At 31.8% G+C, this 228339-nt stretch overlaps 5 protein-coding genes across 7 annotated transcripts; 4 read left to right on the top strand and 1 right to left on the bottom strand.

Annotated features, from left to right (window-relative positions):
• Positions 1–19103: 19103 nt before the first annotated feature.
• On the top strand, positions 19104–35428 carry LOC134715019 (uncharacterized). Of its 3 annotated transcripts, none has more exons than XM_063576858.1 (2): positions 19104–19260; positions 34038–35428. In XM_063576858.1, the coding sequence occupies exon 2, from the start codon at positions 34094–34096 to the stop codon at positions 35339–35341; it is 1248 nt and encodes a 415-aa protein (XP_063432928.1). In that variant the 5' UTR covers positions 19104–19260; positions 34038–34093; the 3' UTR covers positions 35342–35428. The 3 variants fall into 3 exon arrangements, with proteins under 3 accessions (XP_063432928.1, XP_063432930.1, XP_063432929.1); XM_063576860.1 differs by lacking the exon at positions 19104–19260 and adding an exon at positions 24208–24321; XM_063576859.1 differs by lacking the exon at positions 19104–19260 and adding an exon at positions 30972–31236.
• Positions 35429–54963: 19535 nt separating this feature from the next.
• On the top strand, positions 54964–57407 carry LOC134715022 (toxin CqTX-A-like). The gene is made up of 2 exons (XM_063576864.1): positions 54964–55119; positions 56406–57407. Exon 2 carries the CDS (start codon positions 56408–56410, stop codon positions 57296–57298), a length of 891 nt encoding a protein of 296 aa, XP_063432934.1. The 5' UTR covers positions 54964–55119; positions 56406–56407; the 3' UTR covers positions 57299–57407.
• Positions 57408–81386: 23979 nt separating this feature from the next.
• LOC134715017 (transient receptor potential cation channel subfamily M member 5-like) lies at positions 81387–102547 on the top strand. The gene is made up of 21 exons (XM_063576855.1): positions 81387–81588; positions 82182–82378; positions 83476–83645; positions 84515–84662; positions 86535–86682; positions 87246–87357; positions 90372–90561; positions 91416–91693; positions 92869–92988; positions 93759–93827; positions 94763–94886; positions 95496–95624; positions 96240–96339; positions 96705–96936; positions 98043–98138; positions 98396–98539; positions 99097–99411; positions 100084–100279; positions 100516–100675; positions 101213–101394; positions 101906–102547. The coding sequence occupies exons 2-21, from the start codon at positions 82195–82197 to the stop codon at positions 101980–101982; spliced, it is 3174 nt and encodes a 1057-aa protein (XP_063432925.1). The 5' UTR covers positions 81387–81588; positions 82182–82194; the 3' UTR covers positions 101983–102547.
• Positions 102548–104155: 1608 nt separating this feature from the next.
• LOC134716540 (uncharacterized) lies at positions 104156–132153 on the top strand. The gene is made up of 21 exons (XM_063579549.1): positions 104156–104298; positions 105771–105961; positions 106456–106646; positions 107703–107829; positions 108419–108566; positions 109713–109824; positions 110481–110670; positions 111387–111658; positions 112097–112216; positions 112974–113033; positions 114334–114481; positions 116721–116870; positions 117293–117392; positions 118138–118369; positions 124294–124398; positions 124637–124780; positions 125709–126020; positions 126708–126903; positions 129240–129408; positions 129899–130080; positions 131804–132153. Exons 2-21 carry the CDS (start codon positions 105775–105777, stop codon positions 131884–131886), a joined length of 3228 nt encoding a protein of 1075 aa, XP_063435619.1. The 5' UTR covers positions 104156–104298; positions 105771–105774; the 3' UTR covers positions 131887–132153.
• A 2898-nt stretch (positions 132154–135051) lies between these two features.
• Positions 135052–218714, bottom strand: LOC134716539 (apolipoprotein(a)-like). Its single transcript, XM_063579548.1, has 35 exons — positions 218511–218714; positions 206454–206557; positions 204215–204283; positions 203905–203979; positions 202849–202956; positions 202317–202422; positions 200783–200921; positions 188784–188859; positions 187127–187321; positions 186283–186388; positions 185211–185327; positions 183896–184002; positions 182470–182594; positions 181502–181647; positions 179869–179979; positions 179144–179235; positions 178096–178225; positions 174831–174991; positions 174017–174098; positions 167925–168170; positions 164194–164376; positions 162577–162816; positions 162047–162166; positions 159808–160041; positions 158584–158825; positions 158335–158392; positions 153046–153165; positions 151263–151493; positions 149834–150067; positions 147930–148164; positions 141349–141368; positions 140403–140555; positions 136748–136843; positions 135924–136154; positions 135052–135287 (listed from the first exon to the last, which is right to left on the bottom strand). The coding sequence occupies exons 1-35, from the start codon at positions 218584–218586 to the stop codon at positions 135052–135054; spliced, it is 5004 nt and encodes a 1667-aa protein (XP_063435618.1). The 5' UTR covers positions 218587–218714.
• Between the last annotated feature and the right edge of the window lie 9625 nt (positions 218715–228339).

Raw genomic sequence — 228339 nt, 5'->3', positions numbered from 1 at the left:
TGGTATTTCATTTTTATAAATTTACTGTTTGCCAACGTATGAATTATTCTAAATATTTAGGATTTTCTTAACCCGGAAATAGATAACCTTAGCCGTATTTGGCACAACTTTTTGAATCCTTTTGTCATCAATGCTCTTTAACTTAATTTTTCTGAATAGTTTTATCTGAGCGACACTGATTATGTAGATACAACGCGCGTCTGGCGTATAAAATTATATAAGCCTGGTACCTTTGATAACTATAAGCATGTCGAAATGTATTATTGATTTGGTTTTTTTGTGTATTTCTCTGTCCTGGATGTTATTGCAATTATTTGTACTGTAGTCCTGTCATGTGATGTTGTCCTTTTAGTCTTATATTTAATATTGCCATAACAGTGCGAGGTTTGGCTAGCCACAAAACAAGGTTCAACCCACCAATTATTCTTAAAATTTCTTGTACCATGTAAAAAAAATGACAAGTGTTCTCATATAGTTCGTGCTAAATTGTCGTTTGATTTGGTTGTTGCACTTTAGTGTGTCTGTTGCTTCGTTTTTTCCCTGTTATAGTTGATATGTTTCCCTCGGTTTTAGTTTGTAACCCGGGTTTGTTTTCTCTCAATCGGTTTATAACTTTCGAACAACGGTATACTGCTGTTTCTTTTATTTATTGCTTTTACCAACAAAAAAATGCATTCCGGTGGCTTATCTTTTATTTACAAAACATTCTCAAATGTTAGAAGTCTTTTGTTTCAAACTTTAAAATTTAATCTGAAAAAATTAGTAAGGGAAATTATAACGCATTTTACCAAACGAGAACTAAAGAAAAACGCGTTGTACTCTTGTCTGTACAGAAACACTTGACCCTTGATGTTGTTATTCTTCAGTTTAAGGGGTGATTGTGTTGCTGTTTATGAAGTCAAAGGAAAGCCAATATTCACGCATGTAACATACAAATTGACATATGAAAACGACAAACAAGTGACAGAAGGTATATGACCACAGAGAAACTCAAGAATAAAAAGTTGGCAACAGAAAAATTAAAATGCTATTTGTCAAATTTGGTAAATTGAATCTATGAAAACATTTCTATAATGCTACATTCAAATTGCGTAGTTAATGTCAACCTTTTATTTTCATTTATGTTTTCCAAAAACATCAAAAATGGTATCTTACTATTTTTGATTTTTTTTTATCCATTTGAAGACTTTGAATTCAAAATTGTAATTGCTCCTCATGTGTTTCCAAAATAGTGGCATTTGTTCAAAGTAAACAAACCCTCCTTTTCTATGTTCTCATAAGAGCAAATTAACCCCGAAAGTGCTTTGAGAACATGGAATTATCCAAATAAAGGCAATCCGGGTAACAAACTAGAACTGAGGAAAACGCATTAAATATAAGAAGAGAACAACAACACAACATTAAAACGTAACCAAAACCAAAACATGTACAAAACTGAACAGCATTGAGTACCAAAAGTTCATACTAATGTTCAAAGACTGATAATAAAAAATAAAATAAAAAAATAAACAGCGTTAATATTCATAAAAGAACGGCGAATGATACCAGAGGTACAGTCACACTCATAGATCGACAATAAACTGACAACGCCATATCTAAAAATGAAAATGAAATTAATAGTACACATAACACAACATAGATAAACAACTAAGCAACACGACATCAACAAAAACTTAGGGTGATCTACGGTGCTCCAGAAGGGTAAGCGAATCCTGCTCCATATGTGGCTCCCGTCGTATAGCGTAGAGATGACTAACATCAAACGGCACAAGAATACTTCAAGAATATGTATAAAACAAATATAGATTCAACAAATAAATATTCATATCGTTTGATTAACGGGCCCTAAAATAGATCAATATGGCTTTATTTATAGATATATTGCATATAATCAATTTCATAATGTTGTAACAATCAAAGTGATGGTTAGAGTAAGAAAGAGGTCAATAAGAACAAAGCCATTAATCAAATTAGAAACAAGATCATTATCACCAACGCATATAAGAAAAAAAACCAATGACAAGAAATATAATTCAATAATTGAAAATGTGCAACATAATCAGGTGTTAGGTAATCAGACAAAGACGTCTAACCACATTGTCACCAATAAAAGACACAATCATGTATATAGACAGCTTTAACCACTTAATTTTGATATCTAACATATACTTTTTGTGTTAAAAAATTGATAGAATTAAGAAATGATAAATTTAGATGACACTTACACTTAAAATAAAATGATCATCATTTGATTGATTTGAGAAATTAATTAATGAAAAAGTTCATTCAAATATTGTGTCTGAGTTTTAATATCTTTATGTCAATACCACAGATATAAATACTTCAAAAAGAATTGTTATAAAACAAGCAAAAAATGCGCTAGAAGTTATTTTGTCAGCAAAGATAGGATTTGTTGCTATGGGACTTCCGTTTTAAATTTTCCCTGAAGTTCTGTATCTTTCTTATTTCATTTTCTCATTTCAGTCCAATTTGATGCAGATTATGAAAAGCGCAGAACTGAGATTAAACAGGAAATGTGATTATATTTCTCTATTTCGTCGTGAATGTCCAAAAGTTTTAACTGGCCACAAGTATGTTTATTCGAACATATGGTAACCCATTAAAACAGTAACGCAATTCGTCAACTATGCAAGATATTTGACATAATTTTGACAAGTCGTTTTGAGGTTAATTAAAGTCAAATATGACTATTCAGGTCGACTTGAAAATTAATAAAAAGATAAATTATATACGAAGAGACATGTAAAAAAATAACCTAATAATTAAAAAAAATCCTATCTAATTTTATAATTGAACACATTTAACCAGTATAAAATTGATTTTTAAGTGCTAAACTGGAAATTAAAAATTATCAATTAAAAGGGCATTGGAGGTAAAACAAGGATGAACTATTTACTTGACTGATTCGATCCACCAAAATATTTTTAAAACAGATCGAAACGATGACAAAGTTACTTTTAAACCTGCAATATGAAATCAATTAGACTTATTCTAAACCAATTGCATGTTTTTTGCTATCTGTTTAAATTAAGGTCTTTCCACTTTACCGTAATTTTCATGTAATTTTTTGCTGAATATTTGTAGAACAGTTTATACGCTTTTGAAATTGACACTGTTCAATTGAATACTTTTGTATCACAAAAATACGGAGTACAATTCAAAACGGAAATTCCCTAATCAAATGACAATGTTTAACGGATCTATCACAACGAACTAGAGATAAAGGATACTACATATACAGTTAAGTCTGCCTCAATCTTGACTTACATCTAATTGAAAATGAGGGTCGGTTGAAAACAAAACTTTACGACAAAAGAGACGATTTCAGCTTCCCAATTGTGAATTTTTCATTTATATGTAGCAACATTCCAGTAGGGCCTGCATATGGAGTATACATTTCCCAATTGATATGATATTCCCGGGCTTGTATTTCCTATCATGATTTCCTTGACAGAGGATTGCTGCTCACAAGGAAGCTATTAAACCAAGAGTTCCAAATGGTGAAGTTTAAATCATCCCTTCATAAATTTTTACGAACGCCATCACGATTTGGTTGACCGTTATGGAATAACCGTTTCACATATGATATCGAATATGTTTCTTAGTCTTTACTACAATATCCTTCTCTTTTCACGAATGTGATCTACCGAATTAGACTATTTTCATGATTTGTAATAACATAAGTAATATGCTACATAAGGAGCAGGATCTGCTTACTCTTCCGGAGCACCTGAGATCACCCCTAGTTTTTGATGTGGTTCGTGTTGCTAAGTCATTAGTTTTCTATGTTGTGGCTTATGTACTATTATTTGTTTGTTTGTCCTTTTGAATTTAGCCATGGCGTTGTCAGTTTATTCTTAATCTATGAGTTTGACTATCCCTCTGGTATCTTTCGTCCCTCTTTTGTATGACAGTCGCATGAAATTCCATTATATTTACAACGATGCGTAAACAAAACCGACATCATAGGTAAAATTAACAAAATATGGGTACAGCAGTTATCATTTTGTCACAATCTCAAAACAAACAAATATTTAACAAAAGAAGCACACATCAAATTTAACAACCACATTCATTGCTTCGCGTATTTGACGTCAGAAAATGTAAACGTCACACAGAAATAAATATAAAATAATTTTTTCGTTTAAAGTTTAAAAAAATTCAAAAAATTCACAGGTTTAAAAAATCAAATTTTAATTAGAGGTAAGAGTATTCCAAAACACTATTTTTTTTCTTGTTATTTCATAATCTTTGCAATAAAAAATCCCGGTCCTTAACTATGATGACTGAGCATAAATTCACAGTTTTCAGTATGCATAGTTTACTCAAAACCCAAAATGCTAAATAAATTCATAATGTATGCATATTTGTAATTTAAATTGTTTAGAAGTGAATATGTAAACTCTTCGAGGTCAATAAACTCATAGATCCTTCCTGAATATTATTGGTGGAGTGTTTTTGTCATGTCGATTACCCAACGTAAACCGCAAAAATTACTACCCCCGGGGTCATGAAGCAGATTATTCAACATGTAAAAGTCTTAAAAATACTGAACTCTGAAGAAAATTCAAAACGGAAAGTCCCTAATCAAATGGCAAAATCAAAGGATAAAACATATCAAACGAATGGACAACAACTGTCATATTCCAGACTTGGGATTTTCAAATGTTTTGATTAAACACTTCTAGTTCATATATTAGCTAAATTATGTTAGCTATATGGTTAGAGATGATACTGTTGTGACAAGATATCTAAACTGACCATACGAGGCAGACACTTTGAACTTTCATTTACACATATGCATATAGTAAGATGTGGACAGAGACAGGATTGGATACTTTATTCAATCTTGAATTTTGAATGCAAATGCTGGTGGACTTTGTATTCCCCGAAGGTTATACCAGCCCAGTAGTCAGCACTTCTGTGGTGCCATCAATTAATGATATGGGCATAATTATAAACTTCCTGTTTTTGTTAGTTTTTTGGAATAATGAACTACTTAACAACACATTTATAGTATTCTAAAATGCTTTTAATTTCTTATCCGAATAGTTTCAAACACGTTGTAGACATTTCATGTCAGAAAACATGCACATAGGATAAGCTGGCAATAATTAAAGTCTAGTTTTCGAATTCTTTAAACAATTGTAACAGGGGTGGGTGTATTTAAAAATTATTGTAAAAGAAACTTGGAGTATATGCAGTGATTTCTTCAATTCTGATAAATATGTATTGTTGTGAGAAAAAGGGTTTTAGAGAGTTTTCTATGTGAATAAATGTTAGTATAAGTTGAACTTTTTTGAGAACACAATTGTTTTCTACGTGAAGTTGCATTGTCTATATGTACAGAAATGCCAGCTATAGGGTCCTATAGGACTTTGTACATTACGTCACAAGCCATATGACCTCGAAAAAATCAACCGGAAGTCACCTCATTTAAACCCGAAGTAGCTATTTTCTGTTTTTATTAAATAGAATAGTATATAGAACCATATATTTTTTATCAGTGTAAAGTTGACTATCAAATGAAACCGAAAGTGACATTTTTTCAAACCAGAAGTAACAAAATATATCCCTTATTTCAAACAAAAGTGTTAATACACTATTATGATGGAAATAGCTTCAATTGTTCGCTGAACAATTGGTTTTTAATTATATATATGTTAATTTCGAGTTAAATGATCGTCGGCGGTTTTCCGTTATTGTTGGTACCAGTTTTTTTCCTTACCAGATACGCGTATAATTTATGAAATCACTAAGTGCTGTTTTTTACAACTATGATGGTTTTTTTTGGTTTGTTTTGTTGATGCTTTATTAATAAATATACAATTTAATACAACGTTAAAAAGGAGGCAATTGACTATTCATAAAAGGTTTTCACTCGTGTGTTGTTTTTTTTAGCTTTTGTGTTTACCATTTAATTAGCGTATTTTCAATTTTGAATCTTCCTTGGAGTTTGCTCATATTTGTTTTGTACAAAAGCTATGTTAAAAATAGCCTTTAGGTCAAATATGTAATTTTTTGTATGTTTTAACTTAAGGTTTTGGAGAAAGTAAACATGAAAATGTTAAAAATTATTGTGTTTTGGGCAGAGCAAAATATTCATGATTGTTACCCTTTCTAAATAAGGCGTTCGTCTTTCAACCTTGAGTTTCAAAATCTTTAATATAATTTTTAATTAATCTTTCACAATATGTAAGAACACAGCTTATCTAAAACGGAAAATCGTAACAAGGAGAATATTTATTATGCTACAGTTTAGATCATAAATGTCTAAAACTATATACATTCATCTTAATAAATTAATTAACACATCATAAATTATAACCTCAAAAAAGGTGAAAAATAATTACTGTCATTTGCGCATTAGATCTATGATTTGATCCTAGTTGTCTCGTTACTTTATTTCATACATCATTCTTTGAACGGTGATATGATATCATAAGGAAAAAGAAAACACGCATTTAAATCAGACATACCATTGGTTTCTACCTTGTCTCAAACTTATATATGTATTATACCGAAGGATTTCTATCTCATTGAATTTGATATCATCCAATATATCCTTTTTCAAAATACGAGCCGACATCGCCACATCATTTATACAAGGAAATTTAATAACCATCTCATGATGGTGGTGTTTTTTCTCTCCTCCGATTCCTTGTTTCTGTCTGGCTCCATGGATCTTTATACAATTAATAAAGGCAACTGCAGTATGCCGCTGTTCAAAACTCATAAATTCATGGACAAAAATCAAAATCGGGGTAACAAACTAAACGATGTTTAAATCTCGTAAACACATTTTGAATTTGCTATCAAATTTAAAAACATGAGTCTTTAAAGAGCCTTTATCGCTCACCTAAAATTTACTGATGCTTTGGAAATCATGTAAAATAAGGTTAAAATCATAATTTATAGTATAAGATATCATTAGATACTATAATAATATCTAAGATAATAGCAAAAAACTGCAAAATTTCCATAAAAAAACCCCACTAACTCAGGGGTAGCAACCCTTCAACTGGTTGTCGGATTTGTCTGAAAATTTCAGGACAGATATATCTGAATCTGATAAACATTTTTCTCATGAGAAGATTTTTGTAAAAGATAACAAAAATTTAAGAAAAATTGCTAAAATTGACTATAGAGGGCAATAACTCCCGAAGGGGTCAAGTGACCATTTTGGTCATCTGAACATTATAGCCGTTCACAGTTTACCTATTTCTATGATAATATTCACGATTATAACTTAAAACGGTAAAAGTTCCTTAAAATTACCAATTTAGGGGCAACAACCCAACAACGGGTTCTCCGAGGCATCTGAAAATTTCACAGCAGATAGAAATTCACCTGATTTTAAAACAATGCCAGATTTTCTCTAAATACTCTGGTTTCAGAGATGTAAGCCAAAATCTACATTTTACCCCTATGTTCTATTTTGAGCTATTACGGCCATCTTGGTTATTTGGCTGGTTCACCGGACATATTTTGTTAACTAGATTCTACAATGATGCTTGTGGCCAAGTTTGGTTTAATTTAGCCCAGTAGTTTTAGGAGGAGAAGATTTTTGTAAAAGTGAAAGACGACGGACGACGACTGACGACGGACGCAAAGAGATGAGAAAGCTCACTTGGCCCTTCTGGTCAGATAAGCTAAAAAAGAAATCGTATGAACTTCGAATGTCCCGGCAGATTGCGCCTACCGAAGCGTCTACTGGTCTCGTCGTATCAATCAACGACATAGTAAATAGACTCAAAATTAAAATTTCATGATAGGTATTATGACATCATTCAATTTGGTTAACTCGCAGATTATGCGACTATTTTGGTACATTAGATCGAAGACCGTTTTTGAGACACCGCACGTCGTATCGATGAACCAATTTGTGTTTGCAATCATTACACTTATATAATTTAGTCGTTCTTCCGCAAGGTTCTGCTGGAGAAATATCTATGTTATGAGCACGACGCTATACACATAATTCTCATTAATATAGTTTTTATGTTAGAAGAAATTTGTAAAATGAGGGATTTTGTAAAATGCCTGAAATTCCAGGATTTTTGTTAAATCACTGAAGAGATAAATAATGCTATAAAATCCCCCAGATAATCATGATTTTTGTTACAGATTCACTGATTTAATTCAAAAAAATTGTAGTTTAATCCATCTTTTTGTTTAAATGATTAATTGAAAACAGATAAAAACAAACAGAGGAAACATTTTGTTTCGGTTTATATGTCCCGTTTAATTATAACATAAAGAGCAATTAAAAAAAAAGAGGAAAAGTTAAATGGGATTATTAAAACAAATGAATATAAGGAAATTGTAAAACTAGCAAAACATTTGACTTTTCTTCACTTTACACACTTATTCATCCACATTCCAAACTAAAATACAAATTGAAAGATTTTGACTTGCTTTGTTTCATGAAAAGAATGGTAAACGTAGATACGAGTATCTTGTATTATATATACCCTGATTATAGGTTGCACTTTGTAAATACAGCTGTTTCTCAAACCACGCCTGTTTTGGGGAGATATAGAATAGTTATGGATAATTCATTTTGTGTACGTACATGTTACCAGTTATGATCTCTATGTTGCATCTCATAGAGATTTAACGTGAGGATATTACCATTAAATATACATATGTATATTGTTTATATTAAAATATGTGGCAACCATATAGTAGAGTTGGGGTTAGTTAATAAGTAATTTATCGTAAGTTCAGACTCTTAGAAGTTTGACCTTTTAAAAACATAGCAATGTTCTAGGATATGATTTTTTTTCAAAACTTTAATGATAAAAGTGGTACATTTTTAGCCGTAATGGGAGTTCCTATGGGATAATGCATTGTCAATATTTACACAAATGCAACCTAAAACAAAGAATTTTCTAAAACTGACTTTTTTTATAATTTAAAAGATGATTGATTTCTTGATTGATAACACGTGTTATATGTTTGGAAGACGTGTTTTTCAACCAAAATACATCTTTTTCATGAGAACAAACTGTGTTTTCTTCTTGACGATTTTTTTTTTATTCATATGAGTTTGACTTTATACATGAACTTGTTGGGAAGAAAGAAAAGAAGTTAGCAGTATAACTTTACTTTTCCCTATATTACTGAGTTCTTCATAGATACAAGGATTGGAATTTAGTAATTACGCCAGACGCGCGTTTCGTCTACAAAAGACTCATCACGAAGTGTGAATGTTCTATTTCTATGTAGCAACAGTCTAGAAGCGTCTTCGGACGGAGTACATATCTCCCAGTTAATACGATTTTTCAGTGCTTGCAAATTCTATCATGATTTCCTTGATTGATGATTGATGCTCACAAGCAAGCTATTTAACTAAGAGTTCCAAGTTGTGAATGAGAAATCACCCTTCATCAGTTTTACGGACGCCATCACCAGTTGGCTGACCATTATAGAATATAACGGTTGATAGCATGATATAAGACTTAAAACCATTAATACCTGAGTTTATTTACAACCACAGGGTCGATGCCACTGCTTGTTGTGTTTTTATTTTATAAGGCCCAGTAGTAAGTATTTCTGTTTTGACATGAGTTATTGTCGATATAATCATAATCATAAATTATTGTTTACAAAACTGTGAATATTTGAAATACTAAGGCATTTCTACCGCAGGAATAAATTACCTTAGTTGTATTTGGCAAAAGATTTAGGAAATTTTGGTTGTTAATGCTCTTCAACTTACTTGTTTACTTATTTGGCCTTTTCAACTTTTTTTTATTCGATCTTCACTGATAAGTCTTTTGTAGATCTTTGAAGACAAAACGCGCGTCTGGCGCAAATGCAATTTGTGTATCCTGGTATATGAGATAAGTTTATTTGACCTTTTTTTATTCTTCACTTGCTTTGGTCATATCTTAGATTATACTGTGATATAAATCCATGCTATCGCATACACATACTTAATTTTCTGTATTTACCCCACTCTTTAGGTCAAAATCAAAATAAAAACTTTCATGTCCTATAATTCATACTGTCACGGTATGACATTCTTCAATGTAGAGATGTTCAAACACAGGTGGATCTGTCGAAAAGCAGAACAATTATGTAACAACAGATGTCACACAACTTTTATGTAAATTGTAGCCTAGTTATGTATGTACATGTGTCTTTTCCTCATAGACACTGTAAAATATTGGAAATAAGTAATGTCTATTACTTGAATATGATAAGAATATTAATGGTCTATTTATTTTAGAAAAAGACATTTCCATTATCAATATAAAAAAGAAGATGTGGTATGATTGCCAATGAGACATCTATCCACACATTCAAGTTTCAAATTGTAATTAGGAATATTACCCAATATCAACAACGATATTTTTATTAAAATTCATAACAATTTATCGAATTTTTACCAAAAAATCACTAAAAACTGTAAAAATTATCAATATGGCTAATTTTTTCAGGAATTTTTCTAATCTCTGATTTAATTATTCACTGTAACATAAAAAAAAATCCTAATAATGTGGGCATGCACATGCGTACCTTTCAAGAATAATGCCATGGAAAAACAGAAACACTTTTAACTACATCAAAAGCAAACACCAAATTACATAGAACGGACTGTAGATAACAAAATTAATGTCATAGGCATAACTTGGTACAGGACATTTTTAGAAAACATGGTGTAAGAACCTGGTTGAATGGTTTGCCAAATCATCCGCCTAAATTGCAATGTTAAACATACTGCTAAAATAACAACACTACGTGACAGGAATACAGACCTTCCCGTTTCAGTAGAAACTCTGTTGCAAGTTCATTTGGGATTGTTGAGACACACGCAATCGCTGATATTAGGGTAATTTAGTGACCCTATATCACCGATACGTGTTGAAATTTAAATGAAGTTTTCCTCACAATCAAATGTTAGACATTTAATCTTCAATAATAAAGAGAAAATCAAAGCATTTCAAGAGGTCAAAACCTATTGTCTTGTAACACTGTCTCAGAGTCTTGTAATAAGTTCAACTTTCAATCTAAAAGTTCATTGTTAAGCAGGATTTTCTTTTCTTTCATTCTACGGTATTTTAATTAAGAGTTTTACAGTAACTAATCGATGTTCGCTATGTTTTCCAAGTATCCTATTGATAATTTGGATTTTCTCAGGCCATTGAGGTATCTTTAACTATGTTATTTCCAAAGATCTGTTTCAAACTTTGCACCTTTTATTCTAGGAAATGCATCACTTTATGTTGAACTATTTGCTATACAGCTGGTTATAGTTAGACATTAGAATGCTTCTTTGTTTATAAGTGCATAATCTTCCACGTTTGAGTGATGTTCGTGGATCATTTTTTGTTTACTATATTTGACCTCTGTCATGACTTTATTCTCTTCTGAAGGCTACGCAATGTCTTTTGACTACTTATCAGTATTGTCGTTAATATAACATTCTTTTTACTTTCTTCATGGTGTAAACCAATTTAGTAACAACTGAGGTCACAATTGCTTCCGAACCATCTTTCTAACAATGTTGTGTAATGCTCTGTTAAGGTCTGTTCGTTATACAACACCCTCCAGGCTTTCATTCATACTGCCTAAATCATAGTAGAAGTTTGACAGCTAAATTGTCATGTATGAACTGCTATCCAGTGAGACATATGTATGAGTTTCCTTAGTGTCTGCTTTTTTTCGTTGTCAGCAATGTGTGTACAGTTGGTATTAGTTTTTGTCACCTTATTATCATTATTTGCTATAACATAAATGGTACATATGTTACTGCAACAGATGCTAATTTGACAGTTACGGTGAAAATGGAGGGGGTGTGGAGGTGGGAGGGTCCTTAATAAAACAATTCATGGATTTATTTTTTAACAAGTTTAAAGTTTTAATCATGCTTTTTTCAAAATATAATAAGAATGGTTCACCGGACTTTTTTGCATGCTACAGGTTGTGCAAAATTGTCCTATTTTGTATAGATTATGCATGGAATATCGAATTTTGTAGGATAAAACGAAAACTACACTATAGAATTTTAAAATAAAATGTGACAAGATAGCTTATAACTTATATTAATTGGACTTATTTTCTTGCTACATATAAAGATACAGTAGAAAAAATTGTAATCTGAGATATCTCCACTTATAAGCCACAGTTGAAAAAATATAATTCCAGCAAACATATTGTGTTGATTATGTTTAAAGAAAATACAGCCGTAAATATATTATGATAAAACACATGATTTCCCATATAAGCATGAAAAGTCTTACACATGCATTACATACTACTTTCAAAATTTGCACATTTCATTAATATCTAGACTTCAAAATCCAAGATGGAGGAAGACATCTTTTCTCCGGTGATCATCGAGGTTTATTATTTTAATATCCAATATATAATACAATATGTTTAAGTTTCTATTAGACATTTTCACAGTAAAAATTTAAAAAATAGAAACCGAAATTATTTTTTTAAGGAAAAAAGAAGACTACAAAATGTGTATAATATTATTGAAATGGTCTAACTACATATTTAAAAATCTTTTTCCAAAATTTCCAAAGTTCAAAAACCATATTTTCTCAATAAACATGAAATGACTGTGTATTAAAAAAATCCTGATATGAATATCATGCATAACTTCCTTACAAAATCATATAACATTTTAAAATCACATGACTACCTGAGCGGCAATCTTAAACTTTTTCTTTTCTTTTTTGCTCCTTCCCTAATTATGTGTTGGTGATATTTTATTTCCAAAGAACGTTATGTACAGTTTGTGAACAATTAAATCAGAAATCTTCAGCTGTTTAATGATTTCGTTGATACGATTGGTCTAATAGCTTTCTTGTAAATAAACAATCTTCTATCTGGAAACGTAGTGTCTAGGATTTCGTGTCAAATGGGAATCATATTTTCAATTTGTAGGTGCTGCTGGAATATTTTTCAAATGGGAAGATGCATTTACATCTTTGGCCGGAACGTTATTTTCAACCGACGCATATTGTCTATTTCTAGATGTAACACAATATATGAAATTCAAGTTTGATAGAATAGATGAGTTCACTTTGAATTATTTAGTGAGAAGATGTCGAATAGCGGAACGTGAATGCTGGCTTATCTTATATTCATCTTAAATGACTAAATACATATTAGAATTATTTTCATAACAGCGTGGACATGACCATTCCTTGGCGCGCTTAGGTTATCAAATGACTGGGTCAGATTATGAGAACGTGCGTCTGTAACGCTTAGTTGTCATATCGTACGTGTAATAGACATGTAAACGGTGGGCTCGCAAAAGGTTCTAAACGCCTTAATCAAATAATGTGAATAACTAAGCGCTTCTACACATATGTAAAAATTAAGAAACAACAGTCATCAGGTGTTTCTGCTCTTACCAACAAAGACGGATTTTTTCATAGTTAAAGCGCTCAAAAGGCTGAAACTTTACACGATCAATTTCAATCGGTCTATACTAAAGAAGACTTAACTAGTATACCAAACAAAAGCCCAAGCCCATATCCCACCATAGGTAAAATCAACATAAACAGAAATTGAGTATACAAGCTTTTAAAGAATCTTAAACAACACAAAGCTACAGGACCAGATAATACTCCATCACCAATACTTAAAGAAGCATCAAATAAGATGGCTCCCATCCTTTCAAACCATCATTGACAACGATGAAATACCAAAACGACTGGAAAGAAGCAACAATAATCCCACTATTAAAAAACAGAGAAAAACATACAGCAGCAAATTATTGACCAGTTTCACTAACTTCTATTGCATGCAAAGTTCTCGAACATATCATTCACAGTTTAGTCATCACATATTTAGAAAAACATGACAGACAGTCGGCATGGATTCAGTGCTCGTAGATCCTGTTGGACACAACTTATTTCAACAATACAAGGAATTGACAAACAATTGAAATCAGGGAATAATCAAGTGGATGTAAGCTTACTCGACTTTTCTAAGGCTTTTTGACAAAGTCCCACACTGCAGTTTACTAAACAAACTAAACCACTTTAGCATTAGAGACGAAACCTGAAAGCGATACAATCTTTCTTAGAAAACAGAAAACAACAGGTGGTAGTTGATAGCTGTAAGTCAACTCTGGGAAGACCAACACTTGAACATGCTAGTGCGGCATGGGACCTCATACCACTAAGGACATAAACCGCTTAGAACAAGTGCAAAGGAGAGACGCCAGGTTGTAACACACAACTACACTGATAACACATCTAGAGGTTGACAAGTATAATCAATACACTAGGATGGGCACCACTAGCTAATAGACGAAGTAACCATCGTGGACTAATAACATTCTTTTAAAGGACCAGTCCTTAGCAAGAAAGAAGAAAAACTAGCAAAGGACCAAACCTTGTGTTTTGATTTAAATTTTGAATACTTAAACTTTTTTCTTTTCGTAGAGTTGCATGTACTTTACTATTTTATTCTATTCAAATCACCACTGGAAGGCCTCTGACAGACTTAGTGTAAAATCACTGACATCGAAAGCCGATGACAAACACATTAAATGTAATTCAGTATTGTTACCAACATAAGTATTATGATTGTCCACGCTGTTATGAAAAAGATTCTATTCAATGGTCTGGAAGCAAAGATTCTGGGTATTGACGTTGTTTATCATCTTATCAGAGTGATTTACTATCATTTTATTTATCTTTATTAATCCTACTTTTAATGTTTAGTCTGTTTTTATTGATTTCCTTTTGACGTGACTCGGTACTTGTACATCCAGTCATTGTGTTATTGTTCTATGACAATTCTCGTTTTCTTGTCGTTTATTTTGGCTTATGTGCTTTGTTGCTTTTGCATATTTATATGTTGGTGTTTCTTTGATAAACATGACGTGGATCTGAACTTAAACATCCCGTTATTGTGCTATTGTAAAACATGTTTTTTTTTATATGCTTTGTCTATATTCTTTGATACATATATGACGTGGCTCTGTACTTATATATCCCGCCATTGTATTATTGTACTATGGTAAATTTGTGTATTTTTGTCGTTAAATTTTGCTAATATGATTGGTCTATATTCCATTATGTGCTACTTTGTTACATTTTTGTTTGTTTTTATAGGGATTAACATTATAACACAATGTTGACTGTTGTACCCCTATTTTTGACATTTTAACTATTATGTCTGTTTATTTATTCACACATCTTTGTTAATATTATCGAATTTGATGCAACTGTCATACAGGTGAGAGGTTTAGCTAGCTTTCAAACCAGGTTTAATCCACAATATTCTTCGTAAGAAAATACTTGAACCAAGCCAGGAGTATGACAATTGTTATCTATTCGTCTGATGTGTTTGTGCTTTTGATTTTGCCATTTGATTAAGGGACTTTTAAAAAAAAAAATTCTTGAAGTTCAGTATTATTGTGAAATTACTTTTTGCTCCATTGTAGTAAGATGTAAGGGCTATTGTATATATTGGTATTAACATTGATTGTGTTTTAAATGGGTACTAGCTATCAAATTCATGTTTACCGATTTTATCGAAATTGTCATATTTTTGTGATGCACTGATTCGTACACCTGAATTACAATAAGTCCAAAGAAAAAGAATAACAATGCATTGGCTTGGAATGAGGTATCAACATTTTGTTCTGCAATTTAGCTTTTCTATGTGTGTTGTCGTTTGTTTTGTTTCACTTCAGTGTTTCTGTTTTTCCATTATTTTAGTTTCTGTGTTACCCTCGAATTCAATTTGTAACCCTGATACAACTTGATCCATCATTAGCGGTTGCTACAACGAAACGTGAGTATGAATAAACTCATCATAGAAACCAGGACTAAATTTAGTATATACACAAGACGCGCGTGAGGATATTAGTAAGCACAATAAGTCTAATTAGATACAGATATATTAATAGAATCCAATCTGAAAAGTTTGTATTGTTAATGGAAAGAACATAAATAGAAGACTGTTATTAAAACTCATTAGATACTAAAGGATCTTATAAATTAATGTAAGATGCAGTCACAAATATAATTATATACTAGAACACACCCGTGATCTCACGGGTCCGTGACTAAATTAAAGTATATAACTATGCGCAAGCCTTATTTTAGTATTAGTATTGTCATCTGATAAAGTCATGTCGATTATAAGATACACGGCAGTTTTCTCTGCTTTCAAATCTTTTTGTTTGAACCCGTCGAACTTGAACTTATCAATTATTGGTAATATTTATTATTTGGAAAACAATAGGTCCTGGAATGGAGTCAACAGCATTGTCTATATTAGTTATAAATAAAGTTAAATTATTTGTTTCGCAGTTTTACGTCATGCCCACTAACAAATAGAAAACTGTACCTATATACGCCCTATTTTTAGTCCAGATTTTTAGTATTCGTATTGTTATCTTAGAAAGTCTTACTGATTAAAATATTACAATAGGTAACAATTTGACAATTTAGTAGTGTCAACCTTGTGATTATGACCCGTATATATAGCATATTACTCCTGAATACACCGTTTGGTGGTGCGCCTGTCAGATGCGGAACGTACAGATAAGGTAATAGGTAACAGGTGAATATACTATTGGTATCGGTATCGGACTCGTCCCGGAACTTCTTAATTATTGGCAATTTTAATTACGTGGAAAACAAAAGGGCCTGGAGTGGTGTAATTTTTAATCTACACCTTTGTACTATATTAGTTATATATAAAGTTGAATTCTGTGATTCGTCGTTTTTACGTGATGACGGCTGACAAATTGGACCTCGTAATTTTAGTATTATAGATATAGATATAAGTACATCTGCACGATAGATAAACCAGATGATCTGTACATAATGTATGTCATGTTCGTGCCTTATACATGTATATAATGTTCTGTGTTACGATGCTAGATAAAAACTGACGAGGAAATGTAACACCAGGCTACTACTGAAAGCTTGATTTCAATCGAGCCTAGGTGATCGAGTGGTCTAACGGGCATAGTGCAAGTCGATTTGGTTCCACGATATCTCAGTCGCATGAGTTTGAATCGAAACCAGGAAAGAAAACAAATACCATTTTAAAGTGTTTAGGAACTTTCGTTTAAAATTTTCTCTGGAGATTTTACTTTTTGCTTCATTGTAGTAAGATGTAAGGGCTAGTGTCCATATTGGTATTAACATTGATTTTGTTTTAAATGGGTACTAGCTGTCAAAGGATTAGGTCCGGTAAGAACCGATTTTGGCCTCAAATTTCAGGTTCATCTGACGAAAGATTGTGATCACTTTTTTAACTTTAAGTGTCTATTTCATTTGATTCAATTAGTTTATGTGACAGATTTTAACTATTTTAGTCATTAAAAACGATCCGATTCAAGCTCAAAATTGTCACTTTTCAGATGGTTTTTGTCAAAAATGAAAGTGGCCTACTCCGTGTTCATCCTCAACCTTTATATATGGTATGTATTATCATAAAATTCAACTTATATTTCAATATTTTGGATGAACACAAATGCGGCTACTTTCGTTTTACACGGAAACCGTCTAAAATTTAACTAAAATGCTAGAATTGTGAAGATTTCAGTAATTTAGCATGAATTAATGGTGCTAGTACCCGTGCATTGTTTTGTCAGAAACAGCCCATATTTATGTAGCAGAAGCATTGAACTATCCAATTAATAACTAAAAGTTTACATTTTAACAATTTTGTAAAACTGCTATATTTTGGGGCGAAAAAGAGGTCTTACTGAACCTACTCCTTTATGTTTACCGATATTACCGAAATTGTCATATTTTCATTATGCACTAAATCGTACATCTGACTTACAAAGAATCCAAAGAAACAATTAACAATGCATGTGCTTGCAATAAGGTATCAACATTTTAGCGTTTCTATGTGTGTGATCGTTTGTTTTTGTTTCACATCAGTGTTTCTGTTTTTCCATTGTTTTAGTTGACGTGTTTCTCTCGAACTCAATATGAAATCCTTATACAATTTGATCCGTCATGAACGGTTACTACAATGAAGGTGAGTATGTAGAATATTAGTAAGCAAAACAAGTCTAATTAGATACAGAAGTATTTATAGAACCCAATCTGAATGTTAATGGGAAGAACATAAATAGAAGAATGTCATTAAAACTCATTAGATACTAAAGGATGTTACAAATTAATGTAGGTTGCAGTCACAGAAACAATTATATTATAAGTACGTTTGAACTATAGATAATCCAGCTGATCTGCAGGTAACGTATTCTATCTTCATACCCTGTGTTACGAAGCTAGAAAAAGGGTAACACTCGGCAACTGAAAGCTTGATTTAAGGCGAGCCTAGGTGGTCGAGTGGTGTAGCGCGGCGGGCACAGTACAAGGCGATTTGGTGCCACGTTATCTCAGTAGCATGAGTTTGAATCCCGGCCAGGGAAAAACAAAAATTTTCAACAAATACCAATTTTAAACTGTTTAATACTATGTCAATTTGGAGATCAAAACCTCAAACCTTCTGCACTAGTTCGAGTTTGGTAACATTATACCACCATTGCGGTCCCACTTCAGTTGAATATCAAGAAAGCATTGGTAAAACAACTGCTCATTCTGTTTCTATAGAGATATCAAATTGAAAATTAGATGTATCTTTCCATCATTTATTTAGAATACTCTATATACTTTAATAAAAAGATCCGACGGTCACTATTTATCATTCGTAGACTGGCTGTAAAACTGAAGATAAAAATCACAAATTGATATAAACGTGAGTGTACTTCAAGCGTATTTAAAATGTACATAAATAAACGAAATTAAATAGATGTATGCGATTTGGAGGAGTTTTGAAATTTGATCTCTATCGATCGAAAAAAAAGGTAGCACTTTAAATTCAACATTTACATTAAAATATAAATTGTTAATTAGAAGACTTTAATTTATTAACAAATACAGGTATGAGATTTCAAACATCCAGGTACCAACAATGTATTTAATAACAACCATAAAATTTTGCGTGAGGTAAAAGTTAAATAACTTGATAGAAAATTAAACAGTACATACTCAGTAATTTGCTATCATTTCTGACGATTTGTGTTGTTGCTATGCGAGGGGAATCCTCTACGGTTTATCGACCAATGAAAGATAATTATCTGATGTAAAAATAACTGTCTCAGGTAATACCTGAGTCAATATTGACACAACTGATCATCTACCATCTACCCGGTTCACTACTGTCAGGTGTCAATGGATAGTTTTATTATCACCATGTAAAATTCTCACCTTCGTTTTCGTTCAGGTAAGCTTTCGTATTATTTTTCAATATCTTGTTGGTAGTGATTTTCTACATTTTCATGAACTTATTGATATTATGAACGAAAGCCGTTATTATTTCGGAACGATGAAATCAACAGCAGATCGACATTTACTTTTTCTAGATATGTTATTACATTTACAATTATAAATTTAATAAAGCAATATGATACATGGTAATACAACGAAAATCTAATGATTTGCGTGTAATTGTCAACATCGATATTAGATGCACGCACAAGAGACTTTTTTTTACACTATCTAACAAAAGATTAAGTCTGTAATTTATTGGTAGTGGTATATAATATGAGACGGTATAATTTTTTAAAAACTTTGGGAAGAATATTTGAATAAAGTAAATGCATTGTATGTTAAATTAAATTTAACTTCTTGAAACGTTTGGTGAAAACTGTAAAGTTGGTGTCTTATTGTGAAACATACTGGACTGTTGTGTTATGTTTGAAATTTTGAAAGCATTGCAATATTTAAGTGCATTTTTATGTCAATAATTTTTTCTATTTTAAAATTTTGGTCAATTTAGGTACATAGTTGAATATTTCCTTTGGTCCGTGTTTTTAGTTTAAATTTAACTTTTGATACATGTTTTATTTGGTCGGTATTTATAGTTTAACGTTTGATACGTGTATCATGCGTGCGGTCCGTACCATAGTTTAAAGTTTAAAATATTGATGTGTAATTCTATCCTGTTTTGGTTTCTACTTGTACACCAATGTCATTTTCTGTATACAAAAAGTATTATAAAGGTCTAATGGGTTAATAAACATTAAAACGATACGTTCCCTTGTGCTTGTAGCTGTGTTGCCAAATTGGTTGTCTTTAGTCCCTTTAAGTTACATTTTGTAGCTGTGTGGTCGAAGTTGGTAGTCTAGGTCATTTTTAGTGCATAGTGAAAGAATTCTTTTAAATTATTTGGAAATTGATCTTATGAAAAAGTTTTGAGATGGGAAGATGTAGTAAATTGCACGTACTGCAGAAGTTCTATTGAACTTGCACAACACCCGGACATAAGCATCAAGTAGAAGCAAATAATATTATATGTGAAGGTTTTTCTTTCCAGTATGCATCTTGATAGATTAAAAAAATATAGTCAGTATAACGGCTTGAAAAATAAATATTTTAGTAGTTATAAGAGTTGAAGTATAGCTGATAACAATACAAGTTTTAAGTTTTGTTGGCTAACACTTCATTTTTAATATTACTTTAAAAAAAAACTTCTGTTACTATCTGCAAAATGAAATATGTCCCTGTACTATGTTCCCAAAGTTCATCATTATTAAGTGCTACTTTTGAATTTTAAGTTGCAATGTTTGGGAGTATCTCTTACCTAAGCCGTATTTGGCACAACTTTTTGGAATTTTGGATACTCAATGCTCTTCAAGGATGTACTTGTTTGGCTTTATAAATATTTTGATATGAGCGTCACTAGTGAGTAAACGAAACGCGCGTCTGGCGTACTAAATTATAATTCTGGTACCTTTGATAACTATTTATCAACACAATAGTCAACGACACTAGCTGTCATTTTAACCGACAACTAACCAAGTTGCTGTGGATTACATTAAAGTAACCTATTGAAAACCAGAGCACTTAACAACGGAAATGAGATATAGGTTCATATTATTTCAAGTATTTAAAATATTTTGATTGACGAAAATAGTTAAAATTGTGTAAATCAATCTATAGTACGCTATCTAGAAGAGTTGGTGTAACCTATTGTATACTTATTAACTGAACTTAGGTTAGATTTGATACTGCTAGGAAACACGAGTTAAGAATGAAACACTCTCAAAATAGATTCGAATAATATAAAACTTTTTCTTTAAATAATTAAACTCGTATGTATTGAAAGAAGCTGCATATATTTTTTATTATTGATGCAAGTGTTGTTTTTTTTTTTTTAATATTTTCGGATAAAAGCTCTGGTGAGGTTTTTTTTTTATATGTTCTACAAAACCGACATGAAATAAAATCAATCGTATTTGTCTTATGATAACTCATCTTGTCCTAAAAGTAAATATTTCAAGATTTTCTTACCCTCGACAAACCTCGCGTTTCAAATAAAAAAAGATACTGCGGTGTCTGTGGTTAATATACTATAGCACACTCGATGCGCTGGTTGACTATATTGCCAAAAAAAATCCCCAACAATAACAGAACAGGATCTACCACTAATATTATATCTTCAATATCAACGATTGTACGTAGTACTTGGTAAAAGGAACACAACAGACATGAAACTGTAGATAACATAACGACACACTGGTGTTGGTTCTTTTTTCTTGGTACCTATGAATAAATGCTTGTGTATACATCTTTTCTTTAAAAAAAACCCAACTTTTTGTCTTGTTTATTTGTTATTTTTAAGTGTTTTGATTTGGTTTACAAAAAACTAAAAGGGCAACGACTTGAAATTTAGCTATAAATATCCAACAGGAACACGAACGAGTACTTCATTTATAATCAGATTCGATTTAATACCAAGAATACATTTAACAAAATGTCAATTTCGACTATAAAAACAGAGATTTAAACTAAATTAAAACCACAAACCATTAGAAAAGTAATTGTATATAATTTTTGAAACTTGTATGTTTGCGTTTTTAATCTTGTTTACAGGTAGTGTGAGTGTTAGATCATTTGAATAACAAAAATGATATATTTAATTTAGATCATATTTCTAAAACATATTTTATTCAAATACTTATTCCAACAAATTATTTATGTGCTTTTATTCAATCGGGGTTAGTTTTACAGGATTATGAAATATAGGCGAAATGGATTGAATGCAAAACTCCGAATTTATTTAAAAGCAGTTCATCATTCATATCATTAAATGTAAGTTCGAAGATTAATTCCTGACGATGAATGCGGGAATTAACTTCTGCACTTTGAGGAGAAGTTTAATGTTGTCATACATAAAGAAATGATAATTATCAAGCCATTAGGTTGGTAGGATTAAATTTGTACGCATTTACATCGTTTCTACGTCCTTTCTATCAGAAATGTGAAATTATGGGATTTTTCTAATTTGAGTAGAAATTGTTAATTAATCTTGGTAGGAGTCACGACAGTAGGACTATCTTGCTTAAAATCGGTTCGAATACCAAAGTTAAGCAGGTATTGTTCTTCTAGAGACGCTGGCTGATTAAATCTGCAATTTTCTATTATGTTAATCAGAACCCGAGGAAATGGATGTATTAAGCTTATACAATTGTAAATGTTCTTGATGTTTTAACGTTTCTAATCGATCTCAGATTGATTTTCCTTAATATGCAGGAATCTATTATACATCGAGACACAATAAATCCCTGTCGTAATTTTTACCTTAATCATCTAAATTATTATGACTACATAAAAATTTCAAATCAGTTCGACGTAGAAAGCCACACTCCGTTTTAAAATCTCTTTTCAATCGAATTAATCTGCCTTAGCAAAGAATCTGACTTTTGAAAATTAAAATGTAAATTTCGTGTTTCTACCTCGGATTTACATTTGAATGGCAGAATTTTCTACTGTCGCCAGGAAGTTTTCATGGAATTTGATGGCTTATTTGCTTTTATGTTTTCCATACAGTTAGGATTTACATGTAAGATAACAGAATTAATAACACTGTACATTGTATTTGAGATGTCTGTTGACCCCAAACATTGGAGCAACTGGGACAACTCAAACATCTTGCAAACATTAGAATGTTTCATACAATGGAATTGAGAGACATATAGTATGGACTGAAAGACCACACAGTATAGACCGTGTAAAAGACGTGTGATCTGACTCTGAAGTCTTTTCTTTCATACAATTTGTCTCGATATCTCTGATGATTTTGTATAGAAGTAGCATAAACTTGCTGTTTTAAAAACAGTTATTTTAGACAATACATCCAATATGCATTCAATATCAACGATTTATAAATGATGCCTCATGCAATGCTAGGTTATGTTTGTCATTTCCATTTTATTCTCTGGTAAATATAGTAATAAAATTCTCTGGTAAATATAGTAATAAAATGATTTTGTATAGAAGTAGCATAAACTTGCTGTTTTAAAAACAGTTATTTTAGACAATACATCCAATATGCATTCAATATCAACGATTTATAAATGATGCCTCATGCAATGCTAGGTTATGTTTGTCATTTCCATTTTATTCTCTGGTAAATATAGTAATAAAATATTGCGTGTTAACCAACAGTCAATAAGCCTTAATTATTGATGTAAGAAAAAAAAACAACGAGTATTCATATTGCAATCTTTCAACGTTGCTTTGGGGCTTCAATCAATTTAGCACCAATGAAAGTAGATATAAGAAGATGTGGTATGAGTGCCAATGAGACAACTCTCTCATCTAAGTCACAATTTGTAAAAGTAAACCAGTATAGGTCAAAGTATGGTCTTCAATACGAGCCTTGACTCACATCGTACAGCAAGATGTAAAGGGCCCTTAAAATTAACTGTTTTTGTATGGTATTTTAGATAAATAGTTTTTTTTATGGACATCAACCCATACTGTTAACATACTGTTGACAGACATTTAAAAGTTGTATTTGCAGGACAATATTATACTATTAAATGAACGTATTTTAGAACATTTTAAAGACTTCAGCAGACAATAGTGATCCAACTGAACAAAGAAATCCCGAAAGAACTCGTATAGAAATTTGGCCGATATACTTTATTTTTCTAAAAGTTTAAAGCTTTTTGTGATTAAAAACAAATAAGTTGTAATATCAACAACTATATGTGACAAAGACAATCTACACGTACGCACAATTATAATGCTTCCATTAATAAACTGATTTCAATTTTGTATAAAAAATTAAGTACGTTAAACCTTATAGTTGATTGAACGTAGAGTAAAATAATGTTTTCATTTCTACTTATTTAAGAAATTTGATACAAACAACAACACCTTACCCCACCTAAATTATTTAAACTGGACCATTTTAATGTATTGGCACATAGGATGAACTTGATCAACAGTTAGTAGATGCACTGGCATATTTGATTATTATACATCGTATATAGAGGTATGAATATCTTTATTACTAAAAATGTATTTAGTATTTTTTACAATGCATCAGCAGAAGTTCCAAGTATTGGAAATTAAATCATTCAAAATCATTCCGTACAATTTCCCATGATGAAATATAAGTTGTCATTAAGGTTAGATTTTGATTCTAAAAATTTGACGAAAACATTCAAAAGAAATTAGAAAAGACTAGATAGCAGGACTTAGATGATTACTAGTAATTTCTAGCTAAATTTTATTTTTTTGGGTCTCTCATCCATCCTCTAGCACCAAGTTGACCTCGGAAAGATATGAGAGTCTATCATAAATAGCACGATATTCGTTATAAAAAGATATGTGAATATATACTTCTTGAATGTCTAAGTCATTCGTACAATGGAAGTACTATGGATTGATTATCAAAAGAAAAGGAGAGAGAAATCTTTCACGTTCTGTCACTATTGTTATAATGATGTCTTTCAATCATTTATACTTTCAAGCGTTTTTACTTTTGATGACTTAATTGCAGAAATTCATAACAGAAAACAATTGATTCATCAATTATAACAATCACACCAGACAATCAGATTTTTTTGGGTAGATTTATAATGAGATCAATAGAATTTAAAACACGTAGTATACTTGGTTCTTCTATATGTCGCGTGACTAATTGTTTGAACCACTACATCTATATGAATGATTGCTGTTGACACGGAGATATACTTTCTATTTTTTCTGCATGTTAATCTGCATAACTTAAGAGTTTGTTATTGTGTCTAAAAATAGCATTCAAACATACAGGAACCTGAGGTTCAGTGGTTGTCGTTTATTTATGTTGTTCTTAAGTGTTTCTCGTTTCTCGTTTTTACATAGATAAGACCGTTGGTTTTCCCGTTCACTAGTCATTTTTGAGGCCCTTTTAGAGCTTGCTGTTCGTTAAGAGACAATTCTCCGTGTTGAAGACCGTGCTGTGACCTACAATGGTTTACTTTTACAAATTATGACTGTCTCTTTGGCACTCGTACCAAACCTTCTTATATCTATGTATAGCTTTGTTGCTGGGTATCTTTAAACAGAACTCTTAAACTGTATGAATGGTCTATTGTTGTACAGTAACTGATAGTTTGCTTTCTTAAGTTTTGTCTCTCTTTACAAATATATATTTATTTGATTTATTGTGTAATTGTGAATTGAATAAGCTGCAGATTTATGGGGAAATGTTTATTACCTGTTAAACCTATTCTAAAATAAACATATTTGATATATAAAAAACTGATTTGCAATAAAAATTCCTTAACAACACGTACATATCTTCAATAACTCCTCTTACCCTTTAACTTTATACAATTAATTTGGGTAGATATTTACATCGGGTATACTTTAATTTGAGAACTGTCAACTTGAACTTAAAATACAGTCATCCGAAATTTACCAACTTCCACTCGAAAAATTTTATAGGTTCACAACCATCTCAGAATTACTATTATCAATATAAAGGCTGTGTTTATTACTCTTATACTCGGCAGAAGGCAGATAAATGAGATTTCGTTTCGTTTTAGCTTGTCGTAGATTTAAACGGGGCGTTAAAACATAATAATTGAAGTTTCGACTTTTTTTTTTAAATGTGTCTGAATTATATATACACCCTGTACACGTTTATCTGGTTTTTACATGAAAATTCGACGTTTTTCGTTCCTCATTAAAACGGTAACAAATAAATTTATGAAACATAGTAGGCCTATACAAATTCCTACTGACGAAGTAAAAGGTCGTCATCAAGACTTTTAAATATTAAAAACAGAAAACGGTTGAGTTGACTAATTATTTTATTGAGTTGGTATGACATTAAGATGTTAATTGAAGAGACTAGAAATATTCTTGTTTTAACCTGTCTATCATACATTTAAATTCCTTTGAATTGTCGATTTCATTTGATTACATTTGGGACAGATTTAAATGCAATTTATGTCAAATTTTCAACAAGTGAAATGGAAATACAATAAACTACTTGTATGTTTTCAGTGTGATCGGTCAAATTACAATGTTCACAGATGTAAATCACGAAAATCGATGTTAAACTATTACGTACGAATATTTGTTATCATAATGTAAAATAAAAATAGAATATAATTGCAGCCCAGATTTGTCAACCTCGGTTTTATTGACTTGATTTAAATGGACACATCGTCATTATTATAAAATCAAAATATATTTTTTCCCATGGAAAAACATTAATTTTTATAGAATTATTTTGTATTTCGGCTTAAGGTTTATTGGACTTTATTTTATAATAATTAATAAAATAACCACTAGAACCAATTAATTTTACAAAGAGAGATCAATAGATCAGTTCAAAATGTAATGTAAAATCAAAAGTCCACAAGCATAGCAAAAGGGGTGGACTTATTTCAGAATTATAAACAAAAGAAATGTTTATTATTTTTTAAATCAAGTCGTTAATTTTGCAAGTTTGAACAGTTTCACATATTTCATGTCCGGGAATTTTTTTGCTGTTTAAGGTATACGTTTAGCTCATTGTTGGATACCACAAGACTGCTCATGGTAACTTGCATCCACGTCATCTACCCCCTTTTTCCCCAGTTGGATATTTTTCTCATTGACATACCACACATCTTCTTATTTCTATATATATGTTAATCCGGGCAAAAATTCATTTGGTGGTATACGTCCACCAATTCACCCATTCCAGTGTAATTCGGAACATGAACCTTTTTAATTATAATATTTTAGCAGATAATTAAACCACAGGCGAAACACATCGAATAAATTTCAAACCTTTATAAATTTCACTGAGTTTGAACCATCAAAAAGCAAACAGAACATTAGAATAACACTTGTATTTGATACTCGAGTTATTCATACCATGGTTAATTAAAATTCATATTTATCTTTATTTGCCAAGGTAAATATTATCTTCAAAACAAGTTACGAGTATATCAAAGATGAAATATATTAAAAATAGAAAAAAATGTCAAACGTCATATTAGGAGTGGTAACACTTGGTTTACGCATTGCATCTTTGCATCGAACGAAGGATTTTTTTACAGATTTTTTTTATTTCAAGTTTGCAAATACAATTAACAGATCACACGCTTACTCAGTTTATTACTAAAAGTTTAATTCAGCATTTGAAAGTCAAATAAACACAGTTTGATGTTTGTACGTGAAAGAATAAACATTGATTCTTATAATGTAATGTTGTATCAGAGGATAAGTCAATATATGTGATTTGGTCAGACAAATCTAATATAAAACCACTGATCTATAACTAGTATTGAATAATCAACATTAATTAAGAACAAGCAAAATTTATTAAGTCGTCGGTAACAGTAAACAGCCATTAAAATGAAAACCGTTTTGCCATCACAAATACATGAAAAGGAACTGACAACACACACACACACAAAATATGTCAATGTAAAACAATTCAAACGGGAAAACTAACGGCCTTATTTATGAATAAAATGAACGGAAAACAAATATGTTACACATAAACAAACGACAACCACCGAATTTACAGGCTCCTGACTTGGGACAGGCACATAAATAAATAATATGGCGGGGTTAAACATGTTAGCGGGACCCCAACCCTCCCCTAACCTGGGACAATGGTATATCATGCAGATACAAGGCAAACTTTAAAGCACTAATTACTGTGCAAGATTTACAAAAGAGATTTAAGAATGAAGAAACAAACATAATATTTTAATTAGTTCATATTGATTAAGAACCTGAAAAAATTAAAGATATTAATATAAGGAAGAGTATTGTACATTTCCAAAATAAATTCTTCTGAGCTACTTGAAGCCCACGAGAAAGCAAACTCCGGGTGCGGGAATTTCTCGCTACACTGAAAACCTGTTGGTGACCTTCTGCTTTTGTTTTTTCTATGGTCGGGTTGTTGTCCCTTTGACACATTCCCATTTCCATTCTCAATTTTATACTATTAATACATATATAGTTATAGGCTATGAAATCCCAAAAGTTAAAGAATAAGATTACTCAAGTGTCTTTTACGTGCAAGAGATATAGCTCTCTCTTATAAACACGAGTCAGACATTTAGTGTTCCCTTCCGACGGACTATCATCGTTTCTTCATAAGACCATGCTCGCGCAAACCGTGTCAAGGGAAAGTCGAATATTCAGTCCCTGAAATTTTCCCCCAAGAACGGGGATCGAACCAGGAACCTTTGTGTTAGTAGTCCTAAGTCTTTGGAATTCATTGCATGACGTAATTCTCGTGCTTAAGGAGGCTCCTGGGTACAAAAAATTTAGCAAAAAAATAAACCTTTACTTTTTTATTACAAATTTTATTTATTACACAATTAGTTGTTACTTTATGATATGGTACAAAAAACAACCCACAAAAATGATTTGGTTTGGCCCCAGATGACTTTAAAACTTGAAAAAGCTCCAAATTATCTCCCTTTGGTGCGAAAATGCTATTTTTTGGCCTTAAATTTGAAATATCTTTTTTAACTCATCGGTGACCTATATTTTTTATTATTGTTTTCAAATAAGCTGTACATAAACTAAATTATTGTAAAGTTTAGGCGATTTCTTATATTAGGTTATTTTTTTATTCCGATATTTCCTCTTTTTCTCCTATTAGTTCAACAGAAAAAAAGGACATTAACAAAAATGTATGCTTTTTCCAGAGGCAGATTTTAGCTTAAATGAACGGTGACCCCATATTTTTATTTCATTTTTCTTTTAAGTATATGATACAGTTCATTTATGAAAAAATATAGCTAAATCCTATATTAGAAAAAAAAAATCATTTATACCCAGGAGCCCCCTTAAGTGGTAAATATGAGCAACTAAAAATATTTCAAATGAAAAATTGTTTAGAAATATTAAAATGTAGTATCATGCCCAATATTTGATGCTTGCTTTGAATCTTGTATTGTATTGTATCGCAATATTTATTGATGAACATGTTTGCTCAGCTTAATTAAGTTCTAATTTTAGTCTATCAAATAAGAATAAAGTAAATTAAGCCAACTTCACACAACGGCCGTTGATGGTTCAGTTGAAGCAGATACCTTTATTGACTTCTCTTTGTTCAGTAATATATTACGTCAATACATATTTGTAGCATTGTCCTCGCAAGTGAAACCTATAGTTTTTATACAGAGCTCTGGTTTTTATAGGTAAAAGCGGAAATTGATTAATTTTCCATCTCGAATGTAAGGAGGTTAGCCAGAAATTTATTGTAACAAACTCAATAAAATGTTGCCGTATTTCAATCCTTTTGTAAAAAGATTTGGTAATTCGTATTCCGTTTTGTAATAATCTTGTTTACAAGCGCATTAATGCAGATTTTCCAATACAATTATTTCTTCATGATGTTATTTGCAAGTTAATATATTCAGTCATCGTAGAAAACAGATTTGTCACTTCAAAGCTTAAATCCTGTATTAAAGTTTACAAACGATTTACTTTCAGATATACATAAATACATTATTGAAAAGTTTCTTGTGGCTCGATTAAATTGAATTTTCGAAAAAGCTATTTATTTTTGTTAATGACACCTAAATATAAATAATTTACTACATGCATTCAAATTGTGTCTCCTCTTTACGATTAAACTGCGACTGGAGCGGATTATACAGCATAGGCTGTCACGTATTAGAACTTTCTGAAACATTCTACGAGAATTCACAAAATTTGAACACACCTTTTATGAAGTCTATGATATTTTGATTTTTATATTTCTAAAATAATACATTAACCAGGTCTGACTGTTAGCTTGGTTGTATGATAGGCGCACGTTGTAATACTCATTTTGTATGTGTTTTATCATTACTGCAGTTGGCAAAATTGAATTCTTGTACGATTTAAGTTATTCTATGATAGTCTTTTGAAGCTAGAAAATAAATAAAGATTGCATGCCTCAAACTAACTCGTAAAAGATATTGAATGATTTATTATTTTACATCTTTCATTTCGGGACCTTTTATGGATGACTAATTGCATTGGATTTTGCTCATTGTTAAAGGCCTTACGTTGACCTTGAGTTGATAAGTTCTAAATCATTTGGTCACTTGTGAAAAGTTTGTTTCATTGGAAATATGACCACGTCTTCTTATTTTTATATGAACTCATTTGGTGCGAAATAGGTTAAGCACTACAGTGTACAAATCCAGAATATATGTAGCGTTTTATTACACAAAAACTATATAATTTTAAATAATACTTTAGTGGAAAATGTTTTCGTCGAAGAAACTTCTAGTCTTGAAAGCCGACTTTGTATACAATGTTTCATCCATATTTTTTGTGTGACAAAGCTAGCAAAGATTTGCATATAAGTCAACAAAGATTTGTTTGCAACGCTTTTATACTAGTGTCAGTCATAGACATTTCAGTTTTGCTTACTATCAAATTTAGCTGTTGAAAAAGACCGTGTCTCGTAGACGTTTACCCCATGTACAACTTATTATATGATTTTTGTTAAATACTTTTATACCTTTCAAATAAAAGAGAACTATTCCCATCAGTATAGTTATACATAATATTATAACATTGATAGTGTGGTAATAAGGATTATAAGGATCCCTGCTGCTCTAAGAACTCATTAGTATTAGTTTATATTCAAGTAAACAAGTCAATCACTTTTCATACCTCCATCATAGCCAATAACTTTCAACAAATATTTCATTATCGTCCCATAGGAAGCTATACATTATCAAAAATCAATATCAATGTCCTCTGGATGAGAAATCCGTTACCAATAGTTCATTTTAAGTGTAGTAGATGGTTGAGGGTTATCTAATGTGTACTCAAGTCTTTGTTTTAACTTGTAACGACGACAGACTTATCATATTTACCTGGGTAGCTTCTTATCTAAGGATTGGTCAAAATGGATATGTAAGACACTGATATTTCACGATATATATAGATGTTTTGACGGGTAAGATTATAAAATATACTATTTATAAATTAAATGAGAATTTATTACATTTTTCAAAATTAAGATTTCACTGTTTTCTTTACAAATCGGCATTTGCTAATACATATAGAAAAAAACTAAAATCAAACAAAATCTCGTCGGAAGTTAATTTTAAAAACATTGAAATTTGTAATAAAGGGTCAACCTGTCGATGCAACATGTATTTTTAGAGTTCCAGAACTTGAACTCTCAAAATGAATGTTGATACAAGGAAGGATCATTAATATCTACACTGCTACTAATACTCATTCCGACTACCCGCTTGTAAATGTTTCAATGCAGGGTCCCGAAGTATATATATTCGTCTAATAATCTGGAAGCTTAAGGGGGGGGGGGGGGGGTGTTCATGAATGGACATTGACCAATGCGTTACAAAGTTTTTTAAGTGTACTATATATAATTTAAATCAGAATTTATTACCTTTTTTAAAAATAAGGTTTCATATTTTTCTTAACTTATACCTGTAGAAAATCTAAAATCATACTGTATTCAATTTCGTGAAGTTAAACTCGAACATTAGAAAGAAAGGTCATATCAACTATCAATTATACGTATAATGCATACGGTTTCAAATACCAGAGAGCTACCCTGCCACTAATCCAGTGCTGGTATTAATTACCCTTCGTTTTAAAAATCCAGATATTGAAATAATTATATAATAATATGTAACAGATTTGTTAAATTGTTCGATGTACCTTTAGAATCAAAATATTTATTAAGAAAGGAAAAATAATAATAACATTTTCATGATCAGTATTTGGATTATCATTAATTGTCTCTTGCAATTCTTGTTTTCCCAATAGTGTTGTGAAAAAAACCCAGCGTACACGTCTGCAACATGCATTCTAAACTTTAGAATATTTTTTAAAACATCTGAAGTATTGAAGTTGTAAGAGACAACTGATAATCACTCAGTGTTGAAGGCCGTACGGTGACCTATAATTGTTTACATCTGAGTCAAATGGTCCCCTAGACAGATAGATTTCTCAATAGCTACTCATTTTTTATCATGATTAGAAATTTACTACAGGTAGTCAGTTTCTCAGCGATCGCAATTGTTTAAAAATCTCGTATAGCCTATCAAAACGAGGAAACTAGATGAACGAAAATCTTAGCTGTAAAACACATAGTACTACGTACTATCCATTGGAACTACGACTAAATCAGCATTCAGTAAGATAACAAGTATCAAATTCTGATATGGTGATTATAGTCACATATTATAATGTAGCGAAAGTTGCTCTAGATTGGAACATTTATGTTATAAAGTGTTAAATAATTTAAAAAGTCTTAAATCGGACACATTTCTGTTGCAATATGTTTTATTGTTTACATTGTTCTTTTATTTGTGAAAGTGCAGTTGTTAAAGTGCTAATATTTGACAGTTATCTCGAAAGAGTTGTTGGCTTTTAAAAAACACGAAAAACTGACACTAATTACTATTTTTACAAAGGATATATATTTCAACTTACTCTTTGTAAAGTAAAAAGGTGACCACTTTAAAACTGAAATAAGTTATTTTCAAAATATAAATATGAAAATAGTTAAAAAAAATAAGTAAAATTGCCCTTCACCAACTTTGAAAGAGAAATATAATGATATTTGACACTTCAAGTTTAATATAAGTATTTGAAATTCATTGAGTGCAATTCTCTTTCGGCTGTTTTAAGTGGAGGTTAATATAAGATAAAGTCTTTGATGGTATATATTCAAATCTACATAGAAACCAATCTATATATTACAACACGTACTTATCTAAACAAATCTTGTCTTTTGAAAGTGTTAGTAAAACGCCTATTCACAAATAATATTTCAATTATCTACCTTTAACTCAATCTAACCAACCATCTAACCAGACATTTTTTTTTTAATTTGTCAAAATTTTATATTTTTTTAAAGAAGTAAAAGGGATTTTAACGCAAGGACACGAACAAAAGTGAGTCATATACATATCTGTGTTAATTTGAATTTTTAAATTAAATTTCTTTCGTGTCAGTGTGTCATATATGATCTTCTAATTCTTATTTCTTAACCTGAACCATATTTATAAGATTTTCTTTACTTTTTGTGTGGTATTTGTACGATAAATATTTGTATATATGGAATCTTTGGTTAAGTAAATACATTTACTATTCTTCATTTCTATTATCAATTGTAAACTTCAGTGAATGAAGGGGAAAGTGTATGATTGTAAATACGTAATATTTTCTGTAAAAAGGATTAAATTCGTCAAGTAGGTTTTTGCACTTCATGAACTGAATAAAATCATAACTAATAGTATACATGAAATAGTTTTATTTGTCTTTAAAAGAGTTTCCGAAGCAAAGATTGCTTCATATTAAAAATATGTACCCGATTAATGTATTTTTAAATCTATAAAACTAGTAAAATGAGGCATTACATTTTTAATGGTGTTTTTGATTTGTCGTACGACCCTGAATGTAATTTCGGGGACGACTTGTCTTCAGAACGAAGTCAATAAGGAACGACTAGTTAAAGGAACATAGACACAAGGTTCTTGAGGAGGAAGAAGAAAAAAACAAAAAAACAAAAAAACTTTGTGGTAACGTTCTCATGGGAAAAAGTGTAGATATCTGAGATGTTGCTTGTTATTATTTTTTTACGCACATAACAGCATTGAAAAACCTCGTGATTTTCATCAGCGACAAATCTAAATCCAAAGACTAATTACAGCCCTTATATATTGATTGAATATTTTGGAACACCTAAGCATCTTTATCATATACTATTTTCTATTGCAGATTAATGGTAAGACCATAATTATAAAGGAATTTAGGAGACATTGAAAACTTTCAAGATGCCGGGTCGTAGAAAAATGGACAAAGAAATGACGGCAATGGCACACAACGTCAAAGAAAAAAGGTGCCTTGTAAAAAGTATGCAGACTTTGGATCTAGAAAAAACTTATTCTATGAAATTAATTAATCTTGATCATAGAGGAATAAAATTATCATACAAGAGACTGAAGGATAAAGTGTCAAAAATAAAATCTCATCTGACTACGGACGAAATTGTTAATTTGAAACAGTTAGAAGCAGACGGCAAACTTAGGAATACAAGTAACACAGTTAATCTTGGTAGTGCCCTAAAAATTGCTGCCGCTGCAAAGAGACTGAAACTTCAAAGTGCACCTCGCCCGGTAACGAGCGTTTTACCTACGCTTCCAGCTCGCGAGTATACGGATGTTTCATTTACCCGTCATCAAACTGTGCCGTTTAACCTTAAAAGGAGTAATTCTGTTACTGGTGTATTCATTGATGCCCCGGATGAAAACAATAATAACGAGAGGAGAAATTCTATCAGTGGACCATCACTAAGACCATTTAGTGTGGCAAATATACAAGCTACAAGTAACAATTCAATTGACAATAATAAACTAGAACGTGCAATTACAGCGAATCCCATAATTAGAGAAAAAACTTTATCAAGAAGTGACACCAAAACGTCGCAGCGTGCAAAAAGTTCAATGCCAGCTCACTCACCATACTCTTCTCACTCCGCAAATGCAAATGAAAAGGAACAGCGGAATAATCCGACAAATGGCGATGTGAAAACACCTTTCTTGTCGGATGATATTGAAAGTAATCTAGGAGACGACTTGTTTGAGGAACGGAGACAAGAACTTCTAGAAGATGAAAAAACTACATATGAAGACATTGAACTGAAAACAAAAGATTTTCTTTATAGACTTGATAATTATTTAAAAGAAAATCCCTTAGCTAGGCTTGACGAAGAAGAAATACCGATTTTTAATGTTTCTGATGCCTTGAACGGTCTTCCGGATACCGAAGAACGTGTCCAAAGCGCTGGTTTGAAAAAGCGCAAACGTTTACTTCCTCATAGATCGCCTTTAGAAATGAGGGCATTTCCAAACGATGAAGCGTATCAAAAGAAATTGGGAGAATTATGGAAAGACATGTATAAATGTCGCTATCTTCGTATTCCGGATGAACGAATTGACCTGTCTGGAATTACAACTCTTGCTAAAGACCAAATGAGATTGTATACGTATCTCAGGGAGACAGAGGCTGACAAATTAAACTAAACAAGGTGGTTAGGGAATATTGGTTTTGGGTATTGTTATTCAAATATACTGTTGAAATTTATTAATAAAATCATTTTGTTATCATAACATAGAACTAAGCATGATGCACAAGATAATTATGGATTTTTAAAAAACAAAATTAATAAAACAAAAATTTAAAAACTATTCAACGTAACAAAAGCAAAATAGTATTAACAAAAATACCAAGCTCGAAGGTACAGACATTTCAAAAGAAACTGAATTTATAATTTGCATAACCTTCCACTTGTATTACAGTTATTTATATTGATAATTTTCCGTAAATGGACAAAATTGGATGAGCTACCCAAACTGACACTAAATATAATTAAAGTTATATATATATATATATATATTGGTTAGAATAGTATTGAGAATGGAAACGGGGAATGTGTCAAAGAGAAAGAGACAACAATCCGACGAAAGAGCTGGACACAGCCCAAGTTTACCAATGGATTAATTAAAACAGCGAGAAATACCTGTACCTGGAGTCGGGCTCCAGTTGTGAGTTGGTTCCTGAACTAAAATAATATTTTTTTATATACCGGTCTGAGAAAAGCTAGAGGCATGACATGACAGCTCAATACCTCATACAAACTGATTGAATGATTGTGTCATCATCATATGAAGCCATACGCTTTTGTGAGCATGCATCATTGTACCTGCACTCAAATATAATAATATAGTAGCATAATGACATGACAACATATCAGAAAACGAAGAAATATGTTTTAATCAGAGATCTAAACGTAATGTACATTTATACATTTTGATCATCCTTTCAACAGGAAGGAACACAACATAGAATATAGTAAAACGTACAAATGAAAAGAATTGGAGCTACAGCTTCATTGTTTAGCTACTGTATGAGTGCCAATCTCTTCCATCGAAGTCACTGTTTATAAAAAATAAACCATTATATGTCAAAGTACGGACTTCAACACGGAGTATAGGCTCACACCAAACAACAATCTAAAAAGCGTCCCATAAAAAGGACTAGTGTAAATCCATTCAATCGAGAAAAACAACGGTATAATCTATATGTAAAACAATAAACCAGAAACAAGTATGAACTACACCAACAAACGACAACCACTGAACCACAGGTTTTGTACATAATTTTAATAAGACCTTTTAATGACGATATGTTCTTATTATTGTAATCTGACTATTTTATTAATTGTGACTTTATTTAACGCATCATGTACATGTAGCGGAATTTGATGAGACTGTTATTGAAGTGAGAGGTTTAGCGCTATAGAACCAGGTTTAATCCACTATTTTCTACATTTGAAAATGCCTGTACCAAGTCAGGAATATGACAGTTCTTGTCCATTCGTTTTTGATGCGTTTTTTTTTTTTTTGATTTTGCCGTGTGATTATGGACTTTCCAAGTTGATTTTCCTCTGAGTTCAGTATTTTTGTGATTTTACTTTTTATTGAACAGATACATAATGTGCTGGATGAGTCATAGCAAAATTTAGTTTCCTTGTCGGTTCAGAATTTTTTCAACTAGTATGTTTTATTCAGTAATCCACACAACTTATATATTATGGAAAGCCAACGGGGTAAAAATTCTTAATTCGTAACTTGTCAATTCGTAACTTGAAACTGTGAAATTTCTAAATTGTTAATTCGTAAATTGTTAATTTGTAATTTGTTACTGTGAAATTCATAATGCTTAATTGGTAAATTGTCAATTTGTTACTTGTACCGTTTTAGTTTCAACAGTCTTAATCGGTAAATTGTCAATTTGTTACAAATGTACTTGTAACTGTGCAATTTCATAATGCTTCATTCGTAAATTGTCAATTTCTGTATCTGTATAGTTACGTCGAAGGTACCAATACTGGCTTGTACTCGACGGGAGAGAGAGCGCCTATTGACGGCGTTGGAGACTATTGCTTCTTCCAGTTGGTTCCAATGAATCACAGTCTTGACAAAGAATGAGTTTTAAATTGTTCAGTTTTACAGTTTGTAGTTTCAATTGCCTTTGAGTTGTATTTTACTGAGTTGTTAACTATGTTTGTGCTCTCAAAGTCTTTACAAAGCATGTCAGTTTTTCATTGTCCTTTTGGTTTTGCTTTTTACCAAAAATTCGTCAGGTTTGATAGCTGGGACCAAACCCTCAACCACTTTGTACAAAAATACCAGTCTTTGGCTTGTTCTTCTGGACTGTAGGTTGGTTTTCAAGTTCCAGCACTGTTAGCTTTTTTTTGACCGATCCTTCTTCTCTTGATTTATAGTCCCCTGTGATGAATCGAGCTGCTCTACTTTGGATTCTTTCTAATTAGTTGATGTTGTTTGATGTATAAGGGTCCCATACAATTGCCCCATATTCCGTCGTAGATCTCACCAATCAAATGTATGCTGTTTTCTTGCAGTCTTATGGGCAGAAACTTAGATTGCGTCTAAGAAAGCCTAGTGTAGAATTCGCTTTCTTAGTTACATTTGAAATGTGGATGGTCCATTTCAGATCGTCCGATATCTGTAGTCCCAGGTATGGATTGTGTTTGACCTGTTGGAGTATGTGTCCAGTAAGGGTATAGAACTTTTGGCTTTTGTTCTTAATGCTCAGGATGTAACATTTCTTTTGCATTGAAGCGCATCCAGTCTTTGGCCCATTTTTCTAGGCTAACCAGATCTTGTTGTAACAGTGTGTTTTTATATTTCTGTATAGCAGACAATCATCAGCAAAAAGTCTAATAGTTGATTTTACTGAGTCCGGGAGATCATTGATATGACAGAGGAAGAGGAGGGTCCGAGTACGGTTCCTTGTGGCACTCCTGAGTACACTGTAGCTTCTTCAGATTCCTCTCCATCAATGACAACCTTCATCCTTCTCTGAGTTAGAAACATTTCTAGCCATTTATTCAGTGGTCCTCTCACACCATATTCGTCTAGTTTGTGCAGAAGTTTGTTGTGTGGCACGGTGTCAAATCCTTTTGAAAATGTGGTTACCATCATCATGTGATTTCAGTGTGACTAGTAGATGTGTTTCACACGAGTATCCGGATCTGAATCCATGGTTGAGTGAAGCTAGTACCCTGTGCTTGTCTAGATGGTTTAGTATGTGCCTACAGATGATATGTTCAAGTTTTTTACACGGCACAGATGGTAGATATACCGGTCTATAATTTTTCTGGTGCATGTTTATCTCCTTTTTTTTTAAAGACGCTCGAGATGTTAGGATTTAACCAGTCTCTTGGCAGTTCTCCAGTATTTTGACTTTTGGTATATTATTGAGAGTCCTGGTGCAATTTGTTTTGAGCACTCCTTGAGGATTCTATTAGGTATACCATCTGGTTCTGAAGCTTTGGATGGATTCAGTTCCCTGAGTAGTTTTTCGACTCCTTCATGTTTTATTTCTAGGAATGGGATTGAGTGCTTTATGTGCTTTGTTGTTTTCGTCAATGTTTGGTCGTTGTTCCTTGTGAACACTAATTTGAATGGTTGTATCAGTAGTTCTGCCTTTCCTTTACTATCATTCACTAATTGGCCATTGCTTTTCAAAGGTGATACTCCAATGTTGTCTTGTTTCCTAGATTTTATGTATTTCCAAAAAGGGTTTGAATTGTTGTTTTCTAGTCCCTCCATTATGGTGTTGTTGATGTATTCCCATTCAGCCTTTCGGGCTTGTCTTTTGCATTCTTTTAGAAAGTGCCTGTAGTTTGACCAGTTCTTTCTTCCCTTTGCTTGTTGGAATAGCCTGGTTTTCGTTTTGAAGATTTTCCTAATTTTGTGATTTATCCAGGTTAAGCTTGCTTAAGAGCGGATGAGTTTTGACGGTATGTTCTTGTCCAAATTTACAGAGTTCGTATTATAATGTGTCCCATAATTCTTGTACTGTTGCGTTGTATTGGTTCATATCCCTGATTTTGTTGGATAATGTATGCAGTTCTTCATGGAGATCTTCCCATTTTGCTTTCGAGTAAATGTAGCATTTTCGTGGCCGTTTACTCTGGTAGTGTGGTTTTGTATCACAGTCTGTTATGATCATGTCATGGTCAGATATTCCTGGAGCATTTGTTTATGTTTTGATGAGTGATGGGTTGATGGTTAACACTATGTCCAGTAGATGTTCACCTCTTGTTGGTGTTTCATGCATCTGAGTGATCGAGTGTGCCATTAGGTCTTCAATAAGGGCTTTTTGAATTTCTTTATCTTGTGCGTTTGGGATTATTGACATTGTGTTCCAATAAATATCTAGACATTCGAAGTTTCCAGTAGGTATGAAGTTAGTGTTTGTATTGGAGATCTAGTCTAGTGATTTATCAAGTTCTTTTATATCATCCATGTTTGTATGTGGCATATAGAATGAGCATATTGTTAATTCTTTTTGGTCTTACAGTTGTATTTTCATCCACTCAATCTCGCACTTTGTTACTAATTCTGGTAACAAATTTGTAACTTGTATCTTTGTATCTTTGTAAATTCAACATTCTTCATTTGTTAATTGTCAATTTGTAACTTGTAGATAAAAAAATAAGTCAAAAATTAGAGATTGATCTACACTGAGACTACTTTAACACAGATTTACATTTCCACAATGTTTACGAAATAAGAATAAAACTAATTAGATAAAGGAATTGTATTTGTAATGTCTTTTTAAAACCTAATTGATGTTTATACTTTTTGAACTGGTTTCTATCTTTATTTGACCAGCAGCTTTTAATGCACATATAATTCGAAATCAATGCACTCAGCAAAACATGTCAGTCACGGAGTCTAAGCAGATAAAACAATGGTATTGACACATTTAGAATAGTTTGTGATAAAAAATGCTTTGTGAGTATTATACAAAGAAACAAATCGTCAAGACCTATTTAGGCTGACTGTGAAATTTTATCAAACAGTTTTTTTCTTAAATTTTAACACTATAAACTTGAAAAACATAATGAGTTCTATCACATGATATGAATGTATGATGATATTGATCTAATAATGTTTGTGTATTTAAAAAAATCACAAAATACCGAACTCTGAGGAAAATTCAAAACGGAAAGTCCCTAATATTTTTTTATTCTATCCTTTTTTTACTTTTTATTTATTTGCGACTCTGCGATCCATAACGTTAACTTTTTGAATTTCAAACGGTATGAATTTTGATGTATTTACTAAATTATATGACACTTTAGTCAAACCCATTTTTACATATGCTTCCGGTGTATGGGGCATTAATATACATTATTGTATAAATAATTTGCAAAACAATGCTTGTAAATTTTTCTTAGGCTTAAGCAAAAGAAGCAACAACTTAGCTGCTAGAGGTGATATGGGTTTTTTATCAGGCGATGCACTACTAAAAGTTGAAGTTTTTAAACTTTGGAATCGTCTAAAATGTGACAATACTAGTAATATATGTAAAAAGGTTCATACCTGGGCGATTAGAAGAAAATCGTCATGGGATTATAGAGTTTTACAGTTAGCTCGAAAATATAGTTTGATTATAAATGTAGAAGATGAAATTAATATGAGTAATGTATGGGACTCTATACAAACTTTTGAAAAAGAATATTGGCACCATGAAGTATGGAATGATAAAAATAATGCCAATGGTAATAAATTAAGATTTTATAGATTGTTTAAAACTTGTATTGGTACGGAGCCTTATGTAAAGGTAGTTAATAATAGATGCCACCGACGTATTTTGTCACTATTCAGAGCTGGTTCGTTACAACTTAAAGTTGAAACAGGTCGATATGCTAGACCACCAGAACCTCTACAAGACCGTTTATGTATTTTTTGTGATAGTAGCCAAATTGAAGATGAAAAACACTTTCTTTTTAATTGTTGTTTTTACTCTGATATCAGACATGAATTATATGCCAAAGCCTGTCTTTTAAATGTTGATTTTGAGAATTTATGTGATGTTGAAAAACTTCGTTATCTTATTTGTAATGAGAATATGGTTCCTCTTTTAGCTAGTTCCCTTTATCATATGTTTTATCGACGAAACCATGTCATCTAGAAATTATATATGTTTTGTTATTATTATTTTTTTAATTTACGAAATACATTTTAAATGTATCAAAGCTGTCCTTTTATGTATGTATTAGATGTTTGTTTTAATGATAGTGTCTCATAAGTCGTTTTCGGCTGGCATCCTTTTACATAAATGTTGGGTTCTTATGACTTTATGTGTATATATATATATATTGATATTGTAATGGATGGTGACACTTTCATAAAATAAATCTTTAATAAAATAAATCTTACTCTTACATCTGAATCTTATAATAATAACGTGGTAAAATTATATACAAGAATTGTTCCAATACTCGGTTATTTTTGGCAAGACATTATCTACTGTATGATCAATCACCGTTAAATCAAAAACATAGTAATGGTTGCCAAGAAAAATTAGATAATATCATTTCAGAGCTATTTTTTCAGGTAGACATTGCGGTCATTTCCACGGCTAGTCGGCCAAAAAGCCACTGCCCTTTTCCTATGTAGTGATAGTTCAGGGCTTTATACGAGTCGCTATTTTACAGAAGCTATACTTATATTGGATGAACTGTTATTTTTCTCTTGTACTTTTATTTGCTCGAGATATTGCCTTTGGCATGAAGCAAACGGCAATGAATAAATCAATTAGAACTACAAAAATAGATTTTACAAAAAACATCATAAGATGGAGGTAAACCGGACGAAGGAAGTGTATTTATAATGTTTTTGTTAATTCATTTGCGTCACTATGAAACTTATTTGATACTACTTGTTTTCTTTTTGAACCGTTTTCTTATCTCTATTTGAACAGCAGCTTTTTATTGCACAATTTATTCGAAATCAATGTAACCAGTGGACAAATTAAACACATCAGTCACGGAGTCTTAGCTGATAATACAATTATATTGACAAAAACTAATATTAATAGTTTGTGATCAAGAGATGCAAAGGGTGGCAGAAAGTATTAATCTTTTTTTTCATGATGAAAAGATACCAGGCAACGTCTATTCTATTTTTTTTTGTGGGGAGGTTTGTTTTAACAACAGATATTCAAAACTGGTCAGTTGGAACTGAACTCTTCAATCCAACTATCAATAGAAAACAAAAGTATAGGATACAGTCCATTATTCGCAAATTTCTTAATATTTTGAGATATTGTAATTTGCTATGAAATTTTCCGAGATCCGTAAAATTAAAACACAAAATAGGATTTGCGTAATAACATTATATGTAAAAACAGTATTCACTTAAATTCTAACTTGTATTTATTTATTCTTAAGGTGAAATTATGAATAAAACCTCGTGAATATAACAAAATCAACAGTTTTATATACTCACCAATGCAGTTAAAATTGTTCTTCCTTCCGACGATCTGATGATTTAAAATACTAACTGGCCTTTCGCAAACACTGAAAATTTCGATCAAATTGTATAATGAAACTTCATGAAACCAAATACAAAACTCATCCATGGCACAAGGCTTCAGGAGAGATGTTTCTCGCTTAGTTTTTGTTTACTTGGTCGGCAGTATACAATAAACTCATCATAGATGCCAGCATTGAAATTTTATATTTGCGCCAGACGCGCGTTTTGTCTACAAAAGGCTCACCAATGACACCCAAAAAAAAAATGTTTAAAAAGGCCAAATAAAGTACGATGTTGAAGAGAATTGAGGACCAACAATACTTAAAAGTATTTCCAAATACAGCTAAGATAATCTATTCATTAGGTAGAGAAGTATTTATAAACTCAAAATTTTGTAAACAGTTATATCAAAATTATGAACATATCAATGATAACTCAAGTCAACACAGTATGCGAAGTGCTGACTACCAACTATCGCTTGCTTCCCGTAGTTGTAAGCTTTTTTTAGTGCTGCTTTCCAAATTAAGTACCGTTTTGTATTTCTTCTTTTATGTGCACTTAAAACTTGTATACCTCCGCCCCAACCCACAGCCCAAATTTTGTACTTGTACCATGCCAAGCTACCAAAACCGTGCCCTGTTCATTGTTTCTTCTATATATATATGTTCCGGACCATATGAGTATTTGGACCATACGCGTATGGTCATGACCATATGCGTATACTCATATGGTCCGACCATACGCGTATGGTCCGACCGTACGCGTATGGTCGGACCATATGAGTATTATACTCGTTTGGTTATTAACGGGCCGGACCATATGAGTATTTGGACCATATAGGTATTTTTTCAAATTTACAATAGAAATAATACAATAAAATTTAGCTTAAAAACAAATGTGTTTACAAAAAAATGTATTAATTTTACATGTCAAAAGCTACATAAACATTAAATATTGATGCCACAGTCAGTTGATCTTAGTTTTCATCGCTAATTGTATATGTGTATGCTTTTGTATACTTAAAATGAAAATCACACGGTACCATACATGTAGTTTTTCTGAGATTGCTTGTTTTGGCTGCGTGCAGTGATATCGACTCGGACAATTCCGATGTGTCTACGGTGTTTTTGAGAAACTCTAGATCTCCAATATCGTAAAATGAATTTCACAGATCAATTTAGATAAAGACAGTGGCTATTTCGTGGCTTTTAAATGCTATTTTACCGTCTTATAATTTTAAGAATAAATAGAAGTATAGAAAAAAGGAATAGAAAAAATAAAGAAACATACACTTTTAATATTTTACTTTTAAAATGTCTTAAAAAATATCATGATCCTTGCCGGTGATGTCACCTACTTTAAACAATAAAATTCCTTGTACAATATGTTCATTTAATTTTTGCATCTTTTTATAATTGTACTTACAAATAGTAAGAAATATTAACTGTGCGAAACTGTTTTTTTTAAATATTTCTTTTTAATATACATAAAATGACATTTTAGTGACGTAACAATCAGAAGGGTCACACCTAATGAAGACGGTTTAAAAGTATACGTGTTGATTACCCCGACCATACGCGTACGGTCCGACCATACGCGTATGGTCGGACCATATGAGTATATACCCATATGGTCATGACCATACGCGTATGGTCCAGATACTCATATGGTCCGGAACATATACACTAAAAGGTACATGTGTAAGGAACATTGCACAATGTCTCCCTGTAAATGAAATGTTCTTAAATAAGATAATCAAAGGTTCTTTCAATTCAAAATTTCAAAATACTATAAAAAGAATATCTTGTATTAGAACCAATGAGACAGCTATCCACCAGAGTTCAAATAAACTGGTTTGATTGGATAGCAAAATTAATCTGTATTATACCTTTTATTAACGTTTTGACGACTGACAGGCCATTTGTTTTCGATGCATCAACCATAATGTAAATCCAAATTTAAATATGGTCGTTGAAAAATGACAAGTTGATGAAAGAAAGACAATACTATGAACAATAGAAAACTCAAATTCGAACTTTAATTTATAATATGTCATGTTATCGCTATTTTGTGCATTTTTCCTTTGATCTTTTTTGTGATAATTTTCATATCATGCTTTTCGCTTGAGATGGAAACATTATCGCTAGAAACTAAGGAGACCACGTGGCGTTGCTAACGAAATTGACATTGAAATTGACAACGTCGTCATAGGTGAAATAGCGATAAACAGATTATCATTGGCATCTCAACTCGATTGCTTTTCTCACTTTCGCTGTTCCAGCTCAAGCGAGAAAATCAATCTCGTTGAGATGATCAACGATAATCTATAATTATCTTATTTTTATTCAGTTGCGTAAATGTCATTAGCTAAAATATTAAATATATTATGAACTAAGAACTACTAATCTTACCGTTGATATGCTATTTACTAACATAAATGATGCCTTGATAAGGTACCGTTCTATAGGTATCTCTAACAAATATAAAATTGAAATAAAATAATACATACTTAAAAAAAAAAGAAGAACAAGAAAACACAAGCAAAAATAAAAACACAGCGGGCTATACAAAGAAAGCTTACATTGACCTATCAAGAATTAGCTTTGAGAATAGGTCACGCAACATTAACACACATTTAGACCATGTTGTTCTACTTTGAAAAATCAAACGCATAAGAATTTGCAATACACTATAATTCTAAAAAAAACCAACAGTTACACACCACACAGTAGTGAATTTCGTACAGCAGTCGTTAAACATTTATTCATGAAATAATGCAATTCTATATTAGATACACTGAACTTCTGAAATATAAATCACTAAAAAAACGTGCAAAGCAAACTTGAAAGAATGACACGCATACTCAAAAACAAATTGTGACCTTACGTTATGAGATTTTTTTGTCGTTTAAAATGCATCATACATGTAGGTGTCCTTGTAATATAATTAGTGTACATATCTTTTCAGGATTCACTCACGCCAACCTTTGTTAAATAATCATACTTTTAAGGCCATTAGGTAGTGAATGAAATCATTTTGATTGTATTGTCGCTTCTTTACACTGAAAAGTCCAGACTTGAATGTACTGCGTTATTCCTATACCTGATGATGAGCTGAAATCAAAATAATATTTATTAGTTTTGCATATTTCATAATTGTGGTATCGTTCTGAATACGTATGAAATACTTGTTGCTTGATGTTAAGCATCCATCGATTAAAAATTAAAGTATAATAAATAAGAACAGTCCAGATATTGAAATTAAAGTTGACGCTTTTAGATATTGCCGAAAATTAGGTACCTTCAAATTTTGAGATACAAGTTGAACAAAAAAACATAATATAAATTATTGACAGGGGATACAGAGTTGTCATACACCTCCGGTGCGGTGTTTTTAAGTATTTTAAGAAATCTACTTGTCAAACAGGACGCTGTGAAAAAATCATGTAGGGAAATTACAAATATCCTCCATTATTAATAATAATAAGAAGAAAAAAAACCAACAAAAACTCCCAGAAAACCGGAAAGCCAGGAAATGTAACATGTTCTTACATACATTGCATTGTTACTCGATCCACTGAAATGAATTTATCTACTATTTTCCCTTTTTTGTATACTTTTAGAGGTGACTTTCCTCCTATAACAATGTTGACAAATGAATGTCATAAATTCACGACTCTAAAATAAACAGTTTTGTCTTTTGACTGATGTCCATATTCATATTGTTCAGGTTAATATACGTTTTATATGCATCAGAATAGCAACATGATTTCTTATCCGATTGTACACCAGCGTACTAAGTTTTGTCAGTATTTGTCAGCAACTTTTATCATTTATTTGACCTAGAACAGCAGATTTTGAAAAAATCCGAAAGCTTAGTGCATAACGTTTAGTTAAGCCCAAGTCCCACTGGACCACGATCGCACCACGCTCACCGATCGAGATCTAAAATAAACTCAGATCGTGGTGAATCGTAGTTTGAGCGGCAAGCAAATGTAAATGTTCGTTACTTTCACAATGCGACTACGTCCTCATTAAGCTTTTACAACGATACCGCTACGATTATACCACGTTCTCACCGCGCTTATTCTGCGACCTCACTACGCTATCAAGATATTTCTACGTTCATCACGTCCTCAATACGACCATATTACGATTTATACGATTGTAACACGATCCTCCCACGCGTCTACTGCGATCATAGCACTATCACACCACGTTCATTACGCGCTAATAACGTCAACATCGTGTTCAAAATATATACTGTTCCATTCCGCGATCTTACTACACAGCAATAACGTCAATATATAAACTCATTCTTAGAGGCATGATTTTTTTATTAGTTGTTAATGGCTTTGAACTAGCTGTCAGATAACTGCGAGTACTCTCAGATCTGTTTATTGTGTCTTCTTGTGTCGGGATGTATGAGTACCCGGCCACGTCCACTTTTATTTTTTGTCTATCTGACGAGTTAAGCCTTTTTCAACTAATTTTTATAGTTCGTTCTTATGTTGTACTGTTATACTACTATCCCAGGTTAGGGGGAGGGTTGGGATCCCGCTAACATGTTTAAACCCGCCACATTATTTATGTATGTGCCTGTCCCAAGTCAGGAGCCTGTAATTCAGTGGTTGACGTTTGTTTATGTGTTACATATTTGTTTTTCGTTCATTTTTTACATAAATAAGGCCTTTTTTCTCGCTTGAATTGTTTTACATTGTCTTATCGGGGCCTTTTATAGCTGACCACACGCGGTATGGGCTTTGCTCATTGTTGAAGGCCGTACGGTGACCTATAATTGTTAATGTTTGTGTCATTTTGGTCTTTTGTGGATAGTTGTCTCATTGGCAATCATACCACATCTTCTTTTTTATATCATCATAGATATCAGGACTAAATTATGTATATACGCCAGACGCGCGTTTTGTCTACAAAAGACTCATCAGTGACGCTCGAATGCAAAAAAGTAATAAAGGCCAAATAAAGTACGAAGTTGAAGAGCATTAAGGACCAAAATTCCTTAAAATTTTGCCAAATACAGCTAAGTAATCTATTCCTGAGGTAGAAAAGCCTTAGTATTTCAAGAAATCTATTAAATTTTTTAAACAGTTAATTTATGAATATAACCATATCAATGATTATTCATGTCAGCACAAAAAAGTGTTGACTACTGGGCTTGTGATACCCTCGGGGAAATAAATCTCCACCAGCAGTGGCATCGACCCAGTGGTTATAAATAAACTCATCATAAATATCAGGACTAAGTTTTGTATATACGCCAGACTCGCGTTTCGTCTACAAAAGACTCATCAGTGACGCTCGAATCCAAAATAGTGAAGAAAGGCCAAATAAAGTACGAAGTTGAAGAGCATTAAGGATCGACCAAAATTTCTAAAAGTTTTGCCAACATCGTGTTCAATATAGATACTGCTCCATTCCTTCTATTTCTCATTGAAACATAGAGTATCTCCGAAACAACACAGTCATGCAACAAACATCTACAAGAACTCGTGGACGTAGTGGTAGGGATAGAGTTAAACAGCTACTTTTGCATAGGTACTATTTCTGTACTAACAACTTGTAGTTCTGGAAATCTTCTTTTAAAATTCAGTACTATTTTGTTACTCTAAAATTATTGTAATATTTAGGTACCTGTATTTTACAGTACTTAATTTGTACTTGAAATTTAGGTACTACAGGTTTTGGGTTACTACCGTTAAATTTTCAGCATTTTGAAAGTTTTTCTATTTCAAATCTCTTAAAGTGATTTTCAAACATGAAATATTGTATTATTTCTGTACCAAAATATTTAGTACAAATCAAGTACTGTAAATTATAAGTACCTTAATATTACAATAGTTTTAATTTAAAGAAATAGTTCTAAATATTAAAAGTAAATTTCCAGTACTGCATTTTTTTAGTACAGAAATAGTACCTATGCAAAAGTAACTGTGTAGAGGCAGAGGGAGATCTGATAGTAACGAATAATGATCCAGAAGTGATATGTCAAACCAATACAACCTTTACCGTATCAAAACCTATTCATTGCTGGTCCATAAAGATCAAATGACGATGTTTTAGTTAAGGATAATAGGGATGACACAGATGTGTCAAGCATGTTGGCGCTGTTAGAGAAAAAGGACAAGAATTCAAGATTACATACAGACAAACAAAACCACGAGAGCTTTTATATATTTCATATAACTATGATGATGAGCATGATGGTCGTAGTATGAACGTAGTCAGATCGTAATAAGAGCGTGATAAGAACGGCATGGGCATGCTAAAATGCACTATGGTCCTGAATAGCGTGGTATAAACGTGGTATAGTCGTAGTGGAAGCGTGTTGGGGTCGCGATAAGAACGTGATGGTCGTAGTGAGGTCGTAGAAACGTCGTTGAGAGATCGTATCGCAGTATCTCCTACTATAACCGCGCTGTCGCTACGATGGTACACATACCTTTGTGATCTTATCACGACCTATCTGAGCTCTTACTACGCTTCTAATACGATCTGATTTCGCCACGACCGCACCACGATTGTTTTGAACATTTTCAAAGTTGGTCATTACGATCCTGTCCACGACCGTACTACGATCGACATGTCAAAATTTGCATATTATTCACAGATCGAAGTGCGATCGTGGCCTAGTGGGACTGCGGTATTACAGTTTTTTATTGACTAATTCACACACCTCCCTTGAGTTATTTAAACCGTGCTCATTAAACAAGGTTTACAGGCAGCTATTTACGAGAAAGGATTTGTTAACTTCTAACATATTTAATAGCAAGAGGGAAAGGAGGGTGGGGTTGTAGCAGATTTAGCTTTGGTTTTTCAGAGGGTTGACTTCAGCATATCTTTAATTATCCTTTATGGTCACTAGGGAGGCTTGTTTGTTAGCTGACTCGGCTCATATAAATTATTTATACAGTGTGCCTTCTCAGTTCTATTTTGACATTTCTTCTTTATTTTGGCTGACCTCAGGTTTGGTTGGTTAATTTTATGCAATAAACAGTAGTATAGGTTTGGTTGGTTAATTTTATGCAATAAACAGTAGTATACCACTGTTCTAAATTGATCAATAACATTTTTAGAATTTCTACCTCGATAATTCTTGAACTTGTTTATGTGTCTTTGTAATAATTATACACCGAGGCATATTAAGATATTATCAAAATATGTAACAGTGTACACATTCTTGCACAAGTGTTGGGTACGTATTTGTGAATAGAAAAGTGTATATATTTAGACAGCAACGATTTAAATATACATTTTGAAGCTCGACTTTTTCATTGATTACGTTGGATTATACATCTTTTTCTTAATCCTTTTGTGAATCCCTGTTTCTACAAACCGGATGTATAATTGCACAAACCAATTGCAATATAAATTTAAGCACTCAGTTTGCTTTATTTATCTCACATTTCTTTATATCATGTTTCCTGCATGGGTGCTTTCATATTCTTAACTCGTTATTGAAGTTGTCTATACTCATGGTAGATGTTGCATATACAGTCATGGGACAAAAGTGAGTTCTCACTCAAAAAATGTCCTATCATTTCAACCAAAATCGATTTTTTTCAAAAAAATATTACCAACTAACTGTATGAGCGATTTTTATAAACAAGATACCAAAAGATGTAAAAATGTCTGAAGTTTTATTGTTTATCTAGTCATGATTTTCTTGAGTTTTGTTTTCATCATCTGATAAGTGAAACACAAATGCAAATTTTTATGATTTTAATTTGGTTAGAATGATTTTCAAGATTTGTTTTTCATTGTGTTTATCTCGTCAGAAAATTCAAACGAGCATGCATAATATTATAACCAAATAAATAATAAAACTTCAGATATTTCTACATCTTTTGGTATCTATATTTAGAAAATCGCTCATACAGTTGATTCGTAATAATTTGAAAATTATCGATTTTAGTTGAAATGAGAGGACTTTTTTGGACTTGGAACTCACTTTTGTCCAATGACATGTATAACTTTAAAGACAATTTTCCATCAGAAGTGGAACTCTATGGCATGCAAGGTTTCACATAGTTTTCTTGAGAGCTACACACCAGCTTCCGTTTGGACCTCTTAAATAGATACATACTAGTATTAAGGTCTCATAAAATATATAAAATTTTAAGGATTTCCAAATTTTACTTAAATCAATCCACATACTAGTATTCTACAGGGAAACTTGGTGTTGAAGAATACATTATTTTCAGAAGTTGTATGAATACCTGAACATACTCTCAAAAACACCCAATGTATATAAAAAGACATGTACATACAAGTTTTTACCAGGATTAACATGGTGTACGCCAACCGCAAGTAAAGTCTATAAAGAACCATCATCGAATAAAATAGTGAAAAAGGCACACTAAAATAGTCTATTCCTTGGGTAGAAAATTCTTGGCATTTCGAAAATGTCAAATTTTATAACAGGACAGTGACTAACAAACAAAACCAAAAAACAAAAGAGAAATAGCTAGACGTCAGAAAACTGTATGTCCAGCTCTTACTGCCGTGTCCTGAATTTATATAAGAAACGCGGAAATTCGCTTTCGCGAGTGAAATTAATACATTTGTATTTATGCATGAACGAGGTATTTTTTGCGCAAGAAATAGTGAATGGAAAGCATACACACTGATACCCTGGATAAGAATACGCATTTGCCTTATCACACAAAGTAATCTAATAGTTGAATTCGGATGTCAAACTACCTACCTCAAGCGTTTTGACCCCGGATTCCTAAAGGTGATTTCTAGCCACAAGAAGAATAATTCTGATCTATGTATTCTACCCGTCGTAGTTTCGATTTAAATATTTGATATATTTTCGGTTGGGTCTTAATTAATATACCATGCTCGGTCAGGTCATGATTTATGTACTATGCTTGGTCATGGCTTTAAATATATACTATGCTCGGTTGTGTTCTTGTTTTATATACTATGCTCGGTAGTGCTCTTGATTTATATACTATGGTCGGTTGTGTCCTAGATTTATATACTATGCTCGTTCCTGGTCTTGTTTATATACGATGCTCGGTTGTTTATTTGATGTATGTACTGTGTTCAGTTGTGTTCTTGATGTATGTACTATGTTTGGTAATATTCTTTCTGTATGTACTATGCTCGTTCCTGGTCTTGATGCATATACTATGTTTAGTCTTGATCTTGATTTATGTACTATACTCAGTAGTGTTCACGATTTACATACTATGCTCAGTAGTGTTCATGATTTCAGTATATACTATGCTCAGTAGTGTTCATGATTTATAAACTATGTTCAGTAGTGTTCATAATTTATATACTATGCTCAGTAGTGTTCATGATTTAAATACTATGGTCGGTTGTGATCATGATTTATATACTATGCTCAGTTAGCACATACTTACAACTTCTCGTCCAATCAAATTGCTTGAATTTGCCGTCTAATTTTCATAGTACATACTTTTTCCGTGAACTAAGTAACTACGCGTGAATGACCACAAGGGTAAGATTTCATTGTATTGTAATCAAGATATTAGAACAAAAATTGCTACTGGCTATTTTGAAATAAATTCTGTGTTTCAAATTTAACTAAAAAGTTTGTAGTTAGTTTTCAAACAGATTTTTAACAAAAAAGTTTCTTTCATTTAAATAAATAGTAATATTTAGGTAGCTTTATACCTTGATTAAAGTACAACTCAATGAAAAATTTTAATCCTTAAGTTTATCTTCCATGCAATTACTTTGTACACAAAATGAGTCAACCATGAATTTTTTAAAGGGAAATTATTAATAAAGCATTTTGATATATTTAGTCATAAATTGGTCGATAATTGATTGCCTAATGTCCAGTGACAAATATTTCATGCATATAAACTATCCACTAGACTAGCTACCTATGGGTACATACCAGGGGCAGATCCAGCCATTTTTAAAAGGTGTTTTAACCAAAGATGTGGGAGGGGGATCCAACTGTTTGTACTCATTCAAAAGCATTTTCAATATAGTTTTATTTGAAATTAAAAAAATGTTTTCAAGAATGTCAAGCTTTAACTGCAATTTAAGAATTGTCTGCTCTTGGTCAATTCATTTTGTCATCTTACCATGTAAATAAGTATTTATTTTCATAGTATATACTTTTCTGTACAATAACCGAGACTAGTGTTCGTGATTTATATACTATGGTCGGTTGTGTTCTTGTTTTATATACTATGCTCAGTAGTGTTCATGATTTATATACTATGCTCAGTAGTGTTCATGATTTATATACTATGCTCAGTATTGTTCATGATTTACATACTATGGTCGGTTGTGTTCTATTTTATGTACTATGCTCAGTAGTGTTCATGACTTATATACTATGCTCAGTAATGTTCATGATTTATATACTATGGTCGGTTGTGTTCTTGTTTTATATACTATGCTCAGTAGTGTGTATGATTTATATACTGATTTATATACTATGGTCGGTTGTGTTCTTGTTTTATATACTATGCTTAGTAGTGTTTATGATTTTTATACTATGGTCGGCTGTGTTCTTGTTTTATATACTATGCTCGTTCCTGGTCTTGTTTATATACGATGCTCGGTTGTTTATTTGATGTATGTACTGTGTTCAGTTGTGTTCTTGATGTATGTACTATGTTTGGTAATATTCTTTCTGTATGTACTATGCTCGTTCCTGGTCTTGATGCATATACTATGTTTAGTCTTGATCTTGATTTATGTACTATACTCAGTAGTGTTCACGATTTACATACTATGCTCAGTAGTGTTCATGATTTCAGTATATACTATGCTCAGTAGTGTTCATGATTTGTATACTATGCTCAGTAGTGTTCATGATTTATATACTATGCTCAGTAATGTTCATGATTTATATACTATGGTCGGTTGTGTTCTTGTTTTATATACTATGCTCAGTAGTGTGTATGATTTATATACTGATTTATATACTATGGTCGGTTGTGTTCTTGTTTTATATACTATGCTTAGTAGTGTTTATGATTTTTATACTATGGTCGGCTGTGTTCTTGTTTTATATACTATGCTCGTTCCTGGTCTTGTTTATATACTATGCTCGGTTGATTACTTGATGTATGTACTGTGCTCAGTTGTGTTCTTTCTGTATGTACTATTCTCGTTCCTGGTCTTGATTCATATACTATGTTCAGTCGTGATCTTGATTCATATACTATTCTCGGTTGTGATCTTCATTTGTGTACAATGCTCGTTCCTTGTCTTAACTGATATACTATGCTCGGTAGTATTCTTGATTTATGTACTATTCTCGATTGTGTTCTTGATTTATGTACTATTCTCGTTTCTGGTCTTGATTTATATACCATAGTCGGTTGTGGTCTTGCATTATAAACGCTGCTTGGTGTTCATGATATTGTTTTCAGATGCTTTCATATTGTTTGTGTCTAAATGCTTGTTTGTTTCGATTGTCATATTTCAGTTTGGTACTATCCATTGATTTTTTTTTTATTTCTATCAGATTTCTTAAATTTATCCCTTTGTATAATGTTGTTGTGGTCGTTTTTGGTATTCATAATCTTTTTTGAACGAAACTCAGATTTTATAAAAGTTACAGCTCATTTGAAATAATGATATTAATCTTATTGATGCTTTGATTATTGCATGATTTATGCTTTAAGGAATGACTGTTATAGGTATTTTCAATGTAAAAATAACATTCAAATTGTTTAGTGGTCTATTTAAAGTGTGCCCCACATGTTTGAGTTTATTTCCAAAAGATATAAAAAGAATTACAGCCATTCCTTACAATTTAGTTTTGAATTCCATTTTTAGGAGTAAATCGTGAAAAAAACCTGTTGTTGACATTACGGTCACATGACAAAGTTAATATGTTTATAATCTGAAAGACGAACAACTTTTACTATCAAAAGACGTGATTCATTTAAAATTAGTTAATATAAATACTTCTCATAATTTGTAAATTTTACAGAGACAGTACTTTAACTTATACTAAAGTAATTTGTATTTCAGTTTATAGTAGATTTTTTAAATTTTCAAACACTTTAGAGCTTTTTATTCTTATCCGGAAAAATTCTAAAATTAAACATCTCTTTCAAGGAGTTATGTTTTAACAACTGTAACGCTTTAAACAAAGAATTTTTCTCAATCTAGTTTGCATTTAAAAAAATGATCATAAACTATATAATTTTTCAAATGTGCACTCAGAGAATTACTGATGCACTTTGTGGACCAACATAGGAAGTTGTATCAGCAACTGTTTTTTCCGGATTGGACTTAAATAGAAATATATAGCGACAATGTTTTTTGGAAAGAGGACAACATACTTATGATTAACAATTTCAGAGTAGGCGATTTTTTTTCCCGCCCAAGAAGGGTCGGTATAAATAAAGACAATCATCGGATCCCTCTTGTGTAACTCCAGGGCTTACATGAACAGACCAATCAACTAATTCGGTAAGTTTTTTTCATGTTAATTTATTAATTACAGTTATCTATCCAGTGTTCTGAATTATATCAAATAAACATTCTTTTTGTTTTAAATCAAAGATAACTGAAGTATCAATTTCCTTATGTTTGTAAAATTGAAATGCAGTTCTTATGTTGTTCAAAGTTCTAACTATAACTACCATATACTGACACGATCACAATTCTTATATCTATATCTCTAATTAAATATTTATGGTAAATGGCTTATAATTTGATACACCAGACGCGCGTTTCGTATACATAGCACTTATCAGTGACACACAGATAAAAAAAGTTAGAAAGCCAAACCAGTATAAAGTTGAAGAGCATTGAGGACTAAAAATTACAGAAATTTGTGCTAAATACGGCTTAAGTAATTTATGCCTGGGATGAGGAATCATTAGTTTTTCGAATAAGGCATACTTTTGCAAACAGCTAATACAAAAACATACCATATATTTGATATGCTGACTACTGTGCTGGTGATACCCTCGGGGACTAAACTTACATTGTCTTATCGGGGCCTTTTATAATAGCTGACTATGCGGTATGTGCTTTGCTCATTGTTGATGGCCGTACGGTTACCTATAGTTGTTAATGTTTGTGTCATTTTGGTCGTTTGTGGATAGTTTTCTCATTGGCAATAATACCACATCTTCTTTTTTATAATTCCACCTGCAGTGGCATCGACCCAGTGGAGTAAATAGGTTTCAAGCTAATAATTTAATACGCCATACACGCGATTCGTCTACATAAGACTCATTAGTGACGCTCAGATAAAAAAAGTTCTAACTATAACTTACAAAATTTGTAAATAGGTGTTACAAGATGTGTTTCCAGTATGCAAACATGATGTTCCATTCCAGAATATATGAGTGAACTCCGCTTTTAGGGAACAGAACATAGTCACAATGACTAACATATTGCACATATTTAATACATCCAAGGTACTAGGGCGATAAACTAAAAAAACAACATATTTTGATCTTTAACACTTTTTATAAATATCTTAGAAAAATAAAGGCTTCCGCGCGAATGCAATGCATTTCCAAGATACTCGATATTTACAAGGGCATAGCTCGTTCAACATATTCGATCAGCACTAAATTTCAAGAGAGTCACATAAATGGTAAATAAAAACCTATACGGTATACAACTCGCAGAGTTTTAGATTGTCCCGAGTCTAAAAAAAAGTTATCAAATCTTTACCTTGATAAACGTAAATGACTTAATTCTCAGCTCAATAAAAATAAGTTATTGTTTTTTAATTGCAGACATGAAAGCACAAAAACAGACTTTGTGTCTGCTATGGATTCTGTTGATGTTGATTTTCATTGCGACAGAAGCTAGATGGACGACATCTATCTCGCGATCGCTCGGTAAAATCAGAACAAGTTTAAAGTCCAGTCAACAATTAGCAAAACAACAACTAGGAAAAATAGAAAATTATCTTAAAAATGAAGATGTATCAAACAAGATTTCGTCAACAATAGAAGCCGTGGGAAGTGCAGCTCCATCTTTGACAGGTGGTGATGTCACACAAATTGTCTCTGGTGCATTAGACATCTTGTCAGCAGTTACAGTCCTGATCCCAGTAGTCGGTCCGATAATAAGTAGCATTTTGACGGTGATTTCTGGATTGGTTAGCTCAATAGGTGGCAGTGGAATGGACATCGGTTCGGTTGTCAAGAAGGCTATCGATGAAGCACTTAGAAAATTCGACGACTCCAACCTTAGAGCAGAAGCAATCGGTACTACCAAAGTATTTGGCGTTTCATTAGCCTACCTTGACGGAATAACCGATCTACAGCAACACGAAGTTTCTGCTCTGTCTGCACATATTCCTATCTATTCTGGAGTTCGCTTCATCGGAATACTACAATCAAAAATATTAGACAGTACAAAAAGTCAAGACAAACAGCAGGTCAAACGGGCAATTGAATACACGCGACTTTTTGTAAAGCTCTCTGTTCTTAGATCCGCTGTTATGTGGAAAATGTACCTCACCGTCAAACAGGCAGGACATAGTGTATCAACAGCGAAGAGCATTCATAACGTCATAAAGAATATGGAATTGAAAGACAAAGAATTCTTAACGTTTTTGACGAATCCTAAATACAATCAAGCTGTTTTTTTTTGCACACTTGAAACCATCGGAATTGCCTGAAGTTTCGAAGTATCTTCACAAACGTCAACTTGCCTTTCAGAATCTGACATTTTTAGGGGCAGGATCACATACCTTTCGGACCCAAAAATGGCCAAACTGGTATGCATATATGGAGAAAGATACGTATGGGTCAATAACTGGATCAACACATTTAGACGGACAAGGGTACTTCATCTTTGACGTAATTTCGTCAGCAGATAATACTTTCTACTTGCGCTCTGCGAAATGGTCCGAATATTATGTCTACATGAGAAATGGAGCACAGGCTAGATTGAATGGTTGGAGAGGATACCCCGGCGAAAGTGGAATGTGGAAAGTAATCAGGTTTTCAGACGGGTATTACATGTTGTCACCAGAAAAGTGGCTTGACTGGTTTGTCTATATGGCTAAAGACAGTTTTGGAACAGTTCGAGGTTGGAAAGGCGATCCAGGGGAACAAGGACATTGGATCATTACATAAAACTATTATAACCACAACTGGATTGATTTCGGAATGCGTTTTCTACTTGCTTGTATATTTTATGAAATTCTCAAATAAAACATATTAATATGTTTTTCATACATTATTTGACCATTTAAAAGCTCTTATAGATTTCATTTACTTTGTAACATGCCTTATCAGACACATGAATATTCCAACTTTCTGCTTTATTTGACACATTTTTCTGGTCCCCAAATATGCACATCCTTGCAAAACAATTCCTAGATATTCCGAAATCCTGCTTAATCCGACTGTTTTTTACGGCCCCCAGTGTGTCGGATATCACAGGTTACACTGCATTAATATCTTATTGTGGTTTGTATATGTTCTTTTAAAGCAAAACAAGGACTAGATTAGCACCACGCTCATTTCAAGGATAAATGTCCAGAGGCGTTTTTCACTTCTAAAAGTCTTTTTTACATATTTTTACTTAAACAAAGTCTCAGAAATTCATGCGTGTGCTTTTCGGATTCTAACAAAATTATGTCGTACTCTTGTATGAATAATACGAATATTTAGTGAATTCGGTCCCTTTTTAATTTCCGAGCATTTACATATTTATATTAGACCCCTCTACCAAGAAATTTGTTTTACAGGCATATGCATAAATTTTTTTCAAACGAAATCATAGGATTAAACGTTGTTTTCAATTTAGACTTATATATGTAGAACTGTTAAGTGTGATGGGGACGCTTAAACGCGATGGTCACGACAAAGTGCGATGGGTGTATACGATAAGGGGCGATGATATGTGCTTTGTCATTAAACTTACTAAAGTTCAATGCGCGATACGCTAAAGTGCGTTTGTTCGCTTTATAACGCTACAAGTCGTTTGTACAAACAAATATTGGCATGCCGGTAAACGAGAATGTTTGTGCAAATGAATCTTTTTATTTGACAAGAAAAGAAAAACAAAAGATCCCAATCCGGAACATTTTGGTCTGTGCTACATTAATTTGTATGTGAAAAAGTTATGTCCCAAAAAATCATCAACAGTAACAGAGATGCAATCCTTTTATCCCGCTTTGTCGGTTGGGAAAATTGAGTTTCTTTCAGGATACTGGGAAAAATATTCTCGTAAACATATAAACTGACGATGGTACTCCAAGGATAATGTTTGTACCGTATAAGATCTCAAGCAAAATCTTCAAAATACACTAATTATCAACGTATTTGTCAAAATTTTATTAACTTGCATGCAGTAAAAACTACTTTTTATCTCTATAATTGAATTTATTTATAATCAATTGTTTTACCAAATGGTTCGTCATTTCTGTGAAAGAGATACATGTCGTTTGTTGATGTGTTACATTTTTGTTTTTTGTCCATTGTTTTGTACATTAATTAGGCAGTTAGTTTATTTGTTTGAATTGTTATAGTACACTTGTCATTTCGGGGCCTTTTATAGCTTAATATACGGTATCGGCTTTGCTCAATGTTGAATAATAAAGGCAACATTAGTATACCGCTGTTTAAAATTCATTAATTCATAGAGAAAAAAACAAATCTGGGTTACAAACTAAAACTGAGGGTAACGTATCAAAAAAAAGAGACGTACGACACAACAGAGACACACTCCGAAATGTAAAATACACACAAACGAACTATAATGTAACAATGGCTATTTTCCTGACTTGATACAGGGCAATTTATGAACAAATGGTGGGTTGAACCTGGTTTTGAGGCATGCCAAACCTCCCGCTTCAATGACAGTGTTAATTATAACATTAAAATGACAACATTACACGACAGGGCTACAATAAATAAATGGGAGAAAATAAAGGACAGTGAAACAAACGAATAATAGCCATCAAAAGGTAACAGGTTAAAAAATATTGTATACGCCAGACGCTCGCTACGTCCACACAAAACTATGCTCAGATGAAAAAGTTTGAAAGCCATAACAACTACAAAGTTACAGATCGCCGAGGACCAAAAGTTCCAAAAATTTGTGAGGCCAGGGTTATCCACATTGGACAAACACATCATTATTATCAAGAATAATACATAGTTTTGCAAACAGTAAATTTTATAAAATGACTATAATATAGATATTCATGATTAAACTGAAGTGGTGACTAGCTAAATAATAAAAACGAATACATGACAATCACAGCCGTGTTAGCCTTAGCCATTACAACGCCCAAAGTGACGTGACGTCACATTTGAATTTCTAAAACGTGTTCCCGAAAATCAAGAAAGAATTTGGATGAAATTCAAGATTAGATTTGTTTGACTTAATATCTAACTTATATTAACAGTGAAAATTATAATACTACTTAATATTTCATTACAGTAAGTAGTAATTAGATAATTAATTATATTATATAGCTTTGTCGGTGTTTCTTTTGATCAAACTGCAAACCAAATATATCGTGTAAATTTCGTTGATCCAAAATCAAATCTACCAAATGAACTGGATGAGTAGTTATCTATCCCCAACACAACACGAATACAACAGAAAAAAATACGACTTACAACTAAAAACGTTAGACATTTGACAAAATCCGATGAAAACAACACAAACAACATCAAAACTCAAAAAAATAATTTTGGATGGAAAAGTACCGGGCCACGTGTTAAAGCAATACGGATTCACACTCAGCAAAACAGTCACATTCGGGAATAAGTCACGTTTGGTAATACAAAGATCAGACGACGTAATGACAAAAACACAACCTAACACGTGGTAAAAATGTCCATAGTTAGTTTGGACAAAGATACATCGTATGGATCAACAATTCGTGATGGTGTCCGTAAAATTTACGGAGTGTCATTTTTAATCTTTCCTCCTCGTTAGAAGCACACTCCTGTATATGAAGTCCGTTTAGTGTGAACATGCACGAGAATAACGTATCAATTGAGATAAGTAAACATCATACGAAGGGGCAGAGGGTATGTTACTGCTGAGAAATGGGAAATTGATAATTGGGAAGTTGAAATCGTCCCGTTTATCATAGATTTTCGTGTAAAGTTGTTCATTTGTGGCAATATTGAGGAAAAGATCAAGGTATGAAGCAGTCCTTCAAGTATCAGTAGTATACTTAATTTAAAGTTCACTTGGATATATGAGATGCAAGTATTGCAATACTAGCCGAAATATGGGTTATTCGAAGATAGGACATCGTCAATATTCGGAAAGTGAAATTAAAGAACTTAGCAAGGTTCTCTTTCAGAAGGGTTTGATTGAATTCTGCTTCATACGAGAACAAAAGCAAATCGGCAGTAGGGGTGCACAATTAGTACCCATTGAAATACCGATTGTTTGTTGAAGTATGAATCCTCCAAACTAGAGTAATAAATTGTCGATAAAAAAGTTCAGCATTTTGATAATATCATCTTCAGTATATTTTTTTGTAGATTCAGTGTGGTTCTTCACAAAATGTGAATTATAGTAACCCAAAACAAGAAATTTGTATCTACGATTCCAATTTTTATAGAGATAGCTTTGTTTAATAGGATGGTGGATTCGATCTTTTAACTATGCCTGGGAAAAAGAAGTATAAAGCTTAAAAAAATCAATAGTCTTTATGTTGCTGCAAAGTTGCAAAGATTGTGATCGAAGATTAAGCAGGAGATCATTCCAATTTTTGAAAATCCACATCTGGTTAACACCACTGGTAGAATATATCTCATCACAATATTTTTGAAGCCCATCTTAAACTGTAGAACGAATAGTAGTCAGTATTTTAGAAAGATGTTTAGTCGAACATGTTGACGATCCAGCTATTATCGTTCTTTATATGGAGTTTTGTGTAGTTTTGGTATCCAGTATGATGATGGTAAATTTTCTCGTTTTCTTTGATGTTGATTATAAAAGAAAGAAGGACAGATTGATGATTTTGTAAAATCTCGTCCTTAGTAAATGATATTAAAGAATATGTAGGATTACCAGTAGTTCTATTTATTCCAAGCTCTGTTGTGAGACATTGTAAAATTGTGTTTTTACATATAAAGACAATATTATTAGAGGCTTCATCTGCTGGAACAACGACATATTTGTCATGCAAAGAGGATAAGCATTCACAACATTCGGATTCTTGAAAGGGTTAGTAGCTCTTGTGCTCATAGTTCATCGTAACTTTTAAATGCGCTTCTGAATGCACGATCGAATAGCTTTGATCCATTCAGACAAAGTGTCCAGTTCTGGTTCGCGCTTTACCAATTTTCTTGCATAGGCAACTGCATCCATCAGTAACTTGAAGTTCTTTTACCAGTTAATGGGCTGGGGAATTCTATATTTTGGTCCCTTGGCTAACAACTCTCTTAGTTGATCATTGGTAACGATGCCAAGGGCACCAGTAATAACATGACCAGCTGGACTATAATTGTATTGTGACAATGCACATGAGCAATCCAGAGGCTTTGAGGTTAAAGGCCTCTAAAACCCTCTTGTGGTTGAAAATCTTGGATCCAATAGACTTGGCGTAAGTATAACAGGTGTAACTTTATTTTTGAAGTAATAAGGTATAGTTTTTTGTACAGATTTCTGATGGAAAATATTGCTAATGTTTACAGCATCTAAACCTTTATTGGCAAATTCTACCGTAAAAAAATATGTTTTTCCTCATTTTTGGATGTAGTCGATACTGGTTTGAATAGTCGATGGTTGGCAATGTCTATGATTATTGCAACAAATCTATACAAAACAGAACGAGAATCAGTAACAGATGTATTTTGGGCCTCTTGAAATAGTAAAAAAGTTTTTACAATGGAATGGAGTATAATTTAGTTCTGATATGATTGACTCCTAAAGGTTTTAACTGTCATACGGTGATCTGTAGTTGTTAATTAATGCGTCATCTGGTCTCTTGTGTTGTCTCATCACCAATCATACCAAATCTTTTTTTTATATATTTATCCAAGGTTTAATGTCATTAATGTAAATAACTATATGTTAACATGTGGCTTATGGTACAGATAGTATTATATGACGACCAAAGGGTATCAAAACTAACAATGTAAAACAATTTAAACGAGAAAAATAACATACGGATTTATATACAAAACAATAAGAAAAGAAGAAAAAAAAAAAGATAATGCGTTATTGTCAACTAAAAAATATCCGTCAAAGACCAAATGTCGTTGATATAAAACATTATATTTTTATGACCTTCAACATGAAGCTTTGGTCAATTTCCCATTACAAGCTTTTTAGGACCACGACATGATTAGTGTAAAGCAATTCAAATGAGAGAGACAACGACATGATTTATAAACAATACAATAGACGAAAAACTAATATGGATAGATCAAAATTAGAAATAAAAAACATTGCCTTAACACCATTCCCACTGCACTTAAGCGTGTAAAACCAACGCACTTTATCGGTCATTAGCGTGTCATATAAACATCGCACTTTGGCGTGTCATCTGATCATACTTAAAAAATCAAACAATAATTGCACTTTAGCTCTACGCTATCGTACTTTAGTGTGACTATCGCACGTTAGAGTCCTACATAAAAATGTATAGGGAGATAATTGAGCTGATCTGTAAAAATTCAATCTTCATGCCTTTTATATCATATGCATGTACTGTGTTATGACTCTTGACTAAAACTGACGAAAAAAGGTGTATTCTTATAGAGGCATTTCAGTTCGTAAAATTGCACGGAGATGGCGGTGTCCTGAATCAACAATTACAAAACTCAAAGATTCAACCAAACTGGGTCTTCGAATGATATGCAACGTTCCAGAAGACAGAGAGTAACTACTGCCCAACAGGACCAGTACATTCGTCTTCAGCACCTGCAAGATCGTTTCCGTACGGCTATCCGATCAGCGCGAAAGCCTGTCGGCGTCCATGAGAGACAAAGTAGAGCAAACACGGTAGGACGCCGTTCGCGGCAGCCTTTTCGTGGTTCTAATAACATACCAAAATCGCCGTAGATGGCAACAACAGCGTTAGAGATGGTCAAACAGGCAATGGGCAACTGTGTTATGGACAGACGAATCAAGATTTCATCTTTGCCGAAGTGATGGGCGAACTCGTGTGTTGAGACTAAGAGGAAAACGCTATAGATTCATGTCACTTTGTACCCAAGAGACAGATCGATGGGTGAAGGTATGGGGAGGAATATTGTTCAACCATAAAACTCCACTCATCATTATTAATTGCAATTTTAACGCCTAACGCTATATTGATGAAGTTTTACGGCAGACCGTTACACCGTTTATGGCTAGGCATCAACATTTTAATCTTTTTCAACAAGATAACGCACATGGCACTTCGAACGACTCACAATTGCGTTCATCAATTACTGATGGCAATTGGATGGTCGTATCGTAAAGTTACGGTTTCCTGAAAATGAAGACAACTCTGGAGGTTAGTTTTCTTTTCCGATTTTCGTGCAATAAAAGGTTTATTTGAGCTATACCGCTTGTCTACATACTGATCGTTAGTGCGTTGATATTGATATAAGATTTGATACATAAAATTCAAATTTTCTGAAAGTAGTCATTCAAAATTTCAATCAGGACGGTCGCTACTTTTAAAATCAACAAAAATGTTGAGGATTGGCGTAACGTACATCTGTGATGGTCGTTATCTTTATCAAAAAGGTCCGAACAACGCATGTAAAGAGTTTTAACGTGTCTTCTATTATATGAGTAAACTATATGATATATTTGTGAAGGTTTTTTTTTAACATACAAAGTAGTATAATAAAGCAATATCGGTCCGAGTAACACTTATCAATTAAAATTTTTAAAAAGTTTTCAAGTTTTATTTTTTGGGGAATTTTGAAATTTAATTAATTTCATCAAATAATAAAAACTAAAACGGATTAAAAAGGGGTACCTGTATAGTGCGAAACGGAAGAAAAGTGGAATGAATCGCACGAAACAACTTGAAACAAAATGATATAAACAGCCATTGTTACTTGAAAGATTATGTGTAAAATAAATCAAGCGGCAAAAAGTGGTTAAATCCAATAACAAAATAAACATTTCTTAAATGTGGATAATTTAATTTTTAAACAAAAAACACAGCTCTGGTTATGATAATTCTTAGTTAGGAAAAATATCAAAAAATGTATCAAATCATGTGTAACTACAATTTCTTTTTATTACAATGGGTTTTTAACAAATTCGACATCACATGAAGCACCCTGCGTTTTTTTTTTATTTTTATAGATTTTGTATATTTTGAAAAAAACAACCGATTGGTACCATGCTAAATTGTCTCCGTTATCGAGACAAGACCATACCAGCGGGTCCGTACCTGAGTTAAATAACATACACCTTATGTTAAGTCTGGAATTTTAGAATATGTATTTGTCATTTAATAAAGGCAGGCTGATTATATGGTGTACAGTTATTCCCTGTACAATGACGAAGTTTGGGAATAAGTATTACCCGTGGTTGTAGCAAATCCCGAATACACCTCTTAATACCATGCCAAATTGCCTCTGTTGAAATTATGCAAACATCTTTTAGAGCAAATAACACAAATGACTAATATCCTAGCCGTGTTCTAAGCAACAGGTCATTAATTTATTTGTGGAACGAAATAAAATCGTTAACTATTGATGATTGCCGTAGGAGTTCAACCGGGGTTTTGATCAAAGATTTCTTGGCATGGGTTTGAAGTCGTCGAATACTCTTCCCCTGTCAGGGATCCGTACAAAAAACAACACATCACTCAGGTTGAGCAGGTACAGCGTAAGGCAGCCAGGTTTGTCTTCAATGATTATAAAGACAGATCACCTGGAGCAGTTTCAAATTTAATTAAATCATTGGAATGGGCAAATTTAGAAATAAGAAGGAAAAAAGCTAGATTAACTATGCGTTATAAAATAAATTGGGGATTAGTTGAAGTTCCTAAGGAAAATTTAACAATATCTGATAGACGTGCATAAATTTAGGCAAATATCAACAAATAAAGATTTATATAAATTTTCTATCCTCGCACTATGGAACTCACTACCTGAAGCAATAGGTATGTCTGACACCCTGGAATCCTTCAAAAGTGGCAAATCCACTCTAACATTTGAAGGATCCACAACAACTTATTAAACTACGAAGTCACTGTGCATAATGTATATATGTGATTGTTAAAGATTTTTCTTAGTCATATCATTTTTAAATTAATATAAAAAAGAAGATGTGGTATGATTGCCAATGAGACAACTATCCACAAAAGACCAAAATGACACAAACATTAACAATTATAGGTCACCGTACGGCCTTCAACAATGAGCAAAGCCTATACCGCATATAGTCAGCTATAAAAGGCCCCGATAAGACAATGTAAAACAATTCAAGCGAGAAAACCAACGGCCCTATCTATGTAAAAAAATGAACGAAAAACAAATATGTAACACATAAACAAACGACAACCACTGAATTACAGGCTCCCGACCTGGGACAGGCACATACATAAATAATGTGGCGTAGTTAAACATGTTAGCGGGATCCCAAGCCTCCCCCTAACCTGGACAGTGGTATAACAGTACAACATAAGAACGAACTATAAAAATCAGTTGAAAAAGGCTAAACTCATCAGATAGACAAAAATAAAAGTGGACGTGGCCGGGTACTTATACATCCCGACACAAAAAGACACAATGAACAGATCTGAGAGTACTCGCAGTTATCGGATAGCTAGTTCAAAGCCATTTACAACTAATAAAAAGATCATGCCTCTAAGACTAAGCAGTCAATCCGTACACATCCAACATACAATTGATTTAGTGTAAAGACGTCATAAACAGCCAGAGAAAAACATGACCTAGTTAGTCTATATGTACATAGCACACAAGTACCGGGAAGTTTTAGGTGTCATACCACCAATTAAAAGTCCCTATTTGTTCAACCAAATTTTACAATTTTCACAGCTTTCTAAATATTTTACCTTAAGTTTAACTATTTTTTTTGTCCGAGTAGACCTACTTTCACATACGTTCTAAATTTGAGAGAGTAATTGGTGGTATGACACATAAAGAGACAAAAAAGATGATAAGAAATCTTTTATTTTGCTTTATTCTTAATCCTTAGTCAATTTGTAGTTAAAAACAGCCTATCTGAGCATAGTTCCACTTATATTGAAAATTTCACAGCTCAATTTAAACCGACTGTAAATGTATGACTTTGATAGAAAATACTTGGAAACTTTTGATTTTGGGCTACATGAACATAAACTTCAATTTCCTTGATTTGTTCTACTTCTTTAAAGACTTTCTACAATTTTTGCAATGAATTAAGTAAAAAAAATGAAGGTATTGAAGTGTCAAGGAATATTGACCCCCCTTTTTTTCATCTGGTGTCAGTAAAGTACTGCAAATTGATCAAAACTGCAGTCATGGTCATTTAACTGAGTTTATTTACATAAGTTAATAAAATTTCATTTTGAATAATTAATGGTACTTTTGTGAGTTTCTGCAGTGTTTACATTAGGCTATGCTATCTGCCAAGTACATAGTATGACGCAATAATATAAGGGGTAAAAATCAAATAATTTCATTAAATCTGCATGACAAAATTTGTTTTGGGGTAGTAAACAACCTATGTTTCAATGTTTAACACCACAGAATAACTTTCTGTGCATTTATAACATTATTTAGGACATTTTTTTTTTTTATGTAAAAGCATATTGTCAGGATGGGAAAAGCTAAAAATAGCACAAACTCAAGTTTTAGGCTCTTTTGCAATATGTGACATTTTGCCCCCAAAAAGATTGAAATGTGGCTACTATTACATCAAATGATCAGTTAAGACAAACAAAAACCATTTGTTTTCTGATTTTGATATTTCACCGCATTTCGCCAAAAGGTGTCAAACCACCAATTAAAAGTCCCTATCTGTTCAACCAAATTTTACAATTTTCACAGCTTTCTAAATATTGTAGACTGAAACCAGTTATATCCTGAATCGCACATGTATCAGCTTTCTGCATGCCAAATTTCAACAGATGCTTAACATTAAATAAAAAAGAAAAGGTCTTCCGAATAGAGGTACCACTAAAAATAACCCGTGGTTTTCTGGAAATCTTAAATTAGTATACTATGATGTGCATTAATCCTCAATTTTGAATGCAAACTCATAAAGAAGTAAATTTTAGCTCTATTTCTCTTTCATCAAAAGTTTCCTTTCTGCCAATTTGTTGGTTTAAGTAAACAATGACATCTAATGCACTATTTTTTTGTCCGAGTAGGCCTACTTTCAATTTGAGTGAGTAATTGGTGGTGCGACACCTGAAAACACGCATACCAAGTCGAGGTAAATATCAAAACATGAAGATTATAAGAAGAACATTATAGGACAGTTGTTTAAATTCGATCCTTTTGTTTTATATACCATTTAAAGCAAGACAATCTCAAGAATCTGAGATGTTCCTTGATATTTAGAACAAAACGGCTGACGTGAGGGCATGTCCCTGAGTCAGTGGTATAAGTCTACAGATTGCTTGAAAGCAATCGTATCCCAATTAAAAAGCAGACATCCTAACTGAAAAGCAAATCATTAAAAAAAACCAAGGAAAAATAAAACCACCTTATATTTTATCTGGTCTCTTATTGATTGGTAACTAATACCAATTTTTCACTACGATGATCTTCCGTATTACATTTTGGATTTTAACCCTCTTTCAATGGAAAAAATAAATTTGAGGGAGTAATTGGTGGTATGACACCTTTACAATCCTACTTAGGAGTCCACTCCCGTATTCGGAAGAAAAAGAAGGAATACTGGGTCCAGAATTTTAAAGGAAAGTAGTGACTTGGTCCAGCTGAAAAAGGTTTAAAAGAGGGACGAAAGATACCAAAGGGACAGTCAAACTCATAAATCTAAAACAACTTAAAATTAGCACTTCGGAAGCTGTCAAAAGATTTTAAGACGCCCTAAACATAAAATTGTTCATATTTTGAGTTAAAGACGATGAAGTTTTCTATAATTTTGATACAATTTGTCCCAAAAGTAGTACAACACACTATTAAATTTTCGCAGTGGGATTTTTTTATTTTCATTCATGTTCTAAAATAAATGCACTACGAAATAATTGTGGTCTCGGACCTACTTATAAATCTTGACACTGACATTTAAACATTTTCAGACTAGCATCAACCAAATAAATTGTTAGTATTTGAAATATAAGGGATTGTTTGCATTGAATTGAATGCTTGTTTCATTAAGAATAAAATTCCTTTCTTTTTAATATGCAGTGCATTCTTTTAAATCAAAAATTTAACTTGCATTTTTATACCCTTCCAACAAAATTCTTTTATCTTTATCGATTTTTTTTATAGCTTCCTATCTCATTAGTTAACGCACTGTGATATTTATAATGTAGAATTATGAACTATTATCTACCAATAATTACATTAGATGTATGTTTCATTATAATACGTTATTGTGATTGGCTAACTGCACATTACATGTTATTCCGTAAGCAATTGCATTAGACAATAACATTTATCATTCATGATGACACGAGGTCCCACAATAAAGTGCACAGGTGAATTAAATAAATCTGAATTAAAATCGTGTTTACGGATCCTAGCTAAAAATGTAATTATAAGTTTTGAATGCTTCTTTTTGTAACTTTATAGGGTTGTAAAAGCGTTGACCGTGCGTACATTTTTAGAATAAAGCGCTTCCGCGCTTCATACAAAATGTACTTCGGTCAACGCTTTTACACCCCAATAAATTTACAAAAAGAAGCATTCAATTCTTAAAGTATTGATGTGTTGTAAAAGTATTTGTTTAATACACCTATACAAATTTTCAACTAAATGTTCAATTTAATAGAATATATGGAAATGTCTGGAATTTTTTATTCAGAAGTGCCACAAGTCACAGAGATATCACAAATCTGCAATGATTGACAAATATTACAAAATTTAAAAAAGTTGTTTCTTGAATACAAACTTAATACTGATTATTTGTAAAGGTAAGTACGACTTTCCAACAAAAGTGATAGGTAATACTATCACTTTTGTTTCCTGTGTACAAAACTTAATGAAATTAAAAAAAAAAAAAAATAAGGATTCTCTTCTCCCAGGCATAGATTACCTCAGCCGTATTTGGCACAACGTTTTAGAATTTCGTACCCTCAATGCTCTTCAATTTTGTACTTGTTTGGCTTTATAAATATTTTGATATGAGCGTCATCGATGAGTCTTATGTAGACGAAACGCGCATCAGGCGTACTGAATTAGGATCCTGGTACCTTTGTTAACTATTTTGTTGCAAGATGTTTTTTCTATTTGTTTGCAATGATGATTTTATTTACTGTTCAATCAAAATAAAACTAGAACAAGGAAAACCCAAGAAATTCAATATGGTCACTATCGGTATTTTTCAGATCTGTTGGCTGTAAACTTCTTGCCAACGTTTCGCAAAGTTTCTTAATTTTGTTTATATTATCGATGAAAACTAAAGCAAATTATACAAAAATAAAATAACAAAATAACAAAAACTCCGACGAAAATTCAAAGCGAAAATGCCCTAATCAAATGGCAAAACAAAAGCTCAAACAAATCAAATTTAATTGATAACAAATGTCATATTCCGGGTTATAAAAGACATTGCCTTGTGTAGAAAATGGTTGATTGAACATACGTTCAGTTAAACTCAGCGACTCTATTGCTGAGTAAGCAGTAATAGACAGTACACACTAGAGGTTTGGTAGAAGTCTCTTTTCAAATCGTCAGACGTCACAACATTTATAAACAATCGTGTTCATTCCCCAACTCAATTGTTATACGATGATGACTGATGTTCCCATATTTTGACTATTTTATTGATTGTGACTGTTTATTTAACGCATCATGTAAATGTAACGGAATTTGATGAGACTGTTATTAAAGTGAGAGGGTTAGCGCTATAGAACCAGGTTTAATCCACCATTTTCTACATTTGAAAATGCCTGTACCAAGTCAGGAATATGACAGTTCTTGTCCATTCGTTTTTGATGCGTTTTGTTTTTTGATTTTGCCATGTGATTATGGACTTTCCAAATTGATTTTCCTCTGAGTTCAGTATTTTTGTGATTTTACTTTTTTCATATCGGAATATGCAGGTTTGAAATGAAAATATGTATTCCAAACAATTGATAGACAAGACCTTAACATATCTACGTACATACTATTACAAATTAATTCACAGAAAAGTAAACTAATATCCCCTTTCTACATAGATGTCAATGTAATTCTATTCAATAAAATAATGATGTTTGGTGTTTTGAGTGATCTTCTTGAATATACAAGGTATGAATAATACCCACCAGACTGAAATTGGGTTACAGTAGACATTAAAAAAAAATGATTTTAAAGGTACATGTACACACAACATTAGTGAACTTGGTATCTATTACAAACAAACATCAGTTATATGATTCACACGTCCAAAATGTAGAGTTCCAGAAATATACGTTTACTTTACGAAATATATTTCAACGATAACAAAGTAGGCGAGTGACTTTAACCATAAAATATTTTTTTAATGCACCCACCTAACACACGGCTAAATTATACACATCTGTACTAAAAAAATCGTACGGTGCAATTTTATAGCAACACCTGCATATCTATTCTACTAACTCCTCTGAAACAATCACAAGTCGGAAAAATTAATGGTATGACGTATAAATGCCCGCGAAATTAAATAAAAATCTTTATTTTAACACTTGCCTAATGGTAACTTGATTTCGAGACATCTTATTGTAAGGTATATATCTCCAAGATGATACAATATTTCAGAGCTTGCATTTACTTTCACAATTTTCTTGATAGTGCGTAACTGCTCACAATGAAGATATTAAATAAAGGCAACTATAGTATACCGCTATATATCGATTTTTTTTTAACTCTAAAATTAGTGTGACAAAACTAAAACAAAGAAGGGAAATGTCATTTATTTGAACTGTTACTGATAATTATAAGATACGGAAACCGAAAAGTCTTTACAGAAACGTTTATGTATCATTATGTATTTCTCAACAAGGATAAATTTGTTTTTGTCTTTAAAAAATACATAGCCACCAACAATTATCATTTAATTGAATTTAGTGTAGTCATGATTTTAGAATAGGAGTAGATGATGTGTTGAACCGTTTGTACATGAGGTTTATTTGAATTGATGGGTCTTGATGAACTGATATACTTAATTATAATTTTTTTAACTTCAAGTCTATAATGACCATGATAAGAAATGAGTATAAGTTACTACATCATTCCGTACCTTTATATTATTGATAGTAGATATAGGAAGATGTGGTGTGAGTGCCAATGAGACAACTCTCCATTCAAATAACAATTTATAAAAGTAAACCATTATAGGTCAATGTAAGGCCTTCAACACGGAGCGTTGACTCACACATAACAACAAGCTATAAAGGGCCCCAAACTTACTAGTGTAAAACCATTCAAACGGGGAAACCAATGGTCTTATCTATATGAAAAAACGAGAAACGAGAAACACGTATAAATTACATAAACAAACGACAACTACTGTACATCAGAATCCTGACTTATGACAGGTGCAAACATTTGCAGCGGGATTAAACGTTTTAATGGTACCAAACCTTTTCCCTTTTTCTGAAACAATTGCACAACATCACTACATAGAAAAACACACGATAAAATATCGATTGGCAGGCTTAACTCAATCAAAAAACGTAAATTGACATACTATGAACAAATAAATTTGATCTGCGAAATCTGGATGCAAATGCACAGTTAATAAAATATTAGGGACAAACATTTATGGTCAAAAAGCAAATAAACAAGTCCAAACAAAGTCATGGCTTGATTAAGAATATGTTAGTAAGCTATTTGTATTTTTTTCAAAGACAACGTTAATTTTACTCTCTTTTTTCCTAGATGACCATGGTCACTCTCTTTTTGAAGCCAGCAAATTTAGAGCAAACAAAAAAATAGAACAAATTACATCCTTCATCCCACCTTCATACTCAAAATTTGATTACTTAGCATTTTGTTTAAGAACATGAATTTTAAAAATATGTGTTGAACATTTGAAAGATTTGAAACTCAGACAAAAATTTTTTTTTCACTCATTTAAGCCCTTTTATGACAATTTTACACAATATGTTCTAATGTTTGCTAACTACTGGGCCTATATAAACTGTCCCAGGTTAGGGGGAGGGTTGGGATCCCGCTAACATGTTTAACCCAGCCACATTATCTATGTATGTGCCTGTCCCAAGTCAGTAGCCTGTAATTCAGTGGTTGTCGTTTGTTTATGTGTTACATATTTGTTTTTCGTTCAGTTTTTTGCATAAATGAGGCCGTTAGTTTTCTCGTTTGAATTGTTTTACATTGTCTTATCGGGGCCTTTTATAGCTGACCATGCGGTATGGGCTTTGCTCATTGTAGAAGGCCGTACGGTGACCTATAGTTGTTAATGTTTGTGTCATTTTGGTCTTTTGTGGATAGTTGTCTCATTGGCAATCATACCACATTTTCTTTTTTATATCATCATAGATAAGAGGGTTGGAATTTTGTGTTTACGCTACTCGCGCGTTTCATCTACTAAAGACTCATCAGTGACGCTCTAATAAAAAAAGGTTAAAAAGACCATATAAAAAAGGTATAAACTTAAACTGAATGTTCTTAGAGTATCTGGTTTGTAGATTGTATTCAAAGTTTTGAACATGACCTGCATGGGTAAAAGAAGAACATTGGGGTAGTGCAGTTTTTGGCTTTTATTTCAAAAAGAAAAGCAGTTAGAGCAAAAGTGACAGAAACAAGGGATGAAAAAGTCAAATGGTATCTGCTAACATTTACTTTTCTACATTGGCTAGAGGTATAGGTGGAGGTTTGAGATCTCATAAACATGTTTAACCCCGCCGCATTTTTGCGCCTGCCCAAAGTCAGGAGCCTCTGACCTTTGTTAGTCTTGTATTTTTTAATTTTAGTTTCTTGTATACAATTTGGAAATTAGTATGGCGATCATTATCACTGAACTAGTATATATTTGTTTAGGGACCAGCTGAAGGACGCCTCCGGTTGTGGGAATTTCTCGCTACATTGAAGACCTGTTGGTGACCTTCTGCTGTTGTTTTTTATATGGTCGGGTTGTGGTCTCTTTGACACATTTCCCATTTCCATTCTCAATTTTATGACATGTGCAGACCAAATAGACTATCCATTGTAGGGTAAATGTCTGAAATAGTATATTTTTTCTGAAATTTTAATGTTTTTATTTATTATCCTTGATATTATCCTTAACATTATAATATATAGAGAGAAAGTGTGAAATCCAAATATGTTCAGCTAAGTAAGATCTAAAAATAAGTCAAATGATCAAAATAGTCAATAGCTATTGCACTTGAAGAAACTTTTATATTTTTCTTTTTCACGTAGAAGTGTATTACTTTTTCAAAAAAAAATCATCTAAAACTATTGGACCGAATACCTCCAAACTTGAACTGAATTTCCGTAGGATATCTAGTTTTTAAATTCTATCAACAAACATGGCCGCATGGATAAAAGAAGAACGTAGGAGACAAAAGCAGTTTTTGGCTTATATCTTAAAAAGAGTACAACAGTTTGGTCAAAAGTGAAAGAAAGTGATGATTGGTCATGATTCATCTGTTTGAAATTTGCAGACAGTTTGACAACTCATTGTTTGGTCACAGTTGGAAAGGATTAGGTCCAGTAAGATCCCTTTTTGGCCCCAAAATATAGCAGTTTTACAAAATTGTTAAAATGTAAACTTTTAGTTATTTATTGGACTGTAAAATGCTTCTGCTACATAAATATGGGCTGTTTTTGACTATACAATGCACATATATCGGGGACTAGCACCTTTAAGTCGTACTAAATTACTGAAATCTTCACAATTCTAGCATTTCAGTTTAATTTTAGACTGTTTTCGTGTAAAACGAAAGTGGTCGCATTCGTGTTCATCCATAATATTGAAATGTAAGTTGTATTTTATGATAGTACATAACATATATAAAGATTGGGAATGAACACGGGTGAGGCCACTTTCATTTTTGACAAAAAACATCTGAAAATTGACATTTTTCGGCATATTTGGTAGATTTTTCATATTTCAGCTTGAATCGGTGCGTTTTTTTATGAGTAAATAATTTAAAATCTTTCACTTAAACTAATTGATTCAAATAAAATAGACACTTAAATGTTTAAAAAGTGGTCAAAATCTTTCGTCAGATGAACCTTAAATTTGAGGCCAAAATCGGCCCTTACCGGACCTACCCCTTTGTTTATTGTTGTCATATCATACTGTTTTTTTCTTTTTTTTTTAATATTATGATAGATGGACAGTATTAGTGGCAATTAATGTTTTACTTAATTAATAAGAACTGTAAAGAATACAACAGAAAAATATAGTCAATTGACCCATTAAAGAGTTATTGCCCTGAAAATATATTTTTGTGAAAGTCTCTAATTAATCTCTTTATTTTCTCTAAAACTTCTAAGCAAAATAATTTTTTTTAAAGAATGCTCCTTAGGGCATCCTGTTTATACATTTTTTTGGGGGATTTGATCCATTCAAAAACATGGTGGCATTTTCTTAAAATAGAACAGAGGGGTTAAAATAAAGTTTTTGGGGTTTCAGAAGTTGTGCCAAAAAAAGGGCTAAGGTAATATATTCCTGTGATATAGATTACCTTAGCCGTATTTGGCACAACCTTTTGGAATTTTGTGTCCTCAATGCTCTTCAACTTCGTACTCGTTTGGCATTAAAACAATTTTGATCTGAGCGTCACAGTTGAAACTTATGTAGACGAAACACGCGTCTGGCGTGCTTAATTAATCCTGGTACCTTTGATAACTATTTACAGCACTGAGTCGATACCACTGGTGGTGAACGTTTTGTCCCCAAGGGTATCATCAGCCAGGTTGCCAGCACTTTGGTGTTGACATGAATATAAACTATATGGTCATTGTTATAAATTTCCAGTAACAAAACTTTGAATTTTCGAAAAACTAAGGGTTTTCTTATCCCAGGAATAGCTAGATTACCTTAGCCTTATTTGGCACAACTTTTTGGAATTTTGTGTCCATAATGCTCTTCAAATTTGTACATGTTTAGCTTTAAAACTATTTTGATCTGAGCTTCACTGATGACTCTTATGTAGACGAAACGCGTGTCTGGCGTACTTAATTATAATCCTGGTACATTTGATAACTATTTACACCACTGGGTCCTTGCCACTGCTGGTGGACGTTTCGTCCCAAAGGGCATCATCAGCCTAGTAGTCAGCACTTCGGTGTTGACAGGAATATCAAATAAATATTAATTTTGATGAATTTCCTGTTGACAAAACTTTGAATTTTTCGAAAAAATTAAAGATTGTTTTATCCCAGGAATAGATTACATAAGCCGTATTTGGCACAACCTTTTGGAATTTTGTGTCCTCAATGCTCTTCAACTTCGTACTCGTTTGGCATTAAAACTATTTTGATCTGAGCGTCACGGTTGAAACTTATGTAGACGAAACACGCGTCTGGCGTGCTTAATTAATCCTGGTACCTTTGATAACTATTTACAGCACTGGGTCGATACCACTGGTGGTGAACGTTTTGTCCCCAAGGGTATCATCAGCCAGGTTGCCAGCACTTCGGTGTTGACATGAATATAAACTATATGGTCATTGTTATAAATTTCCAGTAACAAAACTTTGAATTTTCGAAAAACTAAGGGTTTTCTTATCCCAGGAATAGCTAGATTACCTTAGCCTTATTTGGCACAACTTTTTGGAATTTTGTGTCCATAATGCTCTTCAAATTTGTACATGTTTAGCTTTAAAACTATTTTGATCTGAGCTTCACTGATGACTCTTATGTAGACGAAACGCGTGTCTGGCGTACTTAATTATAATCCTGGTACATTTGATAACTATTTACACCACTGGGTCCTTGCCACTGCTGGTGGACATTTCGTCCCAAAGGGCATCATCAGCCTAGTAGTCAGCACTTCGGTGTTGACAGGAATATCAAATAAATGTTAATTTTGATGAATTTCCTGTTGACAAAACTTTGAATTTTTCGAAAAAAATAAAGATTGTTTTATCCCAGGAATAGATTACATAAGCCGTATTTGGCACAACCTTTTGGAATTTTGTGTCCTCAAAGCTCTTCAACTTCGTACTCGTTTGGCATTAAAACTATTTTGATCTGAGCGTCACGGTTGAAACTTATGTAGACGAAACACGCGTCTGGCGTGCTTAATTAATCCTGGTACCTTTGATAACTATTTACAGCACTGGGTTGATACCACTGGTGGTGAAGGTTTTGTCCCCAAGGGTATCATCAGCAAGGTTGCCAGCACTTCGGTGTTGACAAGAATATAAATCATATGGTCATTGTTATAAATTTCCAGTAACAAAACTTTGAATTTTCGAAAAAACTAAGGGTTTTCTTATCCCAGGAATAGCTAGATTACCTTAGCCTTATTTGGCACAACTTTTTGGAATTTTGTGTCCATAATGCTCTTTAAATTTGTACTCGTTTGGCATTAAAACTATTTTGATCTGAGCGTCACGGTTGAAACTTATGTAGACGAAACACGCGTCTGGCGTGCTTAATTAATCCTGGTACCTTTGATAACTATTTACAGCACTGGATCGATACCACTGGTGGTGAAGGTTTTGTCCCCAAGGGTATCATCAGCCAGGTTGCCAGCACTTCGGTGTTGACATGAATATAAATTATATGGTCATTGTTATAAATTTCCAGTAACAAAACTTTGAATTTTCGAAAAACTAAGAGTTTTCTTATGCCAGGAATAGATTACCTTAGTCTTATTTGGCACAACTTTTTGGAATTTTGTGTCCATAATGCTCTTTAAATTTGTACTCGTTTGGCATTAAAACTATTTTGATCTGAGCGTCACGGTTGAAACTTATGTAGACGAAACACGCGTCTGACGTGCTTAATTAATCCTGGTACCTTTGATAACTATTTACAGCACTGGGTCGATACCACTGGTGGTGAAGGTTTTGTCCCCAAGGGTATCATCAGCCAGGTTGCCAGCACTTCGGTGTTGACATGAATATAAATTATATGGTCATTGTTATAAATTTCCAGTAACAAAACTTTGAATTTTCGAAAAACTAAGAGTTTTCTTATCCCAGGAATAGATTACCTTAGTCTTATTTGGCACAACTTTTTGGAATTTTGTGTCCATAATGCTCTTCAAATTTGTACATGTTTAGCTTTAAAACTATTTTGATCTGAGCTTCACTGATGACTCTTATGTAGACGAAATGCGTGTCTGGCGTACTTAACTATAATCCTGGTACATTTGAAAACTATTTACACCACTGGGTCCTTGCCACTGCTGGTGGACGTTTCGTCCCAAAGGGTATCATCAGCCAAGTAGTCAGCACTTCGGTGTTGACAGGAATATCAAATAAATGTTAATTTTGATGAATTTCCTGTTGACAAAACTTTGAATTTTTCGAAAAAAATAAAGATTGTTTTATCCCAGGAATAGATTACATAAGCCGTATTTGGCACAACATTTTGGAATTTTGTGTCCTCAATGTTTTTCGACTTTATACATGTTTAGCTTTAAAACTATTTTGATCTGAGCTTCACTGATGACTCTTATGTAGACGAAACGCGTGTCTGGCGTACTTATCTATAATCCTGGTACATTTGAAAACTATTTACACCACTGGGTCCTTGCCAGTGCTGGTGGACGTTTCGTCCCAAAGAGTATCATCAGCCAAGTAGTCAGCACTTCGGTGTTGACAGGAATATCAAATAAATGTTAATTTTGATGAATTTCCTGTTGACAAAACTTTGAATTTTTCGAAAAAAATAAAGATTGTTTTATCCCAGGAATAGATTACATAAGCCGTATTTGGCACAACATTTTGGAATTTTGTGTCCTCAATGTTCTTCGACTTTATACTTGTTTGGCTTTAAAACTGTTTTGATCTGAGCGTCACTGATGGGTCTTATGTAGACGAAACGCGCATCTGGCATACTTTTGATTTATAATTATTGTACCTTTGATAACTATTACTCATGGCATTTTAAGATTGTTTTCGATCTTTGAGTTTGAATGTCCCTTTGGTATCTTTTGCCCCTCTTTTACAAATGTTTTACAAAATTTTCAAAATCTATGGAACATAAATTTAGAGAGTGATAGTAACTGGATCGTGATAAATTAGGATATAGATATTAATACTTTTATGTCTGTATTTAAAGAAATAAATTTCAGATGAGACAGGAAAAAGACACAAGTTAAGGTATACAAATGAAGTTATCCCTCTTTGGACAGGTTATTCTTCTCATATATATATATTTTTTAACTTGTTTCAATAAAATTAACGGTACCAATTGTCTTGCACCAGGTGCGCATTTCGACAATACTTGTCTCTTCAGTGATGCTCTTGGCCAAAATTTTGAAATCCAAAGCTTATATAAAAGATGAAGAGCTATAATCCAAAAGGTCAAAAAAGTATAGCCAAATCCGTGAAAGGAATAAGAGCTTTGCCTGAGGGAGATACATTCCTTAATTTCTAATAATTTCTAACATTTTGTAACAGCAAATTTTAATAACACAAAAAAATCCGTATTTTCATGCCAGTACCGAAGTACTGACTACTGGGCTGGTGATACCCTCGGGGACTAATAGTCCACCAGCAGAGGCATCGACCCAGTGGTAGCGTGGTAGTAATAAAATTAACGGTACCAATTTTCTTGCACCAGATGCGCATTTCGACAATACTTGTCTCTTCAGTGATTCTCGTGGCCAAAATTTTGAAATCCAAAGCTTATATAAAAGATGAAGAGCTATAATCCAAAAGGTCCAAAAAGTATAGCCAAATCCGTGAAAGGAATCAGAGCTTTGCATGAGGGAGATACATTCCTTAATTTATAATAATTTCTAATATTTTGTAACAGCAAATTTTAATAACACAAAAAAATCCGTATTTTCATGCCAGTACCGAAGTACTGGCTACTGGGCTGGTGATACCCTCTGGGACTAATAGTCCACCAGCAGAGGCATCGACCCAGTGGTAGTGTGGTATTAATAAAATTAACGGTACCAATGTTCTTGCACCAGATGCGCATATCGGCAATACATGTCTCTTCAGTGATGCTCGTGGCCAAAATTTTGAAATCCAAAGCTTATATAAAAGATTGATTGATTGATTGATTGTTGGTTGCTTAACGTCCAGTGGCAAATATTTCATGCATATTCAGGACGAGAACAAGTTCACAATAAATACAATAGGTAGGTTGATACAATAGAGGTCATCTGGGATGATGGTCGGGGAAATTAGGACTGCCACTGAAAAATTAGGGTATATTGGATAGGGACAGAAATTTTGCCTTGCAACAGGCCACCCACGGACCCCTCAAAGAGTTGTTGCAAGGGTTCTTAACGTGCAAAGAGCGTGGCACTCTCTGTACACGAGGCATCGGATTTAACGTCCCCCTTCTGACCGGACGTGACTGCGAACTTGATACATCCCGCACAGCCAAACGGACGCCCCACTTCGGCAAGCGTTTTACTGCCGGTCGGGAGAAGACCAAGTGACCATACTTCTATACCCCAGTCACCCTTGGGGAGTTATATAAAAGATGAAGAGCTATAATCCAAAAGGTCCAAAAAGTATAGCCAAATCCGTGAAAGGAATCAGAGCTTTGCATGAGGGAGATACATTCCTTAATTTATAATAATTTCTAATATTTTGTTACAGCAAATTTTAATAACACAAAAAATCCGTATTTTCATGCCAGTACCGAAGTACTGGCTACTGGGCTGGTGATACCCTCGGGGACTAATAGTCCACCAGCAGAGGCATCGACCCAGTGGTAGTGTGGTAGTAATAAAATTAACGGTACCAATTTTCTTGCACCAGATGCGCATTTCGACAATACTTGTCTCTTCAGTGATGCTCGTGGCCAAAATTTTGAAATCCAAAGCTTATATAAAAGATGAAGAGCAAGTACAAGTTAAAACCATTTTTAAGTAATTTTTTGTACAGGTAAGGAGAGATCCAGGATCCATGTTTAACTTAATACTCTCCTCATTCATACGTAAATCACAATGGAGTTAAGTTTAATGATAATGATTGTATCTTTTATATTCACCACTGTACAGTTTAATATGAACATATACAGGTGAGGACTCTAGCCAAATCAATACAATGAACATGCATCTCAAAAACTGATAACTAGACTTATAACATGTCCCCGTGGCACCTACGAGTCCTGCATATATTTCAAAGTTTTTTTCAAACCTGTTGGATTTTTCGACAGAAGCAATTATTAATTACTTGTAATAAGTGATAGTTAATATGACTGATAACCGCAACACAAATATGTTGTCGTGATCTGACAAAAAAAAGCTATCACTAGTTGAAAAGAAAACTAAATTATAGCAACTGTAAGATTTCAGTGCATATTAAAAAGCCAAACTATATAATTTTTTGCATTGAATGTACCCGTCAAATTGTCAATGATTAACAGTTCTGTTCACTTATTCGATCGAAATCAGTTGTTTGGTTTGAATAGACAGACATTTAAAGAAATTTGACCCGATTTATCCTAACGTTTGATAAAATATTTCTCAAGGTTTAAATACTTTAAAATATGATTTTCGGAAAATCCTTCTGTCAGAGACTTTATTGATTTTAATGACACGTTACACTATCAGGGCAATGAACTTCAGTTTGAAAACATGCACATGCAAGCTCATATAATGATTTTTATTAACAGATCATACAAAATTTTACGAAATTTCTGTGTTTTTTCTAAAATAAGCGAAAAACGTTTGTTTTGTATTCATAGAAAATAATGTGAATAGATAAACCATTTCAATCTAATGCAGGAAGTTTATTGGAAGAGCAACCAGGTAAGATTTCTTTTCATTATCTGATTACAGTACCGGCCATTTTAGCTATCTACGAAAAGCGGCAATACTTTTAAATATTCTGATTCTGATTGACTTTGTTACATTACAACCATATAATTAAATGATAAGCTGTCACTAATTGGAATGTACATTACACATGTTACATTAAAGACGTAATTATACTATAAACCCAGTAAACGGTGGAGTTTGAGTATACATCTACGACTCAGTATTTAAATTTGTTTTATAAGGACTAAAATTTTAAATGTAAATGTGCAGTTAACATGATCAGCAAGTCTACATACAACTTTATAGGCATGTTTGTTATAGCGTACATAAATGTTCCTACATCAAATATAACTTTGAATTCAATGTTGATCTATAATATCTGGTTATGATGAATAAGAAAAAAATAAGCTGATATTAACAGATCGTGATACGACTCTTTATGTTTTATTTTATTTAGTATTTACATATGCATATGTGTTGTCACTAGACGTTAAACAACCAACAATAAATAAATATAAATATGTGTGATAAGAACGTATAAAAATATTTTTGTTTACTTCTAGTACAATATCTGAAATATTTAGTTATAGTGGAGGTATGAAAGACGAACCTATACCAGAGAGTGTGGATGAGTTGACGAAAAGCTTACTTAAACCAAGGCACAACAGATACCCTAGGCTTGTACTCTCTATTATTGGTGATTCAAGCAGCTTTGTACCTAAACCATGGCTAACACCTGTTTTTCAGTTAGGTTTAATTGAGACAGCTAAAGGCGCTAAAGGTACACAAAATAAAACAAGAGCTTATTAATCCATGTGACAGACATGTATTAGGGATGACAATAAGAAAACTCATTCATAAACCGAATATACTTATTAACCCGTAAATCTTCAATAATGCAACTTATCTTTGCGAAATATAAATACAATACAATAAAAGCCTTTTGTATTTGGTCAACATCTATTTATAAAGACCACAAGAAGTATATTGATGATACCACATAAAAAGACTTATTAAGTATTAGATTATATTATCATTTATTTCATGACTTACCTTGAAATAATCATAAACCAACAATGCTTTTATTTTCTTTTAATTTCTGTTCCATTTATTAGTATGCGAGTATCGAGATTTCTATACATTGATAGAGTACAATATCAATCACGAGCCACAATTCGATACTTTTGATGATATATATACGCAGAAAACTCAAAAATGTGTTTATCGTGTTAACGCACATTTCGTAATATCTCAGCTGCCCATTACAATATGAATATTTTTGTAGAGGTCAAAAATACTTTATAATGTGTTGTGCAACTGATCTTTTGATATATCAACGCGCAGACAAAAAAATCAATGATGACTTGATAATTCGGGTGACTTATTAACATCGCCCAATTGGATCATTCATTATGATTTCGGTGATATCACAATAACTGCCTTCGTTTATCCTCCTAGCTCAGATGTGTATTGGTTGAATTACGCCTTTCTCGTATCACTGTATTTTTATTATTCTACTACATGATAAGCAATCATTTTCTTTTTTCTAAATTTCTGATTTAACGTAGGTTATATCAGAAGAAAGATATACCTATTTAATAATGACAACTATTTAATAATAGGTATTTATAATATCAAAGATATAACAATATGGTATTCAACAGAATGCGGCTAGTCGTCAACAAAACACAAAGAGTATATTGTATTTCCTTTAAGCCTGCTTCCAGGGTCATGCACGTTAATGTCAGTACACTTTGGTAAGGGGTTATGCTGAATATTTTTCACATATAACGTTTTCTCTTTTAGTAAGTGAACAGTACACATTGGTCTTAAATTCGTATCAAGGCATGCAAATACGGACAAATTTGTTCTTTTCAGATTGTTTGATCTTATACAAGGGATCTGCAGAAAAAGTTAGCACTTTGGTTTGGGAGGCAGTAGATGATTTTAGTGTTGTAAACAATAAAAAACACAACTCCCAATCTACAGAAAATGAGGATAATTTCATTAATCTGGTTGGTTTAAGGCCAGGTGAAAACGCCATCCCTGTAAGTAACTTTATTTTAAACATTTTCTGAAATGTAGTAAGAAAATAAAAGATATTGAAGCTACGGTATTATATGCGCGTTTGAAATGATTATTCCTCGTCAGAACTGTTGTGCTTCAATCGGACAATTAGTACCGTTATTCAAGAACATATCAATATAAAAACACATTAAGCCACAATCATTCACCTGTTTGCAACATTGTGTGTTCAATTTTATATTGACCATTAATAAAAACGTAATAGCTGGTTTTGCAAAAACAGTTCACCTGCAGCGGAACCGAACAAGTGGTAGTTAGGTACCGACGATGTGGCAGTAAAGTAAAACTTATGCTCGAAAACAAAAGTAGAAAAATCTGAATTAAGAACATAAACAGGCAAGCCAAAAGTTACGATTGATTGACTAAGTAAGAGTTGTAAATGCTCTTTTAATCTTTTGGTAGGATTTATGACTTTTTCAATAGCCATGGGAAAGAATGACTAACTTGTTGCAATTAGAAAGCACGCGCTTATGTATGCCTGAAGGCGTGTCATCTATTACAGAAAAAATACAAATGAAATGCCTCTTTGCAAATTCCAGACTGGTCCATTATTACGATAGATCAAAAGCTTTCTATAAAATGGTCTGATGATTTCAAAATTTAAACTGATCGCCTAGGTTTTTATGTCGTCAATAATATTGCTTTTAGTTTATTTCTTTTTTTTCACATAAAAGTTTAATATTTTCTTGTATTTTCCTGGTATTTGACATTTAAAAGTACCATTAATGTATGTATTAAATTATGTCACTGACGCGTTTTTCTAGTTTCCGCATCGGTGTCTTTACATGCACTCTGATGTTTCCTTATACAAATCACTTTACTTGTTTTCAAGAATGAAAAAATAAATGGTGAATCCGTAGCAGAGAAGTATTATGCAATGGAAAATATGGATCAAAAGAAATACATGCAATATCATGCAGACACCTTACAAAGCATTGCAAAGCAGTATGTCCCGTTCGTTGAACTTGGGGAGGAATTAAGTAAGTTAAATTGTTTACATTATATCATATTTGATACCAATGGTGTGTATATTTTAAGAAGCATTCTGCTGACTGAGTGTATTCGTTAAGTCTATTAGTTTTATTTTGAAAAAGGCAAAAGATGTTTACAACTCCGGCCTTCAACAATAAACAAAATACCGTATACTAAGCTAAAAAAGATGGCCAGATGTGAAGCAATTGAAAAGATATTACTAACTGCTTGATAACTATTAAAACTATAACATAAGAACAATAATGCATAACTGTAATTTTGTTCTCAACAGCTAGCTATAAAACCAGGTTCAATTCACCATTTTCTACATAAGAAAATGCCTGTACCAAGTTAGGAATATGACGTTTGATGTTTTTTGAGCTTTTGATTTTCCTATTTGATTAGATACTTTCCGTATTGAATTTTCCTCCGGAGTTCAGTATGTTTGTGATTTTACTTTTTAAAGGCTCCGTCTGTTTAAGCGAGTTCATGTGTCATACACTTAGTGTAATATTATCGATACTCTCATCATAGAAACAATATTAAATTTAGTATTTACGCCAGACGTGCGTTTTGTCTACAAAAGACTCATCAGTGACGCTCGAATCCAAAAAAGTTAAACAGGCCAAATAAAGTACGAAGTTGAAGAGCATTGAGGACGAAAATTCCTAATAGTTTTGTCAAATACAGCTAAGGTAATATATTCCTGCGGTAGAAAACTTTTAATAGTTATCAAAGGTACCAGGATTATAATTTAGTACGCCAGACGCGCGTTTCGTCTACATAAGACTCACCAGTGACGCTCATATCAAAATATTTATAAATCCAAAGAAGTACAAAGTTGAAGAGCATTAATGAGAATCGAAAATTCCAAAAAATTGTGCCAAGGATCTTTCTTTTACGTTTTAGTAAATGTCAAGTGTTCATCCTGCCAATCACAGAGGTATGGTATGAGTCACAATGATCAAAATTGTTCTCCATGCATTAAAATTTGATTTTAGAGCCATCGGACATCTAGATCTGGTGTCGTAAACGAACGACACATCATAACAACTTCTATTTCCACTTGAACATTTCCATATGTTCAAATTTTAAAAGTTATTATCATAAGAAGAATATGTTAATTCCACACATGTATGTTTCACAAATATGTTGATGAGCCAATCACTTGTATTGAATAGTTTATAGTTGTATCTTTTGTCCCTCTGGTAGAGTATTGAGGATCCAAAATTCCAAAAACGTGTGCCAAATACGGCTAAGATAATCTATACCTGGGATAAGAAAATCCTTAGTTTTTCGAAAATTCAAAGTTTTGTAAACAGGAACTTTATAAAAATTACCACATTATTGATATTCATGTCACACTTCTACACAGAAGTGTTGACTACTGGGCTGGTGATACCCTCGGGGACGAAACGTCCACCAGCAGTGGCATCGACCCAGTGGTGAAAATAATTATCAAAGGTACCAGGATTATAATTAAGTAGGCCAGACGCGCGTTTTGTCTACATAAGACTCATCAGTGACGCTCATATCAAAATATTTATAAATCCAAACAAGTACAAAGTTGAAGAGCATTGAGGATCCAAAATTCTTTAAGCCTTAGTATTTCAAAATTTCAAAAGTTTTGTAAACGGTTAATTGATAAATTATTTGATCCTTTTTGTTCGAACAACTAACAGCCTAGTTTTCTTTTTTCTTTTTTTGCAATTCTGAAAAAAATAGATTAGACAACATTTTGTTGAATAATTTAGGTAGCTAAGGCCAAACAAAATATTAGTTGTGATACCTACAATTAAGTTCTTCGAACATGTTTATTTGTACTTTATGTTATAAAACAACTTTAATTCTATAATTCACAAACAAAACTGTATTTTCAGCAATGAAAGTACCCGTTCTGGTTATTGTTGCGGAAGGTGACTTAAATACCTTAGAACATGTGGTCGAAGTACTTAAACGAGATATTCCCGTCTTGATCTTAAAGGGTTCTGGAAAAGCAGCAGATCTCATCGCTGAATGCATGGAGGAGTAAGAATGTCAATAAATATAACTAAATAAGAGTACTCAATTGTATCGAAAAATATATAACGCAAAGCCATGAAGTATCTTAAAATTCACATCAACATATGGTATTGGAAAATATTACTTGTAATTTTCACCTCTTCTAAAAATGATCAATGACAAATAAGTACAAATAGTAAATTGCTGGTCATACCCTTTGATGCGAGTTCTTCTTTAAATTGTGCTCGATCCCTCGTGTTCTTTTCTTATTGCATAAACCATAAATATGCATTCAGTCGTATTTTTCATTTAAATTTTGAAGATTCAGTCTTGATATTGATAGAATATTTGTTAAAACAGTAATAAGCATTAAATAATTTGTATATGGTTTAACCAATATTGACTGTGAAACTTACTTTAAAATGAGAAACGAATTTCACACAATATGAAAATCTGGTAATACCAAGCGGTATATGATCACAGATATATAACGAAATTGCAGACCTACTGTTAATATATATTAATATATCGAGCTTCTTTTTGATTTCAGATAGAAAAAAGTAATAATGTATTTGTAATTTATTATTCAGTGTAAAGTCTATTGAAGCCAAGGCACCCTTATTGTTTGGGATATACTTCCAAAAAGAAGATTTTGAGGAACTTGTGAAATGCATGACAGATATTGAACAACATAAGCACTTCGTAAGTAATTTTAGATATAACAATTGTAGGAACCAACAGGAAATCTGTATTCATAAATACCACTGACATATAATAGAATTTTTAACGTATCATTGGTGCAAATAGTAGAACAGGATCTGTTTACTTTCGGAAAACACCAGATTCGTGTGGCTAAGTCTATATATTTCCATGTAGTGTTCCGAAGACTGTTGTGTATCTTTTCGTCGTTATCTATGGTCATCGTGTTATTTGTTATAATTTTCTTTACCTCTGATTTTAACAACCCTTTTGATGTCTCCGATTCTTTTCAAACATAATGCCTGGCTAAAAATAACTACATATACATGTTCCGGACCATATGAATATTTGGACAATATGCGTATACTCCTATGGTCCGACCATACGCGTATGGTCCGACTGTACGCGTATGGTCGGACCATATGACTAAAATACTCGTTTGGTTATTAACGGACCTGACCATATAAGTAGTTGGACCATATAGGTATTTTTTTTAAATTACATTATAAAAGTTCCAATAATATAAAAACTTTATCTAAAAAAACAATGATGGTTACATGACAATGTATTATTTTATAATTTAAATACTACGTAAAAATTAAATATTGATTCCATAGTTAGTTTTCATCGCTAATTACATTCTTGCATGTAGGTTTGGGGTGACATTTACTTCCACACGGTATCATAGCTTTTTTGCGTTTGCAAGTCTTGGTTGTGCATGATCCTTTTCATTTACACCTTTTGTTTGCGAGTGAAAAGCTAACCTTTTTATAGCTGTGTACAGTGATACCGAGGTCTTGGGCCATTCCGATATGTCTACGGTGTTTTTAAGGGATGACATCAAAAGTTCAATGAAGGATGAAAAACTTAATTCATATAGTTTTTTCACTGACCCCCTATCCTCCTCTTAACTTAATTTGGGAAAAATTGATTGACCAATAAGGATATATGTAAAATCGATGTCAATTTATACAAAACTTGCAGCAATTTGACACCCCACACCCAAACTAATTAAATTAAGTTTTTTTTTTATCCTTCATTGATTTTTTTATGTCGTCTCTAAGAAGCTCTAGATCTCAAATATCGTTACATGACTGCAATACACCATATTCACAAGACAACTTAAATAAACTATGTTACTTTCCAATGACTTCTTGTGTAACAGTTCATTAAGAAATTTTTGGACCTTATTTTTTAAGTCGACATATTGCCATTCACGCGTAATAACACATCGGTAATGACAATCGGTAATAACAATCGGTCATGACAATCGGTAATGACAATCGGTAAACAATATGTTTATTATAGTTTTGACAAGTAAGTAAAATTAACTGTGTGAAACTTCTAATTTTTATTTAGCTTAATATCTTTTTACTATAATATAATAATAAAATTACCTATAATTATATTTCTCTAATTCTCTGGAAATTTATCCCTTTCCGAACCCATTGTATAAAAAAATTTAATCAACGTGTGGTTGCTGGTGATCTCAAAAGATCATTGGATGATTTTAAGGGTCATGACCTTTTCAGCTAACTGGATGAATCAAAATATGATAACAGGTGTTAATGAAATTGACAACTTCGTGCAACGTGAAAGGCACTCGAAGGGGATTTTCGGTTAACAATAAAAGAAAATTTCTTTTTAATCATTAGAGAAACAGATTCTTACATAGTTACTCGTTGATTATCGGATTTATCCAATCTCGATAGTTAAATTATCAATTTTAAAGTCCTCGCCGAGGCGGCTCGGACTTTAAAATTGATAATTTAACTATCTCGATTGGATAAATCCGATAATCCACTGGTATCAATGTAAGAATCTCTATATATATGATAGCGTCTTGTAATACCATATAAAGAGTTTACAAATATTAAAAGTAAACTGTAACAGAGTGTTAATTACCCCGACCACACCCGTATGGTCGGACCATATGAGTATATACCCATATGGCCATGACCATACGCGTATGGTCCAAATACTCATATGGTCCGGAACATGCACTTTAGTATAACAGTTACGTGAAGAAGAAAAAAAATCACAAAAATACTGAACTCAGAGGAAAATGTAATCGGAAAGTCCATAATCACATGGCAAAATCAAATGACAAAACACATCAATAACGAATGGACAAGAACTGTCATATTCCTGACTTGGTACAGGCATTTTCAAATGTAGAAAATGGTGGATTAAACATTAATTTAATTAAATTAAATATTGAAAAATTAAAAAAAAAAAAAATCTAGTCTGATTATCTACACACATCTCAGTATTCTAATTTCCATTGAAAATCGATTAATTTAATTAGTTTATATAATTCAAAACTAAATGTTTGAAAGTTTAAACGAGAAGAAATAAAAGTCGAAAAAAACCGCTAATGTCATAAAAAGTTGACGGCGTCTGCCAGTTTGATATACAAACGATTTTCCGCTTCATATATATCAGATTATCAAAAGTATCACCTAAAATGTTCGGACTCGATCCTCTTTCACAGTCAACCTCAACCTTATATTTAGGAGATATGTTTAAATGAAGAGAAAGCTAGTAAGATATAAATTAGAAAACTGTAAAGGGGAAAGACACCAAAATATAAAATGTGTGTTAAGTTCAAATTGTGGTGTGTATAAAATAGTCTAAGCGTTTCCGTTTAGATTTAAAATGTTTCGCATAGAAAAGCCGTCCATACGAAGTACAATTTTAAATTTCGAATTTTCCGCTTTTATGTGGGTAGCAACTATAAAGACCTATTTTTATATATTGGAGACCAACAACGTACGTTTTCTACGTCACAGCTATCATTCCAAATTTGAGGTGTCTATTACAACGAATAAATAAACTTCTATGTATGTTATACATTGGTGATCGAATTATTGCAAAGTAAGTAATCGATAAGCTGATAACGGTGATTCTATTTCGGCTACATATCTACATTTGAATAACTTTCAGCTGCTGAATTCTTTGATTGGTAGCTAAATAGATGCTTACTGTAATTGAACTTAAAAACTCTTGACTTCTAGGTTAATATACTGGATATAAACAAACACGACGAAACAGAGTTTTCAGATGCCGTTGTCAATTCAATTATAAGAGCATGGGCACAAGGAAGAAAGAAAGAAGATGAGAGACCTGTAAAATCTGCCAAACCTAAGTCAAGGAACAATCCATATATAATTAAGACCGTTGAAGATGAAAAATACCAACTTTTAGGTAAGATTTCATACGTGAAGATAAGTAATACTGTGAACAAGATTATCTAGTATTTAAGTTTTATCTTTTAATCTTATTGATTTTGTATTTTAACTGTCTGTCATCTTAGATGATGTGCTTGTCATTACTAACTGAAGTTACATTTATAATTCTTATCCAGTCTGTTCTTACTATGAAAATTTTGTTGGATGCAAAAAGTGGAGCAGGATCTGATTAGCCTACCAGAGAACAATGGATTCACCTCAGGTTTTTGGTTAGGTTTGTTTGTTCTATGTCGAGATATCATTGTAGTGTATTAAAGACTGATGTTTTTCCTATCTCGCTCTGGTTTTGTCAGCCTTTTTTCGACTTGTGAATTTTAATTGTCCTTTTTGTACAATCCGACTCATTTTGAAATGTCGCTAGCTTGTTAACTTGAACATCTCTTACTCCTAAAATGATGCTTAAATAATTAACAAAGGTTGCGCACAGGGTTTTGTTTCTTGTGTTCTCGTTCAATCATAAGCTTTGTTTCTTTTGTTGAACGATTGATATAGCTACCAATTTGAAAGGATACAATTAATGAGTAGAACTTATAACATGGTATTCCTTTAGTGTCAATCGGCTAATCATCTTTACTTTTGATGGCCGGACATCGGTTTTACATTTTTTTTTTAATAAATGGTTTAATACCTTTCGTGAGGTAGTTTAAGAATATGCTATAAAGGACTAAGTTTTACGTTAGAGAAATTGGCTTAGTTAATTATTTAGACTATTATCAGGTCACTATTATACACCGTAGACGTCCAAAAATACCTAATTTACATAATGTTTCAAGTTCCAATAACATACCACAGTTATCAAATCTTTTGTAGATCAAAAATTAGCATACATAGAAACTGAAAATTTGCCAGTTCCTACTGTTGCAACTCCAAATGATTACACAGGTAAAAAGAGTAACTGGAATAGATTAAATGGTGTACATCCGATATCTTCATATACGGTTACGACAAACAACATGAATGTTACTGGAGAAGTGAAAAAATTCATGGAAAGATATCAAAAATCCCTTACTCCAGCCTCTCTCCCATTATACTTCTACATTGCCTACCAGTTTATTCAAGAGATGTCTTTCAAAGGTGAAAAAGCACAGGTAAGTGTAAAGAAAAAACATTATCAATCATAGTATTTCTTTATTATGCCATGGAAAACGAAACGATAATTTCTTCAACAACTTCTCATGTTTGCAACAATGATTAAGTTTATGCTATAATTAGGACCCAGCATACCGCATTGTCAGCTATAAAAGGCCCCGCTATGGCAATGTAAAACAATGCCAACGAGAAAATTAACGGCCTTATTTATATAAAAGAATGAACGAAAAAAAAAAAAATATTTCACACATAAATAAACGACAACCACTAAAGTACAGGCTCCTAACTTGGGACAGGCACATACATAAATAATGTGGCTGGGTTAAACATGTTAGCGGGATCCAGACCCTCCCCTAACCTGGGACATTGGTATAACAGTACAACATAAGAACGAACTATAAAAATCAGTTGAAAAAGGCTTAACTCATCAGATGGACAAAAATAAGAGTGGACGTGACCGGGTACTTATACATGCCGACAACAAAAAGACAATAGGAAAAATCTAAGAGTACTCGCAGTTATCTGAAAGCTAGTTCAAAGCCACTAACAACTAATAAAAAATCAGGCATCTAAGACTAAACAATCAATCCGTACATATCCAACATCCAATGGATTTAGTGCGAAGACGTCATAAACAGTCAGAAAAAAAAACATGACCTTGTGCAATGCGTTCACCCTCACGAATTGGTCGATCTTTAAGAGATAACACTTTCACAACTCATTGCAAAAACACTTCTGTAGATTCTTAAAATAAGCAAGCTATTTACCGTTTCTAACCATTTTTGTTGTAATGTGGCATCGTCCATTAAGTAATGCAACTCACATGGAGTTTTTTTGCCTCGAAACAATTCTTCTTCTCGAGTACCTGGTTTCAGTTCTGGTTTGATTTTGTATTACAATGTTGAGGTTTTAGAATTCGCTGGTAGGTTGCATCTGCATACTTATGGTGTTGCTTCTTTATTTTTTTTGTGTATTTACCTCTTAGGTTTGATTTTAATAATTGAAGGCACTTTTGAATACATACAAGTACCTCCAGTATACCTTACATTTTTGTATGCTAGCGTGTTAACAAATTTGAAAACTTTGTAAAACATGTTTTTTTAATATTCAAACTTTAATAAAAAAAATTGTATGCTCATTTTTATTTATAATATTGCTGTTGTGTTTTCAACAGAATTTTGAAATACTTCTGAAACAAGCAATTATAGCGGACAGAGTTGACTATGTTAAGGTTCTGCTTCAAGAGGAGAAAGTAGAATTTGACAGAAAACAGTTTCCAGATATATATCGCCAGGTAATAATGCCTACTTTATAACAAAAAAATTACGACGTTCTGGGGATGGAAATCTATTCAAATGAGATGAATAATCGAATTATTCCCAAAATTATTTGCATAGACGAATCAAAATTGTCTTCAATTTTCAAAGGTAATGATGTCTCCATATGGATACCAATAACAAGACGACATTTTGAAATAGATATCTTTTTTCATTTATAATAAGTGTATATATATATATAATGTATTTATAAGTTTAATGATTGATAATTTAATTGCAAAAACTACAAAAGAGAAATTTATATCCAGATTTACAGAATGTTTAAACATGTTAAACAGACATAGATTACCTTAATCGTATTTGTCACAATTTTTTTTATATTTTGGGTCCTCAATGCTTAACAACTTTGCACTTTTTTGGCTTTTTAATAAGTTTAATATGAGCGTCACTGATGAGTCCTATGAAGACATAAGTCTGGCGTATTAATTTATAAGTCTGTTACCTTTGATAACTATTTAAACCAATTATGAAAAGATTTTTAACGCATAGAAACCAGATTTAAGCAACGAAGAAATTCATAGATTGCATGAAATATAAAGTACATTATGGCAGATTTTACTTAAACATAAATGGAGAATTATTTAATGTGTCTTTAAATCATACAGTGTTTGAAAAATGCTATGAATTCATGAAATATACTACCTTGGTACAAATAAAAAAAATATGATTCAAACTTTAAAAAACGTTCATGTTGCCAAATATTTTTATTCTTGACACATTTCCTCAGACTATCAAATGTGAGTGTAGTAGTAGAGATGGTGAAGGTGACTGTCAACACATATGGTCTATACTTATGGTAAGTCATGTAGACTAGTGGATTATTTTCAACCTACTTGTAAAACCATTTACATAGAGAAAATAATTGACATTTGAACATATAAAAAAGGCAACAGTATAATACCGGTGTGCAAAAGTCATAAATGGATGGAGAGAAATCGAATCTAGGCCACAAAAAAAACCCTAAAAACTATGGAAACACAGCAACAACAAGAGGAAACAAAGGACCAACAGGAACAATATAGTGCAACAGAAACAAACCACAACAGACATAGAAACGAACAAGTTAATAAACACTGCCATATTCCTTACTTGGTATAGGACATTTTAAGAAAAAAATGGTGGTTCGAACTGGTCTTTTATGGCTATCCGAACCTCCCTCTTACATGACAACGTTAAGAAGCAATTCGCAAAAATAACAACTTAACGTGACAGAAATACAGCATAAACACAAGCAATCATTCAATATGATAATGAATACTAGTACGCTTAAGGGTTGTTTGTTTACTATTGATTCATACTTGTTTTCTTTGTCAGTTTTATAAAAGAAACACTTAGGTGTGTAAATTTACTTGTACATAAGAACGTTATCATATACGAGTTATTAAATATTTTGGTTATTGTTTTCTTTTAAAAAAAAAATGTTGGTTCTGTAAAGTCGATAAATGTGGCGCGTACCTTAAACGGTGTGTATATTTTAATGCATGTTTTTTTCGACGAGGTTTTTAAAATGATCGCTTTGAGGGATTCTAAAAATTAATGAAACGTATGTAACATGTACACAATTTTTATTAAATTTGACATTCCTGTTTTGAATAGCTCATTGATCAATGTCAACTTTTTAAATGGGAGATGTTATATATGTGCCCGTTTTCTCAAAACTTGTTGCTGTTTTATATATAACACTTAACAATTTTATCTTATATTTTTTGAAATTTTATTACTCTGTTATAGGGCTCAAATAGCTCTGTTACGGAACAACTGCTAGAAAACAAAGAAGAAGACAAAGAGGCAAAATGCCGGACATGTAGACAAGCTGGCAGGCAACTGTGTCAACAGTTCCTGCATTACCCTAAAAGTATGGCTTCAAAGCGTTTTGAATTCCGTTTTGCAACTTTATAGGGGATGTATTTCAATAATCATATATATATTGATTTAGATTATTGTATACATTACTATCAAATACATCAGTTATACTTCTGAAACAGAAGCTATGTTTAAATAAAAAATATCAAGCGTACGACAGAAATAGCCTTTTATAACAACATTGACGGTACCAATTTTCTTGCACCAGATGCGCATTTCGACAATACGTACATCTCTTCAGTGATGCTCGTGGCCAAAATACTTGAAATCCAAAGCTTAAATAAAAGATGAAGAGCTTTAATCAAAAAGGTCCAAAAGGTATAGCTATATCCGTGAAAGGAACTAATAGAATTTAGTGCTGCATAAATGACTTTACCGTTGTTTTAAAAAGAGCAGATATTAAAATTGTTTGAGTCTGAATGATTTTTTAGGAACAGTTTAATGTTTTATCGAAACCAGAATGACATACAGAACAGTCCAAATCATCAGCACACAAAGCAATAAAAGTGACCCAGTATCATAATTTTTCTTATAGCATATTTCATTGCTCAAAATGGATATATATTGATGTTAATTTTGATTGATTTTATTTTGCTACAAGAATCATACAGCAACGAAGACATAAAGAATGAAAGGAAAGATATTTACCAAGACCTTTTGATCTGGTCCTTGTTTGCTAATAGACAAGAGCTAGCGACACTATTCTGGGTGAAATGTGAAAATCAATTACGTAAGGACGTTTTCATTTTCTAAGACAAAAAGAATGAATAAGTATTCAAACATTTTTAGAAATATTGTTCTAGCGAAAAGTTATTAGTTCTTTTACCAGTGGAATACTAGTATTTAAAAAAAAATTTGCCTTGTTACATAAAAAATGTACAGTACAAAATATAACTAACTTTATACGATTATTATAATAATTCTTCTCATTTTGACGAAGTTGTATTGAATGGACAAAAAGTAAAGAAATAAGATAACAAGAGGGCTCTAGAAAACCATGTTGAAAACGTTAAAACAACTTCATGGACAAAAGAGAAAAAAGAGTCATTAAAAATTTCCACAAAAAACTAATGATAAAGCTACACGAGTAATTAATTAAACTGGAAGTGAACTTCGGAAAGGTAAGCGGTACCTGATCCATTTGTGGCAATCCTTGTAATAAGAAGTGATTAAATAATGTCTATGAGACGGTAACTAAGCTGGACATTAAAAAATATCCTGTCATCTAGAAAATGTTATAAAATTGTACCAAAAAATCACGGTTTATATACATCAATGAGGAAAATTTTGATTTAAACTAAAGAATCATGCATCAAACTCATTTTGGTCTTTCCTAAATTTTTAGTAACGGCAATATTGGCAAGCTGTGTATTAAAAAAAATGGCTGCAAGAGCAAAGAGTGGAAAAGATCAGTTCTTGTACGATGTTATTAAAGAACATTCAAGGTAAATATTATATAATGAAAATTGTAGGTAATATTGGAGAACCATTTTTTTACGTGGGATACTAATTTCCGTGGATCGCAAGTACATGAACGAATTTGAATGTTCAACAAAGTTCAAGATTCTATAGGTTTATTTCAGAATTTGACAAAACCACAACATTTTCAAGACTGTAGTTAACAAATCCTTTATGTTGCATTTGCATTATTGAAATATTTCTTTCATGTGATCGTTTATTGGACTTTTGCTGTAAATGAACATTAACCTTTCTCCAAAAAGAACTAATATAAAAAAAAACAACATGTTTTTCATCTTTAAGTATGTGTCGTCAAAGAAAGTTTCAAATTTATATTTTGTATATGATATAGAATTTTCGAAAAACGAGCCTTAGACTTACAAACAAAACTTTACGCTGAAGACTCTGAAGTTGCAATGGATCTCATGTTAACAGAACAAAAAGTCTGGGATATCAAAGTCAGCCCATTAGAATGTGCATTTGATAATGCAATGCTGGATTTTATTGCTCATACATGTGCGCAGAGACGTCTAAACAAAATATGGTACAAACAGATCGGGGCAAGTCTGGGTGATTTTTGGAAGGTTTGTCTTTTTAATATATACCTGGTCTACATAAATATATCGATTGTTTCAATTTATGTTCATCATATAAACATTTATACTATTGACCAAATTATAGTGAACAGCTAAATTGTACCTGTTCATATTGTATTATATCCTTAGTAGTCCCTTTTACGAAATAATTATAGATTATCGTTAATTATCTCAACGAGATTGGTTTTCTCGCTTGAGCTGGTACAGCGATGATCCATGAAAATCTGTTTATCGCTATTTTACCTATGACGACGTTGTCAATTTCAATGTCAATTTCGTAAACAACGCCACGTGGCCTCGATAGTTTCTAGCGATAATTTGTCCATCTCAAGCGAGAAGCATGATATGAAAATTATCACAAAAAAGATCAAAGGAAAAATGCACAAAATAGCGATAAAACCTCATATACTACTATTCAGACGTTATGTAATCGTACGCATTTCCAGCACAATTATCCACACAAGATTGCAAATCTGATTTTGTAAAAGATACCACATGTGAATCGAACATGAATGTGATTTGATTTGTACACTTCATTCTACCATGTATACTACATGTTTGAAATGCATATTTAACAAAATTAATGGGTTTTTTTTAAGTCATTTTTAATCATATCTATTCTCTACTTTTGGTTTCTCCTCGACATATGAGATTTTATTCTTACCGTTGAAAATTTCAGTTTCTTTCCTCAATTTTTGGTTGTTTTTTTAATTCATGGTCAATATTTGATCCTTTTTGCTATTTGTGACACGAGACCTTAACATCAGCAGAACTGATGTGCAATATGACCTACACATGGCAACTCTTTTCACAGTAAGCGGAAAAAATGCCGTTTTGTCAGACAAACTTTCTTCGATTCATCCTCTTTTGGATTTGGATTTGATTGGTGGTGAATTGATAGGACACTTGTTGCTAGAACAGTTTATGTTTTATTATTGTTATCTTGATCGGTTGGTAGTTCATTGTCGTTTACGTATACTCCACTTTACCATTTATGACAAAATGAAATGCTTAAAAATAAACCAACAACAGCGATAACCATCTAACACTGAAGCGACTTATATTATATTTAAGGTAAAATTATTATTTTTCAGAAAGGTTTTCTGTATGGATGTCGTAGAAATGGTAACGGTAATTTACGAATTTGCAGATTTTTTTATGCACCACTGACTCGTTTCCTCGTGCATTATGTAAGTATTTCTGAAAGCAGATAGCTAAAAGATTATAAAGCAAGCCCTAACTAACTTTGAAATTGAAAAAAAAAATATAAGTACATAAGTAGATAATTGACATCATGTTAAAACATACATTTCATTAAAGTGTGCTTTGCCTGCACATTCCTTTTAACGGTATATATTTCATTAGCAAAGATACAATTCCTAATAATAATGGTATAATTGTCTACTTGAATAATTGTGTAGATTTATATGATTTTGTATGTCTCTAGATAATCTTCATCGCTGCAATGGTATGCTACAGCGCATTCCTGTTGATAGAACTGACACGTTACGTTAATTTAGAGGGAATCAAAGTTTACGAGTGGCTGATTTATGCATGGTTTATTGGGGACATTTTTGAGGAATATAGAGGGGTGAGTGTAGTTTAGTGTTCTATGTTGTGTCATGTGTACTATTGTTTTTCTGTTTGTCTTTTTCGTTTTTAGCCATGGCGTTGTCAGTTTGTTTTAGATTTATGAGTTTGATTGTCCCTTTGGTATCTTTCGTCCCTCTTTTAGTATGTAACGTGAGGGTACACAAATTGCACCTATTTTTACAACTTTCACTTACGTTTATCTATGATACAGATAAATTTTATAAAAATATGTGGTGTAACCGTATTTATAAATTTTCATTTAAGTTTATTCAAATGATAAAGGAGTTTACATGGATCGTATCTGAGTTTATGGAGTATATAAACCACATCAAGTGAAAATAATGATGTGACAATTTTTTTCTTTTCTAAATTACAGGAACATCCAAACTTCCTAATAGAATCTCGCTATGTTTGAAAGAATTTGATCATTATTATTCAATTTATTTCTGTTAACGAAATATCTGACGTATTCATTTGCCAGTTACAGAGTACAAGAATTGCTTTCATTGGAATCTTCATACTTCTTTTTATATCTCTTTTGAAATTTAATTTCAGATTCTACCATGGAATAATGACATTATTAAAAGCAGATTTTCAACAGACGAAGAGAATGAGAAAGCCTTAAGCCAGTCGGTCAAATACAGAATTACAAGATATTTTTATGATTTTTGGAATTCGCTTGATTTTATATCGTATTGTATTACAATAACAGCTGTGCTTATAAGATTTTTATACCAGAGTACAACAGAAACAAGCGTCCTTGCAAGACGATTTTATAGTCTTAGTTTGTTCACCATGTACATGAGATTCCTCCATGCACTTCTAATGTCAAGAAAACTTGGACCAAAGATTATAATGATTAAAGAAATGGCAAGTATCTACAATAAACATCAAAAATATGTCATACTTAATGTTAAAGTGGTGATAATATTTTCATTTGTCAACTTCCAAATTTTGCAGCAGTAACATACTTGTGTGCACCATCGCATAGTGTTTAAATATTTAAGTTAAAAGTTACGCTCGTCCATGTCCACACAATACGAAATAAACTTAGCAGGATGAGCTCCTTACTCAACACTGTTAACTAATAATAAATATACCCGGAGTCGGTTTCCCCCCAAAAAACCCGTCTAATATTGATTGTATAACTAAGCTATGAAGAATGCTGTATACTTACGATCAATCTTAGTCGAAAGTTATTTTTGTAAAATAAACTCCAGAATTAAATTTTTGTGACTCTCACGTGTATGTATCAAAAGAGTTTAACAGGTCAACTATTGTATGAAGTGCTATAAGACGTGAGATCTTCTCCGTCTCTCTGGCTCACAAAAATGTATGTGAGGCCGGAATAAATGTGATGTGTATTAGTACTTTCAAAAGGTTTAAGTAGCATGCAAACTTTTACAATTATCCTTACTGATTCATCCATTACTAGTTTCAAGATGGTAAACAGTAAAGGAAAAATACATGTACAGTTTTTCTTTGCGTGGAATAATATCTTTTAAATATTTTAAATGATTTAAATTTAAACTATCATTTTAGTTGAAAGATTTGTTTCGGTTTATTGGCATCCTGTTTGTGTTTATGGTTGGTGTTGGTGTTTTGTACCATGCAAATATGTACCCAGCACACTATGATATGTGGAATACTGGTGGCTGGACATACTGGAGAATTTGGAAAATTATGTACATTCCATATTGGCAAATTTATGGAGAACTTTTCCTCGATAAGTTTGAAGGTAAATATATATACGAGATATTCAACTCTTTCGTAATATAATTGCTTTAACAGATTGTATGATTGTTATCAAGTATCTTTAAAACATAAGAGGTGTACCGTGTGATGCTGTTTTTTCTTTGAAGGACGAACGTTGACATAGCGGTCTATCACAATCTCGGTGAGATGTAATCAGATTTAATATCATTGCATAGAGTTTTTCAAAATAATTGCCTGTACACTAAATCTTCATTTCAGCTAACAGTACTACACCGTGCACTACAATACAGGACGAATGGGAAAGTAACCCGGATATAGAGAGATGTAACCAATATGACTGGGTCCTAATAGTTATTTCTGCATGCTATATGTTAATATCAAACCTACTGCTAGTTAATCTCGTCATTGCATTATTTAGGTATGTATCTTAATAAGGCATGTATATGGTTTTTGCTTCACAATTGCTCTAGAAGTTTCGAAAAAATAAAATCCAATATCGGAGATTCATATACTTACGTACTGAACGACAGAATGTACACACAAGACCATATAAGATTAATCACAATCATTGTTAATTATAATATTGATTGAAAGAATAATATATTCCTATTATGATCTATTTAGCAACCATTGTATAGTCGCTGCAGGTGCTAACAAAATATATCTATATCTTATTTACTGTATTTTGTAACCATGCACTCCATCATATTAAAAAGGGGTAAAATATCATGGAAAACAGGGGCCATCTGAAGGACTCCTCCGGGTGTGGGAGTTTCTCGCTGCATTGAAGACCCAGTGGTAGCCCCGGCTGTTGTATGCACTATGGTCGGGTTGATGTCTTTTTGACACATTCCCAATTTCCATTCTCAATTTTATGTCATTTTTTTGCAAATAATCATCTACGGACTTGACGAAATAGTAGGTAAATATAATTAAAACTATAACACTTTTACAGTTACCGTTTTGAGATAGTGCAAGCTAATTCTGAGAGATTATGGAGATATTGGAGATATGCTGTCATTATGGATTATCGTACCAGAGTTCCAGCTCCTCTCAATTTGATTATCAGACCCTTTATGACGATATCGAAATGTATTAAAAGTTGTAAAAAGTGCTGTGGTAAAAAAACTGGAGCAGGTTAGTTTTATGTTAATATAATGCGATTTCCGAATTAAGCGCAGAAAAGTCAACGTTTAAGTTATGTCCCTTCAACAGTTGAACAGATGTTGTTTTGTATATGGATTTTAAAAAATGCATATCAGATGGATTAACATAATTTATTCAAGAATTGAGTTATATTTCTTTATACAATTGCTAGTTCTTATTCTAAACTGGAGGGTCGTTGCATCCTTCAGTTTAACGTTAATGCCTCTTTAATGGAAGCAATTACATGCAGATACTAGTGTTGTATTATCTTGGGGTTCTTGACCGTGTAAAACATATCATTCGAGCGTCACTGTTAAGTCTTTTGTAGGAGAAACACGCGTCTGACGAACAGAATTTTCATCTTGGTATTTATGATATGTTTATTAGATTGAAGATTGAAAGACTGCTTGTAATGATGAAATGATCCTTGAGTTTTAAAATATTTAGGGAAAACTCCTAATATATCTTACAGTATTCTCATACATTACTTTCCTATTTTCAGATCGTGATGAATTTAAACGGATGGAAAGATTACAGGACATAAGTGCCAATAAATGCATCCGCACGATGAAGATCTGACACAGTGCGAATAAATGCATCCGTACAATGAAGATCTGATAGATTCTTCTTTATGGAATACAAACTATTACAGAACCAACATAATTTTATCATGATATGTTTATGACAATTCTATAAGTAATGAAATATTTGTTTTAAACTTATTTATTAACGTTTTTTAAAAGTAGTATGTTGTAGTTATTGTTGTGACCTTTGTTTAACGTACCGCCTTCAAAATGACAGAAGCAAGGCTAAGGCATGCTGCTCTATAATAATAGTTTCTCCGTCTTTTGAAAAATCTAATTAAAGTCTATCGAGCATCAGAGGTTTCAGATAATATGTGTGTTTATTATTTAAATAATTATTTTAAGATGCAGAATATAATATAGTATAGCTTTAAAACTAATATTGTAAACTTGTATGAATATGATTAAACAGTTTAAGGAGACGTTGTATGACTGTCAATGAAACACATATCTGTTATGGTTCAAAGGACAAAGATGAGAACAATAAACTGTCACTTTATCGGCCTTCAACAATGAAAAAATATCTAGTCCTAATATTAAGATATTTAAGGCCTCTGGAGAGCAAACAATGCTTCTTGCAACAAGATCTGACCTTCAAGATTATTTTGATTATGCCACCTTCTGTCAGCACAAAAAACGTTTATTGTGTTATGTATTATCACTGTACGTGAAATTAGTGTTTAAATGTTAGAAATTTGTGTTTGTATAATTGCAATAAAGTATTATGTTTGTAAGATAAAATTTGAAATATTTCTTGTTATTTTAATTTTAATCTACAAGTAATGTGTTGCCACATTAGAGAACGTACCTTAATTTTACACAACAACTCAATGACACACATGTAACAACACACAAAAAAAACTAGTAATACAATCTTTAAAAAAAAGACAGGTGTCTCTATAATAAATTTTCAATCATCCCGAGTCATATACATTATGATTATCATGTGTTTTAAAAAAAAAGTTGCAGTTACCCTGATGAAAAGTAATCTCTGCTGATATGGTTTTGGTTAAGTATGGAAAACAACTGTCATATTCCTAACTTGGTACAGGCATTTCCTCAAGTAGAACATAGAAGATAAAACATGGTGTTATAAACCTCAAAGTTACTTATATACCAGTCCAATTGCATTTTTTAACCAGGTAATTCTACACATTGCAGTAACTCCTTCGTATCTCTTTCCTAGTTGATTAGAGTAATGAATTACCGGTGGTAAATATTACACAGTCACATACTTACGACTAGAACATTTATATAAATAACACATAGCTGAGAGGGGGATAGAGCAGATTGTTACCCGAGAAAACATTATCAACCGCGACGAAGCGGTGTACGGCCAACGAGTTTTTGACACTCCAAAAGTAATTAACTCCACTATTTTCAAAGGCCTTATTTGAACAACTTATTATCAGTTTTTTTTATTGTACCAAGTGTTCTAGTAAGTAGAATAGACAATTAAGTAGTGGAACAATGGCTTGAAGATGAAATAAATCTATATTTGTAAGGTTTTTTTTGTAGCTTCGGAAGCCAGTACATAGTTGGGATAGGCTTTTGGCTTTTGACATTTATACAGAGTATGAAACTGTTAATTTTGTTTACAAGCGGCTAATCCTCTCCTTAATTTGAGGCAGTGCTGTTAACAACACAGAAAGAGCAACTTACTAGACCGCAACGAGTTTTGTTATCAACAATGAGTGTATTTTATTTTGAATTGATTTACATTGAGTGACATTAAGATCAAGTCAAGGAAGATATTGCATAGAAAATAATAACATTAAGAGGGGAAGCCCATATTACAGTGTTAGGTTTTAAAGTCATGAGAGATCAGTATATTCATATATATCATATTTAAGATTTATAGAAGTGTGCATATATGTACCTTAATTAATCGGTCTATCAGTTGTAAACTTTAAGAATATATCTATTATCACCAATAAAACAATAGAATATCTATAGACTAGCAAATGACTATTAAAGATTTTACTTTTTAAATACCTGAAACCATTTATCCATTGATTTAACAGCACTAAGAAGTTGGTATTTAATTACAGTTTGTACTGTTTACAAATTTAAACAGAGTTTTCGGAAATTCGTTTTCTACGTACGTCTTCGTTTCGGATCATCTCCTCTATGATTTTAAAGCTAATACTGTTGGAATAGTTTGTTTGTAGAAAAAAAGGTATTCGATATGCATGCAGTACTGAATTTTGTTATATAATTTTACTTGACAATGGAAAACAAAATAATTTAGAAGATTATTTAAAAGATTAGAGACCCTTAAGCTGCTGGCGACGGAAAAATTCAGATGCAGGTAAAACTCTTTACTGTTTTATTTCTATTATAGCATTTTAACTGTTTTGTGATGTGTCAATTGGGCATAGTTTTACTGATCTCTCCATGATCATTGAACAAACTGTTTTCCTATGACATTAAAATTGCACTCGTTATGTAACATTAAATGATTATGTTTGACCCAGCCTCTGGAATTTAGTAATATCTTGTGGGTATGGTAGAAAATAATAATAAATAAATCAGTCCGTCTGTCAATTTGTAATTAATTATCAGCGATTCATCAATGAAAATAGCACTTAAGGATGTCTGCTTGTCATGATTTGGAATTTTTGTCAGATTTTCGGAATCCTCTGGTTTAATCCATTTGAATGCCTTAAAATTTTTTGCCCATGAACTCCAATTTTTCTTTTTTTAAATCTTTTACATGTATAATTATAAGCCATTTGTAATAGTTACATTGAATCTTATTTATTTTTTCATAGTATTTGAGGACTTTGACTGGTCAATGATATAGCTATGAAAAATCAAGAGTGAACATTTTCCCGCCAAAATTCCACTGGCTAATATCTCGAAAATGAGCACATTGACCCCTATATTTTTTTTGCTTTTTTTGAAACCTCAATTAATCCCCTATCAATATATACTAGTTTCATGAAAAGTTATTTATTTTGAAACTGAGCAGCGGACATCCTTAATAAATTTTGTGCCAATAAAAACCCAACCTAAAATGGAGAGTTTAGGATATATAAATACATGATAGTACTTGGTACGCTACATGGTCATAGGGGCAGTATACAATGATCATAAGGTCGACTTTATCCATCGGAGTAGGTACCTTTGCCTTTAATTTAAATGTATCTAGTTATTGCTTATCCCCAGAAATGCCGACTAGTACAACTGATTTCACTGTAGAATGGTCATTACTGAATAATATAATATGTATTATTTTCTACATTTTGATTCTTCTTGATTATTTGAAATCTCATTAATTTAAATGCAAAAATTTTCGTGTAAAAAGTGGTGGTAAAAAGTTAACGTACCTATATATACATCTGGTTTTACTTTTCCTGATTATGTAGGATGTGTTTTTTTTTTTAATTTCCATTGAGTTATGTACTATTATATACTATAATTACATATTTATCATACTTGTTCAATTATTTACAGATAATAATTACTTAATTGAAGACGATGTTAGTAACTCGAAAAGAAACTATAAAAAAGTATGTCGAAACAAGGACACCAATAACATGTCTACCATTTGACACTGAAATTCCTTCAAACTTGAATACACAAATAAGAAGATGTGGTATGATTGCCAATCAAACAACATTAACGAAAACAAATGTGATGGAAAATGACGAACTACCCCTCAATTACAGGCTCCTGTAATGAGAAAACATGTTAACACGTGATCACCCTCTTTATTATTAGCATTGAAGCATGCCATTAAAGCATAACATAATTTTGGAAACCTTATAATATTTTTAGCGGGATGACTGAAACAGTAATACTTGAACCAAATGTCGAAAAACTAACAAGAGACCTTACTAGATTGGGTGACGATAGATATCCTAGGCTGGTCCTCTCTATAATCGGGGATTCTAGCAGCTTTGTGCCTAAACCATGGCTTACACCTGTGTTTCAGTTAGGTTTGACTGAAACAGCAAAAGGGGCAAAAGGTATGTGGCATAATTATTTGTAATTTATCGTTAAAAAATACATTTGTAATCATAATATCTTCTCTCAACACAAGGTTGAAAAAGAAAAAAATACCTCGGTAATAATTGACATGATAAGTGGTGATTGTGTTGCTCACATTAAAATTTTCTATGTTGTGTTTTGTAAAATGTTTTTTGTGCTTTCGTTGTTTTTCGTGTTGTACCATTGCATTGTCAGTTTGTTTTCGTCTTATTAGTTTAAATACCCCTTTTTAGTATCTTTTGTTTCTCTTTCGGTCATATCTTTAATGGAAAATTATTATGTTACAGAAATATCGTAACACCATCGGCAATAGGTAAAATAAATCAACGATCATATACAAACCTCGAAAAAAGCCGTTAAAACGAAACAATTATTAGGTTAATATGTTCGTAACGTAAACTGTATACATGTACCGGTATAATCTTTATCATTTCCTTAAATTTATAATAAATTATATTTCATTTTAATGTAGATTGTTTGGTCATATACAAAGGATCAACAGAGAAAGTGAGCAATTTAGTGTGGGAAGCAATTGACGATTTCTGTGTCTTAAATGAAGGCAACAGTGACAAGTCAAACATAACTCTAGTGGGTCTGCGACGGAACGAACCAAACGTACAGGACAGAGTTAACGTTGAAAATGCAGCAAGCCATAGAACAGATGTAAGTATGAGGGTTTTTCAAAAACTGTTCTTTAGTCACAAATCTTGTACGCTACAATCTGTCTGCCAATTTAGGTAAGAACTTTTTTTTTTAAATTGTATTCAATTGGAAAGGTGCTTAAGAAATTCCGATTTTTTCCTTCATTAAAGGAGTAGGTTCAGTAAGACCTCTTTTTGGCCCCAAAATAAAGCAGTTTTACAAAATTGTTAAAATTTAAACTTTTTTTTTAGTTATTGGATAGTAGAATGGTTCTGCCATATAAATATGGGCTGTTTTTGACAATACAATGCACATATATTGGGTACTAGCACCATGAAGTCGTGCTAGATTACTGAAATCTTCACAATTCCAGCATTTTAGTTAAATTTTAGACGGTTTCCAGATAAAACGAAAGTGGCCGCATTCGTGTTCATCCAAAATATTGAAATGGAAGTTGTATTTGATGATAATACATAACATATGTAAAGATTGAGGATGAACACGGATGCGGCCACTTTTGTTTTTGACAAAAACCATCTGAAAAGTGAAATTTTTTCGCATATTTGGTAGATTTGTCATATTTGAGCTTGAATTGGATCGTTTTTAATGACTAAATAAGTTAAAATCTTGCACATAAATTAATTGAATCATATGAAATAGACACTTAAGTGTTTAAAAAGTGGTCCAAATCTTTTGTCAGATTAAACTTAAATTTGAGGCCAAATTCGGTCCTTACCGGACCTGCTACTCCTTTGCAAGAAAATCAAATAAATATGAATATACACAGCAAGACATAAGAACAAAATATAAACACCAGTGGAAATGGCAGATTGATACGATTGATACGAAGCCAAACAATAAAGCATAAAAATCAAATGTAAAACAAGTACCCACAGTTTCTAAAATCTAGTTCGAAGCCACACCGTTATAGGATAAGGAGATGTGGTCAAACATAAGGGGATCGACACAAATCTCTTAAAGCAAAAAAACAAGCACACTACAGGCACATAGTACTGATCTGGAAGTATTCAAAATTTTTTAGATTTTATATATTTATTTTCTTGTTTTAAATTTCAGTTGGTGGAAGAAAAGTATTATAAACTGAACTTTCAAAACTCTGACGAATACAAAATCTTTCATGCAGATCTTTTAGAAAGTATTGCTAAGGAGTATGTTCCATTTGTTGAACTTGGAAATGACTTGAGTATGTTTTATTTTATTTAAAAAAAATATATGATGTTTTGTCAAATGCATAGCAGTTGTATTGTTGCTTTTCATTTTTCGTCTGCAAATACGTCTAGATCTATAGATAAAAACTACCAGTATATAAAACTAGACAAAAATGGAGCAATATCTGGAAGAAAGTCTAATAAATGGAAGGCTTTTCGCTGATTTATTCTATACGAATCTACAAAAGTATATACTCTGAGGAGTTTGATGAAAAATTATAAAAATAAATATTCATCAAGGTGTTTGCTTGACCTTTTGGTACTTTTACCAAAAAAAGGCTTATTTATTTCGTACATACTCTAAATTCTAATAGGACTATAACCTATATATTTTTATTGATTTATTGCAGTCGGCAGTTATAATGAAACAAAATCAAACACACCTCCATGTTTTCTTATTATTAAATACAGTATAATATTATTTGCTATAGTTGGTACATTTGCTCTTTTGTAATATATCATATCGTTATTTCGTGATTTTCCTAAAGTCATCTCGTTCAATGTTGTTGTTGAGGAGTGTAGTTTAACACACAAATCCTTTTGATAAATATTCGTATTTTAAAGAAATAAAGATCCCGGTGTTGGTAATAGTGGCTGAAGGAGATTTATCTACTTTGGATCACGTGGTGAAGGTTTTAAAACGAGGTGTACCTGTTTTAGTTTTAAAAGGATCTGGTAAGGCTGCTGACCTAATTGCAGAATGTATCGACAAGTAAGAACTAGTAACATAAATCTAATAAACAGTAATTAACAGTAACAAGTAAGAAATATGACAGTTATTAACAAATAGTCCGTTTCTATATTTATGTTGGCGTTTTTTTTAAATGCAGTTCAGTGTTTCTTTTGTTTCATTGTATTCCTCTTTTAGTTGATGTGTTTCCTTTTGTTTAAGTATGTGAAACAGAATTGTTTCGCTTACTCGATTTATGATAAGTGTACAACAGTATACTTTGTTCCCTTTACTTGGTAATCGACTAACAATTATATGATAACAATATATGAATAATCAATTAAAAATGCTTTATCTTTTACAAAGATAATTAAAAAAAAATGAATACATATGACACTATATATTGATTAATACAGTGTTGTAAATGATACCACAATGTTGAATGCTGTAACCCCTATGTTTGACATTTTTACCTATCACGACTGTTTGTTTTGTTCACACAACGATGTCAAAATTATGGCATTGTATGCGACTGTCATATAAATGAGATGTTTGGCTAGCTATAAATAGTTAAATGTTATAAATCAAAGGTACCAGGATTATAATTTAGTACGCCAGACGTGCGTTTCGTCCACCTAAGACTCATCAATGACGCTCATATCCAAATATCTATAAAGCAAAACACGTACAAAGTTGAAGAGCATTGAGGATCCATATAAAACCAGGTTCAAGCCACCATAGAAAAATGTCTGTTGCCACTTGCCATTCAAGAATATAATAGGATATGTGGGCTCTATAATGGGATCAGGATTAACGTATCCATTCTGATCGTATGTAGTTGTGTGTAAATACATCCACCGTAGTCACACAACGTCATTCTTAATTATATAGCAATCAATTGGCAAGGTCTGAAATGGAAGGCTAGTTGATCTTCTGGTGAAAACATACATTTTGCTTAGGATAAAAATGTATTATTCGTGCAAAATTATCCGAAACATTGGCATAACGCTCCTGATAATTACTGACAATGCCGTCAACAAGAAATTCAATATGTCGAAACCAAAGCATTCAATAAGGTCTGTCAATGGTCGGATGCATTGTCAACTCTGGTTTTATAGGGGGAAATTCTTGAACTAAAACATAATGTTTTAATTTATATGGTTAATTGAAATGTAATTTCTATTACAGCATTGATTCCATCGAAATAAGAGCACCGCTACTTTTTGGAATTTATTTCCAAAAAGACGATTTTAAAAGAGTTAAGAATTATATAACAGAAATAGAAAAGAATAGACATTTTGTAAGTTATATTTTCATTCATAAAAATGATCAGGGATCGTTTAGTTATCGTTCCAGTATATTTTTGAAATTCATGACTATAGAAAAAAAGATCAAAGTGAAAATTAGAAAAAAAAACAAATGAAGGAACCTCTAGTTAAGTGGTTGTCGTTTGTTGGTGTTATTCCTAAGTGTATCTCGATTCTCTTTTGTCATATAGATTAGACCGTTGGTTTTTCCGTTTGAATGGTTTTACACTCATTTTGAGTTTGCTGTTTTGTGTGAGCAAAGTCACCGTGTTGAAAGCCTTACTTTGGCCTATACTGGTTTACTTTTACAAATTGTTAGTTGGACGAAGAGGTGTCCATTTGCACATATACCATAACTATGTTTGTTTCATATTTTGAAAAGTAAAAGTAATTTAAATAATCAGTTATTTGTGATTGATATAGTTATTCACCAAAGAAGGTAAATATAGTCCTTTTATTTGATATATCATCGACCTTGAGTTCAAATAAAATAGGCAATAGTAATATGATGATATACATTGAGATATCAGACATTACTTTTAAAATGTGCACGCATGATAAGTTGAGAATACCAATTACATGAATAATTCATTAAACATATGTTGTGAACTGATGGTTTATTTTATATAGTGTAAGCTTATTATTTAAGGTAAACATATTCGACTTAGACCAGCAAGACGAGACAGAATTTTCTAACGTAGTTGTGACGTCGATTATAAGAGCATGGGCTCAAGGTCAGAAAAATAACGATGAAAGACCAGTGAAATCTGCTATACCAATGTCGAGAAACAGACGCTATGCCAAAGATACACCCAATGAGGAAAACTATGAGAACCTAGGTGAATATAGGGATATTGTAGGTAAAACCTATATTTGATAAATGAAGGCGACAGATACCAGAACGAAGATGTAAGCAAAAAATCCACATAGTAAGCATTCGTATGATCATAACCGCTTTTTTCTATCAAAAACAATACTGTTAAATTCACGTCTGAAAATGGACGAGATGAAAACTTTTTAATGAGCTTGATTTTTTTTTATTATATATACTGAAGGTTACATAATCATCCAAGTTTTTGACTTATATCTCTTAAAGTTATGTATTTTATGGCATCAGCTGTTTGATATAATACTGTGCTGCTGTCAAAGAAAAATAGAGAGAGGATACAACAGGGTAAAAAATCATAAATGGATGATAACCAAACAAACCCTTAGCTAAGTATCACATAGAAAACTGAATCTTGAGTGGTTTATAATCTGATGTTATTTCCAATCAAGATTTTTCGGGAATGCCTTGTGTAGAATATGATCAAATATTTGCGTAATTTTTCTGAAATTAAACATAACCACTAAGTATCAAACTTTGGGGATGTTGGGAAACAGTTAGTGATTTGATTATTCCTTTAATCCTCCGCTTCTCTTTTATTAAATAATCATAATATTATAACTGATACCACTATACATACAGCTACTTAAAACTGAATGTTGAAGTTGATATCCAGTTCAGTTGAGATAAACGCTAGACTTGAGGTTCAAAATATCTATTCCGTTGTAGACCAAGAGTTATACCATGATTCTGAATACGGAATTAGTCCTATACTTGTAAAATCATATGATACTGCTGGTCCGAAAAGGAAATTTCCATATAATGGCATAAAACCGGTGTCTACAGTCACGTGTAATAACATGAATGTTACTGGTGAAGTGAAAGAGTTTATGCAGCGTTACCAAACATCCCTGACTCCAGCCTCTTTGCCACTATACTTCTACATAGCATACCAGTTCATTCAGGAAATGCCTGTCAGTGATAACGACTTTAAAACAGAGGTACATGTACGGCTAAAGGCCCTAAATAAACTTTGAAAAAAGGCAAATAGGACAAGACAAAGTAAAAACATAGGAACTACATTTTTTGAATATTTCCATATGAGTATCACATTACAACATATACACTTAGTATATAAATTCAATTAGCCACACATGAGGTTTTGGTAAACAAAGTACATTAATCGTTTGAATTCATCAGCACATTAAAAGTCATTTAAACAGAAAAACGATACGTTTATTCTGAGTTTGTGGTAGTCAAATCCATAATTTTAAAGAAAACTGCATGTTTCATTAATTTATATATTAGTATAGTCGAATTGTTTTATTTAGATATCACTTCGAAAAATCAAATAGTTTTAAGAAAAGATAACACATATAACTGAATACATAACTGCATGTTTTTGTTTAAAATGTAAACTGATATTTATTTTTTTATAGAACTTCGAGATTCTCCTAAAACAAGCAATTATCGCTAACCGAGTTGACTACGTAAAGGTCTTACTTCAAGAGGAGAAAGTAAAATTTGACAGACAACAGTTTCCATATTTATATGTTCAGGTATTGAAATTTTAAGGATTATTGTTAGTCAGAGGACAGCTTTTATACAGTATTTCAGTATGTTTATGGTTGAAATGTTGCTATGATTAAGATGATTTCAAGACGTTTTTCAATTAATTTGAGACTGCCAGTAATTTTGAAAAAAAGCGACAAAGTTAAAACAGAACTTATTCAAATTTTACTCATCAAAGAAGGTTTTATACAGTGAACAAAGAGAACCAGAATCAGTAACACACAAAATCTATAAAAGAGAGGCAAAAGATAGCGAAGGGACATTCAAACTTAAAAAATCGACTGGACAACACCAACGAAAAAAAGTCAAAGAAGTTTAAAATAAAATTGAAAATAACATAGAAACTAAACACTGAGCAACTTAACCCTCACACAACCTGGTGGAATCTCAGATCCTCTGAAAGGAGAAGTAGATTCTGCTCAACGTGTGGCAATCGTTGGGCGTGTTGCTCATGTAAGAACACAACCTTCACGTACACTTGCGTGTTAGGCTTGAATATTTTCAATGTATATTTAGATATGATTTTGAATATTTGATTACTGCGTCCTTCTTCGAAGGTTAAACCTACCTCATACTATGTGCAATGAAATATATAGCTACTTCTGTAGTAAATTATTAAATTATTCAACTCTCTTTGGCAAAGTTGACCTCAGATGAATTTTAGTATACTGTTATGATTTTCATATTTGTCATAAGCTTATTATGACCAATCTACAACTCTAGCTTTATATGATACTCTTATAGACAATAAAATGCAGCTGTCCAAATGATGGTGACTGTCAACATATCTGGTCTATACTAATGGTAAGTAAAGATAACTGCATTATTATTTCATTTGATATGTATATGCTAACATTTACAAATAATCAGTCATTCACAGTTTAACTATGAAACTTTCTAATGGATTTTTGTCAATCAAATACTATGTCGAACAGCTGCTTTTTAAATTATTTACAACAATGAACGTACCCTGTAGATCAGATAGAATAATAATTAGGTCTTTCCACTTTTCGTGGAAAGACCTTTTGCTTTTCATTTGATTATTTTTTTAATTCTTTATTATGCCGTCTGAGATGCTTTTTTGTTTTACAACATATCGAATGGATGTTTGGCCAATGAAGTTGTACAGTAAAGGGGGTTTCAAAACTCACCCTGTGTGACCGACCACTTATTCTTATAGGAGTTATCTCCCCGCGTCCCCTTTTGTCTTGTTATCGCTATATCTCTAAAACGGTTAAAGATTTTAACATTGTTCGTCTACTCTTAAAAAAGATTTGGTTAATTTTGACTCATCGGAAGACATTTATGAGAGTTATTTCCCTTTGTAGATTTAAGATAATCGATAGGTTGGATCAATTCATACGGTATAAGTCGTAGAGGCCTAAAGTCTTTTCATATGAAGTTCATGGTCCATTTAAAGAAAATTGAGGTCAAGGTCAAAGGTCAAGGCCATGTTACACATTTTGAATTTTGCTTGTTATCGTTTTTCAAAAGAAACTGTTACAGTTAATGATATGATGTGTTTGCCAAATATCTGTTTACAATAAGGCGCAACTTCAACCTATTTAAGTCGAAGTACTTTGGTCAACCCTTATAGGAGTTTTCTCCCCTTTTGTATCTAAAATCGGTATTTCTCCACAACCATACAAGTCATTGACCTGGATCTTTGATTTGAGATGACTGACCTATGAACTTGAAATTGGGGTCAAAGGTCAATTGGACGTTTTAGATTTTGACCTTTGCTAAAAATTCTTTCTTGTTCATTATAAAACAATTAAGTCTTCTTCATATACCTAATAATCTTATTGTTTTATATCAGTTTGAGGTACCAACTTACATCAACAAGGAGTGACATTTTCTAACATCGTTTTTAAATTTCATTCTTATTATCGAGGTGGAAAGACCTTAAATTGTTCTCTGGAAGAATTGATTTTTAATTTCTTCTAGTTCTTATGACATGAAATTTGTCCTTTAAATTCAAATGGTTTTTATACTGTGAGAATCTCTATAGCAACATAGAGGTACATTAATTTCAAGCAATACATGATTTCTCTTTTTGATAATTGTTTGCACGTGTAGCATTGCATTGTTTCATTTTATGAAGGGATCGTCAATTTCTGCAACAGAAAAGTTACTCAAAGATAGAAAAATTATTACACTCAGGAAGAATAATGAGCAGGTTGTGAAGAATTACCAAAAGTGTATTCAGTCCGGCAGACAGCTATGTCAAAAGTTCTTGCATTACCCACGAAGTATGTATTATCAATTCTTAATGATTTCAACTAGATCTAAGTATGCAAAATTATTGAATCTAAACCTTCATATTGAACATTGGTAATATAGTACCTTGCCTTTAAAACATGTTATATTTTTATATCAAACATATGACAGATAATGTGTTTTATATCCAGAAAATGGGAATCTGGAATATTTTAGCTCAGTCATATTCAGACAACTGAAATAATTTTACGTCTAACCAGTCTACAGGAAAAAGACACTGACTGGTGTACAAGTAAAGCTAATAAAATTTTGAACACTTAATAGACGTCTGTAACAATAGTTTTGGCTTGCCTTTCTGTATATAGCGTGTAACATATCCAAAATCTTATAGCACATATTGAGTCACATGATCGCGAAAATGAAGTAAAACAGTGCCCAGAAAAACAGTTAAACATGATATATTATACATTTATTTCCCGTGCCTGAGGGAGATATGAAGATTTGTTCACCCAAGAATATTCATATATCACGAAGGCTCTGCCCGAGGAAAATATGATTTGTCGAGGGTGAACAAATCTTCATATGTCCCGAGGCCAAGGGAAATGAATTATTTTGTTTAATTCCATTGCCGAAACTGTGTATACTATCTGAACTTCAAATATAAGTTTGCATACCGGCATTTTTCTGACTTATTCGCTTGTTTTTATTACTCAACACGACATACATATCGATAAACAGTACGGATAAACATTAATTATTCAATAAGTCTTTTTGTTTTAACATCTGAAATAAATTTGAACACGATAATAATATTTACAAAAGCTTTTTTGAAAATAAGAAGTTCATGACGTTATGTACATAAACCGCGCGTAACGTTGCGCAATTTAGTCCCGAAATGTCAGAGGGGAAAATGATACTCAGAGGTGAATATGAAGTTTTGTTCGACATCACGTGTGAACGTTTCAACCAATCAAATGTTGATTTCGCTATCAAAATCAAAATGCAGTGGAATTTAAATTAATTATACACTATATGTTCAACCCTATTTTTAAGGACACCAGTCGTTTACTGATGTCCAAAATCTCACAAATTAATTATGACGACATATCAATATAAGAAAAAAACTGATGTTTAGTGTCTTTAAATATCAGCTGTATTTGTACGAGGCTAGGAAACAAGGTGTATGCGAGCTTTTAGCGAGCTACTACACCTGTTTCGAGCCGAGTACAAATACAACTGATATGTAAAGACACTAAACAGTTATTGTCTTTATCCTGCAATTGATTCTGTATATTGTTTTTGTTTTGAAAGACATAAAAACTAACATATTTAGCATTTATTTTCGATTTGTAATTCCTTGAGGCCCGCGTAGTAATACCAAAAGCACACATTACGCTAAAGACAGGTTCGCAAAAAAAAGAATCTCGAATGGTCAACATTAATACATCGCTAAAGGTGAATAATTATCTATTTTAACATAACAACTAATTTCAACAGTATAAACAAATAACGAAACATTGTCCAATTTGAAACAGAAGTGTTCGAGTTGTCCTACGCTTCAGACTTGACATTCACTAAACATGCATGCTGAAATTGACCTGGTTGATTTTTTGTAAAACAATCATATACATTCAAGTTTTGAAATTGACAATTGTCATCGTCATTGGAATGCAAAGTTCTGGAATACACATTCTGTGGTCACACAGGTTCAAACAATACTTAGTCTGGAAGTTGGCGGAGCTTTCAAGCGATATCTGTATAGTATACAGATACAGCATAGCGATGGCTGTAGGGCTGTGTCTGTATAGTAGGACACCCAATTGCAGGATAAAACACTAGCTACCTTTAATAGCAAGCACATTTTGACCATGCATTTTAAACTATATGCCGTCTTTTATGTCATAGTTCAATTAAGTGATGCATTGTTAGTAGTAGGACTATGCACTTTTTATAGGATAGAACGGCAAAAGGGATAGAGATTGTTGTCTCTAAACATTATGCTGGTTCAGTCTTCTCACATTATGCCTGTATCAAGTTAGGTTAACAGACCATTTTATGTGATTGATTATTTTTGTACATTTTCCGGAGAGGTTATATAAATTGTAAAGTATGCCCCTTTATAATGCTGATTGGAAGGAAATGGGATATGACATCAACGAGAAATCTTGGATCATAATACAACACGATTGTAGATTTTTTTTTAAAGATTTATAAAACATCGTCTCAAATCTACACAAATACGTTCACAGTTTCTTTCAATTTTTGTATCAGGATTTTACAGCAAAACAGAACTCCGAGTTGACAAGGATAATGCAGAAACACAGAGAAAAGAAATTTACCATGACCTACTGATATGGGCATTGTTTGCAAATAGACAAGAATTAGCTACTTTGTTCTGGATTAAATGTAACAATCAGTTGTGTAAGATTTTTCTTGTATCTTTTGTAGAGACGTGGATGGATAAATATTTTCATAACTCTAACAACAACAAAGAATTAACAACAAACTAAGAATCATTATTCAACTTTAGTCGAAAATGTTTTCTTCTTTTGGTCATGTGTCTGGTGATGAGAAAGTTCCGCTTTTGTTAGCAAATTGCTATCATACAATTTCTTATTTAATATAACACGAGTATATTCAAAATACTCAGATGGATGTAGAATTATTAATTCAAAGCATATATTCTAAGCAGAACGTAATCACATTGTTAAAGTTTTTTTCCATTAAATATTTACGGGAAAATACTCAAATCTTGCTTGTTTCTCCTATCAATACTATGAAATAGATGAAAACTATAAATGCTGTATAGTTTTAATTTATTAAGCTGATATATTCTATTGCAGTAACAGCTATTTTGGCAAGCTGTGTATTGAAAAGAATGGCAGAAAAGGCAAAAAGCGGAAAAGATCAATTCTTGCACGATTCAATCAAAGAACATTCCAGGTAGAGTTACAATATTTTACGGTTAAATCATTTTTAAATTTTTCTTTGGCCAAAGGAAAGAAAAAACTAAATTTTAAACAATGAAAACGATAAAACTGTTGCAAAAACCTAATGTATGTACATAAAAAAAAACAGTTTGACAAATGGACAACCAACGACAACCACTGAAATTGCAAGCTACCACCATGGGAAACATCGGTTTTTTCTATCTAAACCTTCCTAACGATGCATAGCGGAGCTAGTTTTTTTATATGATCAGAAGCAAAATGAAAAAAATGCATGCACTGTAATATAAAAACCAAATAAACGAGTTTGGACATTCCAATGTGTTGATCTTTAACATCACCGCATAAACAACATGTAGAAATGCACATCTTGTACCGTTACAGTTATTTCATAAATCGTATCAGCAATATATGAAATAATCACAGCTTTTTTTAACATTAAATAAAACGAAAAAAAGCTATTGTGTTACTTTTTAGTGCATACATTTGGTTTTAATATGAACACGTATTTTTGTATTGGTTCAATAAAAGAAACGAATCATTTATTTTTATGAGCTTATTTTGTTCTATTGTATTATTATTTTAAATTTTGGAGCTTAGTCAACACTATACCATGCAATATAGGTTCAGACTAGTCGATATTGTAGCGACAGTGATATCACATTTGATACTATGTATACTTGCAGTTTTGTTAATTTAAAAGTAATATTTACGAAAATAAAGACCATATTCATTTATAGGCTTTTTGAAAAACGAGCTATTGATTTACAAAGAAAACTTTATGAGGAGGAACCGGAAGTAGCAATGGATCTGATTTTAACGGAACAAACTGTATGGAATATAAAAGTCAGTCCATTGGAATGTGCATTTGACAACGCTATGCTTGACTTTATTGCATACAGCTGCGCACAAAGACGTCTTAACAAAATATGGTACCGGGAAATAGGCGCAAATCTTGAAGATTTCTGGTGGGTAGGTAATAAACAGATGATTTAAGAATTGGAAACGTCTGATGGTTATAGGATAGACATTTTCAAACCTGTTATTTTATGACACATATTCACATCAGTGTATTTTTGCAAGAGTAAGTAGGCAGTGTGACTTGTAGAACAGGAACAACAAACCCTATCGGGGGACTTGAGTTTATCCCGGTTCTTGTTAGTATTTGCGAAAATTATCGAATCGTACAAATCCTATTTTTTCGACTAAGGATTTTCAATTGCCCTTATAGTGTCTTCTTCGTTTTTCGACATCACGTTGTAGGTTTATTTTCGAATTATGAGACTGAATATTCCTTTGGTATCTTTCGCATCTGTTTCACAAAATTTTATTTGTAAATAAAGACAACAGTAGTATACCAGCTGTTCAAAACTCATAAATCCATGGACAAAAAACATTATCGGGTTAACAAACTAAAACCGAGGGAAACGTATTAAATATAAGAGGAGAACAACGACATAACACTGAAATGTAACACACACAGAAACGGACCAAGCATCAGACAAAATCCCACGATAATAACAAATATAACATCAAAACCAAATACATGAATTTAGGATAGACAAGTACAGTGACACGTCGCAATGTGAATTTAAACTAAAAAATTAGAGAAAATTAGAGAAAACAAACGACGCAACGTTAAAATGTAACACACACAGAAACGAACAATAATATAACAATGGCTATATTCCTGACTTGATACAGGACATTTTCAAAGGAAAAAATGGCGAGCTGAACCTGGTTTTGTGGCATGCCAAACCAAATCGGTATTTTTCGTTTATTTGTCTTTTTTTTCATCATTTATACTGATCAATTTGTTTTCCTAAATATAATGTAGAATAAATTGATAATCTTGGAGCGTAATTTTCTAAAAACGCAATCAAAGTTAGAAAAGTATCAATATTTAACAATATTATTAACAATTTTATGATTTTTCGCCTTTTAATTTAGTATCAACAGAAAATTTGCGGTTAATGCTTTAAAGTGTTATGTTTACGATATTCTCTCAAGTATGCTCGAGTTTCTAATTGAAAACATATTTTTGATTTTGAAGGTAGATCTTTCAACAAATTTACCACATTACAAAAAAAAGAATTGTGTGCCTCTTCTTGTTCACCTCTTAGTATTTTTGTATAAGACGGACTTCCTTCAGACACTTGTCAAAAACAAAATGATAAAAGAAACCAGATCAATTAATTTCAGATATATTCATGATGTTCTTTACATTAACAACCCAAACTTTTCTGATTGGGTTCTATTTATATATCCACAAGAACTAGAAACTTAAGAATCAACATACATGGCGTTATCCGCTGCATGATCAGATTTATACCTTCAGTTTTACACCAGTGGTTATTGCAGTATCAAAAACAAGAAATTTAATTTTGCAGTTATTATTTACCCCCTTCTAAGCAGCAATTTAAACTATTCCTGCTTATTAGATTTATGGTACTCAACTCATCTGGTATTCTGGAGCATGTAGCTGTGACTCAGACTTTATAAACAGCACATGTGTCTGATCAAAAAGTTGATGAACCCTGTTAAGTAAAAAAAGTTTTAAAACATTCATCGAAAGATACCTTGTTGATAAAACCTTGTTGATAAATATTTCGTTTCTACTTCATAAATAAAATATGTATAATTTTGAGTACTGACTTCATCACTGAAGAGACATAAATTGTCGAAATGCGCATCTGATGCAAGAAAATTGGTACCGTTAATTTTATTACTACCACTGGGTCGATGCCTCTGCTGGTGGACTATTAGTCCCCGAGGGTATCACCAGCCCAGTAGCCAGTACTTCGGTACTGGCATGAAAATACGGATGTTTTGTGTTATTAAAATTTGCTGTTACAAAATATTAGAAATTATTATAAATTAAGGAATGTATCTCCCTCATGCAAAGCTCTGATTCCTTTCACGGATTTGGCTATACATTTTGGACCTTTTGGAATATATCTCTTCATCTTTTATATAAGCTTTGGATTTCTAATATTTTGGCCACGAGCATCACTGAAGAGACATGTATTGTCGAAATGCGCATCTGGTGCAAGAACATTGGTACCGTTAATTTTATTAATATACATCTAAAGTGGCTTATTATTTATACATCCCACCATTTTGTTATTGTGCTATATAGATATAGGAAGATGTGGTGTGAGTGCCAATGAGACAACTCTCCATCCAAATAACAATTTAAAAATTAAACCATTATAGGTTAAAGTACGGCCTTCAACACGGAGCCTTGGCTCACACCGAACAACAAGCTATAAAGGGCCCCAAAATTACTAGTGTAAAACCATTCAAACGGGAAAACCAACGGTATAATCTATATAAACAAAACGAGAAACGAGAAACACGTATATATTACATAAACAAACGACAACTACTGTACATCAGATTCCTGACTTAGGACAGGTGCAAACATTTGCAGCGGGATTAAACGTTTTAATGGGCCCAAACCTTCTCCCTTTTTCTGAAACAATAGTATAACATCACAACATATAAAAACATACGATAAAATATCAATTAGCAGACTTAACTCAATCAAAAAACGTATGATTACACAAAGAACGAATAAATTTGATCTGCGATATCTGAATACAAATGCACAGTTAATTAAATATTAGAGACAAACAGTCATGACCAAAAGGCTATCAAATAAATTCAAACACACTGAGAAATATTTAACCAATCAATGTTCACTTTAGAAAAAAAAACGTTTTTTTATAATCTTGAAGTTTATACAAATGTTGTAAGAATAAGTGAAAAATTGAAGATATTACAAATAATCAAAGCTGGTATACAGCCAAGATCCATATAAATAAAAAATGACAAAAAAGTATGGTCATTTTTGTATTCTTGTCTTCCATTTTGCTATGTACTGGCTCTATAGAGGCTCTATATAGTGTTTTTATGCCATTATTGATTTTCTTTGTCAAAAAAAAATATTACTTTTTATAGGGATTAAGATATTTACACAATGTTGACTGCTGTACCCCAATTGTTGACAGTTTTACCTATTATGTATATAAATTTTGCTCACACATTGTTGTCCATATAATGAAATTGTATGCGACTTTCTTACAAGTGGGAGGCTACACAAGCTATAAACAAAGTTTAACCCACCATTTTTTACATCAGGAAATGTATGTACCAAGTCAGGAATACGACAGTCGTTTTCCTTTCGTTTAAAGTGTTTAAGTTTTTGATTTTGCCATTGATAAGGCACTCTCCATTTTGAACTTTCATTTGAGCTCGGTATTTTTACTAATTCTTATTTTATATATAAAAGGAAATGGAGTGTAGTTTGCTCTTATGGTGAGGTGTTATACAACTGTTCTGAGGCACGGCATTCACAAACACAGAAGTAACAATTTTTAAATTTGTGTTATATATATTGATACTAAAATTGATTGTGTATGTGAAAATTTAATCATATTTAAATATATGTTCGAGTGAAGAGTTTTTTTTATTTTGTCATTTGATTTGACACTTTCCGTTTTGCTTTAATGCTTGCAGTCTGATATCTTTGTCATTTTACTTTTTGCTTTACAATATTTATAAACAGTTATGAAAACTCATGATCCTACATCTTGTTGACAGTTTTGTTTTGTGCATAAAGCTGGCCATTAGTTTGTCTCGTCTGGATTAATTTACATTCGTCCTGCATTGGCATGCTATGGCTTTTATTTTTGCCCATTGTTGATAGCTCTATGGTGATCTATAGTGATATTCATCCCAAATCCACAAAATAAAGTGCACAACAGAACTTTTCGTGTTAATTCGAATATGCACTGAACAAAATAAGCTAACTGAATAACGCTGGTATGTTAGATAGACTGAGTTAGTATATTTTTTATACTTTCATAACGTTTAACTTGTTGTTGGTTACATTTGTATTTTGTAATAAGAATGTTCTCAGAGCAGTTCAATTAAGGTTAATATTCTTTTGTTGGTTATATGCCTGCATATTTATGTTTCTTACATTTGACAATTTACAGTGATTTGACGTTTAATCATAAGAACTAATTCTTCCTTGTTAAAACTTTTTGTCGTAGACACTTGTCGAATTGTCGTTATATCTTTAATACCCCGCTTCAAAAAGGGGGCCGGGGGAGGGTGGGGGTAAGCTGTGTTACCTCTGTCTGTCCATCCGTCAGTCCGTCCGTCCCATGAATATTTTCATCGCATTTTTCTTAGGAACTACAATACAAGGATTTCTGAAATTTGGTTACAGGGTTTACATATGTCAGCTATATTGTGTGATACGTTTTCAGATTCGTCACTCGACTACTTCCTGTTAACTGAACACTTTTCTCATTTTACAAATGATAGCCAAGTTGAAAATGTTCGTCACATTTTTCTAAGGAACTACAATACAAGAATTTCTGAAATTTGGTTTCAGGGTTTATACAAGTCAGATATACCACGTGATGTGTTTTCAGATTTCTCTCTCAACAACTTCCTGTTAACAGAACACTTGCTTATTTTTACACTTTTAAAATTATACACTCTCGGCAGTAGCTCACAGTTTCACTTGTTTTATCTGAGTTGCTTGTTGGTACAAGCGATTGTCAACGGGGTATTTCGATGAATACCTCAAATGCATCTGTATTCTATTTCCTCAAAACACTTTGATGAAGTTTTTTTACTGAGTGTCTATTTGTGCGGCTAGCCGGACGAATAGTTAAAAATCTCTTTTCGTCCGGCCATCCGTCTGCGAATGCGCAAATCTTCAATGTCAATAAAAGTGTCATGTGACGCAGAAAGTTTCCCGGATGAGGTGTCGGATAACAAATGCGCGAATGTTATGGCCGTTTTTTGAATCGGAGATCGTGATTTATATTTTAAGATGTCATAAAGAAAACAAGAGAGAAATCAATGTGATTGCTTTTAACTCATTTCTAGAGGAGTGATTACAGAAAAATAGCGTATACATGTTAACTGTGAGGAATAATTAGTTATCAAAAGTACCAGGATTATAATTTTATACGCCAGACGCGCGTTTCGTCTACATAAGACTCATCAGTGACGCTCAGATCAAAATAGTTAAAAGGCCAAACAAATACAAAGTTGAAGAGCATTGAGGATATATAAGCCTGAAATCAAAATCAAATTGAAAATTTACCCCCATTTACATTATGGAGGCAAAACGCATTCGGAAAAAAATACCATATCAAAATTGCCTGGATGCATTATTTTTAAGTTGTACGAAAATGGAGATCTGTGAAAATGCACTGATATGCATGGACTGGGAATATTACAGCAGGGTTGGGGTATCCCCCCTTTTATTTCCCTCTTGTATCTTATATAAGGTTACACGTGCTTATCTTTTTCTTTAATTTCCTATGAATTAAAAATAGCCGAATAATTTAAATGAAGAATCGTGCATAATCATTCGAGAACCTACTTTAACCAAAATTCACGGAAACAATTAATTCAGGATCTTTTGGAATCATAGATGTCTAATGAAGCCAATAATCATTGGCCCGACTATTTACCTTACAGGAAATTCATATGCATAACAACATAAGAGATAATTATTTTTGCCCCCCCCTTTTCCCCAAAATCCTTTAGAATAAAAAAAAAAGGGAATCAAATGTATAGTTTTTTTTTTTATTAGAATGAGTTCTTATTCATAAAACGATGTTGGACAATATATTTCAAAACTGCTCGACATGGTTTATCTATCTCCTTCAAAACACGATGTTATGTCTTCATCATTTTTTTTTGCTGGACAAATAGCGAAAAACTGTAAAAAATGTTGTTTGTCCGGCTAACCGGATGAATAGACATTTTTGACTATATGTCCGGTTAGCAGGACGAATATCCACTGCCTTTTTTTTATCATCTTGATTACACCACTTTTTATTGATATTTCTTATATATTGTAGAACGGATTCATTTATGGTTGCCAGCGTGATAAAAGAGTTAATAAAAGTAATATACGGCTTTTCAGATTTTTTTCAGCGCCACTAACCAGGTTTTTAATACACTATGTAAGTTATATTAAGAAAAACTGCGGTACGGGAAAGCTAATTAAAATGACCAAGATAAAGTTACAATACTATATTATTTAATTGTTCCAAACGGAATACAGTTTGTTCAAAGTTTTTAAATTTATCAGACAAGAAAGTTCAAATTCAGGATAATGAATTAGTTTAACATAAATAATAATCAGTGTGTAAAAAATACATTAAAACTAATCTTCATTTTTTTTGTTGCTGTTTGTTTCAGGTATTTTTTGTTGCTGCAATGGTCTGTTATAGTGCTTTCCTACTTACTCAACTATCAGCTTTTGAGAACATTGGTTCCATTCAGGTGTATGAGTGGTTGGTTTACATATGGTTACTAGGTGATATTCTAGAGGAATATAGAGGAGTAAGCTTGTCTACAAATATAAACAAGAAGATGTGGTATGATTGTCAATGAGACAACTATCCACAAAAGACCAAAATGACACGGACATTAAAAACTGTAGGTCACTGTACGGCCTTCAACAATGATCAGAGTACAAACACTTTTATTTTGCCACACGTGAAAATACTTCAATATGTTAATCAATGAATTAAATAGTGTTTGAAATACATTATATACCCTTGTTTAAATAAAATTGTACTGACGTCGATATACTTTTTAAACGAGGGGTTCGATTACATTACATTTAGATCTTTCTCCCTAAATATTTGAAGAAAAACATTAATATGCTTATCAATTATTAAAATGAGTTGAATAATGAATTGAATGAATTGTATTTCCTTGTTTAAATGAAGTGTACTGATTTTTATATATTTTTCAAATGAGAGGTTTGCTCACTTTACATTTGAATCTTTCTTCTTAAATATTTGAACAATGACAATGTACAAATGTATTTAAAAAATCCAAAACACATGAATAAAATGAGATTTGTAGTACCGGTGTTCCTCGATGAGACGACAACAAGACATATTAAGGAAAACATACAGTTAACGTATATATTACTTTTTGAAATAAAAAAAGTAAAATAAAAGGAAAATACCGAACTGTAAGGAAAATTCAAAACGGAAAATTCCTAATCAAAATGGCAAAATCAATAAACTCTGACAAATCCAACGAATGAACAAGAATTGTCAGATACCTGACTTCATGGAATTTCACTGAATTTTCTAATGTTGAAAATGGTAGATTAAACTGGTTTTTCTAGCTAGCTAACCCTCACACGTGTATGACAGTTGCATGATTTTTAATTTATTCCTATTGACAATAATTTTATATAACGTACATGTAGTATATTTAAATTTGTAACCATTTCTTTTAATATTGGTTGCAGATTTTGCCTTGGAATACTGACATCATCAAGAGTAGATTTACAAAAGAGGAGGAGAAAGACAACCCATTGAGTCTGTCCGTGAACTACAGGGTGACACGATATTTTTACGACTTTTGGAATTCTCTTGACTTCATATCGTACTGGATAACACTTGTAGCCATGTCAGTTCGATTTACTTATAATGATGATATCAACGGCATTTTATCTAGACGATTTTACAGTCTTAGTTTATTCACAGTGTATATGAGGTTTCTTCATTCAATTTTGATGTCCAGAAAATTAGGACCAAAGATTATTATGATAAAGGAAATGGTAGGTCTTCATTGTATGCTTTTACACATTTCAATTGTGTCGTAGTATTTATATGTTAGGAATCGCATTGCAGTATATAGTCTAACAAAATGAAAGATATAATTATTATGTGCATCTCCCGCTTAACTATAATTCTTCTGAGTATATAAAAAGTTCTTTGTAGAAAAAGATTTTTTTTTCAATTTTTATTTCACTTATACAATAATTCATGATGCCTTCTGCTATTTTCTTTTATGACATTACTGCATACATTTATGTAGTTGCCTTCCTAAGTATAAACATTTTTTTTAAATATTATTCCAGCCTCTTTGATAAAAGATGGTTGTCACACCTGAAAAGTATATTTAATGCATTAAAATCTGATTTCTCATCTTTACAGGAAACAATCAGATTTGCGCTTGATTGAACTTGCTTTTCTATAATATGACAGGCTTTGCTTGTTGCATTTTGGATTATTGTTATTAATTCAATGAGTACTACATAACATCCACAAAAAGTCCTCATTTCACTTTTTACCTCAATATTTTTAGTATTCAGTAGAACATGTTTATCTGATATAAGGATAAAATCTAACACAGATCTCTAAATTCTACCTCTTGTTTTCTCCAATTCATTTCTAAGTTATGTGGTACTGTGGTTAACATATCGAATTTTTGTTATTTTAATTCATTAAGTTTGTTATTCTAGCTTAAAGACCTATTTAGATTTATCGGTATTTTGTTTGTCTTTATGATGGGTGTCGGTGTGTTGTATCATGCTAATATGTACCCAGCGCACTATGATATGTGGAATACAAATGATTGGACTTACTGGAGGATCTGGAAGATTATGTACATTCCGTACTGGCAGATTTATGGAGAAATTTTCTTGGATACATTAGAAGGTAATAAGATATTAGCCAATAGACGTGTTCCGCATACGGTAAAAGGTACATGTACATATATGTGTGCTTGCCATTTTTGCTATCTGATTGTTTATGGAATGCGTATTTTTTCAAAATCCAAAAGGAAACCATTTATTGAATGAAATAGATTGTTTCTTAAATTTATATTTCGTTTGGATACATAACTTATCATTATTAAAGAAGAATTAATCGAAATCGATTGGCCATTTATGGTCAGCATTTTTAGCTCACCTGGCCCGAAGGGCCAAGTGAGCTTTACTCATCACTTGGCGTCCGGCGTCCGGCGTCGTCCGTCGGCGTCCGTCGTCGTCCGTCGTCCTGCGTCCGTCGTCGTTAACTTTTACAAAAATCTTCTCCTCTGAAACTGCTGGGCCAAATTAATCCAAACTTGGCCATAATCATCATTGGGGTATCTAGTTTAAAAATTGTGTCCGGTGACCCCGCCAACCAACCAAGATGGCCGCCACGGCTAAAAATAGAACATAGGGGTAAAATGCAGTTTTTGGCTTATAACTAAAAAACCAAAGCATTTAGAGCAAATCTGACGTGGGGTAAAAATGTTCATCAGGTCAAGATCTAACTACCCTGAAATTTTCAGATGAATCGGACAACCTGTTGTTGGGTTGCTGCCCCTGAATTGGTAATTTTAGGGAAATTTTGCTGTTTTTTGTTATTATCTTGAATATTATTATAGATAGAGATAAACTGTAAACAGCAATAATGTTCAGCAAAGTAAAATCTACAAATAAGTCAACATAACCAAAATGGTCAGTTGACCACTTTAGGAGTTATTGTCCTTTATAGTCAATTTTTAACCATTTTTCGTAAATCTTGGTAATCTTTTACAAAAATCTTCTCCTCTGAAACTACCAGGCCAAATTTAAACAAACTTGTCCGCAATCATCATTGGGGTATCTAGTTTAAAAATTGTGTGGCGTGACCCGGCCAACCAACAAAGATGGCCACCATGGCTAAAAATAGAACATAGGGGTAAAATGCAGTTTTTTGCTTATAACTCAAAAACCAAAGCATTTAGAGCAAATCTAACAGGGAGTAACATTGTTAATCAGGTCAAGATCTATTTGCCATGAAATTTTCAGATGGATTGGACAAACTGCTGTTAGGTTGCTGCCCCTGAATTAGTCATTTTAAGGAAATTTTGCCGTTTTTTGTTATTATCTTGAATATTATTATAGATAGAGATAAACTGTAAAGGGAAACAATGTACAGCAAAGTAACACCTAAAAATAAGTCAACATGACCTAAATGGTCAATTGACCCCATAAGGAGTTATTGCCCTTTATAGTCAATTTTTAACAATTTTCATAAAATTTGTAAATTTTAACTAACATTTTCCACTGAAGCTCTTAGGCCAAGTTCAATATAGATAGAATGATTGTAAGCAGCAATAATGTTCAGTAAAGTAAGATATACAAACACATCACCATCACCAAAACACAATTTTGTCATGAATTCAAATGCGTCCTTTGTTTAATATTCACATAGACCAAGGTGAGCGACACAGGCTCTTTGGAGCCTCTAGTTTTTACTTAAATTAAGTATTCAAATCAGTATCTGTCGAAACAAGGCATTGGACTTTCGAGAATCATACTTCATGTTGAGTAAAATTAGATCTAAATTATTCCGTTAACATTTGAACCTATTCAAGGAATTTTATATGCGTCAAGTGAAAAAACAGAAATAATTTCCGTGATTGTGAAATTTAAACAAATTTACTATTAAAGCGATAAATTATTATAGTCAATTTACTATGAATTGTGGATATGAGCAAGCATATGCCATTGTATGGCTTTCAATTATTTAAAAAATCCTTACCGCATAGCAAGCATTAAATTCGCGACTTGACAAATGTACAACAATTTGAATGGGAAAAACTAACGCCCAGATTGATATACAAATGCATACATGGGAAACAAAATCTAATTTTGATATGTTCTTCAGCTTTGTATACGCCATTCAACTTTTACCATTTGAGTTTATTACTGAATGCCAGGGTCACAATACAGCTAAAACCTTTTACTAATGATAACACAATAAATTAGAAGATGCTAATGGACAATAAAAAAAGATAATGGTGTTGATAAAAAAAATGACATTGATCAAATGGGATTTGTGAATAACAAAACATACCTATATAGCTATCCTTTTGGATAGAAAGAATTTAAATAAAAAGAAATATCTGACCCTTTTTCAATGAGGACAAATGCGTTAAAACAAACGTTTGTTTCTGAAAAAGAACCATCAAATGATATTTCGATTTTCTTTCTGAAAATGATTTGTTTTATTTTTTTTAGCAAATAATCATGATAATGAATCGTGTACTTCAAACCAAAGTTTGTGGGAGAGTAATCCTGGTGAGATGGAGAGATGCAATGAGTATGACTGGGTTCTGATCGTCATTGCTGCCTTGTATATGCTCATATCTAACCTGTTGTTGGTTAATCTTGTCATTGCTCTGTTTAGGTATGTTTGAAATACAGAAATGATGTGACACTTAGCGATGATAAAACACATAAATTATTTTTATATCATCAATTGAAATATTTGTTTATTTACAATGTATCCATAAGCTGTCGTCCACTAATGTGACCATTTTTCAATACAACATTTTTTAATAGAAAATATTTTATCCATAAACAGTACAATGAAAAAAACAATGATCATTCAACATAAATATGAGACTATGATATATTTAAAGTGAGATATGATGGGAAAACGGGAGAAATCTGACAAAAAGTTCTTAGTTTCCTAAAAGAATTAGTTTGTTATTGTTGTAGATATGCTCTTATCACGTTTCAAAAATAGTTTCGAAATAAATAAAGAATATCAGATATACGCTCATTTCTAGGTTTCCAATATACCAAGAAAAACATGTGATCTTAAATAAATGCGTTAATGTGACATTTAACATACTTAATCCATACATAGTATTTTCCATCCTTCATGTATGTAGTTACCGTTTTGAGATTGTGCAAGCTAATTCTGAGAAATTGTGGAGATATTGGAGATATGCTGTCATTATGGATTATCGTACCAGAGTTCCAGCTCCTCTCAATTTGATTATCAGACCCTTTATGATGATTGCAAAGTGCTTCAAACGTTGTAAAGAGAGTTGTGATCCAGAGTCTAAAAAGGGTAAGTTACATTTACATATCGTGCAATAAACTTTTATTCTTATCATAAAATTATTTAATATATAAAAAGACCTATCGGTATGCAGCTTGATGACAATTTCAAGCAATATTGGCGGATTCTTAGGGGACATGTACTTTCTTTGTGTCTCTGTATCTTCTCTCTGTAGACTTACGCTGGCTGGTTGGAGCGCTTACGTTAGTTGTCGTTTTTACAAACATGGGGTTGGGGTTTCTAAAACTGTTAGAGTTTAATCAACGGAACAGTTTATTTTCAATGATAATGATACGTTAACTTCATCTTTTTTGACTCTTTATTATGTCGATAAGCAAGTTTCAGTATAGTAACATTTGGAGAAGATAGTATTCAATTTGCTTTTAAATATCTGAACACAAGGATGCGATCGTCATAGATTGATTAATATTACTTTTGAATTTTAGATTTGTTTATTGTTTTGTTGATAGTATAATCTTCTTGCAGGTTTCAGTGAAAAGTCATACTCTGATCTAAATTTTCAAGAATATGTGAATGTGATCGATAAAACTCAAAAGTACAGGGGCCGTGTCATTCAAAGTATCCTATGATATGTCCTAAGATATTATTTAGGATGGTCTTAGGACGTGTCTGAGACATGTCTTAGGCCAGTCCTTACTACGATGGTCCTAGGACCATTCTAACACATTCATTTTATTGAAAAAAATATGTAGAGATTTCTATGACATATATTTTATTGTAATTTAGTACCTATATGTAAAGATAGGGAGGATGACTCTTATATTGAAAAAAATTAACGTAAAATTAAAGTTAAAGTTATAACGTAACACTAATAAATACGTTATTAAATATGAATATGAATAAATTTAATGCGAAAACAAAAGTAAATAGTAACAAAACCTAGTTAAATGCGACAGTCGTACACCAATTATTAATAAATACGTATAAGTTATTAAATATGGATATGAATAAATTTAATGCGAAAACAAAAGTAAATAGTAACAAAACCTAGTTAAATGCGACAGTCGTGCAGCAAATTTTGTCCTTAGGTACACTCGATTTCATTACATGTAAAGAAATCAGGATTATTAAAAAAGATTTTTTCCCCCCATATCTAAATTAATATTGCACCGTTGCAAAAATGTTGCTTATGATGATAATATTTTTTGGGCTTCAAAAATGGAAGCACAGCATAATTTAATGTAATACAATTGAATCTTTACATCTTACTAATTTAATTTTATAATAACAGTATATGATAGTTTAATATTGTATTATTATTTTTAATATTGAGTTTATGCCATAATTGTCGTTTTTGTTACGTTTAAGAACATTATAACCTTTAGGACTATCCTAAGACACATATTTGTATATCCTAACTGTAGGACCAAATTTAGGACATATCTTATTTTAGGAGACTTTCGTTAACCTGACTTAGGACTAAGACGTAGCCTAAGACCATCCTAAGACATGTCCAAGTCCTAGGACAGCTTCGTTGACACGGCCCCTGGTTTACAGATAATCAGTCAAGCTTTTCTATTTTACTAGTTAACCTATAAATGTTGTTGTTGGTTAAATAAACGTTACAGACTCGAACGATATATTCAATATGTTGACTATTCTGTACATGTGTCTCTTCGAAAGAAAGGATTTTGCTGCAATATACTAACAGTTGCCAAGATTTCTAATTTTAAAGTTATTTTTTTGAAAATAGTTCTATTGTTTTTTCCAGAGGCACAAGAACGAGAAATCAAACGGATGGAACGATTACAGGATATATGTGCAAACAAATGCATCCGTAAAATAAAAACATAGTATTTATACCATATGTCAATATAGTCGTTCGTACGAAGATAACTTCAGTCGTTCTATTTTCATTGAATATGAACAAGTGTGAGTCAAACCTTTTGGTAATACGCACTTTGTTTCAACATTTTAAGTTCCAAATAGAAGTCAAAAGTAAAGTTCAAAATTGGTAGATCCTTTCAATTGTATTAGTATAATTGTACAAATGACAATAATTTGTTATCAGTTGGTTTTCAGTCTGCTTCTTTTCTAAATATAATAAACATACTGAGTTAGTGTTGCTGTGTATTTTTTTTGGATTTTTAATTTATGTCTTGCAATTATTAGTTTTAAGAAGAAGTTAAACTGCATGAAATTTCAACTATGACCAGTTTCTAAGTTTTACAGATTAATTTGTACAATATAATCACTGTCGAGATAACTGCCTGTTACAAAACTGTATCTATTATATATTTAAACCAAGACAGGAATATTACAGTTGTTTTTGAATTTGTTCTGTTTGTTTCCACTGTCAAGTATGTGCCCTTTTGGAATTTGCCTTGGATTAATGTTTTTGTGTTAATATTTTTAAATAATAAAACATAAATTAATGTTTTCCCTAGCAGTTCAAGTATTAAATACTATTTTATCAAACAGATTGATGTTGTTATTATCTATTAAATAATACTATTTACTCTAGCTTTATATGTGTAATTTTATTGTTTCCTATATCGCACACTTTACAAGAAAATGGTTCTTGTGCAGTAAAATTATATCCACAGTCTTTCATATAACAGTCATCTATGGTTAATGACAGTCATAATGAACTACACAATTAATTATTAAATCGAATACTGAGTGACATGTGGTCAAATTCGAAGCCTCCAAGTCAGATTATTATGTCACGATAACAAACCATGGTAAAATAATGTAGCTGTATTCAACCATTGTAGAAACCAAAAATTATGGAAACAGAAAAAAAGGGAAAAAACAACAATACAGAGAATATTTGTAAAACATTCTTTTCAAACCTATTTGTTACTGTACATGTTTTTTTTTCTTTTATAAAACAATTGAATAAATCCTTTTCTAATACCGGCGTGACACATCAGCGTGTAGCTCCGACGTACACCGGGCGTGTTAAAAAATCATATACGCTGCCAATACGCTAGTAATTTGTGATGCATTCAACATGTCAATCATATCTGTAATGTGTTCAAAACGTGCTTTCAGCGTGTATTGGGCGTACGAAAAGCGTACCTAAGCGTTTATCGAGTGTTCAAAAAACGTATGTTGGCGTATGCCTGGCGCTGTCTAGCGTAGATGGAATGCACATTACGAAGGAAAACAATTTCTTCCAGTTAGAGCGTTCACCAAGCGTATACCTTTGTTTTTCGACGTACTTTAAACTTATGCAACGCGCGTTTAACGACTAATTAGCGTTACTCTGGCGTACAACTAACGTATACCGACTTTGTAAATTTTCTCTGTACGTTTGGTGCACGCCGGTCTATACGCCAATGTATGACGCCGGCATACAATGCAACTGTTTGCATACAATGACACAAACGTACGTATTACTACTTCTCTTCACATGGAATGATTCTATTGCTTAGGAATATATATTAACCCAAATATGTCTTTTGATCTTTGTGCCGGTTTTTTTCTGTCACATGGAAGAATACCTTACATGCTCTTTAATGCTTTTCAACTTTGTATTTGTTTGGCTTTATAACTATTTCGATCTGAGCGTCACTTATGAGTCTTATGTAGACGAAACGCGCGTCTGGCGTATTAGATTATAATGCCGTTACCTTTGATAACTAATTATATCTCTTTCTTTTCCTTCACATTGTACATTTTTTTAACCTTTAATATTTAAATCAATTTTATTCCTTAATTCTGTAAATATAAGCTATATTCTGTGTTTAATTTCTAGATAAGTAGTCCAATATATAACTCATTTGAACCTTCTTTATTTTAGATGAATTTTATGCATACCGATAAAACTTTAAGTCCCACTATTGTCTACATATGTAAATCTGAACATTTTGATATATGCTAATAATTGTAATTAAAAAAGTAATACCCGTGTATGTGATTAATATTTATTAATTGCCCTATATATTAACTTAAACTTAATACTGACAAACAGACAGAGTCTCAATTGGACGGAATCAATGTATGGTTTATCTTAAAAGTTAATCACTGATTCTGGACGCATAATTTGGTATGCAGATTTCGTCCAGATTTAACAATGACTATCGAAACAAATAGTTTGAAGGCAAAGTCAAATACAGAGTGGAAAGGTATAAAAACAAATCCGAAAATTTATGTCAAATTAGGCTTTGGCTTTCTATGTCTGACGATAGAAATACGTTAGTGGTTCGATATTTCAACAACGAATACGCAATTAAATACAGACCACTGGGTTTGTTGTACCTATTCAGAAATACCGATATTTTATATAAAACTGAGGAAATTAATTACAGATTAGAATTATACATTTGTTGTCGTAAAAGTTTCGACAATTGATTTAATACGCTGTTGTAACACGTGTTGTTGGGTTTTTTTTGGGGGGGGGGAGGGACGATATACATAGGGCTTGTTCAATGATATCAGCATGATCATTGTACTCGCCAAAATATATAACACAGCATACACACTTCACCTAATTTGCGCCTTTTAGTAAAAGAGAATGACAGGAAAAACCACACATACTGAATAGTATAAACTAATACACCAAACAAATAATTACAAAAGGAAAACCAAAAATGTAGGAAACAAATGATCAATATCGGTTTAATACTACTGTTCAAGAAAAGACAATAAAAAACACTGACAGCATGTAAATATACACATATTTAAACACATTTGTAAATATTCACCAATTCCTGACGATAAAGAAACGGATGAGTAAAAGTATTTGATTTTCAGAATACATCAACTATAAACATACCAATGGCACGACATGCCTCAATCCGGGCATGTTTAAACATTTTTAATATGAATAAATAAAGGGAACAGTAGTATACCGCTGTTCAAAACTCATAAATCCATGGACAAAAAACAATTGATGAAACAAATCTTTTATTCAAAATCATCATTGTAATTAATTTTTCAAATAAAGCAATTGACATGCGACACACACAGATGGAAAGATTTTTTTTTTATGTGTAACAAAAAAATGTCATACTAATTACAAAATGGGACACTACAAATTTCCCATCGCTTGCTAGGGTCATTAGTGTAACACCAAGGTGCAGGTTCACCGTCTGGATTACGACAATAGTTTGCTTCTAAATTATGAAATCGGTGTTGATGAGGAGAATTCAACTTCCAGCTTTGACAGGCTCTGTTGCTGATAGTGGTGCTGATTTTTCCCTTATACTCAGAACCCTGAGCTGTCTTCTTACATCCTTTCTCCTTAACTGCAATAATGATAAATGATAAGAACTAATTAAAATGTATCTAATTAATAAAAAAAAACATGTTGTTTTTATAACCCCAGAGATATAGTAAAATGAACAGTGACGCGAAAGCTCTATACATTTATAAAATGTATGTTGAAAAAGACGATAAGTTACATTTGGTCACTTCTTTTAAATGTTTAAAAGCAGCACGAAATACTCTATCTTATATTGTCTCATTACTGTATATGTCATTGTACTACACTATTATTATCTGCTTTCTATTTATCTTTTAGATTATGTTATTTATGTTGTTTACTTTGCCATATCATGTCTATGCTTTTGTAATAAAGTTTCATTCATTCATTCATTCACATACTGCCATAGAAATTAAAAATTTAAGTAATGAGGAAAAATAAGCACGTGATGGTAATCGCTGTTCGTCAAAATTCCTAAAGGCTAATGTAAATTGTGAAAACAGGATAACAACGATAAAATCATGGTATCATATGTCATATACAGACTTAAACAAAAACTGTACATGAACTACCATCTGACGATTCGGTCTTCTAAATTGTATAACAAAAATTTTTTAAACAATGAATTTTCAAATTATATTATTTGTAAGCTTTATGTAAAGCATAATGTAGTACTCACTGCAAAAGGGGACACTACAAATTTCCCATCGCTTGTTAGGGTCAGTAGTGTAACACCAAGGTGCAGGTTCACCGTCTGGATTACGACAATAGTTTGCTTCTAAACTATGAAATCGGTGACGATGAGGAGAATTCAACTTCCAACTTTGACAGGCTCTGTTGTTGATAGTGGTGCTGATTTTCCCTTTATACTCAGAACCCTTAACTGTCTTCTTACATCCTTTCTCCTTAGCTGCAATAATAATAAATTCAAATACATATAATTCTAAAGACAACTTTTTTTCTATTATTAATTCTTGACAATTTCAATGTTATGGAATTGTTTCCCAAATATTGATACACTCCCCGTTTCAATTCTTTATTTCACTGAATGACATGAATAGCTAAAGCAAAACGATAAACGATTCGATTTTTATTCGATAGCTTCGTTGGGTTATGTTTTAGAACACGCAATTAAAAACGACAAACTTGTTTTACCGCCGATGTTTACAATTTTTTAATACATTTATAGACCGAGTTCAGCAAATTGAAATCAAATTTATCTGTTGGAGTATAAAAGCTACCTATGAATATTATTTATATTATATTCAATTATTTTCAAACATTTCAAAATACATGAAAAAAAATCACAAAAACCTGATACATTGAATAATAATGCGAACATTGCCCTACACAAACATTGTCAAAAAAGTGTACATGAAAAACGACCAATCTGACTTATTGATCATACATTAGAATCGAATCACAAAATCTTAGTCTTTTAAAATGCCCATTGTTAACTATTGATGTTTGTAAACTTTATGTAAAACATGATGTTGTACTCACTGCAATAGGGGACACTACAAATTTCCCATCGCTTGTTAGGGTCAGTAGTGTAACACCAAGGTGCAGGTTCACCGTCTGGATTACGACAATAGTTTGCTTCTAAACTATGAAATCGGTGACGATGAGGAGAATTCAACTTCCAACTTTGACAGGCCCTGTTGCTGATGGTGGTGCTGATTTTTCCTTTATTCTCAGAACCCTTCGCTGTCTTCTTACATTCCATCTCTTTAATTGCAAAAAAACCTTATAAATAACTTTAAAAGTAAATTTACTTCTATTGTTATTATTTTTATTATGTTTTTCGAGGTACATGTAATCGTTTTCTTTATTCCTTTTTTAATTTTCAAATGTATGTCAAACGACTGAAAAGAAGATAAGAAATGACACGCGTCATCAGTTTGAATGTTTTGACAAGTATCAAGATATATTGACTATTTTGGTATGATTTATAAATATGATTATATATACATGTAGAATCAAAATTTGAAGTAAATAATTATTGCTGTTTCTGTTAACATTTAAGAAATGCAAATATTATATCGTCTTTGCTTGACTTGGTCACTTATCCATGCTCGAGGGATATTTAAAACTTATGATTTTATGATAGGATTGTCTATCATTGATATTCCTAAGGTGACAATGTATCAAACACCTACCGTGTCGACTCGTCTAATTTCTTTGAAGCTAGAAACTAAGATTAGCAATTTCTCAGTATTCTCTTAAATTTAGTGTTAGCCCTTATTTAAAAAAAAAGTTGAAGTTCATTATGATATCAATGTCTACCATCATACGGAGATGTCTAAATGTATGTATATCTAAACGCTTATTCCTATTTTTATATAAACGGTCAATTATTAAAAAAAAGTGAAAATGTATGAGAATACCAGTTAAATAAATAGAAATCGTTAATACGCAAACAAACAAAAATGGTACGCACCATGAAAGAATAGTCCTACTTACCGTCACTATTATGATTTAAAGATGTACCTTTTCTTACGAAGTTGACTATCAAAATGCTGAATAAAATGAAGGACTTCATTGTTCTAGGAATAATGGTGCCTTTACTACATATTGGTGTTTGTTTTATATTCAAATGATTTGACAGATCAGTGAAATCAACACTTGACAAACAGTGTACTGTAAAAGTACTTTTATTCGTGGGGTACCAATTTTCGTTGTTTTCGTGGATGACTTTATCCACGAATTTAAGTGTCCAACGAAATAAAACACCCATTATCCAAAACAAGACACGGACAGATCCCCATCAGAAGGTTTGAATACAGATATGATCTGGAGAATATATTGAATAACGCCAAATCTGAGAATACTTTAATGGCAGTCACAGAACTACAACCGCATGCAAGATTATACCCATTTAATCTTTAATAACCTTAACTGCACAACAATTGATCTTTTAAGTCTCATAAAAAATATTTTGGTCGATAAAAGTCAGATTTTCGGTATTGATGTGCTAGTATGATAAAGTGTTAATTTTATATCCTCATTGTTCTCGTACATATGGGAAATAATAATTTCATGCTGGGCTTGATTTTTGAAGAACTATTTGACAATTCAATTTACGTTTATGACATTTGTTTATGTTACTGTTTTCTTAGGTGACATGTGTATGGCCTCATAAAAACCTTTGATGGTATTTAATCCGTTGATCACTTTATCATGGATTAATTAGTGTTATCACTACGATTTACAGGGTCAATGTTTACTTTGCAATCCAGCCTATTTGTAACCTTCTTTTTTTATATCAATTTTTTTTTCTCAAGAAAACTAAGATCCACGAATTTTAAAACCCACGAATATGAAAATATTGCTCAAACCACGAAAATTGATACCCACGAATTAAAGTACTTTCACAGTATTATGATATATCAGGATGTTAGGTTTACCATATAGGTACATACAATTATGTTCCATTGAAATTGATTATTTTGATTGGCTGATTATAATAGTCAAACATTCCAATATCATATTCTATTTCCGTATATAGTATTACAGCTGTGACTACAAGTGTTATACGTGACAATGGTTAACAATGTATTGAAAAACACTTTTAATATTAGGCGCTTCCGCGCTTTATATTTGACGTGCTTCACTATGTTCTAGTTTTTTGTTAAATAGGATATATACGGGGTCAGTAACTTCATATGGAGAGAGAGAGAGAGAGAGAGAGAGAGAGAGAGAGAGACGCACTGTGAAACTAATTATACCCCCTATTGATACGATTTCCCCGGGCTTATGTATCATACAATGGTCCCCTTAGTGGTCCTGCTGAACCAGTGGCTGGTAGTGAGTGGCAATGTGGTTTCAATTTTGAGAAAATTACTTACGTCATCATGTTTAATTTTATCGTCAATCAAATCCTCCATTCCTAGTTCTTTAACAACCATATGAGTTTCATCACGCCATCAGGTGGGGGACCATTTGAAATTCGGTTGTGGGAATAAGTTTTACTTTTGTTTACAAATATTATCTACATCATCTTCACTCTGTCTTGGAAAAAAGTAAGAATATCTATTTTTGAAATACAGAAACAGTACGGATATCTGACCATGCACGTTAATTCAGTTAGTTCCTCGAGTAGCCACACTGTCTATGCGTTAAAGAATCATTGACACGAAGTAAGGTTTCATGTAGCAGTGCCTGTTAGCTCCCATAATCATCTCTTTGTCTGTGCTAGTCTAGACTTCCTGTTCTCTGTTGTTCTCCTAATATGTTTTACATCGTTACATTTTTGTAAAAAAAAGAGCTAGACATACAGCAGACTTCCTTCTGACCGTTAACATCTTAATTCACAGTATTAAAGGAGAATGTGATAAGTCTGTCAATATTTAAACAAGGCACGATTGAGTTTATGGACGCCCTTTATCTATATAAAATTTACATTAAAGTGTCGATTGTGTTTTTGTTTCTTTTTGTCTTCAAGGCAAATGTTTAAGTGTAAACTTTTGAGTAAGCATATTGTTGGGGTTGTTTTTTCAACGGAGTATACTTTTTGGTTCGTGTAAAATATACTCTTTTATTTGATGATTTCATTTTTACCAGTGGAATATTCATTATAGAGTGTATTAATTTAAGAAAAATCATGTTACTTTATAGAGTTTTCAATATTGTATATGTTTTTAATACCTATACTTCTAGTGAGCAGTTCCCCCAAAATCTTTTATCTATCAAATATCATAACTGATTTTATTTAACTATTGGTAAATTGGAGATTGCGTCAATGTGTGTGCATTTTTGTCCTTTCTAGCAGAAAAATGCAGAGAATGCATCCTTGTGTGGCATTGCTTAAAACCTCTCTTACTCATTTCTGATTTTGGATCACTAGGCGCATACATCATTCTCTTTTTTTAAACTTTAATACGATAAAACAGAAATTCAACACATTACTTAAATGATAAAAAGAAGATAGTGCAAGTAGTCTGTGAGCAGAGAGGCGGTTATTCTGTATCTTTTCTCAGATAGATGACAGTAAGAATTTGATTGTTAGTTAAATTATAGCAAACATTTAGTCCATATCAAGTTTACATTTGTGTAGTTTCATGTTAACAGAAAGTAATAATGTCACAGTAATCCCATCTTTTATTAGAATCGGTTGTATAACACCACGGCTTTTTCTCGCCAGCTCCTGGATTTCTACAGAAGTCCTCTTGGTCGGTAATATAAGTATATGAATGAGAATGTGGTGTTTGATCAGCCCATTTCTGACACGGAATACCATCTTCTGTTAGGCGACTATTACCATAGTATTCGACGCCATTATCTGATTGTAGGCACTGTTTGACAGGCGTTGCTGAAAAAACAAGTTTGATATATATTCTTAATTGGCCCACTGCAATTAGCCTTTTTCATTAAGGAAACAAAATTATTCTCATTTTTATAAAATAACCAATCTTAGGCATAACTGCAGACAATCTTTTTACTTCTTTTTTTTTTACAAAAATCATATAAGGCTTGTGAATAAATACAATACAATATAGCTAATATTTCTAAGGGGCATTACTCTTTTAAATCTATATGATGGGCAATGATTTTTGAACTCGTCCTAGACATTGCTTAATATAAAATACTGGCAAAAAATATACACATGACAGAGCTAACAATGAGATTTTTCATACGATTAAAAATATGTCTGAGGAATATCATCTAAAAGGTAGTTGATAAATGCCTGGACAAATTTTCCAACTTGTCCGAGACCTTACTAGTATAAACCTATGATATATTTAAGTATCATCAAAAGTTTGTAAAATTGTACTGGTGAAAGCGCCAATGAGACAGGCAAAATCAAAACGTTCGAACGCATTAAACAACTGTCATATTCCTGACTTAGTAAAACGATATCATATGTTACGTGTGGTTTATTCTTTAGTTTTCTATGTTGTGTCATGTGTACTATTGTTTGTCTGTTTCTCTTTTTCATTTTTAGCCATGGCGTTCAGGGATGGGGTAATCGTAATTTGTAATCGTAATCGATTGTAATTGATTACATTTTTTCAAGTTATCGTCAGTAATCTGTAATCGACCATATTTTCGGTAATCGTAATTTAATCGATTACAGCAACAATTCCGATGTAATCATCGATTACTTGCGATTACATTTAGATTACTGTAATAAATTAGTTTGATAAAATAAAAGCTGTAATTGAAATGAAAAAAGACAACTGCATGTATTCATCAGTTTATTGTACTGATAAAATAGAGTGTATTAATATTACTTGAGAGTTTATAAGATTAACCAGATCTTCTTACAAAATTTACTATATTTCTTGTATTTGAAATAAAAGACTTTTAATGTTTGTCAATACTTCTAGACCTTCTATATAATAAACAAAAAAGTTAAAAATAAGAAAAATAAATTCAATATAGACATGTAGTCTTAAGTTCAGATATGGACTGCATTGAAGTAGTAAGTGTAATTGTTATAAAATTCCTTAAAGATTAATTTTCAATTAGAGTTACAATTTATCTTATTGCCACGATATAGCCTTTTAGGGCTAATGCGGCAAAAAGCAACCAACAATTAATCAATCAATGTATGTTAAAATAGATAACCATTGATTCATCATAATGGTATGACATCAAATAAAGTTATATATTAGTGTTTATATTTGAATTCGTATGAGCTACGAGATATTTGTAAGCTTTTAAAGTATAGACAAATTTACATAAACAGTGGATAGTTGTACAAATCAGTGTAGATCTTACGGAAAGAATACAAATTTATTTTTATAATCAACCAATGTGCATTTGTATTCAGATATCGCAGATCAAATTTATTCGTTCATTGTGTAATCATACGTTTTTTGATTGAGTTAAGTCTGCCAATTGATATTTTATCGTATGTTTTTATATGTTGTGATGTTATGCTATTGTTTCAGAAAAAGGGAGAAGGTTTGGGCCCATTAAAACGTTTAATCCCGCTGCAAATGTTTGCACCTGTCCTAAGTCAGGAATCTGATGTACAGTAGTTGTCGTTTGTTTATGTACTATATACGTGTTTCTCGTTTCTCGTTTTGTTTATATAGATTAGACCGTTGGTTTTCCCGTTTGAATGGTTTTACACTAGTAATTTTGGGGCCCTTTATAGCTTGTTGTTCGGTGTGAGCCAAGGCTCCGTGTTGAAGGCCGTACTTTAACCTATAATGGTTTAATTTTTAAATTTTTATTTGGATGGAGAGTTGTCTCATTGGCACTCACACCACATCTTCCTATATCTATTGAAATTTTTATTATGAAATAGATACATGTTTTCAAATTTTGCCACTAAAATCATATTGTTTATGATTTTGAAATTTAAACAATCTTCTTGTTTTTACCAATGAGATGATCAAAGACTTCTAATCAAGGAGATACAGACTTTGTTTTGATATCAATTAAGTCTAATTAATTATAAGTGAGAGATTTATGGTGTCATCCTGGTTTGCCCACTTTTAATTACATGCATATGTAAACATAGGGGTAATTGTTGTTTTAACAATTATAGTTTATTTCTGAAATAAGTCATAATTTTTTCCTTTTATTTTACATGTAAAATGTTAAACATGATACAATATTTCGCTATTAAATCATTGAAAATGTGCGAAAATATTGTTTATTTTAATATATTTGAGCAGAAAAATGTGTAGAATTTGACAATATACCTCTTACATGTCTTAAGTAACCTGTATTTATTTTAATTAAAGATACTTTATTCTGCTATTAACTCAAGAAAATTGTGCAAAGATATTTTTAATTTGATATAGTTTTTGTAGGACAATGTATTGAAATTGACAAATATAAATAAACAAAAATGTGTATTACTTTTACAACTTATCAACAAAAAGTTTAAATTATTGTTACATTCTAAAAAAATAATGAATTAAGATTAATATATATTTTTTTATCAATTAAATAAATACACTGTACTGAATTTAATATTAAAAAATATCCAATATTAGTCGTAACAAATAGAATATAAATGCAACTGCAGCGCTTAACAAATGCACAATTTGAACTGTAAATCTGTATCTGAGCATAAAGGTAGCATGTTCTTATTTTTATAGAACAAAAAAATCAGCAGCTTAGTAAGGATACATCGCTTAACAACCTCAGTAACAACTTCATTCACTTTAGGAATTAGGGGCCACAAAGGGCCCAAATAAGCATTTTTCTTGGTTTTCGCACAATAACTTTAGTATAAATAAACTGAAATCTATGAAATTTTAATATAAGGTTTATGAACACAAAAGGAAGATTGGGATTGATTTTGGGAGTTTTGGTTCCTACAGTTTAGGAATTAGTGGCCCAAAAAAGGTCCCAAATAAGCATTTTTCTTGTTTTTTGCACAATAACTTTAGTATTCATAAGTAAATAGAAATCTATGAAATTTTAACACAAGGTTTATGACCACAAAAAGAAGGTTGGGATGGATTTAAGGAGTTTTGGTCTTAACAGTTTAGGAATTAGAGTCCGAAAGGGTAAAAAATTAAACTTTATTTGAGTTCATCAAAAAATGAATTCCGGGGGTTCTTTGATATGCGGAATCTAAACATGTACTTAGATTTTTTTATTATGGGCCCAGTTTTCAAGCTGGTCTAAATCCGGGTCCAAAATTAAAGTTTGTTTGATTTCAACAATAATTGAATATATGGGGTTCTTCAATCTGCTGAATTAAACCATGTATTTAGATTTTTAATATTTGGGCCCGGTTATCAAATAGACCACTTTCGAGTTCATCCGTCACCGGCAAAAACTCGTCAATTATGTACGCCTTTGTGACGTCATTTACCAGATAGAGGGGGTCGCCTGTATCCCTGCACTATTTACGTTCATCAAGCGTCTTAGTGATCGTCTTTGTGCAGGATAAACTAGAAATAATGGTTGCTCTGTAGGTACTTACTGACAATTCCCTAATGACAGCAGTGTTGATTGTCAATTTTGAGAATTCAATTAGCCGAATAATTCGTACAATATAGAATTATAGTTTTCCAACCACTCGCTCAACATTGGAATGGAAGTGACGGCGCCCCTAAACGCACAAATGACGGTGATAAAGGCGCGTATAATTGGCGAGTTTTTTTCCGGTGACAGATGAACTCGAAAGTGGTCTATTGGTTCACATTGAGGTCTAAAGGCTCTAAAATTGAACATTATTTGATTTCATCTAAAATTAAATTCTTGAGGTTCAATGATATGCTGAATCTAACCATGTATTTAAATTTTGGATATTTGACCATAATAGGTACAAGTAAATGTCCATTTCAAAAATTTTAAGTTTTGAAGTTTAAGTTCTTAGACCACATTCATTCTGTGTCAGAAACCTATGTTGTGTAAACTATTTATTCCCAATGTAATGCATTTATCAACTGTGATTCATTCATTTTTTAAATTATGTTTTCGAACAAAGATAATTTGTATTGCAGTATTTATATCATGAAAATCATTCAGAAACTAATAAATTGTGAAGACACTTTTCTTTATACTGAATGCCATTGTTTCGTCTTTAGTTGTATGTTAAATGTAAATATTGAATTGATATCAAATTATTGAGAGAAAATCTATTTGATTTATTTATAATCTCTTTAAAAATCATAATAAAAAATATGTAAATATAGTAAGAAAACACTGATAAACAATATACCTAAGTTGGAACAGACTATACAATTGTATGCTCATTAAACCTTTTGTCTTTTTTGCTTTCTTTGCTATTAGAAAATTGGTAGAATTAAAAGTGGGCAAACCAGGAGTAAACCAGATTTATTCACTATGCGTGCCCCTAGGTTATAAATTACTCTACATTGACAGTTTTATTAGGTGTACTTAGGGGGATTATCCAAACAAAGGGATGAATGCATTCATGTTATTATAAATTATCTTTTAACATGTTTATTTAATTTTTTATATATATATTTTTTCAGAGGTTGGAAACCTCTCTCATTGCCAAGATTGAATTTTATTCAAATATATCTGATAATAATAAGTTAATATATCTAACTGAAGTCAGTATAACAGAAAAACTTTGCAAACCATTGAGAAAATTAACTGCAATATTAAGAAGCAATTGATGCAGGGTTTGCATATGCATGTTCTCATGTTGATCATCACTCACTTAAGATTTTTAAATAGTTTAAACCCTCTAAAAGAGCTTCCATCTAGAGACAACTGTCAAAATAACATTTTATTAACCATGCTTTTAAAGCTGTTTTTGTAATGCTCTAAATTTCCACTCTTAATAAGTTGAGCAACATAGTTGTGTTTAAACTTTGTTCATTATTTTAAAGCGTGTAATCGACAGTAATCGAAAAGTAATGTAATTACTTTTGATAAAGTAATCGATTGTAATCGATTACATACAAAAATAAGTGTAATCGAATATTAATCGATTGCACAAAAATCCTTCATGTAATCGATTATTAATCGATTACATTTGTCAATAATCGTGCCAATCCCTGATGTCGTTGTCACTTTTTTTTTAGATTTATGAGTTTGACTGTCCCTTTGGTATCTTTCGTCCCTCTTTTACAACCATTATTCTAAATCAAAGGTAGAGAGTATCATACTTCCTAATAGAATTAATTCATATCACTTCTAACAAATTCAAATTTCACACAATAATCGGTTTATAAATCCAAACTATTCAATTTTTGGTAGTTACCGTTTTGAGATTGGCAAGCTAGTTTTGAGAGATTATGGAGATATTGGAGATATGCTGTCATTATGGATTACCGTACCAGAGTTCCAGCCCCTCTCAATCTAATTATCAGACCCTTTATGATGATTGCAAAATGCAAAAAACGTTGTAAAAGGAGTTGCTATGAAGATAAAGATCTTGAAAACGTTACTATCTTGCAATGATTTCTAATATTTATTTTCAAACAAACTCAGTCGTATTCTAATTTTATTAGTTGCTTGGATTTCCTTTAACGAAAAATGTCAGGAGAATTCATTGCAGAGACAGATTAAAATCAATCACCATGCGTTCTTACGAAAATGATTTTCTTTCTTTTAACGACATTGATTTTTTTTAATGAAAATGATACGTTAATTTTATTTTGTCGAGTATACAGTTTTCTATTGTCGCAATATGCACATGTATGTTGTTAAAAATATCTTAACACAAGGATACTAATGTCATTGTATAGTTATAGATTAATATTTCTGTGGATTTTATTTTATTTTACTAGTTTACTTCTAAATATTGCTGCAGTAAGACGTATGAGACGGAAACGAGATCTATAATAAAAATAAAGATTTGTCCATGAGTAATACCATTCATACTCAGATAATATCAATCAAAACCAAGAAGTAAAACAAAGACTCGCAAAACCAAAAGACATTTACATCAAAATTTATAAATAAGAAATAAGAAACAGCATGAACTTAAGACAACTAAGTACTGGAAAGAATGTATGATTCGCTATATAACCAATGAAATAAGTGCATGATTAGGACTCTCACAGACTGATTCCTTCAAGACTCGACCATTGCACTTGAAACAAATAAGCTGAAATACCAAGTCAACAAAGCAAAACAGTATAATAAAAAAAAAACTGCCAACTATTTTGGTTATTTGTAGCTTTGGCTATCTCTCCTTGTGGGCGAGAAAGCCTAAGTCCTGACAACTGGGCGTCTGGTACCCATTCAGACGAAACCATCAGTGTAATTTAAGCTCTCGAATCAAATTAATTTGTTTATTTGCAAATTCTGTGTTTTACAACTTTTGATGTTTGAATATAGAATAAAATGTTATATTCTTATTTTTCCAATTTTAAATCATAGGACTATCCGGATATACTCTAAACCTAATATAGCATACAGTTCTTAATATAAAGCAATGTCTCGTTTACTGGGAAACATGTATAAGGGTCACGATAGATGAACGATTTTCATGCATTGGATACTATTTACCTTCAAATGCATAATTGGTATGTCATTGGTAAGAAGTTAACCGACATATTGAATTTCTGAAATCATTATTATCAGTTAATGCAACGCTATATAACATAAAATAACATCTACCGCAAAATTGATTATTAAGTATTCAAGAAATGGAATAACCCTCAGCTTTCTAGTTTCCTTTGTATGATGTTAATGCACCAAGATGTTTCATGACGCATATTGAAATGTCAATATGATTATAAATCCAATGTCTTATTTTATCTTAGTTTGGTCCTAAAAAAAGAAATTTACTGAGGAGTATAAAATCCTACACCAAACAAATTATTATAAAAAAAGAAAACGAAAAATTACGGCTATAAAAGACCAATATAGGTGCATTCTGCTTCTCAAGGAAAGACATTTCAGTGAAAAATAAAACTGAAAGCATGTAATTATACATATATGTTAACACATATGTGAAAATTGACAAATTGCTGACGATCTAGGAATGGAAGAGTGCAATAATTTGATTCACTGATGATTTTGTTCAGTATACATACACACTTATGCTATAAATATACCCATGGTATGACATGCCTCAGTTTGAACATGTTTTAATATATAATACTAAAAACAAAATTTACGAAACAACTCTTTTATTCAAAATCATATTTAGTAATTTGCAAATCAAGCAATTGATATGCGACAAAGTCGTCCACAGAGATTAAACAACACCAATCAAAATATTTGAAAATGCAGATCTTCTAAATCATAGTTATTGTCATTTCTGGGTAACACAATTATGTTGTACTAATTACAAAAAGGGACATTACAATATTCCCATCGCTTTTTATGGTCAGTAGTGTAACACCAAGGTACAGCTGAACCGTCTGGATTACGACAGTAGTTTTCATCTTGATTATGAAATCGGTGATGATGAGGAGTATTCAACTTCCAAGTCTGACAGTCCCTGTTGCTGATTGTGGTACTGATCATTCCCTTATACTCAAACCCCTGCGCTGTCTTCTTACATCCTTTCTGTTTAACTACAATAATAATAAATTCAAGTATGAATAAGTTTAAAGATATATTTTTTCTATTACTAATTTTTATTAATTTCCAGGTAATTGTTTCCTGAAGTTTCTTTTTTTTTATCTAGACTTTAGTCAAAGGACTAAAAAGAGTATTTCTGCCCTTGTAAACTTACATGTGTTTTGTGATTATCTATTTATGTTTTGTACGTATGGCAAAGTACACGTTATTGATCATTTTGTCAAAATTTGTTGAACTTGTTTTTTTTTGTATGCATTGTGAATTCTTTAAACTGTATCTGATTATCTCCCCCCCTCCAACAAAAACCATGTAAATTTTATATCCCCAGGAATAACGTCAACCAAACCAATTAAAACGGCTATAAATGTATAAAATGTATGTTAAAAGAAAAGGTGGTTAGCGTTATACCTTTTTATCAGACAATTGTTTATATATAATAAGTTTGATGAAAAAAAAATGTTTTTTCAACTGATCGGGTGGAGCTTGCTTTTTAATTTGAAAAGTACAGTCTATTGGAACATGTGTAGGGTACGGATTATTGTCGTTATATAATAATTATTGATTTTTAATGTCCTACCAGTTTCACTAAATGAATTTTGCAAAGAAGCAGTATATGATATGGAAGGAATAGAATGATATAAAATAAAAATAAAAAGTATTGGCTATTGTATTATGCCAATTAAACAAATATATAATTGTTAGATTAATATTAATATATGTTACATTATTAATATACATGGATTAAATTCTTTGAGGAAAATTATTATTGTTGTACTATAAATGAAATCAATAAGATCTAAGTACCATTTGCAAGTTATCCAACTCCCCCCTTTCGGAATACAAGGGTGAAAACAAGAAAATCAAAAAGTTATAGTTATGATACTTTTATAGCCACAATTTCCAAACTTTGGCAATTATATCACGTTTATAAACTCCGTTTTACAATACAATAAACGGCTGTCAACGGCTGTGTCTCTCTTTAAATTTCCAATACACATACATGAATAGTGTTTACATTTTTAACAGGATCAATGACCATAACTGGACACTTCATTGATGAGTTTATCCCAAAACACTTATCTATAGATAGTCCATGATAAGCGAAGCGCCAAAACTCTGCCCAGTCAAGTGAAATAAATCAAAAGTTATAAACAAAAGACACGCATTGAAAACAACATTAAATTACACCTAATTTAGAAACAGTTATCTGTATAAAATTGAGAATGGAAATGGGGAATGTGTAAAAGAGACAACAGCCCGACCATAGAGCAGACAACAGCCGAAGGCCACCAATGGTTCTTCAATGCATCGAGAAACTCCCGCACCTGGAGATGTCCTTCAGTTGGCTTCTACACAAATATGTATACAAATTCAAGGATGCATACTACCTCTTGAAGTATAAAAGCTACATAGGAATTTTATCAATGTCATATTCGGATAAAGTTCTATTACTTCTAAATGCCTAGAAAAAATCTTCAAAACCGGATATGTCGAATGATATAGTATACGTTGTCCTAAGCAGACATACACAAAAAACTGTTATAAATTACCATCTGACAAATTAGTCGTCGAAATATATCACAAAATCTAGGTCTTTTAAACTACCGATTTTTCAAATTAATTTGTTCGTAAACTTAATGTTAAACAGAATGTTGTACTCACTGCAATAAGGTACCTTACAATAATCCCATCGTTTCTTGGGGTCAGTGGTATAACACCACGGTGCAGTTGAACTGTCTGGATTGCGACAATAGTTTTCATCTAGATAATGATATCGGTGATGATGAGGAGAATTCAACTTCCAACTTTGACAGTCCCTGTGGCTAATGGTGGTGCTGATCATTCCTTTATACTCAGAGCCCTGAGCTGTCTTCTTACATCCTTTCTCCTTTTTAACTGCATAATAATACAAATCAAATATAAATAATTTTAATGAAAAATTTCTTGAGTTTCTTACTTTTCACATATTTATGGTCAAATAAAAGAAGATTACTTCCCTAGACAATTTTACGCGTTTTTGTAATTATCCATTCATGTTTTGTACTTATGGCAAAGTATATGTAATCGTACAGTGGACAACATTTGTTGAACTTTTATATGCATTTGGAGCCCATTGAACTATATCTGAGTATACCCCTCCGTGAAACTAGAAATGTGATACATGTTGCCTTTAGATACCTGTCATATGAAAAAAGAAAAAGAAAAAAAAAAAACTCCGAAGAAAATTCTAAACGTAAAGTTCCTTTATCAAATGGCAAAACCAAAAGCTAAAACTCATCAAACGAATGAATAATTTCTGTCATATGTTTGATTTTGTACAGACATATTCTAATTAGAAATTGATGAATCAAACATTGTTTTATAGATAGCTAATCTTCTCTCTTGTATGACAGTCACATACATTACCATAAAAAATACAACAATGTGTGAAAAAAACCAAAGACATAATAGGTAAGCATGTCAAGAATAGGGATACAGTAGTCAAACAAATATATAACAAAAGGAAAACAAAAAGGTCTTTAAATGTAAAAAAAATGTATGATAATAAAAGTCAAAACGTATACATTTGTTTTCACGCAAATCTGTACATACAACATTGTTAAAAATGTATATTGTATTGCCATAAACATTTCTGTTTTCACTTATTTGAAAAAAGGAGGTCATTGTTATCAATCGTTCTGTGAAAATTCCTTAAAGTGCATGTACGTCTAGATGGCGTCATGTTAAAATTTGTGTTTTTTTCGTGTTTATTTCATACATCATTCAAAATGAGATGACACATATGTTATGAAACAGAAATTCCTTCATATTAAAAGTGTCAAATGCAAACGGAGTAAATGGTAGAGAATATGTGCTACAACAGGTCCAGATATTATGACATTGTTTATAAAAAAAAAAGCATTCATCAAAACCTGATATATCCAATGATTACTTGATGTTGCCATATATAGACTTCGACAAAAATTAAACATGAATAACCATCTGAAAGATCGGTCATCGGAATTGAATCACAAAATCTTATTCTCAAAACATGCAAATTTTCTTGATGATATTGATTGTATGTGTTATATAAAAATATCGTAGTACTCACAACAATAGGGGACATTACAATATTCCCATCGTTTCTTGGGGTCAGTGGTATAACACCAAGGTGCAGATGAACCGTCTGGATTACGACAATAGTTTACATCTGGATAATGATATCGGTGACGATGAGGATAATTCAACCTCCAACTCTGACAGTTCCTGTTGCTTATAGTGTTACTGATCATTCCTTTGTACTCAGTACCTTGAGCTGTCTTCTTACATCCTTTCTCCTTAACTGCAATAATAATGAATTCAAATACAAATTATTTTTGAAGACAAAGTTTATTCTACTAGTATTTTTTTTATAACTGCCAGATAATTGTTCCCTTAATGGTCTGATTATTCTCAAATGTAGGACAGATGACTAAAACAGATTACTTCCATAAAAAGGTCTATCGTGTTTACTGATATTTTTTTTAATTTTTTTTTCGTTCACCTAAGTTGCAAATTTTTTGAACTTAATTTAAATTAACTATTTATTGAAATGCATCCGATTCTCAAAAAATATATACATGTTGCTTAAATAACCCAGGGATATAGTCAAATCAACGCTACAGGTTAATAAACGTATAGTATACATTTGGTCACTTGTTCCGTGGAAACTCATATAGGTTGATAAAAAGAGTGAACAAATGATCAAAACTATAAAAGTATTGTAACGTTTAGGCGGCGGCAGGCTATAACATTGTACTTTTTCGTTCGTATCACATGTATCAATTAAACTGTATTGACATCTTCCCTGTGTCAATTTCCAATTCCAATAAATGGTCTAAACAGACAACGCGAAAACAATAAACGCTTTGATTATTGTTTTGATAACTCAGAATTTTTCAAGATATCACTTATATTTTTAAACAAAATTCAGCAGAATAACTTTTGAGAACTAGCAATGAAAATCGATAAATGTTTATTTCCGCTTAGTTTTACCATGTTTAATACATTTATAGACCTAGTTAAGTAATTTCCAATCAACTATATATTTTGAAGTATGAAAGCTACAAAGGAATATTATTCATATGATATTTGGATAAAGTTCATAAACGTCAAAATACAAAAACCAAAAAATTCACAAAACCTGAAATATCGAATGATAACGTGTTCTTGCTATAAACAAACATAGACAAAAAATATAACTACAAATTGTACTTCTTTGAAAATGCAGATTTTCCAGATTTTGTTTACTAACTGTAAACTTTTTGTAAACAAAAAGTCATACTAACTACAAAAAGGGACAATACACTATTACCATCGTGTCTTAGGGTCGGTGGAATAATACCAAAGTACAACTGAACCAGTTTGATTTATAAATATGATAATGTAAAGATATATTTTGTAAGTTGGAATTCGAAGTCAGAGAGGAATGTTGTCTCTGTTTTATAAATGCAAATTGAATCGTCTTTGTTCGACCCGGTCACTTATCCTCGTCCGAGTTAGATTAAGAGTGAGATTAGGAACTTTATGATGAGATGGTCTATCGTTTACAGTCATAAGGTGATGAAGTGCAAAATACCCGCCGTGCCGACGAATATGTCCTCTTTCCAGTTTGAATTCAAGTAAAAAAATTTGTTGGTATTCTCTAAAATTCAGTGTTTACTATTCAGTTTTTGAAAAGTTGAAGTTCATTATAATATCAATGTCTATATCTTAGCGATAATTCCCATTTGTATATAAACGTATAATTAATGAATAAGAGTGTAAAAGTATGGGAATACAAATTTTATCAACATAAATTGTTAATTCGCAAACAAACAAAATGCTGCGCAACATAAACAAATAATCCTACTTACCGTTAGAATTAGGATTCAACCAAGATGTACAGTTTGTAATTAAGGTGACGATCAAAATGCTGAATAATATGGAGGACTGCATTGTTCTAGGAATAGTGGTGTCTTTTACATATGGTTGTTCTTTTTTATATTAAAATAATTAGACAGATTAGTGGAATCAACACTCGACAAACAGTGTATTGTGATATATCAGGATGTTAAGTTTACCATGTTGTTACATAACATGATGATCCATTTAAAACCTTTATTTTGATTGGCTGGTAATAATGCCAAATATTTCAATATCATATTCTATTTCCGTATAAAATATTACAGCTGTGACTGCAACTGATATCAGTGACACTGTTAAAAAATCATTTGTTGTAAAACAAACAAAAACTTTTTTAAGCTAGATATAACTGTTAATTTCATGGTTGTAGCATAATAATGTAGTAATAATAAGTATTGATTAATTTTTCTTATAATTTTATATGGTTATTTAAGCGTTGATCATTTTTAATATGAAGCGCCTCCGCGCTTTATATATGATGTGCTTCGGGCATCGCTTTAAACCTCTATAAAATTCTTAAAAGAAGCAATATATTAGGAATTAATCAAATGAAAGTAACTGAAAATGCATTGATTCGTGAAATATTTTTTCTATTTCACTGTAAAATAAGTTTGATATGTTTATTGATGAATTCCATTTAAGAAATAAAAGTAGTTGATACAAGCTATACTTTATTGCAGTTTAAACACGGATAGGCATAGGCATAATATTCGCGATTATTTTTGCCCTAGCGATAGTGAGGGCTACAATAACACTACTAAATATTGCCTTACATCAATTATTTCGATTCTGATTAGGACAATTAATTTCTATGTCCGATGTGTATAAGCGTAGAGCGTTTGTGTAGGCTCTTTCATAAACCTCCCTTTTTTGTTTGTAAACAAGTAAACAACTGGCAATGTGATTTTTCAAAGGGATGAGTTTTGAACAGCCACCATCATATCTAGGTCAAATATGTCAATTTCGAATTTCAACACATTACAGTCATAAAAAATGAATAAGTAACAACATGTGCACCATTTAAGAGTTTGAAAGTGTTTTAAATTGATGAAATATATTACTTGCATGCCAATTTGATAAAGTTCATTAGTCTGCAGTAGTCAATGTACGCATGTGCAAAATTTATTTATTGTATTCAGAGCATGGGTTTATTCCCAAAGCGAAAGAAGCACGTCATATTATAATTTGTCATAACATCTTCTTGATCAAGAGACTAGAATAGAACATCTTCGAAACCATATTAACGCAAAGCTTTAAAAAGACAAGTCAGATAATGAAATTTTATGATCAACAGAAAAATATAAATAAAAGGAATACACGACAAAGTGTGTTAAACTATTGATTAACATAAATATAAATGCAAAAGTAGTATACTGCTGTTTAACAGTTATGTTTCGATTTAGCAAACACTAATCAGGGTAACATACTAAAACCGAAGGAAACACATCAACAAAAAGAGGAAAACAACAGAACAACGGAAACACTGTACTACAACAAGAGCAAATGCAAACATATATAGATATAAGAAAATGTTGTATGAATGCCTATGCGACAACTCTCCATCCAAGTCACAATTTGTTAAACGTGATCCATTATAGGTCAAAGTTCGGCCTTAGAGCACAAAGAACAGCAAGCTATAAAGGGCCCCAAACATGACTGATGGACAACCATTAAAACAGGAAATCAACGGCTTAATCTACTAGTCTACAAAATTGAGAAACTAGAAACACTTAAACAGACTGTAGATAACAACTGCCATATTCCTGTCTTTGTGCATGACATTTTAATAAAATATAGAGAATTGAACCTGACCAAACCTCTTGCTTATATGAAAGTGTTGAAATACCGCTAAAAAGAAAACACTGTGTGATAAAAATACAGTACAGACAACAAAAAACTGGCCTCGCCGATAAAGATTTCGTGTTTTCGTAAGAAGTTTCAACTTTCAAGTTTAAGTCTACAACAAGTTACATGTTTGTATTTTTTTCAAACATCTTTGAATATATTTTTTATATTACAGATTTGACAGCAACACATGTCTTACAGGAGAAATACAAATAATCAAGTCCCAAAAAGAGAGTATATCTTTTAAATGAAATCTGCTTCGACCTAGTTATCAGTAACTCCGATAATATTCTATTGCATGGTGCTGTTTGTGTGTTATTTTTATTTGTTATGTTGTGCATCGTGCCGATCGCATGAATCAAAAATTAAACAACAGCTGAATCTTACTTTTACTGTTTTTACCACGGTCTAAAGTTAGGATATGTATGACCGCTAATAAACTTATTGAAATCCTGTAATTGAGTGATCGTCGTTTCATGCTTACTTGCTTACTTTGTGCAAGACTAGTATTTATGTTTCGTTATAATTGTATTTTGAGTGATATTAATCTCATATCAAACCAGTTACCTATACACTATAGCAGTACTAAAATATTTCTACCTTTCAATTCTGTCCCTCGATCTTATCAAGATATTGTATTTCCTTAATTCTTCTTCAGTTGGTGACGTTGCCTGAATGATGTATTCTCTGTATACAGCAACCGATATCACAGTGTGAGACGGTATGTTTTCATATCCGGGATTAAATGGTTTGAGCTTTCTATCTGGAAGTGCGACCATTTTTTTTTACTTCTATATGAAGGTGTTTATTCTTCCGTTTTCACCTTTTATTACTATATATCAGTAAAGTCTGGTTTAACTAAAACAATGTAATTTGCTGTCTCAATCATTTCATGTTTGGAAAATTGGGAAGAAAGTTCGCATTGGAATACTAACTACTTGATAGTCTTAAATGAAACAACAAAAAGAAAATAAAAAACAATGTGTTGACTCTTTTATTGCATGTCCTGTTAGTGTAACAACTGATGCAGTATGTAGTTTCACAAAGAATATTTATTATAGAAATAATACATTTGAGTATTGAATCATGTTTTTCGTTGTTGCAGTTTTATGCAGATTATGACACACGTTTTACCCTTTCGATATATATAACTATTCACTTCTTAATATTATTGACACGGAAGATATGTTTATTTATAGTTCAAACTGGCTTGGTTTCAGTAATTGCAAGAAATCATCTATTGATAGTTATTCCTTCTTGTCTAATTTTTTTCTCTCGCCCATTGGTCCCTTGCTTTTAAGTTTTCTAACTTACAACACTACCTCATCTCAGTATTGGTATATAATATATATAACACATATATCATCGTACGGACAGACTTCCAACCTGCAATCCTTTTTGCTATACCTTGTAGAACATACCTATTATTACTAAAGTAATGGTTTCTCATACCGAGTATGCATGAAATAGTTGCTCCTGGACGTTCAATTTAGGGGAAATGTAGTTTATCAATCTGTCAACTTATTTATTTAAAAAATCAAGTAAGATCTTTTCAGTAACATTTTATACAGAAAGAGTTACGTGTACGATGTTTATACGAGTTTTTATGCTAAGATCGATTGAACTTTGTCTCATAAAATTGCCAACACAGACACATTCGCTGGTGCAAATCATACTTTGTAACAAAACAAGTATGAAGTTAAGGAAAATTGACTTGAAAATGTATGATTGTTTATTAAAAACATATTTTCTTTTTGAGATGGTGGTATTATGTCCAAGGAAATAAGGCTTTCCTCTTGGAAGCACTATCCTTTATTTAAAAAAAAAGTTTGTATATACTTTTTTCGAAAAATTTCGATGACAATGTTGATAACATCTGTCTGTTTGAACGGAAATGATGGATACAAACACTTCAGCATCTACGTATTGGGAATATATATTGATTCTTTATAAAATTGATAATGGATATGGGGAATTAATCAAAGAGACAACAACCAAACCAAAGAGCAGAAAACAGCCGAATGAAACTAATGGATCTTCAATACAGCGAGAGAAAAAAAACCAACAACTCAAGCTGGCCCTACACAAAAATTCATTTTTTAAGCGCTTTGGTTATGTTACGATAGTCGGTAAGAAAAATAGTTGCTCAGTGTGCTAGTTATCTAATAGGTTATATACGGTGTCAATAATTTCATATGGAATAAGACAAAGAGAGAGATAAGAACTGTGCAACTTTTTATATCCCTCTGTTGATACGATTTCCCAGGGCGTCTGTATCTTATAATGGTCTCATTAGTGGTCTCTGTTTAAAAAAAGCTGTTGCTAAACCAGTAGATCGTTATGGCAAGGTGGCTTGAACTTTTTGAGAATTACTGACTTCGTCATATTTTAATTTACTGTCAATCCAATCCTCCATTCCTTGTTTATTCAATAACTTATGAGTTTCATTACGCCATCAGATGGGTGACCACTTGAAATTCAGTTGCGGGAATTAGTTTAACTTTTGTTTACAAATGTTATCTGCGTCATCTTCACTTTGTCTTAGAAAGACATATTTTTTCAGTCCTAACAGGTAGGGATATCTATTTTAAAAATACACAGACAGTACGAATATATGACCTTGCACGTTAAATCAGTTAGTTCCTTGAGTAGCCACATTCTCTATGCGCTAAACAAGTAAAGAATCATTGACACGATGTTAGGTTTACATGTATCAGTGCCTGTTAGCTCCCAAAATCATCTCTTTGTCTGTGCTAGTCTATACTTCCTGTCCTTTGTTGTTCTCCTAATATGTTTTACATCGCTACATTTTGGTTGATTGTTAGAAAAAGAGCTAGACATAAAGCAGACTTCCTTCTGACCGTTAACATCTTAATCCAAAGTTTAATGGAGAATGTGATAAGTCAGTCAATATCTGAACAAGGCACAATTGAGTTTATGGACACCCATTATCTATATAAGACCGACATTAAAGTGTCAATTGTGTTTTTGTTTCTTTTTGTCTTCAAGGTAAATGTTTAAGTGTAAACTTTTGAGTAAGTATATTGTTGGTCTTTTTTTTCTTCTTCAACGGAGAGGTTTATAATACGAGTATACTTTTTTACTCTTTTATTTGACGATTTCATTTTTTACCAGTGGAATATTCAATATAGAGTGTATCAATTTAAGAAAATCATATTACTTTACAGAGTTTTCAATATTGTATATGTTTTTAATACCTATACTTCTAGTGAGCAGTTCCCCAAAAAATCATTTATCTATCAAATATCATAACTGATTTTATTTAATCATTGGTAAATTGAAGATTGCGTCAATGTGTGTGCATTGATTGTCCTTTCTAGCAGAAAAATCCAGAGAATGCATTCTTGTGTGGCATTGCTTAAAACCTCTCTTACTCATTTCTGATTTGGGATTACTAGGCGCATACATCTTTCTTTTTTTTAAACTGTAATACTATAAAACAGAAATTCAACACATTACTTTAATGATAAAAAGAATAGAGTACAAGTACAAGTAGTCTGTGAGCAGAGAGGCGATTATTCTGTATCTTTTCTCATATAGATGATAGTAAGAATTTGATTGTTAGTTAAATTATAGCAAACATTTAGTCCATATCAAGTATACATTTGTGTAGTTCCATGTTAACAGAAAGGAATGTCACAGTAATCCCATCTTTTATCAGAATCGGTTGTATAACACCAAGGTTTTTTCTCGCCAGCTCCTGGATTTCTACAGAAGTCCTCTTGATCGCTAATATAAGTATATGAGTGAGAGTGTGGTGTTTGATCAGCCCATTTTTGACACGGAATACCATCTTCTGTTTGACGAACATTACCATAGTATTCAATACCATTATCTGATTGAAGGCACTGTTTGGCAGGCGTTGCTGGAAAAGAAGTTTGATACATATTTTTAATTGACCCGCTGCAATTAAACTTTTTTTGTTAAGCAAACAAAATTATTTTCATTTTTATAAAAGGACAGAGTTTCAATCTTCCTGCGATGTACATAATTTATAATTTCAAGGCAATAACAGAAAACTATTTTTTTTTTTTATTTTTTTTTACAAATATAATATACTAATGACGGCTTATGAACAATTACAATGCAATATAGCTAATATTTCTAAGGGGCACAACTTTTTTAAAACTCTATGATGGACAATGATTTTATAACTCGTCCTAGACATTGATTATATAAATCTTGATAAAATACTGGCAAAAAATATACACATGACAGCGCTAACAATGAAATTTTTCATACGATTAAAACTATTTTCAGGGGATATCATCTAAAAAATAGTTGATATTTGGACTAATTTTCCAACTTGTCTGAGACCTTGCTAGTATAAACCTTTGCTATAAGTATCAACAAAATCTTGTAAAAATTGTACATGTGATAGCACCAACAAGACAGGACTTGCAGCCGCATGGACGGACGGACGCCAAGTATTTCGTTATTCAACGTAATTCGTCACGCCGAGCACACCAAAAAGAAGCCTATGCTAGCCAATCTATGTAAACTGAATAATATTTATTATTTTTTGTTTTGTTTATGCTATTCTTAAATGAGATCATATGCATGTTGCAGTGATCTATTTGAGACCCTCCGGTAACAGCAAACTTTTCTCAATTCCAATATTTATACATTTGGCATACTGATTCCTGTTTATAATTGTAAATTAACTAAATCTTGATTTTTTTCCAACGTTAAGTAACATATGAATAACTCTTCATATAATAAAAGGAAATCATTAAAATCAAATCTCCATTTATAATTTGTACTTCATCGTAAAAGAGTGAAGGACACTCGAGACAGAAGTGAAAAGAACGTTACGTCCTTTGAATGCTGGGTATATTAGTACTTACTACAGAATGGAACGTCACAGAAGTCATATCGCTTGCTGGAAGTAGTCGTATAGCACCACGGTTTTTCATCTTTGTCTGGATTACGACAGAAATTCTCCGGTTGATCGTGTTTGCTATGAGAATGAGGCTGATCTGAAGACCACATCTGACAAGTAAATCCTCCAATAGTTGTGTTTAGTTGTCCTTGGTAGTCATATCCAGCTATAGACCTCTTGCAATCGTCCACTGATGGAACTAAAATAAGATTTTTTTTTTTTTCATATGTCGGTTTTGTCTATGTATGATCTTAAATATCGATAAGCTTTATTAAGACAATGAAATATTGGCTTCATTCTGCTACTTTTACAGTAGCTCATTTAAAAAGACTGCTACTGCAAACACAGTGCGTTAGAAGACTTTTTGTTCTCTACCTACGACGCTACGAGCAGACCGTTTGAGAAGTCAAAGAAAGTAGAACATTGACAATTTCTTTAATAGGACTTCTGCCATGTCTTTATACAACATTGCCTATGAGAGCAGAAATCTATGGTATACAAAAACAAGACAACTGATATCTCTCACTCCACTCTGAAGTAAATGTATTATAACAAAGTCAATGTGAGACTTTCTTTGATATTATTGTGTCTGGGAGACACAAATGATGCCCCTGTTGATGCAAAGTTTTATTTTAAAATTTCAAAAGTTGATCATGGGAGCACATAGGTTTGTGGTTTACTGAAGAACTACCTCTTAAACATACAATTACTCAAAATTGAAAAAGTTCAACTTTCTCCCAAAAAAGCAAATATTAATAAAAATCAAAATCCTGACCACGTGCACTTTCTCAACATATGTACAATCAGCCAGCAAAGTAAAAAATTCGTATCATTTAAACTGAAGTGGAAGTTATCCGGAAATGCTATACGCCTCTTTTGCAAGTATATTCTCCAAAATGACAAAGTGAAACTATCTCCCATAAGAGCAAATATTATTTTAAATCAAAACCTTGACCGCATACACACCTTTAATAACCTGTACAAACAGACAGCAAGATGAAAAATTTCTAGGAATCAAACAGTAAGAGGAGTAATGCGGAATATTAATATACCCGTTATGGGATCGATGGACGGCCGGACAGGGGTAAAACAATATGCCCCCAAAATTTTAGTTGCAGGGGCATACAAATTTGTCTAAAAAAACATACATTTCATTGATAACTTATACTAGAGGCTCTAAAGAACCTGTGTCGCTCACCTTGGTCTTTGTGCATATTAAACAAAGGACACATATGAATTCATGACAAAATTGTGTTTTGGTGATGGTGATGTGTTTGACGTTCTTACTTTACTGAACGGTCTTGCTACTTACAATTATCTCTATCTATAATGAACTTGGCATATTAGTAACAAAGGAAAATATTTTGTGAAAATTGACTATAAAGGGCAATAACTCCTTAAGGGGTCAACTGACCATTTTGGTCAAGTTGACTTATTTGTAGATCTTACCTTGCTGACCACTATTGCTGTGAAAGTTTCTCTCTATCTATAATAATATTCAAGAAAATAACCAAAAGTAGAAAAATTTCCTTAAAATTACCAATTCAGGGGCAGCAACCCAACAACTGGTTATCCGATTTATCTGAAAATTTCAGGGCAGATAGATCTTTACCTGATAAAGAATTTTAACTCGTGTCAGATTTGCTCTTAATACTTTGGTTTCAGAGTATTAAGCAAAAATCTACTTTTTACCCCTCAAGTTTTTTTGCCATGAAGGCCATCTTGGGTCGTCGGCCGGGTCACCCTTCACATTTTTTAAACTATATACCCCAATGATGATTGTGGTCAAGTTTGATTTGATTTGGTCCAGTATTTTTAGAGAAGATTTTCGAAAAATTAACGACGACGGACGACAACGACGGAGGACGGTCGCCAAGTGATGAGAAAAGCTCACTTGGCCCTTTGGGCCAGCTGAACTAAAAAACTGATAACAGCACAATTCACAATACAACAGTTATATAAGAAGAATGAAAAAAAAAACAATTTCGTAACCGTGAGTTGAATAATACATTTTCGTTATAAAATATCTGCCATGTGTTTATATTATAAATTTTGTTTAAAATAACTTTTTGCCATGAGCGAACCTAATGAATTTATTTTTTATATCGGTTTCATGTGACTGTAATTATCATAATATGTTTCACATGCAGTAAGGTTGCAACTCCAAGTTCAGGCAATGTATTATTTGAAAATTGTTATCGTACCTTTCACTTCACACCGATCACCTTCATATTCATTTGGACACTGACATGTAAAGTCACCGTTTAATGTATCCTGACAGGTTCCCCCATGTACACAAGGGTTTGTTGAACATCCTTTATAATCTGAAAAGTATAAAAAGCATTACATTAATCATAAAACGAATGAAGTAATTCAAGGTCGTTAAAAAATTCCGTATATAAAAAGAATTAGGACAACATTCACTTACTCTAAAAAGTTAAATCAGAAAAATACTGAACTATTTAGAAAGAAAATAAAATCGGAAAGTCCCTAACCATGGCAAAATTCAAATGTCAAAACACATTAAAAACGAATGGACAACAACTGCCATATTCCGGACTTAGTACAGACATTTTCAATTGTAGCAAATGGTGGATTAAATCTGTTTTTATAGCGCTAATCTCTTACTTTAAATGTACACTATAATTCAAATTACATACACTGATTGTACATGAAGGACTTTTATTCCTATCAGTGAAACATTTGTAGTAAATGATAATAATTATAGCCTAACCACAAAAAGGAATGTCACAGTATTCTTTTTTAACATCCGGGTCTGTCGATAAGCACCAAGGACTTGAGGAACCATCTGGGTTCCGGCAAAAGTTTTCCTGGTCCTCAAGGTACCAGTAATCATGGTCATGTGGTTGTTGGCTGTCCCAACGTTGACATTCAGAACCAGTCTTTGTCTTTGCCATACTTCCAAAATAGTCCGTTCCCTTTCCAGTTTGCAAGCACTCTTTTGGCGTATCAGCTGTAATGATTATAATTTAATAAAAATGATTGTTTGTCATTTAGTTCAATCAAGTACCTAACTTCTAATTACAAACATGTTTTCTTAAAGCAAAACAAACAACTGAAAAATATATTTGGCGTTTCCTCATCTGTTCTAGTCGGTTGACTCTGGTCTATAATTGTGTACTTTTTACACATTGTGACTAGCATGGAGAGATGTCTCAAAGAATCTCATACCGCATCTTCTTATTTCTATTGTATGGTGTTTTTTTCCAAATTTAAGTGAATTTATATGTTTTGAAGTTTGGATGTTCTCGCAGTGTTGACGACTGGCTGGCTTGCTGGCTTGTTTGTGCTCTTTGTTTTTGAAACATAACTAATTTCCATTCTATTTTTTTTTTATCTCATTCTTCTAAAATGAAATATATTTGGGTAACTTGTCTTCATCTTTTCAATAAACTGATATTATTGGGTTTTTTCTAATGGAGTTCGTTTGTTCAAAGTTTAGTTTTAAAGTTAGCTATTGGTATCTGCATTAACCTTTATGTCGGTTCACTTGTCTCTTTGTTTGCAATTGGTTGCGTGAAATACTGTAATTTCCCTTAAACAATAAAAAAAACCCAGATAATTTCAAAGTTTATGTAACATTCAGCCGAAAATATGATTTCTCTAACGAAAGACAAAAAAGAGTTGTTGTGAAGATGTTGTCGAGGACGTTGCATCAAAACAAATTAAGAATGCATAGAAAATTTCTTTCAATTTTTATTTACAATCAATTAAAATGTCAATGTAAGAAAATTCAATAATTTAAGCGCAGAAATATATATAACTCGTGAGCGAATAATTTTGAAAACAAACTCATACGTCACGCATATCATTCAATTGACGTGTTGTTCGGTCACTCGTTAAATCTATTTTATAATTTGATTTTTTCCCTATAGCCAGCTTTTTTTAATTGTTTTACATTAGTCTTTTTTCGGGGCCTTTTATAGCTTGCTGTTAGGTGTGAGCCAAAACTCCATGTTGAAGACCGTATTTTGACTTATAATGGTCTACTTTTACAAATTGTGACTCTGAGGTATTATAGTTGTCTCATTGTCACTCATACCACATCTTCGATTCTTATACCTATTTTCAATGTTTACGTTGTTTATGACTTGTTTTCAGTATATTGCTTTTCTGTTAATTCTATTTGCATTAGTTAAATATATTATCTGCATGGTAGACAAATATTTATATGGTTCGAGAATTCATATTTGCATTATAGGTAAAATAGCTTCAGAACATACATTTTTCTTAAATACATTGTCGCATAAGAAACACGTTGTCTTTATATCAAAGGAGATACATATTGATCATCAATATGTCGAAAGTGTCAGAAAAACTCTTTACTTACTGCACTTAGCTATATCACACGTATCCCAGTTTACGATAGAGTCGTCCACGTAGCACCATGGTGAAGAACTGCTTCCACTACCTATACAAACCCCATTATTTTTGCAAGTTTTCCCCTGTGTTGTTGTTGCTTTACTTCCCAAGTAATCGTAACCATTTATAGACCGGACACATTCTTGTATATCTAATTCAATGAAGAAAAAAAATCATACAATGATATGCATGTTTGTTATAAGAAAACCAGCTGTTAAATTCTTATGAGAAGTGTGTTTCTTTTGATGAGAAATGTATTATTTTATTGTTAATGAATGTTGAGAATTGTTTTTAGACTCCGTAGTATATATATTGCGTACCAAACCTACAACACAACTCTTCTCTTCAAATATTTCAAAATAATTACACTTTAAATACAACGTGATACAGCTTTCCTGGAATAACCCTATTAAAATGGTACATATCACCTTGACTAATATTAATTTGTCTCATTTAATTTTCATTTAATTTTTACAAAATTTTTACTATGACTCTTTGACAAAAATACAAAAAATTCAAAATATTTGAACCAACCACTTTATTAAAAAAAATCGTTGGTTATATAGCAGCTTGACAATCACTAATAAACTCATCATATATACTAGGATTGAAACTTTATATTTACGCCAGACGCGCATTTCGTCTACAAAAGACTTACTTACAGTTACTCTCCAATCAAAAAATGTTTAAAAGGCCAAATAACGTACAAAGTTGAAGTGCATTGAGGACCTAAAATTCCTAAAAGTTTTGCCAAATACAGCTGATGTAATCTATTCCTGAGGTAGAAAAGCCTTAGTATTAAATAAGCATAAAAAATTGATCATTGAGAAGCTTAATATTTCCTATATAAAAGAACGTTGTTGAAACGTTTAGCTGATTTTTACAAAGTTATTTCCCTGTAGTGTTCGGTACCACCTTAAAGAAAGTTCGATCCTAACAAATAGAAATCCAACGATGAATTAACTATTACATACTTAGTAGACCTTTATGACAAAAACTGTAAAAGGAACATCAAAGAACAGCCAAATTCACTAAGAAGAGTTTTGTTTCGGGAATCCCAATAATTCTATGTTAACAATTTAACAATGAAAACTAAACCCAATATCAGAACCAATATCATTTTCTAATATCCAATACGACCACTTTTAGCCTAAATGTATAATATTGATATGTGAAAAATATATAAATATGTAAACAGAAATATAAATACGAAGGTTTAAAATGATGCTGATTAGACAACTATATTAGAGACCGCAGAATGTTGATTTAACAAGTAGTCACTATACAGCATCCAAAAAAGATATTGCAAAACGTCAAAAAAATTAGACAGTGTCGAACTCAGAGTACTCGGAATGTTTTAAAGTTAGTTCAAAGCCAACTGCATAAGAAAGTCAATCATGTTTTCCATTAATAATAAGTCAATCAGAACACATACAAAGGCTTTATTAGAGTACAGATGGCATACACAGTAATCGATAGTAATAACCTTGTGTAATGTCCATATATAATATAGTATTCTAGACATATGGTTTCCAAGTTTTATACCAATAAATTATTATTTTAGTTTTGATATTAAAAAGAAATAATTGGCAAAAACCGATGAAAACAACAATAATAATACAATGTTACAGTTACTATACTTATGTTTTATTAACAACAACACCTTACACTTCCGAATGCACATGTAGATGAATGTACTTTCAATATGTATTTCAGTGCATTTAATCTATAAAACATTTAAGGATGGAGCTAACAATTGTTTGACATAATATTTTTGAATTACCAAAGTAAAAGATGCACTTGAGTTAACAAAACCTAAAATCTTAAACATGATAAAAACCTGTCTCAATTAGGTGCAAATCTATACTATTAAACGAGAAGACCTAATTTTGGGTGTCGCTTCTCTTCTTTCCACAATAAATCAATCATCATGCCTCTGTGTCCTAGGGGTACAGTGCATAATTGCATTTGTCATCCATTCATATGATTATTCAGATTTAGTTATTTTGGGTGAACAAACGAGAAAAAAGACGTCCGGATATGTTTCCGTCATTGGGCGAAATTTTAAGTCAGATTAGACTTCCGGTTTGCGTTTTTCTCTATACTTTGAACATACATTAATACTACGAATACAGTGTATTTTCTGTCTTATATCCGTCATTGGACGAAATTTAAGTCAGTGTCTTATATCAGTCATTGGACGAAATTTAAGTCAGATTAGACTTCCGGTTTGCGTTTTTCTTTTTACTTTGAAACAAATGCATATACTACGAATAAAGTGTTTTTTCTGTCTGATATCATTTTCAAGTTTACTTTCCACGACAGTCACAGGGTTTAATAGAGAGGGTCTGAATAATATATCAATGGCTGATGTGGATCAATAATTAAACTGAGAATTGACTGCATGTAAAAAGAAAATACACTTTCGGGACGTCTGGAACGGGTGTTTTTAAGATCGAAATTTCGGGATTGACCATTTCGGGATCCGGGATTTCTTTTTTCGAATTTCGGGATGTCGAGATATTTAAGTTGTATAATAAATTCAGAAGCTCGGGATTTCATGTTTTTAAGCTCGGGATAATGGGATCAGGGCCCCTCCGCAGTGGCGGATCCAGAAATTTTCATACACAGGGGCCCGTTGACTGCCTATAAGAGGGACCCGCTCCGGTCATGCTTCAGTGATTCCCTATATTTAAGCAACCAATTATTTTTAAGAAAACGGGGGCGGGCCCCCTAAATCCGCCTCTGCCCGACCCCCCTTTAATGAATGTTCATAATATGCAGATAAGCGCTAAAAGTATTCATGTGTCATTAAAATTAATAGAGAACAAACAAACAAAAAAAAGGATTTTTTTGGTGGAAAAAGGAGGAGCCGGGCTAGAAAAACAATTATCCTGTCCCAAATTACCAATAACTTTTATACCTTTTCTGAAATTCTCAAGTCACTAAATGTTTTACCAAAAAAAAGAAGATGTGGTATGAATGCCAATGAGACAGCTCTCCACAAGAGACCAAAATGACACCGAAATTAATATTTAAAGGTCACTTTACGGCCTTCATCAATAAGCAAAAGCCGATACTGCATAGTCTGATATAAAAGGCCCCGAAATGACAATGTAAAACAATTCAAATGAGAAAACTAACAGCCTTATTTATGTACAAAAAATAAACGAAAAACAAATATCACTGAACCACTGAATTACAGGCTCCTGACTGGAATGTTCATAATACATGTACACTAAATGTATGTTCATAATGAAATTAATAGAAAACAAAAAATGGGAATTTTGGAATTAAAGGAAGAGGTTTAAAAAAAACATTTTCCTGTCCCCAAGTACCTATGACTTTTGATACTTTTCCTGAAATTCTCAAGACATTAAATCTTTTACAAAATCTTCCTACAACACTTTATATCCTTTCAAATACGCTCTAAATGCCCGCGATTTCGCGGGTGTGTTCTAGTATATTTCATAAACTAAATATATCCCGAAACACTTTTACACAGTATGTATATGAAACAGATACGCCAATAATAATTTGATACGTCAGACGCGGGTTTTGTCTACATAAGACTCATTAGTGACGCTACGATGATAATGGTTAGAAAGCCAAACAAGTATAAAGTTGGAGAGCAATGAGGGAACTAAACTTTCAAAACGTTGTGCCAAATACGACTGAGGTAAATAAGTGTATGCTTACGACAGTGTGGAATTTCGCAAAAGTCCCATCGATCGTTGGGATCTGTGGTATAACACCATGGCAAAGGTTCATCGCCTCGAGTATTTCGACAGTAGTTTTCGTCATTGTCATATGTATGATAAGTATGTGAGTGTGGAGAACTGGAATCCCAACGTTGACATGTTTTCCCGTATTTTGTTTTACTTAGTGTTCCAATGTAATCTTGTCCAGTGGCAGATAAAAGACAATCCGACTTCACAGGAATATCTGAAAATACAGTGGAGATCAGTTCTAACCTCTCATTAAATCTGTCAGAATCAGTCAGGAGAACTGTTCTAGGACAGTACGTAGAACTGTCAGCCTGACACCTTTTAGTCAGTTCTAGGTTAGAACTGTTCTAGCTAGAACTGACTTGGTCAGTTCTAGCTAGAACTGATTTGGACAGTTCTACCTAGAACTGATCCTGACAGTTCTACCCTAGAACTGATCCTGACAGTTCTTCCTAGAACTGACCAAACCAAATCTTTGGTCAGTTCTACTTCTAGAACAGTTCTGCGGTTAGAATTGATTACAAATTCTACGGCTAGAATTGATTTATAAATGGCATGCCTTTATAAATCCTACTGCTAAAATTGATTTATAAATTCTACGGCTAGAATTGATTTATAATTTTTAAGAAATCTTTGACTAAATATAAAGGCTTCGACAAAAAAAAACGATTATTATTATAAAGAGTTTTGCTATTTTGCCGGTTTTATTTCAAATTTTTCGTCGGCAAGAGAACATGTTTAACCTCGCCATATTCTGCATGTATATGTGACTGTTCCAAGTCAGGAGCCTGTTATTCAGTGATTTTCTTCTGTTGATGTATTACATAATTTATTTGTTTTTCTTTCATTTTTTGAACATAAATTAGGCCGTTAATATGGGAAGGGGGGGGCATTATTATTTCAATTGACGTACATTCTGGGAGTAAGGAAGGCTTGTTTTACATAACAACATTATCTGACCAGTCACCTTTATAATGTAATACGTTGTTCCGGCGGATCCAGCAGTTTTAAAAGTAGGTGGGTAGGTGGGGGGTCCCAATCCAGGAAAAAAAGGGGGGTCCAACTATATGTCCTCATTCAAATGCCTTGATCCTCCAAAAAAGGTGTCCCCCTCTAGATCTGCCATTGATCCACTATAAACTTAAACTGACCATATTTGATTTCATCATATAAATCTATATACATTTAGCTGCACACTGCAGGAATCCAGTTTATTTTTAGGCAAGGATACCAATCATATTGGAAAACCTTAATGATTTCAAAATTTTATTTGCACTCAATTTATAATACTAGCATGTCCTCTTTTAATTTAAAATATTGAATCTTAAACAAATGTGATATCTGTTTACGAGTAGTTTTCATACCTGGGATGGACCAAAAAATACAAAAATCTTTTGACCACATCAATCTAAACTGAGCTTATTTGCTCTTTCTTTCTGCAAATCTATGTAGCTGCACAGTAATTCAGTTATAATTTTAGGTCAAGAGGGACTGTAATATACAAGTTACAGCAATATTGGAAAACAATGACTTCAAAATTTTGTTCGCATGAATTTAAAGTGCCAGCATGTCCTCTTTTTATTCAAAGTATTGAATCAAAAACAAATATCAGTAGTTTTCATACTTCAGACTGAGTCGTGTAATAAAATCTTTTGACCGCATCAATCTAAACTGACCTTATCTGCATTTTTTTCCTGCAAATCTATATAGCTGCACAGTAATTCAGTTATAATTTTAGGTCAAGAGGGACTGTAATATACAAGTTACAGCTATATTGGAAAACAATGACCTCAAAATTTTGTTCACATAAATTTATAGTGCCAGCATGTCCTCTTTTTATTCAAAGTATTGAATCGTAAACAAATATTCAGTAGTTTTCATACTTCAGACTGAGTAGGGTTATAAAATCTTTTGACCGCATCAATCTAAGCTGACTATACGGTATGGGCTCTGCTCATTGTTGAAGGCTGTACGGTGACCTATAATTGTTAATGTTTGTGTCATTTTGGTCTTTTGTGGATAGTTGTCTAATTGGCAATCATACCACATCTTCTTTTTTGTCTAAAACCGACCTTATTTGCTCTTTCTTTCTGCAAATCTATATAGCTGCACATTAATTCAGTTATAATTTTAGGTCAAGAGGGACTGTAATATACAAGTTACAGCAATATTGGAAAACAATGACCTCAAAATTTTGTTCACATAAATTTATAGTGCCAGCATGTCCTCTTTTTATTCAAAGTATTGAATCGTAAACAAATATCAGTAATTTTCATACTTCAGACTGAGTCGTGTAATAAAATCTTTTGACTGCATCAATCTAAACTGACCTTATCTGCTTTTTTTTCCTGCAAATCTATATAGCTGCACAGTAATTCAGTTATAATTTTAGGTCAAGAGGGACTGTAATATACAAGTTACAGCTATATTGGAAAACAATGACCTCAAAATTTTGTTCACATAAATTTATAGTGCCAGCATGTCCTCTTTTTATTCAAAGTATTGAATCGTAAACAAATATTCAGTAGTTTTCATACTTCAGACTGAGTAGGGTTATAAAATCTTTTGACCGCATCAATCTAAGCTGACTATACGGTATGGGCTCTGCTCATTGTTGAAGGCTGTACGGTGACCTATAATTGTTAATGTTTGTGTCATTTTGGTCTTTTGTGGATAGTTGTCTAATTGGCAATCATACCACATCTTCTTTTTTGTCTAAAACCGACCTTATTTGCTCTTTCTTTCTGCAAATCTATATAGCTGCACATTAATTCAGTTATAATTTTAGGTCAAGAGGGACTGTAATATACAAGTTACAGCAATATTGGAAAACAATGACCTCAAAATTTTGTTCACATAAATTTATAGTGCCAGCATGTCCTCTTTTTATTCAAAGTATTGAATCGTAAACAAATATCAGTTATTTTCATACTTCAGACTGAGTCAGGTTATAAAATCTTTTGACCGCATCAATCTAAGCTGACTATACGGTATGGGTTCTGCTCATTGTTGAAGGCCGTACAGGACCTATAATTGTTAATGTTTGTGTCATTTTGGTCTTTTGTGGATAGTTGTCTAATTGGCAATCATACCACATCTTCTTTTTTTATCTAAAACCGACCTTATTTGCTCTTTCTTTTTGCAAATCTATATAGCTGCACAGTAATTCAGTTATAATTTTAGGTCAAGAGGGACTGTAACATACAAGTTACAGCAATATTGGAAAACAATGACCTAAAAATTTTGTTCGCATGAATTTATAGTGCCAGCATGTCCTCTTTTTATTCAAAGTATTGAATCGTAAACAAATATCAGTAGTTTTCATACTTCAGACTGAGTTGTGTAATAAAATCTTTTGACTGCATCAACCAAAACTGACCATATTTACACTTTATTATGTAAATCTTAATATATAGATAATTATATAGCTGCATAGTAAATCACTTATAAAATAGAGAAAGGAAATGGTGAAAGGTGTCAAAGTGACAACAACCCGACCAAAGAGCAGACAACAACCAATCACGATGGATTGTATAATTCAAATGACAGCATGTCCTCTTTATATATTCAAAATATTGAATTGCTAACAAATTTTATTAGTTTCGATATACATGTATCAGACCGAGTTGTTTTAATAACAACATTATTTGACCGCATCAACCAAAACTAAAAATATATATACATTTGTATTTTATCATGTATTAAAATATATACATGTATGGCCTCATTGTAAACCAATAATATTTCTATGTCAGGACAGATATTGCATGATAAAGACAATACCAAATTTCAAAATCGATGAAGAAATAACATAAAAAAATTGGTGCACACTGAATAACGTGAGTAGCAGGTCTTTTAACAGTGTGCAAGCACCACATTTGTTTATGTTATTTCGAATTGACAGACATTTCTTATAATTTAATTCTAAATTCCAATTTAAACGTTGGCAAACCATGAAAAAACGTTGATGGAGATACGGTCACATGACTAACTTTTTTCTATGGGCTGATAACAAAATAATGTCAGCCAATCAGAAGACCCGTTACATCCAAAATTAAATTATTAATAATGAATCGTCACAAAAGTGACTTTTTAAGTCAGTATAGTTCATTGTAGTTCCAGATGTTTTTTTTTAAACAAAACTATTTAACGGCATCATCCAACACTCACATGACTGATTCATATACTTTATTTTAAAATGAAAAGTACATGTATGAGAAGTTTTCTTCTTGGAATAATTTGAAGGAGGAAAATGATTGGTTTTGTTTGTAGGCTTAAGTCCAGTGGCAAATTTTTCATTCATGTTCACATTGAGTATATTTTTCTGACGTTCCAACTTCCAGACACCCAGATTATCTACGAGATAATGCAAATGTAGCCTACATCACAGGAATCGGAAGCCTACATAGTTTTTTTTTCGTTTAACAACACTTAATTCATTAAAATATCCCATAATTCATCCACTGTACAATTTTCGTTTGAACATTTGCAAAACGTAATCTTAAATCATGAATGTAAATCCAAGGCAAACAAGGTAATTTAAGAGTAAACTTCCATGAATTAAATGCAGTTTTATGAAGAGACTGTTAAAAACGGGGAACGAAGAAACGTAAACAATGATGTTTCCTTTGCAATCTTATAAAAATGTTTCTCCGATGTGAAGGATAACCTTCTATTTACTTCGATATTTGTACATGTAACGTTTGATCAGTAAAAAATATAGAAAATCTGCTATTATATAGCAAAGTAATTGGAAGTGATTTATTTCTTCTAAATTCTAAAGTGCCCTTACTGCAGTGACGTCATTTAGAACTGTTCTACAGTCCTGACTGATTTAGTCAGTTCTGCTGACAGTTCTACGGTTAGAACTGATTTGGACAGTTCTACCTAGAACAGTTTTAGACAGTTCTACCCTAGAACTGATCCTGACAGTTCTACCTAGAACTGATCCTGACAGTTCTACCTAGAACAGTTCTAGGGTAGAACTGTTCTAGCTAGAACTGTTCTAGGACAGGTTAGAACAGTTCTATGACAGATTATTCTGACAGTTCTAATGAGAGGTTAGAAGTGATCTCCACTGTAAGTAAAATTGATTAAGAATAGTCCTTTTGCAATTACCGAATTGATTATGTTGTTACACACTTTAAAAAAGTATTACTTCCCTTTGTCGATCGTAGACTGGTTCTATAGGGAAAACGGTACTATTTATTCTGCCATAAGCGACAATACTTACATTTTCTAAATTTACCACTTTTTATAATAAAAACCTGGATAAAACAATTATGTGTGGTGTTAGTACTTATTATCCTATTTTAAAAATTGAAGCCAAATAGTATCATGACCAGTTTCCTACGGAGCTGGTTTATGTTATCCATGCCCACCGTCATTTTACACCAAATTTATGAATTTTGGAAGCCTTTTCGAATAACTCTCTAGAAAATATTTCAATAGATTTTATAATTTAGATTGTAAATATACACACTGCAGTTATTAATAGATAAAAAAAAAAAATATTGTACCCTTACATCTAACCACAGTGCTCTTAAATTGACTTCCTACACCCTGTCTTGGGTACACAAAAGGCCAACCTACTGCTAGGAAAATGTAATACTACCGTTTTCCCTATGCCGTACACAATTGGCTTTTGGCGGTTTATCTAATTTTTCATGAAAAATAACTTTTAGCGACATAAATTTTTAGCTGAACAAAAAAAATAATGAACTTAAAAGATTTGAAAAACTGAAAGGTTACTCACATTACGCACATTATTATGATATTTCAAATTACTGTATATAAACGAAATTGTTTCAAAGAATTCGATTTTTTTTTCTTTTTTAAAAGTCATTATTTGAGAAAAATAAATAGTTTACCACAAAGCACTTTTTGAACGGTATAAATACATTCAAAGAACAAGAAGAGTCATTAACTAGCTTTCCAGTCCAGAAATAATTTGTATTTTACTCAAATAAAACGACATTGTGCATCTTATTTATGAAAAGTGTTCATATGATTATTCATTAAACAGAGTTTTGAAATTCTTTCATAATGAAGAATAAGATTTACCACATATCCCAGGAATCAATTTGACGTCATCGATAGCAATATCACCTTCCCAGTTACTTCCCCGTGTTGCTTCAAATATAATCTTAAACGAAAAGAATGAAAATAAAAACAAATTGTCACATTTTCTTCTGAAAACAAAAACGGTTTTAATAGAAGTCAGTATAAAACGCTATTGATATTATGAGACAGTCGAGACTCATAAAACTGCAAAAATATGTCATGGAAAACCGTTGTCTTTTAGAAGATTTGTTTAAACCATTGATTTAAATAAGTATATATCATTTATGTGCAAGATATCATAGCTATATATTTGTATCAGATGTAAAATTTTGATTTTTTTTTTAATATGTTCAAAATAATCGAAAATGTCGGCAAGGATTGTAAATTACTTTTGAATTAATACATCACTCGAACGTTTATAAGCAAGTTAAAAAATCAAAACCTCCAGTGAATAATGATTGAAGAAACGACGATTCACTCGCGATTTTATTGTCCGAAGTAATAGGAATACACAAGTGGTATAGATTAAAGTGATAACATTCAACATCCGAAATCACCCCAGTTTTCGTTGGGGTTCGTGTTGTTCAGTCTTCAGTTTAGTTTTTATACTGGATTTTTTTTTATTTTATCGTTTTTTGCTATGATATTGTCAGTTTGTTTTTTCGATTTCGAGTTTGATTATCCCTTAGGTATATTTTTCGCCCCTCTTTTTTCACTTCTTACTACATATTTTAAATCAAGAGGAAAAATAGTTGTCGTATATCATTTTCAATCATTTCTTGATCGAATGTGCTTATAATAATAGTGTAAGTACCTGTAAATTGGCCGTTGGAGGTATGTTTACCGCAGCAGCAAGCCAACTGAGTCCTTGGTTACCACTTTTAGACCACAAGACATTCGAGGCAGATTTGACAGTTAAAGATCCGATTCCAGCACCAAACATGTTGTAGTAGAATTTTAAACAACGATCTTCCGCTATGAGAAAAGCATTTTGACATAAATGTATTTAATTGATATTCACCTTCATCGGAAGATTGCATATAAGTAAAACAAAATATATACTTGTCTTAAATATCATTTTCAATCTATAGATTTACATGCAACATAATGTCATTGCAGTGGAAACAATATGATAACATTATCGACATTCTATTCATACTTGTAAGTTGTTTTAGACAATGACCATGAGTCATACGACGACTCTAAAGTCATTACAAAGACAAATATTCTATCCAAGTGTTTTTACATTTGCAATTCCATGTACAAATAGCAAATACCAGAAACACATTATGAAAGAAGGTCATGACAGAAATAAAAATGGAACACACGTGATAAAACAAAAGTCGTTACCAAACAAAGCGTACTCAAAATTTGATATTCAGGCTGAACAAATAACCACAAAAATGAACGATGTCCTACGAGCTATAGACGACGAGTGACCTCATTTCAATGATCAATCGTTATTGTATTGTAAAACAGTCAAAGAAGGTACATTATAAATCATTTAAAATGATAAAACATAATTTTCTACACAAGTCAATGATCTACCTTCACAGTGTACAAGCGGACAGTGACACCAAACGGAAGTTGCTGATCTGTCCGACGGCAATCGGCTCGTTGTTTTTCAAAAAAATATAGAATATCAACACAAAGTGTCCCATAATGGATTGTTCAGCAGCTCAAGGTAAGTGAATAACTACAATGATGTATTTTTGACCATTTAAAGCTTATTTTATGCTTTTAGCATCAACCGTCTTTTTAAAATAACTCCTGATCATGAAGAGGGGTCAAAATTTTGCGATTTTTCTAGTCATAAATCTTAACAAAAGACCGAAAATTCAAACATTTTCAAGATTTTTAATCGATACATAGTTGAATAATCATATTCCGCATACACACACAAAAGTTTGGTTCATTTTTTTTTATTATATTGTCACAATTGAATCTTTTCTATTCAAAGTGTACTGTCCGCCTCGTTGCCACCGTATGTTTTCATACTGTCCGATTCGTTGGTCATATTCATGATCGATATCTTAAGCAAAAGTAAGATTGAAACATGCAATTTATCCACATTCATGACCGATTTCCTAGGAAATATCAACATTTATAAAATGTTACTGATTATTACATATAAAAAGCATTGTTAATGCATGCACATGAAAATTTAATATACGTTTCTCTAGTTTGTTTTAGGAAAATGGGGCACGTAGGTGATTTTTATGGTATATTTATTCATACATTCATGTGGAACATTGTTATTTTTATCACTTAAAAACATAAATAGGGGTAATAACTTTTCATGAAAAATACAACCATGCAACAAAAGTTATTTCTAGGCCTTTTATAGCTGACTATGCGGTATGGGCTTTGCTCATTGTTGAAGGCCGTACGGTGACCTATAGTTGTTCATTTCTGTGTCATTTAATTTATCCACATTCATGACCGATATGTATATCTGAAAATATAAGCAAAACATTATTTAATTGATGTTCTTAAGTGCGCTGCATCACTCACTATCATCTACTGTTGTTTTAAATAACTTTTAAACAAGAATGTGACCATAGTACACGGATGCCCCACTCGCACTATCGTTTTCTATGTTCATTAGGCCGTAAAATTGGATCAAAACTCTAATTTTGCATTAAATTAGAAAGATCATGTCATAGGGAACATGTGTACTGAATTCACCATGCATTTATTAGAATATTATATCGGTAGAGAATCTAACAACAAGGTCCGCAAACGATGAATACGAGCAGCAGACATGAGTAAAGGTTCTGGAAGAGTGACCAATGTCCCCCTTTAATTGACACGAGATCCAAGCTGAATATATAATCTATAAATATTTTCCAAATATAATCATAGACAGTATCTGTGTTGAATAAAGTTTAAATGTGGATAAATTGCATGTTTCAATCTTACTTTTGCTTAAGATATCGATCATGAATATGACCAACGAATCGGACAGTATGAAAACATACGGTGGCAACGAGGCGGACAGTACACTTTGAATAGAAAAGATTCAATTGTGACAATATAATAAAAAAAAAATGAACCAAACTTTTGTGTGTGTATGCGGAATATGATTATTCAACTATGTATCGATTAAAAATCTTGAAAATGTTTGAATTTTCGGAGTTTTGTTAAGATTTATGACTCGAAAAATCGCAAAATTTTGACCCCTCTTCATGATCAGGAGTTATTTTAAAAAGACGGTTGATGCTAAAAGCATAAAATAAGCTTTAAATGGTCAAAAATACATCATTGTAGTTATTCACTTACCTTGAGCTGCTGAACAATCCATTATGGGACACTTTGTGTTGATATTCTATATTTTTTTGAAAAACAACGAGCCGATCGCCGTCGGACAGATCGGCAACTTCCGTTTTGTGTCACTGTCCGCTTGTACACTGTGACCTTTTTGGTAAATAACACTGATTAAAATCTAAAAACCGATCGATTGCTACATATATAAGTACGAAGTTTGTGCTTATGATTTCATGTAAGCCTGTAAGGCAGAATATCACACTTTAGAACACCATGTTATTGTATAATTAATTCCGTTGAACGATGTTAAATATGGATGGGAACTGCAGTGTTGCCAGCGAAAAGGCCAAATTTTGGAGCTATGAAAGTATTGACAAATGATCGTGTCTAGGGAATATCTCGTTGTGTCAACAATGAGTGGATGATTCTTTTCTACTGCAAATGTGCTTCTCTACTCAGGATGTTTTTGTATTATATTTCAACAATGAGAACTCTGGCTTGAACTATAAAAAGGGGTGAACACATACTTAACCATCAATATGTTTTTCTTTAACAAGTTTAAGTTTCTGTCTTTCATGTGATATGACAAAACAACAACTGCGATGTTGACAAAGATCTTCGGGTTACGTGACGTTATGATATGTAGGTAAATGAAGATAGCACATAAAACAACATATTTGTTATGAAAAGCTAAATCCACATGTACATGTGTTTTCGATTATTTTAATCCCCTGTCTGAGCGTTTTATAAGGGCATTCATACACTGCAAAACAGAAAGGTGGACACCATATCGAAATGTTTAAACATGTAACCTGTTAAAGTTATATCCGACTGTAAAACAGCTTTATCATTGGGCAATCTTGGTGATGATGATTCAGCATACATGTAATTAGATCCCTCAGCGGCACTTTCTGGCCCAGTCAGATCGGAAACCGTAGGGCCCTGCAATAAATCAAATACATATATAATATATATGAGAATAATTTCTAGGACTTAAACTCAAGGTAATTTCAGCTGATCAAATAAGTGATATTATCAGAAAGTTAGTATGATACAAGTCTATCAATGTAAATAAACTCATCATAGATACCAGGATTGAAGTTTTGTACTTGTATATGCGCCAGACGCTCCTTTGGCTATAAAAGACACTCATCATCGACGCTCACAAAAAATACAATAAAGGCCAAAACAAATACGAAGTTGAAGAGCATTTAGGATAAGAAAAATCCCTAAAGGTTTTCCGAATACAGCTATGGTAATGTATTCCTTATGAAGAAAAGCCCTTGTATTTCCAATATTCAAAGTTTTGTAAAGACTTTATTTATAATTTGTCCATATCAATGATACTGAGCTAGTGATACACTCGGGGAATAGAAACTCCACCAGCAGTAAGTTTCTCATTCATGCAAATCAATTACGATTACGATGATTTTCTATAATACATTTTATTTTCTTATTAATCAAGAACTCTTTTAAACGTTTTTATGAATAAACATGATTCCCTTTTTTACATATTTTATCTCATGGTTATTCAATTACTAAAGAATTTCTGTAGTGATTTGACATACAAACCTTAAGTAAATATGATAAACATATACTAATCTAAATATGGCGTTTGTAAATTTTGATCATGCAATCTAATGTCTATGACTCGTTTAAAAATTATCGTTTCAAAACAGACATTATTATCACATAACATAAACTTGTCTTGGGCACCACTACTGGCCTTTTAAGTAGAACAAGAACAAGATACTTTGTCTTCCTAGGGACTTTCAACAAACAAATAGCCATGTTGTTATGACTTAAGCGTCAATTAGAGTAGAGCCTTAATTGAACTCAAACTATATATAATCGACTTACGGCATAGATAATCCAGTCAAACTGGTCGTTTTTCACATTCTTCAGAAAACATTTGCTACTTTTTTCAAATGTGCATTCCAACGTTTCTGAAGCTGTAAAATAATTGAATGTTTAATTTCAATTCTTTGAAGATGGCTTACACTTCTCTGCTCAATTTATTTCATAATTGTTATTAAAATATTCTTTAATTCTTTGTGAATTATTCTTAACGCAAATTGTGTTTCAATCTTGTATTAGGTTATTTAAAAACAACCTTGAATAAAGGAAAGATAACCCTTAGAAAATTCTCAAATTTATACATATTTAGAAGAAGTGTACTATATTTTAATTGCTTCAAGCAATTCCCCCGACATATTTTCCGTATGCAAAGTGACCTCAGTGTGACCCATCTCAAAGAAATCTGGTGATCATAATACGCATGGATGTCCTTAAAATAAACTATTATCTGAATTAACCGGTTAAACACGTGATTTTTTTGTCGATTGTTGACAAACAGGTGACAATCGTTAAACTTAAGCTTCAAAACACGAACTTTAATTATCTGTCATATTTTCATAACACCACTGTCCGATTGAAAATAAATTTGAGGATTATACGAAATTTACACGAAAAAAATGATAAATTCTTGTACAGAAGACTAAGTTTATGATGTTTGTATACATTGGTTCAAGAATTGGAAGAACATTATTTTTCACCGGTCACTCGTTTCTTATGACTATAAATACCTTTGACTTGATCACATTTCTGTCCTTCAAATCCTGGATCACATTCACAACGATATGCCTGATTTTCACAGTCCTTACAAACTCCATATATGCATGGATCTGGAATGCATCCTGTAAAAAGTATACTCCATGTTAAGTTTATAACACAATAAAAAAAATATGAAATGATAGTAGATGTTGCAATACTTATGCCTCACATTATACAAGTAGTTTATCGATGTTCAAATCTCAATAACTAATCAACGTAATACAAAAAAAAATGTCTTTTAATTTATTTATATTTGAATTTATTATTTATTAAGTTCATGAAAAAGGATGTAAAAACACAGCTCCTCGTGGTTTTGAGTATAAAGGAATTATCTGTACAACTGTCACCAACAGGGCATGTCAAAGCATGAGAGATCGCTTGAACGATATGGCAATGTTCGTCATGAGTATAAGGGACTTTACTCAACATGATTTGTTTATTCATGAATACAATTAGGTCAAACACAATGTTGCTAAATATTCGTATTTTTTTATTAAATTGGTTTTGTTAGTTTTAAGTTTTCTATGTATTGCAGGTGATGACACTCCCATATAACGTTATAAAGGGCATAACTCGATCTGTGTTTTGTGGTAATAAGCATTGTTTACAAGTTTCATAACCTTTGGTAGATGCAAACTATAGCTAGAGAACGGAAACCAAAGTTCGCATGTACATGCCTTTATCTTACTTCCTATACATTTCTAGGAATATGATTGGTTAAAAGCGACCTCGTGGTGACCGTGTATATTCCATATTAGGTTAGTAGGGAGGCGGGGCTTATTTCAATACACGGTTAGTAGTGGATTTACGACTAAGACACTGTTTAATTGTTTAGAAGTATTGAAAGTTCTGTTGAATGATGTTATATCCAGGTTTTTGACAACAGATATTTATCGTTTACATAAGTTTTTTTAGTGCAGACCAATTGAAGAAGGTTCTGAAATTGAACACTTTAATACAGAAATAAGAAGATGTGTTATGATAGCAAATAAGACAATTTTAGTCTAAATTCAACAAATAAAGATAGTCGGTAAGATAAATTCGTTACATAGTGTGCTAGTGACCTAACATGATATATACAGGGTCAGTAAATCCCATATGGGGTTAAAGGGGGAAGCTCGACTATGTAACCAATATTATACGGACACTTATAACACTGATTGACCCTATATTGCACGATTCAAGCTAGCCAAAACTTCATAAAAGAACGATTAGAACAACAAATATTGATAGAAATTTGTAACCAGAAATAAGTTACAGATTTTAAAATGAATAAGCAATACCATAAATCGTAAAGCATCTAACTAATGTGTAAAAAATAACTAAAATATTCCAAAGTAAAATTGGGAACTGAAATGGGGAATACTTTAAAGAGACAACATCCCGACTAAAGAGCAGATAACAACCAGAGTCTGTATTCAATATATTGTAGAGTACAAATAATAGCATCAGTTCTTTTAACCGAAAATATTATTAACATTTATATGACATGTAAATTTAAAGAAGACAATATCGCATCTATAGATGTCTTTTTTCTTTGTGTTATTAGGTTTCATTTTCATTTTCCCTCACATTATGCTTAATCAGAAGTAAAACGTATTCTACCATCCTTAGTTGTTGTGGCTTGAAGGGAAAATCCTTTCTCTGGGGAATGTAGCTTTCCAAATTCGCTGTCGAATATAAGCAACATGAGATTCTTTTCACCCCATGCGGACGTTACCCACGAATCACCACTTGAATCACCACAAACTCTGTCAAAACACAATATAGAAATCAGAATCAATACATTATAGGTTACATGATAATGATATTCATATATCTAATAATTTTATTGCTATTCGATAAATTAAGGGTCCGACTCCTAATAATTGACCTTTATGTAATTTGCTCTACTTTTGGTCAATCTTTCTTAACGTTTCAACGTATATGTACACCCTTTTCTAGTGTTATATATTACCGTTCAAGATGAAGGTAAAACAAATAAATTTGTCGGCCGCACGAATTTTTTTTATTTTTTTAGTTTTAACGCGCTCGAACGCTTAATTTCTCGTTTTCTTATATTTTTTTTTATTCAAAGCCTACCCGATAATAGTTACCTTAGAACTACATGTCGTATACACTTATGAGCAGATAATTACTTTATTGTGTATCATTTTTTAGCAAACCGTCTGATGATTTATTTTCATTTCACTCAATTTTAAGTTTTCTATGTCGATCATTTTGTGGACTGTTATTAACTTTTTATGCTTTTTTTCATTTTGTTTTGACGTTTTAAGTATTTTTATTTTCCTTAGTATCAGTACTCCATTTTCTTTTTCGTTTAAGTGTTTGTTGCTCAAGTTGAACATGATTTTATAAAATCATCAGTGACACTATTTTCTCACTTAATATATTTTAAAATAGTTTAACAACAAGAACAAACTGTATAATTAGGTAAACCAAATAAAATTTTGTTTCTATCTTCATTATTTTCTTACGGAAATTTAACTGTTTCTTTGTCACAATGCAGGATTCAAATGTAAAAAAATCGTGTTCTAACTATATAAATTTAAATCTGATTTTGACTTACGTACCTTATTCCAGTCTGTCCAGGTAGATTGTATCTTACTTCTAACCAATGATAACATCTGTCATCTTCTGCGTCATATGGAAGATGAAATACGTCAGCATCCAGTCGTACATGAAAACTAGATGGTGCCTATGTGATTTTACAAAAACGATGGTAGTCAGAAAAAGTTAATTTATTCATAAACATTTACGCTTCAAACCTAGATGACTAGAGGGGAGGATCAAGTAAGGAAAATTAGAAATTCAGGATTGAAAGAAGAGTGTGGCATACAAAATATTAGAAATTCAAAGAAACGAAAATATCTCCATACGTAAAAAAAACATCACGAACAATTCATGATGTTTAAACAAGTGAAACTGCGAGCTACTGCTCACTGATGATATCCCCGCCGCAAGTGGATAATATTAATAGTGTAAAAATATGCAAGTGTTCGGTAAACAGGAAGTTGTCGAGTGATGAATCTGAAAATGCATCACACGGTATAGCTGACTCATATAAATCCTGAAACCAAATTTCAGAAATCCTTGTATTGAAGTTCCAGAGAAAAATGTGGCGAAAATTTTCAACTTGGCTATCATGTGTAAAATCATACAAGTGTTCGGTAAACAGGAAGTTGTCAAGTGATCAATCTGAAAATGCATCACATGGTATAGCTGACTTAGATAAATCCTGAAACCAAATTTCAGAAATCCTTGTTATGTAGTTTCTGAGAAAAATGTGACGAAAATTTTTAACTTGGCTATCATGTGTTAAATCATACAAGTGTTCGGTAAACAGAAAGTTGTCAAGTGATCAATCTGAAAACGCATCACACGGTATTGCAGACTTAGATAAAGCCTGAAACCAAATTTCAGAAATCCTTGTATTGTAGTTCCTGAGCAAAATGCGTCGAACAATATTCATGGGACGAACGGACTGACTGACGGACTGACGAAAGACAGAGGTAAAACAGTGTACCCCTTTTTTAAAGCGGGGGTATAAAAATAAGACCTTATGGCCAGGGATACCTGATGAAGATAGACAAAGGTCCGTAGGACATTAAGCTGAACACATTTTATACAAGAAGGAACACAGACATATCTCTGTTTTTCTTTTCTAAGAATAGACACATCATATAGATTACACAAACATGTGTGAGTTTCTCTAAAAGAACAAAAGTAGATACCGCTAAAGTATCCCATAACAAACAATTTGTTACATACATAAAAGAAAAACGTGACGGACTAAAAGTTGAATATTCAAAAAAACGAGAAGCTAACATTTTATAGTGTTTTGATTGCAAAACAAATAGAATGTATACAAATATAATTTCGGAAATATTTGCAAAATCGTTCAGCAATATCTGTTTTCAATTTTATCAAAGTGGAATGATATTATATGTTGAGAGATACTATTCTACTACATCAAAGTAATATTTCTTATTGACATACCCTCAAAAGCCACACACACTCCATACCAACGCCATAATTATTTGGAAAATTTGGTGAACTTATAACTTCCTTTTCACCGGGGGTAATGTCGATGATTCCACCACAAACTGAAATTTAAAATGAAGTTATGTCATTTCACTACGTAATTGACAACAATTTATTTGTTTAGTTCAATTTACATTGCAACATGACCGACTTTTGTTTCCTCAAATGTTATTTTATTTCTACGCAGCATTGTTCTTCATTCCCAAGCTCAGGGTATATTGTATGCGTTGTGAGCGATATATCATGCTAGAAAAAAAGCAAAATAACAAAAAATCATATTTAAGTTCGTAATCAAATGGCAAAATCAAAAGCCCAAACACATCAAACAAATGGATTACAACTGTCATATTCCTTACTTGTTACAGGCATTTTCGTATGTAGAAAATGGTGGATTAAACTTGGTTTTATAGCTAGCTAAACTTGTAACTTGAAACGATATATGGCGTTGTTCTTGATTTTAGGTAGCCATTAGTAGACAAACAGCAACAAAGACATAACAGAATTAACCAGAACAAGTACCGTATAGCGGGTTATTTTCGCGGGGTGTAAATTTTCGCTTATTTTCGCGGATAGAAGAAAATCGCCAAAATAAATTCCGCCAAATTTAAAGTGTACATGTAAAGGTATTAATAAAAGTTTTCATACGCCAAAATAATAACCGCTAAAATATTTCGTATACCTTGTTTAATGAAAAAGTTTTTTTTTTTATCTTTTATTTGTTCTTTAATAGTCAGGATATTACACACCCCATTACGCTACCACCTGACAATGGTATCAAGGGGTAAATACAGAATATATAAGAAGAAAAAAATAGCAATATACAAAAAGAATCTCTGACTAATTAAATTTAAACAATAGAAATATTTTAGGTTACATATAAATTGTATTTGATTTATCTCTCCTCACTCTCTTTATAATATAATATAATGTTATAAAGTTATAGATTCATCCGATACAATTTGTGTGATTTCTGTTACCAGTAAAACATTACGAATCAATGAGCTTTCTTTGTAGTAAATTATACAACAGTAGGGAGTTCTGTTTTACTACAGGTTCATATTTTTAAGCTTGTTAAATTTTCATGAAATGTCGGGTATGTATTACATGTAGTGTTTCAGATAACGTTTACATACTTTTTTAATCAAAAACTTTAATTTGATTGTTTCTCAAAAATTCAAAATAAAATATTTAGTTAATCTTAGACTGTTTAAAACATTAATAAAGGGGTTGATCGTCACATTTGTACACAATTTCCTCAAATAACATTTACCTCCGCTGTTGATAACTGAATCGCAGTTGTCGCCAGTCAGACCGTAAGGACAATGACATTTACAACCAGAGTTTAAAAAACCACCATTCTTGCATTCAGGAGGATTCACGCATTTTTCTAAAAATAAAAAGCAAAAAACAATTGATGAAATAGGTTTCCACGAACTAAATTGTGAATGACAAATCAATGTATTGGTATTTAAATTCGACATAATGCAAATGCATTTTACTTAAATGTCTTTACAATTAGCAAATATGTGTCATCTAGTGTTCGTTTGTCGGAATGAAAAGAGACAAGTGATATTTCATCGCTTGGTGTCCGCCCTCTGTCGTCCGTCGTATAACTTTTACTAACCATTATATTCTAAAATTTATCGAAACTTGACCACTATCATTATTGAGGTATCAAGCTTAACATATGTGCCCGATAACACTGCCTTCCAGCAAGCATGGCCGACATAACTTCCAGTGGAATATTGTTTTTGTCTTTTATCTTGAAAGTTAGAAGAAAAGTTCTGAAATTCTTTTTCACTCTTGTCATTTATTTTGAAAACTATATAATAGAGACAAATGAGTCAAATTATCCCGAAATCTTTTGTTAAAAAGAGTTATTTCACTTAAATACCCTTGTTCGTATTTATAACAAATAAAAAAGAAGATTTTGAGACAATTTAAACAGATTGAAGATAAAAAAAAAAAAATGTTTTATGATAAATTTTATTCTGATTTACAATGTTAAAATCAATTGTGTAAGATGAACGAGCATGGCTCATCAACTGAGATCTGCAATCATCATTCTATGGTACAGAGGGTATGTTATCGCTGAGAAATGAGAAATTGATAATTGGAAAGTTGAAATCGTCCCGTTTGATAACATCTTAGTATGAAGTCTGTGTCAATATTGAGGAAAAGGTCAAGGTATGACGCAATCCTTTTAGTTTCAATAGCATCGTTTATTTCAAATTCACTGGGATATATGAGATGTTAGTATTGACTGTATTATGGGTTATTCAGTTGTGTAATCAAAAGATCAACAAAAATGTTTCCGCTTGAAATATAAGATAGACTTTCACCTGCACATGTATATGCGTCTGTAATGTCAGCAATATCATAAAAGGACAATCCCGATCCGTATGACGTTAGGAATCCCAATTCAGGTTGTAATGCCTCGAATCCTTTCTGCAAAAAAACAAAACCAGACCAAGTTTTTTATTTGATAGTTTGGTCTTTAGTTTTCTATATAAAAAAAGAAGATGTGTAATGATTGCCAATGAGACAACTTGTTGTGTCTTCTGAACTATTATTTGTCTGTTTGTCTTTGTATTTAGCCATGACGTTGTCAGTTTATTTTCAATCTATGAGTTTCACTCTCCCTCTGGTATCTTTCGTCCCTCTTTTGGTCATTTATCAAAATTATGTTTGAATACTATGAAGAAAGATGATAAAATATCGTACCGAAAGACAAATATTTGGACTCAGCAGATAGCTTTTGTCCGCGTCGGTCCTGTTGACACAGTGAGATAACAATGTGAAAGCGCTCAAATTTATAGCACGCCAGTCGTGTAAATAAAAGAACAAACAAATTCTAATACAGAAGTTAAGAAACTATTATCATAATGATAGTTTATTTATAAATTCCAAAGCAATTAAAACATTCTAAAACATATTTATACATACTAAAATATATTTACCAAAGTATAAACAGAAAAAAAGCAAGAAATTTGTTAAAGAAAGTGTTGTTTTCATTTTTATAAATCATTCAAAAAAGACTCGAGATATAACTATGTATATGGAGGAGTAACATGTATGTTGTTGATTTTTAAACGTTGTATTTGCTACCCATTATACACTCTTCATGCTATTTGCTTAATGTAAATACTTTATTGGTTTAAAACTGTATCAATTTAAATAGCTTACTTTTAATGAGTAGTGCTCTATTGATTCATAATCATATGGATTAAGATCTCTCGTGTTGAACTTTCCATAATTAGCATCCCCTTTGTTTACTCCTATTTGGTTGTAATCTATATAAACATGGTCATCTCTATCTGTTCTGCTCTGTTCATGATATTGGCCTAGAGCATGTAACATTTCATGCAACGTAGTTCCAAGCTAAACAAATATATACATCAATGACAAATCATGCCAATTGTAACCTTTTTCGTAGTAGATGAATGTAAGTCATAAGCGTTTATTTTGATTTGTAGCATGTCTTAAAAGTTTAAGCTTAAAAAATAAGATATTGTTTAAAATTCAAGATAATTTTATCATATGTAATTTGTCATTGTAAATTTATTTCAGTTTATACATTTTGCTTGCACTCAATCAAGTAGTGTTCATCAACTTTCAGTTGATTTTAACGGGTAAATAGAAACAACTGAACAGTATGATAATAAACTGAACATATCTTAATTAGCTGAGAGAAATGTGTCTAAAAGGAACTGATGATCAATTGCAAACATTGACTGAAAACTGAACTATATAAACCAATATGTATAGATGTTCAACTCTTGTTAATTGATTAAGAATACAAAGTAACAATGTAACCAACAATAACTGAAAATATCACATTAATTTAAAGTAGTGGTAGGTCAACATGGTAGGCGTCTTTTCCTATGAATTTATCAGCCGTAATTCGAGTACACGCTGTTCATAATTACGAAAAGAACACATTGGGTAAAGATAAAAGCATGTTACAAGTGAGTTTACAGTTTCGTATCAAAAATCCATTCGTGATGGTGACCGTAAATCGTATTTTATATAATGCCTATCTTCTCATAAAATCTATGAATTCAATTTATTTGGAACAGTGTTATCGACATACTTATTGGAAAGAGGATATGCTACGATTAGAAATGAACTTGAACAGATAAGCTAAAGATAAGTTTTGAGTTAAGTAAACAATAAATTTGTTACATGTATATCAACAGACACTTGGAATCATATGGGATGAACTTTGTTCTCTTGATCCTTCATGAATATAAAACAAACTTCACAAGAAAGTTCTCTTTTAGAACAAGAAGCCAGCAATATCATTAAATCTCAAACTTCGCTATAAAGTTTTCTTTTGTCTTTTGAGTCGTATCTGATTATGAACGTATCCGTCCAATGGAAGGTGAGATAACAGTGACTGGAATTAGATGTAGATTTTAATCCTGGTATCTTTGATGAGTTTAGAATCAATTATGGTTCGTTGATATATTTTGAAATTAGTAAGAAACTAAGATTTTAACTATCTGGCAGAGTTAACACTAACTTGTTATGCCTTTCTTATGTCTTTTCGTCATTTCAATCCTCACGTAATAAAGAACTTATACAATGTCGGCTTTCAATTGTTCAGTTCTCTTTCAGGTGAGTGATAGAACTTTTTTTTTAATGCCGTTTTTGACTTAACAATTTTTTTAAATTATATTTCGATTCCCTTTTTGACTTGATTTATTGATTAAACATTCTCTCTAGAAAGAAATTGACCTGAATTATTCTTAAACAGTAAAACAGTAAAGTACAAACGTTACATGGAAGGGACTCGTGAAGGGACTTGGAAAATGTGTTACAAAAAAAATTCATTACATACCCCTAGACAACCAGGAGCACTAAGACTCAAACCTTGTTTTCCATCACTACTTCTACCAACATGTGACGTACATCCGCTAAAAGAAGAAAAACTTATAATTAATATCCTTGATACGTAATATGTTTACAATGTAAACGATGGTCTAAAAAGCAAAATAACAAAAATACCGAACTCCCAAAAAAACAGAAAGTCCCTTATGAAATGGCAAAATCATAAACTAAAACACATGTTGAGAAAAAAATGTTTTACTGCTTTCTTGAAGCAGGCATTTATGTGGGAAATATAGAATACACCTGGTTTTAGAAATAGGTAAAACATTAAAAAGCCAGGAAATTGTATTGTGCTTACATAACTGTGAAAAATGTGACATGTCTTTCTACACTGTCAAAGGTGGTCAAGGTGTAGCGTTATACATATAGGTACTCAATTCTACAGATAAGTATAGATTATAACATGCCCTTTTCCATATTGACCCTAATATTATCCCGAGACTCCCATATCGGCCTCGAGGCTTTAGCAGAGGACCGATATGGGTCGAAGGATAATAGCCAATATAAAAAAGACATGTTATAATCTTTTTATCACATATTTAAGTTTTTCAGAAAAAAGAAAAAGGACAATTATAACAATAACGATACATGAAAGGTAAAGTCTAAAACAATTTATCACAAACGTGTCGTTAAGGATGCAATGACGTCACGTCACTAGGAACAGGGCACAATATCAATATCTCTTTTTTTGCCCCGGGCAGTTATGAGGTTATTGCATATGCAAAACCTAAGGTATTCATAACAAAAAGCAGCCCGTAACAGAGTAGTGATCGAATTCGCGTTTCTTTACCGTCATAATAAGTTACGTTATCGACAAACTTATTTCAGAAGTGGCATAATTTAATTTTCTTCATCAACAAAATATTTCATGTCCAACGTGTAAGTTTTCATTGTTTAAGTCGAAGTTTTTTTAACACAGTAAAACATTTTTTATAATCAACCTCTGTCATTGGCATTTTCATTTTAACGGGAAAGGATCAAATACGGGATCTCCGAAATTTCTATCATTTGTTAGAAGGAAATCATTATTCAATCGAACATATGTCTTTGTTCATGACACATATTATGAAATACAAAGGAGTTGAAATGATCAAATACCTTCGAACTGACGGAAACAAAAATACATAATCTAGAATGTGTGTTCTGTCATAAACAATGGCTTCGTCGTGCTAATCGACGAGATCATGTTACATGTAACTGATCTTAGCTGTAGAAACAGTTGGTGCGACCTCGATAAAATCTTTATCAATTTTATTTAAGCGATACATATTCAGGACTACAATGATAATGAATTTATTGGAGTCACATCCACTGTTTCTACTGTAAACATGAACTCGTCGGTTCGTGCAATGAAGACACTTTTAAAGATTGAAATTGTTGGTTTATTCTTTACACCTTCGAGGTATTAAAATTATTTCAGTGTTTATTTTAAGTAAATTTATTTTTGAATCTCTTCTGTTTAAAATTATCGAAACTTCCGTTTAAGATTTCTGTGGTAAACTATCTATTCCATAGTTAGGACCATTTTATAATAAATACCCTTTTGTACCAGAATACTTTCTTTATAGAAGTATAGATCTGCTGGTTATAGATTGTTTTTATAACTTTCATTATTGTGACGACGCGCTATGAAATTCAGATTAATTTATAAATGAACTTGTATATAAATGTTTTATCATAAAAACAAATTTTTTAAACAGTTCGACGAGTGTGTCAATGTAACAGTAGTCTGTTTACTGTAAATTATAAGCTTTGCCCGATTCATCTGTCATTAATGGAAACTAATTCACCACTTTCTGAGACATTCATTTTTATTTCACCATCAGACATGGAGCTACATTTGTAACTAAAAGAAAACTCTCAAATTGAATAAATTTGACATGATATACTGAAACTTTCTTATAATCAATTAAACGACTGCTTTTTTTAGATATGTGATTTTTCATGGTCAAACTTTTTCATTGTTAACGGACATTTTGAGATTTCTTTTTTTTTTTAAATTAACATTCAAAATTTAGAACTTCATGAGCTGAACTATTGCACATCTATGTATTACTAAAATTGTACTTCGATCTGTTGCGTCCTTAAAATGTTCTGACCGTCCTAAGATTTAATGTACGGAAATGTCTCGGTAAATTAAATTCAAATCCGAATTGAATGTTTATGACACACAAAAAGAGAAACCAGAATCTCTTGATGACCAAACGTATGTACACGTTAGGACGATTTAGAGCTTTTCAGAAGGAGTGAGATTAAACCCTAAGGCCTTGTTGAAAGTCTTGTGGAGACATCTAGATTTTTAAATTCCCTCCGTTTTTCTCATGGATGGAGTGTGGTCTCTCTGTAAATTACCCAATATCGTTTCATTTTCCTATTTACCGAAGGTACCATGTGAAAATGTCCATTGGATCATATCTGTTAAACTTAATGTACAAAACAGGCCAAAGAAAAGGCGAAATTTCTTTTTCAAACCCGAACTAGAAATCTATGCTTTTAGAGCACCTTACATTATCGTCAATGAGTTCAGGCATGTGAAAAATAAAATAATCATACACAAGAAAGAAACTCTGAACAGACTTTCAGCAATAATTTGTACATTTTTAATATTAAGTAAATATTAACATGTACATGCATTTGATAAAGCACAGATATAACAAAGAAACTGCCCGGTATCCGACGTAAGAGTACACTTTTCACTGCACGCATACTCGAGTGCGTTCACTACTAGGACACTTGTACCCAACTACGCGTGAAGGAAATTGTAAAATACTATCAAGACGTCCTTCCATAAATCTTTTTTTCTGTTCTGACTTTGGCGAAATTACTACTTTTCGCCCAATCGAAATGGTGCATGGACATATTTTGTTTCATATTATTAGAATTATTTTCAATATTATTGGTACTAAACTTGATTATCGACACATGCAAGTTTGTCAGCATTGTCAATCTTTTTAACGTTAAAGTACCAATAGTTCGGTCACTACTCAATTCAGTTTGTCGATAACGTAGCTAATTTTGACGGTAAAGAAACATCATTTCGATCACTTCTCTGTTATGGGCTGTATGTGATAAACACCTATATACATGTACATATATGGATTTCATTGAACCAAATGGCTAAATATTTTAATTTCTTTGCTTAATTTGGAATAAATCTTTGTCTTATAGTGTTGTTTTTGATGTCTTACAAGACCGGGAACAAACACGTCTGTTCTAACGTTGTTTATTATGAATGCGATCATTTTTTGATGTAATTAATTTTTCTCAGTCATTAAATATCAAATCATTCGATGCATTAAATCTTGTAAAACTTAAAAGTCTGACAAAGACGAAATTCTCAGTTTGCATAGTATCTTCGTATAGCTAACATTATTCCAATCAACATTCAAAATTTCTGCAATTTTAATTACACCTGTTGTATAGGAATATAATTTTAAAGATATGTCAATTAAAGATACCAGTATTTATAATATTTGAGCATATACGATTCTAGGTTGCAGATTTCAAAAATGAATGAACGAAAAATTCTTGAATAATTATGAAAACATATAGAAGTTAAAACTATTGTAATCTTGAGAAAAATTGTATACTAGTTTATCACTATTTTGTGCATTTTTCCTTTGATTTTCTTTTGATAATTTTTCATGTCATGCTACTCTAAGCTCTAAACTCTAAACTAGGGAGGCACGTGGCGTTGCTACTGAAATTGATATGCAATTGACAACGTCTGCAAAGGTAAAATAGCGATAAACAGATTATCATTGGTCATCTCAACCTGATTGCTTTTCCTGCTTTCGCCGTACCGGCTCAAGCGACAAAATCAATCTCGTTATCTAAGAAACAGAAAATGTGTGATATAAGGTTTTCTTTTAAACTTGATTCATCAGATTTTGAAAGGGAATCGCCATCTGCAATTAATCTCAAATTCTAGTTTATTTTTTTATTTGTGAAGATAGGACATATATGTGTCTGTAATCAAATTAGAGATTGTTTACCTTTTCAAGTTTAAGAATATTTTTTTTCCTTTACATACAACATTTAAAGATCAATGTAAAACTCTTTAGGTCCAACTTTTAAACTAACGTTGCAAATAATTATATATAAACATATTTCATATGGCCTTTCTAATACCGTTTCGATCCCTAACATCACTGAAATGACATTTATTGTCGAAATCCGAATCTGGTGTACTAAACAATATGTACACCGTATGTTTGTGGCATAACATCGTGGCCTCAATTTGAAAAAAAAAATCCGTTTAGTATTAAATTTATATTAAGATCCATTTTGTTGGGGCCCATATGACTTTAGAGACCCGTAAAAACAACACAGAAAATTGGGCGTTATGGGAATAACTGTTTATTTGTCTGTAACATATACATATACACTCAGAAAAATATAGTTTACAAATACAAAATGTAATAATTAATTTAGCTTTGTGTTTACAGTGCATATATCATGCATATTTTCTTACATTAATCTTTATTGAAAAAAAGTACTATAATTTTAGTAAATCAATGATGCTGTAATGTTAGATATCTTTTTGCAGGCTTTGATATGAACATTTGAAGTAAGTATAGAAAAGAAAGAAAAAAAAAAAAGTTTTTGTGTTCATTTTGGTTGCTTCTTTTTATTAAGCTTTTAGCAGAATAGTTCAATTTGCTTACTTTGCCATCTTAGTTTTGCTTTCTCTTTTTGCCGCATAAATGCATGCCTTAGCTTGTTATATATAGTTATATGCTACATTTATATGAATGCTTAATCTGTTGTTTTAGTTTTGCTTTTTCATATGTTTAGTAAATGCATGTCATAGCTTGTTATAGATACTTATAGATATGCTACAATATGTAATATTATATGCTACATTTGTTGATTTAGTATTGCTTGTTTCATATTATATTTAGTAAATGTATGCTTGAGGTATAGCTTAGTCAATGGGCAGCATTATGGTTAAAACTTGGACATACACAATTACAGAAATGTAAGACAAAATTTTCTTAAACAGTCCAATAAGATTATTACTGAAATTCATGATTACAAATTTTTTAACGCAAGATATAAATCTTTTTACATCTCAACAGTTTAACGGTCAGAACATCCATAGTTTCAAGTAAAATACAATGAAGTTTATATCCTTTATTCATGTATCATTATCACTTAACTCTACATTTCAAAAACAAAAACTTTGGATTTAAACTATACATCAAGCATGCATTTTTAGAGGAAATCACTGTCAGTTTAAGTGAGCTGATATTATATGTTGGTGATTCTTAGATCTCTTTTATCCATCTTTATATTGCCTTGTGTAAGCTTACATTGAGATGTGACTTATAGATGACACCATGCAGTGCTGATGGTGATATAAATTTTAGGCAAGTTTGACCAGATCAGATGAGAGAGCACAAAACAATGGACATTTTGTGGTAATGTGCTTCTTGTTTGATCTCTTCTCTTTTGCCATACTAATCCTGTTCATTATTCAAATGTATAATAGAGTTTACCAATTTGAATATATATTTATGATAAAGGTGTCAAGATAATGACATGTATTACAAATAATGAAGTAGATCAATATACATTAAAGCTTACATATACTAAAAAAATTTAAGTTATCTCCCCTTGACCACAAGTGTAAATCTGCATTAGAATATGAAATATCTTAGTCTTTTAAATGTGCTTCCCTTTAACTTGTTTTTGTTTATTTCATGTATATATTTTATATAAAATATGGACTTTTGTTACTTGGCACATATATGGTATATTTTTGAAGCAAATAGAGCATTATGTAAACAGTCCTGATATCTCAACTAAACCTTTCACTCCTTTGTGTTGGCAGCTATCCACTTTCAATCCTTTGAAGATTTATTATTGTAATGGAGGGTAAAAATATTAAAATAATGTCTCATAATTGTCAAGGACTTCAAATGAGAGAAAAAAGGAGGGATATTTTTAATTATTTGCATTCAAAAGATTTTGATATATATTGTCTTCAAGACACACACTTTGTAGAACAAGATGAAACCCTGATAAGAAACCAGTGGAAAGGTCAATGTATTTTCAATTCTTACGCATCTAATCAACGAGGAGTTGCTATCTTGTTTAAGAATAATTTTGAATATAAAATACACCAAGTTAAAAAAGATGAGGATGGCAATTTGTTGGGATTGGATATTAATATTGAAGAAAAGAGATTTACTCTGATAAATGTGTATGGGCCGAATACTGATAATCCTTGCTTCTATGACAAACTAACAGAAACCATAGACTTTTTTGATAATCAATTGTGTATGATTTGTGGGGACTTTAATCTTGTTCAGAATTTTGACCTAGATACCCATAACTATAAACATATAAATAATCCAAAATCTAGGGATAAAATTTTAGAAATTATAAAATATAAGACTCTTGTGGATCCATTTAGAGAGAGATACCCTGATCTTAAAAGATTTACATGGAGAAAAAAAAATCCATTTAAACAATCACGGTTAGATTTCTTTTTGATCTCTGAAAGCCTTATAGATGACATATGTGATATAAACATTGGCAATAGCTACAGATCTGACCATTCACCAGTAATTTTGACTTTAAAGATAAATGAGTTTATAAAAGGCAGAGGTCTCTGGAAATTCAACAACTCTCTCCTTCAAGATTCTGAATATGTAAAATTAATTAAAAAAACAATTATTAGCACAGTTGAGCAATATGCTGTGCTTGGTTATAACAGAGATGCTTTAAACAGTATTATTGATAATTTTGATATACAATTTACAATCAGTGACCAATTATTTTTTGAAACACTTCTCAATGAGATCAGAGGTAAGACTATTTCTTATTCGACATATATAAAAAGGGAAAGGGTAAAACAGGAAAAAAAACTTACAGAAGAAATACAAAAATTAGAACAAAACACAATCACTGAGGACAATATAAATGTAATAGAGATTAAAAAATGTGAACTTAGAATTTTGCGACAAAACAAGATTAAAGGTCAATATGTTAGGTCAAGAACCCAGTGGATTGAAGAAGGAGAGAGACCAACTAATTATTTTTGTAACCTAGAAACCCAAAATTTTATAAATAAAACAATTAAAAAAATTATTATTAATGATAACACTGTAGTAGAAAATCAAAAAGAAATATTGACGCAAACAAAATTATTTTATGAGAAGCTTTACAGAAGACAAGAGTGTATAAAAGATGTCAATCTATCAGAGGAATTACCATTTCAAACACCTAAACTAAGAGATAATGAAAAAGATTCTTTAGAAGGTAATATTACTTTTAGTGAGTTAACACAAGCATTAAAAAGGATGAAAAATAATAAAAGCCCTGGTTCAGATGGCTTCACAGCAGAATTTTTTTAAGTTTTTTGGATAGATATTGGAAAATTTGTCTTCAGGTCAATAAATGATGCATATGAAATAGGGGAAATGTCTGTCACACAGAAGCAGGGAGTTATTACATGTATCCCAAAGGAAGGTAAATCACGACAGTTTTTAAAAAATTGGCGTCCTATTACCCTTTTAAACTCAACTTATAAATTAGCATCTAGCTGTATAGCAGAGAGAATAAAGTCGGTTCTTAATAAACTAATTAATTCTGACCAAACAGGCTTTATTCCGGGGAGATTTATTGGGGAGAACTGTAGACTTATATACGATATTTTACATTTCACAGAGGAAAATGACATCCCTGGTATATTACTCTTGATTGATTTTGAAAAAGCATTCGACTCTATCTCCTGGTCATTTTTATTTGAGACACTTAAATATTTTAATTTTGGAGAATCCATGATGAACTGGATAAAAACATTTTATAATAATATTTCTTCAACAGTTACTCAAAATTGTTGTCTGTCAGATTTTTTTCGTGTGGAAAGAGGTTGTAGACAAGGAGATCCTTTGTCCCCTTACCTTTTCTTGCTATGTGCAGAAATACTTGGCATTTTAGTCAGAAATAATAATGATATTAAAGGTATTACGATAGATGATACAGAGTTTGTATTGTCTCAATATGCTGATGATACATCACTTATTTTAGATGGATCTCCTTCTTCTTTAGATGCATCCCTCCGTATCTTACAATTCTATGCTGAGATATCAGGACTGAAAATTAACTTAGATAAAACAAATGTTATATGGATAGGAAGTAAAAAACATAGTCAAGATAAAATATGTGTAAAGTGGGGATTGAAATGGGGTTCCAGTACCTTCAAATTATTGGGTATCACTTTTTGTGTTGATTTGGATAGAATGTTAAATCTAAATTATGCTCCTCGAATTCAGGAAATAGAAAGTATTATACAAAAATGGTCAAAACAGTCGCTTACTCCGTTTGGTAAAATAACTATTATAAAATCTTTAATTATATCAAAATTGAATCATCTGTTCTTATCCATACCAAGTCCAGATGAAAATGTACTACAACAACTCAATGGTAAAATTTATGCTTTCATTTGGGATGGTAAACCTGACAAGGTAAACCGGGAGCTCTTATGTCAAGAATACTGCAGAGGTGGCTTAAAAATGATTAATTTAAGAAATTTTATACAAGGACTAAAATTGACCTGGGTTAGAAGATTATTTAATTCAAATTCAAAGTGGGTCAAATTATTTACTGCTACACAAAATATAAATTTTACAGAGTTGGCTTATTTTGGAACAACTAAAAAATTAGATAACGTTTTTTGGAAAGAAGTTATTTGTGCCTGGAAAAACATGTCGAGATTCCGACATCCTCGCTATTTTGAGGAAGTCATATCTTCATCTATCTGGAATAATGAGAACATTAAAATTGATAACGTCAGTGTTTATTATAGAAGTTGGGCACTAAACGGGGTATGGACTGTAAATGACCTTCTAGATGAGCAAGGAAATATATTGTCTTATCAAAATTTTGAACAGCTATATTCTTTTAAACCCACATTTTTACAATTTTATGGTATTAAAGTAGCATTAACACAATGGCTACAATCTATGGGAATCAACACTGAAAGGGAAAAACAACAACAAGCTCTGTTACCTTTTAATATTAACATTTTTTTCAAATCAAACAAAGGTTCAAAAGACATGTATAATATATTAAATCTAGGTGCGATACCAGTTGTAATAGCAGCTGAGCGAAAATGGAAGGGTATATTAAATAAAGCTATAGGGGATTGGAAAAAAATCCATAACTGTGTCACTAAAATTTCAAAAAATACCAAGCTCTGTTGGTTTCAATACCGAATTATTCACCGTATTTTAGGTACTAATACTTTACTTTTAAAGATGAACCGTGTACAGTGTAATTTATGTACATTTTGCAAGGAAGAACCAGAAACCATAGAACACTTATTGTGGGGCTGTCATATTGTAGCAGACATTTGGCACCATCTGAATGCCTGGATTTTTGAAACAACACATATTGAAATTCCACTTAATATAGATATAGTCATGTTTGGTCTTTATGATAACTATAAACTAAATTTTATAAAAAATAAAGTCATTTTACTAGTTAAGTATTTTATATACAGATCAAAGATGCGAGAGGAAAAACCTCATATAGAGGGACTTAAAAACTATATCAAAGAAAATTTGATTTTAGAAAAACATATTTCCTTAAAAAATATGAGTGTGAAAGATTATAACATGTACTGGAACCCCTGGGATAAAATCATTAATTAATTTAATAGTGAACTATTTTATATAGATGTGCCTGAAATGTAATTTCCATTATCACTATATATTTTTTTTGATGAAAATGTTATACTTCATCCATATTTATATCATATCGTATTATAAGTTATTTATTTTTGTTTACTCTTTTTTGCTTGATTATGCTTATTTTTCTTGCTTGCTTTATTATGTGCCACTATAGATAATTTATGTAAATGCCTGTTAATCCATGAATAAAAAAAAATAAATTATAAAAAAAAAAAAAGATCCATTTTGTTACATCTTGTGATCAATTTTATTTGGCATCGCCAATGGCAGTCAGCAGGTGAAAGAACATCAGTTGTTCGACCTGTTAGTCAAATGCGTTTTGTTTAAAAATACTTTTTCATTCTTTGGTCTTTTGGAAAATGTTGTTTGTGCTGTTTTTAGACCCTTCTACAACGAAATTTGCTTTACATGCACACGTATAAAAATTGCGGTTTTTATCCAACACAATCATAGGTTTGAGCGTAGTTTTCAATTTAGACTCGTTTATATTTTTTTGTTTGGGCTTGTATCATATTTTCCCTCCGGTTTATATGATCTGTTCATCCTATATTGACTCTTAAAATTCAAGTCAGGATTTTAAAAATGAGGGTACTTTTTCTAAAAATGAGGGTACTTTTTATATGGCATTCCAAATACCGTTTCGATCCCTAACATCACTGACAGGGATGGGCACGATTACTGACAAATGTAATCGATTAATAATCGATTACATGAAGGATTTTTGTGATTACTCAAATTTTAGTATGAAATCGATTACAATCGATTACTTTGTCATCGATTACTGTCAATTACATACTACAACATTTCAACAAAAAATAATATGAGTAAAACACAACGATATTGCTCAACATTTGTATAGTAGAAATTAAGATCTTTACCAAATGCATCATTCAAAGCATTGTTTCTAAATTATAAGTTAATAGCTGTTTTTAGATCAAATCTCTTGATGAAGATTAGAAATATTTAAAAAATCTTGAAATTTTAACTTTTAAATTAGTGTCAAAGGGATACATGTATCTATTTCTAAAAAGAATTGCTATGCATTGACATTGGTTCATTGTTAAAAGGATTTTGTGTTCTTTTTTAATTTGATTTATATACAAGTATATCATAACATTTAAGAAATCAACTGTTTATCTATTCTAAGCTTTAATTTCAACTCTTATTGAAAATGATATTTTCAGGAAATTTAATACAAATAAGCTTACTCCTTTTAAAAAATGTAGCACAGAACTTAAAGAAAGACAGACACATTTCTTGTTTAAGATATATATTATTATTTGAAATCTATTTTCTTATTTAAATATTAAAGCTCTTATTTGTCAAGAACTATTGACAAGCACATACATCCTTTTGTTTCAAAAGCCAGATATATAGTAAATATAGGATGGGGATCTGGTTACTCATAATGCAGCTTGAGACAATAGATAATAATAAGGCAGTTTCTTAACTCTCAAGTATTGTTGATGCATAATATTTTATCTATACTACAAAGTGATATCAAACATATTTTTCCTCTGAAATAGGTCATTTTTCATCAAACTTTTATTAAAGTAATCGAAATGTAATCGATGATTACATCCAAATTTTTGCTGTAAACGATTAAATTACGATTACATGTAATCGAAAATGTCTTCGATTACAGATTACTGTTGATTACTTGAAAAAAAATGTAATCAATTACAATCGATTACGATGACAGATTACGATTACCCCATCCCTGATCACTGAAGAGGCATTTATTGTCGAAATCTGGATCTGGTGTACTAACAAAATATTTACACCATATGTTTGTGGCATAACATCGTGGCCACAAGTTAAAAAAAAATTCTGTTTAGTATTGATTTTTTTTTTTATTTATACCATTACAATGTAAATAATCACTGTCGTGTACTCATGTTTAAAAAGATGAACCCTGATATACTGAAACAAAACATTTTCTCCATTTCTAAAATACAGATCATTCAAGTAATTTGATTAAAACAACCAAATTCTGTGAATATTTTCCAAATAATCTTTTTCTTTATTTTATTGAGACTATTGTTCTCAATTTTATGAATCTATGTATAAAAAGACATGAAAACATTAGCTAAAGACTTACATGCTCAGCAAAAGAAAAACGAATACACAACAAAATGATGAAAGAAACATATAAATGGTGATGCGACATCGTTTGTAACGTTCATTTTGATAGGATAACGTCACTTATTTTCATCGTATCAATTCATGAATGGTGCAAGTTTACCTGCCACTGTAAAAATTAACGTATGATTTGTGCCCAAGCTCTATTTCTAAAGTAGATGTGTGAGGTTTCCACTGCATACATGTCAAAGTAGCGAATACTTGTATAGCCTGGTTAATTACGTCCCTTGCCACTTGAGTATCTGGAAGAAGACGATCCACAATTATATTATTATATATTGATATAATTATACTGATTAACCTAGCAAAATTACTGTAAGATTTGTAGGGATGTATTCACAATTATGGAGTAAAGACCGGATATTTGCACACGCTTAAGCGGAGTGAGTTGGTAGTAAAATGCCAGCTGCCGAAAACATCAGGATACGTACACTATTGAAACTTCGTGATTAAACCAAAATTTTTAATCAAAATACATTTGACTTCATGGTCAATTCAAAATTAAATTAGAAAAAAACCCAATAAAACTGACTTGTTAAAACGTTATCAATGAACAAAATGAGTAAAAACTATTTTAATATTCCTCACTTGGTACAGGCATATTTTAAGAAAAAATGGATTTTATAATAACTTATCTATTTATTTATTCCAAGTGTGTCATAATTGAAGAAAAGGAAGAAAAAACTTATCTTTAAAAGCCTTGAAACATTTCATTTTTCTTGATCAGACGAAATCCTTGCCTCACCTTCTGATACTGAACGTTTGTATGTTGTGTTAAGATTTAATCTACGCTGATGTCAAGATTCCAATATGATTTGTAGAACAGTTCAATTCCCAATAAATCAATATAAAAATACTGAGATACGTTGAATTATTGCAAACACATACAAAAATAACACATCTAACATGTGATTACAATATTTTACAACCTCCCTCCGCTTCTTATGGTCGTACTTTGGTTATGGCCGTACGTTGACTAGATATACCATAATTTGACCTATAATGTTTTACTTTAACAAATTGGGACTTGGAAGGAGAGTTGTCTCATTGGCACTCGTATCACATCTTCTTATATTTAATTATTTATACATATCTCAATTACCCATTATTTGTCCATGAAACTTAGAACCAAATCACGGAGAAAAGAAAGACAACAATCATCATGAGTTAATAAGCCAAGTCATAATATCCCTGGTCTTTTATGCATGTGTAAACAGTCACAAGATGAACATTACCTAGGGTTTTTGTTGTTATAAAGTCAACATACCTATTTTGAGACACATCACACATGTTTATGATATATATTTTAAAAAATTGTGACGTCAAATGAATATACAACTTTGGTGATGCATTTATTTGATGTGTTTTATCATTTGATTTTGTCATTTGATTAGGGACTTTCCGTTTTGAATTTTCCGCGGAGTTCAGTATTTTTGTGATTTTACTTTTGCATACAAATTTATTGGCCTATTTCGAAAGACAACTTTGTGTAAGGGGTTAGTGACCTTAGTTTTAATCAAGTCAATATTCAAAGCGCAACATCTATATCATATGCAAGTGTTCGACGTTTCTTATATAATATATGATGATAGACATTACATTGGCCAAGTTAGTACTAGATGTTCAAATAAACTCACCTAGACTTGAATCTATTTCATAGGGTACTGTGTGTTTATTCCAAAGACGACCTGTTCTAAATCCTCTTTTAAAAATACCACGACTGTTTATGTCGGTTTCGTTTGACTGGAATTAAAAATTATGTGTTTTTATAATGTTCTTCTCTTTCCTAATTTGACAACCTTCGACCATCTACTAAAAATACATTTTTTCAAGTAATCTGAAGACAGAAGCATGCATGCCATTCAACTAGCTAGCATTGAAAGTAACGCAATACATGAAAAATGATATATGTTTGAATTGTTATATATGGCAGAAAGTAATCAACAACAACCACGATGTATGGGAACCTTATTTTATATAAGCATAAAAAAAAGATCAAAAGTTAAACAATTTTGTCAATATTCAATCTTTTCTCAAACGTGAGTCACTAGTATTGCTGCACATCGTTAGAAGAGAGTTTAAAAATAGTTTGTAATTTTATTTTCGGTCGGCACTAAGAAAAAAAAAGCATAATGTTACATATGCATAACAAATATGCATAACGCTTACATCTTCAGACTCCATGTTTAGCTCCACTTTCTGGGCATGGGTCAATATATGTTTGTCAAAAGCCTCTGCTTTGACATGTTTACTTTCCTCGGGATGGATATGATTAGCCTGCAATAGAAAGCAAAGCAACACTACAAATAGAGATGTAGTGTAATATCATCTTTAAACTAAACAATGTTTGTTAAGCTCTCTTGTGTCTATCACATACAATTACTAATACATATCAGAATAGCGTAAGCAATACTTGGATTTTATAGTATTTGGGTAAATAGAGACAATGTTCCAGTAAGGATATTACCAATGGTATTTCAACTGATCGGGCGGAGCTTACGTTTTAACTTGCATAACGACAGTCTATAGGAAGATGTGTGTGATAAGGATGATGGCCGTTATAAATAATATGATTTTTAATCACCTATCAGTGTCACCAAAAATATATATAAATGAACTGAGTGCATGATATGGGACGAATATATTGACACTTCATTGACGAGTTTATCCAGACATACCTGGCTATAGATGGACTAGTTTTAACCCCGCCCAGTCAAGTGAAATAGATCAAGTAGTAAATGTTATCATTTCATATTGTTATGTATCCTTTGTAAATGAGCTAGCTTTGGCATCAAAATAACGAATCACATGTCACTTGGTGTTTAAGTTCAGTTATTACTGAATGATAAGTAAACAATTTTTAAAATCTGTTTTTTTCTTGTCAGACAAAAACCTTTAGTTTTAATAGTACCTTTTTTCTTTTCTGTTTTTTTTCTCATACATGGAAACAGATTTCTGCGCTCATCGAAAACAAAACTTAAACTTGTTGAAGATTATAGTTATTAACTCCTGTGTCATTAAGTTTCTTGTAAAGAGTTGTCACATGGGCAATCAAACCACGTCTTCTTCTTTTTTTATATTAACCATTTTTCAATTTTAAACTAGAGAGAGATAAGTGTTTGGGTTGTTTTTTTGTGTACCTTGAAGGCATGACAGTTTTAACAGTTAACATTTTCGGTATTCTAATTCAGAAATAAAATACTAAAAGTTAACTAATAGTCGTACCTTAAATTTCCTGTGATTCTTTAAAACCTGGAAGCTCTCAATTAATTCCATATTTTTAGAGTCTGGATCAACATTCTGAAATGCATTTAAAATTACAATTTAATAAATTATTACAGAATCTTTATTTTATTATATTATATCATATTATGAATAATTAACCAATTTGAATACATCTATCCAAATCGTAAAATTCCATGCACATGATGAAAAGATTCCATTTGTAAAAGTTTAAGACTTTAAACAGCTTTCAACATACTGTCCTTAGCTTTCTTTAACTATAAATCATAACAACTTTGTATAAAATATGTACCAGGTCTTCTATGGCCTTTAAATTTTCCTCAGAATCTTTTGGATTGTCTTTCTTTACTGCTGTTGGTGCCTGTCAAAATAATCCATATAAAGAGTAAAATAGTAGTGACTTTCTATATCTTTTGTTTAATTTTGATAATTCTGATATAACTTGTTTTATCTAATACACTTTATTTTGGAATTTTAATTCTCTACAAATTCGTACTTAAGGCTGCCTTTAAAAAAAAATATTCGAGCGTCACTGGTGGGAGTTTTAAGGACGAAACATGTGTCTGCCGTAAATAATGTTCAGCCTGGTATCTATGGTGACTATATTTATTTGTTTTTATTTCCGTATTAAGAGCCGGTCTGAAGTTTATGGAAATAAAATTACATCGTGATGTATCCTTATATGAATGCACACGACTTTTTTCCAGTCTTGATTGTTCTATGTATAGTATTTTGTTGACCTGTTCGACTTTTCATCTATCCTTTGTTTTGCAATTGGGTAGTCTTGTTGTATTCGACTCATGAGTTCTGAATGTCCCTCAGTATTTTCCGTTTATTTTTTTACACACACATATATATAATACGGACTTTTCTTGATGTTGGTATGGCCACTCCTCTACCGGCTATAACGGGAGAGATGGGATGGTATCCGGTTTTTCTTAGTACACAACGTAATGTTATGCGGCTAATGTGCAGGTTGATAAGAATACCTGACTCTCGTTTTTGTCACAAAGTTTTTTATGGGACCAGGAGATTTCTAAACGATACAAAAATAACTGGTTCAACAACGCCACAACCATAATAGAATCGTGTGGACTTAATTAAATTATGACACCCGAGAATGCTTTTAGTTTCTCAATCCATCATGTGTTGGACACTATGAAATACTATTTACAAGACCGTCATCATTTGTCATGGATTGAAAAGGATTCAAATTATGCCAAAACTCAAAACATACAAACTTATGAAAACACAATGCTCGACGGAAGAATATCTGAAAAAATGTCTCTCTAGAAACCAAAGATCAGCTTTGTCAAGAATGCGATGTGAAACGTTTCCCCATAACTTGAAAAGGGGCGTATCAGAATATTCCTGTTGAACGAAGAATATGCAAAATTTGTGACAGTGGTGAAGTAGAAGACGAGCTCCACTGCATGATTAACTGTAAATTGTATTGCGATATCCGTAATGAACTTCTTCAAGAGCTACAAACTTTACAACACAATAACTTCCTGGACCTTTCATCAATTGAAAAACTAAAAGAACTTGTATTTTATTATGTTTTTATATGTTGTGATGTTATGCTATTGTTTCAGAAAAAGGGAGAAGGTTTGGGCCCATTAAAACGTTTAATCCCGCTGCAAATGTTTGCACCTGTCCTAAGTCAGGAATCTGATGTACAGTAGTTGTCGTTTGTTTATGTAATATATACGTGTTTCTCGTTTCTCGTTTTGTTTATATAGATTAGACCGTTGGTTTTCCCGTTTGAATGGTTTTACACTAGTAATTTTGGGGCCCTTTATAGCTTGTTGTTCGGTGTGAGCCAAGGCTCCGTGTTGAAGGCCGTACTTTAACCTATAATGGTTTAATTTATAAATTGTTATTTGGATGGAGAGTTGTCTCATTGGCACTCACACCACATCTTCCTATTTCTATTGTAAATAGTAGTAAAAGTAAAACAGTAACAAAATTTATCATTGACTGTTCAATTTTGAAAAATCAATCTACATAGTGTATATATAAATTACCAAACCTATTTCAGAACATCTGTCCAAGTTGTAAATGCGTTAGATCAATTATTTTATTAATTCTAAAGTAAATGTGTGCCTATAATGAATCAACTGTGCAAATTTCCATCCTTTTTAGTCTTAAACGGTTTCAAATCCGTTCCTATGTTTATAACACTGAAATACCAAACATAAAAACCATTTAAATTGCACAGCAACTACCGTTGCCTTTTAAACTTCGCCGTACATCACAGTGAGTATTTGTGTGAAGTAAGTCTTATCTCTGCTATACTTTTCAATCGTCGTTGCTTTTCTTTAATGTGTTACCGAAGCTCATCATCAAAATTTTAACCATTTCGACTTGTCGTATTGGTTCGCCTCAAAACTTCTGAATTTTTTAATAAAAACAAAATAATATTAAAATGTCATGCGGTATGCTTATGGGTTAGCAATAATTTGTATCGGTGTACAAGTATTGACATAAAACATTTTTTTTATAAAAAGGAATCACCGAAATTGACTTACCGTGTGTTTCCGCCGGTTTTCTATCTCATTTTCTTTTAGCTGGCGTAGTTTGTTGCGTAGTAGTTCTATCAATCGATCATACTTTTCATCTTCATTTCTATAACCTGAAAATACATGTTTAAATATCAGAATTAAAGAAGTAGCTTTATATTCAGTACTAATATAGTACTGTGACAGACCTGTATATGATAAAGCGATTCTGCCTAACAATACCAGGATATGGGTACTTTATTTATTCAATCGGATATTGTGATAATAATACAAACCTGCACGAATAAAAACAATGTCAAAATGTGCAGAATGTAATAATTACTTTGCATGCATGTATAATTACAATGATTTATTTTGATTTGCTGGCAGCAATCTCGCGTCATTCTGATAGTTATCAAAGATACCAGGCTTATAAATAAACTTATCATAGATACCAGGACTAAATATTGTATATACGCCAGACGCCAGACGCGTTTCGTCTACTAAAGACTCATCAGTGACGCTCGAATCCAATTTAGTATGCTAGACGCGCGTTTCGTCTAAATAACACTGATCAGTGACGCTCAGATCAAAATAGTTATAAAGCCAAACAAGTACAAAGTTGAAAAGCATTGAGGACCCAAAATTCCAAAAATTTGTGCCAAATATGGCTTAGGTAATCTATGCCTGAGATTATAAATCCTTAGTATTTTGAAAAATTTAAATTAGTGTAAACAGGAAATTTATAAAAAATATGACCATATAATTAATATTCGTTTCAACACCGAAGTGCTGACTACTTGGCTGGTGATACCCTCGGGGCGAAACGTCCACCACACATTTACTATATCCCCGAGGGTATCACAAGACTAGAAGTCAGTACTTTTTGTGCTGACATGAATTGTTATTGATATGTTTATATTTATAAATTTACTGTTTACAAAATTTAGAATGTTTTGAAATACTAAGTCTTTTTTACCTCAGGCATAGATTACCTTAGCTAATTTTGTCAACACTTTTAGGAATTTTGGTCCTCAATGCTCTTCAACTACGTACTTTATTTGGCCTTTTTAACTTTTTTGGATTCGAGCGTCACTGATGAGTCTTTAGTAGACGAAACGCGAGTCTGGTTTATATAAAATATTTAGTCCTAATATATATGATGAGTTTATTTATCGACCCAGTGGTGTAAATAGCTATCACAGGAATCAGCAAATAAACACTCATATCAAAATGAATAGTAACAATCATGATGACACGAGTTCCCACAATAAAGTGCATCAATAAATAAAAAAAATTATCTTGATCGAGATAAAAAATGAAACTATAAGTATTGAATGCTTCTTTTAGTAATTTATAAGGTTGTAAAAGCGATGACCATGCTGGTGAAAACAAAAGTTATTTCGATCAACGCTTTTATGCCCCAATCAATTTACTTAAATATAGTCCTTATTGGGGGTAAGTTGATGAAAGCATACGATTTGTAGTGGTTTTTTTATTACATTAAAAAGCAAATAATGTTTAAAATATTACATTTTAAAAATATATAAACACGTAATTTGTGGTACTATTTACATCATTAAAGCTATTACAAATTTTCGATTTTAATATAATAAAATTATAATTCGTTCGATAAAAGACATTTCTTTATAATTATTATGTATTTATTAAATTTGAAACTTTGAAAGATATATCATACAAGTATTTTTTTTTATAATTGTTTAAATGTTATGAAGCAAAGGTAATGGTTTCCAATCATGGGTGATACATGTACTTTATGTTGTAGTCCTGTCATCAAGTTCTCACGGGACAGTTATTTGATTTTTTAGTGTTATATCGCTGTATTGCGTAATATTCCGATTTTTTCCTTTTTCGTTATCAAACACAGGAATTCTTTTTTCTTTTTTACTACAGGAATTCTTAATATTAATTCCAGATTGAAAATATCAGGGAGTAATAATTGCTAACAAATATATCTATATGATGTCATTTATTATTGCATAGCTTAATATAGAATATAAAAAAAAAATTGCCAATATGTACGTAGATAAAGATATTTTATTTTATCGTATTACATATTGGAAGATAAGTTATACATTACTAATCTTTGGAAATTAGGCATTTATATGACAAGCTAAATTTGTGCCATGTTCCTAACGTATGATTCCATAGATTTTGTTTAGAACATTAATAATTCGTTATAAACATTATGTTTTAGTATTTACATGTATATACGAACCAATATTTATTAAGTAAAACTTTTAGGTGTGTCTCACGATACATATATACTAGTTTTCAGGAGTGTTATTTTGAAGTAATCAGAAAAGTTTTATGTTCGGTGCACAAAGCAAATGAGAAAAGATAATTACATTTATCTAAACAATAAGACTAAAACTAGCCCTGAGATATTTCGGTTCATTAAATTTTTGAATTAACTTTACATGTCACCGAACTATCACATTTCGATAACATAATATTATTCATACCATTAACCTTTAATTTCACTTAAACTATTAAGCAGTATTAAACTATATGTGTTATCTGTAATCATTCCGTTCGTCATGAATATTCTGATTTATATTGTGGTCCGCATCCCTGATACTCCGGCAGAATTCTCCTAGCTAAAATCATATCTTTTTTTTATACTGTCTATATAACAGCGTCAGATTTCAAATATTGTCGAAAGATTTACTCCATGTATATACCTAACTTGATTCCTGAGTTCATAATATATATACTTTGTACCCCCTAATACCCCTTCTCAACAACAACAAAAACCACACACACACGCACATACACACGTATAAAATAAAACATATAAACCACTACTTTCATCTAAAATCTGTGACTTAATGTCGTATGTTTAAATGAGAAATTTTAAGTATTTGCACTTTTTGTTAGAAAGACTATATATTAACGTCTAATTTGGTTATTTCCCCTAATAGTTAAACATAAAACATAACTTACAATTGTTAATTCTAAAACTAATTATGTAATTGGGAAAACGTAAAGTAATAGATAACAGATTAAAATGTTTGATTATGACATATCTATGACCTAAGTGTCGTTTTAAGAACAACATTTACCATTCGACCTACCTATACGCTTTTCTTTTTTTTTTGTCCGAATTAATCAATCTACAGTGAATTTTTTTTATGGAAAAGTAATCTGCCTAACTTAATGCTAATAATCTTTTTTTTAACTGACTGAATGTAATTATTTCCCTGCTATCCCTACTATATACTGAATCATGACTTTTTGGAGAATCCATACACATTTTTAAGGTCAACTTAACAAACATTAATTATTTTAATTTGCAGAGTATATTCACAAAGAAACGCTCCATGATAAACAACATGATTCAAAAGATTACTTATGTATAAGTTTTAATTAAGAAATGAAACGGACTTTAAGTGATATCCCCGAATAACGTTGAATAGAAATAATCGGGACACGTGTACTGTTATTGCTATGACTATACAGCCATGAAATAACGAAATCGTTAATTTTATGACAAAATATAAAATTAATCCAAGTAATGTGATTTTATTTATAAAGAACCGATAGTATTAAGTTCAGGCTGATAGTTTAAAATACATTTACCATTAACCGAAATTCAAAACAGAATTAAACTTGTTAGTCTAAGCATTCATTAGGTCAATACCGGGTAATATTAATATGATCAATTTTACTTAACTTTTCTTTCTCGTTACGATAAAATCTTTAAAATAGCCTTAATAATATACCAATTATCCTCTTCAACTTTATTTGGCCTTTTAATTTGTTTTTAATCGATCGTCAATGATGAGGTTTTATAAGATGAAACGCACGTCTGGCGCACACAAATTTTATTTATTAAGTGTTTATAGTTTATATACACCTAGAAAAAGGTATCGCACCACCTGCAGTTTTTTAGGTAACAAAAGCATCATAACAAATGTCTGGCCCAAAAAGTAAATGAATTATGCGATTCTTTTATTGACAATACTACAGGCATATATGAAAAAAATAAAGAAACCCTAGCAGATTTATTCAAGTACTTTTATTTTCAAACAAGAACTTGAAACGTCTTGGATTCTTATCAATGTCAAGAAATAAATTGTTAGTACTTGATAGTATGACTTAACCTTTTCATATTATATATGTAATCATGAAAGATTTAGAACTAAGCATATTCCATGCATGCATGGCATAAGCAACTAACTTTAATAAATAAACTCATCATAGATACCAGGATTAACAATTTATATTTACGCCAGACTCGCGTTTCGTCTACAAAAGACTCACCAGTGACGCTCGAATAAAAAAAATGTTAAAAAGGCCAAATAGAGGACGAAGTTGAAGAGTATTGAGAACCAAAAATTCCTAAAAGTTTTGCCAAATACAGCTAAGATAATCTATTTCTGAGGTAGAAAAGTCTTAGTTTAAAAAAAATGCAAAGTAACTTAGTACATGCATGCATAAGCTAAACAAAACTTTTATAGACATTTGAAATTATTCAATTTTTCAAGCAGACTTAAATGTAGTCCATGCAAGTATTTAATATTAGTTGCCTTTGTCATACTATCAAGTCTTTGCAATTTATTTCTTTATGTAATTTATAATGCACAATATGCCTTTACATCATAACCAATAGGTGGGATATGAAAAAATCAACATAAAACCTTCGTCATACTATCAAGTGTTAGCAATTTTTTTCTTTAGGTAAGTTATAAGCACAATATGCCTTTAGATTATAACCAATGGTTGAATATGAAAAAATCAACTTAGAAGAAAAAATTATAGTAACATCAATTAAAAAAAAAACAATCTAACTAACATCATGCAATTACGTGGTAAGAATCAACGCAGGTTTTCTAAATCCTCTTGAAGGTAAACAGTTGCTACCTTATTATGACTGAATTTTTTTTTTGCTCTTACTTATCAATTCCGCTTGCTTAGCGGAGAAGCATCAACAACTAGATATCAAGCCTTTGATTGTACCTGGTCTAGTTTCGAATCTAACGACTTCTCAAACTCGTGTTGAACACGCTACCACGATAAAAAGTTAAATACAAAAATATCAAACTCATTAAACGAATGGATAACAACTGTCATATTCCTGGCTTCGTGCAGACATTTTCTAGAGCAGAAATGATGGATTAACCCTAGTTTTATAGTTAACTAAACTTCTCATTTGTTTTACAGTCGCATAAACCAGATAGATGTCTTCGATATCATATCTGTTGGTTATGAAGATCGTTTTTACTCTTCTTTTTTTCAACATTAAAATGCAAATTTGTCAGGAAATTGAATACCAAATGTCAAACAGGAAGCAGCAATCACTTATCACAGTTAGATATATAATAACAGAAACACCGAACTTCTAGGTAACTTAAAAAATGAAAAAAAAACGCTCTAACATATCAGCCAATAAAAATGCTTGACAACAACTGTTATATTTTTGATTTGGTACAAACAACCTCCAAGTTGTTTGAAAACACTATCAAACCAGATGTAATGAGTTTATAGTGTGACAATGATTGGGAGACAGCAGCAAAAGTGCTTCAACATACAATATATACTGGGCAACAAAAGAAACGAAACAAGACTTTTTTTTTCAAATTAATGATAAAGTTTTCCATTCAATGGACCAATATTGAAGGTAGTTATACTTAATCATTATGGAAATATAAATCCGTTAAAAAAAAAAAAAAATCCTTTCGTGACGTTTTTTTTCGCGATTTTTTGTTTTTTACAAAATTTACATAAAACGACATTTAAAAAAAAGAAGTTCCAAATAATGAAGCCAACCTCTTATTTAAAGGTAAAGACAGTGTTTGCCATCAAGTTGTTTTTAAAAATCATACAGTTTCTTCGTTTATTTGTTAAGCAAAGTTTGTCCCCAAGAGAAATCGTTAAAATGTATACATTATCAACTGATTTACCATAGACAGTATGTGTAAAGTTATATTCAAAAAGCGGTAACAATCTTAAAACTTATCCGAAAGGTTCCAAATTTACTGTGTGTTGTTTTCATATCTAAAGCATTGATTTGAGACGAAAATAAAATTTTTTTTTGCATTTTTTGAGATTTCAAAAAACACTTTTTTTCCCATAAATTTGAAAAAAACAATATTTCAACCCATTACTTACAACATGAACATTACTTGATTAGCATATTGAATATTTTTAAACAAATTTGAAATTTAATTTAGAAACTTAGAAAATTATGTGTCGATTTTTTATTCAACTTTCCGCAAAACTAATTTGCACCCTACGATCGTTTACACTGAATTTAGATGCTTTCCGACAAGTTTTGATTTTCATTATCAAATATGAATACATTGCAAATGAAAGCTTTTTAAAATAGTGTATCAAATTTTTTTTTTATTTAATACTTTTTGATAAAAAATCTCCATTGATAATTTTGGAATAAACTAAGCGAATAAGAAAGAGGGCTGTAACTCCCAAAAACAAATAAAACATGTATAACACTTCATCCCCATGTTCTCTTCAACTGTTCATTTTATACACCGAATTCATATTTTATGGAAGTTTCTTCTTTTGATATAAATAATTTCAAAAGTCATTGTGACACTTTTTGAATCCGACAAGTTATTACTAAACTCTATGACGTGTAAAGCCTGTGTATTTTTGGTGGTAAGGGAATTTAGAGGAATATGATAATTGGGTAAATATGTGTTCGGAAATGATCTCAGTAGTTTGTATATGATTGATGATAGAAACGAAATAATCCGTAGTACTTGTTATTTACATGTCACGATCACAGTTAACAATTAAATATGTTTCAAATTAATTAAAATGCATGATAATGCTCATTTTGGAACTTTTGATTGTCAAATATCAATTAATTTCCCAGGATTATGTTTCAGGATAAGGCGTGTAGGTGTTAATTCAGATCAACGTGTTTTCTGACATTTCGTGTCACAAAATAAAAATGTTATAATGTGTACCTCGATTAATTTGTATTAGTTTTTACAAGCTTTTAATCTGTCACGAAATCCCACAGCTGTATTATGTGTACTCTTTTTGAGAAGAAAGGTTCATTGTTTGAGAAAAGTTTAATTTTCAACAAGCTGTGTCACTATATCTTTTTAATTTGTTCCCTGTCGAAAGGGAGAGTTACCATTGACCTTAAGTTCGAGGACAGATTATGCAATGAATTGTATTCTAGCTATATATGTAAAAATGAAATAATTTTGACAGCAGTCTGTATTTACACAGGTTGCAGTTCATTTTGAGGTGAATTATGTGTGTGGTTTATTTGATTTTCCTTTTAAACATTTTTTTTTTACTTTTTTCGAAATGAAAAGTAAACTCACAAAAATTCCGAACTCCAAGAAAAATTCACAACGGAAAGTCTCTTAACGATGTCAAAATTAAAGGCTCCGCCACATTAACTAAACGGAAAAGAACTGTCTTATTCCTGATACAGGCATTTTCTTATGTATAAGATGATGGATTAAACCATGTTTTATAGTTAGCTTAACCTCTCACTTATATATGAGGGAGTTATCACCATTTTTACAAGGTAGTCTGGTTTTTAATACATTTTCAGGCCAATAATTAGAGGCAGGTGTTACATGTACCCGTGAATGAGGAGGTCTAGTATACCAAAACGACATTACACTTAGTTCATGATTTCATTATTTACAAAAATTGCGACAGTATTCGTATATTTTTTAAAGACAATAACACATACTACCTGAATAAAGTCATTATTAACATTTGAAAGGAACACACTTAACGTTATAAAAAATAATTTATTACTGTACCCAAATGCAGTTTGATTAAAGGGAGCATGAAATAAAGAAAGATTAAATTGTTTTTGAAGAAACAGCAATAACCGTTGATTCTGTTTTTCTTCTTCAAAAACACGATGTTTAACGAACACAACCGTGTCGAATATTTAGCCTATATCCGTTCGAACCATCTTTTGGACATTTTTTTGAATTTTCAAGTAACTCCTGTTCAAAGCATATTTATATAAAGAGGTATTTAATTTTTTTTTATCACCTCACTGATGGTTATTTTGAAACATAAAACCACCCTGAAATATGTCTCATTTTATATTAAAAAAAGATTGAAAAATATTTCTTGAAAAAATATGTTGTTTCTTTCCAAAATAATTGTGAATTTTAAGTAATATACACTTATTACTGTCAAAGAAACAATATTACTGAATGAAATTAAATCTCAACAATTTGAATTTATTTAAGTAATATACACTTATTACTGTCAAAGAAACAATATTACTGAATGAAATAAAATCTCAACAATTTGAGTTTATCCTCCACCCTATTTTATCTATTACATGAGGGAATGTGGATTTTGATATCAAGCACATATTGTGTAAGTCGATACGCATTTTGATAGTTAGCGATTAGATTGAAAATGATCTACGCTAAGTATATGTACATGTATATGCAGTTAGTTAATTTTATAAACAAAAGTTGAATATGTTCTATATACTTTATTAGCAACATTTTCATGTAAAACAAGTGGACGTGAACTATTTTGTTTTAAATATAATCCCTTATATTATCAAAATATGCTGCTATTATATTAATACTGTCTTTCCGTACCCTTATCCGCCGATATTTTCCGGTATGCAGTGGTGACCTTTACTACAAGACCCTCGTAAGAACTTCGGCTATTGCACACAATACAGGCTCGAGCAGAAAACCGCGATGAAAGAATGTAAGCACACATGCACTGGATGGTAAATAGTGAGATATAACTGATTCATAACGATCAAATGTAATGCAACAAAAATTAATTATTAAACAACTGTAATATTAAGAAAATAAATTTACTTATTTGTCATATGAACTGCAACACCTGTTCTCTGTTGGGTTTTTTTTCAATGTCAAAACAAGGCAAACTCTTTAACAAACCGGAAAGATAATAAACTTGCGATCAACAATCACTAAATGAAATTTTAATTGTCCATTAACATGATAAAATGAAATAGATTCGTAATAAATATAAACAAAAACGTGCATACATGACTTCATTTAGTCTTTATTCATACGTTGGTTTCAATAATTTTGATAACATTAAAATTACAGAATATGACTTTTAACATTTTGATAAACGCATACAGGCAAATTTGTGCAAGAAATCTAAAAAAAATCAACAGAAATACACAGAGCCGAATATGAAGCACTACAAAAGTTCGTTCCTGCAATTTCAAAGATTACACGAGTAAAATTTGTATACGTAGCATGATAACTCTTAATATAAATGAATCAAAATTTATTTTTTTCAGGTGAGAAAAATGTTATCAGAATATCATTTAAACTACACAATATCAGAATGTATCATACAATCAGTCTATAGAAAGTCATGTGATCAAGCACTTGTACATGACTTAGCCATATGTATGATACATGCGATGTTCTGGCACTGAAAATAATTTTAACTTTGAGTGTTATGAAGTGTTATTCAGCACCAGCCAAGTAGTCAGCACATTGGGGTTGACATGAATATAGGTTATATGGTCATTTCGAGGAATTTCCTGTTACAAAACTTAGATTTTTCTAAAAACTATGCTTTTCTTATCCCAGGAATAGATTATCGTAGCCGTATTTGGCACAACGTTTAGAATTTTGGCTCCTCAATGCTCTTCAATTTTGTACTTGTTTGGCTTTATAACTTTTTTTATCTGAGCGTCACTGATGAATCTAATGTAGACGACACGCGCGTCTGGCGTATTAAGGTAGCACAATACAAAGATTTTATAACTCCAACTTCCAAGTTTTAAAATGCTGTAACTTTCTTAATAATGCTTGAACATTCATAAAAGTGGTAGTTATGGATAGCTAACAGATTTCTCTCTCAAATTAATGCAATGTTAGTAGTATGCAACAATTATGTAACCAATTATAATGTTAACTGTGTCTGAAATATTTTTCACTAAATTTCCACTTTCAATTGAAATTAGCTTCTGCATAGGTATCCCTAGAGGGTTGATTTTATTATATATTGTTCCTATGGCCATTAGTTACAAAAGGGTGTCTCAGATTTAAGATAGAATGTATAGAACAAATTTTACAACTAATTGAACATTATCTTCTTTGATGTGGTTAGGATGTTTACACCAATTAGACATTTATGAGAGAATGGAATACCATAGGGGCTTTCTAAGACATCCTTTTGAAGCCCATTATGTGTTGATTAAGATTTCTTTAAAATTTTCTGTATAGATTAAGAGATGATAGAGCTAAATTCATTCAAGTGAACTTACCGAGATTTTGCCACTAATTACATAATAATAATTGATTACATAATAATTGCATAATAAAAATATTGCATCCATTAAAAAGATTTATCTTTTATCTATCTATATATACCATTTATAATTTTGTATGTATTCATAAGAAAGTTACACCATTTTTAAGGTTAGTGATTGGAAGTAAAAAAATCTTTGTATTGTGCTACCTTAAATTATAATCCTGGTACCTTTGATAACTCATTAAATTTGCCTTTTCCTATTCCACCTTACACTGTTTTAGCATAAATCCAAGCATCAAGGCTTTCTATGATTAAGACTACAGTTCATGTTCTAAATTAAATGTGTACTTTGTCTTACTAATTCGATTCAAATTTTCATTGAAGTCTCAATCCTTTTGCTTTTTCTCCAATTTTGGTTTTTGAAATTTTCTGATTTTTTTTTCATATAAATTCAAAGTACATTTATTTATTTTTTCATTTTATTATCTTCATAACTCTTTTTTGAATGGCTCTTGTTTAATATGGGCAGTTGATGTATTATGTAAATGTTTTGTAAGAGGTTAGACTCAAATAAAATATTGTCTTGACGTCTTGTTATGTCGAAATGTTTTTAAAAAGGTGTGTTTTTTTTGCACATACTTATACCTATAAATCAATTAAACATGAATTGCAAAAATAACAAATAACTTTTATAGAATACCGAAAAAAATAATTGATCTTGAATCCGGGATTTTATGTTTAACACAATTTTTTACATGTTTTTCGGAGATTTCCAGTGCTTAACAAATATTGGAAATATTTTGAGGGAATTTAATCATAGATATTTCAGATAAGATAAGAGATAAATGCATATATTTTTTGTTGTTGATATAAGTGAAACGAGCCAAAGTTGTAACTATTACCAAAACTAGTTACATAGCTCAGTGACTGTTTCTTGACCTTTAAAATATTTATTTTTTTAAATTAATTTAAAAAAGGATTGCCAACAGCTAGACCAAGTCTACGTGTGGGTCGTTTTGTAAATACATTGAATAATTTGATTTCAGAACATGATATATTTATTGTTAAATTATGCTGTTAATCGTTGAGATATAAACGGACATAGATAAATTATATATACACTTGCAAGCTACTTAGCTATTTCCTGAATATGTGCGTAATTGTATAAGACAACATTGTGCTGAACTATGTTAAAAACTAGGTGAATAATATGAATAACTTATATCAAGTGTTTGCTTCAGATTTTTTTTTATTGATTCGTTTCAATCTAAACTATTTACGCAGAACTAAGCATCTTTCCTTATACTTATACATGTATGTTTTAATGCATAGAGTTTTTACAAGTCAAACTCATGAAGTTTGTCTTTGTAGACCTCCTTTCTCAAAATCCTGGATCCGCAAATGTTTCTCATTTTTTCTCTCTCCTCTTTTTACCTATGATAGCTAGTACTATATTCTATAAACTGTTTGCTTTATATGCATGTCTTTTATATTAATTATTATACTATTATTGTAATGTTATGTTGTATAACGGAGAAGACTTCATTGGTATGATTAATTTGTGTCTAATCCATTTTGCTTTAATTCAGCAAATAAAATATGTTTGAACTGACTGTTTCTAGAAATACGTCGTGTGAAGTTAAGGAATTGTAAAAATCAGTAAAAACTAAAAGATCTCACTTTTAGTCAAATATATTTGAACAAACCCGATTTTGTTAAGGACAGGATTGCATAGTGTTAAAAGATGAATACATATCATAATATAAAAAGTTTTATCGTTTATATGCTACAATGAAATGTGTTGTTAAAGTAAAATGTGAGGAACTGCATACGAATGAAATGACTTACTGTTAAAGTTATCTGTATAGCATAAACATGCAATGAAGTTGACAATCAAAATGCTGACACATAAGAAGGACTTCATTGCTCTAGGAAGTATGGTGTCTTTAACATATGAACATTTTTATATCCAGAAAAAAGTCATCGGATGAGGGAATGTGCCTTGCTTGACTGCCGATCATTTTCATTGCGAGTCAGGGTTTGTTCAGTTTACATATAATTTAAATAAAACTGAAACGCTGTTTATACATTTAAATATAAATTTTCCTACGTGTAATCATGGAATATTTTCGTTCTTTTTTATTCTGTCTCTATACCATTAAATCATTTCAATCCGCTGTATGTACAAAATCCGTCGTAAAAAAATGTGTTAAAGTGAACAAACAAGTGTGGGCTACAACGAGTTCATTAAAAATTCTGTAAAAGTTAAAAGCAAAGTAATCATAACCAGACTTCAGGATAGATCGAAAGCTCATATAAAAAAGAAGACTGCGATATGATTGACTATGATGCAATTATTCGCCATTTTTCATTTTGCCAAAACCATTGTATGCAAGAAATACAAGGAATTTTCATCAACTTTCAATGGGATGGAAAAATATTTATGACCAAAAACAGTATTATGAATTCTGATTTCCTAAAACCTTTTAATGATTTTGAAAGAAAAATATTTGATTGATGAAGGCGGACAACAAATGTTCGAGCTCAGCCAGGAAAACCATACCCCTTTGAAGTTAAATGGTTGCTTCCTTGTTGAGGTATTGTTTCGTGGCTTGCTTTGATAGAGTATTGTTGCATGTTTCATAGTTGTTGATTTCTAAAGATATTCTTCCTCTTGATACCAAGCAAATAATTGGTATGACGTCAAGTCGGGAATTTGACGAAGATCGCGTTGGCGGACGATTTTCTCAGACCAATGTGCCATACTATATGTTATTGACAAGAAATGTATCGTGACGTGTCACAAGAAAAAAATGATAACGCCATTGTCGAGCAACTGCCGACTTCTCAATACTGTATGATCGACCACAAACGTAGCCAAAATATGATACTAAAGAAATAAGACGCAAATTAAATTGCAAGAAATTGCAAGATCAATAAATAAAAAGATGTATAAAAGATAATTCCGAAAGTACAATTTATAAACACAAACAAAAGGAATACAACAATGCTACCCCAAAAACTCAACTTGACAATGGTCAACAAATCCGGCTTCCTATAAAAGGTGTAACAAAATGTGTAACAAAACTTTTTGAATAATACGGAAATTATGACTGACGGAGAAATTGTAATTGTTTAAGAAGAAAAAACATGTCAAACATGCAAATATTATTTTTGAATTATAGTTTTAATCACTAAAAAGCCATGTGATGTTACATATATAGACGGGTTGTGTTCGATGCGTTAATTAATAAATAAAACCCCGCCATATAACATCCAACTTTGAAATTGCTTACAAATGTCACATTTAGGTGTGCCACTTTGGGAATGGTCTTAACCGATTGATAATTCATTTCTTAATATCCGTAATTTCCCCCAGATTTTTTCTATGTCGGGCAAAAAAGAGTAGCAACCTTACTTATGATATAATGATCGCTTTAAAAATGATTGTTTGCAAGTTGCATTGTTAACAGCTTACAATACGAAAATTAGTCAACGTGAAAGCAAATATTCTTAATAATTTCACGGCAAGTAACTTTTGTGACATCTTGACAACCGTATGCAAAGTTCATTTCACTTTTCTACCTTAAATACAAGAGGTCGAATCCTTTTGTTCTATCTAAACCGCATACCGGACTGTTTACAAACACTTCCAATGCCCCCCAAAAAATAATAACCATGTTGTCAAATGATTGAGGAATGCATTGCCAGTAAATTCTTATATTGATGTGTTGCGTGTCAATAGACACTTGGTTAAAAGTACGTTCAGATAAAGACCAAAAAAAAGCACAGCCGTAGAGACCAAAAAAAATTGAGATACGATGAATACAAAAAATTAAAGGTGCCTATATCAAGCATGTAAATAGTACTGCTATCAAAGGTAACATGTACTTTAATTGACCTATCCACAGTAATATATGAAAATAGATTTTCACATGTAAAAAAGTCCGATATATCGTTAAAGAAAATAGTGTCTGATAAAGGAAAACATGTCTTCTTTGTCAAAATACACACATTTCGTCAGGCATTTGTTAAAAGAAAATGGATAAAAAAGATAGAGATGCACAGTTAAGTCTACTTTTGTTAGCCGTCTGGAATATTTACATGAAACTACATTGTAACACTCGGAAACTAGAAAGACAGATCTTGAGAACAGCATGCAAACGATTAGTCCCTTAATATATATGTTATCTGAAAGACCTTTTAAAATAATAAATTAAAGCTCTTCAAAATTGATGAAAAACTTGCAAAAAAAAATTAACTAAAGATTTGGAGTGAGGAGAGAAGTCAACTATATATATTTAGTTTATATAAATAAATGTTTGGATCTTTTTGCGCAAATGCTGCCTTTTAATTTTAAATTGAAGTTGCGCAAATAGCTTATGGCGCAAATGAATTATTTTTTTGGTGCAATAAGATATCGCCCCCAAAAACAAGGACGAGTTCTGTAGGGGACCAGGGAATGATTTTGTCATGTTGGAAAATGACATTCCATAGCGATCAATCAGATCGTCGTTGTGATATAATTTTTGAAGGGACGAACTCAATGTATGTGCAGTATTTCCTTTTCCGGACGAATACTATAACCCCTAGTCGGAGCTCAGATATGAAGATCGACTCCTTATGTAATTATAATGTTTTCTTACGGTGAGACTTTCGCAATGAAAAACAAACAGCCTCATATAACATGTATTGGAACTTAATTGACCCTATCAAGTATTTCTTCTATATAGTTTCCCCGACTTTTCACATGGTTCTAAGCTGGAAATGTAACTTATTCCAGAGGCACATCCTATTACCTAGTATATAGGAATTACCCCCTCTTTTTCTCTCTCTATCCAACCCCCCTTTCCCCACCCCGAAGAACTTTCCGAGTTTTAATCCTTTCTAAACCTATTGTTTAGAAAATTAATAATTACAGTGTGGTTGCTGATGATCTCCGTTGTTAAAGGTCATAACCTCGATACGATCTCTGAAAGAATCAACATATGCTAACAGGTGTTAAGTAAAGGACATCTATGCCTAAAAATAATTCTACGACGCCGAAATAGTTCTTAAATTGTTGTTCAAATTGTTTAATATCAATAAAATGACATTTGTAGTACAACCCTTTAATTAACTATGCTATCAAACAAACTAGTGTGTATTCGAACGTTCAAATATCAAAATAGAACACCTTGCTAACATTAAAATAACTGCATCAAACCAGATGCATATACGTGATATAAGCTATGTCTGGTGGTCTTTTATTATAAGAGGTAGACATATGAATCATTAATCTAGATTAAAATGAAAAAGACATATCTAAAAATAAAAACTACTAAAAGGTTTCATCGAGACAGATTTTATCAACTTTATAAGTCATAATAACACTTTCAAAAAAAAAGCGCACGAAATAAAAATCTATTTTTTGTAGTAAATTTAGAACATTTGAAGGCCTAAATCTTATTGCACTTTAAAAGGTTAACATCCATAATCTTAAATTTGTCTTTACTTGATAGGGTTCTTGGTAACACATTTCACATTACACAAGTTACCATCCTGGTATCAAACATACTGTGGATTCATTATTATTCGTTGGATACCAATTTTCGTGGATTTCGTGGGAACAGGTGAACCACGAAACTAAATGTTCAACGAATGACACATTTTCTATAGGTTTATATGCAGACTTCCGCAAAACCATGAAATTGAATATCCACGAACATATGACTTTTCTTTCAGCCACAAAAATTGATACCCACGAAAATAAATGAATCCAAAGTAGATGAAAGTATATTTTGTAAAATTTCTTGATTTGAATTTCCATGTTTTTCATAGAATTTTAAGCTTATTTTCGATTGAAAAAGTATGCGCATCAAAGAAACAACTTTATCTTGGATAATATATTGTCAATAATTGTTAAAAACGAAAATTATCTGGAATTTATTTGTTGGTTCTTTGCTGTGCGCGATAAAACACAATATCTTCAAATGGAAATAACGATTTGGAAACTGAATAATTTTTCATGGAAACGGTACACATTATCGTGATTGTGATGTCATCAGATAAACAATCTTATGTTTAAATTTCATTTATATTTCTTGACCCTCTGTATTTCGAAATAGTATGTGCCAATTTGAAATTTTCCCTGTTGTTAAAATAGGCTGTTTTTTTTAATTTATCAACAAAAGTGTTCGTGACTCATGATGAATAAAACAGGTCCATTTAAGACTAAGTACCCCATAAGCCTGGAAATCTGTCGTGAATAGTCACATACTTATGTGCAGATATACCATAGCCCAGTCAACAGCTTAGTATCTGTAATGTTGTTTTTTTCGGTTGGAAACCATTCGCACAGAGCAATATGTGTTAAATCAAGGTCAAAGATCATGAATGAACAAAAGGGGGAGGGGGTTATGTTTTTTTTCTTTGTCAGAAAACAAATTTCACGCAAGGCGCGAACAAACATATTACCATGTTGTGGAGGGGTATTTACGAAAAATACCAGTCTTTAGACCGAATTTCCTTCGCCTAACGGCTCTGGCAATTTCACAGTCCCTTTTGGCAAATATCCCTACATATATACGTAATATATTTGTATATCTGTTCAAAATTATCCTTGCTCCGTGCACTATTAAATCGCACTTTCGAGTATTTTATTTATGTAACTTCATTTTTAGGCTATTGTATATTGTTTACTTTACTGATGGTTAATAGTACGGCGATCGAGTGAAGAAAGATCGCATATTGAGAGAGTTTAATTCTCATTCGCACTTTGCATCACAAAATGGTTAAAAGACTATACTTTATATTTTGACTTGTCGTCAAAAAATCGTATGAAATTTTGAAATTTTGAAAAAAGGCTTTTAAGCAAAATTATCAGTTTTTGGAGAGTTTTATACTTTGCATATTTTGCATTTAAAAGAGTACGTTTCAATTCAATTTCATGCATTTGTTTTAACGCTAAATAAAAACGTAAATTAATAATTGACATGTCAATTAATATAATATTTTATACCTTACAATATGTAACTAAACAATAATCATTTATCATTTATCCTAAAAACTTAATTTCGACTCATAATGCGGTGTTGCCAACACTTCAAGCCAGATGCTGGGCCTAACACATACTAGTAATCTGATGGAGTTAAATAAAGTTCATACACATAGAAAAATATAAGCATGAGGGATGTACTACATAACCTTCATTTAAATACTAATTTAAGTTTCCTGAAGCTTTGGAAATATTGCTGTCAAATGTTAGAGCAAAACGAGAGGATAATTTTTTATTCCGTTGATTCATATGTTACCGTTTTGGAAAACATCAATTATAATTGAACATCAAGATTTAGTCCTTACATCGGTCAGTCTTTATTATTTCAATTCATACGCTACCGTTTTGGAAAGAAGTTACCATCTTGTCCCTACATCGGCCAGTCTTTATTCTGTCAATTCAGATGTTAACTTTTGGAAAGAAGTGACCATCAAGTCATTTCATCGGTCAGTTTTTATTCTGTCGATTCATAAATATACGTTAGCGAAGTGAAAAGTAGTGACCTATTTTCCTTACACCGGTCAGTCTTTATTCTGTCGATTCATATGTTAGCGGCGTGGAAAGTAGTGACCATTTTGTCCTTACATCGATCGGTCTTTATTCTGTCGATTCATATGTTAGCGGCGTGGAAAGTAGTGACCATTTTGTCATTACATCGATCGGTCAGTCTTTATTCTGTGGATTTGTATGTCAGCGTTTTGGAAAATAGTGACCATGTTGTTCTTACGCCGGATCTGGTCTCATTCATTTGTTTGTAAACTATGTTGCAATGAATACTGCTTCATCGGTTGGTATTTATATCTGTGAAAAATTAACACGTTTAGACAGAAATTTTAATAAAAAAATGCAAGGATCCGGATTTATGTAAGATGAACACATTCAAATAAATATTAGAAGTAAGCCATTAAACTTCATCATAACAGTTTTTAAGAATAATAAATTATCTAAATTGTATAGCTTTTCTACATATTTTTAAAAACATCTTTTATTTATTATAGCTCAATTTATTATAGACACTTTTTGAAGTAATGGTTTATTTGCATCAAGTTATTGCATTTTAATAGCAAAGATATTCATGTAAAAATAGTTAGAAGTGCAAGTTACAAAAAACAAAAACATAAAAAAATGGTTGTATATTAATTTTATATATATTAATAAGAAGGTGTGGGAAACAAAATTAAGGTCGACAGCCACTGTATCACATGCTCCTGACTTAAGTACATACAAAATAAAGAAAAATGTGGCGAGGATAGAATATTTGAAAGCGATATACATGTCCATTAAATTTGTATACAGTGGCGTAGCTGATATAACGTTTAATATATAGTAAATGTTTTATGCCATGTTCCATATGCTTGCATGGTACGCATTTATAAATTGTCAATCTCACTCAGAACTAACATTCTATTAGCTTTTTTCGGTCGTAGATTAATTTATCTTTTTAACAAACAATATTAATGCAAGAGTACATCTATATGCAATCTATAATACGCGTTTTCTAGTTTTTGTAAAGAATTCTTTGAATTAGCACTTTTCATTATAATTCTAATATTTATTAGTCCATATATTTGTGTACTTTATGTAAAATTATAATCTAACAGTCCATTCTGTTAACTATTTTACAGGTCGTCGTCCTGCGGCCTTATATCTGTCCAATATTTTACTGAATGGACTGTTAGAAGCGTATATCTTACTTCAAACATATTTTTATATATAAAAGTTTATTTACATTATCCTATATGTTGGTCCCTTTAATAAGTGTAGCTCAAGATAAGGCTTATATCCTTACATAAAGTCCACAGCAATATGGACTCATACATATCAACATTAATGAAAAGTGTTAGCTCAAATAAGTTTTAAGGTCACTGCTTCACGTCAAAATTGTTTTGTTAGCATCTTTATATATGACGGATATATATACGACGTTTCTGCCACATTTGGAACTTGAATTACGCCATCATAGCTCACCTGTTATTACGCCTTAGGCTTAGGGAATATAAACTCTAAACCGGGAATATCACATTATATACTCTGTCTGAGACCTGAATAACATATAAAATATGAGGCTGATACGCTTTCGTAATAAACAGTGGGCTTCAGTCATTTTTACAATTTTCAGCTGGAACTTCTGGAGAAGGATGCTGATTACGAAAAATACAACATTGTGAATTGATACTTTTAAACAAGAATTGTTTGAACAAAAGCTGTAAATCTCTTTTCTTCATTCAAAATAAAAATTGAATGAATGAATGAATGAATACATGAATGAATGAATGAATGAATACATGAATGAATGAATGAATGAATACATGAATGAATGAATGAATGAATGAACGAACGAACGAATGAACGAATGAATGAATGAATGAATGAATGAATGAATGAATGAATGAATGGAATGAATGAATGAATGAATGAATGAATGAATGAATGAATGAATGAATGAATGAATGAATGAATGAATGAATAAATGAATGAATGAATGAATGAATGAATGAATGAATGAATGAATGAATGAATGAATGAATGAATGAATGAATGAATGAATGAATGAAAGAACGAATTTTATTTATCATTAACTAAAAATCACATAATTAATGTACATAGCTACAGAGAATATATATATGTTTAAACAATTACATTAAATATTAAAGCACATGTGAACAATACAAACATAAACATTAAATTAAAAACTAACCAGGAGAAGAGACCCTCAAATTTATAATTTTTATAAATCTACATAGTTTTTCAAGAAGAATATAATTATTAGAGCTCATCAATTGTTGATATTTATAATATTTGGACAAAGAGTTACTGTATAATAGTATGGTAACAACTTCTTTCTTTCTTGATTTAGAGCATTACATGACATAATGATTTTCATCACCTGCGTCTCTTGATTCGCAAAGATGGTACAAACTCATAGTGCAACAATATCATAGATTAAGTCAATTTTATAGAGATGACTGTATACAAAGACTGCAGCAATGGGTACGAACACTGTCATAAACTATATTATGAACTTTAGTACACATTTTTTGGTTAATTTCTATATACTATATCGCATATATTATGACTTTTATTTTTTATGACGATGATATTGCTGTAAAACCCGTTAAACACGTCATGAATTGCTTTAATTTTGATTTACTTTGACTCTGATTCAATACCGAGTCTGATATAAAAATATGTTATGTTTGTTTATATTCTGTTTCTCAAAGAAATATGGGTAAACACTATGTAACCTACGTACGTGATACATTAATTATCCCACTGAATATGAAAGTAAACAACATACCAAAAAATGAAATTTGTAAACATTAAAATGTAACATTAAATTTTGTAAGTAGTTAATTTTAATTGCGTGAATTGAACTCTCTCACACTTTTATTCGATTGAAACGCAAGCCCTTTTTAATTTAGATTATATAGTTCAATCCGTACAATATTCAGTATGCCTTCAGGATATACAAATAGAAAAAAAACAAATAGCGGACAAGAAGCAAATTGCAGACAAAAAGCACCGTATCAAACGCGCTGTTAAACAAAGTAAGTTTTGAAATTAATAAAATCACTAAATTAAAAAAAAAAGTTGTTATGCTTTCATTGAGTCATTATATATAGTATACTCCCCATTACCTGTAATATCAATGGAGAGACAACACATTGGTTGAAATAAAAGACTAACAGTGCAAAACACTATTGTAAACGTTGGCGTTCTGGGCGGGTAGGCAGTTTTGATGTAGGAGTTTCTCATTATTATAAAAACTGAACTAGGTTTAAAACAATGCAAAGTGTTATCAACCTAGATTTATTAGACGTGTTAGATAAATGATTATTGTCGACAAACAAAAAACGAGAGTCGAGAGACGATAAACATTTTAAAGGGGTCGCCTCAAAAGACGTTTGGAATTTATATCGTTAACATAATTGCACTATGTAAAGTCTAATGAAGTATGATAAAGTAAAATATATTATTACTTTCAGCTATTTACTTAATTGAATTAATATGTCCTCTTTCTACCAAACCAGCGCACAATTTAACACTCTGATTTATTTAACTTTTTTTTTATATAAATTATGCCGTTACGTTTTTTCAGTTGAATTGGTTTATATTTTTAATGTCGGGACCTTTTATAGACAACTAAACGGTATGTTTTTTTCTCATTGATGAAGGTCGCAATATTGCCTATACAGCGCGCAGTTTAACACTCTGATTTATTTAACATTTAAGTTTGCAAATAGAATGCTCGACATTAACTTTGATTGTCATTATTGTTTAACCCTCTTGCTGCCAAAGGGACATTTATGGCTTCTACACATAAATCTTGTTGATTGTGTAGAACGTCAAAGGTCCATTGTAACGTCACAATACTCAGGGGCACCGACAACGTCAAAAGACGCCGTCAAAAGGGCGATTTTGGCGGGAATGAAACAAACTGAATAAAATGCTTTAAAAGTATACTTAAAACGGATGTCAAGAAATGATACAGGATCATAAGCTTGTTAGTACTATAATACCAACTTATCTAAAGTGTTTAACAACTATCTAGCTCGTTATTTTCATGTAAAATGTTGTATTCTTTCAAGAAATTTGTTTTACGGTTTTTTTCGTACATCTATCAATCAGAATGGCAGAACA

Source organism: Mytilus trossulus, chromosome 4 (assembly GCF_036588685.1).
Source record: "Mytilus trossulus isolate FHL-02 chromosome 4, PNRI_Mtr1.1.1.hap1, whole genome shotgun sequence".
NCBI classification, from domain to species: domain Eukaryota; kingdom Metazoa; phylum Mollusca; class Bivalvia; order Mytilida; family Mytilidae; genus Mytilus; species Mytilus trossulus.
This window is presented reverse-complemented; position numbering and strand designations above follow the sequence as displayed.

What these genes read in the sequence shown, in the direction of transcription:
- LOC134715019 (XM_063576858.1), top strand. Translation starts at nt 34,094, where the DNA reads ATGCCGGGTCGTAGAAAAATGGACAAAGAAATGACGGCAATGGCACAC.
- LOC134715022 (XM_063576864.1), top strand. Translation starts at nt 56,408, where the DNA reads ATGAAAGCACAAAAACAGACTTTGTGTCTGCTATGGATTCTGTTGATG.
- LOC134715017 (XM_063576855.1), top strand. Translation starts at nt 82,195, where the DNA reads ATGAAAGACGAACCTATACCAGAGAGTGTGGATGAGTTGACGAAAAGC. An exon ending in GTTCCTGCATTACCCTAAAA is followed by an intron (nt 94,887 to 95,495) that starts GTATGGCTTCAA and finishes TTTTGCTACAAG; the next exon opens with AATCATACAGCAACGAAGAC. An exon ending in TTATAATGATTAAAGAAATG is followed by an intron (nt 99,412 to 100,083) that starts GCAAGTATCTAC and finishes CTATCATTTTAG; the next exon opens with TTGAAAGATTTGTTTCGGTT.
- LOC134716540 (XM_063579549.1), top strand. Translation starts at nt 105,775, where the DNA reads ATGACTGAAACAGTAATACTTGAACCAAATGTCGAAAAACTAACAAGA. An exon ending in AACAGCAAAAGGGGCAAAAG is followed by an intron (nt 105,962 to 106,455) that starts GTATGTGGCATA and finishes ATTTTAATGTAG; the next exon opens with ATTGTTTGGTCATATACAAA. An exon ending in CCAGGTTTTTAATACACTAT is followed by an intron (nt 124,399 to 124,636) that starts GTAAGTTATATT and finishes TGTTTGTTTCAG; the next exon opens with GTATTTTTTGTTGCTGCAAT.
- LOC134716539 (XM_063579548.1), bottom strand. Translation starts at nt 218,586, where the DNA reads ATGAAGTCCTTCTTATGTGTCAGCATTTTGATTGTCAACTTCATTGCA. An exon ending in AGCCACAACAACTAAGGATG is followed by an intron (nt 179,980 to 181,501) that starts GTAGAATACGTT and finishes TACTTTTTACAG; the next exon opens with GATGCATTCCAGATCCATGC. An exon ending in TACCGACCAAGAGGACTTCT is followed by an intron (nt 136,844 to 140,402) that starts GTAGAAATCCAG and finishes ATAGTTTAGAAG; the next exon opens with CAAACTATTGTCGTAATCCA.